This window comes from Heterodontus francisci, chromosome 13 (genome assembly GCF_036365525.1).
Source record: "Heterodontus francisci isolate sHetFra1 chromosome 13, sHetFra1.hap1, whole genome shotgun sequence".
Classification (NCBI taxonomy): domain Eukaryota; kingdom Metazoa; phylum Chordata; class Chondrichthyes; order Heterodontiformes; family Heterodontidae; genus Heterodontus; species Heterodontus francisci.
In genome coordinates, this window is record NC_090383.1 from 83,961,482 (window position 1) to 84,206,945 (window position 245,464).

Genomic DNA, 245,464 nt, shown 5'->3' on the forward strand with positions numbered 1-245,464 from the left:
CAAGCTCAACATAGTCAATTAGACATGTTTCAGCAGGTTTCACTCAGAATACAGTCAAGCATGCTAATTTGAATCAAATAAGTACTTCTATTCAAATATGTTATAGTAGTAAGTTACTGACAAGGATATTGTTTTGTTACAGAAGCTACACATTATTGAACCTACCGGCAATTCTGGCATATCTGCTTCAAACGAGAGAGGAAGGGAAACTGCTTAACTCAGCAAATTTTGGGCGAGAAAATATATTTTTACAAAACAATTTCACCTTATTGTATCACTTTCTTCCTAGAAATATATCCTGGAATTTGTGAATTGAATCATCCAGATAAACTTCCAAAAATGTTTTTCTCTATAGCCATTTTCCCCAAGTTTATCACTATAAGTAGAGACAGAATCAAAAGACCAAATTTGCTACTCAGACTTAGTTGGCTAATTAGCTTTTAAGGCATCACTTTTGGCTGTAAAACTTCTATTTTTTGCCTTGACCACTTAAAGGACTATTTTAATTGTTTGCTTGGGAAAACATTGAATAGATGTACCCATTGTTAAATGTCATGTGGAATGACTTAATTTCTGAAAATCTTGAAATATACATTTTTAAGCCAGTTGGCTGGTGTGCTAATTTTAACCAGTTATTTTAGCATTGTTACTAATGATGCCTGACTTAATGGCCAAACTAGTTTTCCGATCAATCCCTAATGCACCTGCCATTGATTAGCAACTTCAATTAGACATTTTTGTAAGATTTTTAAAATTAATTTCATTTTCACAGTACATAAATATACAACAATGAATTGTAGAGAATACAATAAGGCAGAATCCAGAATCCTCTGAAGCTTTCTAACATAGGGTCCAAATATGTTACAATCCTCTCTCTGGTCAAATAATTTATATTTCAGAAATGGAAAAATAAAAATAAATAATTATGAATAGACAGTAAGTACTGACTGAGAGCAAAATGTTATCTCAATATTTAAAAAGAGGAGTGAGATAAAAACCAGGAGTTATAGGTCAGCTTGGATGGTAGTGATGTACCTCCTGCCAAATGCTCTGAAGAATCAGCTGCATTTGTAGGAAAAGCAGCCAAGATAAGCAACATGTACACGGAACTGGATAGATTTCACATAGTGCCCATTGAGTGCAAATACATGTGGCCATTTACAATCACGCAGCATTACCTGTTGCTATTGTTTGTGCCCATTCACAAGAAAACATAGTGCGTCAGCTTTGCAAATGGTCACCGGTTTATAAATCTGATTTGTACTTTCAATGGTATTGAAATGTATTTAGTATCTAGACATTTCAATGAACACAACATTAATGTGATATGTTTTTTATTTGTAGCATGTAAATTTCAATTTCCTTTGGCATGAAATACTTTATAGAACCCTTGGACTTAGAATGATTATGCAGTGCAAAGTTAACTCTTACATGCCCCCAGTATGCTTCAACTAGACAAAAATTGCTGAGATTGTTCATATCGAACTCCAAATCCCTTCTTGCAAGGAGCAGAGTTTTAATTTTCTTGACAATATTTTTCTGTGCTTTCATATGTTTAGCAAGAGCAAAAACATGATACTTTACAATGTCTGAAAAGCTGTTTCTTGTCTTTGATTATTGATGTTGCTTCCATTTACCAGAACATTTCAAAATTCCTGCTCTAAAAGTTAATTAATTGCTTCATTAACCTTAAGATGTTGGCCCACTAAATATTTCCCATGTTGAGCTAAGGCCAACAGACCCAATGACAAAAATTAAAATTATCAATTACTAACGCAACAAAATCAAAAAATCATTCTTAAAGGGAGCTGGTTAAGCTTGGTAATGCACATGTAGGATTGTGAGTCATATCAAAAGTGCCTGGATGGATATACAACTATCTATTCCATTTTACAGAGCATCAATTATGTATTACCTCAAATATTACCTAAATAATTAGTTTGATCTTCTCTTCACAAAGTTATCACTGCCCAATTAGCACGATTAAACTACTTGACCTCAGTTTCTTTTTGTATATCAACATTGGATAGATTCCTGGCAAAGAGTTCTATGGCCAGGAAAACTGATGTATGAAACTTTGAAACTTGCCTACTGCATGGAGCTTTTGATGTGATATAGAATGCTGACAGCAGATGCAGCAGCTCATGTGTTCTGAACATAAAGGTGACAGGCAATCACAGTCCATCTCTCTGATGTTGTTGAACAGATACTGGCATGGAGTAGACCAGTCTCAGATTGTCTAGTAGTTTGATATCGCTATGGTTTATGAACCCAGGAGCAAGAAATGGATTTTCTTGGCAACCTGCCAAATAGGCTATAACGTTCCATTACTGGAGGAATATAGTGTTTAAAAGTAATAAGTTGTACAGGCATAAAATTAAATGTAGAATTGTTTCATAATCCTGATGATTTCACGTTTATAGTATCTAATTTTATATCAATTTTAAGCCAAGCAACTTAATTAGCCAACTTCTTACTTCTAGAAATGGCTGAAAATTGACCTGGGGATTAGTATATAATGACATAAATGGTCTTCTTTACTGGTTCATTGTACTGTCAGTCATGGCTTTGGCCATTAATGATTCAGTTCTCTAGTTGGTAATGTAACGCAGGGTTGGAATAAACAAGGTCACATACGGTTCTATTTTTCAATGGTTGCTGCTTGTACTTTAGGGAAATTAAACATAAATCTGGTGATAAGCCAAGCTTTGAACATTTATTTTAATTGTAAGAAATCTTAATAGCCACTTTGGTAAGCATAATTTTGTTCTTCGCTTCAATTGCAGAATTTTTCAGAATATTGTGGACCCAAATAATTCATACAATGAATTCTAGGACCTACATCGCACAGTATCAGTTTCAGGCAAGAGAAGACCTTCAATCCATCTAGTCACAGTGTTGCAATGGTCCAGTTCTAATAACCATGAATCATTTTTATTGACAATAAGTTGTCTAATATCTTCTTAAACCCTGTTAAGTTTTCTTGATCCACCACCATGCCTGTAATCTTTCCACATAACTACTACCCTCTTAGTAAATAAGTTCCTCTTGCATTTCCAAATTTCTTTTGTTGTTCTTACTTTGTCAACATGACCTCTTGGGCTTAAATTGTGTTTGATGATAGGTTTCTACATGAGTTCTAGTCATTGTGGGTTCATAGCACAATTGCAGTCTCTCCAGGAGGACATCAAGATGGCTAGTGCAGGAAATGGTGCATTTATACTGGTACATTTGACCTGGACTATGCCTGTTGTTGGAGATGAAGAAATGTTTTATTTCCCAACATTCTTCTCTACACGCCTCATGAAGAAAAGTCAAATGCTTCATAAATTTATATTTAATAGGAAGACTGACACAAAGTTACTTATACTGTAGCCTATATCAGGTCAAGACTATTCCTTTGATTGTGTAATATCTAGCAGAGTAATATAAAGGGTTTGTGAGATAAGTAGCATTTATTGTGAAAATAGAGATTTATTGGAAATCTTGAAACTAATTGCTGTGACTGAACTGTTGGTTTTAATACACAATTAGGCTGTGCAAAAAAACTGTAGTTTAGATTTTTGAGGACCCTGCTAAATTGAACCACAGTGTTGCAATAGACAAAGCATCTGCACTACCTATTCGACAGATTTGATACTTATTGTAAGTGATTATTATGTGATAAATATTATATTGAGTATATGAAGGTTGTATTTTCTAAGCTTCACTGAAATGCCTTCTTTGTTTTAACATCCATAGAATCATACAGCATAGAAGGAGGCCATTTAGCCCATCATGTCTATGCCAGCTCTTCGGAAGAGTCCCATTCCCAGCTTTTTCCCCATAGCCCTGGAAATTTCTCCTTTTCCAATGTATATCCAATTTCCCTTTTGAAAAGTACTACTGAATCTGCTTCCACCACCCTTTCAGTTTGTGCATGCCAGATCATAAAACTCACTGCATTAAAAAAATCTCCTCAATTTCCTCCCTGTGTTTTTTGCCAACTATCTAAAATCTGTGACCTTTAGTTACCAATCCTCCTGCCAATCGAAACACTTTCTTCCTATTTTTTCTCTCAGAGGGTCGTGAGTCTTTGGAATTCTCTTCCTCAAAAGGCGGTGGAAGCAGAGTCTTTGAATATTTTTAAGGCAGAGGTAGATAGATTCTTAATAAGCAAGGGGGTGGAAGGTTATCGGGGGTAGGTGGAAATGTGGAGTAATCAGTTCAGCCATGAACTTATTGAATGGGTCGAAGGGCCGAGTGGCCTACTCCTGCTCCTAATTTGTATGTTAGTATGTACATACGTATTTACTCATCAAAACCACGCATAATTTTTAAAATTTGTTTTTGGGATGTGAGCATCGCTGGCAAGACTAGCATTTACTACCCATCCCTAATTGCCCTTGAGAAGAGCTGCCTTTTTGAACTGCTGCTGTCCATGTAGTGTAGGTACACCCACAGTGCTATCAGGAAGGGAGTTCCGGGATTTTGACCGAGCAACAGTGAAGAAACGACAATATAGTTCCAAGTTAGGATGCTGTGTGACTGGAGGGGAACTTGCAGGTGGTGACGTTCCCATGCGTCTGCTGCCCTTGTCTTTCTAAGTGGTAAAGATCGCAGGTTTGGAAGCTGTCGAATGAATCTGGGTGAGTTGCTGCAGTGCATCTGGTAGATGGTACACACTGCTGTCACTGTGCACCAGTGGTGGAAGGAGTGAATGTTTAAGGTGGTGGATGGGGTGCCAATCAAGTAGGCTGGATGGCATTGAGCTTCTTGAGTGTTGTTAGAGCTGCACTCATCCAGGCAAGTGGAGAGTATTTAACATCTCTATTAAATCTTCCATTAATCTTCTCAGCTCTCGGAGAGCAATCCCAGGTTCTCAAGTCTCCTCACTTAACAGAACTCCCTCTTCTTCTTCTTCTTCTTTGGCCTCCTTGTCTCGAGAGACAATGGGTAAGCGCCCCCTGGTACAATTCTGGTAAATCTCCTCTGCACCCTCTCCAAGAACTTGACATCCTTCCTCAAGTGTGGTGCCCAGAATTGGACACAATGATCCAGCTGAGGCCCAACTTCCTTGCTTTTGTACTTTATGCCTCTATTTATAATGCCAAGGATCACATTTTTTTAACAGCTTGCTCAACTTATCTTGCTACCATGAAAGGTTTGTGTATGTGAACACCCGGGTCTCTATTTTCATATAAAAACAAAAGCAAAATACTGCAGATGTTGGAAATCTGAAATAAAAACAAAAATGCTGGAAATCCTCAACAGGTCTGGCAGCATCTGTGGAAAGAGAAGCAGAGTTAATGTTTCAGGTGAGCGACCTTTCATTAAAACTATTTTCAAAAGCATCTTTAAAATTGTACCTTTTAATTTATATTACAGCTCATCATTTTTCCTTCCAAAATGCATCAACTCACACTTCATCTGTCATGTGTCTGCTCAATTCACCAAAGTATGCTCCCCTGAAATCTGCTATCCTCCTCAGCTTACTACTTTTCCAAGCAGTGTTATGAGTAATGTCTATGAATATTAACATCAAGAAGCCATTCAAGATTCTTAATCACAGAATATTTCACAAAATTATGTGGCACTTTCTGATTAACAAAAGCCCTTAAGCTGGAAGCCTTTTAACGTAAACAAACTGCATTCTTAGCATGAAAACTTAAAGTGTATTAACCTGCAATCATGCCTCGTCCCACGTGTAACTGGAAATGCTATGTGGATTAATTGAAATAATCATCCATTCAGTTTGTATTTTGCACTGAAGCTTTGATCTTGCTGGGTTGTAATCAATCAGAATCATACTACAATAGTAACTATAATTCATAACTGGTCATTGCAAAGATTCACAGACATCGTTCAGATCTCATTGTATCCAACTGGAACGTGATGACCGATTGGTGGGGATCACCTGATGAGCGACCGTGTGACACGATCTGGATGAATTAATTCATGCACACAATCACCTCGCCAAAATGATCCAATCCGTGTCTATCATCCCAAAGCCTTGTGAAATAATATTGTCTGCCAGCGGAACAGTTGCATCCTCCCCGCCCCCCCCCCCCCCCCCTTTCTATATAGTTGTTCTCATTATAGAATTGCGAGGATAAATTTAACGTTGTCCTTAATCTCCAAGGTATAATCAGATATTTAAAAGCATCCTTTTATTTTGTGCATGGGTAGATGAAAAAAAATCAGCAATAAAATAATATTCACCAAAAGTCTAATATGCAAGCTGTCATTTCAATGTCATTATACTGAAGTATTGAGTGGTGTTGCAGGATGGCAGATTAGAGACTTCTTGGAGTCCTTTTGTTAAAAGTGCAGGGAAAGGGTGTTTGTGTGTCTGCGGTATAACTGCAAGTACTGAGTGTTGGAACTGGCTGCCGCTGGGATCGCTCTCTCGCTGTGTCTCTGAACTGTCTCTCAGAATGTATGTACGCTCGCAAACTCCCTCTCAGTCCCTGCCCGCTTGTGGTGACAAGTACACCTGAGCTTCGGCGGCTTTTCTTCACCCACCACCCCCCTACCCCTCCCCTCCTTCTCTTCCTCTCCCTTCCCCCCCTCCCCTCCTTTTTTCTTTTTCTCTCTTTCTGTCTCTCCTGTTTCAATTCATACAGATTTCTCTCTCTCACTCGTCTTCCTCCCCTCCCCACCTTCCTCACTAACCAATAGATGCCCGGTTAGTAATGGTGGATTTCCTACCCAACATGTAGGCGAGCGTTCCCTTCTCAAGTGGGGACTTATTTTTTTATTTGAAAAGCGAGAAAGACAAAACAAAAGAGAGAGGTGGAAGTGGGGGAAAATAAAGGAAAGGGAATAATTCGGCCTAAGCACTGAGGGTGAAGCCAAAATGTCGACCAGAACGCCATTGCCCACAGTGAATGAGCGCGACACAGAAAATGTAAGTGAGACAATGTTTCATTTTTATTATTACTTTTATGTGAAGGTTTTAGTTGAGGACGCGGGGGCTGACTGCTGCTCGCTGAATGAATGCGTGTTTCTTGTTATGGAGGGATGTTGTGCTGTGTGATTGCTCTGGGAGATGGTTCCAGCAAAGGAGATTCCTTGGAGAGGAGCAGAGACATTGACTCGCCTGCTTCATCGATCACACAGGCCTCTCTCTTAATAGAGTCTACAAGGATTTTTCTGAGGAAAGATTACTTCCTTCAGACTGAATTTAAAAATCCTGCCTTTCATTTGCTTGTTTCCCGCCCCCCCATTACTCCATATACTTCAGCTTTGAAATAACCATTTAAGGCAGCCTTTGACTGTATGGAACAGTTCAATGACAAGGAGCTGCTTACTGGACCACAAAAGAGCCCCGTCCTTGTTTAATATCGCTTAATGCCGACTTTTCGACTGGCGCAGTAATTTTCAGTTTGGTTCATTATTGTGGGAGTTTTTCACTTTTGCATTTGAGTTGTCAACATATAAGATCATGACCTGCATTATTAGAAACGTTTCCTTCACAATTCTTGCACTCCTTGTCTATTTGGAGGAGGAAAATGTGTTGATGCAAGGGCTACCAAAACTGACGACTCACTGGGAGGGTTAAGGGTCAACTCCAGTATACAGCAGCCGACTTCAAAACCAAAACATTACTACAAAAAGGTTCATTTTTTGAAAATGACTTATTTGGTTGCATTGTATATTCTACCCCCTTCCTAAATTGGGCCCTTTTAACATTGATGCTTTTTAGTTGCACTGTGCCTGCTTATTCAGCAGGACGTTGCAATAAACTATTGCGTGCCTCTACACGGATTTTTAGTTTTGCGCTTGTGTTAATTTTAGGAAAAACCTGGTTTAATATTTTCAGTTTTAAGCAAGTGAGCTTTGGTGTAAGTAACCGATAATGCTGAAATCTTCCAAATACAATAACGTTACATTTAGTATGATGTGTAGAGCTGTTGAAGAATTCTTGGGGAAAGTATTCAAAGCTATAAATGTTGTAAATCTAAATTGTTACATGCAATTAAGAATGTATAGAATACTATATAAATGCTTATTGTGAAATAATTCATGTAGTGTGTACATGACTACTTTTGCAGCACACGTCTCGAGATGGATATGGTGACTCACAAATCCAGCCTTCCAAATCAAGTAGCAGACAAAACCTACCACGATGCAGGAATTCAGTGGCATCTACGACTGAAGAGCAACCCCACGTTGGAAATTATAGGCTGCTAAAGACTATAGGCAAGGGAAACTTTGCAAAAGTAAAATTAGCGCGACATGTTCTGACTGGAAGAGAAGTGAGTTTTATTTAGATACCTTAGTATTATCAGCATTTTATAGCAATTTCTACTGTGTTGGTACTGATTTTGAATTGGATTTATTTCTTCGTTTTATATTTAAATATATATTTTAAAGGATTTTTAAATATTCTATTCTACGTTTCTACTTTTTTCTGATTTCCTTTGCACATAGCCTGTTTCTATGAGCCTTTCATTAGCCTGGAAGGCTGACCCAGTCATGGCTGATGCCCTGATTCTGTTTTGGTTGCCTGTGAACTAGCTATGATTTGCAAGACAGAGTAGCAACAACTCAAACGTTGCTGTTCTCCTTATCTCTGGTATGTCTCTAAATACTTGGTGAATGTAGCAGGATTTTTTGATGGGCTCCTGGGATGCCATCAGAACCAGCGTTTGTATGCTACATTTTGTTATAACATACTTTAGAGTTAAAACAATGCTACAACATTGTAACTCTAGATTCTGTGTGTGTTGTATCCTATTTATTTCTCTTAGATATTAGATTTTGTCAATATGAATTTTGTTGGAAGCTGAACCATTTTGATTATTGCGAAGGTTTTTCTATTATTTCTGTTGAAAATTTGCATTTGATACTTAAAAGAGAAATGATTAGTTTCCTTTTTAGTAAAAGGAAATTTAGACTCAGTATCTAAATAAATTTCGGATCTAGTACCCAGATAGGCCCAACGTATGAAAAATGCTTGCTTTTGTGCGGTATTGGCTGAAGCCAGAATGAGCAGATTTGGGTGTCAGGCAGCCTTGAGGCTCAAACCTGTGACCATCAGGTCATAAAATGAGTATTAATGCTATTGCACTGTGAGAAGGTGCATTCTATCTAAAAAATAATATTTAAGTGTAGAATACTTCAACAATCTGCTGATTACTCTTAACATCATTTTCAGGTTGCTGTTAAAATAATTGACAAAACACAGCTCAATCCTACCAGTCTACAAAAGGTAACATTTTATTTCCAATTACAAACTTACTTCTGCAGCTTCGTCAAGAAAATAGGAATGATCTTGTTTTGTATTTGCGTGCACAGAAATATTACTTCTAACGACAAAGGAAATGGTGTATTGTGAATTTGGGATTTATGTGTGACCTAGTAAGTGTAGGCCCGAAGCAGTGTTACTGTATAAACCTTGGGTTGTGAGGCAAGAGTGGTAACTGGTTATGCGCAGAAAGTATTCTCATTTGTGTTTCATATCCATGATTATTGTTTGCAACAAGAGTGGTAATAACTATTAACCTTTTGACTCGGAGTCGGTACTTTTATGGAGGTTGTGAGGAAGATATTTCTTGTATTACACGCTAGCTGTTATATTCACACATTTAACTACTTAAGGATCACAGTAGAATTTAAGCCAGAAAAAAAAGATTGATACTCAAATCATTAAGAAGTTGCAATCATGACTTATTATACAGAATTCTTTACTAGCATACCTGTAACAGTTTCATATTTTCGGGATTGTGAATAGTCATTGTGCCTCACAACAAAGAACTAGCTTCTTTGCTGCTAAAGCACATTTCCTATTACAGTATATTATGAAAACTAAGTAGCACATACAATAATCCAAAGGTGCAACACTATTGTTCTACATTGAAATATAAATCTGTTTCAAAGTTTATAGAAGCATTTTCCTTGCCAGCTAGAGTGCATAATATTGTTTATGTTGTGGCCTGCTGAACAGTGAGTTTGGTTGGTGTAGTGGGATGAGAAATAATATATGGAAGATGAACATTAGTGGCGTGAATAGTTGCTTTTGTAAAAATGCAGTTATTTGCCAACCCTTATTAGATGGAGCTTTAAAGGACACAGTATTTATTAAAATGTCTTTGGTAAACCTTTTTTTGGGGAAGGGTGAAGAACCCTGTGTAAATTATTTCACCGTTTCATTATTCACAACAGATGTGATTTTGTTTTAACACAACGTATGTATGACCAGTTTGTAAACAAAAGATAGTTTAACACACTTTATTCAAGATATTTATGTAGAATTAAATGAAACATAAATAATTTTAACAATATGTCAACAGTACAACTCATAATCCAGTGTAGATGTAAAGAGCAATAAATGGTTCATCACCTATTTCAATATTTTCTTCAGTTCAGAGGAAGTCCATTTCAAAATATCAGTTGCTATGAGGCCAACTCCTTCCTCACTTCATCTTTACATAATCCAGAAGGGTGGGAGGAGGTTTGTGTGGAGCATAAACACAGACAGAGACCAGTTGGGCTAAATGACCTGTTTCTGTGCTGTACACTTGATGTAAACCATCTTTGACCACATTATTGTGTATGATGGTGTGCACTTAAAACAAAACTGCATTATATTTTGAAGGATTCTGATATGTACTTTAAGAATGAAATTTAAATGCTTCATGAAGCCATCAGAAACTCTGATTCTGTTATAACCAATAATTCACTCCATTATTTTGTGCATCATTCATATTCTGTGCAATTTTCTTACTGCTGGTTATGGTCTCTTAAGTCTGACATTGTGGTCTTGCAAAGACTGTTGCATTACAGGAAGAGGGGACAAAAATACTCAGCTACATCATGTCAGAGGGAGCATGAGTGAAGCCTGAGTGTTTTAAAATATCTTAACAAAAGATTCAATTTGCTTTCTTGTACCCCACCAGTTATTTTGTAAGTCGCACTGTACCAGGTGCTTATAACAGAATGAGAAAATTTAGCAATATAGCATTAAATTAATCAATTATTCTTAGTTTTTTTAAATATTGTGTGGATTCCATTTTAGTCAATTCATTTATTCCTACAGAACCACTTTACCCCTCTCGTTAACATCATAAGTGGGTTGTCTACTTTCCTGTCTGATTTTTAATCTATGTTCTTGGATTATGGGTGTTGGGAGTGGCTTGAGTATTCTCAATTTCCTTTTAAATCTTTTTGTATCAGTATTTTTAATGACAGTATACATTTTCCCTAAAGTAGTTTTTTACATTTTATTGCTGTTTTTAATGTCCTCCTTTCATGTTCGGTGTTAAATTCTTAAAAGATTTCTCAGTGATTCATAATGAATTCTATGGTTTGAGATTTTTTGTTTTACAAGATATTTTAAATGAACTGCAGGCTTCCAGTTGTAAAATGTGAACAGTTTGCAGTTGTTCCTTTTATCACCCTGTGCATAGGACTGATCATTTCACAGTCCAGTGAAAGAATATTTCACGTTTGAATTATTATTGGTTCTCATACAGAAGAATTGTTGCCTAACAGCTGTCAGCAATATATGGGGTATTTCACAACTATTGGGAGACACACACATGGAATAGGTACAATATTCCACTGGTGGGCTTGAGGTCAAAGCGCTTCCTAGTGTGAAAAGCTTGCTAATTCTCGTGAAGGCTATTCAAACTGCATAATTGAGCAAAATGGAAAATTGGAATGCATATATTAGATTAAAGCAGCCTGTATCAGTTATAATCGTTCCTGTAGATCAGTGTACATTAGCCTCAAAGAATTTTTGTACAAGATGAGGAAAGATCTTGGGGTGGGGTGGGGTGGAAAGAAGTAAGGCCAATTTATGGATAGAACTGTCAGGGATGTGTCATGTTTAAAGATTACTGTGGAATACTATGTAATGTATTCCAAGGAGGATTTCACATTATACAGTGACTTATTGGCTTCCTTTATTGTTACTATGGCCCAAAAGGGAAATTTATAGTCTGAGTATGGAGTGTTTTTTTTCTCCCTGTATGTAGCACCCAATTACTGCCGATGAATGTAATTTACAACCTGAATATGTCTCTTTGATTTGCCAAATTCCACCTATAATTGAGTAAAAATGGCAGCAGATTGTTTAGGTGTAAATGAATGAAGAACCCGCCCTTCCATCAAAAAAATACTCCAGCAGCCTTGGTTTGTATAAAACAGGATATTTTAAAGGAAACTTTCAACTAATTAATATATTAGATACCTCAAGAATTCTGCCCTGATTAGTCCTAAGAGTAGTGTTTTATGTTTTGCTGTTTTTATGCCCTCCTTTCTCTTCTAATATCAAATTCTTTAAAAGATTTCTCAATGAGTCATAATGAATTTTATGGTTTGACTTTTTTAAGATCCCTTTCATATTTTGGTAAGACCATTTGAAAATCCATCAGTGGCATTGCAAGCTTTTTTTAAAAAAGAAAAAAAGATACCAACTAGAAGGACAAGGGGCAGCAAATGCATGGGAACACCACCACCTTCAAATTCCCCTCCAAGCCACACGCCAATTTTACCAAGTTTACCTTGATTGGTATTTTTTTTGGCAAAAGGGCCTTGCGTGCAATTCTCCATTGTAGAAGTTCCATTTTAATGTGGACAAAGTAACTATTATGATGAAAATGGATCTTGGTACAATATATATTTCATCTAAGGAAATTTACTTTCACTCCTTCACCAACAGAATATCTTTTTTTGCAAAATTCTTTTTTTTTCTTCTCTTGTGCGGTATCTGGAATGTCATGACAGTGCAGTTAAATTAGTGTTTTAAAAAAATAATTGTCCAATACAATGTAACATTTCTTGCTACAGTTTTTTAAGCAAGAAAAAATTATGACTTTTCCTAGTTGTTTATAAAAACTGCTTTTGTGATTGCATTTTCATATCTTGCAGGCAATATGACTGTGACTATCCAGATTTAGATAGTTTTAGGCAGTCGGTCAGTTGTAATGCGTATGTTATTACGATGAGATTCTGCCACTAACCAGAGTAAGACTTTTCCTGCGGGTCTGTTATTCACGTCAGCAATAAGAAAATCCTATATTTAACTTAAAGCTGGGGCTATAAAACCAGTCAATAACCCAAAGATGTGTTTGCTCTGCATTTCATGGTGTATATATTTTTGCAGGTTGTACGTCATGTCCAGTTGTTTTCTCTTCTCTTCCCCAACCCCCACCTCCCCAGTCTGCTATGGTTAACAGCTGAAGGGGAGTGGACAGAAACAGATTAACACTGCATCCAGATAAATCTTTAGTGGTCCATTTACATCTACAATATTCCACCTCTGAGTTGACGAAGAGAGGTGCAGTGCTGCTTCAAGAAGACGTTTTTGACTTTACTGTGGTGTTTGGTAAACTTGTGGACTTGTGTTGTTAGTAATTTGTCCCATTAACAATGCCAAAACAGTAGTTTTAAAACATGGTTTTGTTTTCTAATTTTTTTCCCCTTTTAAGTTACCACCTATGGAAGCATTTCTTCTGCCAAAAGGGAAAAGAATGGTTAGATCCACTCTCTCACCTGTAGCTACGTTCGGTGCTGTAATTTACTGTCCAAGACACACTTACTTAAATTCCCCATCCCCATGTCTGTTGGCCAACATGTGGTGTTCTCCTGTTACAAATCCACCACCCAGTCATTTCACTTGCAACTTCTTTACCTCTTTGGATGCGGTTACCAAATTTGATATAATTTAAATTTGTGGCTTGGACAATCATCTGGCAAGTTTTTGTTGTTGCGTAATTTCATCTTTGCCCATACACCGTTTCTTAATTGAAGGCCAGGCTAGAAACTAACTTGGATGTCTCTGTCAGTGCTGCATATAACAGTGTGCTGTGCAGCGTATGGCTGCAGCCTCAGTTGCCTTGTTTGCTTTTCCTCTTCTCTCCCTTGAGCAGTCCAGCTCCATGCAATGGTGCTTTGGTGTTTCGATCCACTGTGCTCTCGTATCTTATTAATTAGTTAAAGGGCAGGAAGTAAGTGGACTGCAACGGCCTTTACCAGCAAGGTTTGCTGACGTTCTGTTGGAGGTAGAGTCCCTTCCACCCGTCAGTGAAGCACCTGACATTTGCTGCTTTCTATTTTATTCTAATTACAGTCTTTCATCTGTTCTGTGTGCATTTTTTTTATCCAGACTGTTTCCATGTTTGTGTGTTTTTTTTTTAATGATGGGGTTGGCAGAGTAAGAAGGCCTAATGACAATAGAGATGCTGGTGAGTTGCTGGGTTCAAATCCAGCCAAAAGGCAATTGGCAAAAATAAATGGAAGACAAATGGCAACAGTAGGGGAGAGGGAGGAAATGAAAAGAAGATTGTAGTGAACAAGACAGCAATAAAATGGAGTAAACATTGTGAAGGACAGTAAGTGAATGTTCCTGTGGATGCTGTCAGCATTGATGTTCAACTCAATTGAATGAATTCTTTGAGCTTGCTGGATTTGAGTGACCGTAATCATCTAATTTGCTGTGATCTTGAAAGTTTCAGAAACACCCTCCCACCCCTGCATTTGATAATGCAGACTATGTACCCTGGGTACTGGTGTTCAGGTCACCTATTATGTTGAAATTAATTTATTAAGACTTGTTCACATTTTTAAATAATAGGTTACCATCCTCGCACCATTCTTTAAGTTAGTGTTTGGGTGATTAAAATATCTTCGTAATTCCCTCATGCCTCAGTTGGGAAGTGCACTATCCCGTGTGGAAGTGAGGTCCCAGGTTTGATTGCAAGTCTGTGCTTGCTTAGCTAGGAAGGAGAAAAATCGGGCAAAGTTATCCTCCTTGATTGATAAACAGTGAATCTTGAAGGAGAATGAATGTTTTATGAGGGCAACATTTAAGATTGATTGTGACACTTCCCCTAGTTTGAATATTATGCTCTTGAGGCTTCCACACAAAGAATGATTGCCTTGGAGAGGCTGGAGAGCAATTGACACCCGTACTATCAAACTCCAAAATGAACCATGGTTCAGCTGTTGCAGCTGAAGAGGGGAGACAAATGATCTGGAAGGACAGTGATCCATATTCCAAAACTCAGCCACTTGCTGATGGAGTTGCCATGTTATGTCTCTGTCCCAGCTGGGGGACCTGATGTGAAAGATTTTTCAGTTGGCTGTCAGTTCAGGATGACAAAATGTGCAATTATCTTAAAGGATAGAATGAACACATTGATGCTGTGATCTCACAGTATTATTGCCCGTTAACCTACAGAATGCAGTAATTGTGAATTGGAATATAAATCTATTGTTTTAGGAGGATTTGGATACTTAATTTTTGCCATATTTCGCAGCAGTTAAATAAATGTTTCCATTGAACACGAATAAGACTTGATTATGTACAGCAGTGACTTGATTTATTTGCATTTCTATGGTGAGAACAGCATATCCATGAGTGATATTTGGTCTGATTACCTGAAATAATTATATTGGAATAGTAATTCAAGTTTGAAATCTAGAGCATTCAGATAATCATAGTAAAATTCAAAGTTTGGAAGATTTCTCACTGTCTCACTGTCTTACTGTATGATGGCTTTCTGCTTCATATGGGAAAGAGCCAAGCAAATTCAAAAAAGCATATCATTAGTTCCATAAGACACGCCTGCCGTGTGGACAGTTTTAATTAAAATTGGGCTGTTGAAAGTCCCAACCATTTAAAGTCTTAGTACCCCATGAATCTCGGCTCAGATCTTAAGAAATATTTGTTACCAAAGTTAGACATGGGGTGAAAATTGGAGATACTTTAATATTGCCCAAGTGTTTCTAGTAGTTGTCTTCAGTGCAGGTTTAATATATCCTTGTATGCACTTGCCCCCCCCCCCCCAAAAAAAAATCAGAATAAAAACTATAGAATTCTCAGAAGTAGTTCATATTGTTCAAATAGTCTTTATAGTTGTACAGTAGATAATGGAAAAATTCAAGTTTGCAGCAATGTAAGTTTCAAGAATGGCAGTTCAAGTGGACAAGTAGATGTTTTTTGCAAACTGATTATTTGGTGAGTAGGTGGCTTTGATCTGTTCTTTTACAAAAGGAACTGGTTTATTCAGCCCAATGATTTCCACTTCTAAAAATGTATATGCCACTTTTTTAGGTGTTAGCTTGAACATAAAAAGTTGCAGAGGTATCTATTCAGATTCTTTCTCCCCTCTCCAACTTGACATTGCCTTAAAGGTTTGACAAATGAACTGCATGTTGTTATTATGAAATTTTATTCTGCTTCCTGTTAAGGTTATAACTTGAATTATCTTGAGAATCAGGAGTCTGGTTGTGAGGGTAGAGAAGCCTCGCTGAGTTGCTTCCTTCCAAGCAGGAACCAAAAAATGGGAATGGCTTCTTATGCCATCATTAACACAAAAGAAGCAGAAGACGGCCGCATTGCTGCCTGGAAGGTCCGTGGTTGAGTGGTTCTCATTTTGCAGAATGGATTAACATCTTTATCAGTCCTGGAAGCCAATGCTGAAGAGCCAAATCATTTCTAGATCGCTCAGGGTTGCCAAGCAGTGCATAGTTAGGGCTGTGCTAATCTTCTGTTGGAGGGTTCGCGCTGGGTCAGTGAAGCCAAGAGTCTGATGAGCATGGCAGTGACATACAATTAAGTTTGATGAGGCTTCTATTAATAAATACTTAAAGTAGAAAGTGGGGCATAGTCCAAGACACAAGTATAGTTTTGGGACCAATTCATGTTTCCCTGTTATTTGAGGCTCTGGAATAAATGTGCAAAATGTGAAATGGAATCCATTTCAGGATATGCATCTGTCAGACCTCACTGAAACCTTGGATTTCTGGGATTGGGGAGGTAGGTGAAAGGAACAGATATGCTTCTATGTAAGTTTGCTATTTGTTCACCTGTTGTTTGACAAAATAGTTGATTTGATCACCAGGTGAGATCTGCTATCAGTTGCCAACTTAGAAGCTGACCTCACTGTAGACTGGCTCAAGACGACTTTAAGTTCTCTATCAAAAAAATTGTATGAATTTCATTAAATTAATCATGGTTTTGTTTTTGACGACTGTATTGTTTTGTGTATTTTAATTTTAATTTTTCAGTAGGTGAATGGGTTATCAAGTTTATGCATGATTTGTGGCAGAGTTGCTGGTTCAACTTTACTTATATTCATAGTTTCACTTATATAATTGTGTGTTCTGAAACAGAGCTATCAGAGGCCCTATGGACTTTCTGTGAGGCCTCTTGTCAACACTGCTTTCTAAACGGATTTCAGGAGGTTGTGTGAGGATCTAGTGGTAACTCTGCTGTCAACTTTTTTCACCATTATTTATGTTTGTTCCTTTCCATTTGATGCATTCCTGAGACGCTCTAACTGAGATTTGGAGCTGAGCAAAGCACACATGAGAAGGGCAGTGATGAACCCACACTTTACCGTTTTGTGATGCAATATTTTTCAGCATTTCTGATGTCACCCGGAAAAATGGAGCACCTGCTTTCTGAGTGCTTCTTTAAGTGTTTAAAAAATTCTAGAAATCAAGCAAATTCTATGATTTTAGTTAAAGGCGGAGCTAAGTCTACAGGAAGTTTGTTCTGTACAGATTACTCCCCATTATCCAGTTTAAAAAGATAGTTACTTAAAAATCATCTTTGCCAGTTAAAAAAACAAGCTATGTTTCCTTGCTTCCAAGCTGCTGCAGTGGCCTTGATGACGGGGAGGAGTCCTATGCAACCCAAAGCAGCTCCATTCATTGCAGTGGGAACAGTGATACAGTCTGGCCAGGCAGCTGCTGCAAAACTTGGAAAAATACACTATTTCAGTATGTTGCATATGCAGCTAGAGAGAACAGTAAGGTGCATTCTCTTGAACCTGCATGGTTGCACCATCCAGATGAGTTGCCTTTTTAGGAATTGTGAAGTAATTTTTTCTTGTTTTGGTGTTTTCCTGTTCTGAATCCCTTTCTCTGTCTCTCTCTGGGTCATAACAATGGACTGGATTTTCGCTGCGGAGGTGGGAAATGGAAGTCAGGACTGTTTTTGGGTCCTGAACCCGACCCGGGGCGGGGGCGGGGTGGTTGTGGGGGGTAAACAGTCCTGGGCCCCAAGTTCGCGAGGGTTGGGGAAGTGGGTGCGACCCCTTAATTGATATGGAGACAGTTCTGGCAGCCAATTAACTATCTCTGGGACAGGAGCAAAGGTGGGACTACCCAAGTGTGGGCCCGATTTAAACTGACCACGGCAACCATCACTGAGACTGCCATTTCATTGCATTACCTGCTGTTGGAAAGATGTCTCGGGAGAGGCAAACGCCTGGCTGCCTTCCTTGTGCTCAGGTGGTTCCCCAATTGTGCTTGTCAACATTGTCCCCTGCTGTTATGCCCCCACGATGCCAGGATGATGACAAGCCCCGTGCTTACTGCCCACTCTCCCCGCCATCTGCGCTGCACCGATGGCACCTATTTCCCAGTGGATGAGTCCCCCTCAGTGCTGTTCACCCTTTTATGGAGTCCATCTAATTCCCTTGGGTGGCTGTGACTGGCTCCCCACTGTGTACCTGCTTCTAATCACTAGTCTGCCCCAGACAGTGCGTGAAGACCGTGAACCCCCTGTTTAAAAAAAAAAATCACAACATCCCCGTTGGCGAGTTCTTCCACCAGCTTAATTGGCCTTCATCATGGAATGAAAATGGCTACTGTTAGGAGCATCAGTGGGAAACTCACACTGGCCAGTGGTAGTGTGCTTGACCCTGCCCAGCTATGTTCGCATCCCCCGCAGGACCTGAAAATTTAGCCTCATATCTCAACTAGCTGGCCAGCATCCTGCTGTAAAGTTACTGCCAATGCCACTTTTACTTGGCAGCTAGATCTATGTGAATGATCTGCAGTATGTTTTCCTTCAGACTGCTTGCGTCGTGCTCAACACCTCTTCTGTAATAGCACACTGATACAGGGAAAGCATTATGGATGGAGGCAGGGTGTTGCAATGAGTTAGGCATCTTTTGTCTTCTGTTACTGGGTTTAAATCTAACTCGACTCAGAGTGATTGTAATGAATGGTTGATGTTGGGCAGTTTCAACCAGGTGGACATGGGCTCACTTTTTTAAAAAAAAAACCAATATCTGCCTCTTAATTTGGCCCTAAGTTGGTGGTTTTACTCTGCGAGGCTACTTGATGGGAAATTGGAAAATGTCCTAACTGGTACACAGTGGGATTGATTGGAAGAAGCTTTGCTCTATGTCTAACTGTGGTATACCTATCCCAGGAGAGATTGCTAGCCAACTGATGCCCAGAATGAATTGTCTTTCATTCCCCAGTATCTAAGGCGCTTAACCTTGAAGAATATGAATATGTAGACAAAAAGTCAGTCTCTTAAAGAAGCCCTGATTGGGATTTTAAAATACTTTAAAGCTATTAGTTAGAAGGGAGATCTCTAACATTTAACAGTGGTGCCAAGCTGCATTGCAGTGCACAGTTACAGCAAAGACTCTGATAGCAAATACTCGTTGTTAAGCATGCCTGTCATAAAGTGTATGACAATAATAAACCCTTTTATTTTATGCTCTAGCAATGACACAATAGCATCCTATTATCATAATCAGCAATGTATACGGCATGAACTAGCTGAATTAGATTTAATGAAACCTTTCAATGCAAAGCTACAAATTAAGGAGCAGTAGTTATGGAGCAGACTGCTTTTTAAAAAATCTTGTAAAGGTTGAGACTGTAATTCACAGCCTTCTGAAAAGATGAGCTTTAGTTAAGGTTTAATACTGTTAACTTTTAAAGCTTAAAAGCAAAACTTATGCTATTGCTACCATTCATCAGCACCCTCCTAATATTTTAAGTTTTATTTCAAATGTTTTCTTTTTAATTTCTCTTAAAATTCTTACTGTGTTGTTTTGTACTTAGTCAAAGATCGTCACTTATTTAATCACTCGGCAAGTGTGGATTAAGTAAGGAAAGCCAGCACGGATTTCTTAAAGCCAAGTCGTGTTTAGCTAACTTGTTTGAATTTTTTGATGAGGTAACAGGGTTGAACAGCGTAATGTGGTTGATTTGGTGTACATGAACCTCCAAAAGGTGTTTGATAAAGTGCCACATAATAGGCTTGGCAGCAATGTTGAAGCCCATGGATGAAAAAGGATAGTGGCAGCATGGATGCGAAGTTGGCTGAGTGACAGGAAACAGAGAGTAATGGTGAACGGTTGTTTTCAGACCGGAAGAATGTAGACAGTGGGGTTCCCCAGGGTCGGTGCTAGAACGACTGCTTTTCTTGATCTATATTAATGTCCTAGACATTGGTGTACAGGGCACGATTCCAAAATTTGCAAGATGACACAAATCTTGGAAGTATTGTAAACTGTGAGAAGAATAGTGATAAACTTCAAGAGGACCTAGGCTGTGGAATAGATGGACATGTGGCAGATCAAATTTAATGCAGAGAAGTGTGAAGTGATAGATTTTGGTTGGAAGAACGAGGAGAGGCAATATTTATTTTTAAAAAAGGTACAATTCTAAAGGGGGTGCAGGAACAGACACCAAGGGGTATAGATGCACAAATCACGGAAGATAGGGCAGATTGAGAAAGTGGTTAAAAAGACATGTGGGATCCTGGGCTTTATAAATAGAGGCATAAAGTACAAAAGCAAGGAAGTTATGATGAACCTTTTTCAAACACTAGTTTGGCTTCAACTGGAGTATTGCAATCAATTTTGGGCATCTCATTTTAGGAAGGATGTAAAGGCTTTAGAAAGGATGCGAGAAAGGTTTACGAGAATTGTTCCAGGCATGAGGGACTTCAGTTATGTGGATTGATTGGAGAAGCTGGGGTTGTTCTCCTTTAGAGAATAGAAGGTTGAGAGGAGATTTGATCAGGTGTTCAAAATCACGAAGGATCAAGACTGAGTAGATAGAGAGAAATTGTTCCTGTTGGTGGAAGGGACAAGAACCAGAGAGTGATCCTCAAAAGAAACAACAGCGGAAGGGAATTGGATAAGTACCTGAAAAGAAATAATTTGCAGGGCGGTGGGGGAGTGGATGTAGAAATGATGGGCTGAATGGCCTCCTTTTGTGCTGTAACCATTCTATGATTCTATAAAAATGTCTGTCTAAGATATTTTTAATCAAAAACAAAGCTAGGAAAATAAGTAAGAACCTCGCTTCCATTCTGTTTATATTTAGACACTTGTTTGAATCAATAGAAGTACCTTTGAGTGGAATATTTGATATAAATACCTGGATTGTTTAAAAAAAAAGGAAGGTCAAATATTAAGTTGCATTCTTCCCCCAGAAATATTATCTTTCGAGTCTGGTTGATGGTTTATTTGTTGTGAGAGGGATTAGAAGAGGACATATTTATTTTTCTGCAGTTTATGTTGCTGTTTTTGTCATGTACTACCACTTTCAGTGAAACAAAAATTACAGTATAACTCTGCAATCAGACTGTAGTATTTCACAGCAGGAGGAGTGAGGGATCTTGAATCAGTTTACTAGTTTTAAGGCATCTGTAGAACACCAGTATACCCAAGTGTGTCATGATGTCAGGTTTGCAACAAGCATTGCATAGAAAGCTGGTTGTTAGTATGTTCAATAAAGTTTCTTGTCTTAAGTTTTCACTTCAGCTGATTGCTTTTGTATCATTGTACATGAACATGTATGTTGTCATGCCAGCAGCATTCATAATATGTGGATGTTGTCATGTATACATACCACAGCCTGGAAGTGGCTTTGGAATTGCTGAAAAATATATGCAGTTTGAGTGGTAATATTAAAAGATCTTTGCAGCTGCAGAGATGAGTAAATGGAGTTGAGGTACCAATCAGCCAGGACTTGGCTGAATGGCCTAATGCTGTTCCTATGTTCTATTATGCATTGAAAGATGAATTATTTGCATGTTGCTGTGTGCATTGGAACTACTACCCTTGAACTTGCATTCTGAATTTTATTGGATGTAAAGTAACTATTACAGTGGCTAAAGCAGGTTACCGGGAATCTTATTTTACATTTTCAGCTCAATGGATGAAATGGGCCTCAAATATAAGATGATCTTTCATTTCACTACAGGCAAAATAATCTTAATGCCATGTTGCCTGATTTTGTTTATGTCTGGTGTCACCGACACTTTACAGTCCAAAAATGTGGGAAAACTTTGCTTTCTGTATGCAAAATTTGAAAGTACCATATTAAAGTTTTATGTTCAATATATAGTGTCAATGGTAGTGGAAAGAAATGGAAAGGCTGAAATTATGTGTGCACTTATCTTGCAGTTTGTGACTATTTATGAACCTCTCAGTTATATTCCTGGCAATTCCCACTGACAGCACTTAGTGTTCATTATTCTAAATATAATAGCAACCCTAGCTTTGGTGCTTTACTTAGAATTTGGAGGTTTGCACAAGCACTGCAAATATAATACATGTCCATTTTCTTCATTGTGTGTAATAAATTGTCACAGTGCATGTAGGGATATAGATAGGTTAAGTGAGTGGGCAAAGATCTGGCAAATGGAGTATAATGTGGGGAAAATGTGAAATTGTCCATTTTGGCAGGAAGAATAAAAAAAATCATTTCATCTAAATGGTGAGAGATTTGCGATGCAGAGGGATCTGGGTGTCCGAGTGCATGAATTGCAAAAGGTTAATATGCAGGTATAGCGAGTAACTAGGAAAGCTAATAGAATATCATTTATTGTGAGGGGAATTGAATACAAAAGTAGGGAGATTTTGCTTCAGCTATACAGGGCATTGGTGAGACAACATCTGGAGTACTGTGTACTGTATTGGTCTCCTTATTTAAGGAAGGATGTAAATCCATTGGCAGCAGTTCCGAGAAGGTTTACTAGACTAATACCTGGAGTGGGTGGGCTGTCTTATGAGGAAAGGTTGGAAAGGCTCGGCTTGTATCCGCTGGAGTTTAGAAGAGTAAGAGGCGACTTGATTGAAACATGTAAGATTCTGAGGGGTCTTGACAGAGTGGATTTGGAAAGGATGTTTCCTCTTGTGGGAGAACCTAGAACTAGGGGTCACTCTTTCAAAATAAGGGGTCGCCCATTTAAGACACAGCTGAGCAGAAATTGTTTCTCTGAGGGCCGTGAGTCTTTGCTTCCACTGCCTTTTGAGGAAGAGAATTCCAGAGTCTTTGAATATTTTTAATGCAGTGGTAGATAAATTCTTGGTAAGCAAGGGGGTGAAAGGGTATTGTGGGTGGGCAGGAATGTGGAGTTGATGTGCAATCAGATCAGCCATGATCTTATTGAATGGCGGAGCAGGCTGGAGTGGCCTATTCCTGCTCCTAATTTCAAAGCAATTTTTCAAAATGCTCAGCAAAAGTATATTCCAGTGAAAAGGAAGGACTGGAAGAAAAGGGTAATCTGCCTTGGGTGTTTAAGGAAATAAGGGAGGCTATCAAATTGAAAGAGAAGGCATACAAAGTGGCCAAAAACAGCATGAAACTAGAAGATTGGGAAAACTTTAAAGGTCACCAGAAAGCCACAAAAAGAGCTATTAAAAAAAAAAGTAAGATAGAACATGAGAAAAAACTAGCACAGAATATAAAGACAGATAGCAAAAGTTTCTATAAATATATAAAACGAAAAAGAGTGGCTAAAGTAAACGTTGGTCCTTTAGAGGATGAGAAGGGGAATTTAGTTATGGGATATGATGAAATGGCCGAGGCATTGAACAGGTATTTTGTATCTGTCTTCACAGTGGAGGACATTAATAACATGCCAGTAATTGACAAAGAAACGAATGTAGGTGAGGACCTGGAAACAATCATTATTACGGAAGAGGTAGTGTTGGGCAAGCTAAAGGAGCTAAGGATTGATAAGTCTCCTGGCCCTGATGGAATGCATCCTAGGGTACTAAAAGAGATGGCGGGAGAAATAGCAGGTGCACTGGCGGTAATTTTCCAAAATTCGCTGGACTCTGGGGTAGTCCCAGTTGATTGGAAAACAGCAGATGTGACGCCACTGTTTAAAAAGGGAGGTAGACAAAATATGGGGAATTATAGACCGGTTAGCTTAACCTCTGTAGTGGGGAAGATGCTTGAGTCTATTATCAAGGAAGAAATAGGGCATCTCGATAGAAATTGTCCCGTTGGGCAGACGCAGCATGGGTTCATGAAGGGCAGGTCATGCTTGACAAATCTTTTGGAATTCTATGATGACATTACGAGCAAGGTGGACAATGGGGACCCAGTGAACGTGGTGTACCTAGATTTCCAAAAGGCCTTCGACAAGGTGCCGCACAAGAGGCTGCTGCATAGGATAAGGATGCATGGCGTTAGGGGTAAAGTATTAGCATGGATAGAGGATTGGTTGACTAACAGGAAGCAGAGAGTGGGGATAAATGAGTGCTATTCTGGTTGGCAATCAGTCACTAGTGGTGTGCCTCAGGGATTGGTGTTGGGACTGCAATTATTTACAATTTATATAGATGATTTGGAGTTGGGAACCACGTGTAGGGTGTCAAAGTTTGCAGATGACACTAAGATGAGTGGCAGAGCAAAGTGTGCAGATGACTGAAACTTTGCAGAGGAACATAGATACATTGAGTGGGCAAAGGTCTGGCAGATGGAATACAACGTTAATAAATGTGAAGTCATTCATTTCGGTAGGAGTAACAGGAAAAAGGATTATTACTTGAATGGTAAAAAGTTGCAGCATGCTGCTATGCAGAGGGACCTAGGTGTCCTTGTGCATGAATCGCAGAAGGTTGGTCTGCAGGTACAGCAAGTAATTAGGAAGGCAAATGGAATTTTGTCCTTCATTGCTAAAGGGATTGAGTTTAAAAGCAGAGAGGTTATGTTGCAGCTGTATAAGGTACTGGTGAGGCTGCACCTGAAGTACTGTGTGCAGTTTTGGTCTCCTTACTTGAGAAAGGATGTACTGGCACTGGAGAGGGTGCAGGGGAGGTTCACTAGGTTGATTCTGGAGTTGAGGGGGTTGGCTTATGAGGAGAGACTGAGTAGATTGGGATTATATTCATTGGAATTCAGAAGAATGAGGGGGGATCTTATGGAAACATATAAAATTATGAAGGGAATAGATAAGATACAATTAGAGAGGATGTTTCCACTGGCAGGTGATGCTAGGACAAGAGGGCAGAGCCTCAAGATTAGAGGGAGCAGATTTAGGACTGAATTAAGAAGGAACTTCTTCACCCAGAGGGTTGTTAATCTATGGAATTCCTTGCCCAGTGAAGTAGTTGACGCTTCTTCAGTAAACGTTTTTAAAGCTAGGGTAGATATCTTTTTGAACAATAAAGGAATTAAGGCATACGGTGGGAGCGCGGGTAAGTGGATCTGAGTCCACGAAAAGATCAGCCATGATCTTATTGAAAGGCGGAGCAGGCTCGAGGGGCCGGACGGCCTCCTCCTGCTCCTAGTTCTTATTTCTTTGGGCCTCCTTATCTCGAGAGACAATGGATACGCGCCTGGAGGTGGTCAGTGGTTTGTGAAGCAGCGCCTGGAGTGGCTATAAAGGCCAATTCTGGAGTGACAGGCTCTTCCACAGGTGCTGCAGAGAAATTTGTTTGTTGGGGCTGTTGCACAGTTGGCTCTCCCCTTGCGCCTCTGTCTTTTTTCCTGCCAACTACTAAGTCTCTTCGACTCGCCACAATTTAGCCCTGTCTTTATGGCTGCCCGCCAGCTCTGGCGAATGCTGGCAACTGACTCCCACGACTTGTGATCAATGTCACACGATTTCATGTCGCGTTTGCAGACGTCTTTATAACGGAGACATGGACGGCCGGTGGGTCTGATACCAGTGGCGAGCTCGCTGTACAATGTGTCTTTGGGGATCCTGCCATCTTCCATGCGGCTCACATGGCCAAGCCATCTCAAGCGCCGCTGACTCAGTAGTGTGTATAAGCTGGGGATGTTGGCCGCTTCAAGGACTTCTGTGTTGGAGATATAGTCCTGCCACCTGATGCCAAGTATTCTCCGAAGGCAGCGAAGATGGAATGAATTGAGACGTCGCTCTTGGCTGGCATACGTTGTCCAGGCCTCGCTGCCGTAGAGCAAGGTACTGAGGACACAGGCCTGATACACTCGGACTTTTGTGTTCCGTGTCAGTGCGCCATTTTCCCACACTCTCTTGGCCAGTCTGAACATAGCAGTGGAAGCCTTACCCATGCGCTTGTTGATTTCTGCATCTAGAGACAGGTTACTGGTGATAGTTGAGCCTAGGTAGGTGAACTCTTGAACCACTTCCAGAGCGTGGTCGCCAATATTGATGGATGGAGCATTTCTGACATCCTGCCCCATGATGTTCGTTTTCTTGAGGCTGATGGTTAGGCCAAATTCATTGCAGGCAGACGCAAACCTGTCGATGAGACTCTGCAGGCATTCTTCAGTGTGAGATGTTAAAGCAGCATCGTCAGCAAAGAGGAGTTCTCTGATGAGGACTTTCCGTACTTTGGACTTCGCTCTTAGACGGGCAAGGTTGAACAACCTGCCCCCTGATCTTGTGTGGAGGAAAATTCCTTCTTCAGAGGATTTGAACGCATGTGAAAGCAGCAGGGAGAAGAAAATCCCAAAAAGTGTGGGTGCGAGTTCTTATGATCTTATGATAATTCCTATGTTCGTTTGTATCTATTATAAGCAAGCTCTGTGATGTGTTGAATGGCACAGCTACAGCTTCCAGCCCAAATGTTAGAAACCTGGAGTTTTCAAATTGTTTTAGTACCTGCTGGAAGCTGCACCTAGAGGAAGCTTTCAATGTAATAGAAACTATAGAAGGACTTGTCTAATGTCATGCATGCATTCTGTCTGCACTGAAGCTATGAGGATCCTGCCTCTGCAAAGCTTGGTGTTGGGAGAGATTGAAGAACTCAAGAACTCTGCTGCCAGGAGATTTGAAAATAACCACACAAAGCTATGATTACTTTGGATACAGTTTTAGTAAAGGAAGTTAAATATTGGTTGAAATTGTAAACTTTGTCTTGTTTTATTCATTTTCTTAAATCTAAATACGCCTATATATGATTTAATCTTCTCTTGATTCATCTTGATCTATTGGGCTGAATTTTATCAGCGCTCTGCGCAGGGGCTCATTTTAAATGGAGGGGGCGGAGCGGCCGCCTGATGACGCCGGCACCATTTTTAAAGGGCTCCGAGCCCTGAGATGAAATTTTAATATTTAATGGATAATTTGTTTACACTTCATTTTAAAATGTTGTTGAAGCCTGGAGGCCCTTTCAAACCCTCTCTTTTTTCCCCCCCCCAATGTCTCCTTTAGGGCCACCGACCCAGAATATACTTTATTGACATTGCGAACTCCGCCCCGCCCCCAACCTTGTAGCATTTGCCCTTCAACCTCGCCTCATTCAAGTTGCAGCTGGTGGGTGTAAAATTGACATGGGACGGCCGGTGGCGCCAGTGAATTTCATTTGCAATTTAATTGATCTAATTTCAATGTTTTAATGAAGGCCCCACTGCTTGGTGGTGGTGTTGGGAGGCTGCACCAAGGCCTTGCCACCACCGTTAATATCCGGCGGGGCCTTCTCAGCATTGTGGGATGTTGCGGGTCGCTCCTGCTAGCATTTTACGGGCCTCCCTGTCATGACCCACGGCACCGAGGGGCTGCTAAAATTCAGGCCATAAGGTGAGCTTTATTTTTGCCCCAAATTTGAGTGACCCATTGCTTTTTGTTTACTTTTTAGTTATTTGCCAATAATGCTAAAAGTTTAAGCTCTGCTATGAATAACTTCGGAATTAATTTTGAAAGGGATAATTCCTTCGAGCAGAAATTATTTGGCAAACATTTTATTTGCAGGACTGTAGAAAAGATGAACTGTTGAGTCATCTTGTTTTTCTTTGTGATTACATTGCTGGTGCAGAATGGCATAAAACAAATCATTGTATTTTGAGAGTTTTGATATGATCCAGTGCAACAAATACAAGTGATTATTAGTTCTCTAAGAGCAGTGAACTTTTGTCATGCTGATGGCTTGCATCACGACATTGGTGGCAGATGCACGGGGACACCACCACCTGCAAGTTCCCCTCCAAGCCACACACCACCCTGACTTGGAATTATATCACCTTCCTTTCACTGTAGCAGGATTTTGATCTTGCGACTCCCTTCCTGACAGCACTCTGTGAGTACCAGCACCAGATGCACTGCAGCAGTTCAAAAAGGCAGCTAATCACTACCTTCTCAAGGGCAATTAGGGATGGGCAACAAATGCTGGCCTTGCCAGTGACACTCTGATCCCATGAAGGAATAAAAAAAAGTCTCATTACTACAGTACTTTGCTGTTCAATATTTTCCATTTTTTATATTGATGTTGATTTTATTTGAATGAGAATGGCCACTTCTAAATGTGTAGTCATGTGATGGAAATTCAATACACCTGTAATGCAAAGCAGTAGTATTTTAGGTTGTTGCTGTAATTCCCCATGCAAGTTCCTGACCTTAGTTACACTTACTTTTGGTAAATAAGGAGTGAATGGAAATGACTGAGTTCCCGAATACAATGGCACAGGTCAGAGATACCTCCGCCATCAGGGATTGTGCCTGAAGAAAATTGAGGAGAAAAGGAAAGACCATCCCCATCAGAGAAAATTTCCTTTTTAAAAAAATCCCATGCAGGATCATTTCACATCAATGTAATATTTGAGTAATGTAGAATTTAAAATGATTGACTTCTTTTCAATAAAGTTTGTTTTATAAAGAAGTGTAATTTTATTCTGCTTTTAATGGCATTGACTCTTAACAGCAGTCTGTTTTTTAAAAAATAAATAAATATATATTTATATTTAATATATATCTAAAAACCTGTTTGTCAGCAATCATTAACTGAACGGTGAAATATAGGAAGTACTTACTGCCGTAATGATCCCCTCCTGCCCCAGTGGATGCTGTTCTTGCTGATGTTTGATTTGTTCTGGCTTTAGGAGTCACGGGTTGTTCAAATTGTTGTGTAACATGGGTGTTCATATCGGTTCTCCCAGGGAAGTTTTCCATTCCTAAATGAGACTATAACTCAAAGACAGAAGATGCTTAATAGAGACTATTTGTTGAGAGAGATTTCAATTGTTGACTCCCAAGTCTCAGACCATCTGGAATAATCATTCCAAAATTAAGGATTTTTGTCTTTCAATGTTTATGTTTGGATATTTAATAAACTGTACAATTCTACTTTGTCATCTCTGTCCTCTTTTACTGGGATAATTACTGACAGATGTGAATGCATTTCTGTGTGCAAATACATGAAGGCATCATAAATTGAAGTTAAGCCAAGTTTGATTTGATGCATTCAAACACCACTTATTTAACGAAAATAAAAGCAAAATACTGCGGATGCTGGAAATCTGAAATAAAACCAGTTCCGAGGAAAGGTCACTGACCCGAAACGTTAACTCTGCTTCTCTTTTCACAGATGCTGCCAGACCTGCTGAGTGGTTCCAGCATTTCTTGTTTTTATACCACTTATTTAACTGTTAGTAGTTGTTTTCATTTCTGCTGACTGGGCACATTTTTCATTACTTCCAAAAACAAAAAATGAAATGCAATTAAATTGTTCCTGCCTTGACGAGGAGCAGATACTGTTTACTTTTGGTCCTTTGTTGAATAGTCAGACAACTTAAACCTTTTTCTGTTGAGGAACCAAGGCAAATGGCGAAGGCTCATAGTGCAGCACTGTCCAAACTTGGAAACAGTAACAGAGAAGCAAATCAAAAACATATTGATTTGGTGACGCCAAGCTTGGATTTTGAACGTATTGAAACAAGACAGTGATTATAAGAGTAAAACTGAGGAGAAGGAAGGGTGAGGCAGAAAGAGAATTTAACTGAGAATCTGGCAACCCATCCAGGACACTGGGAACTGGGGCTTGTTGCCTGAGAGATGGCAATAATACTCCCCCAGGTTATCGAAGAAAATTTACTGCCATTATCTGAAAGAATCTACCCCACTTCCTAGGGCACACTGGTGAGGCAAGGAATTCCCAAAGAAACCTGGAATTCTTGCTATTGAGAGATCACAGTGGGATTGAGTTCCAGAAGCCCTAGTAAAAATGATGCTCATGTCTGTAGAGCTGGTACCTGCATGCCTTTGTATCCTTCTATAGAAAGGCTCTCAACCGTATTGATCAAATCAGTTAGGGTAAGTGGTACATTTTAGGAGCTGTTGTGCCTAGATAGGCTGTTAGCCTGGCAGCTTTTAACTGGCATAACTGCTATTTTCAAATAGAAACTAGCTGGTATTTTTAATTTAATTTTTTCATATAGTCAAAGCAATAAATGGTTTTTAAAAAAAACAAATCTACCATTCAGAAGCTCCTTTATCCAAACTCTCTGGTATATACAAGAGTTTCTGAACATGCACAATGTAATTGCAGGAGTTGTAGCTGTTCTGGCTGTAGAATTCTGTCAGAGGATTGTGAACCGAGGTGGAGCAGACTAGATCTTGCATACTGCCCTGCAACAAAGCCTCTGGCAGAAAAGTGAAGCGTTTCTGAGAACGTTTTAGCGCAAATATTTAATAATGTAACACCAGTAATGGATAGGAGGTTCAGTCTGCTTTATTATAATGCATTATTGAGATTTTTTTTCTCAGTAAATCATTTCCCTGTGTGTGTGTGTGTGTATTTTTTTATTTGTTTATGGGATGTGGGCATCGCTGGCCAGGCCAGCATTTATTGCCCATCCCTAATTGTCCTCGAGAAGATGGTGGTGAGCTGCCTTCTTGAACCGCTGCAGTCCATGTGGTGTAGGTACACCAAAAGTGCTGTTAAGAAGGGTGTTCTAGGATTTTGACCCAGAGACTGAAGGAATGGTGATATAGTTCCAAGTCAGGACGGTGTGTGGCTTGGAGGGTAACTTGCAGGTTGTGATGTTCCCGTGCATATGCTGCCATTGTCCTTCTAGGTGGTAGAAGTCGCAGGTTTGGAAGGTGCTGTCAAAGGAGCTTTGGTATGTTACTACAGTGCATCTTGTAGATGGTACACAATGCTGCCACTGTGTGTCGGTGGTGGAGGGAGTGAATGTTTGTTTGTAGATGGGGTGCCAATTGAGCGGGCTGCTTTGTCCCTGATTGCTTCGAGATTCTTGAGTGTTGTTGGAGCTGCACCTATCCAGGCAAGTGGAGAGTATTCCATCACACTCCTGACTTGTGCCTTTTATAGATGGTGGACAGGCTTTGGGGAGTCAGGAGGTGAGTTACTCGCCACAGGAATCCTAGCTTCTGACCTGCTGTTGTAGCCACGGTATTTATATGGCTACTCCAGTTCAGTTTCTGGTCAATGGTAGCCCCTAGGATGTTGATAGTGGGGGATTCAGTGATGGTAATGCCATTGAATGTCAAGGTTAGATGGTTAGATTCTCTCTCGTTGGATATGGTCATTGCCTGGCACTTGTGTGGCATAAATGTTACTTGCCACTTAACAGCCCAAGCCTGGGGCTGACTGGATTGCTCTACAGAGAGCTGGCATATATTCAATGGGCCGAATGGTCTCCTTCTGTGCCATAATGATTCTATGATCTTTGGAAAGTATTGAGCACAGATCTGCCAAGTCCCAGTTGTTGAGAGTGGCAATCTCGTTTTTTTTAAAGTCAAGTGTTGGGAATGTCACTCTTAAAAATGATCACAGCTCTGTATGTTTAAGACTTTTTTTTTTCTTGATCACAAATGTCACTCCTAAAATTTCCCCAAAACTGACAACTCTGACTGTTTGTAGAGCTGATTGGCCAATTTTCTGTTGGCAGCGCTCATCTGACAAAGGTGAGAGTTTGGATTATATTGAAGATTTTCAGGATGTGAAGTTTGTGTTGAAAATGACCTGGCCAAGGCTGGCTATCAGTTTCAATGGTTTTCTAAATCACTTGTTAAAAACATGACTCTGCACACTTAATTATTATACTGAATTTATGTAGTGTTTACCTTTTCTGCACACTTGCGCTTCCCCTTCTTGTTTGTCTGTAGTAGTTTAGAAATTAGATTCTGTTTATCCAACAGATTTTATTTTTCCTGCTCTTTTCCTACCCACCCAATACCATTTTTGATTCCAAGAACGCAATGAAATAAGAGGTGGTGGTAGGTGTTCGCAGTTCAGGTGGGACAGAAACAAGGCAAAGTTTTGTAGGTAGAAATAAGCTCACTAGTGATGGGAGAGGATGTTGGGTTTGAAATGTAGTTCAAGGTTGAACTCAACACTGAACTTGTGCATAGATTTAAGCCTGAAGGACTGGTCAGGGAAGGGGATGGCATTCGTGGTAAGGGACCAGAGTTTATAACAGGTGCCGAAAACAATGAAATTCAGTCTTCCCAACGTTTAGTTGAAGGAAATTGCAGTTCACCCAGGGAGTTAGACTCCAAAAGTAGTCGAGATTTGGAGAAGGGATTGAGAGATAGAACTGGATTTCATTAGCATAAATATGAAAGCTGGCCATATTCCAGTGGATTATATTGTCAAATGGCAACATACAGATAAGGAGAGAGGGCTAAGGATGGATCCTTGTGGGTGATGGTGGGGTGAGATGGGGAGGTTCAGTTGACCGTGCAGAGCCGGAACGAGAAGCTATTGCTAGAGATTCACTGCCTTCATCCATACGTGTAGGAATGGAATCTGTTCTGCCAGTGGAGGAGGATGGCAGTGTTAAATATTGAGGGAGAAATGTGGTTGGAGATCATTGAACAATGCTATATTTTCTTGTTTTTGTGAGTAAAAAATCAAAGGACCAAATACAAATAATAACCAAAAAGGGAAAAAGTGCAGATGCTGGAATTCTGAATCAAAGATATAAAATGCTGGAGAGCCTTTGTAGGTCAGTCAACATCTGTGGAGAGAACAAATTAATTAATATTTCAGGTGGAGGGAACAGTTCTGACCTAGTGCCTACAGCAAATTTTGCAAAGTGTCTTCAGCATTTTCTGTTTCAGCTTCAAATAGTAACCAGGTTGACAGTTGTAGACAATGGGAAGTGGCTGTCGCATGAACCTCCAAGCACCTAATAAATGTTAGACCGGTTTGGATACTGCTTCCCAGCATCACTCTGGGCCTTTTGCCCTATCTCATTACACCCAGGTTGTCTATTGAATTTGTAACATAAGCATTCGCGATGGCTTCGTGGATAAATGCACGGCTTATTCTGGTGTTGCGAGCAGAGGTCAGTGCTGATTTGGCTGATCCCAGCCTGGACGTCATTTGGAGTGCACTAGTTCGGATCAATCTCTGCACAGGACAAGTGGCGCTGATCGAAGTACATATGTCAGGTAGAAATTAAATCAATCTTGACTTTGGTACCCTCTCAACCATTGGATATGCCAACACTCTTGCTACCTGTCCTTAGATGTGATAGTCAATTCAGTGAGATACTAGCACCAGTGGAATCCGACCACAGCAATAGTCAGATGCTTCAAAAGTCAGGAAGAAAATTAGCAAACTATTTAGATGCACCCACTGTGATCAAGCGAAAATGCAACTGGCTATAACTTTGCAATGCACGTGGCATAATGGCATATGATCTTTGTATCCAGTGTTTAAAATAATCGATTCATGTTAATACTACATGCAGTGTAATGTGAAGTTTGTATATTGTGACTGATATGATGCCAATGAATGTGGTGTATGGGTTTGTAACTACCTTAGCGTTAGCTTCTGTCATAAAAATGTCAGTCTTGGCAATTCTATGATGCAGTATATGGCTACTCATGCTTTTAACAACACAAAATATGTTAATTATGGCTAATGGCAAATAAAGGTTCTCTAAAGGTTAAACCTATAAGTGTTCTGCAATGTTGTCGTGTTGTCTGTGTTTTCATTGAGAATTTTCTCGTCTCATTTGATTGTTCTCAGTAAACTGTTGTAAATGTGACTTCCAGAACAGTAGAAAGGATAATTAACATGGATGGAAATCCTTGGTGATGAGCAGTGCAAGTTCCTCAATTTTTGTTTTTTAAATTTGAAATATTGTTCAAAGAAGGATGCTGCTGTAGTTGAGATTAAAATTTTTTATGAACAGTTATGCTAATAACTTCCTCTTTTAGTTTTAAAAAGCCTATTTATATGCTTACAGACAATTCATTTATGGATTAGTTGAAACTAAGATGCAGGACAGTATTGGGGTTATTGCTTTAAATATAAATAGAAAAAAAAAAGGACTTGCATTTATATAGCGCCTTTCACGACCACCGAATGTCTTAAAGCGCCTTACAGGCAATGAAATACTTTTGAAGTGTAATCACTGTTGTAAAATAGGAAATGCCGCAAGCCAATTTGCACACAGCAAATGCTCACAACCAGCAATGTGATAATCAGATAATCTGTTTGTGATGGTGATTGAGGGATAAATATTGGCCAGGACACTGGGGATATCTTCCCTGCTCCTCTCCGAAATAATGTCATAGATCTTTTACATCCACATGAGCAGGCAGATGGGGCATCGGTTTAACGTCTCATTGAAAAGATGGCACCGCCGATGGTGCAGCGCTTCCTCAGTACTGCACTGGAGTGTCAGCCTTGATTTTTGTCCTCAGCCCTAGAGTGGCACTTGAACCCAGAACCTTGTGATTCAGAGGTGAGAGTGCTACCACCTGAGCACAGTTGACATGGTAAATGTTCATAAAACATTTCAACTTAAAATATTGCCAATAAACTTCTGTTGAGACTAGAATGATCTTCACATGGGATGTATAATAGGGCTCAATTGTTTACAAAAACCCCCTCCAAATACCTTTGGGTGGGAAGTGAGTTTTGCAAGCCCGACTTTCACTCATTGGCTTAACTTCTGATTTATACTTCATTATTTAACCAGGGAGAGAGAAACCTGATAATTACACATGAGCCACTTTCTCACCAATTATGGGATCATCAGAAACAGAGTGACTGAGTATTTCCTCAAATATCAGTTTATAAGGAGAGTCAGCATGGATTTGTAAAGGGTAGATCATGTCTAATGAATCTAGTTGAATATTTGAGGAGGTCTCTAGCGTGGTGGATAGGGAACTGTTTATGATTGTTGTCTGTATGGACTTTCTGAAGGTGTTTGATAAGGTTCTGCATAAGCAATTATGAAACATAAGAACTGCACACAATAGTAGGTAACAGTGTGACCTAGAATGGTATTTCATTGAAAGCTCAGAGGCGAAAAGTAGGGGTGAAGGCTGCATTCCTTGATTGGCGCAATGTGGTTATTACTCCCTGGGAACCTGTTATGGAGCATCAGCTTGTACTTTTTTTTTTAGAGATACAGCACTGAAACAGGCCCTTCGGCCCACCGAGTCTGTGCCGACCATCAACCACCCATTTATACTAATCCTACATTAATCCCATATTCCTACCACGTCCCCACCTTCCCTCAATTTCCCTACCACCTACCTATACTAGAGGCAATTTATAATGGCCAATTTACCTATCAACCTGCAAGTCTTTGGCTGTGGGAGGAAACCGGAGCACCTGGCGAAAACCCACGCGGTCACAGGGAGTCACTTACGACCTGGATGAAGGAATATAGAATTGTACGTTTGCAGATGACGTGTTAGAATGCACAAGCACAGTCAGTTGTGTGGATGGGTATAGGAAGTTAGAAAAGAACATGGACCGACTAAGTGAGTGGGGAAAAGCTATGGCAGAAGGAACTGCATGTGGGGAAGCTTGAAGTCATCCACTTCAGATTCAAGAAAGATAAATTGGAATATTTGCTTAATCATAAGAGACTAGAAGATGTCGAGTAGCAAAGGGATTTGGGCATTCATGTACACCGATCGGGTAAAACTAGTGCACAGGTACAAAAGTAGCCAAAAGAGCTAAATGAATGTTGGTTTTTAATCTCGAGGGGGTTGGCTTTCAACAGTGAGGAAATGATGGTACAGTTGTATAGAGCCTTGATCAGATAAACCTAGCTTGTATTTCCTTGAGTTTAGAAGGCTGAGGGATGATCTAATTAAGATGTTTAAAATGATAGAGATTTGATAGAATTGATATGGAGAAATACTTTCCTCTTGTGGGAAATCCAGAATAAGAGGGTATAATAACATTGGAACGAGGCCATTTCGGAGTGAAATTATGCAGCACTTTTTTACACAATAGTTAGTGTAAATCTGTTGTTGCTCCCCAAAAGGCTGTAAATGCTGTGTCGGTTGAATTTTTTAAGACTAACATCAGTTTTTGTTAGGTATGGCTATCGAGATGTGGAATAAAATAAGTAAATGGAATTGAGGTATTGGTTAACAATGATCAAATAGAATGCAGAACAGACTTGAGAGGCAGAATACTCTACTCCTGTTCCTATATGAAATGCAGTATGAATACAATAACTTCCATTTCTCTATAGCCTTTCATGCAAAGAAAGGCTTCGTGGCACAGCGATGTAAGGAAAACCGATGTTGAGCCGAAGAAGTAAAGACTAGGATGCTTGACCAAAAGTTTGGTCAAAAAAGGTTGGTTTTTAAGGAGAGTTGTAAAGGTGGAGGGGGAGATGGAGAGGGAGAGGCAAGGGGTTTGAGGGTGGGACTTCTAGATGGTGGGGCTTCGGCAGCTGCCAATGGTGGAGTGAAAGGAGGATAAATGCACAGATGTCGGATTCAGAGAAACTAAGCATTTGATATGGTGATGGGTTGTAGAATTGCAAGAGGTGAGAGATGGAAAGGAAAGAGGCCATGGAGTCTCTATAGGATTTGAGATGTTTGGGGACAAATGCAACATTGTGACGACAGATTGCAGTGTGAGGAGAGGTGGCCGGCAAACCAGGCTTGATACAGGGTATAAAAGGGATAGCAGTTTTCCATGAGCTGGAACTTACATTGGGTGATAGATGGAAAGTAATTGAGACTAAATCGAGAAAAGCTATGGATGAAAGTTTCGAGCACAGATGAATTGAAGTAAATTTGGAGGCAGATGATATATAGGTAGTCTTTGTGGTGGAAATGTATGGGGTCAGAACTCCAGCTCAGGGTTGTACAGGATCACTCTGAGGAAATGGTCAGGGAGCAGATGGAATCATTGACGAGTACATGGTGTGGGCCACAGACAAATTGCCTTCCCAATTTTTAACTGGAGGGATTTGCGAGTCATACAAGACTGAATGCCAGACAGACACTCTGACAGCCTAGAGGCAGTGGAGTGGTCTAGGGAGGTGTAGCTCGGTGTCTGAAGCACTGTGTGGTAATAGATTCTGTAATTGCCTGACTCTGACTCTAATGGCTGTGTGAAAATGAATCTGTAATTATCCGCCATGACAGTCGTGCTTCATTAATCTGTTGTGCCTTGTTCTGATTTATCTTTTCCCCCGGCAGTCCATGCACTTTCTTGCTCTGTCCAGTAGTGTAGATTGTAGACAGAGTAAGCTGACTGCATGTACAATAATTGTACTTCTGTTGGCAACTCACGAACAAAGTAATGTTTACTTTTTGAGAGTGCAGCTTTCTTACCTTTTGCAGTCTATTATGATTGTGGTTCAATGCAACTGAAATTTGAGAGTTATTCAAAGTGTAGAGCATCTTTAACATCATAATATCTTCTTGAATAAGTACAGTGTAACTAAATTCTACACAAATGAAACTTGCTTTGTTCGTTGCAAATACAGCAATGTATGTATGTGAAGTTACATTGCAATCAAGTCAGGTCATTTAAATATGAGCATTGAAGGCATGGCTTAATTAGGAATGCATGCATAGTAAGCAAGGTCAATTGCTTGTTTTTTATTCATTCATGGGATATGAGCGTCACTGACATTTATTGTCCATTCCTAATTTCCCAGCCATGCATTCCTCTACACTCTCCTCCTATTACTGTGTTCACTAGCGCATGGCACTGGGAGTAGTCCAGAGATAACTACCGTTTGAGGTCTTAGTTTTTAATTTCTTTTAGGCACATTTCTTTAAATGTGCCAGAAGGATTTCATCCCTCTTTTTACCTATGTCATTGGTATTGATTTGGAATGTGGCCTCTGGCTGTTAATTCTTCCCCCCTCAGAATGCTCTATAGCCAGTCAGTGACATCCTTGATCCTGTCACTGGATGTTACCTCCCTGGGAGGTAACATACCATCCTGGAGTCACATCTGCAGAAACACCTGTCTGTTTCCCTGACTATATTCCCCTGAATCCCCTACATATTTGCTAACCTTCCTCCTGCCCCCCTGTACAGCTGTGCCACTCGTGGTGCTATGGACTTGACACTGGCTGAACTCCCCAGACTGAACCATCGCCTTCGCCAGTATTCAGAATTGAATACCAGTTGGAGAATGAGATGCACTTGGGATGCACTTGTCAGTCCGACGATCACCCGTTCCCTCTCTGCCTGCACAATCTTAAGCTGTGGTGTGACCACCCTGAAACATGCTATCCACATAGCTCTCAGTCTCATGGATGCATTGCAGTGATGTCAGCTGTTTCGCAAGCTCTGAAACCCAGAGTTCAAGTTCTTCCAATTGACGACACTTCTGCACCCATGATAATTCAGGACACAAGAAGTGTCCGAGAGATCCCACGTGACACAGAATTTGCATTCCACGGGACTGAGGTGCTCTGCCATGCATTTTCTTTAGACAAGCAGCTAAACTTAACAGAAATAACTTAAGACTTCTTACTTAATTTAGTTTGTTATAGGTAGGTTAAATTAATTATTTACATGTAACTTACGCTTACCGACCATCCTTGTGATGACATGCTCTGCCTTTACTGTGACATCATCCTCTCAAATTCCCTCGATGTTTGTTTTCTGCTGCCGTCAGTTTGTTTAAATCTTGGGCCTCTTCTGTGGTGCTCTGCACTCTTGGAAGATCTCAAAATATTTGGTGTATTCAAAGCAACCGGTACCCAAAGTGCAGATCTCTCTAAGTTCAATTTCAAGGCCTTTGGAGAGTGCAAAGTGATGAAGGTTGAAGACTATTGAAGAAAAGCTATGATGCAGTATTGTCTTTCTTGTGGGAGCTGGGTACTTACTATAGAAGTTCATTTTAATTCCCTTTTGTATATAGTTGCATTAAACAATAATTTCATCATGGATTTTGTTATAAAATAGATTTTATTATAAAATACATGGTTTTAAACCAGAGCAAAATTACGCACATATCCAAAGTTTAAAAAAATTAGTTTGTAACCTCGTTCAACAGAAGATCAAGATAGCTATATGTCTGGCAATGTTGATTGTGGAATCATTTATTTCTTTTTGTTCATTCATGGGATGTGGGTGCTGCTGGCAAGGCCAGCATTTATTGCCCATCACTAATTGTCCTTGAAAAGCTGGTGAACTGCTGCAGCCCATGTGGTGAAGCTACTCCCGCAGTGCTGTTAATGAAGGAGTTCCAGGATTTTCATCCAGAGGTGATAAAGGAACGGCGATATATTTCCAAGTTAAGATGATTTGTGACTTCAAGTAACTTGGAGGTGATGATATTCCCATGCATCTGCTGCTCTTGTCCTTCAAGGTAGTAGAAGTTCAGTGTTTAGGAGGTGCTGTCAAAGTCTTGGCATGTTGTTGCAGTGCATCTTCTATATGGTACGCACTGCAGCTACTCTGCACCAGTGGTGGAGGGAGTGAATGTTGAAGGTTGTGGAGGATGGGGTGCCAATCAAATGAAATACTTTGTTTTGGATGGTGTTGAGCTTGTTGAGTGTTGTTGCAGCTGCACTCATCCAGGTAAGCTGAAAGCATCCATTACACTCCTGCCCTTGGCTTTGTGGATGGTGGAAAGGCTTTGGAGAGATGGGAGGTGAGTTACAGAATATCAACCATCTGACTGCTCATGTCGTCACAGTCATTATCTGGTCTAGTTAAGCTGCTGGTCAGTGTTGACCCCCAGGATGTTGATGGTGGGGGATTCGACAAAAGGTTAAGCCTTTGAATGTAAAGGGGAGCTGGTTAGACGCACTCTTGTTGGAAATGGTCAATGCCTAGTGCTTTTGAGGCGTGAATACTACTTACCGTTTATCAGTCCAAGCATGAATGTTGTCCAGGTCCTTTTGCATGCAGGCAAGAGCTGCTTCATTGTATGGGGAGTTGTGAATGGAGAACAACACCATGCAATCATGAGGGAACACTTACACTTCTGACCTTAAGATGGAGGGAAGGTCATTGAAACATCTGAAGGTGGTTGGGCCTAGGACACTGCCCTGACAAACTCTTGCCACAATGTCCTGTAGCTGAGATCATTGGCTTCTAACAATCGCAACCATTATCCTTTTGTGTAAAATATGACTCCAACCAGGGGCAAGTTATGCCCCGAATTCTCTTTGACGTCAGTTTTACTAGAGCTCCTTGATGCCACACTTTGTTAGATGCTGTCTTGATGTCAAAGGCAGTCACTCTCACCTCACCTCTGAAATTCAGCTCTTTTGTCGATTTTGGGACCAAGGCTCTAATGAGGTCTGGAGTTGTGTTCCTGGTAGGACCCAAACTGAGCATTGGTGAGCAGCTGATTGCTGAGTAAGTGCTGCTTGATAGCACTGTCGATGGCCCCTTCCATCACTTTTCTGTTGATCGAGGGTAGGCGAATGAGGTGGTAATTGGCTGGATTGGATATGTCCTTTTTTTGTGGACAGGACATACCTGAGCAATTTTCTGCTTTGTCGTTTTAACACTGAATTTTAGCACTCAAAAATCTGTCATAAAATACAAATATATAGTAATACTTCATATTTCCCACTGTCAGAAGCAGGCCTGTAATATAAATAAAGTAGTTGTCGTTCCTTCAGAGGCAAGAAAGCCACCTCACCAGGTTTCATTCCCTCCTTCTGAAGGTCAAGTGCGACAAGGAAATCGAGGTGTTGATTGTTAGACTTGTTATTGCTCTGCTATTTCATTCTGGCTATTTTAATTTTGCTAACCTATAGGGAGGGGTTCCATCAATATTGGAGAAAGTCTACAACTTATATAGCACAGTTGCAAATATGAGTTCTGAGTAACTGTTTCTGCCCCAAATGTTCCATGCAGCTAGTGATGCCAAGTCCCCACCCTAAATATACATGGGTACAATGTGGTAATGGCTTGTATTGCCACAAAAGCAAATGTTTTTGCAGTAAAAACAAATTTGAGTCCAGCTGTTTAGCCAGGCTGGCATTGTAAATCTAGGAGTTCAGCAGACTATGGTGCCATGTTTCCACCTACCAACAGAAGGACCTGTTTTTACCAGGCAGCAAGTGACACAGTGATGGATGGCTTGGGTCTGCTGTTATCTCATTTGCTCAAGCTGACCTACAGCAAGGCAGACGAGCTGGATAAAGAGTGTTGGGGATTAATTATTTAAACAAGACGCACTCCAAAACAATGAGGTACGTTGTACCCTTAACAGAATAAAGTGTGGCAAACTGGTGGCTTACTGTACCTGTAAAGAAATTTTTCCTGTTTACCTATTGTGCTGAAATACATGAGCATCTATTAGGCTGTTAAGTATGGGTTTGATATATATTTTGTGTGACAATACGTGGGTTGCTACGTTACACTGTGGGTTTATTTTTTAAGATGGCCCAAGGCATGGTGTATTGCTTGTGCTATAAAGCAGCAAAGTAATGTGTGTCACACTAGGTGATTTCCACATCTTAGCCAGGCCATCTGGGGCAAGATGCAAGCAAAGGAAGGAAATTTGGGACTGACCACTGCAGGTAGATCATGATCAGCTTAAACGTGCCATTGGTCAGCACCTTGGAATATTCTCACATCCTGGATAGGTTTAATTTTTTTTCCCAAAAAGGATGTACTACAAAGTTTAGCAGTGGCTTTGTCACCAGTTAGTTGATAAGTTTGTGTGTGTGTATACACTGCAGTGAGAGCTGGGAGAGAAACTTCGCAAGCTCACTTGAGAGCCACCTAATGACCAGAATCTACAACTACATAATTGACAGGCGAATTCTATGGAAAATGTCAGTTAGACACTTTACAATGATAAAAAAATGACAAACATGATCAAAAAGTCATGAGAATAGGCAGATTTCTGTAGGACTTTTAATAAATGCATAACTCTCTCCCTTTGTATTTTCCTTGTCCTTTTGTTTTGTGCTTTGTCTGTATGTATCGTGTTACGACCGAGGCGGGAGGAGTGCACTGTTGTTTCTAGTTCCACTTCTCCACAGATCGCAACATATATTTAAAGATACAGATGTAGTCAATCTTATACACTACTTTTTATCCCAGAATAAAATACACCAACCAGGTTTCTTGAATAAAGAACAAAATAGTCAGTTTATTGTAAAACAAGACTTAACCAGTAATGAAAGAAAGTCTTCACACACAGATTGAAAAATGAAAGTTCCCTTTTTACCTTAGCCCCTCGCTCGTTAACTGAAAAATAGAGATTTTCTCTTTAGAGCTCTGTTAAGAAAAAAACAGAAAAAGAATACTTTGGACAAATACTTGCTAATTGGAGAAAAAAGAGAAGATATGGAAAGATGTCAGATGTCCTTTTTTTGTCTGGGTATAAGGCGGCAGGTCACTGGGATCCTTTACTGGACCAATTCATTCAGGCAGTGTTGAGGATTTATCTGACAGGTTTTTTCAGCGTCCTGGAGAAGTGCGGCAACATGCAGTTTCAAGCCGCCCTTTCAGGGGGAATGCAGCATGAATTTCTATATATCTTACACACGCTTCTACGATCTTCTCAAAGAGGTGGAAAAAGCTGAGTTGGGGTTTTGTCCTTGGTTGATTTTTTTTAAACGCCTTTTCAAAACACTGTTCATACCCCAACTGCCTGTCCAAAGTGAAACCAAAACAATATCTCGAGTCAAGCCTCCTGACCCCTATAAATCTTAACTTGTCACTTCTCTGTAAACATCTCTCCCAGGTCAAAAAGTCTCTGCTGGGTACTTATCTGAAGACAGGTGACTTGCATTAAGGCTTGTTTACAAATCAAGTGCAAAACACCTTTCGATGATCTCTTTAAAAAAAAACTAAGTCCAGCATTTATAAAATCTTCACAATTTAATTCAGTCCTCAAAAAAAACTTCAAATTTAGAAGCACAGTATTAACATGTGCACACGTACAAGTGCAGTTATGCCAAGAAAAGGATATAGAAAGAGAGAAACCTTTTTGCATTCTTTGTTTTCGCTGAGAGCTGTTCTTTCCCACAAAGCCTGAACTGTCTGATGTATGCTGCAGAGTGCTGTTTACGACTGTGGTACAGGACATCCTTGTAGAATACCAAATTAAGAATTATACCTTTTTTCTGCTGTCCCAATTAACATCAGTTTGGGTTGTGCGGACCTCCTTTGGTAGCCTGGTCAAAAATTGATGGCACTTGCATTGCAACTGGTCAAGAGCAGCTTCAGTGATGAGCAGCCCTGGTAGTTTGACTTGTGGCCATAGGGTGCACTTGTAATGTTTAGTATTATAGAATCATCGAATGATTGGCTTTCTATGCTCTTTCAGCCTATGGGACTGTGCTGGCTCTGTGGTAGAGCTATCCAGTTAATCTCCCTTCCCTGCTCCTTCCCAATAGCCCTGTATTTTTTTTCTCCAAGTATTTATCCAATTCTCTTTGTGAAAGTTACTGTTGCGTCTACTTTCTCCACCCTTTCTGGAAGTGCATTCCAGATCACCACAACAACTCACTTTGTTAAATAAAAAGGTTCTCTTGTCTCCTCTCATTCTTTTGCCAAATCACCTTAAATCTCTGTCCTCTGGTTACTGACCCTTCTGCTGCTGGAAAGTCTCTTTATTTACACTATCAAAACCGTTGATGATTTTGAAATCTCCTTTTAACCTTCTCTGCTCTAAGGAGAACAACCCCAGCTTTTCCAGTCTGTTCACATAACTGTAATCTTCATTCTTGCTTTTAATCTAGATTTTGTATTTCTAGTTCATTATGATAATGGAACTATGTAAAAGATCAGGTCTATCTCAGATGGAATTTCAAGTGTTATATGGACCATCGTCTCTGCGGCATAGAAATCTCACTCTACCAATTTTATAGCAATCCGATCTTATAAATAACTAGCAACAGATATTTTTCTCAACATTTGTAGGAAAATTGAAAGGACATGTTTAAAGAAATTTTTTTCTTTTAGATTTAGAGATACAGCACTGAAACAGGCCCTTCAGCCCACCGAGTCTGTGCCGACCATCAACCACCCATTTATACTAATCCGACACTAATTCCATATTCCTACCACATCCCCACCTGTCCCTATATTTCCCTACCACCTACCTATACTGGGGGCAATTTATAATGGCCAATTAACCTATCAACCTGCAAGTCTTTGGCATGTGGGAGGAAACCGGAGCACCCGGAGGAAACCCACGCAGACACAGGGAGAACTTGCAAACTCCACACAGGCAGTACCCAGAATTGAACCCGGGTCGCTGGAGCTGTGAGGCTGCGGTGCTAACCACTGTGCCGCAGTGTTTGCTTTTTGTTTGCTTTTTGGGACAAGATATATATTTAATCAACTTAAAATCAACATTACTTGGCTGATTTATTTTTCTTTGCAGACTCCAGAGATGAGGCTATATTGGACTATATTTCTTAACATTGGTCTTTTTCAAAGCTTTCAGGGCTAATCAACTACAACTCACACACCGGTTACTAGATACTCAACATTTATGCTGACGACCAAGTTGAACTCTATTTTTGGCAGTCTCAGACTGCTGGATGTCAGGTTATTTTCAACCCAGCCTTGTACTCCGTTATTAAATGTATACGTAAATCTTCAGAGTGTGGTTTATATAAAAGTTGGAGGAGGGAGGGAAGAGAGATTAAAATTCAACAGCTTTCCAGAATGCCAAGTTTTGTAAGTGACTTAGTGCAACATTGTTTAAAAATAACACTAACTCATCACACACCCAGCACTTCCACCTAATACTACTTGCTTATTTTTAGGTTGTGGCAGAAATTTCAGTTTACGTGTTTTCTAAATGTTTCGGTCACACAATTGCTGAATTTCAACGTTTTCCTTTGTTGTGTTAACAGCAGAGTAAACTCTATAGCACGATATGATGAATAATTTATAAACTAAAATTCAAAATCTGATTTGTGGGCATTTTCAGCAAGATTACTACTACAACCCCAAAATCAGTGAGACTAATCCTGTGTCCTTTTTTTGCATGTAAAAGCAGCTCTTCTGTAGTTCATGACTGTAAATGTAAAAGTAACAGTGCTGTCCTTCGCTGACTACAGTAGCAGCTGTTTAATATAACATGACCTTTAGCACTTGCGGCACACTGAAAAGGTGACTTCAGCAAAATTTGGTTTGAAGATGGCTATTAAAGTCTCCTGCTTCCAGACAACATCTATTGATGAATCTTTCCATTGTCCTCATATTATTTTTACGAAACATGTGGTCTTTTGGGAAGTGCTTATTAGTGGAACCCAGAGTTAAATGCTAAGTTAATTGTTCGGGGCTAGAGGTGGTGAGGCAGGAAGGATATCAAAGGATTGTTTTTCTGTATAAACCTACTTGCCAGGCTTGAGTACAGGATTTAACAAATGAATTGTTCTGAAGGGAAACCTTAAATTGAAATTCCACATGTATATGTATGCGTGAAGAACTGTAAATCTTCTGTATTGACTGATTGTGGGGCATTTCATCATTTGAAAGAAAGACCTGGGTTTCGCTGAGGCTTTTTTAATGTTGCTGTTTCATTGCAGCAACAGTCCAAAACACTACATATAATTGCCTCATCAGCATACATGCATTGCCTTTTCTTTTTGGTGGTTTTTTTAAATGGGTACAAGTATCATTTATCCAGCCAATTGTTCCTGTTTTGTAAAAGAAAATGTTTGACTTGATGTAACTGTATTCCAATGATGCTACGCGATAGGCAAAACAATTGTTTACTTTGGCAATTGAGGCCTGAAAGTTTAGCATTGCAGGAATTGCAGCTGATTTTTGCAAAAGCTAACCCTTCACAAATGATCCATAAGACACCTGCTGCATTGCTACTTGTGTGAAGTAGCTTATTCTCAAGTCAGAAACTTTTACAAGTAATGTTAATTTGTAAGGCTGCAAATCACCATTGTTGCTATTAGCATTTATCTATATCGATAATGGTACGGAAGGCACCTTATGTGCGTGACCTGGACAAAACCAGAAACTCCAGATGTAGCAAGTTATGGGACTTGGTGCATGCACCATCACTTGAATTATCAAACTTCACATAGTTGAATTTGTCCAACAGAAGAAAAGCCACAGCTCATTTATTGAGGTTCCTGGGGAGTAGGTCACCTGGTGAAGGTCCTGCATATCAGTGGTCATCTTGGTTGAAGTTATTGAGTGGATTGCTATGCTGGGGGAATGCAGTTTGTGCTAAGTGACCCGGCCTAAACTGACTTCAGACTGTTCAATATTTCCATAGTTCCAGGTGAAGGCCAATCATTGCTTGCTTATATATTTAGGACGATGGGAGTAATTAGAACCTAACTTGCCAAAAGGGCAGCGGGTGGGTTCAGGTCACCTGCTCATTTCACACCCCACTCCATTTTACTCTCAATTGACTTCACTGTTAATTTACTCATTGAGGTTGGTTAAAACTACCACCATTATTCTGGATAATATCCCTAGATTTTTTTCAGCTTGATAGAAATCTTGAGACTCCACTTTCCAGACCAGAGCTTTGGAAATATCTCTTCTGTTTGTGAACCTGCCATCTCTGTGGTTGCCTCTTTAACTTTCCCCTCCCAGTCTCACACTCTTTCTGAATTTTTCTGTCTTTGTCTTCTGCAGTGTTCCAGTGAAGCTTAAAGCAAGCTTCAAGAACACCTCTTTGTGCTGAGCGCTCTACAGCCCCCTAGTCTGAGCAGTGGCTTCATTAACTTAAGACCTTAACTATATCCCATGTTTTCTTCCACTATATTATGACGTGTGCCCTTTGGAGCCCGAGGCAGGTGGTTGTGTGCAACAGTTTGATGTTTGGGGTGAAGACCTTTTGTCAGCGCTGAATGGGTCTGAGCCAATCGATGTATTTTTTTTTTGTACTTGCATGATCAGATCCATTGGCCTGAAATTTACCATGGGCTTTGGGACCCAGATGTTGGGGTGAAAAGTGGTTCCTGAGCCCACACTTGCTGACAGGGGAACCAGCTTGGCTATTTTACTGCAGGCGACCTCCTAATTGGCCACCTGCAGGCCCACTGTCCAATTAAGGACGACGGGCAAGCTTCTGATGCTGCTGGCACAATCGGAGGACAGGAGACTCGGGAGTGCGAACAGGTAATTCTTAAAATAAAAAAGAAAAATTTAGGGGATGGAGGGTTGGAGAGGAAACCGCTGTGGAGAGATTTTCGGGACCGGCTCCATAAAATGGCTCTTATTAGTACCTTTAAGTATGCACATTGACTGCCCACCTCCTTGGAGCGAGCATCCAATCTGCAGCTTAGCCGCTGCTGGGAAAGTATCCTGGCAGTAGAACTGCATTGGGAGCCATACCGACACTACTCCCCCCAATTTTACCAGCCCCCCTGCCTCCCAGCCCATCATCTGAGGGCTGGTAAAATTCTGCCCGTTGTGTTTCAGATCTGCCACACTTGTGGATTTTCTCCCCCTGCTCTCCTCTGTTGCTCTTCGCCTCACGTTCTGTTTATGTGGGCCTCTACTCCTGCATCTTCTCCCTTTATCCCATTTGCACATTTCCTTGCCCTTTTGATATCTGCATCATTTCACTGATCTTTTACATCATCTAACAGCTTTCTGCTAACTAGTTTGAAGTTATTTAACCCTTCAACTCGCACTTTGTCATTGGAGTATCTGTTAATTCTCTTCCACTCTTGTCGCTCCCCCTCATTTTTATTCAATCTTACTAATAGACTTCTTCACACCTTATACTTTCAGGTTTCAATTCTGATGAAGGGTACCCCTCCTAAACTTGTCTTTTTTTTCTGTTTGCAGATGCAACTGACTTGCGTATTTCCATTATTTTCTGTTATTTCTTAGACATTGTTTTTGATATTTTTGCTTCTAATATCAATCAACCAAGGCCTATTTTGTGTGGCTCTGATTGAATTGTCTTGGGCTCAATTCAGGAGTATCTCCAGCATTTGGTCTTGCTTTAAGACAGTTCTCTTATTTGTTTTGCTATTTCCATACAATTGGATTGTTAAGGATCACCTGTTAGTGACCAGTTTATTCAAGTTAGTTGAAATTTATGCCCAGTTAGGTTGCCAATGGGACCTTGATTTAGTTCTTCAATTAATGCACCTACCATTTTGAATCTCTTGACTCTGAGTTTGTTCCTTGAATGCAAATCTATGTTGTTAGCTCACTAACTCTGAGCTGAAATTATTGCTATGATACCCATTGTATTCAATTTAGCAGAGTGATCCAAAATATTTAACTGAAGCTTGCTTCCCAGTTTCATCTCAAGTAAGTAAATGTCACATTGGTTTGAATCTTGCAGTGATAATGGCGAAACTGTCATTACTGCTCTGAAATTTACGCAACTTTTGGGAGTTCACATATGCACAGAATAATGTGGAAATCCAGAAGTTGTTGTCTGTGATTCTGTGTTCCTCCAGAGGATGCGCTTTTGAGGCCGCCAAAGAGTGCAATCCCTAAGCTGTTACTGAATTGATGAGAACTTCTACTTTTACAATGTTAGTCTTGCTGTAAAAACTGTTGAAAAGTTGTACCTCGTTGAATGAGGTATAAACTAGGTTTTTAACAGCGTACCAACTTTATAATTAATGTGAAAAATTCTTCCTGGTCCTGAAAAGTTAGTTTTATATTTGTGGACACCATTTTTCTCCATTATGATAAATTTCCCACTTAAAATTTTTTTTAGAAGTTTGTTTATATTGACATTTTAGCTAGTATCTAAATCCAATCATTTATTTCACTATTTGAAAAATCAAATTAAGAGTGAAGGATAAACTGCTTTTAACTTCCGGGTTTGCTGTCTATAGGAATGCTTCAATGTGATTGGCTGCTTACCCTGCTTGCAGACTATACTGCTGCTGCACAGCTGGCAATCCCCTTGACCTCGAACCAGATTTAAGCTACTGTCAGAGAAAGTCACACAGGAAAAGGGCAGCTTTCTTCGAGGTCAGAGGCGAGCTCTAATGTTTTAAACACTGTCACACAAGTTAGAATGGGGATGCCATAGAGGCCTAAGTTGTATCTTTTGCACAAAGCAATATTGACTGTCACAGCAAGTGGTGACTTGCCATAATGTAAGGACCCGAGGAAAACTGGTAACGAAGCAGCAGATAGACACATGGGTGTTCAAGTACATCTGGTAGTGCTACTATCTTGTAGGAAAGAAGCTTAGGAACATTCCATCCATTAAATGTCAGTTTCTTGGGTACTCCTCAATCATGTATTGATGGCATATAAAATCCTGCCATATGAAGCAATTCTCACACATTTACGAAACACTAGTTGATCTCCCACGGTCAAGACCATGTAGTCTTCAGGTGAAGTAGAGTCATAGGGTGGGGTTAATTGGACAAGGGAGATTTAATTTGATCTTGATTTTAAAGTTATATATTCTAGCTATTTTTTCCCCATTATGAGTTACTATGGTCATATTTGTAATGGACGCTGTCCATGTAAACTTGGGCTCTATTAATTACATCCTCCCAACAGTGGAAAAGAATTGACAAGCAATAAGATTTTTAACATAGTGATTGACAAATAGATTACCCTTTCCAGATTTAACTGCAATGCACATCAGTAACTTGCAGCTTGGTCCAGATAACCTCAATGCAGAGATATTGCTGACAGTAGGAAGGGACCGATCACTTCACACAGAAAATGAATGAAGCACTTTACAGTATCAACAAAATACACTACGTGATCCTTGCTGTCATTGGTGCTCGTGGTAAGTGAGTATATCCGTTGAAGTTGTGTAAATCTGTGTGTGAGCTGATCTCTGGTTTTACTCCGTGACTGGTAATATTATAGGCTGATCTAATAGTGACAGTCATACAGACACCAGATGAGTGCTATAATTTAGTTAATTCAAATGTCATGAATTACCTCTACAGTTTTATTCCATTGCCTCAACTGACAATGGGCCTTTATCTGTAACTCACAGGCATTCTGAATTATCAAGTTATTGCCTTTAATGGAATATTCTGTCCTGTTGAATCAGACCTCAGTGCAGGCAACTCTCTGAGGTAAGGTATTTGTGGGAGTATCTGTCACTCTGGAATTGTACTGAATGTGGGTCACTAAATGGATTGGAACATATGTGGGGTCTTCTCTCTCAAATCTGTGCCACTTTGGAATGTGGCATATAGCAGATGTGAATGACTTCAAATGATAGATTACCTGTGTTTGAGTTGTCTTCATTCTTTAAATTACTTAGATGTGCTACAGTCATCAGCCCCTCCAGGGCTATAATTTTGTTAGTATTTAAATTTTTTTTAGGTTATTTAGTGTTGCATCAAACAATGTGGTACAGATTTTGGGGCTTTGCATGATACGGCGGTAGGGGATGTAATGTAGAACCACCTGTTTGCAGCATTGTGATATTTTTGTGTACTCTTCAGTCTCCTGTGGCATTGCTCACAGGCCTAATTTCTTCAAAAATAATTTGGAACTGACCACTTGAAAATCAAATTAGCAGAACTGAGATTATCGAAGAAAATGAGAAGTGAGACTATCTTAATAAAGGAACTCAAATGGGGCTACGAAGAAAAAACGCTGATCTGGGACCATTTGTGTATTTAAAAAAAAAACTGGAGCATTGTTGCAAAAAGCAGAACAAGTTGAATTGTGGGAGAAAAGGGAATACAACTAGAATGAGGGCCATTTTAAAACGCAGCCCAACAGGGGCTATGATAAAACAGGACAACAAGTGCAATTTTGAAAATGAGAACAACGGGGCCAAGTTTTTAAATAAATAGGATTTTTTTTTTTTTAAATCACTGATTGTAGTAGAATTTCCTTTTTTTTTAAAGAAAGGCCAAAGAGAGAATCTTATTAGTATGGGGTTGCGTCTGCTCTGGATCAGATATGAGTAGCCAATTTCATTAAAATCAGGCAGGAAGGTTTGAAGCATTAAGAGCAGTGTGTACAGTCTGATATGGTGTTCAGGATCTGATGATCAGGCACAGAGCGGTGTTTGCAGTAGAGAAGGTTGTGCTTCAGGCAGAAAAATCCTGCAGTGACCACTTTTTGTCAGACTTCATTATCTTTGTTGCATCTTCACCTTGACTGGCTTATTGGTGTTTCTCCCATTACTGCACAGGCCAATAGGCCTCAAATCTTCCGGAGAAATTATTGGGTCATTGGTTAAGGGCAGAAGGAGGCCATTTGTCCAGTCGAACTTGTGCCTGCTGTCTGCAAAAGAAATTTAGCTAGTCCACTCCCTTGCTCTTTTCCCCATAGCTGTGCAAATCTTTTCCCTTCAGGTGCTTATCCAATTCCTTTTTGAAAGCCACAATTGAATCTGCCTTCATCACTCCTTCAGGCCGTGCATTCCAGATCATAACCACCTGATGTGTAAAAAAGCAGCATGATTGAATTTACTGATAAACTAAAGATAATCTGCGATTGAGCCAACTGCTTATGTGAGGCCAATTTCAAATAACCCTGAATGTAGTCTCACTAAGATTTATAACACTTCAAGATTATGTAGCGTGAATTTTCCTTCCATGGAGTGGGATGCTAGGATTCAGGCATGATGGAAGTGCGTCCATGGGTTTTTGGCAGCGATGTTATTCATTGTTGCCTGCCCAATGCTAGACTGTTCAAAAAATGGTTGAAATCTGGTATCCCAGAGATTGAGGTCACTTGACAGACAGCAAGCGACCTATCACAGAATCACAGAATAATACAGTGCAGAAGAGGCCCTTTGGCCCATCGAGTCTGCACCGATGCATTAAAGACACCTGGCCTGTCTACTGAATCCCATTTGCCAGCACTTGGCCCATAGCCTTGAATGTTATGACGTGCCAAGTGCTCATCCAGGTACTTTGTAAAGGATGTGAGGCAACCCGCCTCTACCACCCTCCCAGGCAGGGCGTTCCAGACCGTCACCACCCTCTGGGTAAAAAAGTTCTTCCTCAAATCCCCCTTAAACCTCCCGCCCCTCACCTTAAACTTGTGATCCTTCGTAACTGACCCTTCAACTAAGGGGAACAGCTGCTCCCTATCCACCCTGACCTAAATTGGTTTCCTCATGTTCCAAGTCTACACAGTGGATTACAGCTGTAATGCCAGTCCTTGATTCTTGCCTCTCTCAATGTGGGATCCATGTTACAAAGGGGCATAGATGCAACTGCATGTCTCCTTGTCAGTAAGTTAGGTTTTAAATTGCAGTTGATTTATTTAGCTCTGCGACCTCCCTAAATGGGTGGCCATCTGGTCAGAGACTACCATTGTCATAAAAGATACAAAAATTGAGGAATTAGTTCCTCTTTTATTTGTCTTGACACTATGCACATAGTTTTTGATTCTATCTGGTTAACACCTCATGGGGATGGAAGAGGTGCAGAGGGGAGGTTGCAGATCATAAAAACAGATACCCTCAGCAAGCATAAAGCCCATCCACATAAATGGAGTGAGGATTGTGCTTGATGAATGAGGCAACCCAGCAACATTTTAGAATAAGCACTGCAAGAGTTTAGATATTGAAAACATTCTTGGTAGTTTAGTGGTAGATGTGTGAGAAACCCATGTTCATTTAGCTTGAGAAAAGCGATGTATCTGTATTTGCTAGCGCTAAACTGTGTTTACATTGGTACCCTAAGCAATCTAGTGGGAATATTGCCTTTGCTCTTTTGAATTGTGAAAACCTACATTTTAGGTTTCTAAGGGCTTAAATCCAAAATAATCCTGAATATGCATCCTTACTTGATCTCAAGTTATGGAAAATCCATGGAATTGAGCTTATAGTCCTACCTGAAATAGGCAGTCCTTCTGATATTTTCCTTCTGGTGTGTTTCTCATTACACATTCCAAACTATTGTACACTGTATAAGTTTATAAATATTGGTGAGAAATTAAATCCATTTTTAAAATGCTGAAACGGGATGTTAGATGATTTGGAGAAGAGTTTTTTCATTCATATACTTTTTGGGAGCTACAGCAGTGTTTGCAAAGTTGTAAAAAGCATAAACTGATTTATAAGTATGGTTGACCAACATGAATAATGCACGTTACAGAGAATGCATGGAATTTGTGGGAAAGTTATTCTTTGTGACTGTTACTTTGCCTCTACTACAGGGTACATTTTTAGAATCATTTATACCTGAGAATAGTTTGTTGTCTTGTTTTAACACATTCATGTTGGGCTGAATCACAGTGTAGTGTGTTTTGAGGATAACATAGTTTAATGAGTTTTTGTACTTTTGCAGTGAATTCTCTAGAGTAATAAAGAAGATGGGTTTGATAATTCCAGCCAGGAGGAATATCACTTGTCACTCAGCAAGGAATGTCCTAATTGTACATTTAAAAATATCCCAAGCCAAATGAATTTTTAAAAAAAGTAACTTTCATTGGTCATACCTTGTTGACTGGCTCCATCACATGGGCCAAGACAACTAAACTATGATCAGCTTAAAATGAAATGGTGTGAGAGATATCCTTAAATGGTTTTTAAAGCACTTAATAAACTTGGATGGTGATTCATAGACATTTTACTATTAAATAAACTCTGCATTTTCATAACATATGGTTTGTCAAATAACCAGAGATTCTGCACATGGAAGTGCACCGACGAAGTCTAAAATGTGTTTTTGCTTCAAATGTTTTTTTTGTTGTAGAAATTATTTTTCTGATCAATTTACTCCCATTCCTAGGGAAGGCGTTCGGCCATGGGAAAACAATAATAGCAACTTGCATTTACATAGCACCTCTAATGTAGTAAAATGTCCAAAAGTGCTTCACATTAGCGTTTGGATTAAGCAGAATTTGACACCGAGCCAGAAAAGGAGATATTAGAACAGGTAATCAAAAGCTTGGTCAAAGAGATAGGATTTTGTATGTTAAAAGAGGAGAGATTTGTGGAGGGGTAGAGAGGTTTTGTGAGGGAATTCCAGAGCTTTGGGCTTTGGCAGTTGAAGGCACAGCTGCCACTGGTGGAGCAATGAAACTTGGATGTGCAAGAGGCCAGAATTGGAAGCCTGGGTAGTTGGCTTGGAAGATTTAAAGAGATCGGGGAGGGGTGAGGCCATGGACAGATTTGAAATCAAGGATGAGAATTTTAAAATGGGACATAGCACTGTGGCACTAGTTGTCTCGGTACCTTACCCACGCAAAAAAGCAATTCAAAAAATGAATTTCAGCAGGCTACCCTAAACATCACAGTCAAGTCAGATTCCATCCTCAGCCGATGTGTGCACAGACGTACAGGCCCAGCATGGTTACTGGATAGGAAACTAGCTATTTTTCCTTTTCACACGCCATCTTGTCTTGGGACCATTGAGGTCTCTAATACCTCTCAATTTCAGTTACTCAGAGTTGTTCGAAAAGCCCCCGGAAATTTCAAGTGACGCCTAAAAGTCAATGTTAGTGAATTATTAATTCCAGGTTTTACTTTGTATTTATTCTCAATTAGCTGTGCAGTGATAGAAACTTGTTCATCCATCAGTCTCTGATGTAAGCTCCTGTGTTATTCTTGGGTTGAGTGCGTGTAAATATACCAAGGAAACATTTGGAATATACAGGAAAACTCAACAATACAAAATAATGAAATCATAGGTCGGAACTTTACGCCCCCTGTGGGAGCAGGGGGTGGTGGTGGGGAGGAATGTAAAATTGAGTGGGAGATAGGGGAGTGGGGTGCAATTCCTGTTGCTTTCCCACCCCTGCTGCAATTTTACAAGTGGCAGCGGCGGTGACAAACAGCCCGCCTGCCCGAGGCCAGTCAAGGTCCTTAAGTAGCCAATTAACTGCCACTTAAGTGCTTCCTGTCACTGCTATATTAATGGTGGCGGGCAGGCGGCCTATCACCTCTGGAGGCCTCCCAGTAAAACCTAGCAGCCTCTTTGCAGGGTGGGGGGGAAGGGGGGGGCCTCCTGATCAGGCCCCCCACCCCCACAGCACAAGCTGCCCCCACTGCAGCACATTTCCCTCTCCGCCCCCTCCACCCCCACCCACCACCTTGCCTGGCCGATTGTCCCCGGTGAAGCCCCACACCTACCTGTGCTCCGGGGCCGCCTCCATTGCTGCTGGTGCAGTCCCAGCAGTGGCCACTGCTCCTGTGGTGCGATGGGTCAGCTCCCCGATGCATTCCCGCCATTGGGGAATACTCCTGGGGCATGAACACAGATTGGCTTCCTGCAACACTGAGTTGCGCAGCCAATTTACATAGTTAAGGTCCCAATTAGGGGCCACTTTGCAGGATCACCAGCATTTTGCCAGTGGTAGAGGGGTCCCTCGCTGCATGCAGAGGCAGCTCCTGCAGCAGTCCGGAGCGACTGTCTGGGCTAGAGGTTCCACTCCCCAAAGAGGAGGGTGCTGGCATGAAAGGCAGCCCCAAAGATCCAACAGGAGGGGTTTCCCCTCCAATCTGATGGGCCGACTGCCTTCCCCTCTAATTTATTATTTTAATTTTACACCTTTTTTGAGGTCACCTCCATGTTGAGGCGCCCTCAAGGTCTCCACCTACCTCAGCAGCGCCCACCTCCCTTGGTTGTGCTGCCGAGGCTCTGGAGCTGCTGGCCCAGTTGGCCGCCTCCATGCACCATCCAATTAGGAAGCCGTCTCCGGAAATATTGCTGAGCCAGTCTCGCTGCTGGCAAGTGCAGGCTCTGGGCCTTCATTTGTTCCTGATGTCAGGCTCCTGATGCCCTGGGAAAATTCTGCCCATAGAGTCTGTAAAGGGATATAGATAGGTTAAGCGAGAGGGCAAAAATTTGGCAGATGGAGTATAGTGTGGGAAAATGTAAGGTTATCCAGTTTGGTAGGAAGAATAGAAAAGCAAAACATTATTTAAATGCGAAGAGACTGTAGAATGCTGCAGTACAGAGGGATGTGAGTATCCTCATAGGTAAAACACAAAAGGTTTGCATGCAGGTACAGCAAGTAATTAGGAAGGCAAAATGGCCTTTATTGCAAGGGAACTGGAATATACAAGTAGGGAAGTCTTGCTATAGCTGTGCAGGGCATTGGTGAGACAACACGTAGAGTACTGTGTACAGTTTTGGCCTCCTTATTTAAGGGGGGGATATACTTGCATTGAAAGCAGTTCAGCGAAGGTTCACTAGATTGATCCCTGGGGTGAAGAGGTGGTTTTATGAGGAAAGGTTGAGCAGGTTGGGCCTATACTCATTAGAGATTAGAAGAATGAGAGGCAATCTTATTGAAACATATAAGATCCAGGGGGTTGACAGGGTAAATGTTGAGACGATGTTTCCCCTTGTGGGGGAATTTAGAACTAGGGGACATAGTTTCAGAATAAGGGGTCTCCCATTGAAGACAGAGATGAGGAGGAATTTCTTCTGAGGGTTGTGAATCTTTGGAATTCTCTATTCTGGAGGCTGAGTCATTGAATATATTCAAGGCTAAGATAGAGACTTTTTTTGAACTATAGGGGAGTCTAGGGTTATGGAGAGCAGGTGGGAAAATGTAGTTGAGGCTAAGATATCTTGTTGAATGGTGGAGCAGGCTCGAACACAAGAAATAGGAGCATGAGTAGACCATATGGCCCTTTGAGATTTTCCACCATTCAATACGATCATGGCTGATCTTTGGCTGTATGGCCTACTCCTGCTGCTATTTCTTGCATTATGTTTTGGGTATAACACCATCAGTTTTGTTTCCAAATGATTTGAAAACATGCTGGAGGATGAATTAAAGCTTAATGAGTAAAACATGTGTCTCAATACTGTTTAAACCTTGTATCAGAGCATTGATTAGAGAGACTAAGACAGATAGTTTACAACATCTGAGCTTGATTTTGTTTATGCTCTGTATTCAAAACTAATCATTGTTTACTTTAAGCTTCTGCTGTTACCAAACCCTTTTATCTTGTCCCTGTATTTCCTCAGTACTGACAAAGCCCTGTAACAGCCCCCATTTCTGTATGGAATATGTGGTAATAGATGAATGAGGAAAGAAAGTGAGTATCAACCTAAAACTAGCCTAGTATAAACTGGAAATGCCAGAGTGGATGGAAAGCTGAGTTTTTCAAAGAGTAAAGGATTGCTTCATAACCTTGTACACTAGGGAGCCCATGGGGCAGAGCTTTCCTCAACACTTTTCCTTTTAAGTGACTCGGGCACCATTTGAGTTCCTCTATTCCTCATTCACTAAGTGCTTGCAGCCATAGCACAATACGCAGTATGGGGGGAATTTAATTCCCCCCTCCGCAGCAGGTTTGGAGGTTTGCTATCACCATCCTGTCTCCGCAGAAATTTAGTCCGGGGCAGGAAGGCCTGTAAAGGACCTACCCGCCCTGCCACCAATTGAGGCCCTTAACTGGGTAATTAACCACCAATTAAGGGCCTCATCTTGCTGCAGCCGCAAACACCCGTGCGGCAGATGGCCCTGTCGCTACATGAGAAGCACGGTAGGAAAAACAGTACAGGTTGCTTCCCGGCTCCGGGGCAGATGGCAGGCGGGGTGTCCCTCATTCAAAGGTACTTAGCGGGTCCCTCGTTCAAACACTATCAGGAAGAGGAGGGCAACTGAAGGTCGCCCCTCCTCTACCCTTACTGCCGACCCCACCCTCCTCCCATGATCCCTTCCACCATGACCTACATGAGGCCTGACTCTCGTGATGCTCCTCAGCCTCTGGTCGATGTAGCTACAACAGCAGCTGTCACCTCAGTGGTGGCGCTGCAGTTGCCAGCCTCTGGCCGGTAGCTCTCCAAGGTCAGGACTTCCGGCGACGGGGTCCTAAATCCTGTGGAAGGCCCTGATTGGCATTAAATTCGACGGGCCTTCTGGAAAAGAGGCGGCGTGAAGATCTCTATTGGTTTCTTCCGACGTCGACACCCCCAAATAAAATTCCCTCCATGACTTGGAAAGTTGCACAAGTGTATAGTCAAACCCAAGTATTGAACCAAAGGCAGGCAAACTAAAAAGGTAAAGGGCTGAGCTTCGTAATGCAGAGCAAATACAACTGAAGAATAAATATATTAAAAGTAAGTGCACGTCATTCAAAAACATTCCATGGGACATAAAGGATAAGTACAGCAACACCAAAGTTGAAAATACTATAATGGATCAACAGGCAAAGGAAAGGGGCAATTATAGGGAGGGGCTGAGGATTACAAAGCTTGTTGGGACAAAGGCTAATACAAGAGTATGTAAAAGCAGGTCTAAAAAGAGATTGAGGGTGATTGGAGAAAACTGGGAAGGAACAGGGACAAAGTGTGATCCCAAAAATTGTTAAACTACCATAACAGCAATAATGGAATCTGAGAAGAAATTAAAACTGAAAAGGACCTATATGAACTCAAACATGAAGTCAGGAGGCAATGTAATAAATGACTAATTTATGAAGTAAGAATACTAATACCAAACATGCATTGTGTGGCATCCCCAGTCATTCACTCAGTCTGGCCCAGACAGCTGGCAATCTTAGCATCCTGTTTGACCCTGAGGTGAGCTTTAAACTCCTCATCCTTCCAATCGGCAAGGCTTCTACCTTCAGTATTTCCCTATTATACCACTTGTTCATATATCACAAAAGTCCGAGTGTATCAAGCCTGTGTCCTCAGTACCTTGCTCTATGGCAGCGAGGCCTGGACAACGTATGTCAGCCAAGAGCGACGTCTCAATTCATTCCATCTTCGCTGCCTCCGGAGAATACTTGGCATCAGGTGGCAGGACCGTATCTCCAACACAGAAGTCCTCGAGGCGGCCAATATTCCCAGCTTATACACATTACTGAGTCAGCGGCGCTTGAGATAGCTTGGCCATGTGAGCCGCATGGAAGATGGCAGGATCCCCAAAGACACATTGTACAGCGAGCTTGCCACTGGTATCAGACCCATCGGCCGTCCATGTCTCCGCTTTAAAGACGTCTGCAAACGCGACATGAAGTCCTGTGACATTGATCACAAGTCGTGGGAGTCAGTTGCCAGCGATCGCCAGAGCTGGCGGGCAGCCATAAAGGCGGGGCTAAAGTGTGGCGAGTCGAAGAGACTCAGCAGTTGGCAGGAAAAAAGACAGAAGCACAAGGGGAGAGCCAACTGTGTAACAGCCCCAACAAACAATTTTTTCTGCAGCACCTGTGGAAGAGCCTGTCACTCTAGAATTGGCCTTTATAGCCTCTCCAGGCGCTGCTCCACAAACCACTGACCACCTCCAGGCGTTTACCCATTGTCTCTCGAGACAAGGAGGCCAAAGAAAAATAATGAATATCTGCTTAAAGCAATTTATAAGTTATGCCACACGCCATTTTGATAGCTTTTATTGAATTTCAAAATTAGTCATTGCAATATCTGAATATTGTCAATTTTGGCCACAGTTTTAGTATTAAATACTATGAAATTATTAAACAGACATTATCGGGTGAAGAGGCTATTCTTGCGGAATTTCTGCTACACCTGGTCATTTGAGTAAAGGGAATAATTAGGTCCCATATTCTGAGACAAATCCTACACAGAATGCAGGTAGCAGAATTTTCTGCTTATTACCACAGTTATGAATGAAAAGTTCCAAAGACAGCGAATATGCCTATTTGAGTAGTTAAAAAGTCTCTCGTCACGTTTTTGAGGATTGGACTCATAGAAAGGTGACATTGACATCAGGAGATCACCACCAGACATTGTGCAGGATCAATTGGGAAAGTATCAGAGTGGAAGGTGATCTTAATCTAGCAATTACTTTAGCAATGATAAGTGTCAGAAGCAGGGAAGACACCTTTACATGACTTTTAACAATGCTTTTGACCTTGTCAGCAGAAAGGGTTTTTCCAATTACTGGAGAGAGTTGTTGCTCCACAGTCTTCCCATGGTGGCATGAAGGCTACAATCCTGTACAATAATAAACCTCGACATGTTTTGAAATCCGCAGGGGCATCACCACTCTTCAGTAGATTCTTTTCTCTGCTTCCTTATGCATTACATGTTCACATCTAGTGCTAAAAGTGTATTCTTTAATACAAGATCAGAAGTCAACTCTTCAATATTGCGCACCGAAGAGCAAAAAATATCTAACACCTGATGGTAAGTGAACTTTTTGCAGACAATTCAGTGCTCAGGAATATGGTAAAGGAGAGCTTAAACACCTATACAGTAGCTTCTCACTAGCTTGTAATGAATTTGTATTGATCATCAGTCTAAAGAAGACCATAAATGTGTGTTGACTACACCAGAAGTTTCAATAGCTAACACTATGCTGGAAGTTGTACACAAGTTCAACTTAGGGTCAACTGTATTGGGCAACTTATCTCTAGATGACGAGTTGAATACTCACATCAGAAAAGCAGCAACCACGTTCAGCCAATTAACTAAGCTTGTGTGGAATAACAGGAAATTAACATTGAACAGCAAGATACAGATCTACCAAGCATTCAACTGTGTACTGTATTGTACGATGGCGAGATCTGGACCACTTAGAAACAGGCATGAGAGAAGGCTAATCTTGTTGCACATCTGCTACCTTTGCCATATTCATCCAAAATTCTGTTGTCCATTATCTTAGCCCACGCCAAGTCTCACTCAGCCATCACCCCTGTGCTCTCTGACCAGCTTGGTTCCTGGTCCACCATTGCCTCAAATTAAAAATGATCATCATTGTGGTCAGAAACCTTCACGACCTCACCTCTCTGTGGCCTCTCCAGCCTGAGCTGAAGAACTCTGCGTTCCTCTAACTCTGGCCTCATGCAACCCCACTCCCATCACCCCATCATTGACAACAGTGTCTTTTCAGCCCTAAGCTCTGGAATTCCCTCCCTAAACCATTCTGCCTCATCAGCTCGCTCTTCCTTGAACGACCACCCTTAATATCTACCTCTACTAGTACTTTTAGTTACCCCCCCAACCCCCCCAAATATCTCCTTTGTTGGTCCATTGTCAGTTTCTTTTTTGCGTACACTCCTGTGAAGCACTTTGGGATGTTTCGTACCTTGAAGGTGCTACAAAATTGCAAATTGTTGTGTGTTGAAATGTCAGGAAGACCAAGCTCCTTGAGGAAGATTCTCCAGTGGCTTTATTATCTGTATCAGATGGAAGATAGGCATATTTCAAAGGATCTTCTGTCTGGAGAACTTGCAGATGGTTCAATGCCGCTGGGCCAACCTAGGCTCAATTCAAAGACATAATGGGGCTTGAAAACTTTCAGTATTGATGCTGCAAGCTGGGAAGATGTAGTTAACAGGCTACACTGGAGGTTTTCACTGCATCTTTGTCAAAGAGGTTAAAATGAAAAGATAATGCAATGGGTCCAGAGAGTTAATACAATGCGGGCTTCATCATCTGATCCTGTGACTTGTGTTGTCTTCATTTGTGGCAAGGATTGAGAATCGGACTCGAGCCAATCACGATCTTGCAGTATGGCAAAGTAACTGAATTGCTTTGATGCTCAGACCACCTTCTGAGAACATAACATAAGAAATAGGAGCAGGAGTAGGCCATTCAGCCCTTCGAGCCCACTCCCCCATTCAGTGAGACCATGGCTGATCTTTTACTTTAACATCATTTTCCTGCGCTATCCCCATAACCCTTGATGTTTTTATTACGTCGAAATCTATCGATCTCAGTCTTGAACATACTCAATGACCAAGCCTCCACAGTCCTCTGGAGCAGAGAATTCCAAAGATTCACCACCCTCTGAGGGAAGAAATTCCTCCTCATTTCAATCCTAAATGGTCTGCCCCTTATTCTGCGACTGTGTCCCCTGGTTCTAGACGCCCCAGCCAGGGGAAACTTCCATCCTGTATCTACCCTTTCGAGCCCTTTTGAGAATTTTGTATGTTTGAATGAGATCACCTCTCATTCTTCTAAACTCGGGGAATAAAGTTCCAGTCTATTTAATCTTTGCTCATAGGACAATCCCTCCATCATAGGAATTAGGTTGGTGAACCTTTGTTGTACTCCCTCTGTGGAAAGTATATCTTTTTTTCCTTCAGTTAGAAGACCAAAACTGCACACAATACTCCAGGTGCAGTCTCGAGAAGGCTCTATATAATTGCAGTAAGACGTCTTTACTCAAATCCTCTTGTAATAACCATAGAACCATGGAAAAATTACAGCACCGAAATAGACCATTCAGCCTATCGTGTTGCATCGGCTGAAAAAACTAGCCACCCATTCTCATCCCCCCCTTCCAGCACCTGGTCCATAGCCTTGCAGGTTACAGCACTTCAGGTGCATATCCAGGTACCTTTTAAAAGAGTTGAGAGTTTCTGCCTGCACCACCGATCTGGACAGCGAATATCAGACACCCACCACCCTCTGGGTGAAAAGGTTTTTCCTCATGTCCCCTCTAATTCTTCTATCAATCACCTTAAATCTGTGCCCCTGGTAATTGACCTCTCTGCTAGGGGAAACCGGTCGTTCTGTCTACTCTATTTAGGCCCCTCATAATTTTGTACACCTCAATGAAGTCACCCCTGCAGCCTCCTCTGTTCTGAGGAAAACAACCCTAGCCAATCCAATCTTTCCTCCATAGCTGCAACTTTCAGGCCTTGGCAACATTCTTGTAAATCTCCTCCTTTGTACTCTCTCCAGAGCAATTATGTCCTTCCTATAATGCAGTGAGCAGAACGCACTATTCCAGCTGTGGCCTAACCAGCGTTTTATACAGTTCCAGCATTACATCCCTGCTTTTGTATTCTGTACCTCGGCCAATAAAAGAAAGCATTCCAGATTCCACCTTCACCACTTTATCTACCTGTCCTGCCACCTTCAAGGACTTGTGGACATGCACTCCAAGGTCTCTCACTTCCTCTACCCCTCTCAATATCCTCCTGTTTATTGTGTATTCCCTTGCTTTGTTTGCCCTCCCCAAATGCATTGCCTCTTAATTCTCTGGGTTGAATTCCATTTGCCATTTTTCTGCCCACTCTACCAAACCATTCATTTGATTCTGGAGCGTACAGCTACCCTCTTCACTATCCTCTACATGGCCAATTTTTGTGTCATCTGTAAATTTCCCAATCATGCCTCCTGCATTTAAGTCCAAATCATTAATATATACCACAAATAGCAAGGGACCCAACACTGAGCCCTGTAGAACGCCACTGGAAACTGCTTTCCATTTGTAAATATGTACGTTGACCATTACACTTTGTTTTCTGTTGCTGCCAATTTTGGATCCAACTTGCCACATTCCCCTGTATCCCATGGGCTTTTACTTTTCTGACCAGTCTGCCATGTGGAACCTTGTCAAATGCCTTACTAAAATCCATGTAGACCATATCCACTGAACTACCCTCATCAATCCAACTTGTTACTTCCTCAAAAATTCAATTAGGTTGGTAAGACACAACCTTCCCGTAACAAATCCATGCTGACTATCCCTGATTAATCCGTGCCTTTCCAAGCGACAGTTTATCCTATCTCTCAGAATTGATTCTAAATAATTTGCTCACCACCTAGGTCAGACTAACAGGCCTATAATTATTTGGTCTATGCCTTGCATCCTTTTTAAATCATGGTACGTTGTTCGCAGACCTCCAATCCTCTGGTACCTCGCCTGTAGCTAGTGAGGATTTGAAAATGATCCTCAGAGCATCCACTATTTCCTCCCTGGCTTCTTTTAACAGCCATACAATCCATCCGGCCCCTTGGTGATTTATCCACTTTCAAGGATGTCAGACCCTCTAGTACTTCCCCCCCCCCCCCCCCCCCCCCATTATGCTTATCGTATCTAATATTTCACACTCTTTAAATACAATGTCTGCATCATCCCTCTCCTTTGTGAAGACAGAGACAAAGTCCTCATTAAGAACCCTGCCCACATCTTCTGCATCCATGCATAAGTTATCTTGTACATCTCTGGGCGCTACCTTTTCCTTAGCTATCCCCTTGCTCTTAATGTACTGATAAAACATCCTTGGGTTTTCCTTGATTTTATTTGCCAATATTTTTTCATGCCCTCTCTTTGCTTTCCTAATTTCCTTTTTTACTTCACCCCTGCACTTTCTATACATCTCCAGGCTTTCTAGAGTATCAAGTTTTTTGTGACTTTCATAAGCTTTCTTTTTATGCTTTATCTCGCCCTGTATGCTTCTAGAGAATCTGGGGCTCTAGGTTTTTTCTTTGTTGGGACATGTCTACACTGTAGAATCTCGCTTTTGAATGCCTCCCACTGGTCTGCCCCTGCTTTTCCTTCAATTAGCTGTATGCAGTCCACTTTCGCCAGATCCCCCCCTCAGCTTCGTAAAATTTGCCTTCCCCAATTTAGAAATTTTACTCCTGTTCTATCTTTGTCCTTTTCCATAATAATGCTAAATCTAACTTTATTATGGTCCACATAAAGGCCAACATACCATTTGCCTTAATTGTTTGCTGTACCTGCGTGTTGGCTTTCAGTCATATTTCAGATAACTCAGACGAAGTATATCCCTACTATAAAGAAAAAATCTAAGGGGAGGACCCACAATTGGTGGTTAACTAAAGAAGTTAAGCAAAGCATCAAATTCAAGGAAAAAGCATGTAATTGTGCAAAGGTGAGTGGCCGGTCTGATGATTGGTCAGAATCTCAAGAACGGCAGAGAATGACCAAAAGGTTAATCAGGAGAAAGAAATTAGAGTACAAGAGGAAGCTAGCTAGAAATGTAACAAGGGATAGCAAGAGTTTCTACAGGTATTTAAAAAGAAAAGAGTAAGTAAATCTAATTCTAATTCTAATTCTAAAGTGAGTGTTGGTCCTGTAGAGAGTGAGAATGGGAAGTTAATAGTAGGTAAAAAGGAAATGGCGGAAGAAATGAACGAACATTTTGCTTCTGTCTTCGCTATAGAGGATAATAAAAACATTCCAGTAATAGGTATATATCAGGAGGTGGAAGGAAGAGAGGAGCTTGGTGAAATTACAATCGCCAGGGAAGCGGTACAGACCAAACTCATGGAGCTGCAGACCTAGGGTCTTGAAAGAGGTGGCTAATGAGGTAGTGGAAACGTTGGTGTTAATTTTTCGAAATTTGCTAGATTCCGGAAAGGTTCCATCAGACTGGAAAGTAGCAAATATAACCCCTCTATTCAAGAAGTTGTGGGGGGGAGGCAGAAAACAGGTAACTATAGGCCAGTTAGCTTGACGGCTGTCGTGGGGAAGGTGGTAGAATCGAACATTAAGGAGGCTATCGCTGGGCACTTAGAAAAACTCTTGGTAATCCGGAATAGTCAGCATGATTTTGTGAAAGGGAAATCATGTTTAACCAACTTATTGGAGTTCTTTGAAGAAGTAACATGCACTATGGATATGGGAGAGCACATTGACGTACTGTACTTGGATTTCCAGAAGGCATTTGATAAGGTGCCACATAAAAGGTTATTGCGCAAAGTAGGAGCTCATGGTGTAGGGTTAACATATTAGCATGGATAGAAGATTGGCTGGCTGGCTGGCAGAAAACAGAGTATGCATAAATGGGCCCTTTTCTGATTGGCAGGATGTGACGAGTGGAGTCTCGCAGGGGTCTATGCTGGGGCCTCAAGTTTTTACAATTAATATCAATGATTTAGATGAGGGGAGCGATGGCATGGTAGCTAAATTTGCAGATGGCTCAAAGATAGCTAGGAAAGTATGTTGTGAAGAGGACATAAGGAGGTTGCTGACCGATATAGTTAAGTTGACTGGGCAAAAATCTGGCAGATGGAGTATAATGTGGGAAAAGGTGAAGTTGTTCACTTTGGCAGGAAGAATAAAAAAGCAGAGTATTACTTAAACTGAGAATGACTGCAGATTTCCGAGGTGCAGAGGGATCTAGGTGTTCTGGTGCATGAGTCACAAAAGGTTAGTATGCAGGTACAGCAAGTAATAAAGAAGGCTAATGGAATGCTATCCTTTTATTATGAGAGGAATTGAAAATAAAAGAAAGGATGTTATGCTTCAGTTATATAAGGCATTGGTGAGACCACATCTCGAATACTGTGTGCAGTTTTGGTCTCCTTATTTAAGGAAGGATCTAAATGCGTTGGAGGAGGTTCAGACGAGGTTTAGTAGATTGATACCTGGAATGAGCGGGTTGTTTTATGAGGAAAGGTTGGACAGACTGGGCTTGGTTTCACTGAAGTTTAGAAGAGTGAGGGGAGACTTGATTGAAGTATGTAAGATCCTGAACAGTCTTGACGGGGTGAATGTGGAGGGGATGTTTCCTCTTGTGGGTGAGTCCAGAACTAGGGGGCACTGTTTGAAAATCAGGGGTTGCCCTTTTAGGATAGAGACGAGGAGACATTTTTTCTGAGAGTTGTGCCACTTTGGAATTCTCTGCCTCAGAAGGTGGTGGAGGTAGATAGATTCTTGTTAGGCATGGGAATCAAAGATTATCAGGGATAGATGGGAGTGTGGAATTCGAGACACAAACCGATTAGCCATCATCTTAAATGGCGGAGCAGGCTCAACAGGCTGAATGGCCGCCTTCTGCTCCTAATTTGTATGGTCGTATGGACTCATGAACAAGGACACCCAAGTCCCTTTGAAGTTCAACACTTCCCAGTGTGTCTCCATTTAAGAAATATTCCGTATTTCTGCTTTTCTTACCAAAGTGGATAACCTCTCATTTCTCCACATTGTATTCCATCTGCCAAATTTTTGCCCACTCACTTCTGCAAATCCTCTTGAAGCATCTTTGCACGCTCCTCATAACTCTCACTTCCACCTAGTTTTGTGTCATCTGCAAACTTGCAAATATTACATTTAATTCCCGCATCCAAATCATTGATATAGATAGTGAATATGAACATGCTGTTCTCCCTTCGTCAGATACAGGAGAAATGCCGTGAACAACAGATGCCCCTCTACATTGCTTTCATTGATCTCACCAAAGCCTTTGACCTCGTCAGCAGACGTGGTCTCTTCAGACTACTAGAAAAGATCGGATGTCCACCAAAGCTACTAAGTATCATCACCTCATTCCATGACAATATGAAAGGCACAATTCAACATGGTGGCTCCTCATCAGAGCCCTTTCCTATCCTGAGTGGAGTGAAACAGGGCTGTGTTCTCGCACCCACACTTTTTGGGATTTTCTTCTCCCTGCTGCTTTCACATGCGTTCAAATCCTCTGAAGAAGGAATTTTCCTCCACACAAGATCAGGGGGCAGGTTGTTCAACCTTGCCCGTCTAAGAGCGAAGTCCAAAGTACGGAAAGTCCTCATCAGAGAACTCCTCTTTGCTGACGATGCTGCTTTAACATCTCACACTGAAGAATGCCTGCAGAGTCTCATCGACAGGTTTGCGTCTGCCTGCAATGAATTTGGCCTAACCATCAGCCTCAAGAAAACGAACATCATGGGGCAGGATGTCAGAAATGCTCCATCCATCAATATTGGCGACCACGCTCTGGAAGTGGTTCAAGAGTTCACCTACCTAGGCTCAACTATCACCAGTAACCTGTCTCTAGATGCAGAAATCAACAAGCGCATGGGTAAGGCTTCCACTGCTATGTCCAGACTGGCCAAGAGAGTGTGGGAAAATGGCGCACTGACACGGAACACAAAAGTCCGCGTGTATCAAGCCGGTGTCCTCAGTACCTTGCTCTACGGCAGCGAGGCCTGGACAACGTATGCCAGCCAAGAGCGACGTCTCAATTCATTCCATCTTCGCTGCCTTCGGAGAATACTTGGCATCAGGTGGCAGGACTATATCTCCAACACAGAAGTCCTTGAAGCGGCCAACATCCCCAGCTTATACACACTACTGAGTCAGCGGCGCTTGAGATGGCTTGGCCATGTGAGCCGCATGGAAGATGGCAGGATCCCCAAAGACACATTGTACAGCGAGCTCGCCACTGGTATCAGACCCACCGGCCGTCCATGTCTCCGTTATAAAGACGTCTGCAAACGCGACATGAAATCGTGTGACATTGATCACAAGTCGTGGGAGTCAGTTGCCAGCATTCGCCAGAGCTGGCGGGCAGCCATAAAGACAGGGCTAAATTGTGGCGAGTCGAAGAGACTTAGTAGTTGGCAGGAAAAAAGACAGAGGCGCAAGGGGAGAGCCAACTGTGCAACAGCCCCAACAAACAAATTTCTCTGCAGCACCTGTGGAAGAGCCTGTCACTCCAGAATTGGCCTTTATAGCCACTCCAGGCGCTGCTTCACAAACCACTGACCACCTCCAGGCGCGTATCCATTGTCTCTCGAGATAAGGAGGCCCAAAAGAAGCTGGGGCCCAAGCACTAATCCTTGCAGTGCCCCACCAGTCACAGCCTACCAATCTGAAAATGACGCATTTATTCCTGCTCTGTTTTCTGTCCATTGACCAGTTCTAAATCTGTGCCAGTATATTCCCTCACCAGCAGCAACACCAGCACCCCCCCCCCCCCCGCCCATTCTGATGTGCTCTAATTTTGTTAATTAACCTCTTGTGTGGGACCTTATCAAAAGCTTTCTGAAAATCTAAATATATCAAATCCACTGGTTCCCATATCTGTCCTGCTAGATACATCCTCAAAAAACTAAAACCAGTTTGTTAAACATGATTTCCTTTCATAAATCCATGTTGGCTCTGCCAGATCCGAGCATTATTTTCTAAGTGTCCTGTTGTCACATCTTTTGTTAAAGATTCCAGCATTTTCCCTACGGCATGTTAGGCTGACAGGTCTGTTGTTCCCTGTTTTCTCTCTCCTTCCTTTCTTAAATAGTGGGTTACAATTGCCACCGTCCAATCTGCAGGGACCATTCCAGAGTCTCTAGAATTTTGAAAGATGACCACCATCACTGAGAAGGACAATTGTCACACTTAATCAGTATTAGTTGCTCAAATCTTGGATAAATGAGAAAAAAAACATGTACTATAACATAAATGAATGGAGAAATGAATCTCATCTTTCAGAGCTGGCTGGTCAGCTCTTAGCTTAACTTTTAGTTATGTTGCTTTTTTACAAAATAAAGATACAACTTCAATCTTTTTAATCAGGTCGTCATAAACATGAAAATGGGAAAATATAATAAAATTAATGCATTGTTATCTGGAATGTTTACATGATAAATACTTACCACGGCTAAATCTTATGTTGAAGCCACAGGTCCCGACGCTGGAACAGGAAGTGGGTGCGGCTTCCATCAGGGACCTGAATGGTCAGCTGCACGCGATCAAGTGGCAGCAGACCGTTAAGTTACAAGAGGCATGGGAGCTGTGCAACAGTGGTGGATGCAGAGACGCCAGCGTCAGCTGATGTTGAGGCAGATGTTGGTACCATATTTAAAGGGCTACCAGCCCTGCATTCAATGTTTCATTGCATAGTGTAAGGATTTCTTTTTTTTTATTCTTTCATGCAATGTGGGCATCGCTAGCTAGGCCAGCATTTATTGCCCATCCCTAATTGCCCTTGAGAAGGTGGTGGTGAGCTGCCTTTTTGAACCGCTGCAGTCCATGTGGGACAGGTTCACCCACAGTGCTGTTGGGAAGGGAGTTACAGGATTTTGACCCAGCAACAGTGAAGGAACGGTGAAAGAGTTCCTTCAGGATGGTGTGTGGCTCGGAGGGGAACAGGTGGTGGTGTTCCTTTGCACCTGTTGCCCTCATCCTTCTAGTTGGTAGAGGTCACGCGTTTGGAAGATGCTGTCGAAGGAGCCTTGGTGCATTGCCACAGTGCATCTTGTAGATGGTGCACACTGCTGCTGCTGTGCGTCAGTGGTGGAGGGAGTGAATATTTGTGGATGGGGTGCCAATCAAGCGGGCTGCATTGTCCTGGATGGTATTGAGCTTCTTGTGTTGTTGGAGTTGCACCCATCCAGGCAGGGGAGAAAGGCTGCAGAGCGATGGCAGAAGGAAGACCCCAGGTGGCCCCACGTTTTATTGATGCCCCCCCTCCAGGTTCTCTTACCAGCTGCCAGGGAAAAGCAGGTTGTCGTCTTCCCAAGTGATGGGAGGAAGAGAGCTGGGCACCTGACCAAGCAAGCCTGACTGCAGATAGAGGAGGTCAGCAGCTGTTGGATCACCCCAAGGACATGGATCCAATGCTGTAAAAAGCTCAATGACCTCATTCAGGCAGTGAAAGTGAGTATCTCATAAACCCTTGATCTCTTGGAGGAGGGAATGCCCACCCAGACATGGGTGAAGAGTCAGGGCATAGACAAGCTGCCAGAGGCATGGTGAAATGGCACAAAGGCGGCCTTTTGTCCTTGGAGACCCTCATGAAGTCCCTAGAAAGGGGCTGCAAGCTGGTGGCATCCATGTGCCTCCATCAGTAACCACTGGCCTACCACCAGCATATTTCTTGGCCTTGACCCTGCTGGGAGAACAACATTCATCTTTGTGTCTGCAGGAGAAGATAGCACACAATTGCAGAGAATGCGCCAAGACTGGCAGTGGACTGCCAAATATCCATGTCCTGAGCTCGATGGAGGAGGAAACCATGGAGCTGGCATGGCCGCAATATGGCCAGTAGGTAGTGTGGACGGTGGGACAGTGGCACCTTCCCAAGACAATGAGTAAGGTCGCTATGGGGCACAAGTGTGCATCAGTAGCGATGGAGCCATGCTGCTCATGAAGCATCCAATGCCTACAGGGATCTCAATGAAGGGGTCTTTGCAATGTCAGGAGGGGAGGCCTTTGACCCTTCAATGTCTCTATTCTCTCATGCAGGTCACACAGAACGACAGTGAAGAGCCACAGAGACTGTGGGAGAACTTGCCGCCTTGGAGGAGGGAGCCTTAGCGCATACACTGTCACCTCATACCCTTGCACCCACCGCCAACACAGATACACTCGCCTCTGGGTGTGCGCTCGAGGTTAAATTCAATCACACAACCTGGTGGACACAACACTGATATACTTGAGCTGTGACAGTCCAGGCCATTGATAGTTGGAGGACTCTGGGAGACCAGGCCCATGCTGAGCTCCAGGCTCGTGGCATGCTTCTGGTGTTGGCAGTATCACTGGAAAGCCGCATTGAGAGTTCAGGCAACATCTGGCAGAGATGTCAGAGGCTTTGCATGTCCAAGCGCGGACAATGGAGGAGTACATCCAGGCCTTGAGTGCTGCACTGTATCTGACTGGTGCACGAGTGGTGTTCTCCATCGAGAGATTGGCGGCTCTCCTGGAGAGCCGCATCCAGTAGAAAACTCGGTGTCTGCAGGAGAGTCGTGCATACCTGGATACCTTTTGTCTTGACCAAGAGCTCAAGGCAGCAGTGGATAGGCGAGAGGGGGATAAGGCACTTGGAGTCATCACCAGGTCCTCTACCCTCAGGTCAGCAGGGAAGCACAAGCCTGCCTTACAAAGGAGGAGCAGCTGCCTCCCACAGCTGGGGGCACCTCTTGTTGCTCCTGGTGCAGGCAGCAATTCCTTAGCCTTTCTGCCAGATCCTCCTCCATCCCTGCTGACAGAGCGTGGTACTGCTTCTGTGCACAGGGCCCTCCAGGCCAAAGGCATCCAGAGGACGACTGCCAAGGTCATCCTTAGCTAAAGGGCTTGAAGATCAGCCTGCCTCCACTTCAACTGCCAGTGCAGCAGGAGCACCACATAGGAGCATGTGCAAAAGAATAAAGAAGAGCACAGGGGATTCATGGGTGAATGTCTAATGTAAATAGAAAGGGTAGTGTTTATTGTCAGGTATAATAAAGATATGCTTCTATTGCACAAGCTCTCTTTCCTCGTACTTATGGCCTTTGGTGCTTCATTTCAACCCTGCCCCTTTTGAGGTCAGGGATCCTGCTGTGAGGGGTCAAATCTGGAGCCTTGTCAGCTGAACCCTGTGCAGCTGGGCTCTGAGCAAATGCTTCCTAAAGGAAGGATGGTGACAACAGGGCTGCGTAAATGTAAGTCTGTCTTGGTCAACCTAGAACTGGCAGTAAGGAACAAAGAAAACATGAATGTATAAGGGCATCGCGAGCCTCCCTTGCACTTATCTCATGGCATCTTTCCTGGTGTCATGTGATGATGCTTGGTCAGCTTTCTCCTCCTCATTCTCATTGTCCGAGTAGGCATCATGTTCTTCGCATTCCTCATTGTTCATTGCCTCTCCCCTTTGTAGTGCCAGGTTGTGCATTGCACAGCAGACCATCACAATATGTGAGACCCTTGCCTGGGTATACTGAAGGACCGATCGAGGTACCGGAATCTCATGTTGAGCAGACCAATGGCCTGCTCGATGGCCACTCGCATTGTCACGTGGCAGGTGTTGTACCTCTCCTCCACCTCTGTGCGAGGGTTCCTCAGAAGTATCAGAAGCCATGTCCTCAGTGTGTAGCCCTGGTCTCCAAGGATCTGTTCCTGAAGGCACGTGGGAGGCCTGAAAAGCTCTGCACTGGGGTTATCTTAAAATGTAGGCATCTTGGCAACTTCTTGTGCACAGACCTGCAGGATCCATTTATGATGGTTGAGAACAAGTTGCACGTCGAAGGAGTGGGAAGCACTTCCTGTTAATGAAGGCCGTTGCCTGGTGTGCAGGAGCCTTGATGGCCACATGCATGTAGTCGATGACACCCTGCACCTGGGAAAATCCAGTGATGGCCCCAAACCCAACAGACCTCTCAGCTTGAGAGTTGGGATCTGCGCAGAAGTGCACATAGTCACTGACCCTACTGAAAAGGGCATTGGTGACCTCATGATGCATGATGGGCCGTTGACTCTCAGATCCCACATGTCTTCATTGGCTCCCTGGAATAATCCAGAGGTGTCAAAGTTCAGTGCCATGGTAACCTTAAGCGCCACTGGCATTGGATTTCTACCAAGTCCCCTGGGGCTCAGCTCTTCCCGTATCATAGTGTTACGACTGACCGCTCCAGTCAAAGCCCCCAATCAAAATATACGACCCTGATTGTGGCGGGAGAAACGCACTGATAATTCAATCCCATCTCTCCACAGATCGCCTAACATATCATTTAAAACTTTCCAAATTAAAGAATGACCCAGTCAAATTGTACCATCGATTAACTCCCGAATGAGGCTAACCAAACCAGGTGTCTTTAAATCAACAAATTAACTCTTTAATTAGAAGAACTAAATTCTTAAACAATATGAAGATATAAACAACATTTAAAATAGAAAAAATTAGAGTCCTTGCAAATTTATAGTGCATTGCTGCTTGAAGTCCTCACAGAATGCTGCTTTCCTTCTCCAGCGAATTTCAACAATTAACGACTTGCAAACACTTTCAACAGAATCAATCTGACTTTAGATTTTTGAGGGATAAAAGATTGTCACAGTCTAACTTCCCTTTCTTCAATTTAAATTACCAGAGTTCTCTGTTTTAGCTTGACTTTTTAAAGAATTTTGAGAATAATTAAACAGACTAAAACCCTATTCCTTCAATTTAAATGGTTGAGAGCTCTTTTTCAGGTGTGCTGAATGCCACAGGTGTCCGTGTCTCTGAACTGTTAAAACAAACTGTCTTCAACTAAAAAAACAGTTCAAAATTGAATTGTAACAAATGTATCACTTGAGACTCACTCCCAGTGACTGTATTTATGGTAACGAGAATGCACCCTTTGAATCGTAGTCTCTAAATGGTTGTATCCAATGGCAACCGAAAATGCAGCTTTCTATAACTCCTGAGGTTTGCTGGTTCTTAAAGCAATACTGATCCTTTGCAAACCTTAAAGGCAAACCGCATATTCCCACAAACAAAAAGTACAGGACCATGACAATAGCACATGGGTCAGTGACCCTCTCCCTTGAGAGGCGGAGTCTTCGTTGGCACTGTCACTCAGACATCTGTAGGTAGCTGAACCTTGACTGGTAGACCCCTCTGGAGAGTCGCTGTTTCTGTGTGGAGGAGGCTGTTGTTTTTCCCCACTGTGCCCTTCACCATCTTCTGGAGGCCAATGCTGACCCTCCTGTGGGCTCACAGGATATTGTGGTGCTGCCGCCGGTGCCTGGACACCTCTCCCGCTCTGCTGTGCCTCCTCCTCAAAGGGGTCCCTGAGGTCTGGATGAATGAGGCCCACGATGAGTGGCCTCCTCCCTAACTGCAAAGCCTTCATTGCGAACAACACTCCCCACCCCTTCTCCCCGCTTGTCTCAGATGAGGTGGTACTTGCCCATTGCCCCACCCTCTGTATGACACCCTTCACATTGCTGGCACCTTTGCCCCCATTCCTCCGATGATTTTTGATGGTGTCCCTTCTCCACTCTGCCTGGCAATTAATGCTGCCTTTCCCAATGGCCTCCCCTTGCAGCCAGCAATGAGCTCTCACCTCCATGTTGCCTCCCTCAAACAGGCAATTCTCTGAAGTCCTGTGATTCGCGAGCACCATTAATAAAATTTAAAACTGAGTAAAATCTTGTCAGGTTTTTAACTATGTTATTTGCCTGCCCGCTGCATCGATGTTTGCTCTGTACCCTCTGTTTGCCACCTTCGATAAAATCGGGATGGGACATCACGACATTGGACTTTTGGTCCAGCATCTCCTGACCCGATCTAATCCCCAGAGGCTGCATAAAATTCAGCCCACATATATGCATACCAAAGAGGAAAACAATTAGGCAAGCTGAGCACAATCTGGGCCTCATAATATATAGTTGTTATTTCCAAGATTAATAATTTGAAAAAGCCTTTTTGGAATTGCACTTAATTTTAGGGTCCTTGAATAGCAAAGTGTCCAATTTTAAGGAGGAACTAAAATTCGATGGCCTTTATTATGAATAAAATGCAAAATGGTCTTGGTTGTAGGTTCATTATAGAAACAAAATTGTGCAGCGGAAGTCAAAACAACCATTTTAGATAACCAGACAGAGCAAACATGAACACGATAATAGACTGAAAAAAACTTTAAAAAAAAATCCTCCTCTGTTAATATTGGAATTTAGAACATTACAGCGCAGTACAGGCCCTTCGGCCCTCGATGTTGCGCCGACCTGTGAAACCATCTGACCTACACTATTCCATTTTTATCCAATGACCACTTAAATGCCCTTAAAGTTGGCGAGTCTACTACTGTTGCAGGCAGGGCGTTCCACGCCCCTACTACTCTCTGAGTAAAGAAACTACCTCTCACATCTGTCCTATATCTATCACCCCTCAACTTAAAGCTATGTCCCCTCGTGTTTGCCATCACCATCTGAGGAAAAAGACTCTCACTATTCACCCTATCTAACCCTCTGATTATCTTGTATGTCTCTATTAAGTCACCTCTCCTCCTCCTCTCTAATGAAAACAACCTCAAGTCCCTCAGCCTTTCTTCGTAAGACCTTCCCTCCATACCAGGCAACATCCTAGTAAATCTCCTCTGCACCCTTTCCAAAGCTTCCACATCCTTCCTATAATGCGGTGACCAGAACTGCACGCAATACTCCAGGTGCGGCCTCACCAGAGTTTTGTACAGCTGCAGCATGACCTCGTGGCTCCGAAACTCGATCCCCCTACTAATAAAAGCTAACACACCATGTGCCTTCTTAACAGCCCTATTAACCTGGGTAGCAACTTTCAGGGATTTATGTACCTGGACACCAAGATCTCTCTGCTCATCTACACTACCAAGAATCTTCCCATTAGCCCAGTACTCTGCATTCCTGTTACTCCTTCCAAAGTGAATCACCTCACACTTTTCCGCATTAAACTCCATTTGCCATCTCTCAGCCCAGCTCTGCAGCCTATCTATGTCCCTCTGTACCCTACAACATCCTTCAGCACTATCCACAACTCCACCGACCTTCGTGTCATCCGCAAATCAAACGCCTTACTGAAATCCATATACACCACATCCACGGTTTTACCCTCATCCACCTGTTTGGTCACCTTCTCGAAAAACTCAATAAGGTTTGTGAGGCACGACTTACCCTTCACAAAACTGTGCTGACTATCGCTAATAAACTTATTCTTTTCAAGATGGTTATAAATCCTATCTCTTATAACCTTTTCCAACATTTTACCCACAACCGAAGTAAGGCTCACAGGTCTATAATTACCAGGGCTGTCTCTACTCCCCTTCTTGAACAAGGGGACAACATTTGCTATCCTCCAGTCTTCCGGCACTATTCCTGTCGACAATGACGACATAAAGATCAAGGACAAAGGCTCTGCAATCTCCTCCCTGTCTTCCCAGAGAATCCTAGGATAAATCCCATCTGGCCCAGGGGACTTATCTATTTTCACACTTTCCAAAATTGCTAACACCTCCTCCTTGTGAACCTCAATCCCATCTAGCCTAGTAGCCTGAATCTCAGTATTCTCCTCGACAACATTTTCTTTCTCCACTGTAAATACTGACGAAAAATATTCATTTAATGCTTCCCCTATCTCCTCTGATTCCACACACAACTTCCCACTACTATCCTTGATTGGCCTTAATCTAACTCTAATCATTCTTTTATTCCTGATATACCTATAGAAAGCCTTAGGGTTTTCCTTGATCCTATCCGGCAATGATTTCTCGTGTCCTCTCCTTGCTCTTCTTAGCTCTCCCTTTATATCCTTCCTGACTAGCTTGTAACTCTCAAGCGCCCTAACTGAGCCTTCACACCTCATCCTAACATAAGCCTTCTTCTTCCTCTTGACAAGCGCTTCAACTTCTTTAGTAAACCACGGCTCCCTCGCTCGACAACTTCCTCCCTGCCTGACAGGTACATACTTATCAAGGACACGCAGTAGCTGCTCCTTGAATAAGCTCCACATTTCGATTGTGCCCATCCCCTGCAGTTTCCTTCCCCATCCTACGCATCCTAAATCTTGCCTAATCTCATCATAATTTCCTTTCCCCCAGCTATAATTCTTGCCCTGCGGTATATATCTGTCCCTGCCCATCGCTAAGGTAAACCTAACCGAATTGTGATCACTATCACCAAAGTGCTCACCTACATCTAAATCTAACACCTGGCCGGGTTCATTACCCAGTACCAAATCCAATGTGGCATCGCCCCTGGTTGGCCTGTCTACATACTGTGTCAGAAAACCCTCCTGCACACACTGGACAAAAACTGACCCATCTAAAGTACTCGAACTATAGTATTTCCAGTCAATATTTGGAAAGTTAAAGTCCCCCATAACAACTACCCTGTTACTCTCGCCCCTGTCGAGAATCATCTTCGCTATCCTTTCCTCTATATCTCTGGAACTATTCGGAGGTCTATGGAAAACTCCCAACAGGGTGACCTCTCCTCTCCTGTTTCTAACCTCGGCCCATACTACCTCAGTAGACGAGTCCTCAAACATCCTTTCTGCCGCTGTAATACTCTCCTTGATTAGCTATGCCACACCCCCCCCCCCCTCTTTTACCATCTTCTCTGTTCTTACTGAAACATCTAAATCCCGGAACCTGCAAATTAGTCACATAATTTTGGTGTTACAGGTGAAGCTGTGCACTTTTAGCCTGTGCTAAATCCGGCTATCTGATGCTTCTTTCTAAGCTATACTATTGCCAAATTTATTTCTGACATTTTGCATGAAGTGAATTATTTGGTTCATATAATTGTACCTTTGGAAATTCCAGCATGTCCAAGACCTATGAAAGGAGTGATTCTGTCACATCTGTTCTTCATGTGTACTTGAAGCTTCAAGATATTACTATTACTTTAATTGGTCTCTATTGTCTATTATTTCAGTTGGCAAATTTCTCCAGTGATGTAAGTGAACTAATGGAAGGTGGATTCTAGGCATTTCTGATTTAAAGGTACTTCAGTTGGCAGCAGAATATTTAAACTTCAGAGCCATGAGAGAAACTCCTGAGGTTTCAAAAGGTTCCCACAAATTGTTGATTCACAATCTTTTCCAAACAGATTTGTGCCCAAATGTTGCTGGTACCTTTTTGTATCCTTTTGGAACTTAAACGGAGTTATCTTTTATACGTAGGTATCACATATAAATGTCGCTCAAGAAGCGCCACTTCACACAAAAGGTAGTAGAAACCTTTGAACTCTCTTCCCCAAAAGGCTGTGGATGCTGGGACAATTGGAGCTTTTGTTAGGTGAGGATCTTGAAGGGTATGGAGCATTTACGTGAAAATGGAGTTGGGATATGTATCAGTCATGATCTAATTGAATGGCAGAGCAAGTTCGAAGGGCTGGATGGTCCATTTCTGTTCCTAATTTGCACTTGAATTTCATAGGTCAATACGTTTGAATTGCTATCAGAGGAAAATAATGTAAATTGGGAGTTAGGTGCCGAGTACTTGGAAATTAGATTATAGCCTTTAAAGAGACAGCTCTTCCTGAATATTGCAGTCGCCAACTGGGGAAGCATCAGGTGAGTACCAAGGTTTTTTGTTCAGTGAGTTAACTGTCAGCTAGCTTAACTGGATGTCTCATGACTGTTGTTTCTGTGCCACTTTTCGAGAATGTTTGTTGCAGCAGCAGCTGGCAAAGGCAGCAAAAGAAGGGTCAAGAGGCAGAGAAGATGGCATAATTTCGCACAGTCAGACATGCAAACCTTCCTTTAATGAAATTATAAACGCTGGGCATCCATGGCAGGAAACCTACCCCCCAAAAAAACACTTCTGCCCTATAGATGGAGGTGGATCTGCTGGCACTGATTTACTCCAATTCTCTCAACCCAGAACTGCAAATTAATGCTGCCAAGATTTTAGTGACCTGACCAGGGAAGGCGAGGTAATACTCCAGCCCCTCTCCCTTTCCTTCCTTAGGTTCTGCAGGCACTAGCATACTGTTCACACTTGAAAAGTAGCAGCTGCAGAAGTAAGCAGTGCGCTTTGCTTAACAGGATCACAATCTCAGTATCTGACAGGGTGGCTGCCTGACTTCCTAACAGCAATTTTCATAGCGACAGACAAAGAAGTGCAGACAGATGATTGTAGCTGCAAATCCTCATGCAATTGGGGGCAGAGATCCGCTATTCCCTCTTTTTGGTGCTGCACAATTTCTAGTCTACACCTCCTCACTAAAATCAATGTGGGACCTGTGTTGCCTGTACATTCTTTGGGAGGGGGTGGGGTACATTCATAAGTATTGCCTCATTCTCCTTCATCCTCTGCCAACCATCCTCCTCCTCCATCATAAGAATATATAAGGGAATGGCTTATGCAAAATGCCAAAGCTACTTCTGAGAAGCCCTCACTGTCAGTAGCAGTGTGGTTTTAAAAATAAAAAATTGCCAGCAGTCTTGGACTCCCAGAAGCAGTGAGAAGCAAGTCCAAGGCTTATGTAGGCATGCTATGTAATGTGTAGAATGTCATAAAATCAGTCTTAAAAACTAATTCCCAGTGACAAACATCAACCGTTAAATACTCCATGCTTGTTGAGCTCAAAAGCTCCAACCTTGTGCCTGTTTCATTGGTCCTGGCAACAGCTGTGCTGTATAATTTTCCTTCTAACTTATCCCTTGTGTACTAGGAGGAAATTTATGGTTATTGTCACTGGACATCAGTTATATATATTCCAATGAGTTCACTCGGGACTCTGGGCAGATTAGGAAAAGAGTTTTTAAAAAAGTATAGGGGAATTAAATGGGATCATTTTTTTGGGTGCCCTGTTTTGGTGGCAAAGAAAAGAAGGCAATATCCCAATTCTAAGCATAAAATAGTGTGGACATTCAGGGCTACTATCTATACCTTTTAATCTCATTGTAAGTTTGTGAACAATTTCAAATGATATTGGCATACAGCCTACTGTGCGGGCCTTTTTATTACCTAATGCTATGAGTGACAGCTTCAAGATAGATTGCTATTGGAAATTTTTTGAAGTGTGGCAGGGAGAAGTTAAGCCTAAAGATGAAGTAACAGAATAGAAACCCTTGTCTTAGCCACTCTTATTTTGCAAAATAAAATTTATAAACTGCACAAACCAACTAATGTACTGAGGGAGGATATGAGCTCATTTCGGCCTCCTTCAGTACTTACAAAGCAGAACTTGAAAAACTATCATTCCTAAATTACTTTAGTTCATGTCAATTGAACAACAGCAATAACAACTTGTAATTATGTAGCACCTTTAATATAATAAAACATCCCAAGGTGCACCACAGCAACTTTCAAACAAAATTTGATACCGAGTCACATAAGGAGATAGCCGGGCAGCTGATCAAAGATGCAGGTTTTAAGGAAAGTCTTAAAGGGTGAAACGGAGGTGGAGAGTTTCAGAAAGGGAATTCCAGATCCTGGGGCCTGAGCAGCTGAAGGCACAGCTGCAAGTGGTGGAGTGATTAAAATTGGGGATGCTCAAGAGGCCAGAATTAGCGGCGCACGTCCAACTTGTGTTTGTGAGGCTGGAGGAAGCAACCGGGTTGGAGAGGGGCAAGGCCAAGGTGGGATTTGAAAACAAGGATGAAAATTTCAATTGAGGCGTTGCTCAACTGGGAGTAGGTCAGTGAGCAGAGGGGTGATGGGTGAATGGAACTTTATGCAAGTTTGGATACAGGCAGCAGAGTTTTGGATGACTCTAAGTTTATGGAGGGTGGAAAATGGGATGCTGGCTTGGAGTGTGTTGGAATAGTCAAGTCCGGAGGTAACTAAGGCATGAATGAGGGTTTTGAGAGCTGCATTTATTTACAATACAGCCACCAGATGGCACACAACTGGCACATGTGTAATGCAGCTGCCAGTAACAATAATGGCGCTGCTCAATTTGACACAAAACGCTAACAACCTCCCACCCCGAATCACAGCTGCTCTTCCCCGCTCCCTCCTGTGATCGCTGCTTCTCTTCACAGCTCCCTGCTCATCTCACTGGTTGCCACCACCACCTCCCCCATGGCTGGCTGTACTGGTCGCCGCCACCACTGCACCCCCCCCCCCCACCCCCCCAAGTTGGCTGTTTGTTGCTGCACCCCCCCCCCCACTCAGTACGTGGTGAAGTCATGATGTGCTGATGTCCATGCACGCATGCGCAAATTCATACTGGCAAGTGTTTGGTCACACTGATGTCGGCGATCACTCTGTGCATGCCCTGCATTGTCAGCAGACACAGTGGGTTTCAGCAGCAAATGAACTGTGGCAGGGGTTGAGTCAGGCGATGTTACATTGGTGTAAATAGGCTGGGGAATAGGGTGGGAAAAAGGAACAAAAGGGAAGTTCTGTGATACCCAGGCAACTATTAAGGAGCCAGGCATTCACACCTTCTCTAGACACATCTTTGTTTCTTCACTTGTCCTATTACCACTTCCTTTGGTCTTGCACCGTGAAACCTTTCTGTTACTCAACCTCTCCTGCCTCCTTCCCTGCCCCAGATCTTCCTTTTTGATGAAAAGGTGAGGGAGTGGGCCTAGCTGCGTAGCTTTGAGAGCCGGCATGGACACAGTGGGCTGAATGGCCACCTTCTGTGCAGTAACCATTCTATGATTCTATTCCATGTGTTGTAAATTATCCAAGACACCAGTAGAAATAATATGGTGCAGTGCAACAACTTAGAAAGTATCTTCTTTGGCCTCCTTATCTCGAGAGACAATGGGTAAGCGCCTGGAGGTGGTCTGTGGTGTGTGGAGCAGCGCCTGGAGAGGCTATAAAGGCCAATTCTAGAGTGACAGGCTTTTCCACAGGTGCTGCAGAGAAATTTGTTTGTCGGGGCTGTTACACAGTTGGCTCTCCCCTTGCGCTTCTGTCTTTTTTCCTGCCAACTGCTAAGTCTCTTCGACTCGCCACACTTTAGCCCCGCCTTTATGGCTGCCCACCAGCTCTGGCGAACGCTGGCAACTGACTCCCACGACTTGTGATCAATGTCACAGGATTTCATGTCGCGTTTGCAGGCTTCTTTAAAGCGGAGATATGGACGGCCGGTGGGTGTGATACCAGTGACGAGCTCGCTGGACAATGTGTCTTTGGGGATCCTGCCATCTTCCATGCAGCTCACATGGCCAAGCCATCTCAATCGCCGCTGACTCAGTAGTGTGTATAAGCTGGGGAAATATAGTTACACTCTAACTGGGCATAGTCCAGTGTGGAGTATTTATCAGTAAAACCAGATGGGACATTTAAGCATCTTTCTTTTGGGCCTCCTTATCTCGAGAGACAATGGATACGCGCCTGGAGGTGGTCAGTGGTTTGTGAAGCAGCGCCTGGAGTGGCTATAAAGGCCAATTCTAGAGTGACAGGCTTTTCCACAGGTGCTGCAGAGAAATTTGTTTGTCGGGGCTGTTGCACAGTTGGCTCTCCCCTTGCGCCTCTGTCTTTTTTCCTGCCAACTACTAAGTCTTTTCGACTCGCCACATTTTAGCCCCGTCTTTATGGCTGCCCGCCAGCTCTGGCGAACGCTGGCAACTGACTCCCACGACTTGTGATCAGTGTCACAGGATTTCATGTCACGTTCGCAGACGTCTTTATAGCGGAGACATGGACAACCGGTGGGCCTGATACCAGTGGCGAGCTCGCTGTACAATGTGTCTTTGGGGATCCTGCCATCTTCCATGCGGCTCACATGGCCAAGCCATCTCAAGCGCCGCTGACTCAGTAGTGTGTACAAGCTGGGATGTTGGCCATCTCGAGGACTTCTGTGTTGGAGATACGGTCCTGCCACCTGATGCCAAGGATTCTCCGGAGGCAGCGAAGATGGAATGAATTGAGACGTCGCTCTTGGCTGACATACGTTGTCCAGGCCTCGCTGCCATAGAGCAAGGTACTGAGGACACAGGCCTGATACACTCGGACTTTTGTGTTCCGTGTCAGTGCGCCATTTTCCCACACTCTCTTGGCCAGTCTGGACATAACAGTGGAAGCCTTTCCCATGCGCTTGTTGATTTCTGCATCTAGAGACAGGTTACTGGTGATAGTTGAGCCTAGGTAGGTGAACTCTTGAACCACTTCCAGAGCGTGGTCGCCAATATTGATGGATGGAGCATTTCTGACATCCTGCCCCATGATGTTAGTTTTCTTGAGGCTGATGGTTAGGCCAAATTCATTGCAGGCAGCCGCAAGTCTGTCGATGAGACTCTGCAGGCACTCTTCAGTGTGAGATGTTAAAGCAGCATCGTCAGCAAAGAGGAGTTCTCTGATGAGGACTTTCCGTACTTTGGACTTCGCTCTTAGACGGGCAAGGTTGAACAACCTGCCACCTGATCTTGTGTGGAGGAAAATTCCTTCTTCAGAGGACTTGAACGCATGTGAAAGCAGCAGGGAGAAGAAAATCCCAAAAAGTGTGGGTGCGAGAACACAGCCCTGTTTCACGCCACTCTGGATAGGAAAGGGCTGTGATGAGGAGCCACCATGTTGAATTGTGCCTTTCATATTGTCATGGAATGAGGTGATGATACTTAGTAGCTTTGGTGGGCATCCAATCTTTTCTAGTAGTCTGAAGAGACCACGTCTGCTGATGAGGTCAAAGGCTTTGGTGAGATCAATGAAAGCAATGTAGAGGGGCATCTGTTGTTCACGGCATTTCTCCTGTATCTGACGAAGGGAGAACAGCATGTCAACGGTCGATCTCTCTGCACGAAAGCCACACTGTGCCTCAGGGTAGACGCGCTCGGCCAGCTTCTGGAGCCTGTTCAGAGCGACTCGAGCAAAGACTTTCCCCAAAATGTTACTTTCACAAAATATTACCACAATTAATTTTGGTAAGTCACTCTATCAGGAAATAATTTTATCGGGGATTAAAAACTTAAGATTTTTTTTTAAAATGGTGATTGTATTAGGAGAGCCATCGTTATCACAGCAATTGTAATAGTTTGTATTTGTCTCGGGAATTAAAAAGTATCAGCAAAAAATTCATTTGCATTCTCTGGAAGTCTGGGATGGTTTTATAGGGTAAAATTTGGGAATAGAATGCAGCAAAATACAAAGTACCCAATTTTACCGACGTTATCTTTCCCTGCTTATCAAACTTACACATTCATGATGCCTGGAGCATTATGACAAGACACTTCCTATTCCCACAGCAGCCATGTAATCTCCTGGGGCAGGCCAAAATCCAGAGGGGGAAAATAAGGCCAAAAACAGAAAATTCCTCTACACTCCCCTCGGGTGATTGAAACCATCTGATGAGATCAAATTGACTATGCCTGTGTTAACTGTTAAAATGTTCTTCTTTTATATGACATGATCTCTGCTCCAGCCAAGAAATAGTCTAGCTCCCTTTTGAAGGCATGCAGAGAGGCGGCACACACCACACAAGCTGGCAATGCATTCCAGAGGTGCTCTCCAGGAAAAAAGAACAACTTAACATCATCTGCCACTTGGGTAATTTAATTGCATGACCTCTGGTCCTCCCCAGTCTGTCAGTCATTTTGAAAAGGATTTTTACAAAGCAGTGACTAGTATGCGGAGCTGGCAACAACCACCATTACTAAAATCTTATTGGCAATGCTATACTTCCTAAAATCTGGGTTCTATTATGGTACAGAATCTCACAGTTCACCTATCAGTTTTGTATAGTGCCTTAAGTAGTTTGTTAATGTATACCAGCGCAAAGTTTGGATGTGTAGCTCCTGTTTTGTGGGTGTTAAGAGTGGCCTTCAGGTCCAAAATGGCATCCACAGTGCGCATGCACAATTCTGGAGCAAGTTGCACCAAACGCCATATTGGTGAGGATGTTGACATGCACATAGCGAGCATCTGCGCACAGTAGTAAGATCATGGTGTCACATCAGTGTGTAATGCTGTGTTGGTGCCAGCTCTCCCATTTTGGAGGTCCACCCTGCAGCTAGTGTCGTCTCTTGTTCACACATGGGTGAACACTTGTTCAACGACAGGAAGGACGTCTACCAGCACTGTTTAAAGGGATTATCAACTATTTTCAGGTTAGTTGCTGATTAATTTCTCTGGCTATTGCTACGATTGTACAAATGTTTTGTGTGTTCTAAAGTTCTTTAAACTTGACGATTGCTACATGGAGTAGTTTGGCAGGCGCTGAAGAAAGCGATCCTGCTTTCAAGGTGTCTGGTTTCTTCCAGGTTGGAGCTGGAGATATTTGCAACCTTTCGCAGTTTGTCCATTGTTGCATGGGGGAGGTCACTGATGCTCTCTCTCTTCATTGAGCGCCAACTACATTTCATCCTCTCTCGCCAGAGAGGAGCAGGCACACATCTTTGCAAGGATTGCAGGCCTCCCCATGGTGCAGGGTACCATTGACTGCGCACACAGTGGGTGCTCCATGCCAGCTGTCAGATATGCCACAACCAAAAGGGATTTGACTCTTTTAACTCCTTGGTGTGTGACCCTATGTAGGGAATCATACAGATCAATGCCCATGTCCTGGCAGCTGTCATGATGCCTTCATTCTGTGGCATTCCACTGCGCCATCTGCATTTGAGCCAATGGGCAAACCAGATGGTGGCTTGAGGGTTATCCACTAACCACATGGCTCTAGTATACAACCCACGCACACGGTGGCAGCATGAATACAATGAAAGCCTGCTCTGCTGCATGAAATGTGATCGAGCAGACCATTGGCGTATTGAAAAACTCTTTCATTGCCTGGGCCACTCTGGGTCAGCCCTGCAATACTTGGCAGAGTGGGTGTCAGGATTTGTGGTGGTCTGCTGCATTTTGCCCAACCTTGCAATTATGAGAGCACAGCCTTTGCCACCAGCTATATGGTGAGGAGCAGAAGGAAGGAAGGAGACAACCTAGACATTCTCTTTCCATCCAGGCTCCCTTGAACAACTTATCAGAGTGTGATACCAGTGCACACAATCCCAATTCCGCATTCACCAACAACCCCGCATCTCACCCTCCCACTGTTACTGAGCAGCACAGCATCCACTAGACGTCTATGCAAAAATAAAAGCCAACACAGTGCGCATTCCAAACCGAATTTACAAATCGAAGCCAGCCATTTTCACACAAGTATAAAATAATCACCCTTGTGCATTTCCTTATTGCCGTCTTCTGTGTGCCTTTTGCCTGTCCTAATGCTCCTATGCAGTGCTACCCCAGTGGCTGCGGCTGCAGCATAGCTGGTGGAAGGCTGCTGACTCAGTTGGGAAACTGCAGATGGCCTTGGAGGACCACCTCAGGCAGCTCTGGGCCTAGATGGCCCTGTGTAGGACTGCATCATCTCAGCATGGACAGTAGTAGTCTGTGCTGGCTGACTAACAGGGAACAGCAAGGGCACTGGCAAAGTGCCATTGGTGGGAGGACGAATGCTGTCATCCTGAGCGAGGACAGCAGGTTTGTGCTACATGGAGCCACTAGCACTCCCTCACGGCAGTGCATCCACAGTCCTAGTAATCTGCTCGACTGTTGCAAAGCCCCTTTGGTAGAATTTCATTTTCAGTTTGAGAGTGAGCAACTTCGGTCTGAAACTAGTGTCTTCAACTTAAATAAAGGCAGTTATGAGGTATGAAGAAAGAGTTGGCTCAAGTGGACTGGGAAAAATAGATTTAAGAGTAGGTAGATGAGTACTCACAGACATTTAAAGAGATATTTCATAATTCTCAACAAAGATATATTCCATTGAGAAAGAAAGATTCTGCAAGAAGGATGAACCATTTGTGGTAAACTAAGGAAGTTAAGGGTGGTATCAAATAGAAAATGCATAAATATTGCAAAGATTAGTGGTAGGCTAGAAGATTGTGAAAATTTTATAAACCAACAAAGGATGACTTAAAGGGAGAAATTGGAGTATGAGAGTAAACCAGCAAGAAATATAAAAACAAACAATAAGAGCCTCTACAAATATAGAAAAGGAAGTGAGTAGCTGAAGTAAATGTCGGTCCCTTAGAGGATGAGACTGGGGTAGAAGACACTAAAGGCATCCCAATAATAGAAAATCAAAACAGGAAAAGGAGGGAGGCGCTTAAAAGAATCATTATCATTAGAGAAAAAATACTAGGCAAACTTATGGGACTAAAAGCTGAGAAGTCTCCAGGACCTGATGATGGCCTGCATCCAAGGGTCTTGAAAGAAGTGGCTGCAGAGATAGTGAATACATTGGTTGTAATCTCCCAAAAGTCACTAGATTTTGGTAAGGTCCCAGCAGATTGGAAAACTGCAAATGTAACATCCAACCCCCCACCTCCCATTCAAGAAAGGAGGGAATCAGAAAGCAGAAAAATATAGCTCAACATCTGTCAGTGGGGAAAATTTTGGCCCATGCAACAGTGAAGGAACGGTGATATAGTTCCAGGTCAGGATGGTGCGTGATGGAGTGTAAAAGTAGAGAAGTCTTGCTTCAACTGTGGGAGGTGTTGCTGAGACCACCTAGAGTACTGCATACAGTTTTGGTCTCCTTATTTAAGGAGGGATATACTTTCATTGAAGGCAGTTCAAAGGAGGTTCACTAGTTATGATTCCTGGGATGAAAGGGTTGTCTTCTGAAGAAAGGTTGAGCAGGATGGGCCTATACTCATTGGGGTTTAGAAGAATGAGAGGTGATTTTATTGAAACATATAAGATTCCGAGGGGGTTGACAGGGTAGATGTTGAGAGGATGTTTCTCCTTGTGGGGAATCTAGAACTAGCGGTCATAGTTTCAGCATAAGGGGTAGTCCATTTAATACTGAGATGAGGAGGAATTTTTTCTGAGGGTGGTGAATTTTTGGAATTCTCTATTCTCGAGAGCTGTGGAGGTTGAGTCATTGAATATATCCAAGGCTAAGATAGACAGATTCTAGAACTATAGAGGAGTTAAGGGTTTTGGGGAACCAGCAAGAAAGTAAAATTGAGGCCATGATCAGGTCAGCTATATCTTATTGAATGATGGAGCAAGCTGGAGGGATCATATAGCCTACTCCTGCTTCTGTTTCTTCCATTCTTATGAACACCGATATCTTCAATCATCATGGCAGCAAGCTGTGCTTGCATGAGAACAGTCTGAGTTTGCATAGCAGAAGTCTGAGCTTCCACTGCAGCATCCAGTTATTAGGTGTTTTCTGCTTGTGCTTCAGTGGAAGCTGAGACATTGGCCATCAGATGCTCCATCATGATTAGGTCCACAAGTGTGCTCATGGAGTTGGTCACTACTTCTATGCTGGAAAGGATGGGCTCCAAGCTTTGCGCAAAGTTGGTGCTGGTCTGCTCCATGACATTGCGTGCAGGCTTTCTGGCAGGCCTGCAAAGCACCAAGCATTTAATTGTGTATGTCTATAGTCGTCTTTTGTAGCCTGCCAATTGAAGTGCTCATCTGAATCCTCTGCAGCAGAACTCCTCATTGCTCCCTGCCCTGGCTGCAGGCCTTTTGTGCCCAGTCTCTCTCCTCATGCAGATCCCATCTCTCAGCTATCCTCTTAAGTTAGGCGCAGCGTCAGTATCTGAGCTGGTGGCTGCAAATGAGAGTTGAAGAATGTAGGTACTCTATTATGGAGCAATAGTTATTCAAGTATCCTCTTATGTTCTTACTGGTCATACATAGCTAGATAATGTTTCCTTTCAAACCAAGTTTTTATGAAATAACTTGAACAAGAGATGAGATGACAAATTGTAAACTATGTAACACTTCTTTTGAATGTGCAAAAAACATTGTACACTTAAAGACAATTTTATTCATGGGATAAATTCTGTATTCAGCATGAGTTCACTGTCCTGTCTGGCTCATATATTATGGGAACATAGGAACTGAAGTTGGTCATTCAATCCCTCACGCCTTCTCTGCCATTCAGTTTGATCATGGCTGTTCTGTACCTCATCGCCATTTATTCACCTTTGCTCCATATTCCCTCTGTCAGTCTCAGCCTTCAATTTTACAGTATCCACAGCCTTTCAGGGGGACATGTTCCAGATTCCCACAATGCTATGTGTAAAAGCACTTCCTGATTTTGGTCCTAGCTCTCATTTTAAAGTTGTGTCCCTTATGATTTGGATTCCTCCACCGGAACAATTAACTTCTATGTAGCTACCCTATTGAATCCCTTAATTGTTTTAAATACCTAATTGTGATCAGCCTTCAACCTTCTAAATTTAAGAGGGTCCAAGCCAAGTTTATGCAATCTGTCCTTGCAATTTAATCCTCTTAAACCCTGGTATAGTTCTAATAAATCCTCACTACTCCTTCTAAGTCCAATATATCTTTGGCTACGTTCAATACATCTGGCACAGATTTGTCCACTGACTTAGTCTGTGTCTTTGTAACTTCCTGCCCCCATTCACACAGTCTACTTTGACTCCTAATTTAGTGTAATCCTCCAATTTGGATATATAACTCCTCATCCATGTTATTAACCTCTATGGTGAAAGGATAAGGCCCAGTACAGATCCATTGAGAACACTATTAGTTACATCCTGCTAATCAGAGAAAAGACCTTTTATCTCTACTCTTTGTCTGCCAACCAATGTCGTAAGGTTATCTCCAATTTCTGTGCGTTCTCATTTTTGCTGATAATTTCTAATGCAGAACTTTGTCACATTCCTCTGAATGTCCATATGAACAACATCCATAGACAGTCACCTATCCACCATGCTGGTGGCCTCCTCAAAAATTCAACTGGGTTAATCAGACACGTCCTACCCTTCACAAATCCCTACGGACTCTCTTTGATCAATCCTTACATTAAATCCACTAAGTTCTTTCCATCACTTATTTTTAGTTTCCCTTGTACCGCTGGTACTTTGTCCTCTTGCTCAATTGGGAAAATGGATACCATGTACTCATGTAACAGGTCTGCTATTTTCTTCTTATCCATTATAGATTTGCCTGCATCAATCTTTAATGGGCCCACACTCCCAATTACAACTCGCCTTTCTCTTAAATGTACTTACAAAATCTTTTTTGCTGTTAATTTTATAACCCTTGCAAAATATTTTCATAGTCACTTTTTGTAGCTCTTATTACTTTCTTTATACCCCTTTGTTGCTTTTTATAGTTCTCCCAGTCTGCTGGATTACCAATAATTGAAAACAGCAAATGCCGCAAATACACAGCAGGTCGGGCAGCATCTGTGGAGAGAAAAACAGTGTTAATGTTTCAGGTCTGTGACCTTTCATTAGAACTGATAAATCAGTTCTGGTTCATCTCTTCTGACAAAAGGTCACAGACCTGAAATGTTAACACTCTTTCTCTCTCTACAGATGCTGCCAGACCTACAGTGTATTTTCACACTTCCAGTTTTTGTTTCAGATTTCCAGCAACCACAGTATTTTGCCTTTATTTTACTGTTGCGCAAAGAGAGAGGTTTTAAGGAGCATCTTAAGAGTTGAGAGAAGCAGAGAGATGTGAGGAGGGAGCTTAGGTTTAGGAAGCAACTGAAGACATGGCTGTCGTGGTGAAGCTATGAACATTGGGATTGAGCAAGAGGCTGAAATTGGAGGAACCCAGTGATCTTGGAGGATTGTAGTGCTGGAAGTTGTTATAGCGAGGAGAGGTGAGGCCACGGAGGGATTTTTAAACCAGGATCACCATACTAATTTCAAGTCTGAAATCAACCAGGAAATTGCACCTTTAAGAAAATCGCAGTGCGGTGACAGGAGTGAAGATGGGGTTGGGAAATCACATGAGCCTCCCCAGCTTCTCTAAAACAAGCCAGCATGCTCTATTTTCTTGTTTCTTCAGCAGTAGCTCACTCTTGTCCTCACCCACGGCCGCGCCAGAGAAAGTTCAGCTTGCAATTTTAGTTTTCTGCTAAGTTATAAATTATTTTAGCTCCTCTACCATTCCCCTTTGGAAAGGGACTTTTATTGAAGTTTGTTGAGCTGCCAAATTTAATTTGTAGTGCTCATTTTCAAGTTGTTGCATCATTTTATTTTAATTCCTTAATCTTGTCCTATACTGATTGGACTTGCCTATGTTAACAGCAGTGCTTGACTCTGGCTTCAAAGCTGAACTCGAATTCTATCAATTTGCAGCCATTTCTCTTCCTGCCCACTCCCTCACCCTCAATCCCATGACACCATTTACTGTTTTCCATTGTTGCAGTGCTTCCCTACAGTTTGAAACTTGATCATGACTCTACACTAGCTCAGTATGATAGATACATCTGTTGAGAAATTCATCCTGGCCACACAATGTTTGAAATTCAGATTCACCAGGTTTCTCAGCATACAGGTACTTGACAACCCACATATTTAAGAAACTCAATGTAATCATGGAAACATTCCCATTAAAACTGCATCAATTGAGCTACACACCATATTGGTTTGTATGTGCAGAGAGAAGGCATCTTGTATAACGGTTGCAAGACAGCCGTGCTTTTTCATTCAGTTGCTGGGTCTTGTCAGCCAGCAGCAGCTGCTGGGTGACTCGGACATCTCAACAACAACTTGCCTTTATATCGTGCCTTTAACATAATAAAACGTCCCAAGGCGCTTCACAGGAGCATTATGAGACAAAATATAGACTGATCCACATAAGGAAATATTAGATAGGATGACCAAATGACCTCTGTCACCAACCAGTGCTCAGATGATTTCCGAAAGTACATTTTCAGTAATGACAAATGCAGTCACCTTGATTGAAGCATTAATCCATTTAACTTTGGCACTGAACCCCAAAATGAAATATCCTTATCCGTTGCACTAATCCACTGCCACCAGTATTGTCCTTGGAAGAGGGAGAGTAAGGTAACATATGGGAACAACCATTGTATTTTATGTTTGTGTTCATGCTGACTGCACACATTGGTCAACACAGTCACAACCTATCTTTTTTTATTTTTTTTTTATTTAGAGATACAGCACTGAAACAGGCCCTTCGGCCCACCGAGTCTGTGCCGACCAACAACCACCCATTTATGCTAACCCTACGGTAATCCCATATTCCCTATCACCTCCCAACACTAGGGGCAATTTACAACAGCCAATTTACCTATCACCTGCAAATCTTTTGGATGTGGGAGGAAACCGGAGCACCTGGTTTTGATTTTGCTAGTCTTGTTAATTTTGTTTTTATCGTTCTGTGGTCAGAAAAGCCTGGTCATTTCGACCAGATTTCATGGCTGATTGCCTGTGCAATTAAGACTTTAGAAAATTTACAATCTCATTCCGGAAAACAATTTAATTCCAATTACTTTTGGATAATCCTAGTTCTGGGAGAATTTAAGACAGTAATATAAAAAAATTGTGCATTCAAATAGCTGAATTGTATCTCTTTCCTCCCTATTGCCTTTACTCAATACAATTTATCCTCCTGCAGCTAAAAAGGATGATCTCCAAGGTAACCATTAGTGTGACTTCATGACTGGCTGCCAATCTGATTTTACTTGGCCAAGCCATACCAGATTGGCTTCTGTTGTGCTCTTACAGAAGTAGAATTCCTCCCTTGAATGTAGTATTCTACTCAGCAGCTTATTTAAAACAAAGCATACGGAAACCAGGCAAATGAAAAGAAATGATGGACAGTTCTTGGAATCAAACCCTCTTCGTGGCAGAGCAACTTCAGTTGTTCCCAATGATGGATCATTCATCCAAAAAGAAAACATTTTATATTTAGAGAATAGTAACCTTTTGTGTAAATAATCATTCAAATTTTGTTGAATCCCGAGACTACATAATGTGACAGGCTGTCACCCAGCTGTCAAAGCCCTTACTGCTGGAAACCTTTCTTTCTAAAAACTAACATCCATATAATACAAGCTGATGTGATCTCAACCATGTGATTTTATACTGTCCTGTTGATAGTCAGCCAGTATCCTTTATATATTTGCTTTAGTTGGAACACTGTGCTAATGTTGTGATCTGTAATGCTGTCATGAAAGGAGAATTTGAAATTAATTATCAATTCTACTTGTCAAATGAAGGATTTCATGCAGTATGGTGATTTTTGCATTATCATCTAATTGGTGTTTGTAATGTCACTTTGAAATGTTGCACTGCATTAGATTAAAACTACCTGAATCAAGGCAGTTTTGATGAGTACAAGTGACGGTATTGAGATTGAACATTGAGGATGCTGGAATACAAAGTTGTGATTGGCAAAATTGTGTTACTGATGGTAGTTGAAATGCAAGCTTGGAAAATACACCAGTAGTTTCTTCGATGTGTTGCATTACAGTTAAAAGCAGTGTCAAAGCCACAACTCTGAAAAAGTCAGCAATCTGGCATTCGTGGTTATTTAGGGGGGAAAATGCAAAATCTTGGCACTGTGCTAATCAGTAAACATATGTAGGTTAAAATGAACGCATGAATTATAAAGAGTGCAGCTGTATCTCAATTGTATACATTGGGCAAATTATTTGGATCTTCTCCCAGAGGCCAGATTAAATTTGGCATGTGATAAAATTGCACAATTGCTACAGCAAAATGTTGTCAGGCATATAACATGCACATCAATCATTTGTAAAGATGTAGGGAATGATGATGGTGAAGGGTTATCTTGCCAAAAGTGAATCATGGAGGCTGTTCCTGAGGTGGCTCCAAGAGCCTATTCACTGATCCTCCAAGGCCATACGAACTGGCTATTTGCAACTTAGTACTTTTTAGTTGGAAGAGAAACTTCTCTTATTAAATTCCAAATTGTACTTGCCAGTCTTATCCAATAATTATTTTTCTCAATTATAAACAGTAAATTTCTATGTTGAGGTAACTGCTTGAGGTTCAATCTTATAGCTTCTAGTATTATCTGAACCTTGTCTGGTAATTACCCCAGATATTCATTACTCTGCTACTTCTCTGAATCTTTCTTCTGCAGCATCTGTATATTTAGCTATGCTGGTGATTCAAGATGTTTTTCTGTTTGTAGTTTCCGGGTTGATATTTGCCTGTTCAAGCTACAGGTCATAATGAGTCCACTCAAAGAACATTTGTGTTGCCGTCCAAGTTTACCGTGTGAAATTCATAGTTGTTTGTTTGGAGATAACACTATCCATATTGGAAAGCCACAGAAATGGTCGGCGATAATGAAGAGAGGCAAGCAGCAAAGATCATGTTTGGTAAGTGAGACTGTCAAAAAGTGGACACAAAAGCTGAGACACAAAGAATGGTACTTGTATGGTGTACCAATGAGGTCCAAAGTTGGAGAGTTGTATGAGGTACTGCAGTGCTGACTGAAAGTGCGCCAATTTCTAAGGAGAATGATTACTGAAATATACCAGTTGTTGACAACTTTGCAATAATTTCCAATCTTAGTATTTGTGTTTTTTGAGCAACCAACAGCAACAAGGTTATTCTACAGCAACTTGGTTAGCCTAATCTTGAGGTCCTGTGGATAGTTGTGGTCTCCATATGAATAAAAGGATTATAGAAACACTGGTCAAAGGTGCAAAAAAAGATTCAAAAGGATGATATCAAAATTTAGAAGAAAACTCATCAGGAAAGGCTGAACAACTCTTTTCTATAGAAGGAAGAAGGCTGAGGGGTGACCTGATAGTTATCTTTAAGAATATGTAAGGATTTGTTAGGGTACATCAAGAGGAATTGTTTCCACTTGAGGGGATGGGTGTCCAAAACTAGAGGTCATAAATATAAGATAGTCACTATTAAGTTCAATTGGGGAATTCAAGAAAACTTAGCACATGCCACGTTCTTACCACTGTCACAAGGAGTAGTTGAGGTTATTAGCAGAGATGCATTTAAGGGGAAGCTAGATAAGCAAGAGGGAGGAAGGAATCAAAGGATGTGCTAATAGGGTTGGATGAAGAGAGGCATGAGTAGGCTCATGTCCAGCATAGGCCTGTTGGCTTGAATGGCCTGTTTCTGTGCTCTGGACTCTATGTAGCATAATACCATGTTTGGACTCGAACAACAGTTCCAAATAATGTTAATAGGTTGGAAACCCTGTGATCAGTAATTTTGTTGCATCATCAGCATTATTTCACAGTTCCCATCTAACAACCTTAAGTATTAAATACCATGAGTAATCTTGAGTATTTAAGAACAGTTTGATACTTTTGCAGGTTAAGCAGGCTTTATTTATTTTATTAAATCTTTGTTACTTTCAAGGCATGGTAACATTTTTAAAGCTAGTGACTAACAAAATTGCGAGGCTTGTTATGTATAGTCATATCATTGAAAATACTAAACCAGGTGGAAAAGCTGTTAATTTGCACAAATAAAATGAAGTGTCGCACAAATTATGTATAGTTCCAGTGATATTTAAGGTGTTAATTGGAAATATTGCTCCCAAGTTTCAGAAGCAAATCTGTTGTTCCGAGACTTTAAATTTGTGTTCCTGCTTCTCAACCTGATCTGAAATGCAATAAACAGAGCAGTGATTGGGAATGGTGGATCTAACTACAAACACTAACCTAGCTTGGATATTTTAGGGAAATATATAGGGACAGGTGGGGATGTGGTAGAGATATGGGATTAGTGTAGGGTTAGTATAAATGGGTGGTTGATGGTCGGCAGAGACTCGGTGGGTCAAAGGGCCTGTTTCATGGCTGTATCTCTAAACTAAACTAAATTATGTTAAAGTCAAAGTGCTGAATGGCTTCAAGGCACAACTCTTAACATTTTGAACTAGTAAATATTTAACGACGTGAACATTTAATCACTCTGTTTTGTCTATTTCCTACGTTGAACAAAATCCAGCTGTGGATATGCTGCAAGCCTTGGTACAACTGTTTAAAGTCCATGCAGAAAGTAAAACTTCAAATGGACATTTTTATGGTCTGTAACATAAACTGGATAGAAAGTTGTCGATGCTGACATTTGAGGATAAGGTAAATTATTGCTAGCGCTGATCAAGGTGAAGGATGTTTAGTGCCAGGAAACTGAATCCTTTCCATTTTAAGCACCTATTGTCGGTATCTGGCACTTCCAGTTAGGTAGCACAGCTAAATGTACAATGAAGTTCTTCCTATCCTACCCCAACCTCAGAGGAGTTACCCATACCAATGTGGAATTTTCTTCCATTTTCCACACAAACCGTCCTTCAGCCGATCCGGAATGACCTTAATAATTATTATCAAATTGCTAGCAATTTTGTGCAGTAAGCCCATGTCCACTAGGAGTTAGATTGAGACTACCCAAACTCATCATATCTAAGGCCATTACAGTCAGCAGAGCAGACTTTCATCCTAGGACTTGATTACAGTGGTCAGAATAAAATTCTGTTCCAGCAATGCAGAGGATACAGGAGATTCGTGATATAAGAGGAACTGGTCCAGGAAAATCAATGGACAAAGAAGGGCAAGCGATGAGACCAATAACAAGCTGTTATTGGGACTTGCCACTGACCTGAATAGGATGTGGGGGAGAAATTGAATTTCCTCATGTCTGTTTTTTTGGGTGATGAAGAATATTAGGGAGCTTAATTTTGTGACATGATCTCTTGCCCTTGATCTTCCCTGGAAGTCAGCAACCTCTAAGTATCCAGGACACTCACCTGCAACAAGCATTTGCCAAATTGAAGTCTTGGCTGAATTTTTAGTCCCCACTGGGAGTGGGAACAGAGGCAGGCCGGCGCAGAATCTCATGCCACTGGCCTTGTGTGCTGGTTCACCAGCTCCATCCCACACCTGGGCCATTTTCCTGGAGGCAGTGTTGGTGTGGGAGAACTACCCACCCGCAACGGCAGGTAGCCAATTGAACTCATTAAAAACCTATTGGAGACTGGGATTTTCTAGTTGGCCTCCAGGTCCCTGCAGGTGGTGAGGACAGTACAGCACCCTGGAGGTGGCCTTCCAGCGGCAGACTGGGGTAGGGGGGAAAGGTACCTGGGGGCCTGCGCCCAGGCAGGCTTTAGAGGTCCTCCCTGCCGGTCTGGGCTCAGCAGCAGCCGCCATTCCATCCTATAGAGTAGTTCCCCATCCATCACCCCCACCCCGACAGTAGTGGTCTGGCTGCAAAAGCCTTTTTTATTTTCCATTTGAAAATGTTGGAAAGAGGGTGTCTCTGTTTTGGAGTGCCCTCTCCCTCACTTACCTGCTATGGCATCCTGCTGCTGGGTTCAAGCTGGAGGGCCTCCGATTGAGAGCCCACCCGCCATCCTTTTTTGACCTATTTGAGGAGAATCACAGGTGAGTGACAGCTCCCCACACAGGGCTGAATTTTTTTCTCCAGCTGTCGGGAGGAAAAAATGGTGGGCCGCATATGCAGGCCACACATCGCCATGCAGCTGCGATCTACCGTGTGGCGGCTCAAGATAATTTGCCGGTTGGGCTCCCCAAACCCTCCCCAAATCACATGGAGGGGGTGGGCTTTGTGACACCGGCAACAGCATCAGCTGCCTCTGCGCAGGTGCTGGCTCCATTTTGAAAGGGCAGACGGATCTGCTGTTAAAGTTAAATATTTAAAACTGTACTCTTTTTCTCACCCCCCCCCCCCCCCACCCCGTATACCACAATAAAAAAAATCGCCCCTTCCACCCCCACCCCCGCAATAACACAGGTGATAGCTGTCCTCTTCCCCACCACCCCAACCATCAAAAGACTTGCATGCAACGCTTGACCTTTTCCGAACCAAACCCCCTCCCCCCCCCCCCCCCCCCCCTACCCATCCCCAAAACTGTTCAAAGTGCAGAGGTCACTCCTTCACACCCTCCCCTACACTATTGTTGCACATTTGACCCCGTAACCCCCTCCCCCACTACACTGAAAATTCTAAGTACCCCACTCCAGTGGCACCAGCTTTCCCCGGATGGGAAAGTGAAGACGAGTGAGTGCCGGCTGCCGGCTCGGAAGATACCGGGAAGCAGCTAAGATCGCTGACAATTTTATTTAAATGTATTCATTTTCTAAATTTACATATTCAAGGTCCGGTCCCGTCGCCCAGCAGCGGGGGGGGGGGGGGGGTTGCGCGGGGCCGTTACATGAACCTCGCCGCCAGCAGGAAGACCGGGCCTGGCACTCCCACCATTGGGCTCCGTGGCAGTCCGCTGCCAGTACAATCTTCCGGCATTCCAGCATTTCACCCCCACCCCCGCCATGGATCCCGACATCGGGATCTCAACAAAATCCAGCCCACAGCGTGGACTTTTGACCGCCATTTGAGCCTGACAACAGGGTCCTGAAGCCGGCAGGAAAATCCTGCCCTTAATGTCTGTTTTAGGACCCCATTCTAAACTGGGCAGAGCATGTTGTGTTCCAATTGCAACTCCTATTTAGTTTTCTGATGGTTACTTGTTTGTCATTGGGACTTTTAAAGAAAGAGGAATAGTCTTTCACAACCTCAAGATGTCACAAGGCATTTTACAGCCAATAAATTACTTTTCAAAGCTTTGTGTCTATTATAGAGAAATGTGGCTGCCAAAATGTGCACAGCATACTCCTCTGAACAACAATGTGATAGATGACCAGATAGAAAACAAAAGTGATGTTGGTTGAAGGATAAATGTTGGCCACCGAGAAAACTTGCCTGTTGTGCATCAAGTACTGCCAGGAGATCTTTTATATGTGCTTGAGAGGGGAGTTGTCTCATTTGAAAAACAGGACCTCTGGCAGTGTAACATTCCTCAAGTACTGCACTGGAATCCAGCTGACGTGCAGTTGAACCCAGAACCTTCTGACTCAGATGCGATCGTGCTTTTTTGCCAGTTTTCATTGTTCAGTTGCAATTTTCTTTGCCCTCTGGACATGATGCTATAAGGTTTGTGCCTCTGAGGCCACATTTTCAGATGTACTATTGTAAGATGTCATGCTATCAACATGGATGAGATGCATGTCCTTTTTTTTTTTTAACTTCCATTAACTGCTGAGTCCTAGAGTAGTCTGCCAGTCTCAGCCATTGAATATTATTGATAACAATCATGGAAAATTAGTTGATCAAATTTGGGGAAACAATTTACTATTTTCTCTCAAAAGCTTTCATTTGAGCAGCATTTTTCTCAAAGCATTTAGAACTGTTTTCTGAAACTGAAGATACGTTATTAATAATGTTATAGTCAGCAAGTGATTTTGCTCTGGGCTTGGAGTTTCTTGAATTTTGTGCATGAACTGCCTGCATTGGCTGGAAATTATTGCCTTTATTCTTGTCAGATATGTTAAATTGCTTGCTTTGTTATAGATTCCAGTGTTGTTTTTAATATAGTTGCCAAACTAATAAGTCTATAATTCCTAGCCGGTTTTGTAATCTCTTGGTATTGCTCTTGTATTCAATGAGCTATCAAAACCTTAAGCACTTCTCCATTACTTCCACCCTAATTTAATTAACTATTCTTGGATGCATTCCATTTTGTCCGCTGCCTTATGAATTGTCAAGCACTGCAGATTTTAATGACTGTTTCATTACTATTCTGTTTTGCCATCAATTTGGGAGAATTTACTGTCCTTCCAAATACCAGGAAGGACATCTACATCATTTTCTGCACTACAGCTGCTGTGCCTTATTCATTTTTTTTTTTTGGACAATTTTTATCTGCCGCATCTCCCTTCCTCCCTTTCTTCTACCACCCTTTTCTTTTATGTGGCAGCTGTGGCTCAGTGGTAGCACTCTCACCTCTGAGTCAGACATGGGCTCAACCCCCACTCCAGAGGCTTGCGCACATAATCTGCCCCCTCAGAAGGATGTAAAAGATCCTGTGGCACTGCTTGAAAAAGAACTGGGGAGATCCTGTGATCTTCCAGTCAACGTTCATCCCTGAACAAACATCACTAAAACAGATTATCTGGTTATTAATGCATTACTATTTGTGGTATCTTGCTGTGGGCAAATTGACTGCTCCATTTCCTATATTACAACAGTGACTGCACTTGAAAAGAACGACTTCATTGGCTGTAAAGCATGTTGAGATGACCTGAGGTCATGAACGGTGTGATATAAGTGCAAGTTTTCTGTCATTCTCAACTAACCAGCATATTGCTCAGGTGGCTGTTCTTCACATAGGAAAATTATAACTTTTGGCTCTCTTTTATGTGCTGTCTCGGGTACAGTGGTCCTGGACATTCCCATTAGTGGTCTGTGTGTTTTAAGTTCAGGAATGTGCCTGTAATGCCCAATATTTAATTGTGTAGTAGTGTAACTGTGGATGTTATACATCGGACTATTGTGTGACCTGAACTGGATCAAGCAAACAACTCCCCAGTTCCCATGAATTGAGGCAATCCTGGCTAATGTGCCTTAGATTGGACAGTTGGACTTCATTGTATCGTTCCACAAGCTAGTGGCTAGCTCATCCAGCTTCAGTATATACCTTCCATACCTGTAGTCAGCGTGTGTTTAAATGAAAGATTGTATTTTGTTTTAAAATGCAACACAGGAATGTAACTCAATCCCAAAATCCGTTTTTGTGGAAAAACAACTATAAAAAATCCCAAAACATGGCGGGGAACCTAGACAGTAATTGTTGTTCTACCTCAGGCAATACAACTACCATGGTTAAACCTGCCGTCACCTGATGTCCACATAGATACATTTCAATAAATATTCATTGGATAGCAATCAGAAGCGGGAACTGTGGTGTATTTTCCCCTCCATTTAATAGAGGGGCCTGAGGCCAAATATTGTGCCCCTACTGCCATCCTGGTTGATTTAGTTTGCTCAGACACATTGAACGTCGGACCATGTTAGCCACTGCCTTAGAGCTGAGTGATCAGGGAAGCCTCTGGCAGACACGATGGGCTAAATGGCCTCCTTCTGTGCCATAACCTTTCTATTCTTCTTTCTTTAACGTTTTCTTCCCTCTCTCCTGTTTGTCTTCAGTGGGACACCTTTATTCTTCAATGTTAATTGTAATGTGGTTCACTTGGTAATGCGCTGTTTTCTGAGTTGGAAGGTTGTAAATTTAATCCCTGTTTAGGATATGCGCACACAATCTAGGCTGACATTTCAGTGCAGTACCTCAAGTGCTGCTATGCTGGAGATGTCACCTTCTGGCTGATGTATTTAAACCAGGTCCTTGCTCTGCCTGCTCAGGGAGTTCACCCAATAAAGCTAAAAACAGATTATCTGCGTGTTCATCCAATTTTCTATTTGAGGGTACTTGCTGTGTACAAATTACCTTCCTCATTTGCCCACATAACAAAAGTGACTGCACTTCAAAAGTAACCAATTGGATGTAAAGTATTTTAAGGTAACCTAAAGATATGATACAAATTTTTACAAATGCTTTTTCTTCCTTGCTTTCCTATCCCCTTCCCTACCTTTTTCCCAACCCCTCTTCCCTTTCTTTCATTTCTCTCTCTCGCTCTTTCAAAAAACTAATTTTATTCTCCAGCATCATTTTCAGTGTCTGCCATGTTCCATCTTCACTCCCAACTATCGTCGTAGAAGTATTTCATATACTTTTCAATCTCATTCCCTGTTCTATTTTCTGTTCTATTATTTTTTTAAAAATTGTGACTAATTATTGTTTTAAAAAAAAAATTCCATCCTGTCTCTGAATATCTAAAATGACATTGGCATAATTACTAAAATAGCCTTTTAAGTAATATTTTGAGGAGTCAACCTTGTTATTAAGGAATACTGTGATGCAAGTCTTGAAAACATGGACCCCGTGTCAAATCTTAATCATTATAATACAAAATGCAAATCTTGGTTATTTTTAGATGCAGATTTATGTTGGTAATTAAATATTTGCTTTGAGGCTTTCTTCAGGCTTCCCATGTTATAAATCTATAAGCTGTGAAACATAATAGTTATGGAGCATCTCCAACTGATTTTCCTTTAAAGGCACAGTGAACAAATCAGTGAAGTTAGTTTTGCTGTGCTATATTTACTCTGGGTCGTGAGATGGTGGATGCCAGCCATGTGCCAGTGAAGCCCTCAAAAGTGACAGCTGGAAAATGAAACCGATCATTTGCGTTAAACAGATATCACGCTTTGTGTATATTTCCAAACTAATTATATGAGTGATCACGTAATCAGGTTATTCACACAAGTTGCAATTTGTGGTTTACAGTATATTGAAATATTTTTCCTTATGCATAATTTAGCATTCAATAATATATTTTTGAATCGTACCTATTCTCTATTCCTTAAATCATCACTAGGATAAAAAAAAATTAGGTCTTGGACAGACTTTTTATGCAGGGACTACAAATGTAGTTTGTACTTAAATGAATAAAATCTCTTGCGCACTATACTGTAACAATATGAAAAGTATTGGTGAAAATAGAGACATGTTGAAGCTTTTCGCCTTGCACTCATCAGGACAATCGCAATAATAACCAATGTAACGGAAAACAACAACTTATACTGCATGTGAAGAGAGTGCTGACTGGTTGGCAAGTGAACTCTGATTGGTGGAAGCGTTGCCATGGCGAATGCACCAGTTTACAGTGATTGACAGTGAACTGGTGCATTCGCCATGGCAACGCTTCCACCAATCAGAGTTCACTTGCCAACCAGTCAGCACTCTTTTCACATGCAGTATAAGTTGCTTTCCCTTACATTGGTTATTCTTGCGATTGTCCTGATGAGTGCAAGACTAAAAGCTTTGACAGCGTCTCTATTTTCAGCAATACTCAAGTTCTGTACTACTAAAGGACAATTAATATGAAAAGTCGAGTGACATGCCAACAATTATTAAAAGTAGGTTGAATTTGCAACAAAACACTTACATTTCTCATGAATTTACCTTAACCACAATTATTGAAATTGATCCAAGTTGTTTACATCGAATTACATAAATTGTACAGCACAGATACTGGCTCTCTTTTTCTGTGTTAACAGTAACATTCAGAAATTGGGCAGGATTTCCTGGGAGTGTTGATATTCAGAATTTGTGAACTCCAGGGCTAGGCTGAACTGCTGTTGAAATGTGTAATTTGTGTATGTGTTTGAGAGTTCTACATCTGTGTTTTATTAAAGGGGAATGACATTGTATTCCAAATGAGTGCAAGCTTAAAATGGTCTCCAAATGTCAGCAAAATCCACTGACTGAATTCCAGCCCATTTTACTTTTGACATCCATTTACACAAAAATACGTCTTGTTTTTGTAACTGCACTGTGATAATATTGAAAGCAGTGCCACTGTGATGAAGGCAGGAAAAAAACTGAGGGAGATAGCAAATACAAAGCCACAGAAAAAATGTGTGCGAGCCAGCCAGTAAAGACAAAAAGCTCTATAAATCTGATGGCTTTGGAGATGCCCAGTGATCACCTGGAAGATTTTCTGTGGCCGTGGGACACTAGATTGAAAACTTGTGTTCTGAACCACCAGTTTCCTTTAATATCTTTACTATTCAACTGATGCTTGTAGTAAAATCCTACAATAAACATATTTATCAAAATATTTTCAAAGTGCAAGAAACAAATAACTGATTCTGTCATTGCCTTTACTGATTTTACCATTGTATGCACTGTTTTATAATGAGTATAAGAAATGAACTAATGTTCAGCACTCTCTATTCCAGGAGTCCACTTGTAGAAATTCACTGAATAAAAGGGGGTGTGCATTTTTCCTTCAATTTTCAGCCTCTTACCATTGTTCACATCCAGTATTAATTCAATGTAAGTGAAATTACATGGCCGCATTATACAAAGCATATTTGTGTAGCAGTGAGCATAGGAGAATGAAAAACTAATATATCAGCTAATCTCTCAAATCACACCACCACCCACTGATACTGCAATGCCATCTGAAGTCTTCTTGTATGCAAACCACAAGGCATTGTGAACTGTTAGCTTACAGCTTTTAATATGCTAGTAAAAATCACATGATCGGCTACAATTGCAGTGACTAGGACGTTATAGTAATAACAGTTGATCTCCTTTCCCTCAGATAGCTTGCAAGCAAACAGCAATACGTCCTTTAAAAAAAAAGCTTTTAAATGTAAACAGGCCTTGTGCGCCAGTCTACAGTACAAATAACCTAGCATTTTCTTGGAACAAAAAATCTTGAGGTCATTCCTACGTACTTTTTTTTCAGTTTACAGTGGCAAAAAAACTTAAAACAAAATTGGTTATATATCGCACATTAGAATACATATTCACTGCTAAAAATTGAAGCTGCTAACAGAAAATTGTCACTGGGATTTGTCCTTTTTAAAATACATTTGAAGTTCCAGTGAATCAACATTCTTGTATCCCAGTATTCTGGAGAGTGTACTTGAGGCAAAGCCACTTGGTATATTATGGCGAGAGGGCCTTACTCAGTGGCCTTTCCCCATTCCTAGGAGACTTTTTTTTTGAACAAATGTACATTTGCATGCAGTTTTGCAGTGCTTTTTAAAAACTCTTTCATCTACTCTCACTGTACTCTTACTCGCACACTTTTTCCCTTGCTACGTACTCCTTAAAATCCATCCTACAGTGACTAACGCTAGCATTCAGAAGTTTGGGAGTACACAGGGAGAATTTCAGGGAGTATGTTGATACTTAACAGTTAATGGATACCAGGAATATGCAGAGCCAGGTATTGATGTGTGTAATGTACACATATCTGAGAGTTACAGTTCTGAGTTTTATTAAAGGAAGGGTGATGTCTTAACCAACAAGTGCAAACTCAAATGGTCTGAGGATGGCAGCAAAACCCACTGACTGAATTACAGCAGTTTTATTTTTGGAAACCGTATGCACAAATTTTAGAGTTTTGCTTTCATAACTGTGACAAGTGATAAATGTTGGAAGCAGTGCCACAGTGATGAAGGCAAGAAAAGAACTGTGACAATGGCAATGTAGAAAGACTGCCTTGTGTTAATTTCAGGAGTATGCTCTTAATTCTTTTTATGTTCTAATTATACAGTAAATTTAATATTTTTTCCCCTCCTTTACATTTGGTAGGTCAGTCCTTTTCCAATTAAAAGGATGAAATTCCATTTTATTAAAACAAGTCTTCTGCCCTTTTCTTTGCTGAAATCTCAGCACCATGCATCGGCAAACTGGCAGGGTGAATGATACTTGCCCTGTCAGTGAAACTGTGCTGGTTTCTCAAGCATTCTCTCAATTGTGTTCAGTGGGAGAGAAGAACATGGTCTTAAACTGCCAAAAGGCAAATTAGTATCTTCTTCTTTGGCCATCTCGTCTCAAGAGACAATGGGTAAGCACCTAGAGGCGGTCAGTGGTTTGTGGAGCAGCGCCTGGAGGGGATATAAAGGCCAATTCTGGAGTGACAGACTCTTCCACAGGCGCTGCAGATAAAATTGGTTGTCGGGGCTGTTACACAGTTGGCTCTCCCCTTGCGCTTCTGTCTTTTTTCCTGCCAACTGCTAAGCCTCTTCGACTCACCACTCTTTAGTCCTGCCTTTATGGCTGTCCGCCAGCTCTGGCGATCACTGGTAACTGACTCCCACGACTTGTGATCAATGTCACAGGACTTCATGTCGCGTTTGCAGACATCCTTAAAGCGGAGACATGGACGGCCAGTGGGTGTGATACCAGTGACAAGCTCGCTGTACAATGCGTCCTTGGGGATCCTGCCATCTTCCATGCGGCTCACATGGCCAAGCCATCTCGAGCGCCGCTGGCTCAGTAGGGTGTATATGCTGGGGATGTTGGCTGCCTTGAGGACTTTTGCGTGGAGATACGGTCCTGCTACCTGATGCCAAGGATTCTGCGAAGGCAGCGAAGATGGAATGAGTTGAGACGTCGCTCTTTGCTGACATACGTTGTCCAGGCCTCGCTGCCGTAGAGCAAGGTACTGAGGACACAGGCTTGATACACTCGGACTTTTGTGTTCCGTGTAAGTGCGCCATTTTCCCCACACCCTCTTGGCCAGTCTTGACATAGCAGCAGACGCCTTTCCCATGCGCTTGTTGATTTCTGCATCGAGAGACAGGTTACTGGTGATAGTTGAGCCTAGGTAGGTGAACTCTTGAACCACTTCCAGAGTGTGGTCGCCGATATTGATGGATGGAGCATTTCTGGCGTCCTGTCCCATGATGTTTGTTTTCTTGAGGCTGATGGTTAGGTCAAATTCGGTGCAGGCAGCTGCAATCCTGTCGATGAGTCTCTGCAGACAGTCTTCAGTGTGAGATGTTAATGCAGCATCGTCAGAGGACTTTCCATACTTTGGTCTTCGCTCTAAGACGGGCAAGGTGAACAACCTGCCACCTGATCTTGTGTGGAGGAAAAATTCCTTCTTCTGAAGACTTGAAAGCATGAGAGCGCAGCAGTGAGAAAAAGATCCCAAACAGTGTAGGTGCGAGAACACAGCCCTGTTTCACACCACTCAGGATAGGAAAGGGGTCTGATGAGGCACCGCTCTGCTGAATTATGCCTTTCATATTGTCATGGAATGAGGTGATGATACTTAGTAGCTTTGGTGGACATCCGATCTTTGCTAGTGGTCTGAAGAGACGACATCTGCTGACTAGGTCAAAGGCTTTGGTGAGATCTATGAAAGCAACGTAGAGGGGCATCTGTTGTTCGAGGCATTTCTCCTGTAGCTGGCGAAGGGAGAACAGCACGTCAATGGTGGATCTCTCTGCTCGAAAGCCGCTCTGTGCCTCAGGGTAGACACGCTCAGCCAGCTTCTGGAGCCTGTTTAAAGCGACTCGAGCGAAGACTTTCCCCACTATGCTGAGCAGGGAGATTCCACGGTAGTTGTTGCAGGATCCGCAGTCACCATTGTTCTTAGAGGGTGATGATTTTGGCATCACGCATGTCCTATGGTACTGCTCCCTCATCCCAGCACAGGCAAAGCAGTTCATGGAGTGCTGAGGGTATTGCAGGCTTGGCACTCTTGATTATTTCAGGGGTAATGCCGTCCTTTCCAAGGGCTTTTCCACTGTTTCGAGTATCAATGGCATTACTGAGTCCCGATTTTGTTGGGTGTTCGTCCAGCTCATCCATGACTGGCAGAGACTGGGTTGCATTGAGGGAGTTATCGGTGACAACATTTTCCCTGGAGTACAGTTCTGGGTAGTGCTCCACCCAGCAGTCCATTTGCTTGCGTTGGTCAGTGATCGTGTCCCCTGATTTAGACTTGGGAGGCAGATCTTTAGTTTAGTTTAGTTTAGAGATACAGCACTGAAACAGGCCCTTCGGCCCACCAAGTCTGTGCCGACCATCAACCACCCATTTATACTAATCCTACACTAATCCCATATTCCTATCACATCCCCACCTGTCCCTATATATTTCCCTACCACCTACCTATACTAGGGGCAATTTATAATGGCCAATTAACCTATCAACCTGCAAGTCTTTGGCATGTGGGAGGAAACCGGAGCACCCGGAGGAAACCCACGCAAACACAGGGAGAACTTGCAAACTCCGCACAGGCAATACCCAGAATCGAACCCGGGACCCTGGAGCTGTGAGGCTGTGGTGCTAACCACTGCGCCACTGTGCCGCCCATCTTCTTGATGGTTGGCCCAAAAGCGCTCTCAGTGCCATCATACATTCCTCTGATGTTTCCGGTGTCGGAGGCCAGCTGAATACAACTGCATAGGTGTTGCCAGTAGTCAGTTGCACTGTGCCTAGCTTTTCTTTGTGCAGTGCTTCGGCTACTTTAAGTGCTACGGGTGTTAACTCGCTGGGGGCTTTCTTGTAGTTCAACAGTGCAGTGCACTTAGCGGCTATGACAGGTTCCAGCTCTTCAAAGTGAGATTGAAACCAGTCTGCATTCTGCTTGTCATGTTTGCCAAAGGTGGTCATTGCTGAGTCATAGATGGCATCTTGATGTGGGCCCACTTCGTCTCTGCATCCCCTGCAGGAGTGTTTTGAAGGGCTTTTCCAAATGAATTTAGAAACTTTTGTAAGAGCTGTGGATATGAAATTCTGTTAGTGTTGATGCGCGGGCAGCCCTTCTGCTTGGAGTGATGTAGCTTCTTTGGTTTGAGTCTAACTTTGCTGCACACCAGGGAGTGGTAAGTGTTGCAGTCTGCACTGTGGAAGCTGCATGTGATTTGGACACTGTTTATAGAGGCTCACCTTGTGACGATGAGGTCCAGCTATAGAGTTGCTAATACAGTTTAACAGCACATTGTTCCAACTCTTAACGACAGAATTTATAAATAGTTAAAGTTCAGAGATACTGTAAATAAGCTTGTTTGAATCTTGTAGCTTAAAGATTTATATGAACTAAATTGATCATTATTGCTTGTGATTGCAGAGGGGTAGCAGCAACCTTTGGCCAATAGTTATGGGTTCCTGTGGAAATTGCAATGCAAAGCAATAAAACCCATTATGCACCATTGCCTGTAATGTTCAGAATTTCATTCTGACTGCATACCCAGTACAGTGTAGTAATGGGCTATGGCAGGTGCACTAATGCAGTGTTGATAGTTCATTCAATTTTAAACGTTGGCAGGCCTGTTATTGGAGGTTTCTTATTGGTGTCTCTTCACATTTCAAAAAAAAAATCATTGGAGTTCTAGCAGTTGATTGGCTAGCTGAAAAAGAAACATCTTTTGCAGCTGATCTCCAACCATTCACAGGCCAATGACCTGTGTATGTGGGTCCCAACTTGAAAATTAAAGGTAGAAGCCAGTCGTGAGAAAGAAAGTAAAACAGTTTAAAGTGATATTTTTAAAACTTAGAAAATCCTGAATATGCAGCAATAGAAAAACAGTAAAAGAAAGTTTTTTTTAAAAAAAAGCAAATGGATAGAGAAAGGAAAGTTTGAAGAAGCAGAAGTGTTAACGTTTTTCGATCTATGCTTTTTTTGTAATAATGGCCTACTGAACTGTTAATTTCTATGGTTCTATAATTCTAACAGTACAGTAATAAAAGAATAACAGATATTGTGCTCAGCAGTGATGGTACAACACTTGCATTTCATCTCTGATACTTTCCCACGGACTTTTCCACAGCCTCTTGAGGCAGCTTGCTGTATTTAGAAATCATTTCCAGCGTGGTGTCCTCTACAGGGAATCTATGTTGAGAGTGAGCAGGGCAGTGAAATAGTGTGGCCTTTCAACCAAACGGATTGAAGACCCCTCACTTAAACCGAGTCTAAACCAGGAAGTATAAATTCGTTTTGATTCATTGCTTTCTGTACATGATTTTACAAAATAAAAAGGCAAAGAAAGATGGGATTGAGAGAGAGAGAAAAGAGATGGAAAGAAATAGTAAAAAGTTTTTTTTAACTCCCAGCACTACTTAAATTATTAAGGAATGAGACTCCATACATATAAAACTAAACTTTCAGTGCCAGAGAGGTTGCTTGATTCTGAGACGACTTAAAACCAATCATGCCTTTAAAATATCAATTACATCTCAATGTCCCAATGCTAACTTTTACTGGCCTGTTTAGTGAGTTAAGTACAGCAGCTTCAAGCCTTTGCATGGATTTGAATGCTGAGTCTATCAGCAACATCATGTTCTAACTCGGCCTCTGGGGGAGCAGGATTTCCACATGTGTAGGCCCCGGAAGTTGCTGTCCGAGTTACTTAGTAATAACGGTGAGCATTGTCGGCCCCTCAATGCAATTTCCAGGCCAGTATATTTAAGAGTTGATCTGTTAGCAGTTGGAGGAGGCAAAATTAATCACAGGTGAACTCTGAACTAGGCTAAGAACTAGCTAGTTTACTTGGATCCAAGATTTTTATTGGGGTAACTGGCTGAAAACATGTTTGACAATCCCATGCAGTTGGAATGCTGTTTTTGTAGAAGGTAATGAGAGGGTTGGGATCTGCATTGATTCCTGATTTATACAAGTTTGAGTCACGTTCCTTTTTAATCTTTTACTCTCTCTCTATTGCCTTTTAATGTCCCCAGAAATCTCTGTCGCTCCAACTCTGGCCTCTTGTGCATCTCCCCAGCTCCCTTGCCCACCATTGTGTTATTGACTTTCATGTTTTGGAATTCCCCCGACCCCCACCCCCCCATCCTACTCAAATTAGATTTCTGTATTTTTAATCTACCTTGAAATAACTCGAGTTAAAATTGAAGCTATCTTTCTTTAAATTTCAAAATTAAGATTGGGAAATGAGTTGTCCAAGGGATCAGACCACAATAATTGATCAGGGTACAGAGCTTTGTTCTTGATGCTAATATAATTTGCATATGATCAATACGGCTATGTCGAAACTCGATAACTTTTATGAGCTGTTGTTCATCAGCCTTGTACGTGATTGTTCCTACTGCGTCTTCAATCATGGATGATTTACAGCTCCGACTTCAGATCTTTGGGAGTGGATAAATACTGGGAAATTCCTGCGTTGGTTTTAGTGCCAGCAGGAAATCCAAACTACATAGATGAACTGAAATTGAGATCATCCATACAAAACATTTCACTTCAGAGATCCAGTGAGACAAAAATAGAAAATTTGTAAGCTTTCAGTCAGCTTCATTAAAGAGAGAAGATGGAGGGTAGAGTTTTCATTTGGGTGCAATCAAGAAATTGCACCCAAAATGTGCTTGAAGTTGCACTTATTACATTACTGTTCATTTGTATAATCACAAATGTAAAATCTTCTATAAGCCAGTGTAATCAGACAGCATAATAGAATGTATTTTTTCCATTTAAATAATATTCCTTGATTTGTTTAAGAATGGTGACCTGGCGCAGTTTTATTAATGTAGCTGAAAATGGGTTTAATCACCAAAAATAAGCATTCTTTAAGGGTGAACATTCCTTCACCCAAGGAACCTGGTTTAACATCACTGAAAATGACTTGAAAAAACTATACTGAACCATTTAATAGTTTCTTGGTAAATTTAATCATTTTTGTTATGGAAAAAGGTTTAAAACATGTCAACTAGTGGCTCTGCATATGAACGCAATTTGAAGAGCCTTCCCAAACCAGCGCAGTCAATAGAATCTTGCAGTTTTGACCTGGGGCATGGCCAGTTTTGTGGGAAGGGCTTGATCTCGGTGAATTGAACCTTGAACCCATGTAAAATAAAAAATTGTGGAAAACATGAACTGAAGCGGTTTTGGACGTAACTCGTCGTCTAAAATCCCCAGTCTTCCGTGCTGGTTTGGCCGATTCCGCCCGGATTGCACTGATATTGCGAGCAGAAACTCGGCCCCAAGTTATTATGGGATAAAGCTCTCTCCATTGTTTAGCAGGCTATTTGATTAAAGTTTTGAAAAATGACATTTTAACCTCCTATGGGCTGATGCTGATTCAGTTTTCTGCCATCCATTTGTGCATTGTTGAACCAATAACAAATGTGATCCAAGTAACTTTAGCCTGATGCACTAGTCTGTCAGTATGGTATATTCTAGCTTCCAAACACAATAGGAGAACATGGTAGGCATCTCCTGATCTCCAGTGAGCTGTGTACCACAATCAAATGGTACATACAAAAACACAGGGTTTGGATCATAGAATACTCTGCTATAGAAACCATATTTTTGGCCATGAGCACAAGACAGAGATACTGTGGTAGAGAACTGTAACAATTCAGTTAAAGATAAACAAAAAAGACTTGCGTTAATATAGCACCTTTCACAACTTCAGGACATCCCAAAGCACTTTATAGCCAATGAAGTACTTTTGAAGTCTAGTCACTGTTGTAATATAGGAAGCACAGCAACCAATTTGTACACAGCAAGCTCCCACAAACAGCAATTTGAGAATGATCAGAGAATCTGTTTTTGTGATGTTTTGAGGGATAAGTATTGGTCAGGAAACTGAGCATTTTGGTAGCAAGAATGAGAAGAGGCAATATAAATTAAAAGGTACAATTCTAAATGGGGCGCAGGAACAGAGGGACTTGTGGGTTTATGTGCACAAATCATTGAAGGTGGCAGGACAAGTTGAGAAAGTGGTTGATAAAGCACACCAGATCCTGGGCATTAGAAATAGAGGCTTAGAGTATACAAACAAGGAAGTTACTATAAACCTGTATAAAACACTGGTTTGGCCTCAACTGGAGTATAGTGTCCAGTTCTGGGCATTAGAGAGGGTGCAGCAAAGATTCACGAGAATGGTTCCGGGGATGAGGAACTTCAATTATGTGGATAGATTGGAGAAGCTGGGACTGTTCTCCTTGGAGAAGAGGAGATTTGATAGAGGTGTTCAAAATCATGAGGGGTCTGGACAAATAGGGAGAAACTGATCCCATTGGTGGAAGGGTCGAGAACCCGAGGGCAAAAGAAGCAATAGCGACATGAGGAAAACTTTGGGATCTGGAATGCACTGCCTGAGAGTGAGGTGGAGGCAGGTTCAATCAAGGTCTTCAAAAGAGAATTGGATAGTTATCTGAAGAGAAAAAAATTGCAGGGCTATGGGGGGAAAGGCAGGGGGATGGAACTAGGTGAGTTGCTGTTGGAGAGCTGGCATGGACACGGCAGGCCAAAAGGCTGCCTTCTGTTCTGTAACCATTTCATGATTCTAACTCCCCTGCTCTTCAAAATAGTGCTGTGGCATCTTTGATGTCCATCTTTAGAGAGCAGTTTAATGTCTCAGCTGAAAGACGGCACCTCCGACAGTGCAGCCGTCCCTCAACTGGAGTGTCAGCAGAGATTTTTGTGCTCAAGTCTCTGGAGTGGGTCTTGAACATAAAACCTTCTGACTCGAGGCAAGAATGTGACAGCACATAACCCACACGAGAGTATGATGGGATTTTTCACATCTCTTTTCTACTATATATATTAAATGTATAGTGCACCATAATTTTGGAGGCAGAGCTGAGGCATGAAAAGGTAGCTGTGGAACTTGTGGTTTGCCTTGTTCTGCTACCTAACAGACAGTTATTATGCAGGCATTTGTATTGAGCAGACACCACTTACTGATGGACTTCGGATGGTGTGAAGGCAAGATAGCCTTCAGTCACATTTAGCTCACATTTAGGTGGAACGCACCAACTGCTAACATGCAGTATTGCACCCAATCCTGAATATAAATAATCTGCCCTTTGGAAACCATTTCAATCAACATCTCTCCTATCCCCTTCTATACCTTTACCTCCAATTTTGCTCTTTGTCTTACTCTTTCAGCTTCTCTTCTTTGTCCACTCGCCCCCTTGTGACCCCTCCCTCACTCTCTTTCTTTCCCTCTCTCTCTCTCTCTCTCTCTCTCTCTCTCTCTCCCCCCCTCTCTTTCGCTCTCTTTTTTTCTCTCTCCTCTCTTTCCTCTCTCCTCTCTTTCCTCTCCCTCTCTCTTCCCCCCCCTCTCTCTCTTCCCCCCCCCTCTCTCTCTTTCCCCCCTCTCTCTCTTTCCCCCCTCTCTCTCTTTCCCCCCTCTCTCTCTTTCCCCCCTCTCTCTCTTTCCCCCCTCTCTCTCTTTCCCCCCTCTCTCTCTTTCCCCCCTCTCTCTCTTTCCCCCCTCTCTCTCTTTCCCCCCTCTCTCTCTTTCCCCCCTCTCTCTCTTTCCCCCCTCTCTCTCTTTCCCCCCTCTCTCTCTTTCCCCCTCTCTCTCTTTCCCCCCTCTCTCTCTTTCCCCCCTCTCTCTCTTTCCCCCCTCTCTCTCTTTCCCCCCTCTCTCTCTTTCCCCCCTCTCTCTCTTTCCCCCCTCTCTCTCTTTCCCCCCTCTCTCTCTTTCCCCCCCCCTCTCTTTCCCCCCCCCTCTCTTTCCCCCCCCCTCTCTTTCCCCCCCTCTCTCTTTCCCCCCCGCTCTCTTTTTTTCCCCCCCGCTCTCTTTTTTTCCCCCCCGCTCTCTTTTTTTCCCCCCCGCTCTCTTTTTTTCCCCCCCGCTCTCTTTTTTTCCCCCCCGCTCTCTTTTTTTCCCCCCCGCTCTCTTTTTTTCCCCCCCGCTCTCTTTTTTTCCCCCCCGCTCTCTTTTTTTCCCCCCCGCTCTCTTTTTTTCCCCCCCGCTCTCTTTTTTTCCCCCCCGCTCTCTTTTTTTCCCCCCCGCTCTCTTTTTTTCCCCCCCGCTCTCTTTTTTCCCCCCCGCTCTCTTTTTTTCCCCCCCGCTCTCTTTTTTTCCCCCCCGCTCTCTTTTTTTCCCCCCCGCTCTCTTTTTTTCCCCCCCGCTCTCTTTTTTTCCCCCCCGCTCTCTTTTTTTCCCCCCCGCTCTCTTTTTTTCCCCCCCGCTCTCTTTTTTTCCCCCCCGCTCTCTTTTTTTCCCCCCCGCTCTCTTTTTTTCCCCCCCGCTCTCTTTTTTTCCCCCCCCGCTCTCTTTTTTTCCCCCCCGCTCTCTTTTTTTCCCCCCCGCTCTCTTTTTTTCCCCCCCGCTCTCTTTTTTCCCCCCCCGCTCTCTTTTTTCCCCCCCCGCTCTCTCTTTTCCCCCCCCGCTCTCTCTTTTCCCCCCCCGCTCTCTCTTTTCCCCCCCCGCTCTCTCTTTTCCCCCCCCGCTCTCTCTTTTCCCCCCCCGCTCTCTCTTTTCCCCCCCCCGCTCTCTCTTATTTATATTTTTTTTATATATATCCCTCGGCAGTTTGAAACTACATCACATCATACAAATAAGAATGTAAAGCATAGAATAATTTTTTTTAATTCAGACCATTTGGTTGCCCGTTTCCACCTAACAAGCTTACTTAATCTCTTCCAAGTGTACTGCAACATTTCTCTGAGAAATAACTGAAAGGAATGAAGAAGAGAAAAGTGAATTCTTGTTCCACATTTAATCGAATGTCACCAGTGCTGGCTTTATTCCCAACAGCTTTGCCTGCAGCTAGAATCAAATCCCTCTTTATCAAATTGCAGACAAGCCTCCTTCTATTGCGCACGTCCTGCACTATTTATTTTCTTCCAAAGTCTATCACTATGGTTACCTTCAGAAGTCAAACCAATTCCAGGAAAAGCGAGTTTGGCACAATTATAATTAGGGCTTCCCTGAGACAATGAAGTAGGCTGCTTGATTACCCCCCTGGGAGTGACTGCTTTGTTATTAAGTGCATACTCGTTGATCTCCTGTGGCGCTGGATAGTCAAGACCCGGTGCTTCATGATGCCTAGTAGGGTTATCGGGTGGGGGAGAGAAGTGAAAAGGGTGGTGGGGGCACTGGGTGGTTTAGAGAGTGATTCGGAAAGGAGAAGGAGGGAACAATATTAGCTGCTGGAGCTGGAAAAGGACCTAGTAGGAGGGTGGTGTGGAAAAGTAGCTCAGCTGGGAAGAGGAGTTCTTTGACCACTCTGATTTTCAAAAATACCTACTTTTTCAATTTTAAAGTAAGAGGCCTAGATTTTTCTAACGAAGAAAATGTTCCCATAGTTCACAAATATGATAATGGTTTAATTATTTTTACATCCCATTTATATCAAAAAATCCCCTCTGATTTTCTGAGCAGTGACGAGATTCTAATCTTTCAAGTTTGAAGGGGAGACTGGGCACAGGTGGAGTGGAGGTGGGGGGGAAATGGGAAACGGACAGAGATGAGCAAGTAAAGGCAGGGAGAACTTTGAGGTTGGCAGCAAAGTCTCACAATGCTGCTCAGTAGAGGAGAAGGAGGGAACAATATTATGTACAGGAGGGCATTGGTGCAAGTCATGTTTTCTCAGCAGAGTCTGATTTTCTTGTCAGTGGTGAGAGTGACTATTCTTGTCAATACAGGTTTTCCAAGGATGTTAGTGTTTAGAAATGGTGGAATCAGAATCATTGGGCAGAAATAAATAACGTAGCTATGAATAAGTAATAGCCAAGTATGGAAGAATCTTGTAAAATCGAAGAATCCTGGTGTGCAAACCTGTGTAATTTGACAGTCGCAGAAAATGCCTTCCTTGCTCGCAGCAGAATTGTGTGTTGGCAACACAATTAGTTAATGGGCAGTCCTATCAAAGGAATTCTCTTCCCCAGAGAGCGGTGGAGGCAGAGTCAGTGAATATTTTTAAGGCATAGATAGATAAATGCTTGACTAACAAGGGAGTCAAAGGATATCGGGGGTAGGCAGGAAAGTGGAGTTGAGGCCACAATCAACAGCCATGATCTTATTAAATGGTGGACCAGGCATAAAGGGGAGAAATGGCCTACTCCTGCTCCTAGTTCATATGTTTGTATATTCTCCTTTACTCATGAATTATTAATAAGAATGCTAAATCAAAACTCGGTGCTAAAATGCCACAGGCAAGTATTGAACACCATGTGGTCCCACCTGGTATTGGACAATGAGATCAAAGTAAGCTCATGGCTTCTCACTCAGTTCAGAAAGAAATCAGATGAATGCCTCCTCCCCCATGAGAAAATTGACCTTCCCCCTTCCCAATCAAGGGATTAAAGTCTGACCATACCCCAGTTCAGAATTAAACCATACATCTCGCCCCTCCCCCTCCTGAGAAAAGGGGGCAAATGCTCGCGCTGAGCAGAAAACCTGACGAACCCTCTCCACATGCACAAAAAACACCTAATCATCTCCAGCAGTGGAAAGTCTGACCTATAACCTCCCTCATGAAGATAATCTGACCTAGTTCTAGCCCACCCACTACCCCTCCCACCTCCCAACAATGGGAAAAAAAATGTTAACATGGCATTTTACAAACCTTATCAAATAATCATAGTTACAATGACAGCATTAATACAATTGAAAGAACCTTCATGGATGCTTTTGTTGTGAAATTTGTATTTATCACTGTTGAGGGCGTTGGTGCTAGGAGAATGGAATATTTTTATTTCAAGCAACAAATATCAGTGTCAGCTCTTTGGTCTGGTACAGTTTGATCAAAGTAAAGCACCCTTTAGTCTGACCCAATAATGTTTTCACCCCAAACTCAGAAAAGCATCCATTAATTGTGCATGTGACACTTTTCCATTTCACCCTACAGCCATCCTGACGTCTGAATGAAACTGTCCACAAGTGCTAGTTTAGTGCTGTAGGTCAATGCCCACTTGCATTTGGTTAGTGATAGCCAAACGCGTTTCACCCTAACCAACTAGCAGACAAAGGCAATCTTTATGCCAATAATTCTGGGCTGGATTTGAATGCAGTTCTAAGAGGCAAAAAGCCATTGTCTGACCATCCCCACCACTCTGTCTTAATCCCTAACTCCCAATTCCAAGATCAAATATTTGAAGCCACGGTACATTGGAGAGAATGAAAGCAAAATACTGCAGATGCTGGAAAACTGAAATAAAAACAACAAGTGCTTGAAATACTCAGCAGGTCTGGCAGCATCTGTGGAGAGAGAAGCAGAGTTAACACTTCAGGTCAGAACGTTGGAGAGAATTTTGAGGTGCTAGTGTAACGGAAGTATAAAATATTTATTATCTATATGTGTGTATAAGAGAAAATTTTGAGGCATTACTTATTACATATAATTTGGTTTCTTCCATCGCAACCCCCCACCCCACCAACCCAAGAAAGCTTTCTTGTGAGTGGCATCACATTTACTTCTGACCTTCCATATAGCAGATGGTGAATGTTGGTGGGATTTTGTTGTATATGGTCTGAGCTATTAGAGCTAAAAGGCCTGTTAATTTTGTTCAAAACTTATGACTAAAGTTTCTTGTATCTGAACAAATATTTATATTGCTAATAGACATTGAGGTGTGTCCTCATGCAGTGTGGGATTTAGGTAGGAAGCTGGAAGTAAGCAAATACGTATTGATGTAGCAGTCAACATCAGAACTGTTAGGAGTGAGCTGTTGGATCAAAGAGACAAAGTAATGAATTATTCAAACATTCAGAAGCACATTTTTCCCGGGAATGAAATGCATCAAATTTATTAAAACAAAGATGAAAATTGCCAAGGTCAGTGAGATTTGACAAGTTTGTTGACTGCTGCAATCTAGAATATGCTATTGATGGACCCAACAGAGAGAAAAATCAATAGGCAAATCTCCATTTTGATTTATTTCAGTCTAGGGGAAATAATGTATCTTCATATTTTTAAATGGATTTGTAATTTATCTTTTAAATCTATTTGTAATAGATCTCATTACTAGCATTTTCCTGACAGATATTGCTGACATCCATTTGTTGGCTTCCAGCTTGCCATCCTTCCTGTAATAATTTGTTGAAATAATCATTATTAACACTTAGGAGAAAGATCAACACCCAGAGGTCATACTGTATATTGATACTGATGACATAGGTAGAAGGAGGGATAAGGTTCTACAGGTTTCAGGGAGCTAGGAAAGGAATTTAAAGGTAGTAATCTCCAGATTACTCCCAGTGCCATGAGAGTTTAAACTAGCTTGACATAGGTGGTGGGGCAGCAGGGAGATGAGAACCTGATTGTAGATTCAGAAGGAAGAGAAGCAAATCTGGAAAAAAAATTCAAAAAATTAGTAAGTGAATATCGAACGGTGAGCTAACAAAGAAATAGACAACAAAGGAGTTGTTCAGTGATTAGTAGTATATACTTCAATGCAGGGAGTCTAGTGAATAAGGCAGGTGAGCTGAGGGCACAGAGAGACACTTGGACGTATGATAACATAGCTGTTACTGAAACATGAAGGACAGGAATGGCAGCTCAACATTCCTGGTTACAGGATTTTCAGATGGGATAGAGGGGCGTATAAAAATAAAAAGGGGGTTTTGCAATATTGGTTGAAGAAACAGTTGCAGGTGTCAGGAGGGATGATGTGCTAGAAGGAGCATCAAATAATTCCATATTGGTTGACATGAGAAACAAAACAAAAAGGGGCAATCGCATTAAGAGTGTACTGTGGAACCCCAAAAAGTCAGAGGGAGATACAAGAGCAAATATGTAGGCAGATTTTTGAGAAGTACTGAAACAAAAGGGCAGTAATAGGCAATTTTAACTTACCTTGATATTAACTGGGATAAATTCAGTAAAAAAGGCACAAAGGACGGGGAATTCTTGAAATGCATTCTGGAGAACTTTTTAGCTACGTAGCAAGTATTTTAAATTTATTTTACTGGGCCACAAAGTTAACAATTGCATCTGGAATACTGCTGTGCAACAGATAACATTTTGGAGTATCACATGTTACAATGGCCCCAGTACTTACTCTGAGCAAGGACGAGTAGGGAAGAGTAAGATTTTCTGATGGGAAAGCTGGAAGTATGGATTTCCCTCATGTCCTGCCAAAGAATATCTTTTTACAATTTTTAAATTATGTTTCTTGCCCGAAAGCCAGCCATGTTGATGGGTTGGCTCTCTCTCGGGCAGGAAAATAGCAGGGGAGCAGATGTTGGTTGAGGCTGACCTCACGGATGTAGGGGGAGGGGACATTGCACAAGGTGGAAGGGGTCAGACAAAGCATGGGTGGTTGGACATGGGGGGGGGGGGGGGGATGAGTTGGAGGTCAGACCTGATGCTGGGTGGTGGGGTACTTGAATGTGACATGCAGTGGTCGGAGTGCATGGATATTAGCTTGTTGGGCCCAGGAACCATGAAACCACCAGATTGTTGGAAGAACCCATCTGGCTCACTCGTATCCTTTAGGAAAGTAAATCTCCCATCCTTTACGGGGGAGGCGGTGGTAATGTCATGACTAGTAATCCAGAGCCCAGGCTAATGCTTTGGGGACATGGGTTCAAATCCCACCACAGCAGATGGTGAAATTTGAATTCAATTAATAAATCTGGAATTAAAAAGCTAGTCTAATGATAAACATGTAACCATTGTCGATTGTTATAAAGGATATCAGCAAAGGAGGACCTAGAAATTGATAAGGGAAAATAGAATATGAAAGTAAACTAGCAAGAAATATAAAAATGGACTGTAAAAGCTTCTAAAGGTATGTAAAAAGGATAAGATTAGCAAAGACAAATGTGGGGCCCACTTCAGGCAGAAACAGGAGAATTTATAATGGGGAATGAGGAAATGACTAATATTTTGTGTCTGTCTTCACAGAGGAAGATATAAAAAACTTCCCAGAAGTACTGAAGAACAAAGGGACTAGTGAGAATGAGGAACTGAAAGAAATTACTATTTGTAAAACAAGTAGTATTGGCAAAATTAATGGGACTGAAAGTTGATAAATCCCTGGATCTGATGATCTACATCCCCGAGTGTTGGAAGAGGTTGCTGTAGAGATGGTGGATGTATTGGTGATCATCTTCCAAAATTCTATAGATTCTGGAATGGTTCCTTAAGATTGGAAGGTAGCAAATGTAACCCCACTGTTTAAGAAAGGAGGGAAAGAGAAACTGGGAACTACAGACCTGTTAGCCTGACATCAGTCGTACGGAAAATGCTAGAATCTGTCATAAAGGATGTTATAACTGGGCACTTAGAAAATAATGGTAGAATTGGGCAGAGCCAGCATGGATTTATGAAAGAGAAATCATGTTTGACAAACCTGTTGGAGGTTTTTGAGGATTTAACTAGCAGAATAGACCAGGGGAAATCAGTGGATTTGGAGTATTTGGATTTTCAGGAGGCTTTTGATAAGGTTCCACAAAGGAGGTTAAGAAGCAAAATTAGAAGACATGGGATTGGGGGTAATATATTGACATGGATTGAGAATTGGTTAACGGACAGAAAACACAGTAGGAATAAAGGGGTCATTCTCAGGTTGGCAGGCTGTGACTAGTGAGGTATCACAAGGATCAGTGCTTGGGCCCCAGCTATTTACAATCTCTATCAATGATTTGGATGTGGGGACGAAATATAATATTTCCAAGTTTGCTGATGACTCAATACTAGGTGGGAATGTGAGTTGTGAGGAGGATGCCAAGAGGCTTCAAGGGTATTTAGACAGACTAAGTGAGTGAGCAAGAACATGGCAAATGGAATTTAATGTGAAAAAAATGTGAAGTTATCCACTTTGGTAGGAAAATCAGAAATGCAGAGTATTTCTTGAAATAGTGAGCGATTGGGAAGTGTTGATGTCCAAAGGGACCTGGGTGTCATTGTCCATAAGTCACTGAAAGCTAACATGCAGGTGCAGCAAGCAATTAGGACAATAAATGGTATGTTGGCCTTTATTGCAAGAGGATTTGAGTACAGGAGTAAAGAAGTCTTGCTTCAACTGTTTAGATCCTTGGTGAGACTACGCCTGGAGTATTTGTACAGTTTTGGTCTCCTTACCTAAGGAAGGATATACTTGCCTTAGAGGGAGTGCAACGAAGGTTCAGCACACATTCCTGGGATGATGGGATTGTCCTATGAGGAGAGATTGAGGAGACTGGGCTTCTATTCTCCAGAGTTTCGAAAAATGTGATCTGGTTGAAGCATACAAAATTTTTACAGGGCTCGACAAGTTTGATGCAGGAAGGATGTTTCCATTGGCCGGGGGGTTGGGGGAGTCTAGAACCAGGGGACAGAGTCTCAGAATAAGAGGTATGCCATTTGGGACTGGAATTCAGAAGAACTTCTTCATGCAGAGGGAGGTGAATCTGTGGAATTCTCCATGCCAGAGGGCTGTGGAGGCTCAGTCATTTGGTATGTTCAAGACAGAAATCAGTAATTAAAGGTATCAATGGATATGGGGATAGTGCGGCAAAATGGCATTGAGGTAGAAGATCAGCCATAATCTAATTGAATGATGAAACAGGCTCGAGGGGCTGAATGGCCTACTCCTCCTATTTTCTATGTTCCTATAACTGCCAGACTCTGCATGCGGCAGATGGTGAGAAAACCAACAAGAGGAAAAAAGCTACTTGACCTCACTCTCAGCAATCTACCTGTTGCAGATGCACCTGTCCATGACAATGTTGGTAGAAGTGACAGTCACACAGTCCTTGTGGAGGCAAAGTCCTGTCCTCATGCTGAAGATTTCTCAATTGTGTTATGTGGCACTACCACCGTGCTAAATGGGATAGATTCAGAACAGATCTGGCAGCTCAAAACTGTGCATCCATGAAGCGCAGTAGGCTATCAGCAGCAGCAGCAGAATTGTATTCAACTACAATCTGTAATCTCATGGCCTGGCATATCCCTCACTCTGCCATTAGCATCAAGCCAGGGGATCAACCCTGATTCAATGGGGACAGCATGCCAGGAGCAGCACCAGGCATACCTAAAAATGAAGTGACAACAGGGTGAAGCTACAACACAGGACTACATACATGCTAAACAGTGGAAGCAGTATGCAACATAGGTGGTGGTGTAGTGGTATCGTCACTGGATGAGTAATCCAGAGACCCAGGGTATTGCTCTGGGGGCATGAGTTTGAATCCCACCACGGCAGAAGGTGGAATTTGAATTCAATTAATAAACCTGGAATTAAAAAGCCAGTCTTGATGGCCACAAAACGATTGTCGATTGTTATAATAACCCAAGTCGTTCACCAATTCCTTTAGAGAAAGGAAATCTGCTGTCCTTAGCTGGTGTGGCCTAAATGTGACTCCAGACCCACAGCAATGTGGTTGACTCTTAAATGCCCTAGCAAGTTACTCAGTTGTATCAAACCGCTACAAAGTCAATAAGAAATGAAACCAGACGGACCACCCAGTATAGACCTAGCCCCTGGAAACGACAGTGGCAGACCCAGCCCTGTCGACCCTGCAAAGTCCTCCTTACTAACGTCTGGGGGCTTGTGCTAAAGTTGGGAGAGCTGTCCCACAGACTAGTCAAGCAGCAGCCTGACATAGTCATACTCATGGAATCATACCTTACAGACAATGCCCCAGACACTGCCATCACCATCCCCGGATATGTCCTGTCCCACCAGCAGGACAGAGGCGGCACACTAGTATACAGTCGGGAGGGAGTCCTCAATATCGACTCCGGACCCCATGAAGTCTCATGGCATCAGGTCAAGCATGGTCGAGGAAACCTCCTGATTACCACCTAGTGCCCCCCTCCCCCTCAGCTGTTGAATCAGTACTCCTCCATGTTGAACATCACTCGGAGGAAGCACGGAGGGTGGGAAGGGCACAGAATGTACTCTGGGTGGGGGACCTAAATTTCCATCACCGAGAGGGGCTCGGTAGCACCATTGCTGACAGAGCTGGCCAAGTTCTAAAGGACACAGATGCTGGACTAGGTCTGCGACAGGTGGTGAGGGAGCCAACAAGAGAGGAAAACATACGTGTCCTCGTGAATCTACCTGTCGCAGATGCATCTGTCCATGACAGTATTGGTTGCAGTGACCACCGCACAGTCGTTGTGGAGACGACGTCCCATCTTCACATTGAGAATACTCACTCTCCATCATGTTGTGTGGTACTACCACTGTGCTAAATGGGATAGATTTCAAACTGATCTAGCAACGCATACATGAGGTGCTGTGGGCCATTATCAGCAGCAGAATTGTAACTGTCTGTAACCACATGTTCTGGCATATCCCCCACTCCACCATCACCATCAAGCCAGGGGATCAAGCCTGGTTCAATGAAGAGTGCTGGAGGGCATGCAGGAGCAGCATCAAGCATACCTCAAAACAAGGTGTCAACCTGGTGAAGCTACAACCCAGGACAATTTGCATGTCAAACAGCATAAGCAGCATGCGATAGACAGAGCTAAGTGATCCCACAACCAACGGATCAGATCTAAGTTCTGCAATCCTGCCACATCCAGTCGTGAATGGTGGTGGAAAATTAAATAACTAACTGGAGGAGGTGGCTCACAAATATCCTCATCCTCAATAATGGGGGAAGCCCAGCACATCAGTGCAAAAGATGAGGTTGAAGCATTTGCAACAATCTTCAGCCAGAAGTGCTGAGCGGATGATCCACCTCTGCCTCCTCCTGAGGTCCCTAGCATCACAGATGCCAGTCTTCAGCCAATTCGATTCACTCCACGGGATATCAAGAAATAACTGAAGGCACTGCATACTGCAAAGGCTGTGGCCCTGACAACATTCCGGCAATAGCACAGAAGACTCTGCTCCAGAACTAGCTGCGCCCCTAGCCAAGCTATTCCAGTACAGCTACAACATTGGCATCCACCCTGCAATGTGGAAAATTGCCCAGGTACATCCTGTGAACAAAGCAGGACAAATCCAACCCTGCCAGATACCGCCCTATCAGTCTACTCTCAATCATCAGTAAAATGGTGGAACGTGTCATCAACAGCGCTATTAAGCGGCACTTGCTTAGCAATAACCTGCTCAGTGACGCTTAGTTTGGGTTCCACCAGGGCCACTCAGCTCCCAACCTCATTACAGCCTTGGTACAAACATGGACAAAAGAGCTGAACTCGATGTGAGATGAGATTGACAGCCCTTGACATCAAGGCAGCATTTGAACGAGTATGGCATCAAGAAGCCCTAGCAAAACTAGAGTCAATGGGAATCAGGGAAAACTCTCCACTGATTGGAATTATAGAATCATAGAAGGTTTAAGGCAAAGAAAGAGGCCACTTGGCCCATGTCTAAGCCAGCTGAAAAACGATCCACTTATTCTAATCCCACCTTCCAGCATCTGGTCTGTAGCCCTGCAGATTATGGCACTTGAGGTGCACATCCAGACTCCTTTTGAATGAGTTGAGGGTCTCTGCCTCAACTACCCTTTTCAGGCAGTGAGTTCCAGACCATCCCCACCCTCTGCGTGAAAAAGGTTTTCCTCATCGCCCTCTAATTTTTCTACCAATCACTTTAAATCTATGCCTCCTGGTCACTGATGTCTCTGCTAAAGTGAATAGACCCTATCCGGGCCCCTCACAATTTTGTACATCTCAATCTAATCTCCCCTCTGCCTTCTCTGTTCCAAGGAGAACAACCCCAGCCTATCCAATCTTGCCTCACAGCTGCATTTTTCCAGTCCTGGCAACATCCTCTTAAAACTGACTGAATTATGATCACTACACCAAAATGCTCTCCCATTGCCACCCCTTCCACCTGCCCATCTTCATTTCCTAAAACTAAGTCTAAAACTGTGCCCTCTCTTGTTGGCCTTGCTACATACTGGCCAAAAAAGTTCTCCTGAATGCACCTCAAGAATTCTGCTCCCTCAATTCCTTTCACACTAAAACTATTCCACTTAATGTTGAGTTAGTTAAAATCCCCTACTATTACTGCCCTATTGTTCTTGCACTTCTCAGAGATCTGCCTACATATCTGCTCTTCTATCTCCCTCTGACTGTTTGGGGGTCGAGAGTACACTCCCAGCAGTGTGATTGCCCTTTTTTTGTTCCTTAGCTCAATCCATATGGCCTCATTTGATGAACCTTCTAACATATCATTCCTCCTCACAGCTGTAATAGTTTCCTTGACCAAAATTGCCGCTCCCCCTCCTTTCTTATCCCCCTCACTATCGAATCTGAAAACCATGTTGGAGTCATAACTAGTACAAAGGTTGTGGTTGATGGAGGTCAATCACCTCAGCTCCAGGACGTCACTGCAGGAGTTCCTCGGGGTAGTGTCCTTGGCCCAACCATCTTCAGCTGCTTCATCAATGATCTGCCTTCAGTGATGAGGTCTGAAGTTCTGTTAATGGATGATGAATTCCTGGTAATTCAAGATAATAGGGTGAACAGGTGTTGCCTGTTAATTAGTTAATCATATTCAAGTGTGTATATATAAAGAAGAACCAGCCAGTACTGGCAGGAGGTGTTTGGAGAGCAGAAGTAAGCTGTCTGGCAGGCAATAAACAATCTTGACCAAAGCATCCTAGTCCCAGTGGCTTCTTCACAAGCAGGCTTGGAAATTTCTCTAACATTGGTAGCAGAGGATGGTTGCCAGAAATTGAAGAGTGGAGACTAAGATTTGTTTTCAGACAGGAGATTAGAATTGGATTTTTTTTAAAGAAAGTTGTATTTGGAGTTTTTTTTTGAAGATGACTGCAACCAAGTGTAAAGTCTCAGGATATGATTTTCCACTGCTGTTTTGTGAAGCTGAACCTTATGATCAATGAAAGAATAAAGTTGATATATGGACACGGGTTACATTTTTACCTAAAAGGAAGCAAGGAATGCCCCTTGCACTTTCACTTCCCTCTAGAAGCAAGATCAGGGGCAGTGTTCTCTGAGCTATAGGCTCATCATTTGGATGATGAGGAAGGTTTGGACAAACTCTTAAAATTTATGGATAACATTTATATAGAAGATAACTTATTGAGTGCCTATGAGGCATGGTCAGACTTTGAAAAATTTTAAAAAATGGATGGTTTTTCCATAGAAGAATATATTATAGTCGGTTAAACTCCATATGTAAGGTTGCAGCGATTCTGCTTGGAAATTCCTAGATTCTATTTGCCTTCAAATTATTAGATTGTACTACGATATCGAATATGGATAGGCTCTTGGTATTAACCGGAGTTAGATTCAAAGAAAGAGATATGCTGTTTGATCAGCTGTCTGACGCCCTAAAAAAGACTTTTGGGAAAATATTCCTTTTCATCCGTTTTCATGGCGCAAATGGGCTCTTTAGCGGTGACAGCAAAGGTGGAGGATACAATGCTAGCAGCATTTCGAAGCCGTTCAAGTATGGGGCCCAAGCGTCAGTGCGAAAGGAGAAACCCACACAAAACGAATGAGGATAGAGACCCTTTTGGCAGCTATAACAGACAGCAGGAATTGGGCAATTATGGCAGAAGGATGAACTCCAGGAATAACCAAGTGGTGCTCAACAGGTGTTTCTGATGTGACTCAAAGTATCACTATGCATTGCATTGTCCAAAAAGGAATAACAGGGTTTTTGAGATGGCACATGACGTGGAAGGTTCAGAAGGCGAGGATGACTATACTGATTAATCAGAAGGAATTGTACTGGTCACAAGAAGCTTCAGTCCGGTAATGAGCGTCCTAGTCGCAGATTCGTTCAATTGCGCAGTGCTAGACATCGGGTGTACGTCCACAGTATGTGGAGTGGACTGGTTAAGGTGTCACATGGATTCTTTAAGTCAGGAAGACCGAAATAAGGTCAAAGAATACCTGTTTCAGGTTTGGGGATGACAACACTTTGAAATCACTAAAAAGAGTGGTAATTCCATGTAAAATAGCAGGGGTAAACCATTTTATTAGTACCGATGTAGTATCCAGTGAAAAACCTTTGCTGTTAAGTAAATGGTCTTTGAAAAAAGCTCTGATGAAATTGGATCTGGAACATAAGTCTTTGGGAAATCTGTAGCTTTGTGGTTTATATAGTCGGGACATTGTTGTATTCCTTTAGTGTGACCTAACATCTCTAAGCAGGATGTTAAAGAAGTATTAATGGCATCCGGGGGTAGGGATTTAAAGGAGAAAAGGCAAATTATTTCAAAACTACATCAACAGATTGCAGATCCATCTTGTCATGGGTTGAAGATTCTGTTAAAAGATGCAGGGGTAATAGATGATGACTACACTAAACTTATCGAAGATATCAGTGGAAAAGGTGATATCTGTCGGAAGAAAAAACAACAGGGTGCCATTTTGACCCATAGTGAGTCTCCCATTAGCAAGGGACTTTCATGAAACCGTAGCGATGGACTTGAAGGTATAGGATAAAGAAAAAAAATGTTTATTCTGCACTTTATCGATGTGGCGACTAGATTCAGTCTGTCGGTAATTTAGAGTAAAGACAAAAAAGTAATAGTGGACAAGATAATGGAAAGGTGGATAGGACCAGGACTGGGAGCACCGGCCAGGTTTCTAACACTCAATGGCGGTGAATTTGCCAATGATGAGTTCAGGAGTATGTCTGAAAATATGAATATTGTAGTCATGCACAGGGCAGCAGAAAGTCCTTTTAGTAATGGGATTTGTGAAAGAAATCACGCTGTGATTGACTAAATGCTCCGAAAAATTTTAGCAGACCAACCAAATTGTAAATTGACTGCTTCTCTGGGGTGGGCAGTACATGCGAAAAACACGCTTCAAATGGGAGCTACAGCCCATATCAATTAGTTTATGGCAGGAATCCGCAAATATCTTTGGTAATGTGGGGTCATCCCCTGGCTTTAGAGGGGACTAAAATTAGTTCAGTTTTTGCAGAACATTTGAATGCCATGCATGCAGGGAGAAGAGCATTTATTAAGGCGGAGGTTTAAGAAAAAATCAGGAGAACTTTGAGGTATCAGATCAGGCCATCAGAAAAGAATTTTGGTACCGGGGATATGGTGTATTGCAAAAGAGAAAGGCAGAAAGAATGGAGAGGCCCTGGAAAAGTTATAGGCACTGATGGCAAAATGGTGATTTTGCAACATGGCAGCCAAACCGTTAAGAGTACATTCCTTGTGGCTTATTGGCACTGATCATCATTTGTTCAGATTCTGTCAGTGTATAGACAGTGATGATGCACCATGTACTTCGCATGCACATATGTCGGACCTTTGCGAGCAACAGATTGTGGCAGATAATGGGAGTGGATCAAGTGATAGTGAAGATCCAGATAAGGCCATTTCTCCGAAAGGTCAACTAACGAAAGTTGGGACGAGAGTGACATATATGCCAGAAAGGACTAGTGAATGGAGGGAAATCACCATTATAGAAAGGGCAGGAAAGGCCACAGGGAAATACAAACATTGGCTGAATGTGCAAGACAAGGGATAGGATATTAGACCTGTAGATTGGCAAAAGGAAGTGAAAATGTGGAAGGCCAAAAAACATAGTATAAGTTCAGACAGTGGGCCTGAAGATGATCATAGTCCAAGGAAAAGGTCACGAACTTGTGAAGGGAAGCCTGGTTGTCGGAGGGACAGGTCGAGTAGTAGTATTCCAGAAACGGATAGGAACTCTTGTAGGGGACATGGTTTCACTAGAGCAAGGACCAGAGAGCAGACGAGGGGCCCCACAAGAAGTAGGAGCCATTACGATAGAGAAGCTCGAGTGGATACTAACAAGTTAGATGGTAAATTGATAAAGGATCCCAAACAAAAAGAGCTTGACAGTTGGAGAGAGTTTGGCTTATAGATGGAGGTGCCAGATAGAGGACAACCAGCATTGTCCCAGAGATGCATCTGTACAGAGAAAATACATTCCGATGGTACGTATAAAGCCAAGGCCAGTCTTGTAACTCGGGGATTTGAGGAATGACTTTCTTTTGGGCCTCCTTATCTCGAGAGACAATGGATACGCGCCTGGAGGTGGTCAGTGGTTTGTGAAGCAGCGCCTGGAGTGGCTATAAAGGCCAATTCTGGAGTGACAGGCTCTTCCACAGGTGCTGCAGAGAAATTTGTTTGTTGGGGCTGTTGCACAGTTGGCTCTCCCCTTGCGCCTCTGTCTTTTTTCCTGCCAACTACTAAGTCTCTTCGACTCGCCACAATTTAGCCCTGTCTTTATGGCTGCCCGCCAGCTCTGGCGAATGCTGGCAACTGACTCCCACGACTTGTGATCAATGTCACACGATTTCATGTCACGTTTGCAGACGTCTTTATAACGGAGACATGGACGGCCGGTGGGTCTGATACCAGTGGCGAGCTCGCTGTACAATGTGTCTTTGGGGATCCTGCCATCTTCCATGCGGCTCACATGGCCAAGCCATCTCAAGCGCCGCTGACTCAGTAGTGTGTATAAGCTGGGGGTGTTGGCCGCTTCAAGGACTTCTGTGTTGGAGATATAGTCCTGCCACCTGATGCCAAGTATTCTCCGAAGGCAGCGAAGATGGAATGAATTGAGACGTCGCTCTTGGCTGGCATACGTTGTCCAGGCCTCGCTGCCGTAGAGCAAGGTACTGAGGAATGACTAGGTGACCAGGAAGTTAGTGGATTCCCCAACAGCAGGAAAAGCAAATTTGAGGATTCTCCTAGCCCTTTTAGCGACACATTCATGGGAATGTAAGTCCATTGACACCAAAGCAGCACTTTTTGCAAGGGGAGAAATTTCAAAGGCAATTATTTTTAAAGCCACCAAAAGAAGCTGGAGATTTAGAAGGGAAATTATGGAAGCTTAACAAGTGTGTTTATGGGCTAAATGATGCATCGAGGGTGTGGTATTTTTCAGTTAGGTTGATCCTACTAAAGGCTAGTTGTATTCAACTAAAGGTGGATCCGGCAATGTTTTATTAGTACTATGAAGAAAAACTAGCAGGCATTTTCTTGATGCACGTGGACGATTTTCTGTGGGGTGGATCTGAGGCATTTGAGAAATTGGTGGCAAATGAAGTTCTGCAGGAATTTAAAATTGGGTTGCCGCAAGTCATCAGTTGTCGGATTGTTTTACTAAGAGATGTGCTTGTTCGAAAAAATGGTTGATGTTCTCAGAGGGCCACCTCATGTTACGATAAGTTAGGAAAACATGGACATTTTTTCTTAGATAAGATCGCTTTTTCTCTAAACAAGTATTTTTAAAGGGGGAAATATACAGCATGTATATACAAGCTGATACTGTTGAAAGTTAATGATAAATGTCAAGAAAAATGTGTTATTTTGTTTTTTTTCTTGTATATAATATATGTGTAGGTATTTAATTTAAAGAGAAAAAGGGGAACCTGTTAGGGTCTGAAGTTCTGTTAATGGATGTTAAATACCTGGTAGTTCAAGATGATAGAGTGAATAGATGTTGGGTGTTAATTAGTTAATTGTTATATATATAAATAAAATAGCTAGCCAGCGCCACCTTTAAACATTCACTCCCTCTGCCACTGAGACACAGTGGCACCAGTGTGTACCATCTACAAGATGCACTGCAGCAACTAACCAAGTCTCCTTTGACCGCACCTTCCAAACCCACAACCTGTACCACCTAGAAAGAACAAGGGCAGCAGATGCATGGGAACACCACCACCTGCAAGTTCCCCTTCAAGTCACACACCATCCTGTCTTGGAACTATATCGCTGTTCCTTCACTGTCGCTGGGTCAAACTCCTGGAATTCCTTCACTAACAGCTCTGTGGATGTACCTACCTCATATGGACTGCAGCGGTTCAAGAAGTTTGCTCATCACCACCCTCTTATGGGCAGTTAGGGATGGGCAATAATTGCTGGCCTTGCAGGCAATGCCCACATCCGCTGAACAAATTTTTTTTTAAAAAAGTCATGTGTTGAAGCTCCATTCCAGAACCTGAACACACAATCCAGTACTCCAATTCAAGTTTAAGTCCTTCATATGAGACATTGAACTGAGGCCCTATCTATATGTTTGTGGATATTAAGGGTAAACGGCATTATTCAGAGAAGAGCAGGGAGTTCTGTTGGGGCTTCGACAATCTTTATGACTACCACTCAAAAACAGACTAACTGACCATCATCTTGTTGCTGAAATCTTGCTGTGCACAGTTAGGTTCCTGTGTTGGTTTACAAAAACAAATACTGCACTTAAAAGTAATTTATTGTGTGGGGAATATTTAGAGACATTTCTGAGAGACATGATGAGGCACTATATAAGTACAAATCTTTCTCCAAGTGAGATTGAAAGGTTAGTCCTAAATTATGAGTGGAGTTGTGCTGAGAGCCCATAGTAACTGGGAACTTGAACTTGATTGAGACTGCTTTACTCAATTCACTTTGGGTGGCCTCACTGCAGATACTCATCTGAGACCAGTAACTGTCGGGTTTGGCAGCCAGCTGACAGACTGCCAGTTATTTTACCGGTTGTATCTTGTTCAGCAAAGAAACAGTGGGGGGAATTTTATGCCCTCCCACATGGTGGGTTTGGTGGGGGGCAGTTCCCACCACCATCCCGCCTCCGCCAAAATTTAGTCTGGGGCGGGAAGGCCTTGGTTCCCAAATGAGGCACCCGGCATTGGGAAGGGGAGGGTCTGCTGAGAGCCACCCCCTGCCCTAGTTACTGACCCCCCCCCCCCCCACCCCCGCGAGAACCCTCCCGCCCTGACCTATCTGAGGCCTGGGTCCAGCAACACTCCTCGGCCTCCAGTAGGTGCTCCTCTGGCAGCAGCCACTGCCTCTGCAGCCTCTGGCCGGCAGCTCTCCCAGGGTGGGACTACAGGCGATGGGGTCCTTGATCCTCTGGAAGGCCCACCGCTGTCTGCTTAAGTGCCTGATTGTCACTAGATTCAGTGGGCCTTCCAGAGAAGAGGTGATGCCGGGATCTCAGTGTCGCTTTATCCACACATCGAGACCCCCCATTGCCAGAATAAAATCCCAGCGCATGTGTCCGCTCAAATCCCAGCTACTCTATAATGTTGAGAGAGCACTGAGAAAATAAATTCTATAAAGTTCCGGGTGGTGCAATGCAACTTAAGTTGTACTACACCCAAGGCAAAGCATAAAAGTTATGGCACTGATTTAGGTGACTTCAGCGTGCAGTTTCCTGGCTACCAGTTGTATTTTGATGCACATTTGAAACTGCTGCATTTCAGTGTGAAAGTGGTAGTTGACAGTGCTCTTCCAGCAAATAGAATGGGGAAACTTCCATCCATGGGCTGGATTCTGACAGATCCTGGAGGTAAAAGAGCTGTATATTAATGCGCTGAATCATCTTGTTCCAGACTGATTTTGTTTTCAACAGTGATCCCTGTCTTCTCTGCTAAAATGAAGATCCGTGTGTGGGTTTTAAAAAAAAATAAAGTACATTTCTAACATTTAATATTTTTAATTTTAATAGCTCTTTCGAGAAGTAAGAATTATGAAGATTTTGAATCATCCCAATATAGGTAAGATTGCATTTTAAACCTATTTAAATGTGTATTAAATACAGGTTATTAACTTTAAATAGCTATTACTTTAAATTGTATTCTACCAATCCTCTTTCATCAGCATGTCCTGTTTCTTTTTTTTCAACTTTCTGGTGACAATTGTTTGTGTAAAAAGTGGCAAACACTTGAAACAGGTGCTGCCTATGCTGCACTTAATTTTTGCTTTGGTTGTCAACATTTTTATTCTCTTTCCAATTTTTATTCTTTTGACACTAGTGCCTCAGCTTGGGAAACCATTCTAGGGCAGTGGCAGTTCTTCATTTGTGAGCATGGGTAGTGAGTGTCAGTATCAAATCTTACTGTTTTGAGGGGCAGTACAGCTAAGACATTTTGTCCTTTGCTGAAGTCTAGGATGCATCTTTACCAGCGGGTGTCCTTGAATAGTGATCGAGTGTTTGAATTTTGTCTCTTTTAACCTCTCCCTAGCCCAGATGTGCTGAGAGAAATGATTTAGTTGAAATCAGGTAGATATGCACAGACCAGTAATTGAATTTGAGATCTTCCTGGTATTAGATATCTGTTTCAAGCTGCTTGCCTCTTCACGCACCAGTTAGATACAAGTGTTGGTAGCTCTATCTGAGTAAGTGCTTTAATCATAATGAACTCAAAAATGTCTCCCATCAGAGTGTGACTTATTTCTCAGTAAAGTATCATAGAATGGCTCCCTGAGGGCAATCCGCATCTAATTAGGATGAGGCCCCACCATTGTCATTTGCATGCTTAGTTTTGTGCAGTGTTTGGTTTTTGGGAGAAATAAAGACGACAAATCTTTGTAGCATCGTGTGCTGTATCTCATTTCATTGAGTGTTAAACCTTTCTGTCCCAAGACACATTATGGAACTTTACTATTTATAATTCTTATAAATACCTACTAGACTGTTCCATATTTTTCTTGCTACATGCATTTTTCATTGAGAGAATATTCCTAAGTAGTCTTTATTATTGAAACTGAGATTTTTGTAGTCTACACCCTTCTTATTACAGGCAGAAATAAGTGAGCTATTTAGTTATAAAGAGTTCTTTTAATCTGCCAGGCAGGAACCAGCTGAAGCAGAGCAAATTGAAGCTACAATCTTCAGCCTTGCACTTTCAGTGGAAGACACAAAAAGCAGCAGCTAAAACTGGATTATCCACATGTTAAGAGGGAATCTTCAGGTATAGGAGAGAGTCGAGGTATACTGACTAGCTCAATGATCTTAATTCAATAGCCAGGCAAGGGATTCAACTATATTTGGGGGGAATCAGTGGAACAAGAGGTGCAGTTTAATTGCAGGTTTGGGAATGCCAGAGCCTTCTCAAACTTGTCAAGGGACCAATGTCTCTGTCAGCTTCCTGTATAGATTTGTTGAGCTTCCAATAATGCAGTAAAGATATTATTTTTCGAATTATCCGAGCAAAAGGTATTCTCAAGAAGTAGAGCCCAGCATTGATCCTATTTGTGTATCTGATTCCATTCCTCTTAGTTTAAAGAATGCTCCAGGAAAGCCCCTCAAAGATGGCATTCATTTGGCTTCCCATATTGACTGGTGTTTTTTTTTACAGTCAAAAGGTAAATTTTAATTCACCTGCTGAGGATGTTTTGACACTGAACAAAATTTTTTGAAAGGTCAATTAGCACAAATTTTATTTGTTAAAAGGAAAATGTGCATATACGAATGGGGACAGGATCAGCCTCAATTGTGCTAACTAATTTGCCACACCTATTAGGATAATCAGTTGGTGGGTGAGGTACTTGAGGACTGTTGGCACGTGTTAAACTGTAGCTACAAGTCTGCCAACAAAATTGACACCTTCAGGAGAGGAGGGGAGAAAGTGGGGGTTTTGCGGGGAAGGTATCTATTTGAGTAAAGCACACTGATATTGGATGGTTTCAAAATAATAATTAATAGTGCTAGTACCAGCAGTTTTTAAGAAATTGTGGAGGTACAAGTCATTGGTATACAGCTGGCGCATTGTATAAATCTGATCTTGTGAACCCACAGATAAATTATGAAGCATATCTATTTTCAAGAATGAAATCAAGTGACGTCCCAGCCCACTGAAATTTAATTCACAATAATCTTGAATCAGAGTGACACTGACAAAGTCATGGGGAGCAAACTGCGAACTGATCACCTTTATTGGAGGAATGGTGTGTGATGCATTGAATTGTAAGATCACTATGAAATCCAACTTTCAAACGGGGTATGAGAGGGAAATTTAAAACAAGATTCTGAAGCACAGTTTGGACTCTTGGCAGACTTATCTCCTGATTGGAATAACAAACATAAAAAGATATTTTCATAAAATTAATAGTTTATATGGAAAGAACTGCCTGGAATACTTTGTGTAGTGATCTTATCAACTTGTTCTTGAAAGAATTATGATGCTGCTAACAATGACCAGAGTAATGGAGCCCCCACATTCTTTACTGTTTCAATAATATTTATTTATAAGAAATCTTGTCCCCTTCTCTCTCCTAGTTAAATTATTTGAAGTAATTGAAACTGAGAAGACACTGTATTTAATTATGGAGTATGCAAGTGGAGGTAAGTTAAAGCTTTGAATATTACTTAGTACTGACGCACGATATGCGGCATCTGCAGGTGGAAAAACTCACTGAAATAACCATAGTGCTGACAATTGCAGGATTGACTTCTGTTAAAGTAGTTTGAGTTTGATATTCTTTTAAACTGCAAACATTTATTTTTCAACATTTATTTATTTGTTTTTACCAGCCTTTTTCCCTTTTTAAAAAAGATGTTTTTAACATACTACCCTTCCTGCCGCCTCAATTTCCTGGTACAAAGTCGGCTGTTTAGGAGAATCAACTGTACAGTTTGGTACCAGGAAAAATAGGCAATTCTTTAGGGGTATGAGAACCAGTCATTCCAGCTCTGTTAAAGCTGTTGTGAGATGAAGAGCTGGCTAAATTGGTAGTTAAACTGCTTATTTTGCAGTTCTGTTTTGGAAAGGAAATGAAGAACGTTAACATTAGATTATTGCTTTTTAACCACCATCATTGTTCCCTGAGCAGGTTAGCTCCTACTAATGTTTAGACATATTTGGGGTTACGTTTTTCTACATGTGCATTTTCTGTGGAGCTAAGAGTTAGTGATGTTGTTTATTTACACAGCACATGATAACTAAAAGATGGGTTATACCAAATTTTCTTAAAATTCAAAATACTTAAATCAACCAGTGTGACATATGTAGATTTTCTTTCTATTGGATAAATGAATTTTTAACCATAAATTTTATGTCTATAATTCTCTACATTGTTTCAGCAGTCTCCTTTTAAACTCTGCCCCAGAAAATTGTAGGGTAGCATCATGTTAAATTGTGTGACAGTAGGGCTTATGGTGCCAGTACAGCATCTAGTGAATCTAATTTCATCTCAAAAATACTACAGGAAAGCAACATTGGAATGCAGTAATGTTGGACTGGATACTTCAGACTGGTCACAATGTATTTCTTTTCAAGCTTTGTCCCCCTTAAAAATAAGTCTGTCACATTCTATTTTAGGTGTGAAACTCAATCACAGAATTCTTCATAATCACTATCTATTCAGCTTTGTGATTGATCACGGTTCAAAAAGGGAAGCTGGTAATGATCCTTTTCCCCGAGTTGGATCAGTCCCTTCCAATTTTAATTGTTGCTGAAGGATAAACTCCAAATTTATTCAAGATATCTTCCAATGATAAACTCCAGTATCCTTTAAGGGGTGCTGCTTTCATTAAGTGAGTTCCAAATATTCTCTTTGAGTGGGAGTAGCTTCTTGATCACTCATAGTAATATAGTTGTACAATTCATTGAGACTGATGACATAACTGGATCAATAAAAGGTTGTTAAAAACATTTTTCATGACATTGGTTGCCCTTTTTAAAGATATGCAAAATTACAAAATTGCTTTCAGTTTTATCCTGTAGTTTGTTTCTTATACTATCACTTGCCTTTTTGTTTTATTTTTGGGGGATTTAAAAAAATCTATATCATTGTTTTACTGCAGTGCTGCTAACGGTTATAAATTGCTTAAAGCCATAGTAACTGAATAAACAGTTTATTGTTTCTGAATTGTCTATTATATAATTCTAATCCATAAAAATGGATTTGTTAGTTTTTATTCACTTCTCTGCTTTGTCTGCAGATTTGTTATCATAATTGGTACAGTACTTGCTGTTGCATTATACAGTAGCTGTTCTTTCTGTTGAGTATCTCCAGTGTGCTTAGAAGTTTTTTTTAAAATCTCACTTTAAAGTAAAGACATGAGACCTTCCTTTTACAGCTGTGATGGCTATATTAATGTATGCATAGAGTCCAGAAAATGGTTAAGGAAGAAGTGTAATATTAGACTGCACATTTGGTAAATATGCGTTTTTCTCTTTTTACCTCGTTACAATGCAGGAGAAGTTTTTGATTACTTAGTTGCACATGGAAGGATGAAAGAAAAAGAAGCAAGGGCAAAGTTTCGACAGGTGAGTTGAGTGTAATTCAATAAGAATTTGTGTTTAGTTCTTATGTTCATTATGGATTGTTTTAGATTTGTTTCTATGTAAATATGCAAGCCTAAATCAACAAATGTTGTTGCTGTAGGGAAAGGCCTGTGATTACCTTTGCTTTTGGGCTGGATTTTATGTCGGGCGGACGGGACCTGGCCACCGACATAAAAGTCAGTGGCGATCCCCCTTCCGCCCGTCCCGGGGATCCATCCCGCATTTTACGGGTCCCCGGGCTTAACTGTTCTGAGGCGGAACTTCCACCCACTTGAGGGAGGATTTCCCGCCTTATTGAGCTGCTGGCCAATCGGCAGCCGGCAGCTCCTAGTCCCAGCAATGCCACTGGGAGCTGTAAATTAGGGTTGCCTCGCCGGGCTAATTGGTTGGGCCCCGGCGAGGCAAGGATGGTCATATGGGAGGAAGGGGGGCGTGTCTCGCGTCCTGGGGGTGGTTGAGGAAGCTGGGGCGGCCCTCAATCGGCACCCTGTGCTCGCTTATTCCCCGCCCCCCCCCCCTCCCCGCCACAGTGTGCTGAGAGGCCGCCAGGTTTCACTGGGCGGCATTTCACACCTCCCGGACACCCGGTGGGGGTGGGTGAAGACCATTAAGTGACCACTTAAGGGCCTTGATTGGCCTGGTGAAGGTGGCCCATTTTCCCCCCACCCCCAGGCCCACGCAAAGTGGGGCGAAGGTGGGAGGGGGTGGGGAAGGCTTCCTGGAGCCCCCTGCTCAATTTTACGCCACCCCACCGCCACCATCTGACTCGCTGGGGGTGGCGTAAAATTCCGGCCTTTATCTTTAGTCTTTCCCCTTTTTCTTTCTTTCTTTTCCATTCATTCCCTTGCTAAGCAAGCTGCTGCTTATGTGCACCTGTGCAGGACAATCTTTGCAATTGCTGATTCTGTCTTTATTCAATGTTCACGTAAGCATGCTTCTAGAAGGGTGACTGGTTAGCAATTTTAAAAACAGTCTAGCCTTTTTCCTCCTTTGCCCAAGGACGCCCCATTAACTGTCCTGGCTAAGTTCAGCAAACTGAGCACAAATTGGGGATCGAACTTGGGATTTTCCTGCTCTATATGACCCACCCTTTGCCACTCTGTCCTTGCCAGCAACCGTTTTACCTTCAACTTCCCTTTACTATCTAATGCTCGTACACGTGTTAACACCACCCCGCCACCCCCTCCCCCCTGCCAAATCTCTGGCCATCCTCCTGCAACTCTGTAGTTAAATCTCTCCAGTCAGGTTTTCCTTCTGACCATAGCAGTACAGTAGTCCTAACAAGTCACAAATTGCGTCCTTTGTTACTGTGATACATTATCCTTCCTCGTCCTCCTCTCTGCAGCCTTCGACATGGTGGATCACACCATCCTCCTGCACTGCCTTTCCTGCATTGTCTAGCTCAGTGGAATTATCCTTGCTTGGTTCTGCTCTTAGTTATCTATTGTAACCAGAATATTGCCACCAAGGGAAGGCATTTCTTTCTGCTCCCAGGTTGTACACTGGATTTTCCTAGGATCTGGCTTTGGTCTCTTCCTCTTCCATAACGACATTCTGCATGCTGGAGGCATCATCCACAAATATGTAGTCCACTTCCGCATGTACATGATGATAGCCAGCTCTATCTCTTTCAACCCCGCCACTGTGTTGTTGGATTGTTCCTCTGCTATTCAGTCTTAAAACCTCAATTTTCTCCAGTTAATTATTGGGAAGACTGAAGTCATCATCTTTGGCTCCCGTGACAAACACCATACCAATGAGCTTAATGTTGGGCAACAATAATTTGCATTTGTATGCAAAGTATAATGATCTAAAGATAATGATGAATTCGTACAAAGCTTTAACTCTGCAACAATTGAACTACTGCTTTAGGCACCGTATTATAGAAAGGGTATTGAAGCGTTGGAAAAATGTGCAACCTACATTCACTACCAAGAGTGAGATCGCATAGTTATGATAAAAGTGAAAAATTATTGAATGAATAAAAAGGATTAAGGAATGTAACAGAATTGTTTAAATTTGAATAAGTTTGAGGTAAATAGTGCAAGATCATTTCCAATAGTCAGCAAATGGGTCATAGCACATCATTTAGCTTTAGTACTAGAAACAATGAAGCATTTTTTATGTGAAGAATTATTAGAATATTGAATGCATTACTATGATTGACTCTGCTTCAATAACCAATCATGACATTTAAGAAGGGATGAAACACTTTGAGAATTGAAAGGTCTGGGTAAAGAGCAAGAAAATGGGATTATAGTGGATTGTTCTGATATGGAGCTTGCACAGGCACAGTGGGCTAAATGGCCTCATTCTTTGTTTATATCTTTATGGTAAGTGTTGTTAATTTGTGAATCAACTCATTTTATTACCAGAATTGTCATAGCTTCGTTATGTTGTATTTGGTTGGGTGAATAGATAATGCAAAGAATATGACTGACATTCTGACACAACACCCAAGAGAATAGCAAACTATATTTGACAAAATTGGAATTGAGTATGTGGCAGCTTGGTTCTGTGGTAGCACTATCATCTTAGTCAGAAGGATGTAGGTGCAAACCCTACTTTAGGACATGAGTGCATAATTTATACTGGCACTTAAGTGTATTATTGAAAGTGTACAGCATTGTTTGGCACTTTTCTTTTGAAGCAAGACATTAAACCAAGGCTTTGTCTGCCTGTTCAGGTGGACATAATAGATTCCCTAACACTTTTCTGATGAAGAGCTGTGAAATGGAGGGACATAAAGTAGAAGAATGTAGTGTTCCTTATCAATCTTCACCACTAAAGCCAAAATAGATTAAATGGCCATTCATTCAATTGCTGGTTCTTGTGCCTGTGCATAAATGTCCTGCTGTTTGCCTACAAAATGGCAGTTCTAACTTCAACAGTAATTAATTGGCTGTGTAGCATTTTGCAACACATGACATGAAGGACACCACGTACATGCAAGTCTTTCTGTTGGTGTAGATGTATATTTTGTAATTGATTGTGGGATCTATTACTGATAAGAATAATCCTAATTCAGATCTAGGTTAAATATCTGTATCCTCACAGTATTATTTATATATTCTGCAATTCAGTCAGTGGGCCATCTAAACATTTCTTCAAATTTATGTGCAAACAAAAACGTAACTTGTGTTGTTTTTGTTTCTAGGAGGCGAAATATCTAAACTAACAAGGGGCTGAATTTTGTTGAGCTCCCGACGTCTGGCTCTGTGGCGTGGGGGTGGGGGGGCCGGAAGATAGCTGAGGCAGCAGCCTGCCACGGATCCCGACGCTGGGATTGCCGGGTCTGATCTTCCAGGTGCTGGTGAGGCTCCATGGCGGCCCCCCGACTTTAAATATTTAAATGAAGGATCTGGATAAATTAACTTACCTTTCACTGCGATCTTGCCGGCTGTCCAGGATTTTGTGTGCGGTGGCTGCCACTTGCACTCCTTCACTTTTCCGTCCAGGGAAAGCTGGCGCCACCGAGGTGGGGAAGGGGGAACTTAGGATTTTTAGTGTAGTGGGGTGGGGGAGGGCAAGCGGGGTCAAATCTGCATGTGTTGGGGAGAGGGAATGACCTCTGCACTTTGTGCAGTTGTTGGGGGGAAGGTCACATATTAAATACTGGTGTTTTGGGAGGGGTGGGGGTAGAACCAGAGCAACCATTTATTTTCATTGTATTGGGCGGGTGGTGGGTTACGGGCCAAAAATCAATTCAGTGTTTTTGGGGGTGGGGGGGTGGGGAGCGGTGGTATGGGCTTCAACCGTGCAGGTCTGCAGCCGTTTCAAGATGACGCCTGCGCAAAGGCAGCTGGCGCTGTTGCCAGCATTGCAGAACCTGCCCCTGCCACGTGATTGGGGGGTAGACGCGTGGCCCGCGTGTGCAAACCACCATTTTATTTGCCTGCCGCCGCTCTGGGCGGCGGGAGAATAAAATTCAGCCCAATGTCTTGCATGTGTGGTAAAATAACTTTTTAAAATTCAACTAAAATAATTGTCATGAATTCAAATGTACTCCAGGTTTTTAGATTTTGGCATGTATTCAGGACTTGATACATGAAATTTATTGCTAATATTCAACAAAAAATAATTTTAAGGAGGTAAGAACTGAGGTGTAGAATTTGTTCTGTGTACCTTTTGAAATAAGAGGTACTTAAAGATTTTTTTTAAAGTTCAGCAACTTCATTCTTCTACTTTCTGCCCCTCCCATTTTACAGTCATTGTCAACTTGTGTTTTCTTTACCTTAGAGTAGATTTGTGCTGGTGCTATGACTCAGCTAGACTCGTGTCACTAATTTCTATATTTAAAATAGCATATTGCTACAGCCTCAACAGGATGACCATGCTGCATACATGTGCTGTAAATATTATTGAATTGCTCTGATTTTTGTGTTTCAGATTGTGTCGTCTGTACAATATTGTCATCAGAAGTATATTGTGCATAGGGATCTTAAGGTACTTGAAAGCAAAGGGCATTTTTGTCTTTTCCTACAGTTCTGCTTTATATGCTTATAGCTGCTGTAGATTAAACTGTTAAATAAAATTTGCAGAAATTCACAAAAGTAAATATTTGATGCTTCCTTTCTTTAGGCAGAGAATTTGCTTCTTGATGCTGATATGAATATAAAAATTGCAGACTTTGGCTTTAGTAATGAATTTACAATTGGTAACAAATTAGACACATTCTGTGGAAGTCCACCATATGCTGCGCCGGAGCTTTTCCAAGGAAAGAAGTACGATGGTCCAGAAGTGGATGTCTGGAGTCTCGGTGTCATTCTTTACACTCTAGTTAGTGGCTCTTTGCCTTTTGATGGCCAAAATTTAAAGGTAATCTTTTTAAAAAAAAATGTTGCCCACTGTTTTAATCTTCCCATTACACGTATCATACCCTAAGCAAGAAATTGGTGAGATGGGCCTCCTCCAGTGATGCCTTTTAGCTGGCCGCTGAGCGGTGCATGGAAGTCATGTAATTTTCGGGCCCTCGGGTGTATTTTCTTTGTTTATTTCCTCCCTCTTAATGTTGGGAGACATTTCTCTATCCTCATCCTATTCCTCATGGTCTGCTGAGGTTAACAACGAGAGAAGTATATGACTGCACCACTCAGTGGGTTATATTAATACAGAAGGGTTTGCCACCTTCTCACTTCTATGGCAAATGTTTTTAAATAGCATTTCAGAAAATCTTGTGAAGCAGCACCTTATTTTTTTAATTTTGATGTCATCTTCGTAGTACCGAGTTTGCTGGAAAATTTAACTTTTGTTGGATTCCTTTAAATTTTACTGAGAATATCCTTGCATGAGGTAACTTTGCTGACTGGTTTTGACACCAGCTGTCTCATACTTGCTGAATAGAATGTCATAAAAGAGAGGTATTGATTGTGCGTCCAATGGTGCTTTCAATGTATTAATTTGTTTTATTTTAAGCATGCACCAGTGCAGACAATGCTATTATAAAATGTAAAAATCAGCATTAGGGCCTTTGGACCTGGTTTGCAGTGACTTGCATTGCAACTAGGAGTTTGTTTATATGCAACACTGGCCTCAATACTACCATCCCCCCCTCACACCACCCTCCCACATGCACAACGGGAGGGAGAGGGGTTAAAAATCTAAAAACAGGGAGCAGGAGCACATTCCCCCACCTCCCTTCACATGTGCACCCTGGTGCTGTTTTTGTGGCATGTTACTGTTGCACCTTGGAGAGGTGGGTCACTTCATTAAACATATTAAAATCAAGCTACCACAGCACATTTGGGAGCCTGATTTAAATTTAACAATTGCTGCATGGGCTTTGGAACTCAATAGAGAAAGGAAGAAGGATACTGTTAGCTCTAAAAGATTAAGTGCCATTTACAGTCATTGTGGGCTAGGAGGAGTAGGAAGCTCCCTGACCCTTCAAGGACACTTTTGCCTTCCCATTTGCCAATCACGGCCTCTCCCTCCTTCCCTCCGTCGCAATTGGTGACTCCCCCCACCCCTCCAATCAAATCCCATTCTCTTAACTCTCTTTCTCGTGATCGGCGACCTCACTTCCCCACCCTCCCCCCGGCCAAGTCCCAATCTCTAACTCCTTTGCTCCCATGATGAGCGACATTCCCCATGCCCTCACCGCCCCACCATAACAGCCAAAAGCCCTGATCTCCCCGTAAATGTCAAGGTTACTGAATTTGTTTCCGAAATAGATATCCCAGAAACACTCTCTCGTAATCTGTTGCTGAGTAAGGGTATGGTGTGGTGCTTAATTCAATAAAAGCCAATGTGTGTAGCTTTGTATCTCATTGGCGGGTTAAAAATAAGTTGTACAGCAAAGTGTTGGAATTAAATTCACTGTGGCTGCTCTTCTCCCACACAAAGCAACACAGCAAAAGCAGGAGGGTGTATTTGTTGTTCCTTTGTTATTTGATCCTAAATTCTTACCACAGTAACTTTTTTATAATTTTTGACCTAAGTATCCTAAATTACTTTTCCATCAAATGATTTGGCTTGTTCAGAATTTGCATTCTATGAAATTCTTCTTGTATCCCATAACACTGAGCTTCTCTTAATAACGTCTTGGGATTTTTAGAAAATTTCAGCACCTGATCTGATTCTATCTTGTGCAAGACACACAATATGACTTCCCCTATTTATTTCCTCCTTGCAGGAACTAAGGGAAAGGGTGTTGCGAGGAAAATACCGTATTCCTTTTTATATGTCAACTGACTGTGAAAACTTGCTCAAAAAACTCCTGGTGTTAAATCCTGCCAAACGAGGCAGTTTGGAGGTAAGTGAGATTTTTCAGCTGACTTTTTTTTAAAAAACATTGTACACTTAAAAAAAAATATATATATATAGCCTGAGATTCCCCTTGCTGTTAGTAAGTTAAGTTATTGATATGTTGAGTTGTTTTTGAACAGCAAATCATGCGAGACCGATGGATGAATGTCGGTTTTGAGGAGGAGGAATTAAAACCATACAGCGAACCAGAACCTGACTATAGTGATCCCAAAAGAATAGGTAAGTCTGTTAATCTTGCACGAGTAACCTGGGCTTAATCTTACTGATCTGAAATGCATTAACATTGTATAATAATCTGTACATATTGTGTCATATACCCATTCTTATAAACATGTGGGGACAGGAAAAATGTATTTCTTATTGGAGGTTCATTGTAGCAAAGTTCAGGATTTCCTTTGGTTAATGAAGCCTCCACTAAGACCAGGGACTTGATTTGCTGCATTGATGGAGTGTTTTGATGAGGACATTTCATTGTATGTACTAAAACTTAAAATATAATGTTTCTGCATTATAAGTTTTTGCATTGATGTTTACAGAAACAATGGTCACTATGGGCTTCCCAAGAGAAGAAATTACTGAATCCGTAGTGGGGCAGAAGTACAACGAAATCATGGCCTGTTACCTGTTGTTAGGCAGGAAACCTCCAGAGGCAAGCTGCATTATATTCTGTTAAAATTTTGGAAAGTTTAGTTGTATGAGAACTGCTGGAATGTGATTTTTTTTATATATCAGCTGGTACCTGGCTAGGCAGCAGAGTACTTCTGTACTGAATTTGTTACAGTATTATTTTTTCTGTTGCACATGGGTATATGAAGTCTGTTCAGAAGCTTAGCCTTCACAAGACTCTAGTAGAGACTTGTGTTGATTCCTCGGGCAGGCAGTGCCGCAGGCCGCGCAGGTAGATGTCCAGGGTGCTGCTGGCTCCCGGGAATCGGCCTAAGTCTGCGTAACACTGATAGAAGTGGTGCTATGCGAATGAATGCCTTCCCCAAGGTCGTCTCAAGCACAGTAATGGTCTTTCATACCAGTGCCTATGAGATGTGCCCCATGCCCACTCATACCAGAAACATAAAAAGCATCATGAGCAGCTGGGAATATTTATGCTGGAAAAGCCAGAAGTTTTTTTGTGGCAGGCACCCCGAGATCATGGTTTTAAATCACACCATGGCAAGTTGTGCTGTTGAATTGAAGAGAATTTTGTTTAAACTGAGTAAAATAAAAAAAATTTACAAGTTCAAGAATTGTTTCTAACGACTGTGCTTTTCAAACTTCCAGTTTGAAGGCAGCGAATCTGTATCCAGTAGTAACCTGTGTCAAAGGTCTCGGCCCAATAGCGACCTCAACAACAGCTCCACGCAGTCTCCAGCACATTTGAAGGTCCAACGCAGTATATCAGCGAATCAGAAACAGCGGCGGTTTAGTGAACATGGTGGGAATGACATTCAAACGCATAAAGTAACATTACATATTTCATGTTTTGAGTGTGCATTGCTACAGTGAGCCATGCTGGACCAAATGCTGCTCTTTTTAAAATTTGATTTGGTTCAGTTGTTGCATTTTTGCATTATTTGTAGACCAGATTTATTGTTGTGTATCCAGTTTGCAGTGAGAATTTGACATTTAATGTTTTTACTGTAGCAACACCCAAAATAATCTCTCCACTATTTACCAATCAGATATTCCATTCCATCACTTTTTTATTTATATCTGGAATATTTAACCTATATTGAATCGCTCTAACCGGATAAAACTTATCCAATGATCCATGATCCATTACCCTCCATGATCCATTTCTTTTTGGAGCAGGAAGGGTATTACACTTTGAATAGGAGATGTTTAATTAGTCCACGTCACTTAAAAATAAAAACGCAAATTGAAACTTTGGCATTACATTCAATATCGTAGTCCATAATGCTTAAATCTGAAATTCTGTTCTTGAAGGCAAATATGTCAACAATGGTATAGAAGCTCCATCAAATTTGCTTTTTTTCTTTTTCCCTTTATGCTAAATGTTTATTGGAAGTGAAAACACTGTTGCTTCTGTAGTTTCAAAATATCTTTATTCATGGAATGTTGTAGTTTTGTGGAGGGTCTTGAGTTATGCAATGCTTCAAAGCAAATGAGACCCTTCATTTAAAACTGTTCATCTTATCTGCCCACATGGGGAGAAAAATAAATTGGAAGAGTTGTGTCTAAAAATAGATGCTGAAATGGTTTTGGTGAAATATTCTTGATCAGTACTTAGATTTTTGTGTGACTTCATTGACGTTAGCTTTTCAATAAATATTATCTCGGGCAATGCAGACCTAATTAAATTATTCTTGTCATGATTCCAAGTTGCTTTTTTTTTGAACTAAAACTGAAATTAGAAATGTAATAATGCAAAACAGATCATTCAGCATCTGATAGAGACGTTAGTAAAATATTCCATTCAAACAAGAGCCTGAACCTTATCGTTTCTCTCGGATACTGGTCTGTTGTGCACTCTTCTTTTTGATTTTATTCAGATTTCCAGCATCCAAAATTTATTCTTTATATAGTGTTTTTGTAATGGAGCTGGAGATTTAGTTAATGATTTGTGCTGTGAAAATTGTTGACATTTTCAGGTGATCATTATAAAATTGCCAGTGAAACTTCACAGCCTCCAGTTTCTAAGGAAACGCTTGCCAATACACATTGCTTTACGCTTTAAAAAAAAATCCATCCCAATGTCTAGTCTGATTAACCAAGGAAGCATGGTAATGAAAGGCATTTTTGTTGTTGTAGCAGTTTCTTAACCATTACAGCACAGATCTGCAACATAAAATGGATACAAACAAGTCCCAATTTTCTGTAAAAGCAAAATACTGTAGATGCTGGAAATCGGAACGAAAAACCGAAAGTGCTGGAAATACTCAGCCAGTCTGGCAGCATGTGTGGAGAGATAGAAACCGAGTTAACGTTTCAGGTCGATGACCTTTCATCAGAGCTGGCAAAGGTTAGAAATGCAAGAAGTTTTGAGCAAGTGAAAGGGTGGTGGAGGGTGGTGGAGGGTGGTGGGGGGGGGTGGGGGGGGGCGCGCAAAAAGAACAAAAGGGAAGGTCTGTGATAGGGCAGGAGAGTTTAAATGTCATACAGAGATACAGCACTGAAACAGGCCCTTCGGCCCACCAAGTCTGTGCTGACCATCAACCACCCATTTATACTAATCCTACATTAATCCCATATTCCCTCCCATATCCACACCTTCCCTCAATTCTCCTACCACCTACCTACACTAGGGGCAATTTACAATGTCCAATTTGACAATGGTCAAAGACGTCATGGATCAAAAGGCAAAGGGAGTGGTAATAGTTGTTGTAAAAAATCTGGACAAATGCTTTGTCTTTTACTACAACTATTACCACTCCCTTTGCCTTTTGTTCCATGACGTCTTTGTGTCATTTAACCTCTTCTGCCCTCCACCCTATCACAGACCTTCCCTTTTGTTGTTCTTCCCCCACTCCCCTCCCCACCTTCACTTGCTCAAAGCTTTCACCTTTCTAACCTTTGCCAGTTCTGAAGAAAGGTCATTGACCTGCAACGTTAACTCTGTTTCTCTCTTCACAGATGCTGCCAGACCTGCTGAGTATTACCAGCATTTTCGGTTTTTATCCCAAATTTCTGCAGCTGACTACTTTCCTTAAATTTTAAGTCATTGATCCTTGCAGTGGGTATCTAATCTCCTTCATCCTTTTAAATATAAATTCTATCTGAATCAATAAATTAAATATTTTGATTTCTTCCAAGTTTTTTCTAATTGTATTTTTTGAATTTCATGATTTTTAAAATAATTTTGAGAAATACCAGCATAATATCTAGAACCTAAATAAAATCCCACAGCTCTGCATGTTTGAGTTCCTGTTAATTGAATGAGTTCAGGAGTAAATACCAGAATTTTTTTTAAAAATCAGAAACCCTGAAAATATGAAATTAAAAAAAAATAGCAACTGTCGGAAATGCACAGCAATGAAGCGAAACATGAGAGGAAGATAGGTTAATAATTCTGGTATCTTGTGTGGAATTTCTTTCTGCATTGGTCATTGGCCTGATGTACATTTCTAGCATTTTTTTGTGTTTTGTCAAATGGTTTGAATTCTGCTTTAATATGTGGATATATTTTAATCTCCCTGCAACCTCTGACTCATGCACAAAGTATCAATTGGCAACAACAGAGGGGTAGCTTTGTAAGAAAAATTTCATAGTGATAAATGACTAGTACAGTTTGTTAATTATAATAGTTATAAGCTTCATAAGGGTACTAAAATAAAATCCTATTATCACAGTGTGACAGTGCAGTGCTTTCATCTGTCCATCTATTTTCCATCGCCCTTTCTTATCCAAGGTGAGGTGGAGAGATCATTTGAAGTTAGTTCTCAGTCTTTATCTTCCACTGCTTATCTGCTGCCTTCATTTATGCTTCTGATAAGTATACTGTTAGGTGTCCAGCTATAATGAATTAGATGCACTCTAAAATATATTCAGCTAAAAAGAAATGTTATACTTCTGGAGTCAGTTGAGTTTGTTTGATTTGTTCCTTTACCTTTCTGTTTTGCAGCTGGCCCATCAATCCCACCTGCTGTCTCATACACTAAACGTGCTCAAGCAAACAGTGTGGAAAGCGAACAGAAGGAAGACTGGGACAAAGACATAGCTCGCAAATTAAGTAGCACCACTGTAAGTTCCAAAGGAGATGTGCCTGCAAGCCCACTTGCAGGTCTTGAGAGGAAGAAATCCACTACTGGACCAAGTGTAAGCAGCAACTTGATTTGACTGAGTTGCATGTTCGATTTGATTTCAAGTGTTCAGGCCAGCAATGCCTTTCTTGTGTGATTAATGCACAGATCATACACTGGGTTAAGTAAGCCTGATCTGTCATTTTCTATTGCAAGCTGAATTGCTCTTCGTCTTCTCTTCACATGTTCGTTGTGTGTTCTGGCAGTAATGCAGGCCATTGATAGAAACACAGACTTTTGTCATAAATACCACGTTGCACTCCTCCCATTCCTACAATTCACATTATCTGACTGCTGATAATCTATCTGAATTGATGAACCTTCCCATGTAAGAATTGATGACCCTGCTAACAACTTGACGCAACTGATAGCCAGTGCACAGAGATCAAACTTCAGCCCCTGAAGTTGAACAGTCTCTTTACCATGCAATTTTAAAAGAAAAAATACCCACAGAGTACAAGTAATAAACCTGTACATGAGAGATTTTTGGGGGGTCTGAGCCCAGGATCATTCCTTTCACTTGGACATTTAAAGTGATTTTCTAAACTTCTGGATAATTCATCAGCATTAGCAGAAGTTTAGAAGATTGCTGTTAGATATTAGACATCAAAGTGAAAAGAAGAGCAATACAGCATCAGATGACCACCTACTAATGGATAAATTCAGATTTACACTTGAACAAGTTTTACATCAACAGATACAGAACTGATGATGGATGTAATTTGGAACTGATACAAGATGGCAAAATGAAAGCCAGCTTTCAGGTGAACCTTTCCAATAAATAAGGAGTTCTTTAAAAAAAAAACCTGTAAGAGACAGAGGAGCTAACACTCGAACAAACTTGGTAACAAATAAAGAAGGCATGGAAAGAAACATAAGGAAGGATTGAGAGTTGATCTCTGGAAAAACAGTGAAAAAGATTTAATATGGAAGAGAGTAATAAATAAGTCTTAAATAATAGTTGACCAATAGCAGCTAATGTTTGGAGTACTATGTGCAGTTCTAATTTCCATATTCCAAAAAGGATATAGAGCTGCTGGGAAAGGTGTCAAAAAGATTTACAAGGATGATAGTAGAAATGAGAAATGTCCAGGTAAAAGGTACCTGGACATGCAGCTGAAGTGCTGTAACCGGCAAGGCTATGGACCAGGTGCTGGAAGGTGGGATTGGATTGGGCAGCTATTTTTTTTGGGCAGCATGGACACGATGAGCTGAATGGCCTCCTTCTGTGCTGTAATTTTTCTATGGTTATAACTACCAGGAAAAAGGGAACAGATTCGGGCTCTTTACTCTAGAAAGGATAAGGCTGAAGGGTGTCCAAATAGAGGTCATTAAAATTATGAAGAGGTTGGATTGGGTTGACATACATAAGAGCCCATTTGTGGGGAGTCCAAAACTCTAGGGGCTATGAGTATAAGATAGTCACTAATAAATCCAATGAAGAATTTATGAGGAGCTGCTTTACCGAGAGAGTGCTTAGAATGTGGAACTGCTGCCACATGGAGTAGAGGAAAACTGCACAGATGCCTGTAAGGGGAAGCTAGCTAGGTGCATTAGGGAGAAAGGAATAGAAGGGAGAAGATGGAGTTAGATGAAGTAGGGCGAGAGGCGGCTCATGCGGTGTGTAACACCAGCATAGACCAGTTGGGCTGAATGGCCTGTTTCTGTGCTGTAAACTCAATGTACTTCTATCTAGGAAGCACAAAATCAGTATTTAGAAGTTGGCAAAGAAACAAAAAGAAGCACTAGATGTGAAAAGAGAATGCTCATTGGAAAATCTAGCCAAACAATTCGAAGGTGGTGGGAAACATGAAAAGATCTGTACGATCTAAATAGAAAGCTTAAAACAGGAGAAATAAAACCCAGTGAAGAACAAAAAGAGGACAGTACTCACAAAAAAACTATGATCAGTTCAAAGCTGGGCAGCACGTCAAGGAACGACTAAATCAACCCACTCCAACTCAGCCCCAAATACCACCTGCACAAAAGTCTTTACGGGGGAATGTTAACAAACCTGGCAGAGAAAGATTAAGGAGACCAAATAGAAACTTAAAAGCAGGGATGCTTCAGACCCTGGTCGTATACCACCTGAAGCCATCAAAGTTATATAGAAACATCCACTGAAATGCTGGGCTGAATTTTTCGGGGGACCTTGAAGTCCCGTTGCCAGGGCCAAAAGCAGGACGTGACCCTGCTCTGGCAGGCTGGAGAGACCCTCGGATGGCATCCTGCCAGCAACAGCCAATAAAGAGGCTGCCACTGGGGCTACCGTTCAATTGAGGACTGAGGCCTTCCCCCAGGAGCTGCCAGCCCAATCAGAGGGCTGGCAGCTCAGCAGTGTCGCCACTAGCGGTGGCCATTGCTGAGGCTGTAAGACCAGGGAGAGTGCTTCAATGGCAAGGCACCCTCCGAGAGATGAGTATTGCTGGGGGAAGCCAGGGCCAGGGAGAGAAGTGGTTATAGCAAGGAGTTGGGGGTGCAGGTTGGGGTCCCCCTGTGGGCCATGTAGTGCCTATTTAAGGAGGTTCCTGCCACTGGCAGTATGTTATGGTGGCGGGAAGATGACCAGCTCCCTTCCCAATGCCTTGCCTCGCCATATTGCAAGCCCTCCCACCTCCCAGCCCGTCTCCAGTCGGCCAGGAAAATTCAGCCTGCTGTTGCAACTTTTTGAGTAGATAGGGGAAACAGAAAACATATCAAGACTGGAAACATGGCTTTGTCATAAGTTACCAAAGATTGCAAGAACTTGAGAGGCATCACATTGTCGTCAATACCGGGAAATGTCTTAAACAGAATTATACTTGAACGGCTAAAGACAGAAGTTGACAAATGGTTGAGGGATGAACAGGCTGGTTTTCAAAAAGGGAAATTGTGCAATGATTGTTTCAATATGATGTATCATATAGTTATATCATCAATTGAATGGAACCTGTCTCTAGATTTCACATTCATAGACTTTAAAAAGTCATTTGATAGTGTGGACCAAAATACCTTTTGGAAATTCATGAGTCACCATGGGATACATGTCATAAACCCAAAAAATATACCAAACTCCATCTTGCACAGTAGTACACAATGGAACTCTCATAGAACCCTTCCAACTGGAAATTGGAATACAATAGGGGTGATTGTTGCCACAGCCTTTGTTATTTCTGCTAGTGATGGATTGGATAATGTGAAAGATGAAGTCATGATATACAGTGGACAGTACTTAGCCAGCTCGATGATTTGTACTTCTCTGATGACATTATCTTTCTGTCACACAACCAACAACAAATTCAGAACACCATGAATAGACTAGTAACAAAACAGGGCTCTATCTTTAAAGACAAAACTAAAGTTTTTTTTTTGCATGCTCAACATGAAGAATGAGAGGATTACCCTAAATGGTGAAGCCCTTGAGGACAGAAACAAATTCACCTATCTTGGAGGGAAGGATTGAAGAACTGATAGATATCCAAACAAGAAGAGGAAAGGCAAGAATAGTATTTTTATCCGTAAAGCAAATTTGGAGATCCAAACTATTATCTTGAAAGAGCAAAACTTTGCTTTTTTAACACCAATGACAAATCAAGCCATTGGTACAGAGTCGAAACATGGAGAGAAGCAGACGATGATAAACAAGTTATATACATTTGTCAGTAAATGTCAACAAAGGACATTCGCTGGCCAGAGACCATGAATAACTGTAGAGAAACACCAGACAGGAGAGAATAGAATCATAGAATGGTTACAGCACAGAAGGTGGCCAGTCCAATTGTATCCATGCTGGCTCTCCAAGAACAACTCACCTTTTCCTTGTAGTCCTGCAAATTTTTTCTCTTCACATAATTATCCAGTTCTGTTTTGAAGGCCTTAATTGAATTTGCCTTTATCACAATCTCAGGCAGTGCATTCCAGATCCTAACCACTGACTGCATAAAAATGTTTTCCTAATGTCACCGTTGCTTTTTCTAGTCACCTTGCATCAGTGTCCTCTGGTTCTCAATCCTTCACCAACGGGAACTGTTTCTCCCTATCTACTCAGTCCAGACCCCTCATGATTTTGAACACCTCCATCAAATTTCCTCTTAATCTTCTCTTCTCCAAGGAGAGCAGCCCCAGCTTTTCCAATCTATCCATGTAACTGAAGTTTCTCATCCCTGGAGCCATTCTCAGGAATCTTTTCTGTACCCTTTGGAATTCCTTCACATTGTTCCTAAAGTGTGGTGCCCAGAACTGGACACAATACTCCAGTTGAGGCTGAACCAGTGTTTTGCACAGGTTTATCATAACTTCCTTTTGTACTTTATGCATCTATTTATAAAGCCCAGGATCCCATATGTCTTTTTAACCACTTTCTCAACCTTTCCCATCACCTTGAATGATTTGTGCACATAGATCCTGCTCCTGCATCCCCTTCAGAATTGTACCCTTTATCTTATATTGTCTCTTTGTTCTTCCTACCAAAATGAATCACTTCACACTTCTGTTACAAATATGATGGAGAAAATGGTATTGGAGTATATGTACCCTTAGAAAAACCCAGAACTCTGTTGCTACGCAGCCATTGGAATCCACAAGCAGAAGGATCAGGCAAACCAAATATAGTTACCATATAACTCTGGATGCCAAAGTAAAATGAATCGGCCACAAATGGAATCAGTTCAAAGTGTTTGCCCAAGAAGGGTTCCCAACCCTCACACTTCCGCAAAGAGACTGCCAGAATGGGTATCCTAAGGGCTGCTGCTGGTGACCTAGGAGAAATGATTATTACATGTGTGGTTTGCACATGCGTAATATCCTGGCTGTCATAGCTTGCACTCAATCTGGCTTGTCCCTGCTGGCCCCCGCTGTCTGGAATACCCGCTTCCTTGTCTCTTGTGAGAATAGCAACGTTGGGTCCTATGAAAATTTCCAGAAAACTGAAGTTTGAAGAGAACACACATGGGGAGGGGTGGGGGGAGAGAAATGCCAACTGGGTAAAGGAGGGGGGAAAAAAACTGGAGAGAGGGGGAGAATTCATGGTAGCATGTGATGTGCACTCCGTGCTTTGTTCCTGGAGAAAGGCAGCTTTTGTGCTCCTTCAGGACTGAGCTTCACCTGCATTAAGCTGAACTTTAGCAATGGGGTGTGGGAGTCAATGCATTGAATATAGTTTGCAAAAAGTCATTAAAGATGTGTGAAAACCTAGAAGTTACTTACATCGATGTTTTTGTTGAACCAGTGACTTGGTGTTTCTCGTTGAGGCTAATTCTGTAGAAACTTCACAGAAGTAGTTTTTATTTAAACATCACTTAGCTTTAAATCTTCCTGTTCTTTGTTTTTCCTTGGTTTATTAATTGTTGTTCATCTCACTATAAAGCAAAAAGTCAAATAATTTGTTTGGAACTTGGTGATATTGAGACACTCTCATCTCAGGTAAATGTCGTGATCAAATAATCCATGATCAAATTTCCACAAATACATCAGAGTTTCAGAGTTTGCAACTTTATGCCCAAGTCAGAGTTCAGTGGTGAAACTAGTAGATGGGCTATAATTCATAAGGAATATTAAGATTGCATGATGATGAATTTCAATGGCGGAAAAGTGGGAAGGTTCCTTTACGGTATGCACTCTGATCTGCCTTACGTTTCAAGGTCAACTGCATCCAGGAAATTCATGGCATAGACCCATCGAAAGTCCCTTTATTTATGTAGAAGAACCTGGCAGTTTAGAGTCAGTACAGTGTGCAGAAGAACGATCAATAAAGCTAATTTATCCAAATTAGACAGAGGTGCTTCTAAAAACACCAAACATTAAATATCTTCAAGATAGCTAGTTGATGCTAAATACCTGCAGACAAAAACATTAGGACATCAGACAGATCTTTGGGTAATTTATTAAGAGCTGCTGTGGCTGAAAGAGCTCCGCCTAATAACATGTTCCTTTCAACCAGCTACACCATATGTCCTTAACTCTCACATTTTGTGAATGGACTGTTCCATGGCACCAACCTTGCATTTTGGATGAGCAATATCCATTGAAGGTAAGTATTGGTAAGCAGAATGGCTATCCATTATCTCTTTGAAAAAAGACCAACCCACTACCCCTGCCAATAGATCATATCCAACTCTCAAGATCTATATTCTTCAAAAAATATTGAGTTACTCTTCTGTGATAGTGTAGGCATTTGTGCATGTGTCAGTGTGCTAATTTTTAATTTGGTCATAATTTTAGGATATATATGTTTGTGACTTGCTGTAGCCACATGTTCTGCTCCAATTAGAATAAAAAGCAGTTTCCTTGAGTACTGGTGAAAAATTCACACTTGCCTATTCCCAAGTAAATTTTATATAACTTGAATGTGCTTGTTGTAATCTTACTGATTTAATAAGGTTTCATGACTTGCATGGTATTTGTAAACAGTTATTTCAGCAAAAAAGCCCTCCGATCACCTGGACAATGTGGGATCAGTGGCATATAATAAATCTGCCTGTGAAGCTGCACGTTTAATACATGCTATATAATTGGCTGTGCAATATAGGGTTTATATGTTTGAAATTGTTAGAATAGCCATCTAAAAATTAGCAATGTAATTTTTTTCTTTCCAGAATTGTTAGTTTTATTTCAAGCAAAGCCTAGCTGATACTAATTGCGTTAATGTTTCAGAACAACATGCTCCCTGGTATGACGAGAAGGAACACTTACGTATGTGAACGTTCAACTGGAGATCGATACTCTGCCATGCAGAATGGAAAAGACAGCAGGTGAGAATCCACAACAATACGTTATTATCAAATGTCTGTGATTTTCTCAAAGCCAGAGAAGAAAGCAACCATGCAGGAGCTAATGAAAAGCCTGAACAAGTATAGCAGATATGAATGCCTCAAAAGCAAGTGAGCGCAGAATGCTGTTGGGTGAAAATAAGGGATGCTCAACTGAATGAGGCGTTTATTGGAATGTACAAGATGAGTAACACATTACACAATTAGAGAGGTGTTTGCAAAGAATAATGTTTGATGAAATAAGTAGAAGTGCATTGTGTTTGCATGTAAATGAAATGCTTTCAAGAGCAAAATATTTTTATGTTCAATTAAAAGCACCATCACTGAAAATATCTCAATTACTTGTTCCATGAAACAGATTTTATTCTCCTTTTCTCTCTTGACTAAATATTTAAATGCCGCTTGTGTTGACTCTATACCTGAATGAATCTGAAGCCCGTCATTCTAATAATTGTAAAATGAGAGGGCTAATTTCTATTCTTTCCATGCGTAACAACATATATGTATGCATCCAGGTAATATGATCATCTGTTGCAACATTTGTTTACTGTGGTGTAAAAGGGGAAAATAAGATTCTAATCCATGCTACTCACAAAATGAAATAGAAATATACGCTCGGACTAGTAGCAACATGGTACAATGCAATAAAAACAAGAAATGCTGGAACCACTCAGCAGGTCTGGCAGCATCTGTGGAAAGAGAAGCAGAGTTAACGTTTCGGGTCAGTGACCCTTCTTCAGAACTGACAAATATTAAAAATGTCACAGGTTATAAGCAAGTGAGGTGGGGGTGGGGCAAGAGACAATGCAAAATGCCTGCCTCAGTGGTGGCAATAGTGAGGGATCAAGCAGATTCAAATTCATTTAATTGGGTTGCTTTTTTTACCATGTGGCAGAAACAAGCATTAGACACAGCTAACCGACATCCCAAAAGGAATGTTTTAATTGAATATGGAGCCAAGTATCAGCGTTAATAAAGGGCGTGCATTGAAGGTTAAGAGGAGATTTGATAGAGGTGTTGAAAATCATGAAGGATTTAGCTAGAGTAAATGAAGAGAAACTGTTTCCAATGGCTAAAGGGTCAGTAACCAGAGGGTACGGATATAAGGTGATAGGCACAATAAACAGAGGCAGCATGAGGAAAAACTTTATGCAATGAGTGGTTAGGATTTGGAATGCATTGCCTGTTAGGCTAGTGGACACAAATTCAATAGCTTCCAAAAGGGAATTGGATAAATACTTGGAGAAAGAATTGCAGGGATAGGGGTAAAGACCAGGGGCGTAGGACAGACAGGATTACTCTTAGAAGAACCAGCGCAGACTCGATGGGCCATATCGCCGCCTCCTGTGCTTTATCATTCTATGATCCTACGATGTGCTTGGGGGGAAAAGGGAACAACATTTGGAAAAGAGAGGCCAGCTGAGGTGCCATCCGATTTGCATAAAAAGGGAGCTCCAAATAGATGGAGGAAATAACAGTTAAACAAGGACAGCCAGCAGGATTTGTAAAAGACTAGTTATGTTTGACAAATTTATTAGAGTTCTTTATTGGAAAAAATAACAGTATATTGATAAAGTGGATGTTGTGCTTTTTTAAAATGCACCTGTGGGATCCTAGGTTTTGTGAATAGGGGCATTGAGCACAAAAAAAAGTGGTAATCTAAACCTCAACTAATCATTGCTTGAGCTGCAGTTGGAGTATTGGTGATGAATTCCCGCTGGTGGTCTCCCATTCATTCGCCATAACTTCAGAAGACGAGCCTTGGAAACCCTGGGGAAAAACAGCATAAGTGGCGTTAATGCATTTTTCTGGCAATTCTCTGGCTCTTCCACCAAATTTGGAGTAGTTGATTGGGAATTTTCCCCCATTGTGCCCAGTTTAGTGTGCCTTACTTTATTAAGGATGTCAAGGCCATGAAGAGGCTTTGTAAAACACTCATTTAAGATGTTATGAAAGGCTTGACATGAAATGTCCAGACACAGTGGTGGAAGCAAAATCTATAATCATTTTAAAAAGGAAAATAGATAAATATTTGAAGAAGGAAAATTTAAAGGATATGGGGACAACAGCAGGGGAATGCGACAAAGTGCCTAACTCATGGAGACCAGGCATGGGCATGATGTGCTGAATATCTGCCTCCTATACTGTGAAATTCTATCTGCAGTGAGTCAGGAAAACATTTTTATTTAATTTCCAACCATGTGATCATTTGTGATTTCTAGTCTTCATGTGTTTGTTATTCGCTGACATGTGGGTAATGTACAACTAGGTGAGAAAGAGGTCTAGGGTTCCCTTTCAGCCTGCCCCTGGTCTTAGTCTAACAGAGTTTAATTTTAAACAGTGTTTTTCAGCTCCCCCTTGGTGAATCCTTGTTCACCGCTTTCCAATTATAAGGCAAAGAAACCAGCACAAACAGGCTTTCTTAAGTTTAAAGAAGAAAAGTTGAAATTTATTAAACTTAAACTCTAATTTGGTTGGCGCCTACGGATACACGGCGTGCCCATGCTAGCAGGCGTACGTGATACACACATGCAAATAGAGACAGAAAAGAGCAGAAGAAAAATAAAGTGGAAAGGTTTGAGGCAATATCTGAAGAGTTCTTGTTACGGTTCTTGGAGCTCACTATAGAGTCCTTGATTGTAGGTCGATCTTGCTTTTCGTTGGGGCCCAGTATTCTTGTTAAACCTTGTTTGCTGTAGGAAACTTTTCTCTCTTGGACTTCATGTGTCTTCAATGTATTCAGAGGCTTGTGAGAAAGAGATGGGAGCAGTCAGGAAAGGAGGTCTGCTTCAGTCCAGGAGCATTCTGCTTTCTGCAGGCTCTCAGTTCAAACTGTACAATTCAAAAAAAAAAAAAACCCAGACTGCCAAGCAGGTTAGTCATGTGACTGACTGGTTTGACCATATCTGTTTGTGGATTGTATTGGAGCAGCAGATAGCTCCTTTGTTCCAAACACTGTCTGTTCATGTGCAAAAATGTCTTTCCAGCCAGGGGCCTGGCAACCCCTTATCACAGGCCTTCTCTTCCCAGTAACAATTTGAAATTTAATGTCCATGTGGCAAAATTATTGTACCTCATTCTTGGCAGGTGGGCGCCTGCATGATAGTAATAATAGGTATGGAGGATATCGATGAACAAGCAAGTATTTGTAGATCATCAGTTTTTGGTTGTGTGTCTGTGCTCTATTTATTCTTTCGGACATGTGTGGTCTATTATACCTCCCATGTCTTGGTTTTGGAATTGGAGTCATGAGCCAAGAATTCATTCAATATGTAGCATGTGCCATACATAAAAGAAAGAACCAAATAATTTAAGAATCCATTGCACAACAGATATTGTTGTTAATGATATTTACCTGGGAGCCAAGAACCTCCTAAGGTAACTTGCACATAAAAACAAAATAGGCAGAGAAAGGCAAGTTATGGGTGCTGCTGGATAAAGTAGAACATTACCACAGTGTGATATTTCTGGCAGCACTGATAAAATATGCCTATTTAGTTTTATAGCACTGCTGCAGGAGTGGTAGGAAGGTGTGTAGCCCTCTGTCCTGAACAAAGCAAAGTAACTAAGTTAAAGCTTAGAATGCTGTCTGCCCATGTTGCTCAGGCTGGGGTCTGAAGAGTGCTGAAAGGATAGAAATTACATTGGTACACACAGTAGGCATATGTTCTGTAGAGTTGTACATATTCTGTTCCATACGGGTCTCAAAATATTTACTCATTAATTTTGAATGTCCGGAATTGGCAAGTCTTAAATCAATCTGAGAAACCGGTTTATAAAAACAAATCCTAAGAGTTCTGTTCCTGCAATATGGCTCTGTTAATACAACTAATGCCAGTCTGCCATTGTGAAATTTGGGAAATAGAACAGTTCTGAAGCGTCCTTTGTTTCCATTCAGTGCCACTATTTATGCTGCTTCAGAGCAGCTTCGCAATGGTGTAGAACAATGAAATAGCTTAAATGGATTTTTTGCTACATAATATGCTGAATTAGGCCACTTTATATAGAGTTGGGTGAAAAATAATGGTCACTGGCACTGTATAGAAGAAATTACAATCTACTACAATGTGGTGCAATGCACACTGTGTTGGTACACAGGAATATAGTTTAGCCTGTAAATTATTGAGCAAAACCAGACACAGCCTGCCCATCTTTGCTGTTATGTAAAGCATGTGAAAATTTACTGTTTACGTGTGAGGAGCCCTATAAAAAGTAACTTATTTTTTGTTCTGGTATTTTGTGTTACATTTTGGCTTCTATCTTTCTTTTGCCTCAACCCATAAGCCTAACTGAAATGTCTGCTTGTGCAAGCAGTACTTCCACATCTGTCACAAGCCCTGCAGCATCATCTGGAGTACAGTCAGCACGTCCTCGACACCAGAAATCCATGTCAGCTTCTGGTCACCCTATCAAGGTCACGCTTCCTTCTATTGAAGATGGTAGTGAAGGCTACCGATCCAGGTAAATAGTTACAAGGTTCCAAATATGGAGTGTTGCAACAAAATGAGAGTCAGTCATGGAACAACTTTGTGTTTAAGGTACTGCGTTTCAGAATCCTGATGAAAAATTCTGTCTGACACATCTCTTCCAGTTACTGAGCAATCTGCCATGTTCTCTCAATTTTTTATACTTGAGGTTTACAACATACACAACTTCAATTTTTTAAATCCCCTGCCTTCCAAACTGAGGTTATAAATGGAACCAAAAATATGAAAAAGGAAATCTTAGTCTGTAGTATGAAGAAAATTCAGATCCAAACTCATATTTTGAGACGGGATTACATTTCATTGCATTGGAGATTTTTTCAAAAATTGGTACATCAATACAGTTCCTGCTATGCAGCATCTAAATGCTGCCATCCGCAAAGGGTGAAATTATGTAAATCTCTGTACTGTGTGTACATAAACTGAATGAACACAGCTAGATATTTGTACACCGATAAATACCTATTTGTAATTGGAAGGGGTGAAAAGAAAATGAATTAAAAACACAAATGTTTATTCCTTCCATTCAGCTCCACTTGATATAAACATGGTTGTGGCTTTACATTTCTCTACTCACTTGGAATTTAATTACAGAAAGAAATTTCAACTATTTAGCCCAGTTGAGCAATGATCCCTATATAGTATACTTTTAAGTGTCAATTAGGTTTCATTGTACAATAAATGTTTGAATAGATTGAAGCGAAGTTATTTGCCAACCAAAATCCCAATCATTGATAGCCTTACCATGAAGAATGTGTTTAAAAAAAGGTATATTCAATAATCAACACTTTTCACATTGAAGGTACAGTGGCGCAGTGGTTAGCACCGTCGCCTCACAGCTCCAGGGACCCGGGTTCAATTCTGGGTACTGCCTGTGTGGAGTTTGCAAGTTCTCCCTGTGACCGCGTGGGTTTTCGCCGGGTGCTCCGGTTTCCTCCCACAGCCAAAAGACTTGCAGGTGATGGGTAAATTGGCCGTTGTAAATTGCCACTAGTGTAGATAGGTGATAGGGAATATGGGCTTACTGTAAGGTTAGTATAAATGGGTGGTTGTTGGTCGGCACAGACTCGGTGGGCCGAAGGGCCTGTTTCAGTGCTGTATCTCTAAATAAATAAATAAATAAACCTTTATGAGTACATAATGGATTACAACTAGTGTCACAAATTTTCTTTCTAACTCAGCACAGCAACCCAGAGGGCACCTGCTGCTTCTCCTTCTGCACACAGTATTAGCACTACTACTCCAGATCGAACCCGCTTCCCTCGAGGAAGCTCTAGCCGAAGCACTTTTCACGGCGGGCAGTTACGGGAACGGCGCACTGCAACGTACAATGGACCACCAGCTTCACCAACATTGTCGCATGATACTGGTGCCCTCTCACATGCTCGAAGAGGAACTTCAACTGGTATAATAAGCAAGATCACTTCCAAATTTGCCCGCAGGTATGTTACTCAGTTATTTCTAAAGTTCAGTGCTCCTTTTATCTTTTGAAATACTGGTTAAAAAAATGTAATAACCTCCCTCCCGTCCAACCTCACCATTTACGTTACATGAAACTACGACTATTTGATAGTGGGCTTACTTTCCTAGTTATAAACGATTAACAATAGTACAGCTCCCTCGGTGGTGACTCATGATAATTGAACTGTTCATATACCGTTATGCTCTCGGTAAGTGAGATGAATGGGTGTTTTGTTTCTCTTATTAGTAAAATATTTGTTTTGATTCACATAACTGTAAAAAATATATGCAGGCAAAGATATTGAACAGTATATGAAGAGTGTTTTAATTTCTAGCCGTCGCCTCAATATTTTTTAAACTTGTGCCTCCTGTTAGAATTTCCACGGGTGAATTAGATGCTATCACTGTTTCCCTTCTCATAACCCTTCTATCACGACACTCCATAACTTTCTCAGCTTTAGTGGACAAGCCCATGACTTTTCAAATCTATCTTCTTAATACTTCTCATGCCGGGTAACATCCTAGTTAATTTAGAGTGTACCTTCCCTTTTGCTTTTATATCCTTCCTATAATGGAGTAACCAAAACTTCAAACTCTACAACTTCAGCTAAAGTCTTGGACAGGAAAAATGTTACATACCTCCTTGCTTTTGTATTCTCTGCTTCTCCGTTTAAAAAAAAAATAAAAACAAGGATTTCATTTGCCTTTTTATGTCATCTACTTGAACTGTTGACTTTAATGATCTGTATAATCTGGATAGCAGGGCCCCTCAGCCCCTTTATTCTATCAGAAATCTTACTATTTGAGGTGACCTTGAAGATTCCAGACTAGAATTTGAGGTTCTATAAAATGCATATCCTGTTCTGAACCTGACACAATATTACAGGGTAAATTTTCATCTTCACTGCCTGGATGGTAATCTGGCAGAGTGGATTACCCATTCATTGCAGGACCTATCCAATATTCACAAGGCAAATCGGGCAGGCTCAATTATGGGTGGGCAGTCCACTCTGCCATATTATCACCAAGGAAGTGCACATGAAATTTTACTGTTTAGTAAAATAGGCTGGAGTTTGTAATATTTGGTAAAATGTAAGATGGCTTCTGAAACTTGATTTTTCATAGCTCCCACAATGGCTGAGCTTCCAGTATGTGGCTGAGCCATGCAAATCAAGATGATCCTTGGTGTGATCCCTACTGAGTTAGCTGATCCATGGCTCGGGTGGCAGCTGGGATACTACAATTAGCCTGAGCACCCTTAGGTTATAGAGATAATAATTGGCCAGAGTTGGCAGGATGTGTCTGTTTGTTGGCATCTGGTGAGAACAGGCCTGGCTGTGGTGCCCCCAGTGGCCAGAAATCTTGGCAGCACCTGTGGTTAATGCTCATAAATAGGAGTTGAACTAGGCCATTCAGCCCTTCGAACCTGCTCTTTCTTTCAATTAGATCATGAAGAATAGTTATCTGGGTTCTAGAGTACTCTTAGTGTCTGCAGTCGTGTTTTCTAACAAGTATTATAAACTTTGGATTGAGGAGAAAATTCTCAATGTAAAGTCTTTTTTTGCTTATTTCAATCATTTGCTGTTTTTACAGATGCATTTTTATAAAAAGGAAAGACTTGCATTTATATAATGCTTTTCATGACCACCAGACGTCCCAAAGTGTTTTACAACCAATGAAGTACTTTTGAAATGTAGCTACTGTGGTAATGCAGGAAACACAGCAGCCAGTGTACACATAGCAAACTCCCACAAATGGCAATGTGATAATGACCAGATAATCTGTTTTTGTAATGTTGATTGAGGGATAAATGTTGGCCAGGACACTGGGGATAATTCCTCTGCTCTTCAAAATAGTGCCATAGGATTTTTACATCCACCTGAGCAGGCTGATGGGGTCTCGGAAAGAGAGCACCTCCAACAGTGCAGCACTCCCTCAGTACGGCACTTGAGTGTCAGCCTTGATTTTAGTGCTCAGGCCCTGGTGTGGGACTTGAACCCATGACCTTGTACTCTGAGATGAAAGTGCTACCAACTGAGCCACGGCTGACACAAATGTTGTTACAATACAGTGGAAAACTGTTACCTGAACCTCTAAAAGCAAGTTTATGCAAATAAGTGATGTAATTAGTAGTGCTGCACGTATATCATTTGGCACCCAGCTTTATCTAAATTTGTTTCTTTCAGTGACAAGTTAACTTTTTTTTTAAACAATGGTTTGAAATTTTAAATTGGTTTAATTTTTTTTCCCTATTTGTAGAACTGTGATTTTCAGATTTCCCAGAAGATAGCAGCAAATGTTGCATACTTGCTTCCATTTTCCTACTTTAGCATATTTACATATGCTCTCCCTTCTCTGTACTTTTAGGTTGCTTATCAAATACCCATGTTCAAGTAATGCAACCCATCCATCCCGGAAACACTATCGCCTGTTGAAAGTTAACTGTCGCTGCAGTTTGCAAGACAGCCAGTTCTATTATAACGGATTCTGGTCTCGTCAATTGTCATGAATTCTGTATCTGATAATCCACTTTGAATAGATGCAGGCATTATCTTGTCCTTGTTGAACAGGATTAGAACATTCAGTTGCAAGATGTGTATCTGCACTATATTTGGTGATTCAGTGATTTGGAAGGGTGGCATTAATACATCGATCACATTTTACAGCACTTATTATTTGTAATAGAAAGCACATATATATATACAACTGAACTTCTGTTGGGTTCAGCTAAATTTTAAGGCAGCATAGCATTGTGCAGACATTTCTGCAGTGTATAGATCTGCATAAATGTGTTGTCCATTAAACAAGTGTCTTGGCAATAACAGAAAAAGAGGCATTGGGTATTTAACTTTAAGGTTTGAAGCAACAACAACTTATATTTATATAAAGCCTTTAATGTAATAGAACATCTCAAGGTGCTTCACAGGAGCATTATCAAACAAAATTTGACACCAAGCGACATAAAGCAATATGGAGACAGATGGCCAAAAGCTTGGTCAAAGAGGTAGGTTTTGAGGAGTGTCTCAAAGGAAGAAAGAGGCAGAGAGGTTTTGGGAGTGAATTCCAGGGCTTAGAGCCTAGGTAGCTGAAGGCACAACTACCAACAGTGGAGTACTTAAAATCAATGATGCTCAGGATGCCAGAATTAGGTGAGTGCAGATATCTTGGAGGGTTGTAGGACTGGAGAAGATTACAGATATAGGGAAGCATGAGACCATGAAGGGACTTGAAAACAAAGATGTTATGACCAGGTGTCTAGGGGTCTTTTACTGTCTTCACCTGGTCTTATTGTAACAGAGTTTTAATCTTAAACACACTGTTTTGAGCTCCCCCTTCGTGAATCCTTGTTCACCACTTTCCAATTATAAGGCAAAGAAATGAGCATAAACAGGCTTTCTTAGGTTTAAAGAAGAAAAGTGAAGTTTATTAAACCTTAAATTTAAACTCTAATTCAGTTAACGTCTATGGATACACTCTGCGCCCCGCGCTAGCATGCATAGGCGATACGCACATGTAAATAGGGAGAGTAAAGAGCAGAAGAAAAATAAAATGGAGAGGTTTGAGGCAATATCAGAAGAGCTTATTGTTTACTGTGTTTTGAGCTCACTGTAGTCCTTTTGTAAGTAGTCTTGCTTTTCGTTGGGGCCCAGTATTCTTAAACCTTGTTCACTGTAGGAGACTTTTCTCTCTTGGGGTTCATGTGTCTTCAATGGAGCTTCAGTTCCGTGAGAAAGAGATGAGAGCAGACAGGAGAGAGGTCTTTTCAGTCCAGGAGCAAAGAGCTTTCTCGTTTCAAACACCCTGTAGTAAGTTCGAATTCAAACTCAAACAGCCAGTTAGTCATGTGACTAAACTGGCCAGACCAGTTCTTCTGTGTATTGGAGAAGCAGGGACTGGGTCCTTTGTTCTAACACAGTCTGCCAATATGCAAAAAAGTCTTTCCAGCAAGGGGCCTGGCAATTTCTTGTGATGGGCCCTCTTTTCCTCCCAGCAGCAATTTTAAGTTTTAATGTTCATGTGGCAAAATAATATGTCCCACATTCTTGGCAGGTGGGGGCCTGCACGACCATGAGAATTTTGAAAGTCAGGCATTGCTTGATTGGGTATCAATGTAAGTCAGTGAGCACAAGGGTGAGGTGGGAACGGGACTTGGCGTAAGGACACGGGCAGCAGTGTTTTGGATGACCTCACGTTTATGGAGGGTGGAAGGCCAGCCAGGAATGCATTGGAATAGTCAAGTCTAGAGGTAACAAAGGCATGGATGAGGATTTCAGCAGCAGATGAGCTGAGGGAAGGCAGAGTTGAGCAATGCTACAGAGGTGCAATTTGGCAGTCTCAGTGATGGCAAGCGTATGTGGCCAGAAACTGATCTCTGAGATAAATGTAACACCAAGGTTGCGAACAGCCTGGTTCAACCTCAGACAGTTGCCAGGGGGAAGGATGGAGGTGGGTACTAGAGACCTGAGTTTGTAGCGGGGACCAAGGACGATGGCTTCAGTCGTCTTAATGTTTAATTAGAGGAACTTTTTGCTCATCCACTGAGAGATGTTGGGCAAGCAGTCTGATAATTTAGCAACAGGGGACGAGTTGTAAGATGTGACTGTGAGATAGAGCTGCGTGTCATCAGTGTGCATGTGAAAACTCACGCTGTGTTTTCGGATGGATGTCTACAAGGGGCAGCATGAAGATGAGAAATAGAAGGGAAGTGGGAGCTATATTTTCATGTGCATATTTCTATATCCTCATTTTCTTCAATTATTAGAAATAAATATACAAGAGGAACGCTATATGGCAGATTTGAACCATCTTGTCCACAAATAAATCTTTTCAGAAACCTCCTTTATGTAAAGAAGATATAGGTGGAAATCTGTAACACATCTAAGGCATTTTGATAGTTGAAGGAATACTGTAACTACTTCATTGACGTATTTAGCTCGCTTGTTATTGTTGTGTTCTACTTTCCCCTTTGCCTAAGTTGGTTACAAACTACAGAGAGAAGTGACATCCCCTGACACTCCTGGAAATGTGTTTGTAGAAGTGACTTCTGGACAAAAATACTTTGTAGCTTCCATTCAAAATGTTGGGTATATTGCAACCTATTTCTGGTTTTAGCCTTTTATACCTTTCAAGACCATCTCTTTGAATTGGTCCTTGGAAATCCTTGGTGAGGTTGGATGGTACTCAACATCGGTTTATTATGTCATGGTCCTATAGTTTTTTTTCCGGAATATGCGGTTTGCCTTTAAGGTTTGCAAAGGATCAGTATTGCTTTAAGAACCAGCAAGCCTCAGGAGTTTTAGAAAGGTGCATTTTTGGTTGCCGTTAGAAACAGCCATTTGGAGACTGCAATTCAAAGGGTGCATTCTCGTTACCATAGATACAGCCACTGGGAGTATACATTTGTTGCAATTCAACTTTGAACTGGCTTTTAGTTGAAGACAGTTTGTTCTAACAGAACACACAGACAGAGGACACAGCTGTAGTGTTTAGCACACCTGAAAAAGAGCTCTCAACCATTTAAACTGAAGGAATAGGATTTTAGTCTGTTTAATTATTTTCTCAAAATTCTTTTAAAGAAAAGTCAAGTCAAAACCGAGATCGCTGGTAATTTAAATTGAAGAAAGGGAAGTTAGACTGTGACAATCTTTTATCCCTCAAAAACTCTAAAGTCAGATTGATTCTGTTGAAAGTGTTTGCAAGTCATTAATTGTTGAAATTTGCTGGGCAACGAAAGCAACATTCTGTGAGGACTTCAAGCAACATTGGACTGTAAATTTGCAAGGACTCTAATTTTTTCTATTATAAATGTTGTTTACATCTTCATAGTGTTTAAGAATTTAGTTCTTCTAATTAAAGAGTTAATTTGTTGATTTGAAGACACCTGGTTTGGTTAGCCTCATTCGGAGGGGTTAGTAGATGGTACAATTTGGGTCTTTCTTTAATTTGAAAAGTTTTAAATGATATGTTAGCTGATCTGTGGAACGACAGGATTGAATTGACTGTGGTATATTTCGTATATTTTGATTGGGGGCTGTGACTGGAGTGGTCTGTCGTAACAATGAATTAAAAATCAGTTCTAGAAAGAGGTTTTTTTTTAAAAGGAAAATAAGAATCCCTTGTCATTGGTTATAATGAAGGCATTTTTTTGACAGTCTTTACTTGCAGGTTCAGCAAGATTTTATTTGTACTGCATTAGAGCAAATATCCAAATGCCTCATCAATCTAAATACATAAGTCAAAGAAGATCTTTAAATGAACTTTCAATTTTGGGGCAGAAGTGTATTTTTGTGTAATACGCCGTGTTTCCCTTATTTTTTCTAATGTTTCTTGCATCCCAATTCTTGGATCTGACATGATATATTAACCCTAGCTGAGAGAGCAGATGACCTGCTATGTTTGCCAGTTCAGTTCTGGAGTCTACTAATAGATCAGACAAAGGGAGTTCCTTGGCTTGGATTTTGACTTTTATTCAGGAAAAACTGCAAAAAATCGATGGTTTTCCTTTTCCTGAAGATTGTTTATTGTTCAAAGTATAATAAAAGTCAAAAGTGCAGTTGTTGATTTTGTATGTTCACATTCTTAGGGAATAGTCATGGAAGGACTCTCAGGTTGATTAACAGTCTGACAGGCCGTGATATAAATGCTCCTTCCACTGCTTTACACCTGTCAACAATATAGTTAGTCTTCTAAAACGGGAGGATTTTATGGGCTTTCACAACCTGTACAATGTGCGGCTGAGTGGGTATGGGGGCACCTACACCCGCTAGATGCAAGTGTGCCACTGAATGTTAACCCTGAATCTAAAGCCGGAGCTTAGGTCTCCACTCATTGGGACTGTCTTGAGCATGGTTCAAACTCTGTATCTTCTGACCTGGAGGCAGGACCACTACCACTGAGCCAAAGGCTTGCTCCAGTAAGGAAGTGATAACCAAGCCGAAAGATGAGGAAATAAAGTAGCAAAAAACAGTCCATTTACATGTTTAAAATGTTTTCTGAAAGGCATTACTTAAAGTGCCAAATTTATCTAGGAGTACGCAATTGTACATGGAAATTTTCCTACAGATATTTATAAAATGTTAACTGAAGCTGAGATAATTTGCTAATCTGCACCTGAATAATTTGTAAACCTTACCACTGGTATGTTGACCTCCAAAATGGAGATGCTTTTCTATATAATAAGTGAATAGTAGCTGGGTCAAAATCTTAGAACTCCCTACCCAACAGCACTGTGGGTGTACTTACACCACACGGACTGTGGCAGCTCAAGAAGGCAGCTCGCCGCCACCTTTTCAAGGGCATTTAGGGATGATGAATGCTGGCTTTGTCAGTGATGTCCACATCCCATGAACAAATATTTTTCTAAATTACAATGGAAAAGAGTTGTATATTTTGATTTGGGAGCCAAAAATAATTGGGAAGCAATAACTGCTTCTCCAACAATATTTTGTTGTCTTTTTGGCATTGTTTTTTGGGGGAGGAGCATAGGTGTTTCCTGACCAGTTGGCACCATCAATGCCTCTGGATTATCCTACATCACTTGGTTTTATTTCCTTGCAAAATTCAGTCATGTGAATCTCTCTTGTTCCACAACAAAAGACAAATAAAAGCAGTCAGATGATCCAGCTTTGCTTTATTCAACAAACCTTTCCCACAAACACTACCATTAAATAATGTACAGGATAATTACAGTATTATGTGACAGAATTGGGTTAAGAAAACATGTGAACAAGTAAATCTCTTTGCACCCTCTGCTGTCCCCACCTATGCTTTTTCTGTGTTTTCATCCTTTCTCGGGCTGATAACTATCACCAAACTCTTCCAGCTCAGGGGACAGGACATTCGAAGCAGCGGATTGCTGCTGAGCCTGTTCTTTGGTCCACATTAGTTGTGATTCAAAGTCCAGTTATACAGCACAATATTATCATGTGGTTAAACTGTCTCTTGCTTTTGGAGTGCAGTGTCTGGTTTTTAGGCAAAAAGAGCAGGAATCCGGCTCCAGAAATGCCCCACAAGTAATATTAAAGAACAGTTAATCTGCTTTTTTGTTTTGGTATAGGTTGAAAAAGGAATATAGATATGAATACTGAGATGATTGTCTGCTCTGCTTAGTGCTTTTGTTGAATAAAATAAAAGGAATTGACTTCAGGTTTCAAGTTCCAGAACATAACATAACTGGAGACAATCCACAGAATAACTTATAGTTAAGAACAGGAACTTGGCATATACAACTAAGAACTCTATATCTTCTAAATGCTAAAAGCAGCAATAAATTACCTAGTACACTTCATAAATAAAACAAATGTGCAGATTCCAGTCCTGGCTTTTTAATAGCCTGTTGAATGTACTTTAAAACTATTTAATGTTTTACCAGTTAAGTCATTGCTAGACTATGAAGAGCAATGGCATCACAGTGGACTGATTAGGGTGAAAATAATGTTTTAAAGTAATATGTGATTTTTTTTTTAAATCACATGATCGAAGGCTGGGGCATATAGCACAGTGCTTCACGATGGTCACGTATAATCAGCCTAATATAAGGTAACTAAAGTAGTGGTTTGATGCTGTAAATTGTGTGTTGTAAAGGTCTGGAGATTATTGGGAAAATTGGGAGGTAGGCAGTTCCAAACTTTTGAGATCCTGGAGAAAATGTAATTAGAATGGGAGGCCAGGTGATGAGTTTTGATCTGAATGTAGAGATGAGGAAGAGTTATTTTGCATTGAAGAATATGAAATTGGAAAAAAAAATGATTTCATGGGATGTGAGTGTTGCTGACAAGACCAGCATTTGTTGCCCACCCCTCATTGCCCTTGAGAAGGTGGTGATGAGCTGCCTTCTTGAACTGCTGCTGTCCGTTGGGTGTAGGTACACCCACAGTGCAGTTAGGAAGGGAGTTCCAGGTTTTTGACCCAGCAACAGTGAAGGAACAGCGATATCGTTCCAAATCAGGATCGTGTGTGGCTTGGAGGGGAACTTGTAGGTGGTGGTAGTCCCATGAATCTGCTGCCCTTGACCTTCTAGTTTGTAGAGGTCACAGGTTTGGAAGGTGCTATCGAAGGAGGCTTGCCGAGTTGCTGCAGTGCATCTTGTAAATGGTACACACTGCTGCCACTGTGTGCTCCTGGTGGAGGAAGTGAATGTTTGTGGATGGGGTGCCGATCAAGCGGGCTGCTTTGTCCTGGATGGTCGAGCTTCTTGATTGTTGGAGCTGCAATCATCCAGGCAAGTGGAGAGTATTTCATCACACTTCTGACTTTTCCTTGTAGATGGTGGACAGGCTTTGGGGAATTAGGAGGTGAGTTACTCATCACAAAATTCCCAGCCTCTGACCTCCTTTTGTGGCCACAGTATTTATATGGCTGGTCCAGTTAAGTTTCTGGTCAATGGTAACCCCCAGTATGTTGTTGGTGGGAGATTCATGATAGTAATGCCGTTGAAGTCAAGGGGAGATGGTTAGATTCTCTCTTGTTGGAGATGGTCATTGCCTGGCACTTGTGTGGCATGAATGTTATTTGCCACTTACTAGCCCAAGCCTGAGTGTTGTCCAGATCTTGCTGCATGTGGGCACAGACTGCTTCAGTGTCTGAGGAGTTGCGAATGGTACTGAACACTACAATCAGTGACCATCCCCACTTCTGACCTTATGATGGAGCTAAAGCATTGATAAAGCAGCTGAAGATGATTGGGTCTGAGAAGCTACCCTGAGGAGCTCCTGCAGTGATGTCCCAGGGCTTAGATATTTGGCCTCCAACAACACAACACAGCAACAATAACTCTAGTGGAATTAATAAAAAAGAGAAATATATTGGTTACAAATGAAGAAAGAGGTTTAAACTTTGAGGTGAGAGATGAATCACTTTTTAGCTGACTTGTACCTCAAGACAAGAAAAAACTAGAAAGATATTTGAAGATCTGGTTCAGATAGAGTGGTATGCAAGTCTTGGATGAAGTTGGGCTTAATCGGGAGTTGAGGAAAGTATTTGACAAAAAATTAGGAACTCGGTTTCTTGGAATCCATTTTGGCAATGGAGGAAATGTGAAAATTCCATTTTAGATTAAAGAAGGTTGGTGAGGCCAAGAATGGTAATAAATGAAGGACTTAAGGTGGACGTAAGGGGTACCAGCTCTGCACTGGGTTTGAGAAATTGCAATTGTCTTGACTCATTAAGTGAATATTGTTTCTGTATTTGCCTCATATAGTTGGAAATGCGTAAATTTATCATATCTGTCATATCTGGTGTGTTTCAATTTCACTTTCCGGGGTGGGGGTTGGAAAGGGAGGGGAGGAAACTAATGCCAGTGGTCATGTTCATTGAGAAAATTCAGATCTGCCCTGTGTCAGTAAGACACAATAAAATTCTTGACAGAAGTTACAGTAAGGCTCCTGAGCAGAGATATTGGCTTATTTTATTGATGTATTATGCTTTCCAGGAGAAATATGTATTTTACTATGTGGTTTTGTTTTTAACCCATGAAAACCAAGATTAAATTGCCTGGTTAAATTATCATATTAGTGTTTAAATAGAAACACTACATATATAATTTTGATTGCCACTGAGCTTTCTTCCTCACACTTCTTTCAAACTTACAAAATGAAGATCTACAACCTTGAAGTCCTAAATAAATCACCTGTAACTTGACCTTATTCAGTACCGTTGATTCTGTTCGTGTTTATGTATTTTTAAGGTTGTATTGTTGCTTTTCTGTCATTTAATGAATGTCTAGGTTCTCGACTTCATTTTTTGTATTTCTAACTTGTTATCTTGTTTCCTCTATTTGCACTGAACCTTAATTCTGATTGCTTTTGAGGGGCCCAAGTGAAGGTGAAGGCAGTGGCAGAGCTGACACTGCAAGGTGAGGTGCCGCTGCTAATATTGTCTCAATGTTTGTGAATAATTGCGGTTGTTGAAATTTTAAAGGGCCATTGGTATAAGAGAAAATATATCGTTCAACAGGTCCCAGCCGCATTTGACTGCCTTTATTGTTACTGGATAGGAGTGGGAAGGGAATCAGATCCAAAGATGTGAACTATTAAAGACAACTGATTTCATTAAGAGGAGAGCAAAATACTGCAGATGCTGGAACTCTGAAATGAGAACAAAAGGTGCCGGAAATACGCAGCAGGTCTGTCAGCAGCGATGGAGAGAGAAACAGTTAAATTTTCAGGTTTGCGATCCTTCATGGCAAAAGTTAGAAATGTAGCAGTCTTTGAGCAAGTGAGAGTGGGGAGGCAGGAAGTAGAACAATAAGGAAGGACTGTGATGGGACAGAGGGGAGGGGAGAAGAGGTTAAATGGCTGATGTCATGGAACAGAATACAAATTGAGTGCTAAATAGTTGTAGCAAAAGACAAAGCATGAGTCCAGATAGAGTGCAAATGGCAGAATAATTTATAGCTCCGTACGAAAGTAGAAACATGAAAAATAAGTTTAAGACTAGCACATAGTTAAAATATGTTAAGTCACCGGATTACTCCCAGTCCCACACGCAAGTGAGTATAGAAATAGAAGGATAAGACAGATGAATGCGTGGCTGGAAAGATGGTGCAGGAGGGAAGGCTTCAGATTCCTGGGACATTGGGACCGCCTCTGGCGGAGATGGGACCTGTACAGGCCAGACAGGTTGCATCTGAAATGAGCCAGGACTGAGTTCCTTGCAGGATGTTTTGCTTGTGCTGTTGGGGAGGGTTTAAACTAGTTTGACAGGGGGATGGGGACCTGAGGGTAGACTCAGTTGGGACAAAATCAGAAATGAAAATGGAAGGCAGAAAATTAATGAATGAGTCTGGAAGACAGAGGAAATGAGGGTTAGAAAGTTTTTTAAAAAAGAATTTAGCGGTGCTCGAGGGTATCTATTTCAATGCAAGGAGTATATCAAATAAAGTAGATGAGCTGAGAACACAGACATGTGGCAGTATGATATCGTAGTTATTACAGAAAACTGGCTTAAGGAGGGAAAGGAATGGCAGCTCAACATTTCTGGTTATAGGGCTTTCAGCCGTGATAGGGAGGGGGATAAGAAAGGAGGGGGAGTGGCAATTTTGATCAAGGAAACTATAACAGCTCTGAGGAGGGATGTTATGTTGGAAGGTTTGTCAAATGAGGCCATATGGATTGAGCGAAGGAACAAAAAAGGGGCAATCACACAGCTGGAAGTGTACTATAGACCCCCAAACAGTCAGAGGGTGATAGAAGAGCAGATATGTAGGCAAATCTCTGAGAAGGGATTGAAGGCTGATAAATCCCCAGGGCCTGTTGACCAACTAAATGCATACTTTGGTTCTGTCTTCACAAAGGAGGACACAAATATCATACCAGAAATGTTGGGGAACACAGGGCTTAGTGAGAGGGGGGAACTGAAGGAAATCAGTATTAGTAGGGAAATGGTGTTATGGAAATTGATGGGATTGAAGGCCGATAAATCCCAGGACCTGATGGTATGCATCCCAGAGTACTTAAGGAAGTGGCCCGAGAAATAGTGGATGCATTGGTGGTCATCTTCCAAGATTCTATCGACTCTGGAACAGTTCCTACAGATTGGAAGGTAGCTAATGTAACCCCACTATTTAAAAAGGGAGGTAGAGAGAAAGCTGGGAATTGTAGACCAGTCAGCCTGACGTCGGTCGTGGGGAAAATTCTAGAGTCCATTATCAAAGATTTTATAGCAGAGTACTTAAAGAACAATGGTAGAATCGGGTAGAGTCAGCATGGATTTACAAAAGGGAAATCATGCTTGGCAAATCTACTAGAATTCTTCAAGGATGTAACTAGTAGAGTTGATGAGGGGGAGCCAGTGGATGTGGTTTATTTGGACTTTCAGAAGGCTTTCAACAAAGTCCCACATAAGAACTTAGTGTGTAAAGTTAAAGTGCATGGGATTGGGGGTAGTGTATTGCAATGGATAGAAAATTGGTTGGCAGACAGGAAACAAAGAGTAGGGATAAGTGGGTCTTTTTCTGAATGGCAGGCAGTGACTAGTGGGGTACCGCAGGGATTGGTGCTAGGACCCCAGCTATTCACAATATATGTTTAGTTTAGTTTAGAGATACAGCACTGAAACAGGCCCTTCGGCCCACCGAGTCTGTGCCGACCATCAACCACCCATTTATACTAATCCTACACTAATTCCATATTCCTACCACATCCCCACCTGTTCCTATATTTTCCCTACCACCTACCTATACTAGGGGCAATTTATAATGGCCAATTTACCTATCAACCTGCAAGTCTTTTGGCTGTGGGAGGAAACCGGAGCACCCGGAGGAAACCCACGCAGGCACAGGGAGAACTTGCAAACTCCACACAGGCAGTACCCAGAATTGAACCCGGGTCGCTGGAGCTATGAGGCTGCGGTGCTAACCACTGCGCCACTGTGCCGCATATATTAATGATTTAGATGAGGGAACTAAATGTAATATCTCCAGATATGCAGAGAGGCTTCAGGGTGATTTGGACAAGTTGAGTGAGTGGGCAAATGCATAGCAAATGCAGTATAATGTGGATAAATGTGAGGTTATCCACTTAGGTAGCAAAAACAGGAAGGCAGATTATTATCTGAACGGCTATAAACTGAGGGGAATATGCAGCGAAACCTGGGTGTTCTCGTACACCAGTTGCTGAAGGTAAGCATGCAGGTCCAACAGGCGGTAAAAAAGGCAAATGGTATGTTGGCCTTCATAGCGAGAAGATTCGAGTACAGGAGCTGGGATGTCTTGCTGCAGTTATACAGCGCCTTGGTGAGGCCACACTTGGAATATTGTGTGCAGTTTTGGTCTCCTTATCTGAGGAAGAATGTTCTTGCTATAGAGGGAGTGCAGCGAAGGTTTACCAGACTGATTCCTGGGATGGTGGGACTGACTTATGAGGAGAGATTGAGTCGGTTAGGATTATATTTGCTGACGTTCAGAAGAGTGAGGGGGGATCTCATAGAAACCTATAAAATTCTAACAGGACTTGACAGGGTAGATGCAGGAAGGATGTTCCCAATGGTGGGGGAGTCCAGAACCAGGGGCCATAGTCTAAGGATACGGGGTAAACCTTTCAGGACTGAGATGAGGAGAAATTTCTTCACCCAGAAGAGTGGTGAGCCTGTGGAATTCGCTACCACAGAAAGCAGTTGATGCCAAAACATTGTATGTTTTCAAGAAGCAGTTAGATATAGCTCTTGGGTTTAAAGGAATCAAAGGGTATGGGGCGAAAGCGGGAACAGGTTACTGAGTTGGATGATCAGCCATAATCATAATGAATGGCAGAGCAGGCTTGAAGGGCCGAATGGCCTACTCCTCTTAATTTCTATGTTTCTATGTAAGTGCAAGAACAATAGGGCAGTAATAGTAGGGGTTTTTAACTACCCCAATATTAAGTGGGATAGTTTTAGTGTGAAAGGAATTGAGGGAGCAGAATTCTTGAGGTGCATTCAGGAGAACCGTTTTGGCTAGTATGTAGCAAGTCCAACAAGAGAGGGCGCAGGTTTAGACTTCATTTTAGGAAATGAAGATGGGCAGGTGGAAGGGGTGGCAGTCGGAGAGCATTTTGGTGGTAGTGATCATAATTCAGTCAGTTTTAACATAATGATGGAAAAGGACAAGGATAGAACAGGAGTTAGTGTTCTCAATTGGGTCAAGGCCAATTTTACTAAACTGAGGAGTGATTTAGCGAAAGTGGACTTGAAACAGCTACTTGAAGGTAAATCGGTGTCAGAACAGTGGGAAGCATTCAAAGGGGAAATTCAAGGGTTCCAGAGTAAACATGTTCCCACAAAGAAAAAGGATGAGACAGACAAATCTAGAGCCCCATGGATGTCAAGGAGCCTACAGGGTAAGATGAGGCAGAAAAGGAAAGCTGATGTCTGACACCGAGAACTCAATACTACAGAAAGCCGAGAGGAGTATAGAAAGTGGAGGGGTGAAATCAAAAAGGAAATTAGGAAAGCAAAGAGAGGGCATGAAAGAATATTGGCAAGCAAAATCAAGGTGAACCCAAAGATGTTTTATCAATCCATTTAGAGTAAGAGGATAACTAAGGAGAGAGTAGGGTCCATAAAAGACCAAAAAGGTAACCTATGTGAAGGGGCGGAAGATATTGGTATGGTTCTTCATGAATAATTTGCGTCTGTCTTCACAAAAGAGGGGGACAATGCAGAGATTGTAGTTGAGGAGGAAGAGTGTGAAGTATTGGATGTGATAACCATAGGGAGAGAGGAAGTATTAAAGGGATTAGCTTCCTTGAAAGTTGATAAATTCACCATGAAATGTATCCTAGGCTGTTAAAAGAAGCAAGGAAGGAAATAGCAGAGGGTCTGACCATCATTTTCCAGTCCTGACTGGATACAAGTGTGGTGCCAGAGGATTGGAGAACTGCTAACGTCGTACCTCTGTTTAAAAATGGAGCGAAGGATAGACCGAATAATTACAGGCCAGTCAGTCTAACTTCAGTAGTGGGCAAATTATTGGAACCTATTCTGAGAGACAGGATAAACTGTCACTTGGAAAGGCACAGGTTAATCAAGGATAGTCAGCATGGATGTGTTAAGGGAAGATCTTTTCTGACCAACTTCATAGAATTTTTTGAAGAAGTAACAAGGAAGATAGATGAGGGTAGTGCAGTTGATGTAGTCTACATGAATTTTAGCAAGGCTTTTGACGACATCCCATGTGGCAGACTGGTTAAAAAAATAAAATCCCATGGGATCCAGGGAAATGCAGCAAGGTAGATACAAAATTGGCTCAGTGGCAGGAAACAATATAATAATGCTTTGGACGTAAGTGTAGGGGGCATGATCAAGAAGTTTGCAGACGACACAAAAATTGGCCATTGGCCATGTGGTAGATAGTGAGGAGGATAGCAGTAGGCTGCAGGAAGATATTGATGATCTGGTCAGATGGGCAGAAAAGTGGCAAATGGAATTCAACTTGGAGAAGTGTGAATTGATGCATTTGGGGAAGTCAAACAAAACAAAGGAATACACAATTAATGGGAAAACACTGAAGTGTAGAGGAAGTGAGAGACATTGGAGTCAATGTCCACAGATCACTGAAGGTAGCAGGACAGGTTGATAAGGTGGTTAAGAAGGCACATGGAATCCTTTCCTTTATCAGCCAAGGTATAGAATACAAGAGCAACTGTATAACTCATTGGTTAGACCACAACTTGAGTACTGTGTGCAGTTCTTGTCACCTCATTACAGAAAGGGTGTAATTACATTAGAGAGGGTACAGAGGAGATTTACGAGGATGTTGCAGGGACTGGAAAAATGCAGCGATGAGGAATGATAGGATAAGGCTGGGTTTTTCTTGGAACAGAGAAGGCTGAGAGGAGATCTGATTGAAATGTACAAAATTTTGAGTGGCCTAGATAGAGTGGAGGTGAAGGGTCTATTCACCTTAGCAGAGAGGTCAGTGATGAGGGGGCATAGATTTAAACTGGTAGAAAAATTAGAGGGGAGATGAGGAAAAACTTTTTCACCCAGAGGGTGATGAAGTCTGGAACTCACTGCCTGAAAGGGTAGTTGAGGCAGAGACCCTCAACTCATTCAAAAGGAGTCTGGATGTACATCTCAAGTACCATAAGCTACAGGGCTGCGGACCAAATGCTGGAAGGTGGGATTAGAATAGGTGGATCGTTTTTCGGCCGGCACAGCCACAATGGGCCAAGTGGCCTCTTTGTGTGCTTTAAAGATTCTATGGTCTGAAATTCTTGAATTCAATATTGAGTCCAGAATGATATAGAGTGCTCAATGGGAAGATGAGGTGCTGTTCCTCAAGCTTGTTTCCCCCCACCAACTCACCCCTTTCACTTGCTCAAAGACTGTTACATTTCTAGCTTTTGCAGTTCTGATGAAGGGTTGTAAACCTGAAACATTAACTGTTTCTCTCTCCACAGATGCTGCCAGACCTACTGAATATTTCCGGCACTTTCTGCTCTCATATCATTAAGAGTTTTCTTTACAAACATGCAGATGACATAAATCTTGTTAAAGCATATAATTATCATTTGCACATGATATAATTATGATAAAGAAAGTGTGTTCTCCCTCCCCAAACTAAAAATGTTTGCTAAGCACTTTATTTAATGGAAACTGGGCATTGTCAACCTAAATGATAAACTGTTTTCAATAAAGTAATGGGCCATTTGTTAAAATTATAATGCTCAGAATTGAGCAAGAATGCACAAAAGCATTGTGCTATTCTAACACTGTAAATAAACTACATAATTTGAAGGTTGAGAACATAGGTCACATTCACTGGTCACCGTGCCTATTGTCCATTACCAACAATAACTAGCACCATTTATTTATTTATGTATTTTATTTATTTAATGTAGTAAAATGCCCCAAGGCGCTTCACAGGAGCATTGGCAAACAAAATTTGACATCTAACTACATAAGGACAAATTGGGGCAGATGACCAAAAACTTGGTCGAAGAGGTAGATTTTAAGGACAGTCTTAGGGAGGAAAGAGGCAGAGAGGTTTAGGGAGGGAATTCTAGAGCTTAGGGTCTGGCCAGCTATAAGCACAGCCGGCAATGGTGGAGCAATTAAAATTGAGGCTGCTCGACACCAGAATTGGGGTAAGTGCAGATATCCCAGAGACTTATAAGGCTGGGGGGCTACAGAAGTAGGAAGAGGTGAGGCCATTTGAAAATGAGAATTTTAAAATAGAGACATCCTTTAACTAGGTGCCAATGTCAGTCAGTGAGTACATGGGTGAACGGGATTTGGTGCAAGTTAAAACATAGGTAGCCGAGTTTTGGACGACTCCAAGTTTATGGACGATGGAACTGGGAGGCTGACTAGGATTGTGTTGAAATAGTCAAGTCCAGAGGCAACAAAGGCACGGAATCCAGCAGCAGATGTGCTGAGGCGGGGTGGTGTCAGGCGATGATATAAAGGTGAAAGTAAGCAGTCTTGCTGATGGTGTCGATGTGGTTGGAAACTCTTCTTGGCGTCAAGTATGACACCAAGGTTGCTTAGTCTGGTTCAGCCTCCAAGTGTTGGGAGAGGGATGATGTCATTGGCTTGGGGTGGAGTTTGTCTTCCCAATATTTATTTAGAGCAAAGTTGTGCTCATCCAGTACTGGATGCCAGACCACCAGTCAGACAATTTAGGGACAGTGGAGGGGTCAAGAAGGGTGGTGGTGAGGTAGAGCAGGGTGTCATTAGCGAACATGTGGATGATGTTGCCAAGGGTAGCATGTAGATGGGAAATAGGAGACGGACAAGGATAGATCCTTGGGGGACACCAGAGGTAATGGTGCAGGAGTGGGGAGAGAAGCCATTGCAGGTGATTCTCTAACTACGACTGGATAGATAAGAATGGAACCAGGTGAGTGCAGTCCCACCCAGCAGGACGACTGTTAAGTATTTATGCTAGCTTGCTACTAGTTATGCTTCAAAATGCTGCAGTTAATGTAGGATAAATTGGCTCATTTCACCTCAGACAGGAACAGTGCAGTGTAAAGTACAGCAGCAACACAACGCTCAAGGGTATCCTCAAATTCAAGTGCAAAGCAATGCTCAAGACTCTTTCAGAATGTGAGATAAATCACTGGTATGATGAGAACTTGAATATGTACTCCCATTACAATGTCAAATTTTATCTTGCTGCCCCAGGTTTCATCATAAATTCTATAGGCCATAAGTTGAATCTTAATTATGCTGGTTGCATTATCTCTGTAATTTACTGTATCAGGTGGAATACAGTGGAACCTTTTATAGCTTTTATTACAGACCTCTGATTGTAACAAAATTTTACCGTTGGTTTCAGAAGAAACTTTATTTTACCGGTACTGAAGTCCAAACTTCAATAAGACAGTTCCTTAATGAGAACTACTACTGGTCTTTGCACATTTGTAGTCATTGGATTCGACTACAGTTCACTTTGGCTTTAAAATTCAGGATTTCTCCTTTCTAGCCAGAGGGTTTTGATAAATGACTTGCTTGTTGCCTGGATTTATAACTCTTTCCTTATGATTTACTTCGAAGATTAGTTAATTTGCAGACAAGATTCTTCTGCATAGGTGGGTAAAATATGATTGCAGGATGGAAACAATCTATAAAATATGACTTGTGGTGTTCCACAAAACATTTTATAGTTTGGAGATGCAATAATTATTTTGATGCAGAAACTGCTGGAAAAATAATGGCAAGTTTATGGCACTCTCCATTATTAGTTTCTTAAAAACCCAGCGATTTATGGCGAAGAGGAGAATATGCCATGAACTCCAATTCTCCACAACCTGCTGGACAATTTGCACCACTCCACCAATAGTTTCGACAAAGCTCTCCTCAGCCACTTAGGGCTGGTAATTCATGTGTCATAAGAACCACTTAGTTTACATGATTTATAGTCCTGACATGCCACTTAATGTTGGAGATCCAGAAAGAAACGATGAAACTGTGTGGTGTGTCTCTCACAGGTAGTAAATTGTTCATGGAGATTTTTTTAAAGTTTTATCTATCTTATGCCAGACATGACATCCACACTACTGTTAGTTTTGGTAGAGTAGTAGACAATCATTTTCATGATGCAAAGTTTTTTCAATGCTAAGAAATGGAAATTAGATTTTCTTTCAGAAAATAACATTTTGGAATACAGTATATGAGTAACTTGAGACATGACTTGGTAATTATAGCAGGCTTGGGAGGATAAAGGTGACTTTGGGCCTATGGGGCCAAACCTCATGTTTGGGTCTGTTATAAACTAAATGATCGAAACTAATTATTATGATTAGTCAACAGCTCCATTATCGTAGTGTTATGCAACTGCCCGGATGATAGAAAGTGAATTAGATGGATTCAGTCTTTTTTGGTCTAGGAATTCCTATGAAAGCAGTTACACTACTCCTGATTAGGAGGATCATGCTGGTTCAATACTTCACAGCTCAAGAATGTTTGTATATTTTGCACACCTGCTCTCTTAGGAAGGATTACTTGGGTGAGGCATAGAAAATGTTGGGCAGGAGATAGAAAATTATATGAAAAACAAAGGGGTTTTATTTTTGGTTTTTGATTTTTTTTTCCTCTGTATACTATTTCTGAAGCTGGAAGCCATTAAAATTATTCACATAACCTAATGATTGCTCCAAAATTAATAACTATTGTTTTAAAAGTTAATTTGGGAGGTGACTGCTAGTTCCAGTGGAACTAATCTATTTCAATGTTTTGTTTCCGGTCTCTACATCCTGGGGTGCTAAATTAATTTGTATAATGTTCTTAAACGTGTTGTCGATGTGTACCCCAAGATAAATCTAAGTTTGTCTTCAAACTTGCTGCTTCTTAGCAAAGACCACTACTATATTTCAGAACAACTAATGATTGAAACATCAACTGCAAGTTTTGGAGATGGTGCAATTAACATTTGAGCTACCTTTAGTCTATCAAAAGCTGTAGTGCAGCACCATTTAATACTTTTGCTCAAGCCATACCATTTCAATAGTTGTAATTGTGAAATGGCGAGGAAAGAAGTACATCAGCTAGCTAAACAATCAGCGTTGTTTCAGCTGGGCGTTCTTCAAATTAACACTTGCTGCTTTAGCTAGAAATTGCTGGCAGTTTTATTCTACATTGTAGATGCTACAAATGTATCTAAGTAAGGAATCAAAGTTTCTGAGATTTGCATTCTATTTAGAGTAACTTTATTGAATTTTGCAATATGATAGATGTCATAGAGTCATGTTTGTTAATACAGGCCAAGAATCTAAAAGTAGTTCCCATATCCTTGAATGACTGCATGGTCTTTATCTAATTTCAGAAGTATATCAGAAGCAAAGGACAGAGAAAGGGATGACAACAAAGATGCAAAACCAAGGTCTTTGAGGTTCACATGGAGCATGAAGACCACCAGCTCAATGGATCCCAACGATATGATGCGAGAGATCCGAAAGGTGCTGGACGCTAATAACTGTGACTATGAGCAAAGGGAAAGGTTCCTCTTGTTCTGTGTTCATGGGGACGCTCGGCAGGACAACTTGGTTCAGTGGGAAATGGAAGTCTGCAAGCTGCCACGTTTGTCTCTAAATGGTGTTCGCTTTAAGCGAATATCTGGGACATCTATGGCATTCAAGAACATTGCATCCAAAATTGCAAATGAGCTGAAGTTGTAAAGAGAAACTGTAATTGTGGGATCAGGGAGGTTTCTTGTGTGATGTACAGTTCACTCTTGAATGTACTGGTATTATTGCTAATGTGCGTGAGTTTTGCCACTGACCCTTTTTCCTCATACAAATAAACGAAACGGTTAGAAATTTCCGTCGCAATAAGGTTATATACATTGTGATTCTAAATTGTAAAACCCAGGTCTGTATGGCTTATTGTGAATTAGCTTTAAAGAATTGTGATCTTATTTCCACATGTACAGGTAAGTATATTGAGCATTGTCACAGCTTATGTTCATATAGTTGTACAATAAAGAGTAATACCTAACATCTACAGGTATTGTATAGCTGTGTCCTGATTTATGTACAGAAATACCCATTTTAATGTTCCAAAAAGTGTATTTGAACTTTTGAAGTTCTTTAACACTAACTACATTTTTGGATGTTAGATAAATTAAGATTTTTGATTTCTTTGTTCGTGAAATTAAATCGACCCTTTGCCTCCCCCATCAAAAAAAAAAGCCATTATGATCTTTTAAATATGTTATCTTGGTGCCCAGTGCTCTTCCCTCCATACTGTAATGTTTTCATTAATGGCACAAAACAGCTTTTGGGAAAATTGTCTCAGGAATTGACATTCATCTTTGAGGAAGATGGCCCTCTTATTTCCCTTTTGTGCTGTATGACGCTACAAATATCTATCAAGTTCATTTTCCAACTTGTACAATAAAATGGTAATGCTCACATGTTAAGTGGTTGTATGATTTCCTGTTCTACTGTAATCACCTGTGCTGAATAGTTTACCAGATTTCTTGTATTTATTCCAGGACAGTATACCTGTAATGTGCAGCATTGTAATTATTAGGCCTTCACCAATTAAAGGATTTATTTTCCTTTATAACTAGTAATGTACTATGTAAAACCACTAGTACTGGTACATTTAATACTTGTTTTGTACCAAATTAACCATGTAGGTTAATTGTGCAATTGTATTTTATGTTGTAATTATTGTAATATTAGCATTTGACGCTGCCTGCACTCTTGTGAAGATTTAGAAAAATAATCAAAATCTGTCAGTGTACATGCTGTGATCAAATCTGGAACCCTGATTATCAGAAGATGAACTAAATCTTTGTATGGTTGCATAAACATACAGCAGCATTAGATCGAAGCTTTGGAGTGTAAATATTCTGTGATGTAGCTTCTTTCCTTTGATGGTTGTGTTTCAGAATGACTTCGATTTTGTTGCCTTAGAAGATGCTTGGAAAGTCACACTTGCCCCTCCCCCTTGATGTTAATTGAGAGGAGTTCAGTGCAAGGTACATGAGTACATTTTCACTGCACAATATTAAAACAAACTTGAAATGACCTGAATATGGCATAAGTTTTTATTTCATTTTTAACCCTTTAGAGGAAACTTTATCAGATCATTGGATTTCGATGTAAAATAGCATAAATCCTTTGTGCTTTTATTAATTTCCTGTTACTTTTTGGTAGTTTTCTTTCTTTGCAACTTGTTTTACTGTGTAAATGTGTGGCAAATGAACATGTTTTGTGAAAATGTTCTTAGAAAGAACTATTCTACATCTTTGATACGAACAGTGTAAGCAAAAGGTATGAAAGACGTAAAACACACACCCTAATAATAACATGGCCATTTGGAGCCAAAAGTTTTGTGTAGTACAACAAAGTTTGCAGCTTATGCGACAGGACACCAACTATCCTGAAAGAACAAAAGGAGTCAGAAGTAAGAATCAGTTTACTTTCTAACAGGTAATGTGGAATTTTGTACAGATGTATTGTTCATTGTGCAACAGATCTTCCTTCAAGTTAAAAATGCATGTTTGCTTTGAACACATTTACTGATGTGTGAAATCATTGAAGATGACATCAATTAAAGAGGTTGTCTCCTTATTACTAACAAAGATGATCAAAATAAAACTATACAGCAGTATCTTTCCGACTCCACATTCGAACTCCTATTAGTCATAGGAAATTCCACTCCTATTTTCTTGAACTGTCTGAGGCTGAACCAGACTGTTCGCAACCTTTCCGTTTTTATTAGACCCTGAGCTGAGCTTCCAACCTCCTATCCTCTCCTCCATTGTCCATACCACTTACTTTCCCCTCTAATATTGCCTATCTCTGCCCTTGCCTTAGTCCATCTGCTGCTGAAACCCTCAACCATGCTTGTTAATCTCCAGATATGACTATACTAGTGCTCTCCTGGCTGGCCTCTCTTGCCCTCCATAAACTGCAACTCATACAACTCTTGCTTCCTGTATCCTAACTTGCAGCCTCCCATTCACCCATCAGCCCTCTGCTCACTGACTTACATTGGATCCCAGTCCAGAAATGCAAGAATTTAAAAATCCCTACATAGCCTCACCCCTCCTTATTTCTGTAACCCTGCATTCCTCCAATTCTGGCCTCTTCTGCATCTCTGATTTCCTTCAACCCTGCTATTGGTGGTGGTACCTTCAGTAGAGGCCTGCGACCCGAACCCGACAACCTGTCCGGTTCGTGTAGGGTCGAGCCCATCTTCAGGCTCTGGCTTTCAGGCTCAGGTCAGCTCGGGCCAAGTCCGAGTTGGGTCAGGCTGGATACGCAGGGTCAGTACTGTGCCGGTAAGTATTAAAAATAAAATACTTGCCTGAGCTGGGAGTCCGGGACGAAACTGAGTCTGCGCAGTGAGCGAGTGATATAGAATATAGAACATTACAGCGCAGTACAGGCCCTTCGGCCCTCGATGTAGCGCCGACCTGTGAAACCATCTGACCTACACTATAGAATATAGAACAATGTCGCTATGATGTCATCACGCATGCGCGGCAGCTTCGTGTAGGTTCCGAGTCGGGAGGTAAGTAAAGGGATGGCCGGGTAGGGCTCAGGGCAAAAGTGGAGGGACTCAGGCCAGGTTGGGCTCAGGTCCACAGTGGTTCGGTCAGGTTTGTTTTCCCAACCTAAAGTAGGCCTCTAGCCTTCAGTTGCCTCGGTGCTAAGCAATTTACTCCCTAACCAACTCTGCATCTCTACCCCTCCTCCTTTAAGATGTTTGCTTAAAATCAACTTTTTTGACCAAGCTTTGGGTCATCTGTCCTAATATTTCGTGGCTCACTGTTGAATTTTGTCTGACACTCCTGTGAAGCACCTTGGGACATTTTACTACATTAGAGGAACTATAAAAATGAAAGCATTTGTTGTAAGCTTCACCATTTTTGTTCATATGAAAGAGTCATAGAGTTATACAGCACAGAAACAGGCCCTTCGACCCATCGTGTCTGTGCCAGCCATCAAACACCTAACTATTCTAATCCCATTTTCCAGCACTTGGCCCGTAGCCTTGTGTGCGGTGGCGTTTCAAGTGCTCATCTAAATACTTCTGAAATGTTGTGAGGAAACAGAACTATGTGTTTGAGTAATTCCTTTGTGTGTCAAAATAACTATTTTTGGCAAAGTTTGAAAACTACTTTGGTGATGGTGAACACTCAACTCTTAACATTTTTACATTATTGCAGTCTTAACTGTTGCATTGGCATGCTCTTCAAGTTTTATCTTGGATTTTTCTCAGTTTTATAATCCTACACTTGTGTACATCATATCTATTTTCAATTGTTTGAATATAATCATCCATATGAATAGGAAAAATTAGATTTCCCAGGAGATGTTTCATGGAATTTTTAAGCAACAGTGTTTAGTTTCCTTTAAGACGCTGGCTGCTAGTCATTGACTAACAAAGAACAGTACAGCACAGGCAGGCCATTCGGCCCGCCAAGCCTGCGCCGATCTTGATGCCTGCCTAAATTAGCACCTTCTGCACTTCCGGGGCCCATACCTCTCTATTCCCTTCCTATTCATATATTTGTCAAGATGTCTCTTAAACGTCGCTATCGTATCTGCTTCCACTCACCACCCTCTGTGTAAAAAAAAAAAAACTTGCCTCGCACATCCCCTCTAAATTTTGCCCCTATGTCCCCTAGTAACTGACTCTTCCACCCTGGGAAAAAGCTTCTGACTATCCACTCTGTCCATGCCGCTCATAACTTTGTAAACCTCTATCATGTCGCCCCTCCACCTCCGTCGTTCCAGTGAAAACAATCCGAGTTTTTCCAACCTCTCCTCATAGCTAATGCCCTCCAGACCAGGCAACATCCTGGTAAACCTCTGTACCCTCTCCAAAGCCTCCACGTCCTTCTGGTAGTGTGGCGACCAGAATTTCACACAATATTCTAAGTGTGGCCTAACTAAGGTTCTGTACAGCTGCAACATGACTTGCCAATTTTTATACTCTATGCCCTGACCAATGAAGGCAAGCATGCCGTATGCCTTCTTGACTACCTTATCCAGCTGCGTTGCCACTTTCAGTGACATGTGGACCTGTACGCCCAGATCTCTCTGCCTGTCAATACTCCTAAGGGTTCTGCCATTTACTATATACCTCCCACCTGCATTAGACTTTCCAAAATGCATTACCTCACATTGGTCCGGATTAACCTCCATCTGCCATTTCTCCGCCCAAGTCTCCAACCGATCTATATCCTGCTGTATCCTCTGACAATCCTCATCATTATCCGCAACTCCACCAACCTTTGTGTCGTCCGCAAACTTACTAATCAGACCAGCTACATTTTCCTCCAAATCATTTACATATACTACAAACAGCAAAGGTCCCAGCACTGATCCCTGCGGAACACCACTAGTCACATCCCTCCATTCAGAAAAACACCCATCCACTGATACCCTCTGTCTTCTATGACCGAGCCAGTTCTGTATCCATCTTGCCAGCTCACCTCTGATCCCGTGTGACTTTACCTTTTGCACCAGTCTGCCATGAGGGACCTTGTCAAAGGCTTTACTGAAGTCCATATAGACTACATCCACTGCCCTTCCCTCATCAATCATCTTCGCCACTTCCTCAAAAAACTCAATCAAATTAGTAAGACATGACCTCCCCTTCACAAAACCATGCTGTCTCTCGCTAATACGTTCGTTTGTTTCCAAATGGGAGTAAATCCTGACCCGAAGAATCCTCTCTAATAATTTCCCTACCACTGACGTAAGGCTCACCGGCCTATAATTTCCTGGATTATCCTTGCCACCCTTCTTAAACAAAGGCACAACATTGACTATTCTCCAGTCCTCTGGGACCTCACCTGTAGCCAATGAGGATGCAAAGATTTCTGTCAAGGTCCCAGCAATTTCTTCCCTTGCCTCCCTCAGTATTCTAGGGTAGATCCCATCAGGCCCTGGGGACTTATTTGTATATCTTTGGTACGACGAGTTTTTTGTTTCATTTTTCCCCAAACAAAAGAAATTTTGGTTATACTTTTACAAATGTTTTCTTTTACAGTAATTAGTTGGGCTACACTTTTAGGGTCTGGGTGATAGTTTTGCATTAATTCATCTTTAAGGATGAAAATCTAGTGCAGACTAATGGAATTGAAGAACCCTTTGTCTACTGATTGTAAAGGTGGTTCTTGACGAGAATGCCCAATTATATTTGGATATCAACGTTTGCAACATTGTGGTTGTGTGGGGTAGGGAAGGGGATTTGTAATAACTTCCCAACTCTACCCTGGAACCATATCCCATTGAGGAATCAACTTCTTTCTAAGAGGAGAACATGACTTTTTTTCATTATTCCTGCCTGGGATGTGGGCGGCATTGACAAGGCCAGCATTTATTGCCCATCCCTAAATGCCCTCGAAGGTCCACCACTTCCAAGGTCACTGACCTAAAACATTAACTCTGCTTCTCTCCACAGCTGCTGCCAGACCTGCTGAGTTTTTCCAGCACTTTCTATTTTTATTTCAGATTTCCAGCATCTGCAGTATTTTGCTTTTATTTTACCCTCTTGTAATTTACCCAAAAGAATCACCACATAGACCTATCAGGTTAGCCTGTAAAGATTACCATTTATAGATACATTTAAAATCTTTCATATAATGTAATTCATACAGAAAATGCCAGAAATATTCAGGTCAAGCAGCGTCTGTGGAGAGAGGAACAGTTAACATTTCCGATCAATAACCTTTCATTAGAATTAGGAAAAGTTAAGTGAGTACAGAGGCAGGGAAGGGCGTAAAGAACAAAAAGCAAGCTGTGTGATAGGGGTGCAAAATAAGAGTGATTAAATGTTGAAAGGGACAAAGGGCTGGTAATGAGTTAAGTAAAGAAACCAAAGATGTCTGGAAAAAATGAGGACAGTGGTTATGATCTGACATTTCTGAACTCAATATTGAGTCAGGAAGTCTGTAAAGTACCTGATGGAAAGATGAGCTGATCATAGCGGTTATGTTGATCATTACTGGAAAATGTAGAAAACAGAGGTCGGAGCGGGTCACAGAATTAAAATGAAAATTGACCAGAAGCTTGAGGTTATGCTTGTGGATTGAATGCATATGCTCTGCCAAGTGATCACTCGATCTACTTCTGATCTTCCCAATGTAGGGAGGTCACATCATGAGTAGCAACTACATTATACTAAAATTGAAAGCGCAAATAAATCGCTGATTCACCTGGAAGGAGTATTTGGGACCCGAGACAGCAGGCAGGAGGTAGAAAGGCAGATGTTGCTGCTTCTGTGCTTGCACAGGAAGCTGCAATGGGAAGCAAGCAAATGTTTGGGGTTGTTGAAGAGTTGACCAGGGTGCTATGAAGGATTGATCTCTTCAGAATGAAGGGAAAGGGAAGGATGAGTTTAGTGGTGGCTTCATACCAGAGATAGTGGAGGATGATCTGATTAGTGTGGAGGCTAGTGGGGTGGGAAGTGAGGATATGGGGAACCCAAGCGTGGTTCTGGGAGGGAATGGGTAAGAGCAGAAACACAGGGCATAGATGGACACAGTAAATGGCCTTGTCAACCATGCTGGAGGGGAATCCTCGGTTGATTGGGAAAAAAAAGGAAGGCATATCAGAAGCACTGGTCAGGAAGGTGGCATCATCGGAAGAGATGTGACGGAGAAACTAGGAGAATGGATGAGTGTCCTTCCGGGAAGTGGGATTGGAGAAAGAGTAGTCAAGGTAGCTGTGGGTATCAGTGGGCTTGTAGTGGATATTGGGTGATAGCCTATCCCCAAAAATGGAGCTATGAGAATTTGAGGAAGGAGAGAGTCTGAGATGAACCATGAGAAGGCAAAGGAAGGCTAGAAATTGGAAGCAAAGTTGATGAGTTTCTCCGTTCAGAACAAGAGCAGGGAACAGTACCTGTATAGTTAACAATGTACAGGAAAAAGAGGTGAGGAAGGGGACCTGAAAAGGACTTGAACAAAGAATGTCCCACTAAAAGGCAGACATAGCTAGGACACATACAGGTTTCCATAGCAACACCTTTTATTTGGAGTAAGTGAGTGGAGTCAAAGTTGTTGTTCAGCGTGAGAACAAGTTTAGCCAGGCGGAAGAGGATGGTGGTAGGTAGGGACTGATTGTGCCTCCATTCAAGGAAGAAGAGGAGGGAACTCAGACTGATTCTGGCGTGGGGTAGAGGAACTGGACGTCCATAGTGAAAAGGAGATAGAACCAGGAAGCTGGAAATTGTTAAAATAGCAAGGGTGTCCGAAGAATTGTTCTCCATATCCCCATCTTCCATCCCACCAGCCTCCACATTCAATGGCTCATCCTCCACAATTTGCAGCACGTTACCACCACCAAACATATCTTCCCCTCCCCCTCCAGCATTCTGAAGGACACCTTGGTTGACTCTTCAACCACCCCAAAACCCTATCACACAGCACCTTTCCATGCAAGCACAGTAGATGTAACATCTGCCCTTTTACCTTCTCTTCCCACTGTGGGGGGGAGGGAGGTGGGTGTCGGATGGTAAGGGGGAGAGGAGCTGGGTGTTGGATGGTGAGTGGGGAAGGAGCTGGGTGTCGGATGGTGAGGTTGGGGGGGGGGGTGGGAGAGAAGTGCTGGAAGTCGGGTGAGGTGGGGGAGGAGCTGGGTGTCGGATGGTGAGGTGGGGGGGAGCTGGGTGTCGGATAGTGAGGTGGAGGGGAGGGAGCTGGGTGTCGGATGGTGAGGTGAAGGGGGGGGAGCTGGGTGTCGGATGGTGAGGTGGGGGAGGGGGGGAAGAGCTGGGTGTCGGATGGTGAGGTGGAGGGGGGTGTCGGATGGTGAGGTGGAGGGGAGGGAGCTGGGTGTCGGATGGTGAGGTGGAGGGGGGGGGGAGAAGAGGTGGGTGTCGGGTGGGGAGGTGGAGGAGCTGGGTGTCGGATGGTGAGGTGGAGGGGAGGGAGCTGGGTGTCGGATGGTGAGGTGGAGGGGGGGGGAAGAGGTGGGTGTCGGGTGAGGAGGGGGTGCGAAGAGGTGGGTGTCGGGTGAGGAGGGGGTGGGAAGAGGTGTGTGTCGGGTGAGGAGGTGGAGGAGCTGGGTGTCGGATGGGGAGGGGAGGGGAGGAGCTGGGTGTCGGATGGTGCGGGGAGGGGAGATGGGTGTCGGGTGAGGAGGGAGGTTGGGGAAGAGCTGGGTGTCAGATGGTGCAAGGCGGAGAGATGGGTGTTTGGTGAGGAGGGAGGTTGGGGAAGAGCTGGGTGTCGGATGGTGGGGTGAGGGGGAGGAGGAGCTGGGTGTCGGATGGTGCGGGGAGGGGAGATGGGTGTCGGGTGAGGAGGGAGGTTGGGGAAGAGCTGGGTGTCAGATGGTGCAGGGCGGAGAGATGGGTGTTGGGTGAGGAGGGAGGTTGGGGAAGAGCTGGGTGTCAGATGGGGTGAGGGGGAGGAGCTGGGTGTCAGATGGGGTGAGGGGGAGGAGCTGGGTGTCGGATGGTGGGGTGAGGGGGAGGAGCTGGCTGTCGGATGGGGAGGGGAGGGGAGGAGCTGGATGTCGGATGGTGCGGGGAGGGGAGATGGGTGTCGGGTGAGGAGGGAGGTTAGGGAAGAGCTGGGTGTCAGATGGTGCAGGGCGGAGAGATGGGTGTTGGGTGAGGAGGGAGGTTAGGGAAGAGCTGGGTGTCAGATGGTGCAGGGCGGAGAGATGGGTGTTGGGTGAGGAGGGAGGTTGGGGAAGAGCTGGGTGTCAGATGGTGTATGGGGGAGGAGCTGGGTGTTAGATGGGGTGAGGGGGAGGAGCTGGGTGTCAGATGGTGGGGTGAGGAGCTGGGTGTCGGATGGGGAGGGGAGGAGCTGGGTGTCGGATGGTGCGGGGAGGGGAGATGGGTGTCGGGTGAGGAGGGAGGTTGGGGAAGAGCTGGGTGTCAGATGGTGCAGGGCAGAGAGATGGGTGTTGGGTGAGGAGGGAGGTTGGGGAAGAGCTGGGTGTCAGATGGTGCAGGGCAGAGAGATGGGTGTTGGGTGAGGAGGGAGGTTGGGGAAGAGCTGGGTGTCAGATGGTGGGGTGAGGGGGAGGAGCTGGGTGTCTGATGGTGGGGTGAGGGGGAGGAGCTGGGTGTCTGATGGTGGGGTGAGGGGGAGGAGCTGGGTGTCTGATGGTGGGGTGAGGGGGAGGAGCTGGGTGTCTGATGCTGGGGTGAGGGGGAGGAGCTGGGTGTCTGATGGTGGGGTGAGGGGGAGGAGCTGGGTGTCTGATGGGGGGAAGGGGGAGGAGCTGGGTTTCGAATGGTGGGGTGAGGGGGAGGAGCTGGGTGTCTGATGGGGGGAAGGGGGAGGAGCTGGGTTTCGAATGGTGGGGAGGAGGGGGAGGAGCTGGGTGTCAGATGTTGTGGGGGAGGGGGGAAAGAGATGCAAACAAAATACAGCAGATGCTGGAAATCTAATAAAAAGTGCTGGAAATACTCAGCAGGTCTGGCACCATCTGTGGAGAGAGAAGCAAAGTTAACGTTTCAGGTTAGTGACCTTTCATCAGAACTAGCAAAGGATAGAAATGTAATAGCTTTTAAGCTAATAAAGCGGTGGTGGGGAAAAAAAAAAGCGAAGGTGGTGATCGGACAGAGGGCCTGAGAGATAAAAAGGTCATGGGGCAAAGGCAAAGAAAATGTGCGATGGGTGTGGTGAAAGACAAGGCATTATTGCACAGAGGCTGTTAAATGACAGAATAATGAACAGCCCCAGCCAGAACTATGAAAAAACCAATGGGCAAGCACATGGTAAAAAAAATAAAGAAACAAAATAAAGTAAATACAAAAAAGGGCTGGGGAGGGGAAGGAGATGGGTGTTAGGCAGACCATACATTGTCCGATACCTTTTTTTGGCATTTATTTTATTTCATCTTAGTTTGTTCAGTTTACTTACCCACTTTTTTTTTCATGTTTGCACTTGCTGCTGTTCAATATTCAGTCCGTTAACACCTTTTCTGTACTAATGCTTTGTCTTTCAACACACCATTAACATATTGTTTGCCTTTGCTCCATGACCTTTTGGTCAGCTATGTGGCCTTGTCCAATCTACACCTTCTCCTTTGTTATCTCTTGCCCCACCTCCACCTCCACCTCCACCTCACTTGTTTATAAACTTTTAATATTTGTCAGTTCCGAAGAAGGGTCACTGACCCGAAACGTTAACTCTGCTTCTCTTTCCACAGATGCTGCCAGACCAGCTGAGTGAATCCAGCATTTCTTGTTTTTGTTCCGCCAATCATAATCTTTGTTACTAACATTGCAGATGAGAGCCAATAATATTGCTGTTTGCTTGTGTATTCTCTGGGGGCGGGGTTTGTGGGCCAATCGGATGTTGGGTTTTTCCGAGGTGGTGTCTGGCTATGCGGCGTTGTGAAGCAGATGGAGCGAGAGGCCGTTGAGTGAATGAGCTGGAGTGGCGCCTAAGTTTGTTTCAGGGCGGAGAAGTGGAACGAAACCTGTAATTTCTTCAGCAGAAACAGGGGAGGATAAACTCTCCGGGTCACGCAAGGATCTGCCACCCAAACGTTAATCGGGCCCTGACACTGCCTCACCTATTTCCAGCTTTTACTGTCAGTTGCAGCTCCTGCAGTTTGTTGCTCTGTCCGTAGTTTCTTCATTGGGCTTCTGGCAGCTGAAGGCTGACCTTTGTGAGCTAGAGGGTGAGTACTGGGAAGTTGTATTGTAGTGGGAAATGGATTAGATCAAAGAAGTAAGCAAGCATAGGTAAAGTAAGGTTTAAAATAATGATTGAGAAATATATTAAAGACCAAAGAATTGGGGGGAAAGCTATTTTGATGGACTGAACGGAATTAAATTTTCAGTAAACTGGGAAAAAGCTGTTCTAGAAAATGGTATAAAAGATAGAGTTCTGCAGAAATATATTATGCTTAAAAGAGTCAACTAGTCAATAATGAAACACTAGATGAATAATGAGGTTAGGTCAAAAGTTAAACTGAAGGGGAAGGCATACACTAATTAAATAGACAAAGAGGCTAGCGAAAGAGGATACAAAAAGGTTAGGAAGAAGTTGAAAAACAACCAGGAAAGCAAAGGTAAACTTCAAAATTAAATTAGCAAGGAATATGCAAAGAAATGGTAAAGCATTCTGCAGATATCAATAAAGAGAAAATGGGGATTGGGCCAAAAGGAATACACAAGATACACTCACATGTAATGACATCGCAATGGCATAAATTTTGAGTTAACTACTTTGCCTCTTTATTTTCTAGTGAGGTTGACAGGGTGGGCATCACATTAGAAGAGATGAAAAAAGGTACAGTGAAATTTAAGTTAGAAAATGGCAAGACAATTGATAAACTAATCAAACTTAGAGAGGTTAAAGTTCTGCCCCAGCTGGATTACATCCACGCACACAAATTAGGGAAGAGATAGCAAAGACACTTTTAAAAACAAAATTAGAAACGAGAATAGTGCCAGAGGTTTGGAACCAGCTAAATGTTGTTTTAATAATTAAAAAACGGAGATTGAACAAGTCCAGGGAACTATGTCAGTGATAGGGAAGATAATGGAACCTTTACTCAAATATATAATCGAAAGACATCTAGAAACCAAAAATATAATTAATTGAAACATAAAAATTTACGGAAAGAGGCCATTCAGCCCATCATTTCTGTGCAGGCCAAAATAGAGAGATCCTGTCTAATCCCACTTTCCAGCTCTTGGTCTGTAGCCCTGTAGGTTAACGGCACTTCAACTACATGCCCAAGTATTTTTTTTAATGCAATGAGGGCTTCTGCCTCTTCCGCTCTTCGAGGCAGTAAGTTTCAGACCCCCACCATTTTCTGAGTGAAAACATTCTCCTCAACTCCTCTTTCATCATTCTACCAATCCCTTTAAATCTATGCCTTTGGGTTATCTACATCTCTGCTAACGCAACCAAGTCCTATCTATCTACTCTAGGCCATTCATAATTTTATATACCTCAATTAAATCTCCCCTTAGCCTTCTGTGTTCCCAAAAAAAAAAAGACCCCAGCCTATCCGATCTTTCCTCATCGCTAGAATTCTGCATTCCTGGTGACATTCCTGTAAATCTTCTCCATACCCTCTCTAATGTGATTACATGCTTCCTGTAATGTGGAGAACAGAACTGTACACCGTACTCTAGCTGTGGTCTAGCAAGTATTTTATATAGGTCAAGTATAATCTTCTGCTCTTATACTCCGTACGTCTGCCAATAAAGGAAAGTATTCTGTATTTCTTAAACGAAGACTGGACATTACTGATTTCAAAAGGGAAATTCATGCTTGACCAACCTTCTTGAATTCTTTGAAGAAGTAACAGAAAGAGAGGACAAGGCTAATGCAGTGGATGTAATATATTTGAATTTTCAAAAGGCCTTTAATAAGGTGGAATATAAACACTGGTAGAGGCCAGTTGGGCTGAGTTGCCTGTTTCTGTGCTTTAGAGCCTATCTAACTAGATAACTTAATGACTTTCTCCAAGTGAACGTCTGTATAATGGAACATACGAATAAGGAGCAGGAGTCGGCCACTCAGCCTCTCGAGCCTGCTCCGTCAGTCAACAAGATCATGGCGGATCTGATTGTAACCTCAACTCCACATTCCTGCTTGCCCCCAATAACCTTTCATCCCCTTGCTAATCAATAATCTATCTACCTCTACCTTAAAGATATTCAAAGACTCTGCTTCCACCGCCTTTTGAGGAAGAGGGTTCCAAAGACTCACGACCCTCTGAGAGAAAAAGTTGCTCCTCATCTCTATTTTAAATGGGCGACCACTTAGTTTTAAACGGTGACCCTTAGTTCTAGATTCTCCCTCAAGGGGTAACATCCTTTCCACATCCACCCTGTCAGAACCCCTCAGAATCTTGTGTTTCAATCAAGTCGCCTTCGACTCTTCTAAACTCCAGTGGATACAAGCCTAGCCTGTCCAACCTTTCCTCGTAAGACAACCTGCCCATTTCAGGTATTAGTCTAGTAAACCTTCTCAGAACTGCTTCCAACACATTTACATCCTTCCTTAAATAAGGAGACCAATACTGTACACAGTACTCCAGATGTGATCTCACCAATGCGCTGTATAACTGTAGCATAACCTCCCTATTTTTGTATTCAATTCTTCTTGCAATAAGCGATAACATTCTATTGGCTTTCCTAATCACTTGCTGTACCTGCATACTTACCTTTTGCAATTCATGCACCCTCAGCATCTCAGAGCTCTGCAATCTCTCACCATTTAGATAATGTGCTTTTTTTATTCTTCCTGCCAAAATGGACAATTTCACATTTTCCCACATTATACTGCATTTGCCAGATCCTTGCCCACTCACTTAACCTATCTATATCCCTTTGTAGCCTCCTTATGTCCTCTTCACAACTTAATTTCCTACATATCTTTGTGTTATCAGCAAATTTAGCAACCATACCTTCGGTGCCTTCATCCAAATCATTTATATAAATTGTAAAAAGTTGAGGGCACACCACTCGTTGCATTTTGCCAATCAGAAAATGACCCATTTATGCCTATTCTCTGTTTCCTGTTTGCTAGCCAATCTACTATCCATGCCAATATGTTACCCCCTACACCATTGAGCTTTTATTTTCCACAGTAACCTTTAATGTGACACCTTATCAAATGCCTTATGGAATGCAGTACATCCACTAGTTCCCCTTTATTCGCAATACATGTTACTTCAAAGAACTCCAATAAATTGGTTAAACATGATTTTCCTTTCACAAAACCATGTTGACTCTGCCTGATTACCTTGAATTTTTCTCAATGCCCTGCTATAACGTCTTTAATAATAGCGTCTAACGTTTTCTAACACCTAAGAAAGGTGTTAAGTTAACTGGCCTGTGGTTTCCTGCTTTCCTTCTCCCTTTTTGAGTAAAGGAGTTGCATTTGTAATTTTCAATCTAATGGAACCATCCCAAATCTAGGGAATTTGGGAAAATTAAAACCAATGCATCAACTATCTCTCTAGCCACTTATTTTAAGACCCTAGGATGCAGTATATCAGGACCCAGGGACTTGTCAGCCCACAGCTCCAACACTTTGGTCAGTCCTATTTCCCTGGTGATTGTAATTTTCTTGAGTTCCTCCCTCCCTCTGCCATCTCCTTATTTTTCCTTATTAATTCCCTAGACTCACTTTCTATAGGACCAACGCTCACTTTGTTAACTCTTTTCTTTTTTAAATATCTATAGAAACTTTTACTGTCTGTTTTTATATTTCTAGCCAGCTTTCTCTCATACTCTAATTTTTCCCTTCTTATTAATCTTTTAGTCATTCTTTGCTGTTTTTTAGATTCTGTTCAATCTTCTGACCTGATTTGCTTTTTCTTTAAGCCATTGCTTTGGCCCCACCACTGCTGCTCCCCCCTCTCCCAAACACCCCACCCCAGCACTCATTCAGGCACAAGTGGAGCCGAACAAAAATCTCTCATCCTGTTCATTCCAACACTGAGGTTTAGTGCTCACATTTTATTAATCAGCATGATGCTTCATTTCTGTTTCTGCAACATAGTCTGTTCAGCCCTGACCTCAGCCCCTCTGATGTTCAACCACCTATCTATTCTTTTGTTATTTCTGGAATTAATTTCTCAAATGCGCTCCTCACTTGGGATGCAGTCTATTCTTGATAATTGATCAGTTTTTTATCCAAAAAAAAAATTATCTAGTAATTCAAATTAAGCAACTTGAATAAGTCAACAATTGAGACATTTTTAGTGTGTTTGAATTCAAATTATTCAGTAAATTGAATTAAATGACAAATTATATGTAATTGTAAGGCTTTAACACAATTGAAAAGTCTTGACAAATTGAGAGTTCTCATTACATCAGTCCACTTGTACAATCTAAGTCATATTCCAGTGATCACCTTAATGCCTACTATGCATAGCATATGTGCTTTACTATAGTCCTTGCATATAGAATAAAAGTTATTTAAGTTATAGGTTTTCATACTTATCTGTAGGAAATCCCTGCAAATATTGATGTTACTAGCCTAACTTCTTAAAGTAAGTGGCAGCAGCAACTTGCATTTTATATAACACTTTTAATGTAGGAAAATATCCCCACGAACTAAACAGGGGCCTATTCAGACAAAGATTGACAGAGCCGAAGGAAGAGTTCTTAGATGGGGTAACTAAAAGCTTGATCAAAGAGGTAGGTTTTAATTATGGTTTTTAAAGGAGGAGCGGTTTAGTGAGGGAATTCCAGAGTTTAGGTTGTAGATGGCTGAAGGTACTGTTGCTAAAGGTGGGGTGAAAGGAGTGTTCAAATGTGCTCAAATCTCTGGAGTTGCACTTGAACCCACGATCTACTGACTCAGGTGACAATGCTACCAACTGAGCCACAACAAGATTTGATGGAGGGATTTGAACACTAGGATGAGAAGTTTAAATTTTCCAGAAACCAATATAGGTAGGTGAACAGATCCTGGTGCAGCTTAGGGTACAGGCAGCAGAGTTTTGGAGAAGCTTAAGTTTATGGAGAGTGGAAAATGGGAGGTCAGCCAGGAGAGCATTGGAATAGTAGAGTTTGGAGGCAACAAGGATATAAATGAGGATTTCTTCAGGCAGACTTTGCGATGCAAAAGATATGGGGTTGGAATCTCTGCTTGGAGTCAAAAAGGATGCCAAGGTTGCGAACAGTCTGGTTCAGTACTGGCTAGGGAAGGGAATGGAGTTTGTGGCAGGGTCCAAAGGCAGTGGCTTTGGTCTTCAGAGTTTATTAGAGAAAATTCCAGCACATCTAGGACTATATGTCATACAAGCAGTCTGCCAACTAGGAGAGGTCAAAAGAGTTGATGGTGAAGTAGTGCTGGGTGCCGTAAGCATACATTTGGAACTTGATGCTATATATTTGAATGATATCTCTGAGGTGCAGCGTGTAAATGGGAAATTAGGAGGGGCCCAACAAGAGATCATTGGGGGAACTCCAGAGGTAACTCTGGGGGAGCAGAAAGGGAAGCCTTTGTAGACGATACTCTGGCAATGACTGGATAACTAAGGGAGGAGCCAAGCAAAGTCAGTTCCACTGAACGGGGCATGGAGAAGGATGGTGTGGTTGGCCTAGTCAAAGGTTGCAGAGAAGTTGAGGAGGATCGCCATCACAGAGGATGTCATTTAAGTAGCTCTGTTTCACTGCTGTGGCACAAGCATAAACTGATTGGAGAGGTTCAAATATCAAGTTGTGGGAAATATCAGGACCATTTTAAGAGGTAAAAACATGTTCAAGGACTTTGGAGAGGAAAGCGGAATTGGAGTTGGGGCAATAGTTTGCAAAGACGTGGGGGTCAAGGGTGGATGTTTGAGAGAGGTGATGACAGCAAATTTGAATGGTGAGAGGAACCATACCTGAGGAGAGAGACCCATTTACAATGTAGAATTTAGTAGCTGTTGATTTGTTTAGAAGTTATGGTATGTTGTATTGTGACAATTACATTAAATTTACAGCACCATAACAAGCTATTTGACCAACTGTTCTATGCTAATGTCCATGCTCCACACAAGCTTCCTCCCACCCCAACTTTATTGAACTGTATCAGCATAGCCTTCTATTTCTATACAGTTACAAAAGTAAAAGCATAAATTTACCAGATAATTGAGCAAATAATTATATAAATGTTGTTAACAGTTGTAAATAATTTTGGAATAGGTTCCCAAAATACGAAGATCAAAAGTGGTAACACATTGCTGTATTTTATTTTTTTCCAGTGGCAAAAGAACTCTCAACACTGGCTAGGTTTCAAAATTTCTTGCAAAGTGTAGTTCCTAATTATTGATCATGACAGTGTACAAATAAAAATTAAGTGTTAGCTTGCCTCATTGGTAGTATTCTCGCCTGAGTCAGAACGTTATGGTTTAAGTCCAACTCCAGAGTGTAGACTTCACTACAATACTGAGGGAGTGCGGCATTACTGGAGGTGTTGTATTTCAGATGGGCCCAATCCACCCTCTTGGGTGGATGCAAAAAATCCCGAAGGAAAGTAGTGTGTTCTCCCAGTGTCGAATTGAACACTTATTACTTCATCAATATCTGATTATCATTTTATCTCATTGCAGTTTCCAGAACCTTGCCTACATAACAACAGTGACTACATTTCAAAAGTAATTATTGGTTGCAGAGAACTTTGGGAAGTCCTAGAGATGCAAAAGGCACTATATAAATGCAAAATCAATCTTTCTTTGTGGCACTTTGTCCATGTGCAAATTTTGTTCCCAGCTGTTCGGACTTGACAGGTTGACCGTCTCCCTCTTTTGACTGGTTAACTGCTGAACCTCAATTCTATCATAAATTTTCCTATCTTTGTGATCAGTAATTTTAAAATTCCACCTTTGTGCAAAAATATATTTAATTTTTAATGTTTTACCACAAGTCATATTCCAATTCTTGATATTATTTCTTTCAAGGCAAAGTTGTGGCAAAATGTTTCTTACAGCATTTTTGCTTCGGAAAGGAATTCCAGGCAAACAGTGGATAGGAAAGTACAGACGCCCTAGACAAATTACTTGGCAAATGAAGCGTAATGTAATTAAGAGACTGGAGATCGAAAGGGAGACAGAGTATTGGCTGAGCCGCCCCTGGATGACCATGGAACAGGAAAGAGGTCATGCAACACAACGCAGAGCTGAGCGTTGGGAAGCCTTCAAGACTGCCAAAGCTGCAACCTTTCCTGAATCCAAGTACATTGAAGAGCATTTAAAACACCTAAATGTAACCAAAAAATGGGGCATGTGAGACATTTGGCAGAATGAGCCTTTTTAAATTGCGATGCCATGTCCAATGAAGGAGTTTACAGTGCCCATGATAAATATTGCAAACATGAACTAGTAATCAAGCCATGTGTTATGAATAATTTTTTAATGTTGGAAATGGCCTGTTGTGTTCAGAGCAGTTGGGTAACTTTATGACTTGGTAACTAAATACAAGTGAGATTTACATTTCTATTCTACCTTCATTCCACTGTCCCTTCTGAAAGTTGTACATCTATTAATAACTGTAATTTAAATATGCAGGCTAACTAATTAAAAGATAAGATTAATTAAAAAAGTGGCACCTCTATTTTCTGGTACAGAATTTCATACTTGTGTTCATATTGACTGGACACTATAAGTGTTGAGCTTTTGACTTGCATTTCAAACATTGTTTTGAAGCTATTCTTCAAGCTCTTGTTAAAAGGAGAAGAGTAAGGGAAAATTGAGGATTTAATGCTAATTCCTCTTTTTGCTCCTCAACCCACCCAGAAGTACTATAAGAAATTAATTTTTTAGAACTCCCACTTGTTCATCAAATTTAGACAGACTAGGAACGTCCCAAGTTCAATCTGCAGTCTGTTCTAAAACGCCCTTGGTCAAGGCTGTGGTAAGGGTGCAACAAATGGCCTCAATATGTCTGGGCTAAGGTAAACTGGCCAGAGTTGCTGCTTTGGGTAACTGCAGCAACCCCTGATGGAAGTATTGATGTTTAGTGAAGTTGGGATCAGTTTCCCCACCAGCAGTTGAACAGCTTGCTAGATTTAACTGTCCAGAAACACACATGAATAATGGTCACTTCGGTGAGGTTCTTAAAAGTACTCAGAACCCATGGAATTATGCCTCAGCGAGGAGCCATTTCTTTCAGATGTAGAGGAAATTGAGGAAAGAAATCCTACTGGAGAGCATATCTTTGTTTTATGGCGATCAACTTGTTGGAGATCCCAAAACCTAACCTCGTCAACGCAACAATTTTTTTCCTGCTTCTGGCCTGCTGCAATTTGTATGACATAGTGTAAGACTCAACCATCTTCGTTGCTGGTTGTGATCCTTGTACAGAAAATACAATTCAAAAGTATTGAAGTTTAAAAATATACAATCATCAACATGTAACACCATATTCTCATTTGTAAATTAATGTTTTATTTCAGAGACACAAGGTACTTTGTCTCAATAGATTTTTATTCTGTTTTGTTTCTTTGACTTGCAGATTACAGGCATGTCCCAGTGTATAACTTTGTGAATCATGGATGATTTTTAAACAGCCTAATACAAAAAATTTGTTTTTGTTTCCATTTCACTACTGTAACTTAATATTTGCTCACATATGCTGTAAACAGAATTATTCATGTATGTCCATCTACTTCTGAGTAGGAAAAAGGTCATCAATAGGTCTGTCTTGTTCAATATATTTATCCATGTTGATCAGCAGTTTAATGCCATCAACTACGAACTGTAGCAGTTGAACTTCTGAGAAACCAATTCTATCTGCATTGGAAATATCACAGACTTCACTTTCAACAGAAGCATACACAGCACCTAGAGGATGAGTGAGTATATCAATTAATTTTTAAAAAATGAATAAATGTAACTATAGTTTCAATGATTACAACAGCAGTGAGTCTATAAAAGTGAACAGGAAGTCAAAATCAATTCACTGAACATTTTGTGGAAGAATTATAGAGACAATGGGCCATTATTTGTTGTCAAAACAACGATGAGGCTAATAGAGCTTGCCATTATTTATGTGCAAATGCTGCAGCAGCTTCAGGTGAGGGGCAGATACGAAGTTTAGTGCAGAAATCCAGGAGTTACTATCAGAGATGCACCACTCTGCCGTTAGCTTCACAAAAGTGGCATCTCTCTGTCTGCATCACCATTGAAAGGCATGAAGCTGATGTATTTGGCCAGTAGATATGAACTATTTGCCACAGAGTTAATTCTTCTCCATCTCAGTCTAAGCATCCTTTTAACAACCTGATATGAAGTGTTAATTACTACCAAACAACCTCTCTGGCACTGAAAGTTAGCTATTACAAGTGTGGTGGCTCATTCTTTTAGGTTTTAATTGTTGAAGATTTAAAAATTTCAATTTGTTTTTATTTTTCCATCTTGTCTTCTTTTTCTCTCCATCGCCAATTTTTCTTTCCCTTTCCTAATTCTCATTCTGTACCTGATTTGGCATTGAATTCACACATTCTAATTTACACTTCCTTCGCAGTCTTTCAATATGATTAGTTAAGGAGATAAGCAGTTGCTTGCCCTGCTCACGCAGGTCCCAGATGCCTGGTTTCCCTCATGGTGTCATTATCAGCTCACTTTTAGCAACTTGCAGTGTAAAATAGCATTGTAATTAAACATTTGTTGCCCTTCTACAGCAAATTATGGCCCTATTATCTATTTAGTTATGTTGTGAAACAATTAAAATATTTAGTAAATGTTTTTTCATCTCATGGAAGCAAGCATAAACATACAGCGTTTTCTGCCATACTCATTTGCCTCGATGTCCAGTATAATGTTAGTACAGGAGCTTTTGGAGTTAGTGTCGCCAGGAATTTAGCAGACCTAAAAATGCACTGTTGCAAAATAAAAAAGAATGAAATGACAAGAATGCAAAATGAAAAAATTAATAATAAAAACATTGTTTTATGTAGGCTACTATCTCTGGAGTATGTATTGTAATTTATTTCAGAACCTTAAAAATATTATGTGTTGCTGTCCACGATTAGAGCCAAAGGATTTGGATGGGGAGCAGAACTAGAAGATTCGGAGTTGATGTTTAAACCAAGAGCATAACAGCAGAATGCAAAATGGGCATACAGCTGGAAACGGAGTGGGAGTGGACAGATGGACAGAGCGTGGACAGTGGAAAACAAATTCAGCATTTTAATAATGCCAGTTGGAAAGGCCCACTGCAGGACTGGCACTTCAGTGAATATCAAGGTTATACATATGTAGAGATCTGATAAATATCAGCAGACTAGACAACAGGGTGGTTATGAGGACAGGCTGGCTGAAGAGAGCCACCAATGCCACCTCATAACCAGAAGAGGTGCATCAAAAGTCTAAATTTCTTTAAATTATAATGAATGTGAGCAAAAGAGATATTATGATAGGTGGCTAAAAGCTTGATTGAAGAGTTGGGTTTAAAGGAGGCGAGAAGCAGGGAGGTTTAGTGAGAGAATTTCAGAACCCAAGGTAGAGGGTTGAAGGCACGGCCGCCAACTGTGAGACCAGGGCATTGGGGGTGCCCAAGAAGCCAGCGCTGAAGAAACAGAGTTTCTGGAAGGTTCTGGGAATGGAGGAAGTTACAGGGATAGGAATTGGCAAACCCATGAGATGATTTAAACACTAACATGAGAATTTTAAAATAAAAACAAAGTGCTGGAAATACACAGCAGGTCTGGCAGTATCTGTGGAGAGAGAAGCAAAGTTAACTTTTCTGGTCAGCGACCTTTCATCAGAACAGTTCTGACCTGAAACGTTAACTCTGCTTCTCTCTCCACAGATGGACCCAGACCTGCTGTGTATTTCTAGCACTTTATTTTTATTTTAGATTTCCAGCATCCGCAGTATTTTGCTTTTATATTGAGAATTTTAACTTGGAGATATATGGGGAATATATTTCCAAGATGTCATTTGTGACTTTTTAGGGCCTAGTCAGTACTTTGGCGGGGGCCGAAACCTGATAGAGACTGAAACATGGAGTTGTAGAAAAGATAGTTACAAGACTTAATTGTACAGATAATGGAAGGGCTTGCCATAATCTTCCAATTTTCCCTAGATATGGGGGAGGTGCCAAAGGATTGGAGAGTGGCAAATGTGACACCCTTATTCAAGAAAGGGTGTATGGACAGTCCAAGCAACTACATGCCAGTTAGTTTAACATCAGTGGTAGGTAAAGTTTTAGAAACAATAATCAGGGGAAAAAATCAACAGGTCCTTGAAGAGATTTGAGTTAATTAAGGCAGCACAGATTTGTAAAAGGCAGATCATGCTTGACTAATTGAATTTTTTGATTAAGTAAGAGAAGGTTGATGAAGGGAATGCAATGACTGTTTATATGGATTTTGCATATGTGCATTGATCTTTGAAGGTGGCAGGAGATAGTGAGGGAGTGGTTAGAAAAGCAAATGGGATCTTGGGCTTCATAAATAGAGGCATAAGAGTACAAAAGCAGGGTAGTTATGCTGAACCTTTATAAAAGCCTCTATTTAGACCCCAACTGGACTATTGAGTCCAGTTCTGCTCACCACACTTTAGGAAGGATGTGAGGGTCCTTGAAAGAATGCAGAGGAGCTTTGCCAGAATGGTTCCAGGGATGGGGGATTTAAGTTACATGGTTTGGTTGGAAAAGCTGATGTCATTCTCTCTCAGCAAAGGAGCGTGAGAGGAGATTTGATAGCAGTGAGCAATTATGACAGGCTTAGATAAGTTAGACGAGGAAAAACTGTTCCCATTAACTGATGGTACAAGGATTAGGGGACACATTGAAGGTTTTGGGGAAGAGATTCAGGGGAAATGTGAGGAAGTACTTTTTTATGCAGCACGTAGTAATGTCCTGGAATTTGCTGCCCATGAAGCAGGGGGAAGTGGAGACGATCAGGGATTTCAAAAGGAAATGAGCACTTGAAGGAAATAAACTTGTAGAGCTATGGGGCTCAAGCAAGGGAGTGGGACTGACTGGATTGCTCTGCGGAGAGCCGACATGAACTCGATGGGCTGAATGGCCTCCTATGCTGTAAATTACACTTTTACTTATTTTTCTGCTAGTGAATGGCTGTGAGTGGACATTTCTGGCGATGTCTTGCAAAATGGCTAGAAAGTGAAGGAAAAATTTATTTGATTATAAAAGAATTCCCAAGTAAGTAAATTAAAATAAAACTATCTGTTAGAAACAGATGATTATAGAAGATAAAAGACTCCAGTCAAATTATGTGAGGTGAGCTAAAAATGTCATACTGGAAGTACAAAATATTTTGCATGGTGAGTAAAGCATCGATATCAGCTTTGTGCATGTGTATGCATAAGCACAGTGTATGAATTCATATGTTAGGATAGTGAGCAAACAAAAAGGAACATAAACAATGACATCAGCCTGAGAAATGGAAGAACTATCAGGAAATGCATTTGCACTAAAATAAAGTTAGAGGTTAGTATGTTATGGTGAGATAGCATAAACTTGCCACGCAAGATGCAGAAGTCTTAATGATATTTTGTACTTGTTTATTGTTAACATATTGAGACTTTTGGTGCCACTCGCCATTTTTTTATTCATATGGTTACCTAGATCAGTAATTTTATATGAAAGTCTTTTGTTCTAATACAGTACCAGTAGAGTTTTTTTCTAGACGTAGTCTCTGCAAGATCTCACCAAACTTGTTATGTTTACTGATGTACTTCAGCCTAATGTGGACACTTGCCCGCAAACCAGTGCCAAGATCCGAAGGGCAGGTCAACACATATCCTAGATTGTTCTTCCAGGTGAAGGGGTGTTTTTTCTGGTGGTATATTTCTTCAAGCTAAATCAACAACCAGAGTTAGTTCTCTTATTTTCTGAAAATGAATGACTCAATACTAGTCATCAACAAGTAGAAAAAATGCATCCTCTTGTGACAAGTTCTCCTCCCCCTCCCAACCCCACAAATAATAAGCTAATTTCTAAATACAGTTAAGGAATGGAAATCTAGATGGTCAACATCATAAACACAGGCTCTATCATCCTCATGTCATTTTTGAGGGGATGTTGCTGTCTAACGTTTTTGATGCCTATCTCCCTTTTTCAGTATGACTGGCTTCCTGGATTCTACCAATGTCACACTTATACCAGCCACTAGAAGGAAATGAGCAGCCTGGCAAAGTCTCTCCCTCCCCTTCTACTGGGAAATGCCAAGTCTCTGCTTGGCACTATGCCCCATGACTGAGATTGAGAATGAAGGAGTGAAGAAATTGTATCTGCATTTTTACTCCCCTCATTTTTCATACTTAGTTTAATTTCCGTTTTTAAGCTTTTCCATGTCACACAAATTCACTGATCCAGATGTAGAGTACTGAAGCTTCTTCTAACAAACCTCCAGCCAATTCCTAGGAAGTGCATAAGAGCACACTGGTGTAATTTGCTCTCTAATTATCTTTCCATCCCAGAGATTAAATTTATGACATCCTGCAAGGATTTCTGCTAGATGGGAAAAAACAAGATTGGAAAGATCTGTGGGGAATTTCTCATATCTTATTGTTGGCAACTTCTGCAAATTCCATTTTATTTCAGATTTCCAGCATCTGCAGTATTTTGCTTTTTCACATTCAATTGATCTTTTTTGAAAGTGAATGTATTGAGAATATGAAAGCTATTACATACCTTTTTAAGACCTGAACAATAGCGTGTAAAAACTTGTTTCATATTTCCTCCCTGTTGCATTGAAGTAATACGAAGATGGTCTTCTTTATTGATCCAGGCAATAAAATTCTTCATATCATTGTGCCTGCAGAGCATAATAATTGTGCGTGTGATACCAAGTGTCTTGGAATAGCATCATGTTTAAAAGAACACAAATCAAATGAGATTCTGTCTGGACAATTGACAGTAACTTTCTACAATCAGTACATCACTATGTGTGAATATTTCAATTAATTTTCTAAACACTGTGCCAGATCTCTGTACAAAACAACAAGAAATCTGTCCACTTACAGAAGACCACCCTTGATTTCAATTGGTGCAAAAGCATTGATTCATGTACTAGTATCACCAAAGTAGATTCCCTTGCCAAAACAGGTATTGGACTAATACTACATCATTGTGTTAAAAATTACTCTGTTACGCGCTCCAAATGTAAAAAGATGGATGAGAATATGACTTAACTGTTTATTAGAGTAGGTTAGTTCCTAGTGGAATTGTTACTCTAGATAAGCAATCTGCTCATAGTACTTTGCAAGTTGTGTTGAGGCTGTTGTCAATCTGTTCAGCCTCGGGCCGTCACAATCATAGTATTTACTAAAGTACATTCCTCTTCATAAGGATAAAAGTTACAAACCACCACAGTAACATTCAGTTATTCTCAGTTTCAAAATGCTCTTTCAAAATGAACCACCAAAGTAAATAATTATTGTTTCAAAAGACCCCAGCTTTGAAAGAGTAATGGAAGTTACTGCATATTTTAAGTATCATAAAGCAATAATATTGGAATTTTGAAAATTGAATAGAGAAAAAACAAAAACAATCATGAAAATTTAACATTGCTACACACACACAAACTTACATATACTATTCTCAGGAAGTGAAGTGTCCTGGGTGGATGTTTTTTCCTTTTTAGAAAAAAAATTTACATTTTATTTCTATGTCTAGTACCCATAATCGATGTGATGGCCAAACAAACTGCTCACTGTGTTTTTCCAATGCCAACCTGATGGTAGATGAGACCAGTTTGAAGCCAAACCTCCCTTTGATTCCTCTCTTTCCCCCTTTGTTACACTTGTCTCTCCAGACCACAGATATTTTGTAGTCAACTGACTTGCTCCCTGGACTCTGTTTCTGCTACTCAGAGCAACCAAGATCAGGTAGTCAATAATATGGAGAAACTGAGCTCCAGATGTTATAGGTTATGGTTGCAATGTACAGTTCCACTGCACATGGCACACATTTCAGATTTTTTTTTAAATGCACTCACCAGACACCCCGTGCATCTGGCCAATCTCTGGCCATACCAGAAGAAAGCATCAACGGAGAAATAAGATTATCAGTAAGGATTCCAGCAGTGGTCAGTTGCTGACATTCCTCCTCACTCAAGTTCTTCAGCGAGTGATAAGTTCCCTTAAATTCGCCATCTAGTGCATTGAAGGCTGTGGGTGATAATTTGTTAGGAGAAAGTAAATGGAAAGGGGTATGGTTAAGATGGATAATACTGGACAGCCTATCATAATTTTATGTGCGTTTTCAAATAAAGTACAAAGTGTTTTAATTACCTATTCCCATTTCAGGACGTGACCATAAAAATCAAGGCTAACACTCCAGTGTAGTACTGAGAGAGTGCTACATTGTCAGAGATGCCGTCATTCAGATGAAACTCTAAACCAAGGTCCCTCTGCCCTCCCAAGTGGACATCCTCGGTGTCATAGCCAATATTTATCCCTCAACATTACAAAAAAACAGATTAACTGGTCATTATTACATTGCTGTTTGTGGGAGCTTGCTGTGTGCAAATTGGCTGCCATATTTCCTACATTTCAACAGTGATTACACTTCAAAATTATATCATTGGCAGTGTTATGATCAGGTGAGAATGCTATCTAGGGGTCCCTCTCAGCCTTCACCTGGTCTTAGCGTAATGGTTTTATTTCTAAACACAATTTTGTAACTCACCCTTGGTGAATCCTTGTTCACCACTTTCTAATTACAAGGCAAAGAAACCAGCAGAAACAGGTTTTCTCAAGTTTAAAGAAGAGTTGAAATTTATTAAACTTGAATCTCAGCTCTAATTCAGTTGACGCCTATGGATACACGACGCGACCACGCTAGCATGCATACACCATACATGCAAATAGAAGCAGAAAAGAGCAGAAGGAAAATAAAGTGGAAAATTTTGAGACAATATCTGAAGAGTGTTACGGTTCTTCAGCTGTTGATTGTAGATAAATCTTGCTTTTCTTTGGGGCCCAGTATTCTTCTTAAACCTTGTTCACTGTGGGAGACTTCTCTCTTGGGCCTCATGTGTCTTCAGTGGATTGAGAGGCTTAAGAGAAAGAGATGGGAGCAGACAGGAGAGATCTTCTCAGTCCAGGAGCAAACAAACGCTCTGAGTTCAAACTGTACAATTCAAAAAAACCCAGGTTACCAAGCAGCTTAGTCATGTGACTAACTGGTCTGACCACATCTTGGATCACCTTAGCAGTCTCTGGAATGCTCCTCTTACACACAATACCTGGTGATCAAGGTCCATTGTGGATTGAATGTGTCAGGGAATGGTCCTTTGTCCTTCTAAGCACTCTCTGTTAATATGCAAATGTATTTTCCAGCCACGGCGGATCTGTTTAACAAGTCCTTTCTTCACTGCCATAACAGTTTAAAATCAATGTTCATGACAAAATTAATGTGCCTCATTCTTGGCAGGTGGGGGCCTAGTATGACAGCAGTAAAGTGCTTTGGGATGTCCGGTGGTTGTGAAAGGCACTATATAAATACAAGTCTGTCTTTCTTTCACTTAAAAAAAACTTAGCAATCTGTGCAACTGAATATATCTACTTCCTTTGGGAGGAAAACAACCCTTTATATTCAATGACAAAAGATAATTTTCACATTTTGATGAAAATATGTTGGCATAATTTAGAAAGCAATCTTGCAACATCTCAACAATGAAATACAAAATGCACCATAGTTCATTCTTTTCAATCCCCACCCCCATGCATCAATAGGTTTAAACCAGACGGCCACTGCAGCTGTTATGAAAGTGCTTCCATTTTTAAAATATTTTTTAAGGACTCGTGTTTAAAAATTGTGGTAATGATCAATTTGAAGGATTGACGAGATTCCAAGGATGTTGGACTTTGTTGTTCTCTTAAAGGCTACTGGAAGGACTTGAGATTGTGTTGAAAAACAAACCCTTACTGCATATTATTGCACTGGAGTGCTGACTTGGGTTGCATTAGAGTGTTAAAGTGGAAGTTTGGTGACTGAGGAAGTTCGGTGAGGAGCTCCTTTCATTTCCTACCTGTCCTCAGAGTGAGGGGAGCTGAGAGTCTCCAAAGAGCACAGCTGACTGGTGAGTAAGTCCTGGTGGGTACTTTTCAAAGTGGATTGAATTGTAAGTCATTGTTTTAGCAAGACTTAGTTGTTTTTTTAAAATTATAATCTTCTAAAGTTTTAAATTTCAAGGGTTTAGTCATGGCAGGAGAGCTTGAAGTCGTGGTTTTCTCCTCTTGCTGCATGTGGGAATCCGGGAATATTTCCAGTCCCCGGGACCAGCATGTGTGCAGGAAGTGTGTCCAGCTGCAGCTCATGGAAGCTCGGGTTTCAGAGCTGGACTGGCGGCTGGACTTACTGTGGAGCATCCGCGAGTCTGAGAGCATTATGGATAGCACATATAGAGAGGTGGTCACACCGCAGCTGAAGGGACTTGAGGAAGGAAGGGAATGGGTGACCACCATGCAGTCCAAGAGAATCAGGCAGGTAGTTCAGGAGTCCCCTGGGGTCCCGCTTGCAAATCGGTATTTCATTTTGGAGGCTGATGAGGCTGTTTCCTCCAGGGAGTGCGGACAGAGCCAAGCTTCAGGCACCGCAAGCAGCTTGTCTGCACAGGAAGGGGGGAAGAGAGGAAGAGCAATAGTAATAGGGGATTCTATAGTGAGGGGAACAAATAGGCGCTACAGTGGCCGTCAACATGACTCCAGGATGGTGTGTTGCCTCCCTGGTGCCAGGGTCCAGGATGTCACTGAACGGCTGCAGAGCATCCTGAAAGGGGAGGGTGATAAGGCGGAGGTCATGGTACATGTTGATACCAATGACATAGGTAGAACGAGTGATGAGGTCTTGCATCAAGAATTTAGGGAGATAGGCAGTAGACTAAAAAGCAGGACCTCTCGGATTGTAATCTCTGGATTACTCCCAGTGCCACGTGCTAGCGAGTATAGAAATAGGAGAATAGCACAGATGAATGCGTGGCTTAAGAGTTGGTGCAGGAGGGAGGGTTTTAGATTCCTGGACCACTGGGACTGTTTCTGGGGAAGGTGGGACCTGTACAAGCAGGACGGTCTACATCTGAACCAGAGGGGGACTAACATCCTTGCTGGCGGGTTTGCTAGTGCTGTTGGGAGGAGTTTAAACTAATTTTGGCAGGGGGAGGGGATGCAGACTCCTAGCAGAATAGGGACACAGCTAAACATAGGAAAGCGAACAAGTCAGAGGGAATACAGCGGAAGTAAGTTTCAAGGGAGTAAGACCAGGATGGAAGGCCTCTACTTTAATGCCAGGAGTATTGCAGGTAAAACGGATGAGTTAAGGGCAATGATTGACACGTGGAATTGTGATATAGTAGCCATCACGGAGACATGGTTGAGGGAGGGGCAGGATTGGCAGCTCAATATCCTGGGATATAGAATCTTCAGGCGAGATAGAGGAGGGGGTAAAAGAGGAGGGGGCATTGCAATATTAGTTAAGAAGTCAGTTACTGCAGTAAGGAGCGATGATATTTTGGAGGGGGCATCAAATGAAGCTTTATGGGTAGAGTTTAGAAATAAAAAAGGGACAGCCACATTGCTAGGTGTTTATTATCGACCCCCAGATAGTCAGCGGGAAATTGAGGAGCAAATATGTGCGCAATTTGCAGAGGTGTGTAAAAATAATAGGGTAATTATATTAGGTGATTTCAACTTTCCCAACATTAATTGGGATAGCCATCGTGTTAAGGGCTTAGATGGAGTGGAGTTCTTAAAATGTATACAGGAGAACCTTTTAGCTCAATATGTAGAAGATCCAACAAGGGAGGGTGCAGTGCTGGACCTAATTCTGGGGAATGAAGGCGGACAGGTGGTCGATGTGTTGGTGGGGGTGCATTTTGGTGATAGCGACCACAACATGGTACAATTTAATCTTGTTATGGAGAAAGAAATAGACAAGTTGCAAAAAATGGTTTTGGATTGGGGGAGAGCGGATTTTAGTAAAATAAGGCAGGATCTGGCCAAGATAGACTGGAAAGAGTTACTTGTCGGGAAACCTACAGAAGAGCAGTGGGGGGCATTCAAAAAGGAAATGGGGAGGGTACAGGCCCAACATGTTCCCTCTAGGGTACCAGGTAGGAGCAACGAGCCCAGAGAACCATGGATGACCAGAAACATTCAGGGTACGATGAGAAGGAAAAGAAAGGCTTTTAGCAAATACAAGGAGAGCAAATCAATGGAAGCATTAGTGGAGTACAGAAAGTGTAGGATGGAGCTTAAGAAAGCAATTAGGAGAGCAAAGAGGGAATATGAGAAAGCTCAGGCTGGTAAAAGTAGGGGAAATCCCAAGATATTCTATAAGTATATCAATGGGAAGAGGATAACCAGGGAAAGAGTAGGACCCGTTAGGGACCAAGGGGGAAATTTGTGGGTGGAGCCAGAGGACATTGGTAGGGTGTTGAACGAATACTTCACATCTGTCTTCACCCAAGAGAAAGAAGATGTAGATATGGAACTTAGAGAGAGAGACTGTGAGGTTCTTGAGCAAATTGTCATAGGGAGTGACAAGGTATTGGAGGTTTTGGAAGGCTTAAAAGTGGACAAATCTCCAGGTCCGGACGATTTGTGTCCCAGGATGCTGTGGGAGGCGAGGGTGGAGATTACAGGGGCTCTGACCCTAATTTTTAATTCCTCTCTGGCCACGGGGGAGGTGCCAGAGGACTGGAGAACAGCTAATGTGGTCCCACTATTTAAGAAAGGTTGTAGAGATAAGCCAGGGAACTACAGACCAGTGAGTCTCACGTCAGTGGTAGGGAAACTATTGGAGAAAATTCTGAAGGAGAGAATCTATCACCACTTGGAGAGGCAAAATTTGATTAGGAATAGTCAGCATGGCTTTGTCAGAGTGAGGTCATGCCTAACAAATTTGATTGAATTTTTTGAGCATGTGACCAGGTATGTAGATGAGGGTAGTGCAGTTGACGTAGTTTACATGGATTTCAGCAAAGCCTTTGACAAGGTCCCACATGGGAGACTTATCAAGAAAGCAAATGCACATGGGATACAAGGTAACTTGATAAGGTGGATTCAAAATTGGCTTAGTTGTAGGAGACAGAGAGTGATGACAGACGGCTGTTTTGGTGACTGGAAGCCAGTGTTCAGTGGCGTACCACAGGGATCTGTGCTGGGTCCCCTATTGTTTGTCATTTATATAAACGACATAGATGACTATGTGGGGGGCAGGATCAGTAAGTTCGCAGATGACATAAAGATTGGCCGAGTGGTTAACAGTGAGGTGGAGTGTCTTGGGTTACAGGAAGATATAGATGGGAAGGTCAAATGGGCAGAAAAGTGGCAGATGGAATTTAACGCTGAAAAGTGAGAGGTGATACACTTTGGAAGGAGTAATGTGACATGGAAGTATTCAATGAATGGCCTGACGCTGGGAAGTTCCGAGGAACAAAGGGACCTTGGCGTGTTTGTCCATAGATCTCTGAAGGCAGAAGGGCAGGTTAATAGGGTGGTGAAAAAGGCATATGGGACACTTGCCTTCATCAATCGAGGCATAGAATACAAAAGCAGGGAGGTCATGTTGGAGTTGTACAGAACTTTGGTAAGGCCACAGCTGGAGTATTGTGTGCAATTCTGATCGCCACATTATAGGAAGGATGTGATTGCATTGGAGGGGGTGCAGAGGCAATTCACCAGGATGTTGCCTGGGATGGAACATTTAAGCTATGAAGAGAGGTTGGATAGGCTTGGGTTGTTTTCACTGGAGCAGAGGCAACCTGCCTCGACCACCCTCCCAGGCAGGGCATTCCAGACCATCACCACCCTCTGGGTAAAAAAGTTCTTCCTCAAATCACCCTTAAACCTCCCGCCCCTCACCTTAAATTTGTGACCCCTAGTAACTGACCCTTCAACTAAGGGGAACAGCTTCTCCCTATCCACCCTGTTCATGCCCCTCATAATCTTGTACACCTCGATCAGGTCACCCCTCAGTCTTCTCTGCTCCAGTGAAAACAACCCAAGCCTATCCAACCTCCCTTCATAGCTTAAATGTTCCATCCCCGGCAACATCCTGGTGAATCGCCTCTGCACTCCCTCCAATGCACTCCCTCTATGGCAATAATATCCTTCCTAAGGTAAGGGGACCAAAACTGCACACACTACTCCAGGTGAGGTCTAACCAAGGTTCTATACAATTGAAGCAAGACTTCACTACTCCAGTACTCAAATCCTCTTGAGATAAAGCCTTACATACCATTAGCCTTCTTAATTGCTTGCTGCACCTGCATGTTAGCTTTCGGTGACTTATTGACAAGGTCCCTTTGTACATCTACACTTTCTAATCTCTTACCATTTAAGAAATACTCTGCACATCTATTCCTCCAGCAAAGTGGATAACCTCACATTTTTCCACATTATATTCCAACTGCCATGTTCTTGCCCACTCACTAAGTCTTTCCAAATTCCCTTGAGGCTGCTTTGCATCTTCCTCACAATACACATTCCCACCTAGTTTTGTGTCATCTGCAGACTTGGAAATACTACATTTGGTCCCCACATCCAAATCATTGATATATATATTGTAAACAGCTGGGGCCCAAGCAATGATCCCTGTGGTACCCCACTAGCCACAACCTGCCAAGGCAAGAATGACCCGTTTATTCCTACTATCAAGAATGAGGCACATTAATTTTGCCATATGGACATTAAATTTCAAATTGTTGCTGGGAAGAAGAGAAGGCCTGTGACAAGTGGTTGCCACAGGCCCCCGGCTAGAAAGACATTTCTGCATATTAACAGACAGTGTTTGGGAACAAAGGAGCTATCCCCTGCTCCAAAACAATCCACAAACAGATGTGGGCAGACCAGTTAGTCACATGACCAACTGGCTGTTGCAGAGTTTGAACTGAGAGTCTTAAATTGTAGAGACAGTGTTTGAACTGGCGGCAAGTTCTTTGCTCCTGGACTGAAGAAGACCTCCTGCCTATCTTCATGCTCCCATATCTCTTTCTCACGGAACTCCAAAACCCCATGGAAGACACATGAATCCCAAGAGCAAAAAGTCTCCTACAGTGAACAAGGTTTAAGAAGAATACAGGGCCCTAACAGATCTACCTACAAGCAAGGACTCTACAGTGAGCTGAAAGACCCGTAATGAAAACTCTTCAGATATTGCCTCAAACTTTTCCACTTTTTTTCTTCTCTTTCTGTCCCTATCTGCATGTGTGTATCGCATATGCATGCTAGCATGGGCACATCATGTATCCGTAGGCTTTAAGCGAATTAGAGTTTAAGTTCAACTTTAATAAATTTCACTTTTCTTCTTTAAACCTAAGAAAACCTGTTTGTGCTGGTTTCTTTGCCTTATAATTGGAAAGCAGTGAACAAAGATTCACCAAAGGGGAGCTAAAAATACGATGTGTTTAAAATTAAACCCTGTTACAGCAAGACCAGGAGAAGGCTGAAAGGGAACCCTAGACCTCTTTCTCACCTCATCGTAACACTACTCTGTTTTCTACCTGTTAACCAATCCTTAATTCATGCTAATATATTATCTCCTATCCCATGTGCTTTAATTTTGCTAACCAACCTCCTGTGGGGGACTTTATCAAAGGCCTTTTGAAAATTCAAGTCTACCACGTCCACCAACTCCCCTTTATCAATTCTGTTAGTAACATCCTCAAAAAAAACTCCAACAGGTTCGTCAAACATGATTTCCCATTCATAAATCCATATTGACTATGCTCAATCAGATCATTATAATCAAAGTGTCCATTTATCACATCCTTTAGAATAGATTCGTGCATTTTCCCTACTACTGATGTAAGGCTAACAGGTCTCTAATTCCCTGTTTTCTTTCTCCCTCCCTTCTTAAATAGTGGGGTAACATTTGCGACCTTCCAATCTACAGGAACCGCTCCAGGATCTATAGAATTTTGGAAGATCATCACCAATGCATCCATTATCTCCATAGCTACCTCTTTCAACACTCTGGGATGTAGAATATGAGGTCCTGGGAATTTATCAACTTTCAGCCCCATTAATTTCTCCTATACAACCTTCTTACTAATATTTATTTCCTTCAATTCTTCATTCCCCCTAATCCCTAATTCTGAAAGATTTCTTGTATCTTCCTCAGTGAAGACAGACACAAAGTAATCATTTAGCTTCTCTGCCATTTCTCTATTCCCCATTATAAATTCTCCTGACTCTGCCTGTAATGGATCCACATTTGTCTTAGCCAAATGTTTCCTTTTTACTTACCTATGGAAGCTTTTACAGTCCGTTTTTATGTTTTTATAGCTTACATTCATATTCTATTCTCCCTTTCTTTATCAGTTTCTTTGTCCTCCTTTGCTGTATTCTAAAATCCTCCCAATCCTCAGGTTTACTACTATTTCTGGCAACTTTATAGGCCTTTTAATCTTATATAATCCTTAACTTGTTTTGTTATCCACAGTTAACTGCATTTACTTTGGGGGTTTTTGTGCCTTGAAGGAATGTATAGTTGCTGTAAATTATGTAATATTTCTTTAAAGACCATCCATTGCCTATGTACTGTCATACCTTTTAATGTATTTTCCCAATCCACCTCAGCCAATTTGCCCCTCATACCTTCATAGTTTCCTTTGTTCAAATTTAACATTCTGGCTTCAGATTGAACTACCTCACTTTCAAACATAATGTAAAATTCTATCATTTAATGGTCACTCATCCCTAAAGGTTATTTTACAAGATTAAGTAGCCCTTTCTCGTTACATAATATTAGATCTAAAATAGTTTTGAATCAGTTGGGGGTAAGCCTGCTATGAGAGAAGCCACCAGCTCATCCTTTTTCCACCCTGAGAATCCAGTGTGATAGTTGAAACCCCCGATGCAGTGATTCTGCTGGATAGCCTGCCAGACTAATCCTCGACATCGCCTGAACAGAACTGCTCCAAAAAGATCCCAGTGACAGCAGTCTACACGTATTTGAACACCAGAAAAAAGGGCCAATTGGGAAAATTCCAATGTTGTCCTTTTTCATTCAAGAATTGCATTTGGGCAAAGTATTATTTGTGTCTTTTATGTAAAGTGATCTCTGCAGAGAGAAAACGTCTTTATTTTATTGTGTATCTGCCCCCGTGCCTGTGTTGAGTTAATTTAGAAGAGAACTTTCATATTTGGACCTGTGTGTTAATAAGTTTTGCATCTTTATTGAATAAGTCTTGTTTTATAATAAATTAATAATTTTGTTATTTATTAAAGAAACCTGGTTGGTGAATTTTATTCTGAAACTAAAATAAAATATATAATTGGCTGTATCGGTAACGTGGTCAAACATTTAAATGTATGTTGTGACCCATGGAGAAGTGGAATTAGAGAACGACAGTGCACTCCTCCAACCTTGGTCGTAACACAGTCCTATGTTCATTGGTTGCAGCATGAAAAATCAAAGTGAGCATCGCTGTTGGCTCTATTCCATTCAATGCCTGCTCTGCAGTAAGACTGGTGTCAACTTAGTGGCAACAGCAAACAAGACTGTGCTGTAGGAAAAAGTGCTCGCTGCTGCTATGCATCTGTCAGCATATGTGTTGTGCACTGCAGGGAAATTGGCAAGTTTCCAGGTTGTTCCCTTCATAACAAGCACATTTTCAGAGGTCTGCACTGAGTGCTGCTGGAGGGCACAGGGTGTGAAGAAGGGAGTTTGGTAAGTGAGGGGATTTTAAGGATTAATCTTTCTAAAGTCTAGTTTTTGTTTTTACATTTTGCAATTAACTGAAATTACTGTTTAAGTTAAAAGGCAAGTTAAGTTTTTTACAGTTTTAAACGGGTATACAAGCTCTCTGAGAATGGCTATAGCTAGTTAATTAGATAGCTAGCTTAAACTGGTTTCTGAGCTCTAGCAAAGCTGACACATCATTGTTTTCAGAAAGTATAAATTCAGTCAGTGCTGTTTCTCTGCACTAAGTGCTGCTGGACAGCACAGAATGTGAAGAGGGAGTTTGGTAAGTGAGGGAGTTCGGTAAGGAGGGGAACTGTAAATTAATTAAGAAAAGATAAATTTAATTAAAGTAACACAATAAAGATGGCCAGACAGGTGATGTGTCGTGGCTGCAGTATGTGGGAGCTCCTGGATGCCACAGCAATCTGTGGCAACCACATCTGTAGTAAGTGTCTATGGCTTGAGGAGCTTCGGCTCAAAGTCATTGAGCTGGAGGCCGAGCTGCAGACATTGCGATGCATCAGGGAGGAGGAAAGTTACCTGGACACTTTGTTCCAGAAGGCAGTCATACCCCTTAGGATAGGGTCATCGGTTTTGGTCAGTGGTCAGGGACAGGAGGGTGTGACTGCAAGTCAGGCAAGTAAGAGAATCAAGAAGGTGGGAGTGGAGGAGCCTCAGCCCTTGCAATTGAGCAACACGTTCGAGGCTCTTGCAACTTGTATGGACAAGAGCGAGGGCTGTAGTGTGGATGAACAAACTGACCATGGCACCATGGTACAGGAAACCACGGGGGGAGCAAAAAAGAAAGTAGCGGTAATGAGGGGGATTGACATTGTTCTCTGTAGCAAACAATGAGAGTCCAGAAGGCTATGCTGCCTGCCTGGTGCCAGAATTTGGGGCATCTGCTCGGGGCTGGAAAGGAACTTACAGTAGGAGGGGGAAGATCCAGTCGTTGTGGTCCAATGACATAGGCAGGACAAGAAAAGAGATCCTGCATAGTCAGTATGAGGAGCTAGGCACCAAATTAAGAAGCAGAACTTCAAAGGTAATAATCACTGGATTATTACCTGAGCCACATGCAAATTGGAGTAAGGCAAATAAGATTAGAGAAATGAATGCATGGTTCAAAGACTGGTGTGGTAGAAGTGGGTTCCAGTTCGTGGGGCACTGGTACCAGTACTGAGGAAAGTGAAGGCTGTACCTTTGGGAAGGTCTATGCCTGAATCATGCTGGGACCCATGTTCTAATGAGTTGCATAACTAAGGAAGTAGAGAGGGTTTTAAACTAAATAGTAGGGGCAGGATCAAATTTGGGAAGATCTGGTAAATCAAAGAGTAGAGACCAGGCAAGAAAGGTATTAATATGGGAAAAGATAAACAGACTGTGACAGGAAGGGACCAGGCTAGAGGTTACAAAAATAATAAAGGGATAAAACTAAAGGCACTGTATCTGAGTGTACGTAGCATTCAAAATAGATAAACTGATAGTGCAAATAGAAATAAATAAGTACGATCTGATAGCCATTACAGAGATATGACTGCAGGATGGCATAGATTGGGACCTGAAAGTTGAAGGGTGCATGACATTTAGGAAGGACAGGAAGCTAGGAAAAGGTGGAGGGGTGGCTCTGTTAATTAATGAGGGCATTAGCACAATAGAAAGGGATGACCTAAGTTCAGGAAACCAGGATGTTTAAGCGGTTTGAGTCGAGCAGAGAAATGATAAAGGCAAGAAGTCACTTGTGGGAGAGGTGTACAGGCCCCCTAATAGTAACCACATGGTACAACAGGATATAAAGGAAGAAATAATGGGTACTTGTCAGAAAGGTACAGCAATAATCATGGGAGATTTTAATCTAGGTATAGATTGGAAAATTCGGACGGGCAAAGGTAGCCTAGAAGAGAGTTCATAGTATGTTTTCGGGATAGTTTCTGAGAACAGCACATTCTGGAGCCAACCAGAGAGCAGGCTACACTAGACCTCGTATTGTGCAATGAGATAGGATTAATTAATGACCTCATAGTGAAGGCACCCCTGGGCAGCAGCGATCATAGTATAATTGAAATTTACTTTCAGTTTGAGGGAGAAAAGTGGGTCTAAGACTAGTATTTTAAAGTTAAATACAGGCAATTATGAGAGCATGAAAGCAGAGCTAGCAAAAGTGAACTGGCAAAGTAGGTTAAAGGATAGGTCAACAGAAATGCAGTGGCAGACATTTAAGGGGATATTTCAGAATACACAGAATAGATTCATTCCAACAAGAAAGAAAAATTCCAAAGGGAGGACCCACCATCCATGGTTAACTAAAAAGGTTAAAGATAGCATCAGACTTAAAGAAAAAGCATATAATTGCACAAAGATGAGTGGCAGCTCAGAAGATTGGACAGAATATAAAAAACAGCAAAGAAAGAATAAAAGATTAACAAGGAGGGAAAAGTTAGAGTACGAGAAAAAGCTGGCTAGAAATATAAAAACAGATAGTAAGAGTTTCTGTAGATATTTTAAAAAGAAAGGAGTTAACAAAGTGAGCGTTGGTCCTATAGCAAGTGAGTCTGGGAAATTAATAAGGGAAAATATGGAGATGGCAGATGAATTGAACAGGTATTTTGCATCAGTCTTCACCACAGAAGATACAAGTAACATCTCAGAAATAGCTGTAAATCAGGAAATGAAAGGGAGGGAGGAACTCAAGAAAGTACAATCACCAGGGAAGTGGTACTGAGCAAATTGTTGGAGCTGTGGGCGAACAAGACCCTGGGTCCTGATGGACTTCATCCTAGGGTCTTAAAAGAAGTGGCTAGTGACATAGTTGATACGTTGGTTTTGATTTCCCAAAATTCCCTAGATTTAGGGAAGGTTCCATTAGATTGGAAAATAGCCAATGTAACTCCTTTATTCAAAAAGGGAGGGAGACAGAAAGCAGGAAACCACAGGCCAGTTAGCTTAACATCTGTCATAGGGAAAATGTTAGAAGCTATTATTAAAGACGTTATAGCAGTGCACTTAGAAAAATTCAAGGTAATCAGGCAGAGTCAACATGGTTTTGTGAAAGGGAAATCATGTTTAACCAATTTATTGGAGTTCTTTGAAGAAGTAACCTGTGCTGTGGATAAAGGGGAACTGGTGGATGTAGTGTACTTGGATTTCCAGAAGGTATTTGATAAGGTGTCACATCAAAAGTTATTGCAAAAAATAAAAGCTCATGGTGTAGTTGGTAACATATTGGCATGGATAGAAGATTGGCTAGCTAACAGGAAACAGAGTAGGCATAAATGGATCATTTTCTGGTTGGCAAGATGTAACAAGTGGTGTGCCACAGGGATCAGTGCTGGGGCTTCAACTTTTTACAATTAATATAGATGACTTGGATGAAGGGATTGAAGGTATGGTTGCTAAATTTGCTGTTGACACAAAGATAGGTAGGAAAGTAACTTGTGAAGAGGACATAAGGAAGCTACAAAGGGATATAGATAGGTTAAGTGAGTGGGCAAAGACCTGGTAAATGGTGTATAATGTGGGAAAATGTGAACTTGTTCTTTTTGGCAGAAAGAATAAAAAGAAGAATATTACCTAAATGGTGAGAGATTGCAGAGCTCTGAGATGTAGAGGGATCTGGGTGTCCTAGTGCATGAATCGCAAAAGGTTAGTATGTAGGTATAGCAAGTAATTAGGAAAGCTAATAGAATGTTATCATTTATTGCGAGGAGAATTGAATACAAAATAGGGAGGTCAGTTATACAGGACATTGGTGAGACCACATCTGGAGTACCGTGTACAGTACTGGTCTCCTTATTTAAGGAAGGATGTAAATGCATTGAAAGCAGTTCAGAGATGGTTTACTTGACTACTAACTGGAATGGGCAGGTTGTCTTATAAGGAAAGGTTGGACAGATTAGACTTGTATCCGCTAGATTTTAGAAGAGTAAGAGGCGACTTCATTGAAACATATAAGACACTAGGGGTCTTGACAGGGTGGATGTAGAAAGGATGTTTCCTCTTGTGGGAGAATCTAGAACTCGGGATCACTGTTTAAAAATAAGTGGTCACCCATTTAAGACAGAGATGAGAAGTTATTTCTGTCAGCGTTGTGAGTCTTTGGAACTCTCTTCCTCAAAAGGCAGTGGAAGCAGAGTCTTTGAATATTTTTAAGGCAGAGGTAGATAGATTCTTGATAAACAAAGGGATGAAAGGTTATTGAGGGTAGGCAGGAATGTGAAGTTGAGGTTACAATCAATCAGCCATGATCTTATCAAATGGCAGAGTAGGGTTGAAGGACCGAGTGGCCTACTCCTGCTTCTAATTCGTATGTTCGCATGCAAGTCTCCTAAAGCAAGCCACAAAGAAACCACAGGAGCTGGGACAAAAATATCAGGAGTGATGTGGAAAACAAACCTGTTCAGTTATAACACAGAAATATTTTTTGTCAAAGGTTAAAATTAAGAATAAAAATAGGGAAAATAATAAAAATATGTAACTATAAAAGATAGTATTTTGGGCAAGCATCTACTGAAATAAGAAATTGTTAATTGACAGTTTCTTAGCTGGTTAGCAGTAGGCAAAATAATGGCTTTTAGTTTAACTTGACAAAAGGCAGAAGTTGTGACATTAAGGCAGGTTGCACTGCAAGACAGCAGGGCAGAAGACAAAAGTTAGTTCAGAGCAACAGCTGACATTATTGAATGGCAATAATAGCAAACATCTAGATCATAATTGAGAATAGGAGATAGCAGGCTTATTGATAGATTTGACCAATGGTCCCATTCTTCAAATACTATAATACAGGCATCCATCCATTACTATTTACTCTGGCTTCCAATAAAAATACTGGGTCTGATTTGATATTCGGTTGTAAAAGATGTTCTGTACGATGGGTGTGTCTGGACAGTTTGAGCAGAAAGCATATTTGAAGTGAGTCAGTAACGGTGAACGGTGAGGTAAGAACAGAATGAAAACCATGCATCTAAAATGATAATTTGGATAGAGTGGCAAATTTGGGGGCTGAAATGGTCTATCTACATAAAATCTTAGTAAGGCCGCAGTTGGTGTATAGTATACTGTTTTGGGTTCCACTCTATAGGAAGCACTTTGAGGTAATAGAGAGGGTACAGCACTGAGTGACTAGATTGCTGCCAGGTATGAGAAACTACAAATACAAAGACAGACTTGTAAAATTGGGAATGTTATTGTTAGAAAAGGAGAGATTAAGAAATGTTTAAAATTATTAGGGGATGGGACAGAATATACAGACATTTTTAAGTGGTTGAGGGATTTACATGAGAGGAACCTAGATATAAGATAAAATGTGACAGATTTAGGACAAAGAGCAATAGAAATATTTCTACACAAAGGGTTGTGAGGCTGTGGAATGCACTTTTGGGATTACTGATTGAAGCAGAGATCATATCAATATTTAGGAATATGTTAGATAGATTGAAGAAGAGGAATAAGTGGATATGGGAGCAGAGTGGACACTTGGGATTAGGATGACTGCTTGTGAGAAGGATGAACACCAAGCTGGACTGGTCAAGCAAACGGACTGATTCTGTGTTGTCATTTCAATGTATGCAAGTCTGTTTATGGACAGAATGTGAGGAAGGGAAGGGCTGAGAGAAGATGTTTCATGCTCTAAGGTGGATAGGCAGAAGAAGATTAATAAAAAAAACTTGCATTCATATAGTATCTTATCTTATCCTCAGATGTCCCAAAGCACTTCACAGCTAATGGACTGGATTTTATGCTCCGTCAGAAGGTGGGTTTATTGGCGGGGGGTTGCTGGAGATTTGGTGCAGGGTTATCCACCACGGAACCCGATGTTGTATTGCCGGTTTTGATTTTTGTGGAGGCAGCGAAGTTCCATGGCGGCACCTCCACCGCGACACGACAGGATCATAATTTAAATCTGTTACATACCATTTTATATGAATTTGTATCTAATTCACTGCGATCTTGCCAGGCATTTGCAATCTTATGCATGATGTGTGGCACTCATGTGCCTTCACTTTCCCATCTTTGAAAAGCTGGCGCCACTGGGTCGAGAGTCATCAATGCCTGCAAAGGTTAGGTAAGTTATCCGTTATTATCTTGCGGATTTTTTTTTTCACATCAGACATTGCCACTGAGCTCAGTCTGCAGATGTGAGGGAAGGAGGGGCCTCTGCAAGTGGATACTGTTGAGGAGGGAAGGTGGAACTCTGTAAGGCAACATCAAGGGATTTATTTTATTTTTATTTATTTAGAGATACAGCACTGAAACAGGCCCTTTGGCCCACCGAGCCTGTGCCGACCAACAACCACACATTTATACTAATCCTACATATTCCCTACCTCATCCCCACCATTCTCCTACCACCTACCTACACTAGGGGCAATTTACAATGGCCAATTTACCTATCAACCTGCAAGTCTTTGGCTGTGGGAGGAACCCGGAGCACCCGGCGGAAACCCACACGGTCACAGGGAGAACTTGCAAACTCCGCACAGGCAGTACCCAGAACTGAACCCAGGTCGCTGGAGCTGTCCGGCTGCGGTGCTAACCACTGCGCCACTCTTAACCATTAACAGTGTCGCCAATGCCATCCCGCAACGTGATTGGGGGGGACGGCTGTCGTCATTATGCTAAATGGCCGCCCACTGCGTAACTGTGGCAGCGCGGCTGCTAACTTCACAGGTGGGACCACTGCCATTTTGTGCACCCGCAGCTGATAATAAAATCCATCCCAATGAGTTTGTTTTGATGTGTAGTTACTGTTGCTTTGTACATAAATATGGCAGCCAAATTGTGTGTGGCAAGTTGCCACAAACATCTGGTCACATTGGTTGAGGGAGGAATGTTGACTTGGATAGAGAGAGAATTCCTTATTTTTCAAACTGAACCATGAAATATTTTACATCCAATTGGGCAGACAGACTTTATTTGACTATAGGATACTTCATAACAAGGGCAGAAAATTAACACAGGGACTAATTCTTATCAATAAGATCTTCACTTGTAGTGAAATCGAACTTGTAAAGATGGAGTTTCAAACAAAACAAATCAAAAAATAGGGATGAAAACAGTCATTTAAAAATATATATTGAATGGCTTCTAACACCAGTCATGTACATTTAAGTGGATTTCCCCTACTACATATCTGATAAATAATATTCATTAGGTGAATTATGTCAGATGAAGCTGACAAATCATGGGATCCATGTTTTATGATTTATGGTCAATGGTGGGTTGAATTAATAATTCATAAACAATGACATTTCCAGCACAACACAATGGCAACCCAATGAAATCTTCTCAACAACGCAATAGCTGATAAATTTAGAGAGAGTGTAATCTTCAGACATAAGTTCTTATTCGAAAATCATCTTGTTTAAAAGCTCCACACTTTGTACTATTGCTAGGGCTGCTATTCTATTGTAATGTTATAATGTGGGCATTTTCTGATTTTAAATGTTCAATAATCAAATTCTTGCTTCCAATAGCCTACTGTTATCTAAAACTGTAAGATTACATGGAGTCATGGGCAGACAAATGTTTAAACATCATCGGCATTCCAACTAGTCTTTGATGGCAGGTGATAACAATAGCACAAAAATCTGGTGTTATTTTCAGAAGCTACTGCTGATGGATCATCAATAGAATGCTTGTCCTTTCAGTTGTGATGACATGTGAAACAGCTGTAGTGTTTTCCCACTAGAATACCACTAGATGGTGCTATAATTCAATACACTCAATAATTTAGGGATTGCTAAAGATAGGGAGAAACAACACATATTTATATAGCACTTTTAGCACAATAAAATGACCCAAACTGCTTCACAGGAGCATTATAAAACAAAATATGACACCGAGCCACATGAGAGGATATTAGGTTTTAGGGAGTGTCTTAAAGGAGGAAAGCGAGGTAGAGAGGTGTAAGGAGGAAATTCAAGAGCTTAGGACCTAGGCAATTGAAGGCATGGCACCAATGGTACAGCGATTAAAATCGGGGATACTCAAGAGGCAGAATTAGATCAATGCAGATATCTAGGAGGATTGTGGGGCTAATGGAGATTTACAGAGATAGACAGAAGCAAGGCCAAGAAGGGATGCGAAAACAGGATGAGAATTTTAAAATAGAGATGATGTTTAACCGGAAGACAATACTGGTCAGCGAGCCCAGGGTGACAGGGACTTGGTGTGAGTTAAGACATGGGCAGCAGAGTTTTGGATGACCTCAAGTTTATGGAGGGTAGAATGTGGGAGACCTGTGTTGGAATAGTCAAGATTAAAGGTAACAAAATGAAGGTTATGGAGATGGAAATATGTGGTTTTAGTGATGATGTGACTATGTGGTCGAAAACTGATCTCGGGGTCAAATATGACACCAAGGTTGTTAACAGACTGGTTTAGTCTCAGACTTTTGGCAGGGAGAGGGATGGAGTCGGTAGCTAGGGACCAGAATTTGGTGCGGGGACCAAAACAATGGCTTCAGTCTTCCCAATATTTAATTGGAGGAAATTTCTGCTCATCCAATACGGAATGTCAGACAAGCAGTCTGATAATTTAGCAACAGTTTAAGGGTTGAGAGAGGTGGTGCTGAGGTAGGGCTGGGTGTCATCAGCATACATGTGAAAATTTACGCTGTACTGTCAGATGATGTTGCCGAGAGGCAGCATCTAGATGAGTATTAGGATGGGGCCAAGGATAGATCCTTGGGGGACACCTGAGGTAACGGTGGCGGGGGAGCAGGAAGAGAAGCCATTGCAAGTGATACGCTGTCTACGATTAGATAGATAAGAATGAAACCAGGTGAGAGCATTCCCACTCAGCTGGATGACAATGCAGAGGCATTGGAGGAGGATGGTGTGATCAACCGTGTGAAAGGCTGCCGACAGGGCGAGAAGGATGAGGAGGGATAATTTACCTTTGTTATAATCACTTAGGATATCATTTGTGACTTTGATAAGAGCCATTTCGGTACTGTGGCATGGGCGGAAACCTGATTGGATAAATTCAAACATGGATAATTCTGGAGTTGAATGTTAAGTTTTATGTTATGTCCTGCTTCTGCAGTGTTGAATAAACAAAAATAAATCACCCTCTATTGCAAGTTTTTCCAGTGCATGTCTCTCTCCACGACTGCAGTGTGGCGGGAAACAAAAATCATCCACATTGCGTCCTGTGCTCACTTGACAGGTCAACACATACTGTTCATCGAGATCTGCTCCACCCTACAGGAGAAAGAGTAATAAATAATTACAATTCTTTTATTAATGAATCATTTCATTGTGCTTAACTAATGGACACTGGCAACATAGTATGTGTCAATAGATATAAGGATTTTAATCCGTAGATTCAGTACAATGTTCATGGAACTACTGTCATAGTACTCTATCATCTATATTCCATGGTTAGATAATACTACAAATTTGACCTGAGGTCATTTTGGTTTTGCATTAATACAAGATGTGTAGTACAATGTGGTGTGAAGTCATTTAGAGAAGCAATGAGATTCCTCCAGGAAGTATTTGGGAACTTCTTCAAATACACTGACTGCAGTATAACTGCAAACAGTGAAGCAAAGTTAGAAACTGGACTTCTTGAGAAATTTAAAATTTCATTTTTAACCATTTAAATGTGAGCACAAGCTGTTGAATTCACCAACAGAGAACAGAACATGGAATCAGAAGTATAGGTCTGTTGGCCTTGAGTCACTCTAGACATATACTACATCTTAAATTGTGCATGCAGTATAGCAGCACCATCAGTAAAATGGAACTTCTAGCAGCATTAGAAATCATCAATAAAAATCCATGTAAAAATAGTCTATACTTATAGCACAAATGGTAACAAATACCTCTAAATACAACACAAGGATGCTAAAGTGTGAAAGACAGAGAAAGGATTAGATAAGCAATAATGTATCATTAAGTACAAGAGCGAAGGTTGAATGGTTAAGGAATAGTTTTTGAAAATGTCATTGGAAAAATATCCACTCTATATTTAATTGTTTTTTTAAAATGGGAACAAAGACGAATATTGATGTTTTCAACAGTGACTCACATTTGTATTGCTCATTTAACGTAGCAAAATGTCTCAAGACACTTCACCACTGGGGGTCAGAAGAGGAAGACAAGGGGAGTTGACAGAGGCACCATTAAAGAGGTATTTTTAAGGATGCTTTTGAAGGTAAGGAGAGATGTAGCAGAATGAGGGGTGTCGGGAGGTGAATCTGGAGTGTGGGAGAAAGATGACTGAAGGCTTTGTCACTGATAGTGGACTGATGGAAGGGGGAAATGTGCAGTTGGTCAGAGTTGGAAGAGCAGAAGATGAGGGCAGGGATGTGAGGCTGGAGGAGGGTTGCAAAGGTATGGAAGGTGTTGAAAATGAGAATTTTGAAATCGATGTATAGCAGGGTGATGGAGCAGCCAGAATTTTCCTGTCCACCTTCATAATTTTGTAAGACTTGAGATCAGAAGAATTTGTTTCAACACAGAGAGTAAATATGTGGAGCAGACTTCCAGCGAATGCAGTTAAAATTGTGTTTATTAACTTCTTCAAAAAACATAATAGGTGTCTGATTGGATTAAAGGCTGTAGGGAATAATATATATTTAGTTTTTTTATTTAGAGATACAGCACTGAAACAGGCCCTTCGGCCCACCAAGTCTGTGCCGACCATCAACCACCCATTTATACTAATCCTACACTAATTCCATATTCCTACCACATCCCCACCTGTCCCTATCACCTACCTATACTACGGGCAATTTATAATGGCCAATTTACCTATCAACCTGCAAGTCTTTAGCATGTGGGAGGAAACTGGAGCACCCAGAGGAAACCCACGCAGACACAGGGAGAACTTGCAAACTCCACACAGGCAGTACCCAGACTTGAACCCGGGTCGCTGGAGCTGTGAGGCTGCGGTGCTAACCACTGTGCCGCTCATATAGCCTGTCATGATCAAGTACACCATGTAATGATGGTCCCTGTGCCACTTGAGGCTGGCAGGGCATGGGGGGGGGGTGGGTGGAGGGGGCAGTGGTTATGTGGTGGGGTGGGGAGTGACGAGTAGCAGATGATCTGCAGACAGTGGTTGGCTGAAGTTGAATTTTGGAGATGTGAGTTGGATACTAATTGTTAAGCTTTGCTTTATTACTTTTGAGATTCCGAAGTACTTCTGTGTAACTGTACCCAAGATTAAGAAGTGAGTTAGAGACATTGATAAGAAAGATATGCGTTGTCTGTGGAACAAGCCTGCTGGGTGGGCTGAATGGCCTTTTCTTGTTCTATGTATAATTCTCTTCTAATGTAAAGTGTAGAAATGTCAAAGTGAATTTTATAAAGCTACCTTTAGGTTTTCTGGATTCATGTTACTCCTGTGCATTCCACTTTGCTGGTAACCATGGTGATAAAGTTCGATAAGAGGATCAAAGAACTCCATAAAGACACTGTATGATTCTGCATCTCCAGCCACACAACCCACAGTTCTGGTGCAAGAATGTTCTATATGGACAAGCAAACAAATGAAGTAATTGGTGTCAATTAAATCTTTAATTCCATAACAATGTTATAAATAAGAAATATTGTTATGCTCTTTCTAAAATGAAAAGGTTAATGTTTTCAGATTTTGAGAGGAGTACTGGAAGAGAAAGGATATTGCTCAGGTACCAGCTTTGACTCAGTAGTAGCACTCTTGTCACAGTCAGAAGTTTATGGGCTCAAGCCCTACTCCAGGACTTCAGTGCAGTACCAGTAGAGGTGCCAGGTTTTGAATGAGATGTTAAAGCGAGGCCCCACCTTCCCTTTTAGATGGATGTAAAAGATTCCATTGGTACTATTCAAAGAAGAGTAGGGGAGTTCTCCTGGTGTCCTGGCTAATAATTTATCAGCCAACCAAGATCGCTAAATGGCCATTAGTTGGTCATTTATCTCATTGCTGTTTGTGGGACCTGGCTGTGCAAAAATTGTATTCTGTGTTTCCCTACATAACAACAGTGATAACACTTAAAAAAGTACTTAATTGGGTGTATCATTCTTTGGGATGTTCGAAGGCGATGAGAGGTGCCATGTAAATAGTAGTTCTTTCTTTTAGGGCAGGGACCCAACATACAATCCCCGCATCAGCATGTCGAGAAATTGATTAGCCAGTCAGGAAAGAAGTAATTTTCACCATCTCTGTTTAAAACTTAGTAAATCGAGAAAAATATTTCAACTGCCATGTTAAGATACTATGATAACAATTCATGTTAGTTTTCAGCTATGCACTTCTCTTATTTTAATTAGCATTAATAACGCAATTAATTGTTCCAAATCTCTTCTGAATGCTGAAGCAATGCGATGAGCTGGTCTAGCTGAGCAAAACAAAACTTGAACAGATATTATGGTTACATATCAGGGGACAAGTTTGACAAGTTACTCAAAATACAACGTTACATCTGTATTCATTAATGCATGCACACCGCTGTTGGTGCTTCATTACTGGTCAAATTTACATCTCATGTCAGCAAGGTTCCCAAACCTCCAACCCACCCCTTTCTGTGGATGTCTACCGGAATGCGCAACTGGTCTCCTGAACGCTGCTGCTAATAACTCAAGAGAAACAGTCCTTGTATGCGCAGTTCAGGCGTTAACAGTACTGCGACTATCATGGCTTGCAGCCAAACCCCATTGTCGGATCTCCCCGTTCTTAGGAACACATCACTTCCTTACGAGTTGCGAGGATGACAGCATCGGGGCCAACGAAACTTGCCTGGAAACTCCTTGAGTTCAGAAAGAACAGCTGGGTGAGGGAGAGTGAGAACAACACAAACTAGGGAGGAGAGGAAGGGAGAAACACAAAGTGGGGTGGGAGGGAGAGAGAGAAACACCAACTGTAGGGAGGCAGAGTGTGGTCAGTCTGTAATGTGCGCTGTTGCATATTGTGTTTAATTATGGGAATTAAGGCAGCTTTGGCATTTCCTGAGGACTAAGCTTCAACTCTCTGAAGCTGGGCTTCAGTGGTGGCTGTGTGGGAGTCAGAGAATTGAATTAGGTTTTATTTATTATTTTTATAACTTGCTGTACATTGTTAAAAAAGGTGATAAAATTGTATGAAAACTTTAGTTATAAGTGACTTTTTTCAATGATATTTTGGTTGAATCAACGTTATTTGCCTGGTGTTTCTCATTGTGGTCAAACTGTTGTCAGGAAAACCCTATATGCCAAATGGGAAATATTAATTTCATTGATTGGAAACTTACATTAGACTTTTAATGGGAAAAACTCTACAGTAACTTTCAAAAAACTAGCAGCCAAGATGGCCACTGCCATTTACATCTGAAATACAAGGAGATTGAACTGGAGACAAAAAGTCTAACAAGAAGCCCAGCGAGGACAGTGGTTTGCTCTAAGTGATTGAATTACCTAAAATGGCCTCATTAGCACAACAGTCAAGTCTATCCTCACACATTGACTTTGAAAGAGCCAACCCCCTCCAAATATGAATGGGCATCCTGGGCATGTAGAACCTTGAATTTCATTGGAAGATTCCAGAAAAACCTCATTAGAAACAAAGGGGATTGAGCGAACCATGTGACCACCTGTTCCTCTCTGAATAAACTAGAAATTTTGTTACATAGAAAGAAGACAAGCAGTAACAAGAGTGTGCAGCAGCAGAAAACTGTGTGCTTCCCTTTCTCCCCAGAAAACATCAAGTTTGAAAGCCGTCTGCAACTGGGGGGTCCTCCAAGCCTACAGACCACTACAGCCAGCAACCAGGGGAAGAGAGCCAACTACAGATTCTGCCTTCAGGAAAAACCTGAGCAAAGCAAGCCAGCCAAACACTTTGATCAACCAAGAACGTAAGGAATACAGCTTCAGCTGAGGACCACTGGATCATTCACTTTACAGACTGCACTTAAGTTCCATTTATTCTGAACTTTAATCTAACCGCCAAATCTATTTTCCCTCCTGTAATCTATTTGTGTGTGTGTGTGATTCTCGTGTGAATGTGTGCATGAATGTGTAGAGTATTTTTAAATTGGGTTAGAGTGTTAAGTATAACAAACTTACCTCTTTCTTATTTAAACTCAAGAAAACCTGTCCGATTGCTTCTTTCACAATCATAGTAAAGGAAAAAGGTAAAACGCTCACAGAGATGGTAAGCACGACCACTGTTTAAAAGGAATAAACCCTGTTGTAGTCAAATAAGAGGAAGGGGCAAAAGGGGATCCTGAGACCCCCCTCCTCACCTGGCTGTAACACTGTAGAAACATTACAGATGTTTTTGTTTAAACAATACTCATCCTTAAATCTTTCTATTCTTGTGTGTTCTTTCTTTGATTTATAAATTGTTATTCATCTCACTATAAAACAAAAAAGTCAAGTGTTTTATTCAAGGCTTGGTGATAGAGAGACACTCAACTTGGGTAAATGGAACAACATTTGCAAACAGTGGACAAATGTAATCAAACATCATGTAATTAAGCATCACTTGAGCGGTGCTACATGAGCAAATCTCCAGGAATAAGTCAAACCAGAAATGTCAGTATTAATGAAGGGTGAATGACCCATATTTAATACAGTACTTTATTGCAGTATTGCAACAGATGAGACATTTACAAATGATTCATTTTATGATGCTGTAACATGTGACAACGTTAGTTTTATTAAATGAAAGCTCAAGTAACTTTTTATGAAAATGTCACTCACCAGAATTGTCTACACCAGGTTGGATGACATCATCCAGTGTGAAGCCACTTTGGGTTGCTCTGTCCCTCAGCCTCTTGTACATTTGAATTGTAAGAATATTTGCCATATAGGTCTGATTTTTGCTCAAGTTTGGAAATTCTTCTTCAGCTGACAATTTTTTAAGATTAATTGCAGGATCATGTGGAATTAATCTCTAAAATTATAAGCAACAATGTCAGCATCAATTTGATGGATTTAACGAACAGTTCTTTTATATGGAAGGTGATGCTATGAAATGGGGAACATGAAGATGAAAATTCAGTCTGAGCAATATCTAACATTACTGAACTGCTCATTTGTTCATTATTTGCTTTGTGATAAGTTCTAAACTACTTAAATAACCTAAACTGTAGGATATAAATCAAAAGTAAGTAGGTGAGGAATGCAATATGGTGCATACTGAATATCATGCAACATGTATTTAATGGCATGTGTTTGTGAGAAAAGTAGATTCTTGATTGTGTTGAAGTTTTAATAACATGGCAATAACAGCACAATGTGGTTAAAGCCCATTGTTACAGGAAATATTTCCCAAATAAAAGCCATCAGCACAGAGACCAGGCAGATTGGCTACAGTGGGCTTCACAAAGTGCAAGCTGTTAGGGAAAGAAAATTGAAATATCTAAGTGGTTAGCTGTTTGAACAGCAGGAGCTATCGCATTCAATCACAGAAAACTTTGCCATTATCAAAAATTGGCGAATAATTCAATATTGGTAAGAGAGACGCAGCCTTCTGTGTGGATTGCTGTCAATCTATTCTAATTATGAGTGATGCAATTGTCTGTTGCCCTTTGTTTCTGTACAATTCCGAAAGGTTGACCTTGTATTTCAGTACAAAGCCTGCTTTGCCAGAGAGGACCAGTTTCAGCTTTTGATCAGCAGCAGAAGAGTTCACTGTTTTGTTTGTACCATCCCAGCAGCCACCCTAGGGCAGATTGAAGCTACAGCAAAACTCTTGTTTTAAAGTGTATATTTAGAAAAAAGGGAATAGTGTCTTTATTATATTAGGCATCAAAGAGAATAACAAAGTGTTTTATTCTGTATACGGTTCATTTACCTATGTGAAAGAAAATAATGTTTGGTTTAGAGCCTGAGTTTCAGTATGATGGAGTATATATTCTGCCTGCCCTTTGAAGCGTCACTCAGTGGGCTGTGATACACTCCAGAAGCCATTATACAGAGTAAGGGTTCTCTGATACAGTATCTGGGCCTCACTATTGAGCAGGAAAAGGTACGTTCTGGAAGACAAGGGATGTAGGGTGGAATCTTATCAGCCCCACAGAGGCGGTATTAGAGGCTGGGCCTGAGAAAAATTTGAAAATAGCACGTTGGGTTGGCTGCCCAATACATTCCTGCCTCCGGGCCTTCCTTGCTGGAGGTAGGGTCAACGTGGCAGCAGCTACCTGCCTGGCAGCAGCAGGTAGACAATTATATCAGTTAAGGGACCAACTGGGGGCAAGTTCCTGACACTGCTGGGGTCTTTCTGATGTCAGTCGGGCCCCCAATTGAGGCCAGAGCCTGGCAGGTTCCTGGAGGCAGCCTCTCGGGAGCAGGCCTGGGGGTGCGGGGTGGGTGGGTGAGGTGCCATTGATGCCACCTCTCAATCTTCTATCATAAAGCTGCTGGGATGAGAAGGCCTCAGCCATGATCACAAGCAGTCCTGTGGGGGAGGGGGGGGGGGGGCTCCCCCTCCACAATGATGCCTGACAGCTGTGACCATTCTTTAATTTTACATTTTCTGAAGGCTTCAGAAAGCGTATCCATGTTGAGGTGCCCTCATGGTCAACTACCTGCCTCAGCAGTGCCCATAGTGGGCCTGTTGTCCAGTGCTTCAGCCTCTATCATTGGACCTTCTGCCTCAGAACCCACCCATCGCCCTTAATTGAATGGCAAACATAGAGGCACTGCTTAATTGTGACACCAGTCGACACCAGTGGTGTCAGGACCTGCTTTTGAACATAAGAACTTAGGAAATAGGAGTAGGAGTAGGCCATTTGGCCTCTCAAGGCTGCCCTGCCATTCAATAAGATCATGGCTGATCTGCCCCAGACCTCAACCCCTCTTTCGTGCCAGCTCCTCATAGCCCTCAAATCCCTGATATTTCAAAAATCTATCTACCTCCTTTTTAAATACTTTCAGTGATCTAGCCTCCACAACTCTCTGGAGTAGAGAATTCCAGAACATTCTCTACCCTCTGAGAGAAGAAATTCCTTCGAATCTCAGTTTTAAATGAATGTCCCCTTATTCTGTAACTATGTCCCCTAGTTCGAGATTCCCCCACTACTTTTTGGAGTCTCTCTCCATTTAGATAATAGTCTGTCTTTTGATTCATCCTACCAAAGTACATGATCTCACACTTTCCTACATTAAACTCCATCTTCTCAACATCTCCCCTGTCAAGCCCCCTCAGAATCTTGTACATTTCAATAAGATCACCCGTCATTCTTCTAAACTCTAATGAATAAAGGCCTAACCTGTTTAGCCGTTCTTGATGTCAACTCCTTCATCCCAGGAATCAGCCCAGTGAATCTCTTTTGAACTGCCTCCAGTGCCAGTATATCCTTTTTTAAATACGGGGACCAAAACTGTACACAGTACTCCAGGTGTGGCCTCACCAAAACCCTGTACAGGTGTAACAAGACCTCCCTATTTTTAAACTCCAACCCCCTAGCAATAAAGGCCAAAATTCCATTTGCCTTCTTAATTACTTGCTGCACCTGCATGCTAACCTTTCGTGTTTCATGCACAAGAACACCCAGATCCCTCTGTGCTGCAATTTTTGGAGTTTCTCTCCATTTAAATAATAGTCTGTCTTTTGATTCATCCTACCAAAGTGCATGATCTCACACTTTCCTACATTAAACTCCATCTGCCATGTTTTTGCCCACTCACTCACCCTATCTATATCCCCTTGCAGATTCCTTATGTCCTCATCACAACATGCCCTCCCATCTATTTTTGTATCGTCAGCAATATTACACTCTTCAGTTTTATATTTTCAAAAATTTCAAAGCCAGTAAGATTCTACCCATAGATGCCACCTAGGGATTGGCTGATGATATTGAACACAAGAAAATATCTAATGTAAAATCCCAAAACTATGAAAATGACAACAAAACATTTCACTATTAGGAGAGGAATTAGTCAAGATGTTGGGCTGTATTTTAAAAGCCTGCCGCTTTTATTTTGCTGGCCTGCATGCACGGGGCCCACGTCGCGAATCCGCGCGCAATCATAAATGCGGCGGCTCATTAACATGTCCAGGGCTGCCGCCTCCCCCCCGCCCCCCTGATGACGTGGAGGGGGCAGGTGTCCAGTGCCACTGCACAGACGTGGCGCTATTTTTAAAGAGCTTAGAGCTCGAAATGAAACAATATATTTTTAAAGGGCCAGTTAGTGTACATTGTAAAAAGGTAATTTAAAAGTATTCCCATGCCCTCTCCCACCACCATCCCCTCCCAATGGCATAATACTTCATTTCAGCCCTTTCACCGCTTCCCCGCACCCCCCCCACCCCCCCCCCCCGGAATACCTACCATCATTAAATGAAACTCCCCCCACATCCCCCCCAAAGTTCAGACCCTTTGTCCTTTACCTCTTCCCATCACCCCCCCAACCAATCCGAAGGGTTTGACTCTGTTACCCCCTCCCGCGCTGAAAAAAGATCCTCATAGAAATCATTGAATTATAGAAAGTTTAAGGCACAGAAAGAGGCCACTTGGCCCATCATGTCTGTGCCAGCCAAAAAACGATCCACCTAATCTAATCTCACCTTCCAGTATTTGGTCGTAGCCCTGCAGCTTACAGCACTTGAGGTGCATATTAGGACTCCTTTTGAATGAGTTGAGGGTTTCTGCCTCAACTACCCTTACAGGCAGTGAGTTCCAGACCATCACCACCCTCTGAGTGAAAAAGTTTTTCCTCACCTCCCCTCTAATTTTTCTACCACTCACTTTAAATCTATGCCCCCTCATCACTGACCTCTCTGCTAAGGTGAATAGACCCTTCACCTCCACTCTATCCAAGCCCCTCAAAATTTTGTACATTCAATCAGATCTCCCCTCAGCCTTCTCTGTTCCAAGGAGAACAATCCCAGCCTTTCCAATCTTTCCTCATAGCTGCATTTTTCCAGTCCTGGCAACATCCTCGTAAATCTCCTCTGTACCCTCTCTAGTGTAATTACACCCTTTCTGTAATGAGGAGACAAGCACTGCACACAGTGCTCAAGTTGTGGCCTAACCAATGAGTTATACAGTTGCAGCATAACCTCCCTGCTCTTGTATTCTATATCACGGCTGATAAAGGAAAGGATTCCATGTGCCTTCTTAACCACCTTATCGACCTGTCCTACCTTCAGTGATCTGTGGACATTCATTCCAAGATCCCTTACTTCCTCTACACATGTATTCCTTTGCCTGTTTGACTTCCCCAAATGCATCAACTCACACTTCTCCAATTTGAATTCCATTTGCCACTTTTCTGCCCATTTGACCAGATCATCAATATCTTCCTGCAGCCGACAGCTATCCTCCTCGCTATCTACCAAATGGCCAATCTTTGTGTTGTCTGCAAACTTCTTGATCATGCCCCCTACATTTACCTCCTCCCCCCTCCCGAACGGGGAATCGAAGGTGCGGCATTGCCGGCTGCCCAAATGAAGATTGATGTGGCGATTAAGGAGGTGACGGGACTTTCATTAAATCAGGTATGTAAATTAATTTACATATGTAAATCGTGGTCCTGTCACCGGGTGGTGGGGCGGTTGCTACGAGGCCTTACTGCCGCCGCCGAGATCGGTACGAGGCCTGCCAGCGTCAGGGTCGGTGGCAGACCACCGCCATTCCTATCATCATTGCTCTCCCGCCACTGTTCCCGGTGTTGGAGTGGCTTTAAAATCCAGCCCGTTGTAAATAAAAATTATATATGATTGTAATTAATATTAAAATTATTTTATCTTGTTTCGAGCTTTCTTTCATTTAAACACTGAGTCTTGATGGCATCAGGAAACTGCTGGGAGAGATGACTGGCCCATTGTAAGAGGTCTCACGTCCCCACTAACTATCCTATCTGAGGCTTAGCATGGGATGCTCCCCTGAAGTCACAAAGCTATCTTACTGCAGGCAACATACCCTCCTGTGCTCAAACTGTAAAGATTTAAAATACATGGTGAAATATTTAAAATTAAATCAACTAATCATGCAATTCTTTCCGGTGGCAAATGCATATACGTTTCTGCTGCGAATTTATGGAACACTCCTTTCTTGTTACCCTTTCTTGCTTACAATGTAAGTACAGAGGGTTGACTTTGTTTATTCTGCTTCCAGAATACAAACCTCCACAATGTGCTTGTACTTGAGACTAAGTGGCATTTCCAGCGGGGCTGTTAGAAATAACAAATAAACGACATATAACTAGTGAGGAAATATCCAAAAATGAAAATCAATAAAACAATCAACACTTTTAACAATGCAAAAACATAAAAAGGTAATAGCAACAAGGATTATAACAAAAATTGGAAGATGCCTGGACCTGTTGTAGATGGTTTCATAGTTTCATGACTAGAGTTAGCTAACTCGATGGGGTTTGTGATTCCGCTGGCAGCTCTTCAACCTTTGAGTCGGAAAGCTCCAGTCTCAACTCCAGGATTTGGCCACGAAAAGAGCATTCGTGCCTATCAGGTTGTCAAGCAGTTTGCGAATCCTTCCAAAATTCCACACTATTCTCCAAGGGAAAGTGTGTGAAGATGCGACAAACAGGCAACTCCACTATCATTTTATCACAACATTACCAGCATAGGAGAAGGTGAGTTATTTTTCCATCCAGCAATTCCTTTGTCCCTATGAGTGAGCAGCCAATGGTTACTTTTGCACCATCAAACTATTTTGACTGCTTTCTTTTCTAGGGATTTTCACATGTTGACTTGATCTCACAGTCCAATAATTTGCTTTCGTAACGATCGCAATTAAATAAAGTAGTACTTACGTTTTAGTTTCCACATGCTGCAGCGATTGGCGACACAGTGAGGCTGTAAAGCTGCGATAGTCAAACTGACTGGAGTCCCCAGTCACTATATTGACATCTGCAGTTGTGGGAGTCAGCTCGCATTGATTTCACTTCAAATGTGACCTTGATGGTGACACTGGCACACACGGCAGCTGGCATTTTCCTCTTTGACCTGCAGCGTCCAGCTGGCACCGGGGAGACGGCGGCGAAGAGCGAGGCCCCTTTCCGCAGGAAACTTCCCAAATTGGGAATCCAGCAACAGCCGGAAAGTTTACATCGAAATGTGATTTCAGTTCATGTTTTGTTTTCAGGCAGGGGACAAGGTGAGGAGGAAGGGAGTCCGTTAGCAACTAATGTGATCAGTGGACCCATTGGTCCATTCGAGGTCTGCTAGAGTCGCTGGCCGACAACTCCCACCCCCAGTTAAATAGGGGTCATAGCACCCAGATAGGTAGGAACTATGAGATATCCTCCCCTACCCCGGTTAAATAGCAATTATAAGACAACCCACCCTGATAGCTAGTGACAATGAGATATTCCCCCACCCTGGTTAAATAGTGATCATAAGCACCCGCCCACTCCAGTTAGTGACTGAGATATTCCCCACCCCAGTTAACAAGGTGCATAAGACCTTCCCAGTTGTGATGGGAAGGTGCCTGCAGGATGGCATGGGTACAGTCAGTGATGCCCTTGGAGAAGTTGGCAATCTGGCCCTTGCTGTCTGTTCATGAGGAATGTGATGGAAATGTTTGCAGGCATCAGTCACCTCCTAAATGCAAATATGGACTTCAGACTGTCCGACTTTACAGATAGCTCCTGTGGCAACCTGAAAGGAGCCAGAGGCAAAGAGGCTGAGTGCTGCAGTGACCTTGACTGCAGCAGGGCAATAAAATGCCAGCTGTGGCGGTTCCTGCAGGTCTTGCTGCAGGAGGTGACACAACTCTTGTCACAGCGTCCCGAGAGAAATGAAGCCTCCTTATATACTAAAATAAAAGCAAAATACTGCAGATGCTGGAAATCTGAAATAAAACCAAAAAAGTGCTGGAAATACTCAGCAGGTCTGGCAGCATCTGTGGAGAGAGAAGCAGACTTAACATTTCAGGTCAGTGACCTTTCATCAGAACTCCTTATACACTGTTCTATAGACAACTACAGGTAGATTGCCCTGGCCTCTAAACACTCCAATCACACCACCTTTTATTTGGTGTCTCTCCAGCTGCAGTTGCTTGCTGTGTCTTGCTGTTGTTCCTCCTCATCCTCAACCCCTCCTGTAAGAGTGGAATTCTCAGAAGGTCCCATGTGAAGAATAAAAGTGTGATGCCCAAGCATTTTAAGAGTTCAGAATATTCTCCAGAAGATACAAAGCCTTTGAAATTGAATAAGAAGCAAAGGAAAAACACTTGCCTAATGCAAGTAAAATATCTCCCAAAACATTCTCTAATTTTGCCTGAGAGCAGCTGAGGATCATAAGAACTAGGAGCAGGAGGAGGCCGTCCGGCCCCTCGAGCCTGCTCCTCCATTCAATAAGATCATGGGTGATCTTTTCGTGGACTCAGATCCACTTACCCGCACTTCCATATCCTTTCATATTGTCATGCAGGCCCCACCTGCCAAGCATGAGGCCTGTTAATTTCTCCATGTGGACATTAAATCTAAAACTGTTGTTGAAGTGAAGAAAGGACTTGCTTTTAAAAAATTGACAGATCTTGGCTGGAAGGATATTTGAACATTAACAGACAGTGTTTGGAAGAACAAAGCAGCCATTCCCTGACACATTCAACCCAAAATGGACCTTTGAAGGTGGGGGAGCTCACATTCCAGGTTGACTGCTAAGATGGCCGAATACACAAATGGACATGGTCAAACCAGCTAGTCAAAAACCTGAGTTTTTGGAATTTGTACAAACAGTTTGGGCAGAAAGCAGAATGCTCCTGGACTGAGAAGATCTCTCCTGGCTGGCTCGCCACAGCCTCTCCTGTCTGCCTGCTCCCATCTCTTTCTCACAACCCTCTGAATCCACTGAAGACACATGAACCGCAAGAGAGAAAAGTCTCCTACAGCAAACAAGATTTAAGAAGGATAATGGGCTCCAATGAAAAGCAAGATCTACCTACAATCAATGACTCGACAGTGAGTTCGAAGAACCATAACAAAAACTCTTCAGATATTGCCTCAAACTTTTCCACGTTATTTTTCTTCTGCTCTTTTCTGTGTCTATTTGCATGTGTGTATCGCGTATGCATGCTAGCATGGACACATCATGTATCTGTAGGCATCAACCGAATTAGAGTTTAAGTTTAAATATAATAAATTTCAACTTTTCTTCTTTAAACCTAAGAAAGCCTGTTTGTGCTGGTTTGTTTATAATTGGAAAGCGATGAACTAGCATTCACCAAGGGGGAGCTAAAAACACAGTGTGTTTAAAAATAAAACCCTGTTACAATAAGACCAGGTGAAGGCTGAAAGGGAACCCGAGACCTCTTTCTCACCTGGTCGTAACAATATATTGCCTTGAATGGCTGTACCGTCACTATATTGTGGGTAAGACTGGCAGTAGTAATGTGGACAGAGATGAGTTCATATTTATATATATTAATGGGGCTCCCACCTATTTCTGGCAAGATCTCTGGTTGCCTTAGGTCAAGGTCCCTGTGAAAATCAGAACAGATGGGAATACAGTAATAGTTGGCATGTCTGTTTCATGTGCTATTTTAATACATTGACTACCCTATTTAAAAGCACAAACAGTGAGAGGGCCATAAAAAAAATTCCTCCAAGCTGTCAAAAATAGTCTACGTTCCTGAGATAATTGATTCAGTAGTTTACAGTTGTCACAAAATGGATATTTTATATTGATGGAATCTCCAACTGATGGAAAAATTTCACCAATGTGCGTAGAGTATTGGGATTGATAGACACATACATAATTTAATTTTCTCAACAGCCACCACCACCTCACCCCTCTCCCCAACCCCCTTCCTACCACTGTCTGGACATTAGACACCTGACCAGATTTGACACCCACCCAGATTCGCAGCTTTAACATGGAAGTGGGATAGGAAATTCCACCAGTGTGGCAGTGGCCATGGCTACCATGGTCAAGACTTCAGGCAGCTGTCCAAAAACAACAGTCAAAAGCTTCCAGCACCAAATCCTAGTCTGAAGTCCATTATAAAAATGGGACTTAGCTTTAGGTCCTGTGTATTTGCTGTCTGTCCTCGCTGAGCTATTGAGTTAAGAAGGGCTGGTAGAGGGCCAAAGACCCACTTTTTCTAGGTGCCCCTCAACATAGGTCGAAAGCTGTGAATGAGATTATTGGAACTGACACAATTATGTTAAAGTTTTAATGCAAGTTGCAAAAGGCAGCAGGCTTTTAATCTTCTGATTTCCTGGGAATACAGCCCAAATTTACCCAGTCTGTCATCCTGGCTCAGTCCCTTCATCCCAGGTGTTATCCTAGTGAATCTGCTGGACGTATAGTGATGTCCCTGCTTGCATGCTCAGAGCAGTACAGAGCAGCCAGCATTTCTTTTCTGTTTTAGGCTAAATTTTCTGATTGTTCATAGTTTTTGGGCAGAAAATTTAGTATGACGTCATTTGCCCAGTCGAAAAATGTCATTTCACATTTGCAGATGTACAGTATTTTAAGCATTTTTACAAATATCACATGATAAAAAAATTTGGCACAATTTTTGACTTTGTGTTTTGGCAAGGAGCCAAACATCAGAAAAAGCATTGTTTTATGCTGGCTAATTTACTTGGTATGATCACCATCAGGAATTTAATTCTGATTACACTGCCTGAGTTTTTGTATTGTTTACAAAGTATTGCTGCCCTGTCCTTTTTGAATCAATGACAATTGTTTTTACATTTTCAAGTGCAAGTCAGAAACCTAGACTCATCTGTTATATTTTAAGGTCCTTTCTGTCCTATAAGCTCTAGATATTTTGACTTCAGTATTTTCACTACTTTCCTCAGTGAGTCTTAGCTCCTTATGTCATTGCGGGTATCTTTACTAGCTCTGATAATTCACTAATTATTGATAGTGTATCCAGGATAATGAACCAAAGACTCCTCTTCAGTTTTATTTAGCCATTAGATGTATCCTATGCTTCCACAGGATTCTCCTGATCTTCAAAAGCAGGAGAGTAACCCTAACAACAAAGCTTGCTATAGGCTTTAACTACCAAACAAATTTATTGAACAATAGTTGAGCAAATTAATAAATAATAGTAATATAGTACAATACATACATTTACAGTTGACATTAAGATTATGCTTGCTCCTGAAACAGAAAAATTAATCCGATGATGAACTATCATTTTCTAACTACAGAACTAAGTAGTCTGACAGATCTCTTCCAAAGCCCTAGGCTTACGTTGATTTGAACATTTCAAACTGCTTAAGTACCTTTGAAACAGTTGCCTGGGATTTGTGGATTTGAATAACTGTTAACTAAAACGATTGGTCCTCAGCATTCGTATTGATTTCGCTTTGGTACATGATTCTAAAAGCAGCTGGTTTTTAATTCTTTATATATTGTAATTGAATTAACAATCCACATCCAAGTTAAACTTGGATGAAAATGCTTCATTTTTTCACATAATCCTCCACTATAGAATATAGAACACAAAGCTTACTTTAGCTTTTCATTTACAAAGGGTTTGGCTCCACCTCAAGGTAAGTGTCGAAAAAATACTTACATTTTTGGTGACAGCCTCCAGTGATCCTTTTAAGGGCCACTGTTTAGACCATTTGTGGACAAGGTAATGGTGAGCAGAGCAGACCCACCAGTATCCTGCAGACAAATTTTGTGAATGGGTCCTGAAACGGGTATAGGACTTTCATATTCATATTGAAATGAGAGCTACACGTTTCAGGTGGCTGCTGGGGCCGACTGAAAAAAAAAAGGTCCTGTTGAATTTAGCAATGGCCTCAGGATGGCCACAATTCAGATGCAAATCTTCTCAATGCTTATTTTGTCACTGTTTTTCCCATTTTATCTCCATATAACATGTGCAATGATGTTGAATTTCTATGCCTATGTGTATTAGGTAGTAACTGTCAAATCACATTAAGGGCTAAAAATTATCTCTCGCCTTTTTTTGAGCACGGGGGTGGGGCAGGCGGTGGTGTATGATTCCAATCTGCCGTGCCTATTCCCATTGAGCACGTAAAGGCTGCCTCCTCATTTCCATGATTGTAGCTTTGATACGAACAGGACCTGCACTGCTGGCTGTAGGAGTGCTCAGCAGGGAGCTGAGCAGAGTGCGCTGACAGCACATGGTGCAATCAGCCTGCTCCACTTAAAGGCAGCTTGTCCCTCTTAAAGGGGAGCTGCACTCAGTGAAAGGGAACTGCTGCAGGCTGCCTGTCCTGACACTGGCTGCAAGTTGGAGCTGTTCAAATGGAGCACCAGGGAAGAGAGACAGTGTCTAAGTTCATGGATATGGCACTGGAGGCCTTGGTAGTGAAGGTGGACAGGAGAAGAGAGGTCATATTTCCACAGGGAGCCAGGAGGACCACAAGGCAAACCCTCAGAAGGGAATGCTAGCAGGTGGCTAGGGAAATCAATGCAAGGAGTCTAGTCCTGAGAACCTGGCAGCAATGCCGCATGGAATTCAATGACCTCACTTGGGTGGTCAAGGTTAGTGAATGCATCTTCAAAGGACATCTCCTACTCACTGTATCACAACCTCTTAATTTGCTCAATGCACACACCTCCATCACTCACCCCTCAGCAAGCCCTAGCAGTCAGGACTCAGGTCTAACTTCCAGATACTCCACTTCACCTTCACACACCTTCCAACGATGCCAGCCTCAGTGAGACACTTCTCACTGTCTCCACATACCTCCAGCACATCACCCAAACACATGGGGCTGGATTTTCATTGTGGAAGCACGAAACAGGACCAAGCAGCTGGGTTTTGTGTAGGAGGCAGGGCTCCCAGCGCCGGGCTGAAATGGCGGGGAGAACTCTGCCTTAACCTCGGACCCAGGCCCAGTGCTGGAACCCCTGAGCAGAGGTAGTTGAGGTGGGATCACTGGGGCCAGTCTGGAAGGCCCCAGCAAGCGGGTGATCGTGCAGTCCAGGGGGTTCCCGGGGGGTGAAGTAGTTCCCGGTGGGGGTCCTCCATGGGCCACAAATTGCCCACAGAGGAGGGACACCTCACCCCCACAATCCAGCCTGCAGGGAGACTGCCTCATTTTACAAGGCATCCTCTACGTATGGCGGAAGCCCCCCTCACCACTGTTAAGATCCCAGAGGCGGTGGGAAGAGGCCCTTAATTGGCCATTAATAGGTCACTTAACTGCATCAATTGGCCTCTGGGCGGGAAGGCCATCGTCAGCCTATCCCGCCCCCGTGAAGATCGCTTGACGATGGGGAGGCTACAGTCCGCCCCCACCCCCCCACCCATCGTGAGCTCCGTGCCCCACCACCTCCGACCCCACCTCAGGGAGGCCCATAAAAACCCGACCGGGGGTCCTGTTTCGGGTCAGAAACCCGCCTCCTGTGGGAAACCGATTCAGATTGCAATTTTCAAAGGGTAAGCCCTTAATTGGTATGGAGCTGGGCTTCCCATCCACTTAAAGCCAGTGCGATTGAAATGGCAGTGCTTCAGATCAAGTGTGGGGCTCTTGTAGGCTCCCACAACAGCCATCACTGAGGCTAATAAAAACAGAAAATGCTGGAACTACTCAGCAGGTATGGCAGCATCTGTGGAGCAAGAAACAGAGTTAACGTTTCATGTCTGTGACCTTTCATCAGAACTGAGGCTGCCGGTTTTCCTGAGGGGGAGATCTGCCTTCCACAGCACCAGAGGGAAGCGAGATGTCACAGGGGAGCTGGAGGGCTGGCACTAGGGGCAGGGCAGACCCTCGCTTCATCGATGCCCATCTGGATCTAATGTTGGAGGCCATGAGGAAGAGGAGGTGGTCCTCTTCCCTGAGGGTAGCAGGAGGAAGCCACCTCGTTGTGCACCGGGGCACCGCTCTGTTTAGTGTTATCCCCCTCCGCCCCCTCTTACCATCTGCTCCTCCTCTGATGAGCTGTCTCCTTCCAGGTCCTCACTGTCCTCAAGGTCCACATCTGTCTGGAGGGCCATGTTATCGAGAGCGCAGCAGACCACCACAATGACCGAGACCCTTGCAGGAGAGTATGGGAGGGTGCCACCAGACCAATCCAGGCACCGGAATTTCATCTTCAGAAACCCAATGACCTGCTCAGTGGTTGGCCTGCTGAGCAGGTGGTGTTGGTTGTTTGGCCTCTGTGCCTCTGTCTGGGGCTCTTGTAGAGGGGTCAGTGGCCATCTGTTCCAGGGATTTCCTTGAGCCAGCCATGCACTTTTGGGGATGTAGTGAAGGACTGAGGCAGCTTGGACTGGTGGAGGATGAAGGAGTCATGGGAGTTGCCAGGAACATGAGCACATACATAGAGGAAGCTCTTGCTGTGGTCTTGGACCAGTTGGACATTGAGGAAGTGAAAGCCCTTACTGTTGATGAATCTTACTGGCTGGTCACTGGGTGCCTTGATGGCCACATTGGCACAAACGATGATGCCTTGCACCTGGGGGAATCCAGCGATGGAGGCTGAACCCAATGCCCTCTGTGGCTATGCAGGCCCATCTGTGTCGTAGTGAGTGTGGATCCCTGCCCTCCTGAAAATGGCATCCATGACCTGCCTGATGGGCTGCCAACTGTCAGGTGCCACCTAAATCCACAGCAGAACTCTGGAACGACCCGATTGCATAGAGGTTTAGGGCAACTGAAACCTTGACGGCTGCAGATAGGGGATTGCCATGGGAGCCATGAGACCTCAGGTCATTGTGGATCAGAGCACACAGGACCGAGACCATGTGCCTGGACAGGTGCAGCCTCCTACGGCACTGGGGATCTGCCATTTGGTAGGTAGCTGACTCTTGGGCTGTACACATGATGTCTTGGGTAGCGCCTTCCTCCCCTTGCAGCACCCCACTGTGTTCTGGCCTCCTGCTGCCCAGGAGGTTGCATCTGCCACAGCTCATCCTGGCTGCTCTGTCCAATGTCAGAGTAGCCTGTTCCCATCTGAACTCCCTCAGCTGGGATTTGTTCATTCACCAGGGCTTCCCCTGCCAATCCCAAGTGCCCAAGTGATGCCAGCAGGCTCATTTTTCTCTCCAGATTCCTGCCACTCACCACTGAGAAAAGTAACTGTTCCAGTTGCAGCAATAGCTACACTGAGGCACGTCTGAAGTAGCTGAGCTTTATTTGCGGCCTCTGCTTTATTTCAATCAGCCCTTCCCATAGC

General features: G+C 41.9%; 3 protein-coding genes across 11 annotated transcripts; 2 read left to right on the plus strand and 1 right to left on the minus strand.

Moving 5' to 3' along the window:
* Positions 1-6,358: 6,358 nt before the first annotated feature.
* LOC137376463 (serine/threonine-protein kinase MARK1) lies at positions 6,359-182,445 on the plus strand. Of its 7 annotated transcripts, none has more exons than XM_068045079.1 (19): positions 6,364-6,889; positions 8,037-8,240; positions 9,143-9,196; positions 131,212-131,260; positions 133,765-133,830; positions 135,687-135,757; positions 140,165-140,221; positions 140,357-140,593; positions 142,410-142,529; positions 142,663-142,762; positions 143,080-143,192; positions 143,819-143,972; positions 147,120-147,238; positions 153,928-154,025; positions 158,328-158,504; positions 159,709-159,969; positions 168,470-168,526; positions 170,796-170,840; positions 180,735-182,445. In XM_068045079.1, exons 1-19 carry the CDS (start codon positions 6,839-6,841, stop codon positions 181,084-181,086), a joined length of 2,385 nt encoding a protein of 794 aa, XP_067901180.1. In that variant the 5' UTR covers positions 6,364-6,838; the 3' UTR covers positions 181,087-182,445. The 7 variants fall into 7 exon arrangements, with proteins under 7 accessions (XP_067901182.1, XP_067901180.1, XP_067901178.1 ...); XM_068045074.1 differs by having other exon boundaries at positions 6,365-6,889; positions 147,120-147,313; XM_068045075.1 differs by having other exon boundaries at positions 6,365-6,889; positions 147,120-147,313; positions 158,358-158,504.
* Positions 182,446-191,690: 9,245 nt separating this feature from the next.
* Positions 191,691-199,142, plus strand: mrpl57 (mitochondrial ribosomal protein L57). 3 transcript variants are annotated; one of them, XM_068045085.1, is made up of 3 exons: positions 191,691-192,030; positions 192,601-192,644; positions 198,769-199,142. In XM_068045085.1, exon 3 carries the CDS (start codon positions 198,785-198,787, stop codon positions 199,094-199,096), a length of 312 nt encoding a protein of 103 aa, XP_067901186.1. In that variant the 5' UTR covers positions 191,691-192,030; positions 192,601-192,644; positions 198,769-198,784; the 3' UTR covers positions 199,097-199,142. The 3 variants fall into 3 exon arrangements, with proteins under 3 accessions (XP_067901186.1, XP_067901185.1, XP_067901184.1); XM_068045084.1 differs by lacking the exon at positions 192,601-192,644 and adding an exon at positions 198,421-198,465; XM_068045083.1 differs by lacking the exon at positions 192,601-192,644 and having other exon boundaries at positions 191,694-192,030.
* Positions 199,143-200,380: 1,238 nt separating this feature from the next.
* On the minus strand, positions 200,381-237,172 carry LOC137376464 (creatine kinase M-type-like). The gene is made up of 9 exons (XM_068045082.1): positions 237,157-237,172; positions 236,508-236,554; positions 231,136-231,328; positions 227,795-227,949; positions 225,540-225,672; positions 206,775-206,946; positions 205,469-205,592; positions 204,443-204,632; positions 200,381-200,649 (listed from the first exon to the last, which is right to left on the minus strand). Exons 1-9 carry the CDS (start codon positions 237,170-237,172, stop codon positions 200,471-200,473), a joined length of 1,209 nt encoding a protein of 402 aa, XP_067901183.1. The 3' UTR covers positions 200,381-200,470.
* Between the last annotated feature and the right edge of the window lie 8,292 nt (positions 237,173-245,464).

Bases quoted from the DNA above. Each gene is read 5' to 3' on its own strand.
- LOC137376463 (XM_068045074.1), top strand. From the start codon at position 6,839: ATGTCGACCAGAACGCCATTGCCCACAGTGAATGAGCGCGACACAGAA. The intron at 135,758-140,164 runs GTGAGTTGAGTG...TTTGTGTTTCAG, and splicing joins CAAGGGCAAAGTTTCGACAG to ATTGTGTCGTCTGTACAATA. The intron at 142,530-142,662 runs GTAAGTGAGATT...GTTTTTGAACAG, and splicing joins CCAAACGAGGCAGTTTGGAG to CAAATCATGCGAGACCGATG.
- mrpl57 (XM_068045085.1), top strand. From the start codon at position 198,785: ATGTTTCTTACAGCATTTTTGCTTCGGAAAGGAATTCCAGGCAAACAG.
- LOC137376464 (XM_068045082.1), bottom strand. The intron at 231,329-236,507 runs GTTTGTATTCTG...TTATAATTTTAG, and splicing joins AGTACAAGCACATTGTGGAG to AGATTAATTCCACATGATCC. The intron at 206,947-225,539 runs GTGATTTATTTT...TATCACCCACAG, and splicing joins GGAAAAACTTGCAATAGAGG to CCTTCAATGCACTAGATGGC.